General features: G+C 35.7%; 1 long non-coding RNA gene across 1 annotated transcript; it reads left to right on the top strand.

Moving 5' to 3' along the window:
- The first annotated feature begins 53,157 nt into the window (after positions 1 to 53,157).
- Positions 53,158 to 277,293, top strand: LOC309620816. Its single transcript, XR_014239664.1, has 2 exons — positions 53,158 to 55,881; positions 268,139 to 277,293. It is a non-coding gene; the product is annotated as an uncharacterized lncRNA (long non-coding RNA).
- Positions 277,294 to 288,358: the final 11,065 nt, after the last annotated feature.

The raw sequence follows: 288,358 nt of genomic DNA, 5'->3' as shown, positions 1-288,358 counted from the left end.
AATAGAAATAGAAATGAAAATGGAGAAGTAACAACTGACACTGCAGAAACACAAACGATCATGAGAGATTACTACAAGCAACTGTATGCCAAAAAAATGGACAACCAGGAAGAAATGGACAAATTCTTAGAAATGCACAACCTTCCAAGACTAAACTAGGAAGAAATAGAAAATATGAACAGACCAATCACAAGCACTGAAATTGAAACTGTGATTAAAAATCTTCCAACAAACAAAAGCCCAGGACCAGACGGCTTCACAGGCGAATTCTATCAAACATTAAGAGAAGAGCTAACACCTATCCTTCTCAAACTCTCCCGAAATATTGCAGAGGGAGGAACACTCCCCAACTCATTCTACGAGGCCACCATCACCCTGATACCAAAACCAGACAAAGATGTCACAAAGAAAGAAAACTACAGGCCAATATCACTGATGAACATAGATGCAAAAATCCTCAACAAAATACTCGCAAACAGAATCCAACAGCACATTAAAAGGCTCATACACCATGATCAAGTGGGGTTTATTCCAGGAATGCAAGGATTCTTCAATATAGGCAAATCAATCAACGTGATACACCATATTAACAAACTGAGGGAGAAAAACCATATGATCGTCTCAGTAGATGCAGAGAAAACTTTCGACAAAATTCAACACCCATTTATGATAAAAACCCTGCAGAAAGTAGGCATAGAGGGAACTTTCCTCAACATAATAAAAGCTATATATGACAAACCCACAGCCAACATCATCCTCAATGGTGAAAATTGAAAACATTTCCACTAAGATCAGGAACAAGACAAGGTTGCCCACTCTCACCACTATTATTCAACATAGTCTTGGAAGTTTTAGCCACAGCAATCAGAGAAGAAAGAGAAATAAAGGAATCCAAATTGGAAAAGAAGAAGTAAAGCTGTCACTATTTGCAGATGGCATGATGTTACACATAGAGAATCCTAAAGATGGTACCAGAAAACTACTAGAGCTAATCAATGAATTTGGTAAAGTAGCAGGATACAGAATTAATGCACAGAAATCTCTTGCATTCCTATACACTAATGATGAAAAATCTGAAAGAGAAATTAAGGAAACACTCCAATTTACCATTGCATCAAAAAGAAAAAAAATATCTAGGAATAAACCTACCTAAGGAGACAAAAGAACTGTATGCAGAAAATTATAAGACACTGATGAAAGAAATTAAAGATGATACAAATAGATGGAGAGACATACCATGTTCTTGGATTGGAAGAATCGACATTGTGAAAATGACTCTACTACCCAAAGTAATCTACAGATTTAATGCAATCGCTATCAAACTACCACTGGCATTTTTCACAGAAATAGAGCAAGAAATTTCACAATTTGTATGGAAACACAAAAGATCCCGAATAGGCAAAGGAATCTTGAGAACGAAAAATGGAGCAGGAGGAATCAGGCTCCCTGACTTCAGACTATACTACAAAGCTACAGTAATCAAGACAGCATGGTACTGGCACAAAAACAGGAACATAGATCAATGGAACAGGAGAGAAAGCCCAGAGATAAACCCATGCTCATATGGTCACCTTATCTTTGATAAAGGAGGCAAGCATATACAGTGGAGAAAAGACAGCCTCTTCCATAAGTGGTGCTGGGAAAACTGGACAGGTACATGTAAAAGTATGTAATTAGAACACACCCTAACACCATACACAAAAATAAACTCAAAATGGATTAAAGACCTAAATGTAAGGCCAGACACTCTCAAATTCTTAGAGGAAAACATAGGCAGAACATTGTATGACATAAATCACAGCAAGATCCTTTTTGACCCAGCTCCTAGGGAAATGGAAATAAAAACAAAAATAAAAAAATGGGACCTAATGAAACTTAAAAGCTTTTGCACAGCAAAAGAAACCATAAACAAGACCAAAAGACAACCCCCAGAATGGGAGAAAATATTTGCAAATGAAGCAACTGACAAAGGATTAATCTCCAAGATTTACAAGCAGCTCGTGCAGCTCAAAAAAAATAAAACAAACAAACCCAATCCAAAAATGGGCAGTAAACCTAAATAGACATTTCTCCCAAGAAGATATACAGATTGCCAATAAACACATGAAAGAATGCTCAATATCATTAATCATTAGAGAAATGCAAATCAAAACTACAATGAGATATCATCTCACTCCGTTCATAATGGCCATCATCAAAAAATCTAGAAATGATAAATGCTGGAGAGGGTGTGGAGAAAAGGGAACACTCTTGCACTGTTGGTGGGAATGTAAATTGATACAGCTACTATGGAGAACAGTATGGAGGTTCCTTAAAAAAACTAAAAATTGAACTATCATATGACCCAGCAATCCCACTATTGGGCATATACCCTGAGAAAACCATAATTCAAAAAGAGTCATGTACCAAAATGTTCATTGTAGCTCTATGTACAACAGCCAGGACATGGAAGCAACCTAGGTGTCCATCATCGTATGTTTGGATAAAGAAGATATGTCACATAAATACAATGGACTATTACTCAGCCATAAAAAGAAACGAAATTGAGTTATTTGTAGTGAGGTGGATGGAGTTAGAGTCTGTCATACAGAGTGAAGTAAGTCAGGAAGAGAAAAACAAATACAGTATGCTAACACATATATATGAAATCTAAGGGGAAAAACCAAAAAAAAGGGTCATGAAGAACCTAGTGGTAAGACGGGAATAAAGACACAGACCTACTAGAGAATGGACTTGAGGATATGGGGAGGGGGAAGGGTAAGCTGTGACAGAGTGAGAGAGTGGCATGGACATATATACACTACCAAACGTAAAATAGATAGCTAGTGGGAAGCAGCCACATAGCACAGGGAGATCAGCTCTGTGGTTTGTGACCACCTAGAGGGGTGGGATAGGGAGGGTGGGAGGGAGGGAGACGCAAGAAGGAAGAGATATGGGAACATATGTATATGTATAACTGATTCACTTTGTTATAAAGCAGAAACTAACACACCACTGTAAAGCAATTATAGTCCGATAAAGATGTTAAAAAAAAAAAAAAAAAAGCTCCACAATCAACTTGACGTACCCTGCGTCTGTGGAATGCCTGAATAGACAACAACTCATCCCAAAATTCACACGGTGGATTTTTGGAGCAACTGTAGACTGGAGCTTTGCTTTCTGCAAATAATTTATTACTGGTTTTATGTTTACCTTAGTTAAGTATTTAGCATTTATTTTCGTTGGTAGATTTGTTTATTGATTTGGTTGCTCTCCTCCTTTATATATATATATATATATATATATATATATAATTTTCCTTTTTCTTTTTCTGTGAGTATGTATGTGTTTGCTTCTTTGTGTGAGTTTGTCTGTATAGTTTTGCTTTTACCATTTGTCCTAGGGTTCTCTCTGTCCGTATTTTTGTTTTTTTTGTATAGATCTTAGCAAGTGCTATCATTGGTGGATTTGTTTTTTGGTTTGGTTGCTCTCTTCATTTTTTTCTTTTTTTATTACTTATTAATATTTTTTATTTTTAATAATTTTTCTTCATTTTTTATTTTATTAACATTTATTTTATTTTATTTTTCTTTTTTCTTTCTTTTTTCTCCCTTTTCTTCTGAGCTGTGTGGCTGACATGGTTTTGGTGCTCCAGCCAGGTGTCAGGCCTGTGCATCTGAGATGGGAGAGCTAAGTTGGGGACATTGGTGCACCAGAGAACTCCTGGCTCCATGTGATATCAAACGGGGTAAGCTCTCCCAGAGATCTCTATCTCCCAGCTCCACTCAACGAGCAGCAGGCTATAGTGCTAGACAACCTATGCCAAACAACTAGCAAGACAGGAACACAACCTGACCCATTAGAAGAGAGGCTGCCTAAAATCATAATAAGGTCACAGACACCCAAAAACACACCACTGGACGTGGTCCTGCCCACCAGAAAGAAAAGATCCAACCTCATCCACCAGAACACAGGCACCAGTCCCCTCCACCAGGAAGCCTACACAAACCACTGAACCAACCTTAGCTACTGGGGGCAGACACCAAAAACAACAGAAATTACGAACCTGCAGCCTGCAAAAATGAGACCCCAAACACAGTAAGTTAACCAAAAAGAGAAGACAGAGAGAAACAAAGCAGATGAAGGAGCAAAGCAAAAACCCACCAGAACAAACAAATGAACAAGAAATAGGCAGTCTACGTGAAAAAGAATTAAAAGAAATAATAGCAGAGATGATCCAAAATCATGGAAATAGAATGGAGAAAATACAAGAAACATTTAACAAGTACCTACAACTAAAGAACAAACAAACAAGGATGAAAAACACAATAAATGAAATTATATATCCTCTAGAAGGAATCAATAGCAGAATAACTGAGGCAGAAGAATGGATAAATGAGCTGGATGATAAAATAGTGGAAATAACTACTGCAGAGCAGAATAAAGAAAAAAAGAATGGAAAGAACTGAGGACAGTCTCACAGATCTCAGGGACAACATTAAACTAACCAACATTCGAATTATAGGGGTCCCAGAAGAAGAAGAGAAAAATAAAGGGACTAAGAAAATATTTGAAGAGATTATAGCTGAAAATTTCCCCAACATGGGAACGGAAATAGTGAGTCAAGTCCAGGAAGCACAAACAGTCTCATACAGGATAAATCCAAGGAGAAACATGTCAAGACATATTAATCAAACTATAAAAAATTACATACAAAGAAAAAAATATTAAAAAATATTAAAAATATTAAAAGCAGCAAGGGAAATACAACAAATAACATACAAGGGAATGCCCATGAGGATAACGGCTGATCTTTCAGCAAAAACTCTGCAAGCTAGAAGAGAGAGGCAGGACATATTTAAAGTGATGAAAGGGAAGAATCTACAACCAAGATTATTCTACCCAGCAAAGATCTCATTCAGATTCGATGGAGAAATTAAAAACTTTACAGACAAGCAAAAGTTAAGAGAATTCAACACCACCAAACCAGCTTTACAACAAATGCTAAAGGAATTTCTCTATGCAGGAAACACAAGTAAAGGAAAAGACTTACAATAACAAACACAAAACATTTAACAAAATGGTAATAGGAACATATATATTGATAACTACCTTAAATATAAATGGAATAAATGCTCAAACCAAGAGATATACACGGGCTGAATGGATACAAAAACAAGACCAGTATATATGCTGTCTACAAGAGACCCACTTCAGACCTAGGGACACATACAGACTGAGTGAGGGAATGGAAAAAAATATTTCATACAAATGGAAATCAAAAGAAGCTGGAGTAGCAATTCCCATATCAGATAGACTCTTTAAAATAAAGACTATTACAAGAGACAAAGAAGAACACTACATAACGATGAAGGGATGACACCAAGAAGAAGATATAACAATTGTAAATATTTATGCACCCAACTTAGGAGCACCTCAATACATAAGGCAAATGCTAACAGCCATAAAAGGGGAAACCGACAGTAACAAAACCATGGTAGGGGACTTGAACACCCCACTGTAACCAATGGACAGGTCATCCAAAATGAAAACAAATAAGGAAACACAAGCTTTAAATGATACATTAAATGAGATGACTTAATTGATATTTATAGGACATTCCATCCCCAAACAACAGAATACACTTTCTTCTCAAGTGACCATGGAACATTCCCCAGGATAGATCATAGTTTGGGTCACAAATCAAGCCTTGGTATTTTAAGAAAATTGAAATCAAATCAACTATCTTTTCCGACAACAATGCTATGAGACTAGATATCAATTACAGGAAAAATTGTGTGGAAAATACAAACACATGGAGGCTAAACAATACACTACTAAATAACCAAGAGATCACTGAAGAAATCAAAGAGGAAATTAAAAAATACCTAGAAACAAATGACATGAAAACATGATGACCCAACACCTATGGGATGCAGCAAAAGCAGATCTAAGAGGGAAGTTTATAACAATAAAATCCTACCTCAAGTAACAAGAAACATTTCAAATACACAACCTAACTTTACACATAAAGCAATTAGAGAAAGATGAACAAAAAACCCCCAAAATTAGCAGAAGGAAGGAAATCACAAAGATCAGAGCAGAAATAAATGAAAAAGAAATTAAGTAAACAATAGCAAAGATCAATAAAACTAAAAGCTGTTTCTTGGAGAAGATAAACAAAATTGATAAAGCATTAGCCAGACACATCAAGAAAAAAAGGGAGAAGTCTCAAATCAATAGAATTAGAAATGAAAAAGGAGAAATAACAACTAACATTGCAGAAATACAAAGGATCATGAGAGATTGCAACAAGTAACTATATGACAATAAAATGGACGACCTGGAACAAATGGACAAATTCTTAGAAAAGCACAACCTTCCGAAACTGAACCAGGAAGAAATAGAAAATATAAACAGACCAATCACAAGCACTGAAATTGAGACTGTGATTAAAAATCTTCCAACAAACAAAAACCCAGGACCAGATGGCTTCACAGGTGAATTCTATCAAACATTTAGAGAAGAGCTAATACCTATCCTTCTCAAACTCTTCCAATATATACCAGAGGGAGGAACATGCCCAAACTCATTCTACGAGGCCAATATCACCCTGATACCAAAACCAGACAAAGATGTCACAAAGAAAGAAAACTGCAGGCCAATATCACTGATAAATATAGATTCAAAAACCCTTAACAAAATACGAGCAAACAGAATCCAACAGCACATTAAAAGGATCATACACCATGATCAAGTGGGGTTTATCTCAGTAATGCAAGGATTCTTCAATATACGTAAACCAATCAATGTGATACACCATATAAGCAAATTGAAGGATAAAAAACATATGAACATCTCAATAGATGCAGAAAAAGCTTTCAACAAAATTCACCACGCATTTAAGTTAAAAACCCTCCAGAAAGTAGACATAGAAGGAACTTACCTCAACATAATAAAGGCCATATATGACAAACCCACAGCCAACATCATTCTCAATGGTGAAAAATTGAAACCATTTCCCCTAAGATAAAAAAAGGTAAGGTTGCCCACTCTCGCCACTATTATTCAACATAGTTTTAGAAGTTTTAGCCACATCCATTAGAGAAGAAAAAGAAAGAAAATGAATCCAAATCGGAAAACAAGAAGTAAAGTTGTCACTCTTTACAGATGAAATGATACTATACATAGAGAATACTAAAGATGCTACCAGGAAGCTACTGGAGCTAATCAATGAATTTGGTAACATAGCAGGATACAAAATTAATGCACAGAAATCCCTTGCATTCCTATACACTAATGATGAACAATCTGAAAGAGAAATTAAGGAAACACATTTACCTTTGCAACAAAAATAATAATATACCTAGGAATAAACCTACCTAAGGAGACAAAAGACCTGTATGCAACAAACTATAAGACAGTGATGAAAGAAATTAAAGATGATACAAACAGATGGAAAGATATATCATGTCCTTGGATTGGAAGAATCAATATTGTGAAAATGGCTATCCCAACCAAAGCAATCTATATATTCAACGCAATCCCTATCAAACTAGCAATGGCATTTTTCACAAAACTAGAACAAAAAATATCACAATTTGTATGGAAACAAAAAAGGCGCTGAATAGCCAAAGCAATTTTGAGAAAGAAAAACGGAAGTGGAGGCATCAGGCTCCTGGAATTCAGACTATGCTACAAAGCTACAGTAATCAAGACAGTATGGTACTGGCACAAAAACAGAAATATAGATCAATGGAACAGGATAGAAAGCCCAGAGATTTACCCCCACACATATGGTCACCTTATTTTTGATAATGGAGGCCAGAATATACAATGGAGAAAAGACAGCCTCTTCAGTAAGTGCTGCTGGGAAAACTGGACAGCTACATGTAAAAGAATGGAATTAGAGCACTCCCTAACACCATACACAAAAATAAACTCAAAATGGATTAAAGACCTAAATGTAAGGCCAGACACTATCAAACTCTTAGAGGAAAACATAGGCAGAACACTCTATAACATAAATCACTGCAAGGTCCTTTTTGACCTACCTCCTAGAGAAATGTAAATAAAAACAAAAATAAACCAATGGGACCTAATGAAACTTAAAAAGCTTTTGCACAGCAAAGGAAACCATGAACAAGATGAAAAGACAACCCTCAGAATGGGAGAAAATTTTTGCAAATGAAGCAACTGACAAAGGGCTGACCTCCAAAATTTACAAACACCTCATGCAGCTCAATATCAAAAGCAGAAACAACCCAATACACAAATGGCCAGAAGACCTAAATAGACATTTCTGCAAAGAAGATATACAGATTGCCCACAAACACCTGAAAGGATGCTCAACATCACTAATCATTAGAGAAATGCAAATCAAAACTACAATGAGGTATCTCCTCACATGCGTCAGAATGGCCATCATCAAAAAACCTACAAACAATAAATGCTGGAGAGGGTGTGGAGAAAAGGGAACCCTCTTGCACTGTTGGTGGGAATGTAAATTGATACAGCCACTATGGAGACCAGTATGGAGGTTCCTTAAAAAACTAAAAATAGAACTACCATTTGACCTAGCAGTCCCATTACTGGACATATACTCTGAGTAAACCATAATTCAAGGAGTCATGTACCAGAATGTTCATTGCAGCACTATTTCCAATAACCAGGACATGGAAGCAACCTAAGTGTCCATCGACAGATGAATGGATAAGGAAGCTATGGCACATATATACAATGGAATATTACTCAGCCAAAATGGAAATAAAATTGAGTTATTTTTATTGAGGTGGATGGACGTATAGTCTGTCATACAGTGTGAAGTAAGTCAGAAAGAGAAAAACAAATACCATATGCTAACACATATATATGGAATCTAAAAAAAAAAAAAAGGTTCTGATGAACCTAGTGGCAGGACAGGAATAAAGATGCAAACGTAGAGAATGGACTTGGGGACACAGGGAGGGGGAAGTGTCAGCTTGGACGAAGTGAGAAGGTGGCATTGACATATATACACTGCCAAATGTAAAATGATCACTAGGGGGAAGCAGCTGCATAGTACAGGGAGATCAACTCGGTGCTTTTTGACCACCTAGAAGGGTGGAATAGGGAGGGTAGGAGGGAGACGCAAGAGGGAGGGGATATGGCGATATATGTATACATATATCTGATTCACTTTGTTTTACAGAAGAAACTAACACATTGTAAAGCAATTATACTCCAGTAAAGTTGTTAAAAAAAAAAAAAGTGTTCCGCCTATGTTTTCTTTTAAGGGTTTTATAGAATCCACTATTACATTTAGGTCTTTAATCCATTTTGAGTTTCTTTTTGTTTATGGTGTTAGAGAATTTTCTAATTTTGTTGTTTTACATGTAGCTGTCCAGTTGTCCCAGCACCATTTATTGAAGAGACTGTCTTTTCTCCATTGTATATTCTTGCATCCTTTGTCATATATTAGGTGACCATAGGTGCATGGGTTTATCTTTGGACTTTCTATCCTGTTCCATTGATCTATATTTGTTTTTCTGTGCCACTACCATACTATTTTGATGACTGTAGCTTTGTAGTATAGTCTGAAGGTAGGGATCCTGAATCCTCCAGCTCCGTTTTTCTTTGTCAAGATTATTTGGCTATTCAGTGTCTTTTGTGTTTCCTTACAAATTGTAAAATTTTTTGGTCTAATTTTATGAAAAATGCTATTGTTAATTTGATTGGGATTTCATGGAATCTGTAGATTACTTTGGGTAGTATAGTAATTTTGACAATACTGATGCTTCCACTCCAAGAACATGATATATCTCTCCATCTGTTTGTGTCACCTTTCTTTTTTTCATCAGTATCTTATAATTTTGTGAGTACATGTCTTTTGCCTCCATAGGTAGATTTGTTGCTAGGTATTTTATTCTTTTTGATACAGTGGTAATAGTGATTGTTTCCTTAATTTCTCTTTCTGATCTTTCATTGTTAGTGTATAAGAATGCAAGAGATTTCTGTGTATAAATTTTGTATCTTGCAACTTTACCAAATTCATTGGTGAGCTCTAGCAGTTTTCTGGTACCATCTTTAGGGTTTTCTATGTATAGTATCATGTCATGTGCAAGCAGTGATGGCTTAACTTCTTCTTTTCCAATTCGAATACTTTTATTTCTTTTTCTGTGGCTAGAAATTCCAAAACTATGTTGAATAAAAGTGGCAGGAGTGGACATTCTTGTCTTGTTCCTGATCTTATAAGAAATGTTTTCAGTTTTTCACTGTTGAGAATGATGTTTGCTGTGCGGTTGTTGTATATGGCCTGTATTATATTGAGGTAGGTTCCCTCTATGCCCACTTTCTGGAGAGATTTTGTCATAAATGGCTATTGAATTTGGTCAAAAGCTTTTTTTCTGCATCTGTTGAGATGATCATAAAGTTTTTATTCTTCAATTTTTTGATGTCATATATCACACTGATTGCTTTGTTTATATTGAAAAATCCTTGCATCCCTGTGAGAAATGCCACTTGATCATGGTTTATGATCCTTTTAATGTGTTGTTGGATTCAGTTTGCTACTATTTTTTTTTTGAGGATTTTTGTGGCTATGTTCATCAGTGATATTGGCCTGTAACTTTTTTTTGATGGGATATAATGTTTTTATTTTTTAATAGACTTTATTTTTAAAGTACTTTTAGGTTCACCGCACAATTGAGTGGAAGGTACCGAGATTTCCCATATGCCTCCTGTCCCCATATATACACAGCGTATCAGACTGTCAACATCCTGCACCACAGTGGTGCATTTATTACAGTTGATGAATCTACACTGACATTATTATCTTCCAAATTCTATAATTTACATTGAGATTCTCTCTTGGTGTTGTGCAGTCTATAGTTTCAACAAACGTATAGTGACATATACCCACTGATGTTGTGGTAACCAGAGCATGCACTGGATATTGAGAGGGGTCTCCCCTTTGCTCTGTGGTTGTCACGGCCCTGTCAGAGGTGGAGTCTGCTTCCACGTTTTTGGAGTTAAGTTCCCCAGATCTGTTTTGTAGCTGTGTTTCTGATATGCAGTGTGCAGTAGGTGGGATTGGAGCACTCCCACTGAGAGGGAAGCCACTGAGTAATCCTTCTCTGGAGTTGTTCACCTGTGGGTGTGCTCTTTTCTTTCACCCATTTTGTGAGCTCTCAGATTACATTGTTGTTGGCACTGCTCTCAGCCTTACCTTAACTGTGGTTATGCTGGCAATTGGCCCTGATGTCTCTCAGACATTGTTTTCACCAGGCCACCAGCATAGATCCACTGAAGTCAGGTCCCAGGATTGCAGTAATCATGGATCTGGACCCACTGTGGGTACTATGAGGGCAGCTCAGTCTCTGGCCTCGCCCAACCCCCATGTATATGTGCCCACAAAATCTACAGCTGCTAAAGATAGACCCGTCTTGGCTGCAGGAGCACTCGTTGTCTGTTCAGATGTTCTGTAGGTGCTGAGTTTACAAAGCCAGCCACGGTGGTGTCAATTCATGGTTTGTGCAGCTGTGAGGAGAGATTACAACTCTTCTTCCTTAGTTGCATGGCCCCTGGGGTTCAGCTGTGGTTTGAGCCCCACCTCTGCATGAGGGCCACCCACAGGGGTCTGCTCCCAAGGCTGCCCCAGAACACACGAGTCCACCTTGGCAAGGACAGGGCGTGGAGGCGGATTCCACAGCCACCAGGGTTGTGGGATCCCCAGTGTAAATGGGGTGCATGGGGGAGCCGGTGGCCATGGGTGTGAGAGAGCTGGCCATGGTGCAGATTTCCTTCCGTTATTTGAATATATTTATAGTAGTTTCTTTGAAATAGTCATCTGCTAAATCCAACTTCTTGGCCCACTCAGACACAGTTTTTACTGTTTATTTTCCAGAATATGCGTCACACGTTTCTGCCTTTTTGGCATTTCTTGTAATTAAAAAAAAAAAAACTGGACATATAATTTATTATAGCAACTCTGATTTCTTATTTTCTTTGTTTATCTTCTGAGAGTTTTTGTTTTTGTTCGATTGATTTTATTTTTTAAGTAACCTACCTGGAATTAATCTGCAGAATCTATCACCCCTGCATTGTGTGTCTGCTAATGTATCTGATTGGTTTAAAATTTTAATTCTAACTTTTTAGCCTGTCTTTTTAGGGGTCTCCTCTGTATCGATCGATCTGTATCGATCATTGATCAGTTAATAATCGGCCAGAGTTTGTGCTCAAACATCTTTAGTCTTTAAAGCTTCCATTCACTACTGGTAGATCTATGTTTGCTTTGGGTATTTTATTCAAATCAGGCAAGTTTCAAGTATTCTGTGGTTTTTATTTTCCACCAAGTTCTCTCAGATCTCCACGGCAATTGCTGTAAGGGTCTCAGACAACCAGAGATATGGGAATGCTAATAAAGCCACTAGTGAGTATCTAATTTTCAGACTCTGCATATGAAATTTTGGCTAGAATTCAGGTTCCTATTGCTCTAACTGGGATCACAGCCTCAGGCTAGGAGCACGCTGGGTTTTTCCATACACTACTGAACAAGAGTTTCCTGTTCTCTCTTCCAAAGTAGTCAGTTCCTATGGCAGCAAACTGCTGGTTTTCACAGCCACTTTTTCACTTGTAGGTGGGGATGGGGAACTCCCCATGCAAGAATGAACTGACTCCAATTGTTCTTACCTAAAGTTCATCTTTTTCTTTTTTTTTTTAGTTATCTCTTCTCAATTTATTTGCCTTTGTTCAATATTCAGAACCCATAATTGCTTTTGACTATTTTATTCAGTTTTATAGTTGTTTTTATGGAAAGGATATGCCAACCTTTTCATTCTTCCTTAGCTGTATGTCCTACTTCTTCCCATCATTTTCTTTTTATTTATAATATACAAAATAGAAGACATAGCTTTCTATATGCATTATAAGTGAGACAAAGTATTTACAATTTATTTTCTAAATTCTTAATTCATAATGGTTATAGCAACTGAAACCAACAAATCAGTTTTAAAATGACTGATTCATAGATCCAAGTGAACAAAATCTTTATATGAAATCACTGTCCCCTTGGGAATGACAATCCACGGGCTTACCTTTCTTTTAAAATTACTTTTATTTGCTGCCCGATTCAGTGTATCTTATATATCAGATTCATTCTTTATTCCTTTTATACTGTGCTTTTTGGAATCCTGCGACCAACAAGGAATGCCTCAGAGGTGGTCATTGGGCAGTAACTACTCTGCAATGCTAAGCATTTAGATTACTAGTCCTCACTCTTTCAAATCAGAATAACTTCATCTCAGTAGATTTTATATGCTAGGTTTCCACATAAAATTTTGTAGGAAGAAAGAGTACCATGCATTTAAAAACACTGCCTTAAAAAAAAAATAAAAACACTGCCTTAAAGAAATATACTGAAGATTTATTTAGTTGTGAGATGTGAGCATTCAAAATCACTTAAGTGGAATATACATATTACTCTTGTTAATGCTTCTGAGCTTAAATACCTGTTCTTAGTGAATTCGAGCAACATTCTGAAAAGCAAAAGTAAAGGCAGCATAGCCCACCTCACTCATTAAATAAAATTTGGCATACAGATAAACAGGATTTGGGCTTACTAAGTCCTTAAGACAAAACAGGACGCTTTACAGGTTATCCTTTTTAAAATTGACTCCCTATTACTCTAAATGAAATTATAACTACTTCAGAATATTTAACAGCATCCCTTTCTTAATTTAGTTACTATTCCCTTGTGAATTTTTGTAAAAATTACTTAAGCATGTATTAGTAAGTTATATAGCATGGTTTAAACAAGATGAGAGAATGATTATGACAATACCTTTAGTTGAAGAATAGAATGTGGAAAAGTTATCATTTTTACTTCACTAAATAACATTTATGTTAAGAGTAAAACCATAAATAATCTGTTATGGAAATTTATCTAAGGTCTTTAATAAACTGTATATACTAAAGTTATAATTTAGTTATTTTGAAGTCAAATTATTTTTATTTATGCTTTCATCTGGGAGCTGTAAGCTTGCATAGAGAGAAAAAATCGTTACAATTAAACTTGGATTAATTTAAATTATTATTGAATTGAGGGTTCTTAAAGTTAAAACATGGTTTATTGAAGATTATGGGGAAAATAATTTTGTTTTTCCTTTTTCAAATCTTGGACGTGAGAATGCACTTAACATCTTTTGAAGAAAAAATTTTAAAATACCCCAACTTGTGAAGATAGAATCTTTCAAGAATGTGTTTCATCCTAAGAATTACTTTGAATTTTTCAGCACTAGATGTATGTATGTGCTTGTTATTTTTTTTTTTTTTTTTAGTTTCATGGTTATCACAGGAAATGGTGGAGCTTTCTTGGTAAGGAAACTGTTATTTAAGGAAAATAGGGATGACCGAACATGCAATGGCAGCTCACTTCTAGATTAAAGAAGTTATATTCAAACTTAGTAAATTAAAGAAGTATATGGCACACTTGTTCAAAATGCAATTTTCTGGGGTCTTCTGTTACAGTTGTATTTTTGACAGAAACCACAGAAATTTTCATATGCATAGTCTCCTAACTCTCTTTTGAGAATCACTGGTTTAAGGCTTTGAATTTTGAGCTCTAATTTATTAATCTATCTAATTTATTGAAAGGATTCTCAAAAATACTAATAAAAACTTATATTGTCTTTTATTATGTATTAGTGGGAGAAACGATTCATTCCAGGGTGACTGAACACTGACTTGGGTCAATCATTACTTCCTTTATATATACTTATGGAGTGCATGCCATGTGTCAGGCAAAGTTCTAAGACTGAGTATATAGCAATGAATAAAAAAGACAAAAATCCTTACCATTTTAGAATTTCATTTTAGTAGGAGTAGTTAACAAACAATAATAATATAATAAATATTCAGATTTTATAATACCTTAGAAGGTATTAAGGACTCTGAAAATAATAACAAGGAAGAGGGATAGGGAGTGTTGGGGTAGAAGTAAACATGGAAAGAGAATGGTCTCTTACCATTCATTAAGTTCTCCTTAAGAAGGTGAATTTTAAGTATAGACTGGAAAGAGATGAGGGAGTAAGCCTTGTCAATACCTTAAAGAAAATTAATCCAGGCACAGAGACTAGAAAGAGCAATGACTGTAAGTCAACATGTGCCTTGGCGTATTCTAAGAATAGGAAAGACGCTTGTGTGGTTACAGCAGAGTGAACTGGAGGCAGAGGATTGGAGATAAGGTCAGAGAGCTAATGGTTTGAGGAAGATGGAAGGCCATGTGAGGCTTGTAAGTCACTGTGAGGACTTTGGCTTTTACTTGGAGCAAAATGTGACACCACTGAATAATTTTCAGCATGGAACTGATGTGACATGGTTTGTCATATTTTAACAAGTTCCCTCTAGCTGCTGCTTTGAGAATACATTGAAGGCGTGAGTAGAAGCAAGAAGTTAAGTAACACTATGGTAAAGCCTCCTCGTCTTGCAAGACTACAGTGACATTAGTATGAATATCATAAATCCCAATTCATCCTGTAGTTGCAGCTCAAATTAATTGGCTAAAGTGGAAGTTACGGTAAGAAATTTCTGAGACTCAGTATGTCAGATAATATACAATTCTGTCTTTAGTCAGGAGCTTAAAATAACCCCACCGATTACTCTAATTCTAAAGCAGCTAACCACTGGCATACTGCAGTGTTCTGCACAGAAAATACATACTGATAGACAATCTTGAAAAACACCACTGAAAAATACCTTCAGGCTATAGGAATATGATCTCAACCTAAATCTGACAGGCTTAGGCCACACAACACAGGTATTATCATCAAAAGTTTAATAGCATTTTAGTAACATTGTTAGTTCTCAGGATTCTGTGGTTCAGCATCTGGGCCTGCAAAGATGAAGGCAGCCTCAAAATCACTACATCCCAAAAATGACTTCACTGAGTTGCAATGCAGATGGATTAATTCCAGTATTGTAAAGTCAACATAATTGAATATTGGCTACATCACAATATTCATTACTGTGATCTGGATCAAGTTGTGATGAAGTAATTTCCCCTGAGTTTAGTACTTAGATAGCCTATAGGGGGATCTCCTTGGACTTGACTTGAGAGAAGCTTTCCATTCCCTACCACCAAATAAATTGGCTTTTATCAGTTGCACATGGATATCTATGATTTGGAAGAGTTTCAAATGAGATCCATATGGTTTGTGGCACTCTATAGTCAAACAATTGAATGCATGAGATGAGATTCCTTTTTGGGGGAGGCAGGTGATGGAATTAATGATACATTATATAAAAAAAGAAACTCAACATGAAGACCTACATATACAGAGAAGCATTAGGCAACTGTAATTTTAATAATGCTTCTTGCCACTTTGCAGGGAAGCTACACCTTTGCTATATCATTTCTATTACTCAGATTTCAAATTCTCCAAAAAAAGTTGGTATAGGGCCCATGCTTAAAATTACACACCGACCAGTTATAATCATAATTTTGACTTATAGGTGACATATTTTAGGCTCTTAGAAGAGTTGTAATTTTACCATATCAAGCCTAAATTAAAGCATATAAACCTCAGTTGCACAGACTGATTTTTCAAATATATTTATTTAGTAATATACATAAACAGCAACAGTCTCAGGTACCTCCTATAGTATTTTTTATATCAGAGGAAAAATTGAAATGGTCAATAAACAAAGTCAATAAATAAACATTTTGAACGTTTTTCTATTTAAATTTATTATCATATTACCTTAACCATAAAAAGAAAACAATATTCATGTTTTTTACCAACATGGAAAGTTGAGAGAAAAAGGTTTTATGGTGTGATACAAAATAATTAGCCTTGGTGTATTAAAAACCTTGACATTGAACATTAGTTGTAAGAATGCAGGTATTCTCCCAAGTATTCACTCTACATAGCAGTTTTGGAGTGCAAAAGCACAGAATTGTACATAATCTAACTTACTGAATTCTGAAAAATATTTACTTTTTGTTCCTAGTGGAAAAAGTTATAGCATTTTTAGTTTGCTCCTACTAAAATAGGGTGAGTTAGTTACTACTAGTCTTCTCATTCTATAAATGAGAAAACTAAAATTTAGAAGCTACTGAACATGTGCAAGTTTAAATAGCTGGTAAATGGTCAGAATACAAAAGAAGCCTGTTTTACTTAACCACTATGTTAGAGAAATTATTCATACATTTGTGCATTATATACCTTTCCAACATCTTTCATGCAATTATCATCCTGGCAAATCGATTCTTTCATTTTCAATCATAGTAAACCTGTTTGTTTGTTTTTTTAACAATTTTATTGGAGTATAACTGCTTTACAATGGTGTGTTAGTTTCTGCTTTATAAAAAAGTGAACCAGCTATACATATACATATATCCCCATATCTCCTCCCTCTTGCGTCTCCCTCCCACCCTCCCTATCCCACCCGTCTAGGTGGTCACAAAGCACCGAGCTGATCTCCCCGTGCTATGCGGCTGCTTCCAACTAGCTATCTCTTTTACATTTGGTAGTATATATTAGTCCATGCCACTCTCTCACTTCGTCCCAGCTTAACTTTCCCCCTCCCCGTGTCCTCAAGTCCATTCTCTACACCTGCATCTTTTCCCTGTCCTGCCCCTAGGTTCTTCATAACCATTTTTTTTTAGATTCCATATATATGTGTTAGCACACAGTATTTGTTTTTCTCTTTCTCACTTACTTCACTCTGTATGATAGACTCTAGTTCCATCCACCTCATTACAAATAACTCAATTTCGTTTCTTTTCATGCCTGAGTAATATTCCATTGTATATATGTGCCATGTCTTCTTTATCCATTCATCTGTCTATGGACACTTAGGTTGCTTCCATGTCCTGGCTGTTGTAAATAGAGCTGCAATGAACATTGTGGTACATTACTCTTTTTGAATTATGGTTTTCTCAGGGTATATGCCCAGTAGTGGGATTGCTGGGTCGTATGGTAGTTCTATTTTTAGTTATTTAAGGACCGCCATGCTGTTCTCCATAGGGGCTGTCAATTTATTTTCCCACCAACAGTGCAAGAGGGCTCCCTTTTCTCCACACCCTCTCCAGCATTTATTGTTTGTAGATTTTTTGATGATGGCCATTCTGACTGGTGTGAGGTGATACCTCATTGTAGTTTTTGATTTGCATTTCTCTAATGATTAGTGATGTTGAGCATTCTTTCATGTGTTTGTTGGCAATCTGTATATCTTCTTTGGAGAAATGTCTATTTAGGTTTTCTTCCCATTTTTGGTTTGGGTTGTTTGTTTTTTTGATATTGAGCTGCATGTAAATTTTGGAGATTAATCCTTTGTCAGTTGCTCCATTTGCAAATATTATCTCCCATTCTGAGGGTTGCCTTTTCATGTTCTTTATGGTTTCCTTTGCTGTGCAAAAGCTTTTAAGTTTCATTAGGTACCATTTGTTTATTTTTGTTTTTATTTCCAATTCTCTAGGAGGGGGTCAAAAGGATCTTGCTATGATTTATGTCATAGAGTGTTCTGCCTAAGCTTTCCTCTAAGAGTTTGATAGTGTCTGGCCTTACATTAAGTCTTTAATCCATTTTGAGTTTATTTTTGTGTATGGTGTTATGGAGTGTTCTAATTTCATTCTTTTATGTGTAGCTGTCCAGTTTTCCTAGCACCACTTATTGAAGAGTCTGGTCTTTCTCCATTGTATATTCTTGCCTCCTTTATCAAAAATACGGTGACTATATGTGTGTGGGTTTATCTCTGGGGTTTCTAACCTTTTCCATTGATCTATATTTCTGTTTTTGTGCCAGTACCATACTGTCTTGATTACTGTAGCTTTGTAGTATAGTCTGAAGTCAGGGAGCTTGATTCCTCCAGCTCCATTTTTCTTTCTCAAGATGGCTTTGGATATTCGGGGTCTTTTGTGTTTCCATACAAATTGTGGAATTTTTTGTTCTAGTTCTGTGAAAAATGCCAGTGGTAGTTTGATAGGGCTTGCATTGAATCTGTAGATTGCTTTGGGTAGTAGAGTCATTTTCAGAATGTTGATTCTTCCAATCCAAGAACGTGGTATATCTCTCCATCTGTTTGTATCATCTTTAATTTCTTTCATCAGTGTCTTATAGTTTTCTGCATACAGGTCTTTTGTCTCCTTACGTAGGTTTATACCTAGATATTTTATTCTTTTTGTTGCAATGGTAAATTGGAGTGTTTCCTTAATTTCTCTTTCAGATTTTTCATCATTAGTGTATAGGAATGCAAGAGATTTCTGTGCATTAATTTTGTATCCTGCTACTTAACCAAATTTATTGATTAACTCTAGTAATTTTCTGGTAGCAGCTTTAGGATTCTCTATGTATAGTATCACAATCATAGTAAATCTTAACTTATTTTATAGTTGGAAGGAGCACATACAAGAGACTATGATTCATTTGTATAATGTTTTCATTATGCTAAATTTTTTTGCAAATCTCTAAATGTTTGCAGTCAACTAATTTCTATGTGCTATAGTTTGGCTTCTTAATGACAATATTGAGGCTTACTGATTCCAAATTTATGTTGCTAGATGGAACTCAATGCTTTTTTTTTTGACTAGTCTACCAACTCCCCAGATTGATTAATTTTCTGATTGCTTAGAAATTATTTTGACAAACAATAAACATTTAGTAAGTACCTAATATAGGCAATACATTTTCTGGTTATATTGTATAATACAATGAAAAAGATGGAATCACATTCCTGAAGAAACTGAATGTCTGGAGAGATTATATTTCTATAAAAACATTTCTGTGGTAGGAACAAATGTATTAAAAAGTGCTAAAACAGGGGCACAAAATATTGCTTGAGTTCAGAAAATAAAGATTAGATTTAGATGGGATCAAAGAAGAGTTCATGGAAGAAGTGGTATTTGAGCAGAAACTTGAAGTATTCCTAGGATTGAGAGGCAAAGCTAGGGATAATGACAATTCCGTTTAGGTAGAGCAACGTGAACAGAGTTATAAATGCAAAAATAATACAGGCTGTGTAGAAATGGAAGTAATATGATCTAGTTGGAACATATGTGAGAAATCTATGAGAGGAAGGTCAAGGTAGAAATTACATTTGAAAAGTAGTTTGGGGCTTGAATTCCATCCTAGTGTGTTTGGACTTTATCTTTTAATCACTAAAGTATTATTAAAGGACTTTAAGTAGAGAAGTGATATTATTTAAGCTGTGCTTTAGGAATTAGGCATCTCCATGTTTATCACAGTGACTGAAATAGCTGAACCACAAGTGGTTTTTGTTTATTTTTAAGACGAATAATATTTTAATGTAACATTAAAAAACCTTAACCAAGCCAACCCATTCTGCTCACGTAGACACAGCCCTGAGTGGACAGTAGGGAACACAGCCTTCCCTTGGGCTGCCCTGCGTGGAACTTCTCTTTATTTTATTTATTTATTTATTTTTAACATCTTTATTGGAGTACATGAGTGGATGGGATTCACCAATCTGCAACTGAGCCATTGCTTGTTATTAAACTGTAATAACAGAAGCATTCAGATCAATGCAGTAAAACTAGCAGTGGAAGTTTGAAACTTATGTCTTTGAAACACAAAAATTGAAGCACAGCTGGAATCACTTTAGCAATAAAATCTACTTTCACAGTTTCTTTTAACTTGTTTGCCCACTCAGAACTTGCAACCTAGTGTATTTACCTGTGCACTTTTCTCACATAGTAGCCTGTATTAGTATGGTTCTAAACATAAATATGAGAATCCCTTGCATTTAAACCTCACTTTTAACTTTTCTAAGTTGTTTGTATTTAGAGTCAATTTTGATAACCACAATATCCCTAATGAGGTAAGTAGGCAGGTAGAATCAAATAAATGGAGACTAGAAGAGGTTAAGGAGTTTGTCAAAAGTTAGTCAATTTATTACTATCACGTCTGGGGTAAAAGCTGTATCTCTTTGCTTTGAGTCCAATGTTTTTTCTATTGCACAGAAATGCTGCTTCTCCCAGTAGAAAAGCATACAATCTTCAGCATGTTTACAAATATGGAAAGCCCAAATAAAAAAACAATTTCCAAATATCTTATGTAGCACAAACAAAACCAGTTGAATAAAATTTTCCCTCTTAACCTGGATGTTTAGATACTGTGTTGACATAACTGTGTTGACATAGTACTTTCCATAGTTAGTTTCAGAGCATCAATTGAATGTAACTGTCTATTGAAAACACCATAGCAAATTAGCCATGACAGTTTAGGATGAATCAACACCATGCCTAATGATGTGGATATTGAGCAATTTTACAGTTATCTTGGTTGGACTAAATAACTCTTTTCATGCGGTTTATCTAAATTATCTAGATTAGCTGTCTTCATTTATTGGGGATCTCCATAATTTTTAAATCTTCACCTCACTTTGTACTATATAGACAAACTCAAAGTTGTAGTTTATGCTCTGCATGTAGTAAAAAATGTGTCTTGCAATGAGAGAACTAGCAAAACTGTATGGAATTGGCATAAAAAATTAAATAATGGTGGCATTCTTTCTTTTAGAAGGCTGTGTCCATATGTTGATAAGAAAAAATTCATTAACCTCTTTTTCTGGCAGTGGCTTCAAAGCAACTCTTTTGACTATAGAGTGATACTTAGGACCAGCCATCAAAATTGTAAAGGAGTTAAAGTTTATCTTTGGCATTTCTGCCTTCTTTTCTATAACCTCTGCCTGGTTTTTTTGTTTGTTTGTTTGTTTGTTTTTTTCTTTTCAGAGTCTCTTTCTCCCAGAGACCCATGAGTCTCAAGCTATTTCAATCCAAACCAGCCTTAGCAATTATTTTTCTGTCAATTAAGAACTGATGGTTTTTCCTCTCATAAACATGTAGTTTAAGACCAAACCCTAGAATTTCAGGGATCAGTAGAAATTATACTTTTGAGTACGGGGTGGATTATTTTCTGCTACATTTCAGTTATCACAATGCACAGATATTCCACCAATTAATTGGCACAACTGACGTTAAGTGTATAATTGGAACTAATGACTGCAAAATTAAAGTAAAAAATACCCTGGGTATTGCAAGAATTTCTATCACCCTAGTGTAATATGAGTGTGCCTGCGTCTTGGAATCATCTTGCATATATCTGCTTTCTGGTTTCTATGACCTATGGTGAAAGCAACTGGCTCAATAAAAGCCATCAATTCATCAAATAACCCATTAAACAGAATTCACAAGAACCTGGGGTCTTGCCCTTTGCAGTTATACATCACCACCATATCTCATTCCCAGTTCGCCTTCACTCCCTAGACTTATGATTTCTGCTCCTCTTCCTATTTGACACCTATTAATTTGAGGACCCATTACTGATCTGGATGCCCAGTCAAAACGATGTCTACTGAACTATATAAAATCTCACACCCAGTTGTTTTTCTCATTACCCATTTGGCCTATATTCTGATTCTACTTCTGCCAAGATGCGGAACACCTGGAGCAAATCTGTCTGCAGTCACCCCTTTGGTTGAATTCAGGAAGTTGCTCTTGGATCTGAAAAATGTGTAGCATAGAACATAGTAAGAAAATGTGTGTGTGTTTTTTTTAAATTATATTTTGAATGGTGGTGCTAAATCACTGCACTGCTTCAAGGATCCCAATTACTCCTGTGATTTTGATCTATTTAAAAAATAACCTTAGTAAGACAGTAGCTTGGGCCATTCTGTGCCTTGATTTTAGGAAGGTGCAGCCCTTCTTGCAGCTTAACCATGGGTCAAAATCTTTGGTATTCATCCAACTAATAATCCATTTTGACCACATATTGCTCAAGAAACACTTACTCTTCTCTCAGATTTGCCCTACCTGAGCCAGGAAATCTATGAAAGAACTTGGGTAGACAAGGGCAAAAGCTATAGTATTAGAGTATTCACCATGTTTGAGTATCCCATGCTTCAGGCAATGGAGTTATGGGAGTCAAGCTTGCTTCATGGACAGAATGAGATTTATACAGGATTTTGAATAATTTAAGCAAGTCAGTAACATAGTAAAGTGCAAAAGGACAGCATGATTGTAGTATAAAACAGTTCTATGCTTTGTGACCACCTAGAGGGGTGGGATAGGGAGGGTGGGAGGGCGGGAGATGCAAGAGGGAAGAGATATGCGGACATATGTATATGTATAACTGATTCACTTTGTTATAAAGCAGAAGCTGACACACCATTGTAAAGCAATTATACTCTAATAAAGATGTTAAAAAAACAGTTCTATATTAATACAATACATCTTTTGGTTGTGTCAACTCAAATTTTCTGAAATTTTCTTTCCTTAAAAGAAAGCTGACACACAGTCTTTACACTTTTTCTCTTTTGTCCCTTTATCTTTCCTGCTGGCTTGAATGTAGACATGATGGCTTGAGGATGGAGACCATACACAGTGAAGCATTAGGATAAAAAGACCCTGAGTCCTTAAAGACTTCAGGAATCAAAGCTGCCATACCAGCTTTGGACTACCTATAGTCACACTTTCAAATAAGAGAAAAATAAACCTCTAACTTAATTAAGCCATTTCTTAAGTCTCTATTACTCAGTCAACTTAATCCTAATTGAACATAAGAATTCTTGGGCTGTATTTCATATAGGGGTAGAACTATCCAACTGTTTTCACCATAACATTGGGAAGTATACTATTTGATAGTTAAGGTATTGAAGTTAAACCAGCTGCGGTCAAATAGTAGCTGTGGCTTTGCTAGGAAGTTATTTACTTTTTCTGAACCTCAGTTTCCTCATCTATAAAAAGTCATTTGAATAGCCCTTCTGAGCTCATTGTGGGAAATAAATGAGAAAATTAATATATAGGAATTTTACATAGTAAGCATGATAAACACTATGTATCAATTAGTATTATTGGCTTCTACACTGCTGCTTGATCTATACATTTAATACTTCTGGCACTCTCGCCTTCATACAGAAGAATCACTGTAATTGCTTTGCCTGAAAGTTATAGCTAAAATACATTAGAAATATTCTGGTATTTATGCCTCATGACACACACTCATGTGTGTGAACATTTTTTATTAAAGCCTTCATCAAACCATTTAAATTGTCCAAGTGTTTTTCATTTTTCAATTGCTGACGTTTTAATAGACACTGTAGAAATTACCCCAATTCTGAATTTTAATTCAGAGTTGTTCTGATATTATTTTCCTGATCTCATCCTGTTAAATGCCTATTTTGTTATGACACAACTTTTAATGCAATAGAAATAATTTCTTAATTCAATTGCCATTGAGTGTCACTATATATCATTTAGTAGTTGCTGTGCCACCAAACCTCAGCAGGGTGAGATAACAAGTTCCTTTCAGCTATCACTCTGAAATTTTCTTGATGTTAGGGTCAGTACTATTTTAATAGGTTTTTCAGTTTCTACAAAAGAAGTGTTGGATCAGAAATGATGGAAAGATCATGGGGAAAACCAAACATTAGAACAAGAGACTGTTCCCAAATAACTTTATTGAGTTAATTATGTAAAAGTGTGTAATTACTTGTTGCTCACAACTGCTCTATTCATTGTATTTGTGTGTATGTATTTTTTTTCTTCCAGAAACTATTTACATAAGTTTTTGGACCTAGTGCATAAAGGAAAATAGTGTTTTAAGAAAATAAAGTTATTTTACTACTCTTACTATATAGGTGCCAGGCTTGATTATTACCTATGCTATGGAACCTATCTTTATATAGTGGTTTTACATCTCACTAGATAAGAACACAGACTTTGGAATTAGGCATATCTCTTTTCCAATTAGAGATACATCAGTTACTATCTATGTGACATTTATAAGGAGTACCCTAGGGCTCAGTTCTTGGTTCTCTTTTCTTCTGTTTCTGTACTCTCCTTACTTGGTGATCTCATTTTGTCTCATGATTTTAAATATTGTATCTATGCTGATTACTAAAAAATTATATATTCAGCCCAAAACTTTCCCCAAATTACACACATATATATACATATATATATGAATGTCTAATACTCATCTCAAACTTAACACATCTAAAAATAAATATCTGATTTCTCCCTTGCCCCCTAAGTTGCTCTGCAATCTTTTTTGCCCTGGTTGATGGCAATTTCATCCTTCCAGTTGCTCATACCTCAAACCTTACATTCATCCTTGATTCCTCTCTTATATTCATGTCCCACATTAGTTCATCTTCAAACTATATCTAGTCTGACCACTTCTCACTATCTCCTTTGTTCACGTTACCATCATCTCTCACTTGAATTATTGTAGTAGCCTGCTAACTGGTTTCCTTGCCTATGTCATTGCACATCTGAAGTCTCTTCTCCAATCAGCAGCCAGAGTAATCCTTGCACAATAAAAGTAAGGAATATTACTTTATTGTTCAAAACTGTGCAATTGTTCCTCATTTCACCAAAAGTAAAAGCCCATATCTTTATAGTAGCCCATAAGGTTTTACATTGTGGATGTACCACACCTTCGCTGTACCTCTCTGATTTCATCTCCCATTACTTTTCCTCTCATCCATTATTCTCTTGCCACAATGACCTCCTTAATCTTCCTTGAACATATTAGGCCTGCTCCCACCTCAAGTCCTTTGCACTGGTGTGTCTTCTGCTTGGACAAGTCTTTCCCAATATATCTGCATAAATTACTACCTCATCTCCATCAAGTTTATGTTTAAATGTTACCTTTCAAGTTAGGTCTTCCTTGATTATACTATTAAAAATTGCAATTCCTCCTCTACTTTTTATTATTTCTGAAATTTTTCGTTTTTGAGATGTGATGACATATAACATTGTATAAGTTTAACATTTACAGTGTGTTGATTTGTTGTATTTATATATGGCAATGTGATTACCATAACAGCATTAGCTAACATCTCTATAATTGCACATAATTATTACTTCTGATTTGTGGTGAGGACAATTAAGATCTTGTCTCTTAGCAACTTTGAATTTTATAATACAGTATTATTATATATAATCACTATGCTGTGCATTAGATCTCCAGGACTTATTTACCTACTAGCTACAACATCTCCCCAATTATCTCACTGCCAGCTCCACCATTCTCTCTGTTTTATTCCACATATGATTGATATCATACAGTATTTGTCTTTCTCTGTCTGACTTATCTCTCTTATCATACTGCCCTTATCTGGCCTAGTTGTTGCAAAGGGAAGAATTTCCTTCTATTGGTGAATAGTATTCAATTGTATAACTATAGCTATAGCTATAGATAAAGGTATATATATATATATATATATATATATATATATATATATGATCACATCTTCTTTATCCATTCATTTGTTTACAGATATTTGGGTTGTTTCCATATCCTGGCTATTGTGAATAATGCTGCAATAAATATGGGAGTGCAGGTATCTCTTCAATATCCTGCTTTTGTTCCCTTTGGATATATACCCAGTAGTGGAATTTCTAGATTATATGGTAGTTCTATTTTTAATTTTTGTGAACCCTCCATACTGTCTTCTATAGTGGCTGCACCAATTTCCATTCCCTAAGTGTACTAGGTTTCCCTTTTCTCCACATCCTTACCATACTTGTTATCTCTTGTCTTCTTGATGAAAGTCATTTTATCAGGTGTGTGGTTTTGATTTGCATTTCATTGACGATAAGTAATATGAGCATCTTTTCATGTACCTTTTGGCTAGTTGGATGTCTTCTTTGGAAGAATATCTGCTCAGTTTCTCTACCCATTTTTAAATCAGATTGTCTCTTTTTTTGTTATTGAATTATGTGAGTTATTTATATATTTTGAATATAATAACCCCTTATCTGATATATCATTTTCAAATATTTTCTCCAATTATGTAGGTTGCCTTTTTATTGTTTTGAATGTCTCTTTTCTTGTGCAGAAGCTTTTAGTTTGATGTAGTTCCACTTTGATTTTTGCTTTTGTTGCTTATGCTTTTGAAGTCATCTCTAAAAATATCGTTGGAAAGATCAAAGTCAAGAAACATCTTGTGTATATTTTTCTTCTACGAGTTTTATGGTATCAGGTCTTGTGTTTAAGTCTTTAATCCATTTCAAGCTAATTTTTGTGAGTGGTATAATATAGGGACCCAATCTCATTTTTCTGCATGTGATTATCCAGTTTTTTCAGCACAATTTTTTGAAGAGACTATCCTTTCCCAATGAGTGTTGTTTGCTTCCTTGTCAAATGTTTGTTGACTGTATATCTTGGGATTTACTTCTGGACTCTCTATTCTGTTCAATTGGTCTTTGGGTCTACTTTTATGCCAGTACCATACTGTTTTAATTACTATAGCTTTATAACATAGTTTGAAATCAGGACGTGTGATGTGTCCAGTTTTGTTCTTGTCAGGATTGCTTTGGCTATTCATGGTCTTTTGTGGTTCCATAAACATATTATAATTGTTTTTTTCTATTTATGTGAAAAATTCCTTTGGAATTTTGATAGCGATTTCATTGAATTTATATATGGTTTTGGGTAACATGGACATTTTAACAATATTAATTCTTCTGATCCATGACAATGTGATATATTACCATTTATTTTTTCTTTTGCAATTTCATTCAACAAGGTCTTGTAATTTTCATCATACAGATCTTCAACTTCCTTGGATAAATTTATCCCTAAGAACTTTACTGTTTTTGATGTGATTGTTTTTTAAAAAATATATTTATTTATTTATTTAGGCTGCACTGGGTCTTAGTTGAGGCACGTGGACTCTTAGTTGTGGCATGCGGGCTTCTTAGTTACAGCATGCAGACTTCTCAGTTACAGCATGTGGACTCTTAATTGTGGCATGCATGCGGGATTTAGTTCCCTGCCCAGGGATCAAACCTGGACTCCCTACATTGGGAGCATGGATCCTTACCTACTGGACCACCAGGGAAGTCCCTTGATGCCATTGTTAATGGAAGAGTTTTATTTCTTTTTCAAATGTTTCATTATTAGTACATAAAAATGCAACTGATTTCTGCATGTTGAATTTATATCCTGCAATTACACTGAATTTGTTGATTAGTTCCAACAGCTTTTGGCTTAGTCTTTAGGGTTTTCTATGTTTAAGATCATATCATCTGCAAATAATGACAATTTTACTTATTTATTTTTTATTTAGGTACGTTTTATTTCTTAGTCTTACCTGATTGTTCTAGCTAGGACTTCCAGTACTATATTGAGTGTGAGAGTGGGCACACTTGTCTTGTTCCTGATATTAAATGAAAAGCTTTCACACTTTCACCATTGGATATGATGTTAGCTGTGTGTTTTCCATGTATAACCTTTATTATGTTGAGGTATGTTTCGTTTATACCCATTTTGTTGAAAGATTTTTTTCCTCATGAAAGAATGTTGTATTTTGTCAAATGCTTTTTATGCATCTACTGAGAGGATCCTATAATTTTTATCTTTAATTCTATTAATGTGCTATATAATACTTATTGATTTGTGTATGTTTTGAAATATCTTTGTATCCCAGGAATAAATCTCACTTGGTCACGGTGTATAATTATCTTAACATGTCATTAAATTTGGTTTGAGATTATTTCATTAAGAATATTTACATCTATTCATCAGGGATATCGGTCTATAGTTTTTTCTTATAATGTCCTCGTATGGCTTTGGTATTAGGGTAATACTGGCCTCAAAGAATTAGTTTGGAAGTGTTCCTTCCTCTTCTATTTGTTGAAAGTGTTTTAAATGAATTGGAATTAGTTATTTTTAAATGCTGTAGAATTCAGTGAAGATAACTAGTCCTGAGCTTTTCTATGTTGGGGTGTTTTTGATTACTGATTCAACCTCCTTACCCATTATGAGTTTTTCAGATTTTCTATGTCTTTTTGATTCAGTTTTGGTAGGTTCTATGTTTCTAGGAATTTGTCCATTTCTTGCAAGTTATGCAATTTGTCAGCGTATAAATCTTCATAGTAGTCTTTATAATCCTATATATTTCTGTAGTATTAGTTGTAATGTCTACTTTTTCATTTATGATTTTATTTATTGACTCTCCTTTTTCTTAGTCTATCCAAAGTACTTTTTTTCAATTTTGTTCAAAAGCAGTTCTTAGTTTTGTTGATGTTTTCTATTGTTTTACTGTTCCCAAATTCATTTATTTCTGGTTTTATCTGTGTTATTTCCTTTCTTCTGCTAACTTTGGGCTTAGCTTGTTTTTCTGTTTTTATTTCTCTGAGGTGTCAAGTTAGGTTGTTTATTTGAGATTTGTTTAAAAATATAAGCATTTATTACTATAAACTTCCCTTTCAGAACTGTTTTTGTAGCATCTGATGGGTTTTGGTATATTGTGTTTCCATTTTTATTTGTTTCAATTTTTTAAAATTTCCCTTTCGATTCCTTCTTTGACCTATTAGCTGTTCAGCAGTGTGTTGTTCATTTTCCTGTTTATTTTCCATATCCTTGTAAAATTTCCAGATTCCTCTTGTTATTTATTTCTAGTTTCCTACCACTGTAGTCAGAAAAAAAAAATGCTTAGCATGATTTCAATTTCTTCAATTTTCTAAGATTTGTTTTGTGTCCTATCATAAGATCTAACCTGGCGAATGTTTAATGTGCACTTGAGAAGAGTGTGTATTTTACTGCTATTGGATAAAATGTTCTTTAAATGTCTGTTATGTTCATTTAGTCTAATGTATCATTGAAGTCCAATGTTTCACTGTTGATTTTCTGTCTAAATGATCTATCTATTGCTGAAAGTAGGGTATTTAAGTCCCCTACTATTATTGTATTTTTGTCCATCTCTCCCTTCAGATCTGTTAGTATTTACTTGATATATTTAGGTTCTCCTATGTTGTGTGTGTGCATTTTTATGATTGTTATATCTTCTTGATGAATTGATCCATTTATCATTATATAATGATATATTCCTTCCTTATCTCTCATTACCATTTTTGGCTTAAAGTCTGTTTTGTTTGATAGAAGTATAGCTATCCTTGGCGGTCTTTTGGTTTCCACTTGCATAAGTTATTGTTTTCCATTCCTTCATATTCAGTCTATGTGTGTTCTTAAAACTGAAGTGGGTCTCCTGTAGGCAGCATATAGCTGACTTTTTTTTTTAAACCTTCCAGTCACTCCATGCCTTTTCATTGGTGAATTTGATTCATTATATTTAGACTAATTATAGATATATAATATAATGTCATCTTATTAATTGCTTTCTGGGTGTTTTGTATTTCCATTGTTTCTTTTTTCCTATGTCACTGCCTACGTTTTTAAATTGGTGACTTTATGTGGTTGTTTGCTCTGTCTTACCTTTCTTTATCATCTGTGAATCCAATCTAGGTTTTTGTGTTGTGGTTACCATGAGGCTTTTACATAAAATATCTTATAGATAAAACATTCATTTCACCCAGAGAGAAGATGGCGGAAGAGTAAGACGCGGAGATCACCTTCCTTCCCACAGATACAGAAGAAATACATCTACACGTGGAACTGCTCCTACAGAACACCCGCTGAACGCTGGCAGAAAACATCAGACCTCCCAAAAGGCAAGAAAATCCCCACGTACTTGGGTAGGGCAAAAGAAAAAAGAAATAACAGAGACAAAAGAATAGGGACGGGACCTGCACCAGTGGGAGGGAGCTGTGAAGGAGGAAAGGTTTCCACGCACTAGGAAGCCCCTTCACGGGCAGAGACTGCAGGTGGCAGAGGGGGGAAGCTTCGGAGCCACGGAGGAGAGCACAGCCACAGGGGTGTGGAGGGCAAAGCGGAGAGACGCCCGCACAGAGGGTCGGCGCCGAGCAGCACTCACCAGCCTGAGAGGCTTGTCTGCTCCCCTGCTGGGGCGGGCAGGGCTGGGAGCTGAGGCTCGGGTTTCGATCAGACCGAAGGGAGAGGACTGGAGTTGGCGGCATGAACACAGCCTGAAGGGGTTAGTGCACCACAGCTAGCCGGGAGGGAGTCCAGGAGAAAGTCTGCAGCTACCAAAGAGGCAAGAGACTTTTTCTTCCCTCTTTGTTTGCTGGTGCGTGAGGAGAGGGGATTCAGAGTGCTGCCTAAACGAGCTCCACAGTCGGGTGCGAGCCGCAGTTATCAGCGCAGATCCCACAGCAACAGGGGCGCAGAGGAAAAAGCGGAGAGATTCCCGCACAGAGGCTCAGCACCGAGCAGCACTCAGCAGCCCGAGAGGCTTGTCTGCTCACCCGCCGGGGCGGGCGGGGCTGTGAGCTGAGGTTCGGGCTTTGGTCGTATCGCAGGGAGAGGACTGGGGATGGGGGCATGAACACAGCCTGAAGGGGTTAGTGCACCACAGCTGGCTGGGAGGGAGACCGGGAAAAGTCTGCAGCTGCCGAAGAGGCAAGAGACTTTTTCTTGCCTCTTTGTGTCGCGGCGCACAAGGAGAGGGGATTCAGAGCACTGCCTAAAAGAACTCCAGAAACAGGCGCGAGCCGAGGCGATCAGCGCGGGCCCCAGAGATGGGGGTGAGACGCTAAGGCTGCTGCTGCTGCCACCAAAAAGCCTGTGTGCGAGCACAGGTCACTCTCCACACCGCCCCTCCTAGGAGCCGGTGCAGCCCACCACTGCCAGGGTCCCGTGATCTGGGGAAAACTTTCCCGGGAGAACGCACAGCACACCTCAGGGTGGTGCAACGTCACGCAAGCCTCTGCCGCCGCAGGCTCACCCCGGCTCCTCTGTACCCCTCCCTCCCCCTGGTCTGAGTGAGCCAGAGCCCCCGAAGCAGCTGCTCCTTTAACCCCATTCTGTCTGGGTGGGGAGCAGATGCCCTCAGGAGACCTACACGCAGAGGCGGGTCCAAATCCAAAGCTGAACCCCGGGAGTTGTGCGAACAAAGAAGAGAAAGGGAAATCTCTCCCAGCAGCCTCAGAAGCAGCGGATTAAAACTCCACAAAAAACTTGATGTGCCTGCATCTGTTGAATACCTGAATAGACAACGAATGAGCCCAAATTCAGGAGGTGGACTTTGGGAGCAGGATATATTAATTTTTCCCCTTTTCCTTTTTTTGTGAGTGTATATGTATATGCTTCTGGGTGAGATTTTGTCTGTATAGCTTTGCTTTATAACAGCTTTATTTTACTTCACTATATTATATCCTCTTTTTTCTTTCTTTCTATTTTTTCTCCCTTTTACTCTGAGCCGTGTGGATGAAAGGATCTTGGTACTCCAGCCAGGCATCAGGGCTGTGCCTCTGAGGTGGGAGAGCCAACTCCAGGACACTGGTCCACAAGAGACCTCGCAGCTCCATGTAATACCAAACGGCAAAAATCTCTCAGAGATCTCCATCTCAACATCAAGACCCAGCTTCACTCAACGACCAGCAAGCTACAGTGCTGGACACCCTATGCCAAACAACTAGCAAGACAGGAACACAGCCCCATCCATTAGCAGAGAGGCTGCCTAAAATCATAATAAGGCCACAGACACCTCAAAATACACCACCAGACGTGGACGTGACAACCAGAAAGACAAGATCCAGCCTCATCCACCAGAACTCAGGCACTAGTTCCCTCCAACAGGAAGCCTACACAACCCACTGAACCAACCTTACCCACTGGGGACAGATACCAAAAACAACGGGAACTACGAACCTGCAGCCTGTGAAAAGGAGACCCCAAACACAGTAAGATAAGCAAAATGAGAAGACAAAAAACACACAGCAGATGAAGGAGCAGGGTCAAAACACACCAGACCTAACAAATGAAGAGGAAATAAGCAATCTACCTGAAAAAGAATTCAGAATAATGATAGTAAGGATGATCCAAAATCTTGGAAATAGAATAGACAAAATGCAAGAAACATTTAACAAGGACCTAGAAGAACCAAGGAGACACCAAGCAACGATGAAAAACACAATAAATGAAATTAAAAATACTCTAGATGGGATCAATAGCAGAATAACTGAGGCAGAAGAATGGATAAGTGACCTGGAAGATAAAATGGTGGAAATAACTACTGCAGATTAGAATAAAGAAAAAAGAATGAAAAGAACTGAGGACAGTCTCAGAGACTTCTGGGACAATATTAAACGCACCAACATTCGAATTATAGGGGTCCCAGAAGAAGAAGAGAAAAAGAAAGGGACTGAGAAAATATTTGAAGAGATTATAGTTGAAAACTACCCTAATATGGGAAAGGAAATAGTTAATCAAGTCCTGGAAGCACAGAGAGTCCCATACAGGATAAATCCAAGGAGAAACATGCCAAGACACATATTAATCAAACTGTCAAAAATTAAATATAAAGAAAACATATTAAAAGCAGCAAGGGAAAAACAACAAATAACACACAAGGGAATCCCCATAAGGTTAACATCTGATCTTTCAGCAGAAACTCTGCAAGCCAGAAGGGAGTGGCAGGATATACTTAAAGTGATGAAGGAGAAAAACCTACAACCAAGATTACTCTACCCAGCAAGAATCTCATTCAGATTTGATGGAGAAATTAAAAGCTTTACAGACAAGCAAAAGCTGAGAGAGTTCAGCACCACCAAACCAGCTTTACAACAAATGCTAAAGGAACTTCTCTAGGCAAGAAACACAAGAAAAGGAAAACACCTACAATAACAAACCCAAAACATTTAAGAAAATGGGAATAGGAACATACATATCGATAATTACCTTAAATGTAAGTGGATTAAATGCTCCCACCTAAAGACACAGACTGGCTGAATGGATACAAAAACAAGACCCATATATATGCTGTGTACAAGAGACCCACTTCAGACCTAGGGACACATACAGACTGAAGTGAGGGGATGGAAAAAGATATTCCATGCAAATGGAAATCAAAAGAAAGCTGGAGTAGCAATTCTCATATCAGACAAAATAGACTTTAAAATAAAGACTATTACAAGAGACAAAGAAGGACACTATATAATGATCAAGGGATCGATTCAAGAAGAAGATATAACAATTGTAAATATTTATACACCCAACACAGGAGCACCTCAATACATAAGGCAAATACTAACAGCCATAAAAGCAGAAATCAACAGTAACACAATGATAGTAGGGGCCTTTAACACCCCACTTTCACCAATGGACAGATCATCCAAAATGAAAATAAATAAGGAAACACAAGCTTTAAATGATACATTAAACAAGATGAACTTAATTGATATTTATAGGACATTCCACCCAAAAACAACAGAATACAAATTTTTCTCAAGTGCTCATGGAACATTCTCCAGGATAGATCATATCTTGGGTCACAAATCAAGCCTTGGTAAATTTAAGAAAATTGAAATCGTATCAAGTATCTTTTCCGACCACAACGCTATGAGACTAGATATCAATTACAGGAAAAGATCTGTAAAAAATACAAACACATGGAGGCTACACAATACACTACTTAATAACGAAGTTATAACTGAAGAAATCAAAGGGGAAATCAAAAAATACCTAGAAACAAATGACAATGTAGACACGATGACCCAAAACCTATGGGACGCAGCAAAAGCAGTTCTAAGAGGGAAGTTTATAGCAATACAAGCCTACCTCAAGAAACAGGAAACATCTCGAATAAACAACCTAACCTTGCACCTAAAGCAATTAGAGAAAGAAGAACAAAAAAACCCCAAAGCTAGCAGAAGGAAAGAAATCATAAAGATCAGGTCAGAAATAAATGAAAAACAAATGAAGGAAACAATAGCAAAGATCAATAAAACTAAAAGCTGGTTCTTTGAGAAGATAAACAAAATTGATAAACCATTAGCCAGACTCATCAAGAGAAAAAGGGAGAAGACTCAAATCAATAGAATTAGAAATGAAAAAGGAGAAGTAACCCCTGACACTGCAGAAATACAAAAGATCTTGAGAGATTACTACAAGCAACTCTATGCCAATAAAATGGACAACCTGGAAGAAATGGACAGATTCTTTGAAATGCACAACCTGCCGAGACTGAACCAGGAAGAAATAGAAAATATGAACAGACGAATCACAAGCACTGACATTGAAACTGTGATTAAAAACCTTCCAACAAACAAAAGTCCAGGACCAGATGGCTTCACAGGTGAATTCTATCAAACATTTAGAGAAGAGCTAACACCTATCCTTCTCAAACTCTTCCAAAATATTGCAGGGGGAGGAACACTCCCCAACTCATTCTACAAGGCCACCATCACCCTGATACCAAAACCAGACAAAGATGTCACAAAGAAAGAAAACTACAGGCCAATATCACTGATGAACTTAGATGCAAAAATCCTCAACAAAATACTGGCAAACAGAATCCAACAGCACATTAAAAGGATCATACACCATGATCAAGTGGGGTTTATTCCAGGAATGCAAGGATCCTACAATATATGAAAATAAATCAACGTGATACACCATATTAACAAACTGAAGGAGAAAAACCATATGATCATCTCAATAGATGCAGAGAAAGCTTTTGACAAAATTCAACACCCATTTATGATAAAAGCCCTGCAGAAAGTAGGCATAGAGGGAACATTCCTCAACATAATAAAGGCCATATATGACAAACCCACAGCCAACATCATCCTCAATGGTGAAAACCTGAAAGCATTTCCACTAAGATCAGGAACAAGACAAGGTTGCCCACTCTCACCACTATTATTCCACATAGTTTGGGAAGTGTTAGCCACAGCAATCAGAGAAGACAAAGAAATAAAAGGAATCCAAATCAGAAAAGAAGAAGTAAAGCTGTCACTGTTTGCAGATGACATGATACTATACATAGAGAATCCTAAAGATGCTACCAGAAAACTCCTAGAACTAATCAATGAATTTGGGAAAGTAGCAGGATACAAAATTAATGCACAGAAATCTCTTGCATTTCTATACACTAATGACGAAAAATCTGAAACTGAAATTAAGAAAACACTCCCGTTTACCACTGCAACAAAAAGAATAAAATATCTAGGAATAAACCTACCTAAGGAGACAAAAGACCTGTATGCAGAAAATTATAAGACACTGATGAAAGAAATTAAAGATGATACAAATAGATGGAGAGATATACCATGTTCTTGGTTTGGAAGAATCAACATTGTGAAAATGACTCTACTACCCAAAGCAATCTACAGATTCAATGCAATCCCTATCCAACTACCACTGGCATTTTTCACAGAACTAGAACAAAAAATTTCACAATTTGTATGGAAACACAAAAGACCCCGAGTAGCCAAAGCAATCTTAAGAACGAAAAATGGAGCTGGGGGAATCAGGTTCCCTGACTTCAGACTATATTACAAAGCTACAGTAATCAAGACAGTTTGGTACTGGCACAAAAACGGAAATATAGATCAATGGAACAGGATAGAAAGCCCAGACATAAACCCACGCACATATGGTGACGTTATCTTTGATAAAGGAGGCAAGCATATACAGTGGAGAAAAGACAGCTTCTTCAATAAGAGGTGCTGGGAAAATTCGACAGATACATGTAAAAGTATGAAATTAGAACACTCCCTGACACCATACACAAAAATAAACTCAAAATGGATTAAAGACCTAAGTGTAAGGCGAGACACTATCAAGCTCTTAGAGGAAAACATAGGCAGAACACTCTATGACATACATCACAGCAGGATTCTTTTTGACCCAGCTCCTGGAGAAATGGAAATAAGAACACAAATAAACAAATGGGACCTAATGAATCTTAAAAGCTTTTGCACAGCAAAGGAAACCATAAACAAGACCAGAAGACAACCATCAGAATGGGAGAAAATATTTGCAAATGAAGCAACTGACAAAGGACTAATCTCCAAGATTTACAAGCAGCTCATGCAGCTCAATAACAAAAAAACGAACAACTCAATCCAAAAATGGGCAGAAGACCTCAATAGACATTTCTCCAAAGAAGATATACAGATTGCCAACAGACACATGAAAGAATGCTCAACATCATTAATCATTAGAGAAATGCAAATCAAAACTACAATGAGATATCATCTCACACCGGTCAGAATGGCCATCATCAAAAAATCTAGAAACAATAAATGCTGGAGAGGGTGTGGAGGAAAGGGAACACTCTTGCACTGTTGGTGGGAATGTAAATTGATACAGCCACTATGGAGAACAGTATGGAGGTTCCTGAAAAAACTACAAATAGAACTACCATATGACCCAGCAATCCCACTACTGGGCATATACCCTGAGAAAACCATAGTTCAAAAAGAGTCATGTACCAAAATGTTCATTGCAGCTCTATTTACAATAGCCAGGACATGGAAGCAACCTAAGTGTCCATCGACAGATGAATGGATAAAGAAGATGTGGCACATATATACAATGGAATATTACTCAGCCATAAAAAGAAATGAGATGGAGGTATTTGTAATGAGGTGGATGAAGTTAGAGTCTGTCATACAGAGTGAAGTAAGTCAGAAAGAGAAAAACAAATACAGTATGCTAACACATATATATGGAATCTAGGGGGGAAAAAAAAGGCCATGAAGAACCTAGTGGCAAGACGGGAATAAAGACACAGACCTACTAGAGAATGGACTTGAGGATATGGGGAGGGGGAGGGGTGAGATGTGACAGAGTGAGAGAGTGGCATGGACATATATACACTACCAAATGTAAAATAGTTAGCTAGTGGGAAGCAGCCGCATAGCACAGGGAGATCAGCTCGGTGCTTTGTGACCACCTAGAGGGGTGATATGGGGAGGGTGGGAGGGAGGGAGATGCAAGAGGGAAGAGACATGGGAACATATGTATATGTATAACTGATTCACTTTGTTATAAAGCAGAAACTAACACACCATTGTAAAGCAATTATACTTCAATAAAGATATTTTAAAAAACAAAACAAAAAAAACATTCATTTCATGCTGTTAGCAACTTAACTTCAATTGCTTACAAAACTCCACTCTTTTACTCTGCTCCTTTTATATTTCTGAGGTCACTATTTACCTCTTTTACATTATGCATTTATTAACGAATTTTACTAGCTATAGTAATTTTTAAAAAGCTATTCCTTTATCCTTTATACTATAGGTAAGTTGTTAACACACCATCCTATTACACTATTAGAGCTTTCTAAATCTGACTGTATATTTACCTTTATCCATGGGAGGTATACTCTCATATGCATTCATGTTACTTATTATCATCTTTTCATTTCATGTTGAATAACTCATTTCAGCATTTATTGCAAGGCAGGTGTAGTGGTGATGAACTAGGTAGGTGTTTATTTCTACTTCATATCTGAAGAATAGTTTCCATATATATATTGCCAGTATTTTTGTCCAACGATTTTTTTCTTTCAAAACTTTGAATATGTCATTCCACTCTCTCTTGACCTGTAAGGGTTCTGCTCAGAAATCTATGGATACCCTAATGGGAGTTCCATTGTAGGCTACAAATTCTTTTCCTCTGGCCACTTTTAAAATTCCCTCTTTATCTTTGATTTTTGACAGTTTCAGTATGTCTTGGAGAAGGTATTCTTTTGTTGAGATAATAAGGTAACTATTAGCTTTGTGAACTTGGATGTCCATATTTCTCCCTAGGTTTAGGGAGATCTTAGCAATTTTTCTTTAAATAAACTTTCTGGCCCCCTATTTTCCTCTCTTCTACTTTTGGAACCCTGACTACTCTGTTATTTATTATTTTAAGGAATTCTCATTAATTACATAAGCTTTCTTTTTTCTTTTTCATTTATTTTTGGTTGTTTTTGTTCTTCTCTGCTTGGGTCACTTTTAAATCCCTGTCCTCTAGTTTATTTATTCTGTCTTCCATTTATTCTGCTCCATTGCAGATGTTCTCTATTGCATTTTTCATTTGATTCATTGAGTTCTTTCACTCTAGAATTTTTGCTTGGTTCTTTTTTTTATGATTTCTATTCTCTTTGTAAACATCTCTTTTTGAACCTGTATTTTTTTTTTTTCATGATTTAGTTAATTGCCTTTCTGGGTTTTCTTGTAGCTCACTGACTTTCTTCAAAACAGATGTTTTGATTTTTTTATTACCTAGATTATAAAATTCTATGCTTTTGACTCAGTTATTAGAGAATTATTGTTATCTTTTGGAGATAATATTTTTACTTGATTTTCATGTCCCTTGTAGTTTTGTGTTGCTACCTTTACATTTGAAGTAGCAGACACCTCCTTAAATCTTTACTAACTGCCATCAGATGAAGTATCCTGTTCATTGGTGGTATTATATCTGGGATTTTCTCTGCCTTTGTATGGGTCCACTTGGTCCACTTGTCTTGCTTCCTCTTGTGGCAGAATTCTTTAAGGTTTTATGTCTTTAGTTCTTAGCACTCACCAGACTATTTGCTGGAAACCTCTCTTTTGCTTCCCAGAATGTGGCACTATAACTCATTTATGTGGTTTCTCCCTTGCCCACAGGTTCTGCTTTGTTTTTTGGATAGCATTCTGTTTAGTGGACTTGCTCTTGTGTAGCACTCAGGAACATGCACAATGAGCCAGCTGCAGCATGAGGGAAAGTGTGTTTTTAGTATTTGGGGTATTGGTATTACCCACAGGCCCAGTGGTGTGATCCTTAGGTGAGATTCTCGTAGAAGTTTGTGGGTAAACTTCTTGCTGAAATCCTGAGTTTTGTTAGCAAAAAAATATATATTGTTAATGTCTTTTTATAGTCTTATCTGCCTTTTTCCTGATATCCCACCTAACCCCAGTTGTGGAGATCCTGCCTTAGTACTCTGGGTAGTGTTAGAGAGAAACAATTTTCCCCAGCAGTATTTCACACAGCTGGGATAGCTGGGCATTCATTCACTGCTATTCTTTTCCCCCACAGAAGGTCACTGCTAATTAGTTAAGTCCCACACTGTGTTCTCATGGAGCATGGATAGTGTTGTCAAATTTCCTCTTCCCCCTCCACTGTGTCCAAACTGATATTTCTTTTAGCTACAATGTCATGCTGAAATCTCCCCTTGGGAAGGCTGAATTTCTTCAAATTCTCCCTCATCCATGGTTATCTGCCCAGGTCACCCCTGACTGTGGCTGGGAGAGGTTGTAGCAAGTTTGCTGGCTCCACTGGTTTGACATCTCATACTGAGGTCTGTATACCTACCACAAGATGCACAGATGGATAAGACTCTATTCAGGTCCCCTGGTGTATGGTGCTGCATCTTGCAACCTCCACAGAGACACTTTTGTTTGTGTATGGATGTTTAGTTAGTTGTTAAAAGGGGGAACAAAAAGGTGGGATGTCTTATGCCATCATGATGCTGATGTTATTCCCCCCTCCTTATTTCTGATACCCTTTATCTTGTTCTACTTGTCCATATTATTTATCGCCATATACAAGGACCTGGCAAGAGCCTGTCCAGGGACATGGCATGATCCATACCTGTCTGCATCCCTGGTAACAGGCCTGCTACCTGTCAACTTAACTGCAGACCCAGAATTGGTGTTGTAACCAATTCTGGGGCTACAGCCCCACTAGACCACAGTCCAAGAGGCAGTTTCATCTGCCAGGAAACCTGGCAGAAATTATGCCCTTGGTAACACGTCCATCAATCACAGACCAAATTATGGACCCAGCAGCAGAATTGTGACCTGGCTCCAGCCCCAACCAACTGTGATCCTGGAAGTAGTCTCATTACTTTAGGGACCCAGCAGGAGATCTTTACATGTAAAACGCAGTCTTAAAAGACTGAAAGAGGTGTCTGCACCTTCCAATGTATTGACATCAAAGCAAGATTACACAGATCATAAAGAGTCAGACAAACATGACACCATCAAAGATAGTGAATAAAGCTCCAGTAACTGACCTTAAAGAAGTGGAGATCCATGAACTGCTTGACAATGGATTCAAAACAGTTGCCTTAAAGTAGCTCAATGAACTACAACAGGACAGAGATAGATTAAATAAAATCAAGAAGACAATACATGAACAAAATGAGAAATTTAATAAAGAAATAGAAACCATTAAAGAAATTCTATACTGAAAGAATATAACGACTCAACTGAAAAATGAAAGAGAGACCTCAATAGCAGACTCAATCATGCAAAAGTAAGAATCAGCAAACTCAAAGACAGATCATTTCAAATTATCCAGTCAGAGAAGCAAAAATAATTTTTAAAAAGAGAGTGAAAAAAAGGTGAAGAATAAATACAGAATTCATGCAGCATCATCGAGTGTAGTAATATGTGCATAAAGGGAGTCCCAGAAGGAGAAGAAAGAGACAGTGAGGCTGAAAGCTTATTTAGAAAATAATGTCTGAAGACTTCACAATTCTAGGCAGGGAAATGGCCATCTTGATTAATGAAATACAAAAGTCTCTAAATATATTGAACTCAAAGAGGTCTACCCCAAGACACATTATAATTCAATTATCAGAAGTCAAAGACAAAGAAAGAATTTTGAAAACAGCACAAGAAAATTGACTTGTTATATACAAAGGAACCCCCCTCCCATAAGAATATCAGTGGATTTCTCAGCAAAAGCATTGCAGGACAGGAGAGAGTGGGATGTATTCAAAGTACCGAAAGAAAATGACTGCCACCAAGAATACATTACCTGACAAAACTGTCCTTTATGAATAAAAGACAAGTTAAGACTTTCACAGAGAGAAAAAACTAAGGGGGTTTATCACCACTAGACTTGCCTTGCAATAATTGCTCAAGGGAGGTCAACTTGAAACCAAAAAGATGCTAAACAACAACATATGAAAGTATAAATATCACGGATAAAAGTAAACATAAAGACAAATACAGACTATTTTAATGCTCCAATGGTAGCATAATCATTGTTAACACCAGTATTTAATTTAAAAGACAAAAGCAGTAAGAATCATGATAACCAAAGAAATTTGTTAGTAGAAACACAATATGTATAAAAAAGTAAACTCTAATATAAATTACATAAAGTTTGTGAGGGGAAGTAAAGTGTTTCTATATATAATCTAAGTTAGTTATTATTTGCTTAAAACAGACTACTATAACTAAAATATTTGATGTGAAACCCATAGTAAAAAAAATACAGTAGATATGCAAAAGATAGAAAGAAAAGAATAAAAGCACACCAGTACAAATACATCATCAAACCACAAAGAAAGACAACAAGAGAAGAGAGGAACGAGAGAACTACAAAACAGACAAAAAATTAACAAAATAGCAATACAAAGTCTTTACCTATCAATAATTACTTTTTTGTTTTCCTAATATATATTATTTCTTAATTGAAGATAGTTGGTTTACAATGTTGTGTTAGTTTCTGATGTACAGCAAAGTGATTCAGTTTTACATATGCGTGTATATATATATATTCATATTCTTTTGCATTATAGGTTATTACAAGATATTGAATATAGTTCCATGTTCTATACAGTAGTACCTTGTTTTTATCTAGTAATTGCTTTAAATGTGAATGGACTAAACTCCTCAATCAAAAGACAGAGTGGCTGAATGCATTAACTACATGCTATCTACAAAAGACTTACTTTATATTTAAGGAGACAGATACGCTGAAAGTGAAGGGCTAGAGGATGATATTCCATGCAAATGGTAGATAAAAGATAGCAGGGTGGTTATACTTCTATAAGACAAAATAGACTAAGTTAAAAACCATCACAAGAGACATAGAAAGTCATTATACAATGATAAAAGGGTCAAATTAAAAGGAAGACATGGCAATTATAAATATATATGTACCCAATAGGAAACCACCTAAATACATAAAGCAAACACTGATGTATCTGATGGGCTAAATAGACAGAAATACAATAATTGTAGGACACTTTAATACCCTACTCTATAATGGATAGATTATCAAAGCAGATGATTTATCTAGTTTGCATTAAACTAAAAAGCATCTGAGAACAAGGGAAACAATCAACAGAGTGAAAAGGCAATCTTTGGAATGGGAAAAAATATTTGTACACCACATGTCTGACAAGGGGTTAACATCTGAAATACATAAGAAACTCATACAACTCAATACAAAAAAATGATTAAAATTAACAAAGGACTTGAGTAGATATTTCTCAAAAGAAAACATATGAAAGGCTAACAAATATATGAAAAAGTCCTCAACATTACTAATCATCAGTAAAATGCAAATCAAAACCACAATTAATTTTCACTTCACACCTGTTAAGATGGTTATCATCAAAAGAAAAAAAAGGTAATAAGTGGTAGTAAGGATGGGGAGAAAAGGGAACACTTGTCCACTGTTGGTGGGAGTGTATATTGGTACAGTCACTATGGAAAACAGTACAGAGGTTCTTCAAAAATTTAAAAATAGGACTACCAAATGATCCAGAAATCCCACATCTGGCCATATAACCAAAGGAAATGAAATCAGCATTTCAAAAAGATATTTGCATTCTCATTTCATTGCAACATTAATCACCATAGCCAAGATATGAAAACCACCTAAAGTATGTCAACAGATGAATGGATAAATAAAATGTAATATATGATATTTTTACTTTATGTATACACACATTCACACACAATGGAACTATTTTTCAGCCTTAAAATAAAGGCAAATTCTGCCATTTGCCATGATATGGGTGAACCTGGAGGATATTATGCTTAGTAAAATAAGCCAGACACCGAAAGACAAGTATTCCATAATTTCACTTATATGCAGAACCTAAAATAGTTGAACTCAGAAGCACAGAGTAAAATGGTGGTTGCCAGGGTTTGGGGGTTGGGGAAAATGGGGAGATATTTGTCAAATGGCACAAAGTTTCAATTGAGCAAGCTGAATAAGTTCTGGAGATTTAATGTACAGCACAGTGACTATGGTTAACAATGCTGTATTGAATACTTGAAATTTGCTAGGAATATAAATCTTAATTATTTTCACCACAAAAAGGTAATTATGTGAGGTGAAGAATATGTTAATTAGGTTGGTTGTGGTGATTATTTCACAATGTATACATATGTGAAAACATCAAGTTTTCCACCTTAAATATGTACAATTTTTGTCATTTATACCTCAGTAAAGCCAAAAAAACCTCAAAGACAAAGATAAAATCTTGATTTAACAAGAGAATATGATTTATTAAGTGAAAGATATCTTCAATAAGATTTAAAGCTTATTTCTCATCTGGAATCCAGAAGGTCAGAAGACAGTGAGATAACATCCTCAAAGTATTATTTTTCTAATACTTTCAACCAAGAATTCTATAATTAGCAAAACACACCTTTAAAAATGGAGAATTTTACAGTGTTTCAAACTGTACTCTTCCAACATTTACTTCCACCATCAAACTTCAGGTGTTTTTCATGAATTTTTTAAATGTACACAAACATTCCTTAGTTAATAAGTATTGAAAAACATCTACCTGTAAATTCTAATGTAATAAAACTAACAATTCTACTCCTGGGTATATATCTAGAAAAAAATAAAAACACTAATTTGAAAAGATACATGCACCCCAATGTTCCTAGCAGCACTATTTACAATAGTCAAGACATGGTAGCAATGCAAGGGCTCATCAACAGATGACTGGATTAAGAAGATAGATAGATGATAGATAGATAGATAGTATAAATATATAGATATAGATAGATATAGATACAATAGAATATTACTCAGTGATAATAAAAACTGTGAAATACTGCCATTTGCAGTGCTGTGTATGAATCCAGGGAATATTACGCTTAGTAAAATAAGTCAGACAGAGAAAGATAAATACTGTGTGATATCACTTATATTTGGATCTGAAATAAAATACAAATGATTGTATATGCAAAACAGAAACATTCACAGATATAGAAAACAAACTGTGGTTATCAAAGGGGAGAAGAAAGAGAGGAGGGACAAATTAGGAGTATGGGATTAACAGATACAAACTACTATATATAAAATTGATCAGCAACAAGGATATACTGTATAGCACAGGGAATTATACCCATTATCTTGTAATAACCTGTAATGGAGTATAATCTATAAAAATATTAAATCACTATGCTTAAACCTGAAACTAACATAATATTGTAAATCAACTATACTTCAACTAAAAAAATAGTTCATATAATATAATAATTAGTTTAATTTTATTAATTTCCTCAATCAAAAGACATTAAGTAGATGAATGTATAAAACAGAAAGAGAAAAAACAAGAAGGGCAAGATGGCATTGTAGAAAGACCCTGAGCTTACCTCCTCCCATTGGACACATGAAATCTACACCTACATATAGAGCAATTTCTCCTGAAGAAGACTTGAGAACTGATTGAATAGTTACTGTACATAGAAGGACCACATAGTAATGGAAAAGAAGCATGGAGACAATATCCATGAGAACCCCACCCCCAAAGTGGTGACATGCACTAAGAATGAATATAGCTGGGGTACACAAGCACAGATTTGCCCACCATGACACACAACAAAATACAGCAGTGTAAACGGTACCTACACTGTCCAGGAAGAATATCCATTTCCTAACCCTAGACCTTCTGCCAAATGAGCAGGGAATAACTGGAGCCCTCTTCAATCTCTTCAGGATTGAAGAGGGAGCACCATTGTTTGAACCCCCCAGAACTCCCCCCAGCCCATATGTACCTCAGGATTCCTCAGAAACTTCTCCAGCCTCAGCCATAGCACCAAGGCAGCCTTCGTTGCAGTGCTCCCTAGGAACTATCTCTGACCTGGACCACTCCAGCACTAGTCCTCCTCCAAGGATGCCTTGCATGAAGCACTCCCCAGGAACTGCCCTTAGCCCTGCCCAATCTAGCCCCAGCCAGCTTGCCAAAGCTGCCACACACAAGGAGTCTACACAGGAGACTCTCCCACAGAAGGGCACTACTTCAAGACCAGGAGAGGTAGCTGTTTCACCTAATTCATACAAACAAACAAACAAAAAACAAAAGTCAAACAAAATAAGAAAACAAAGGAATATGTTCCAAATGAAAGAACAAAATAAAACTCCAGAAAAATATGCCTAGAGGGGTGGGATAGGGAGGGTGGGAGGGAGGGAGATGCAAGAGGGAAGAGATATGGGAACATATGTATATGTATAACTGATTCACTTTGTTATAAAGTAGAAACTAACACACCATTGTAAAGCAATTATACTCCAATAAAGATGTTAAAAAAATAAATAAATAAATAAAAATAAATAAAATGGAGATAAGTAAATTGCCTGATAAAGAGTTTAAAGAAACAGTCGTAAAGATGTTCACTGAATTCAAGAGAAGAATGAAGGAACCCAGTGAAAACTTCAACAGAGATTTAGAAAGAACCAATATAAGAAAGAACCAATCAAAAATGAAAATTACAATAAGTGAAATAAAAGAAAAACTACACTAGAGGGAATCAGCAGCAGATTAGATGATACAGAAGAATGGATAAGAGATTTGGAGGATAGAATAGTGGATATCACCCAATAGAACAACAAAAAAGAATAAAGATTTTTTTTTTAAATGAGGAGAGTTTAAGGTACTTCTGGAACAACATTACGCATACTAACATTCACATTATGAGGGTCCCAGAAGGAGGGGAGAGAGAGAGAGAAAGAGAGAGAGAGAGAGAGAGAGAGAGAGAGAGAATGTATTTAAAGAAATAATGGCTGAAAACTTCCCTAGTCTGAAGAAGGAAACAGATATCTAGGTCCAGGAAGCACAGAAAATTCCAAACAAAATGAACTCAAAGAGATCCACACCAAAACATTATAATAAAAATGGAAAAAGTTGATAAAGAGAGAATCTTAAAGACAGCAAGGGAAAAAATACTAATCACATATAAGGGAAACTCCATAAGACTATCAGCTGATTTCTAAGCAAAAACTTTACAAGCCAGAAGGGAGTGGCAGGATATATTTAAAGTGCTGAAAGGAAAAAAAAAATTACAACATAGAATACTCTATGCAGCAAAGTTATTAGCCAATATTAAAAGACACATAAAGAGTTTCCCAGCCGAGCAAAAAACAAAGGAGTTCATCACCACTAAACCAGCCTTACAAGAAATATTAAAGAGTCTTCTTTAAGCAGAAAAGAAAAGGGCTGAACAAGAAATAAGAAAATATATGAACAACAACAACAAAAATCTCACTGGTAAGGGCAAATATATAGTAAAGGCAGTGAATAGACCAGTAAAAAAGCTAGTACACCATGTTTGTTTTCTATGTCTGTGTATTTCTTTTTGTAAATAAGTTCATTTGTATCATTCTTTTTTAAGATTTCCCATATTAGTGATATCATATGATATTTGTCTTCGTCTGACTTACTTCACTTAGTATGATAATCTCTAGGTCCATCCATGTTGCTGCAAATGACATTATTTCATTCTTTTTTTATGGCTGAGTAATTATGGTTACCAAAGGGGAAAGGGGGGATGGATAAGTTGAGAATTTGGAATTAACAGATATACACTACTATATATAAAATAGATAAACAACAATGACCTGTATGTGTGTGTAACTGAATCACTTTACTGTACACCTGAAACATTGTAAACTACTATATTTCAATCCAAGAAAAAAGAGGAGAAAATTTTAAATAAAATAGTCAAAAAACAAAACAAACAAAAAAATAATTGTTTGTTGCAATAAGTAGCTGACTCATTGCTTATTTTCCTTTCTACCCACAATAATACAACTTTTTAAATGTCATTTTATGACTAATCATTATATTCTTCAGTGAATAATCTATGGGGAAACAGAAATTTCACAATAATAGCAAGCAGTAGATTCTTAATACACTTTGCAAATATTTTATTCTAAAATAAAAAATAAAAATCCAACAATTAAAAACTAGAGTTTTTCTACACATGCAGAATTAAAATTTGTATGCAATTTCTATAACTAATCACGTAAAGCAAAATAATCTAAAATATTATTGAGAAGATATTTTTTATTATACTGTGAATGTATGAAAGTCCACTAATGGTACTGGTTCATAATTTGGCCATAAATATGTTATTTTTAATATAAAATATAAAAAGTAAGGGACAGTAGAAACTATTTGATCTCATAGTTATTAATCAAAATGTGAGAAGATGGAGATTTTTCAAAACGTGCCTGTCAAGATACTGTCCCCTCACTTCTGATTCACATGATTGAGATAGGGATTGAGTGGATGCATGAGTATTTCTGTTGTATGTCCCTGGTGCACATCCACCAGCAAGTCAGCTTCTTCCATTTACAGTCAGAGGAACTGAGTACTAGAGAGATTAAATATTTTACAAAATTAGAGTATTAATATAAAAAAGTTACAATACAGTGGAGTCATTTGTATTAGAATAGTTTTTAATTACTTTATTGAAAATATGAAATATGTATTAGTGGCTTTATATCCCCAGATCCTATTGAAAATACATAACTATCTTTTTTTTTTTAATTTAACATTGGAAATTTATTTTTTTCTTTTTTATATATATATGTTTTTAACATCTTTATTGGAGTATAATTGCTTTACAATGGTGTGATAGTTTCTGCTCTATAACAAAGTGAATCAGTCATACATATATATATGTTCCCACATCTCCTACCTCCTGCATCTCCCTCCCTCCCACCCTCCCCATCCCACCCCCCCAGGCGGTCACAAAGCACAGAGCTGATCTCCCTGCGCTATGCGGTTGCTTCCCACTAGCTATCTATTTTACGATTGGTAGTGTATATATGTCCATGCCACTCTCTCACTTTGTCACATCTTACCCTTCCCCCTCCCCATATCCTCAAGTCCATTCTCTAGTAGGTCTGTGTCTTTATTCCTGCCCTGCCACTAGGTTCTTCATGACCATTTTTTTTTATCCCTTAGATTCCATATATATGTGTTAGCATACTGTATTTGTTTTTCTCTTTCTGACTTACTTCACTCTGTATGACAGACTCTAACTCCATCCACCTCACTACAAATAACTCCATTTCGTTTCTTTGTGTGGCTGAGTAATATTCCATTGTATATATGTGCCACATCTTCTTTATCCATTCATCCGATGCTGGACATTTAGGTTGTTTCCATGTCCTGGCTATTGTAAATAGAGATGCAATGAACATTTTGGAACATGACTCTTTTTGAATTATGGTTTTCTCAGGGTATATGCCCAGTAGTGGGATTGCTGGGTCGTATGGTAGTTCTATTTTTGGTTTTTTAAGGAACCTCCATACTGTTCTCCATAGTGGCTGTATCAATTTACATTCCCACCAACAGTGCAAGAGTGTTCCCTTTTCTCCACACCCTCTCCAGCATTTATTGTTTGTAGATTTTTTGATGATGTCCATTCTGAGCGGTGTGAGATGATATCTCATTATAGTTTTGATTTGCATTTCTCTAATGATTAATGATGTTGAGCATTCTTTCATGTGTCTGTTGGTAATCTGTATATCTTCTTTGGAGAAATTTCTATTTAGGTCTTCTGCCCATTTTTGGATTGGGTTGTTTGTTTTTTTTCAAATTGAGCTGCAAGAGCTGCTTGTAAATTTTGGAGATTAATCCTTTGTCAGTTGCTTCATTTGCAAATATTTTCTCCCATTCTGAGGGTTGTCTTTTGGTCTTGTTTATGGTTTCCTTTGCTGTGCAAAAGCTTTTAAGTTTCATTAGGTCCCATTTGTTTATTTTTGTTTTTATTTCCATTTCTCTAGGAGGTGGGTCAAAAAGGATCTTGCTGTGATTTATGTCATAGAGTGTTCTGCCTATGGTTTCCTCTAAGAGTTTGATAGTGTTTGGCCTTACATTTAGGTCTTTAATCCATTTTGAGTTTATTTTTGTATATGGTGTCAGGGAGTGTTCTAATTTCATACTTTTACATGTACCTGTCCAGGTTCCCCAGCACCACTTATTGAAGACACTGTCTTTTCTCCACTATATATGCTTGCTTCCTTTATCAAAGATAAGGTGACAATATGTGCGTGGGTTTATCTCTGGGCTTTCTATCCTGTTCCATTGATCTATGTTTCTGTTTTTGTGCCAGTACCATACTGTCTTGATTACTGTAGTTTTGTAGTATAGTCTGAAGTCAGGGAGCTTGATTCCTCAAGCTCCATTTTTCGTTCTCAAGATTGCTTTGGCTATTCAGTGTCTTTTGTGTTTCCATACAAATTGTGAAATGTTTTGTTCTAGTTCCGTGAAAAATGCCAGTGGTATTTTGACAGGGATTGCATTGAATCTGTAGATTGCTTTGGGTAGTAGTCATTTTCACAATGTTGATTCTTCCAATCCAAGAACATGGTATATCTCTCCATCTATTTGTATCATCTTTAATTTCTTTCATCAGTGTCTTATAATTTTCTGCATACAGGCCTTTTGTCTCCTTAGGTAGGTTAATTCCTAGATATTTTATTCTTTTTGTTGCAATGGTAAATGGGAGTGTTTTCTTAATTTCACTTTCAGATATTTCATCATTAGTGTATAGGAATGAAAGAGATTTCAGTGCATTAATTTTGTGTCCTGCTACTTTACCAAATTCATTGATTAACTCTAGTAGTTTTCTGGTAGCATCTTTAGGATTCTCTATGTATAGCATCATGCCATCTGCAAATAGTGACAGCTTTACGTTTTCTTTTCTGATTTGGATTCCTTTTATTTCTTTTTCTTCTCTGATTGCTGTGGCTAAAACTTCCAAAACTATGTTGAATAACAGTGGTTAGAGTGGGCAACCTTGTCTTGTTCCTGATCTTAGTGGAAATGGTTTCAGTTTTTCACCATTGAGGACGATGTTGGCTGTGGGTTTTTCATATATAGCCTTTATTATGTTGAGGAAAGTTCCCTCTATGCCTACTTTCTGCAGGGCTTTTATCATAAATGGGTGTTGAGTTTTCTCAAAAGCTTTCTCTGCATCTATTGAGATGATCATATGGTTTTTCTCCTTCAGTTTGTTAATATGGTGTATCACGTTGATTGATTAGTGTATATTGGAGAATCCTTGCATTCCTGGAATAAACCCCACTTGATCATAGTGTATGATCCTTTTTTCTTTTTCTTTTTTTTTAACTGGCAGCGCATTCCAAATGGCTTTTTTTTTTTAGAAATTCACGTTCTTTTTATTTATTTATTTATTTATTTATTTATTTATTTTTGGCTGTGTTGAGTCTTCGTTTCTGTACGAGGGCTTTCTCTAGTTGCGGCAAGCGGGGACCACTCCTCATCGCGGTGCACGGGCCTCTCACCATCGCGGCCTCTCTTGTTGCAGAGCACAGGCTCCAGATGCGCAGGCTCAGTAATTGTGGCTCACGGGCCCAGTTGCTCCGCGGCATGTGGGATCCTCCCAGACCAGGGCTCGAACCCGTGTCCCCTCCACCGGCAGGCAGACTCTCAACCACTGCGCCACCAGGGAAGCCCGTATGAACCTTTTAATGTGCTGTTGGATTCTGTTTGCCAGTGTTTTGTGGAGGATTTTTGCATCTACGTTCATCAGTGATATTGGCCTGTAGTTTTCTTTCTTTGTGACATCTTTGTCTGGTTTTGGTATCAGGGTGATTGTGGCCTCATCGAATGAGTTGGGGAGTGTTCCTCCCTGTGCAGTATTTTGGAAGAATTTGAGAAGGATAGGTGTTAGCTCTTCTCTAAATGTTTGAAAGAATTCACCTGTGAAGCCCTCTGGTCCTGAGCTTTTGTTTGTTGGAAGATTTTTAATCACAGTTTCAATTTCAGTGCTTGTGGTCGGTCTGTTCATATTTTCTATTTCTTCCTGGTTCAGTCTTGGAAGGTTGTGCATTTCTAAGAATTTGTCCATTTCTTCCGGGTTGTCCATTTTATTGGCATAGAGTTGCTTGTAGTCTCTCATGATCCTTTTTAATTCTGCACTGTCAGTTGCTACTTCTCCTTTTTCATTTCTAATTCTATTGATTTGAGTCTTCTCCCTTTTTTTCTTGATGAGTCTGGCTAATGGTTTATCAATTTTGTTTACCTTCTCAAAGAACCAGCTTTTAGTTTTATTGATCTTTGCTATCGTTTCCTTCATTTCTTTTTCATTTATTTCTGATCTGATCTTTATGATTTCTTTCCTTCTGGTAACTTTGGGTTATTTTTGTTCTTCTTTCTCTAATTGCTTTAGGTGTACAGTTAGGTTGTTTACTTGAGTTGTTTCTTGTTTCTTAAGGTAGGATTTTATTGCTATAAACTTCCCTATTAGAACTGCTTTTGCTGCATCCCATAGGTTTTGGGTCATCATGTCTCCAATGTCTTTTGTTTCTAGGTATTTTTTGATTTCCTATTTGATTTCTTCAGTGATCTCTTGGTTAGGAAGTAGTGTATTGTTTAGCCTCCATGTGTTTGTATTTTTTACAGATCTTTTCCTGTAATTGATATCTAGTCTCATAGCGTTGTGGTCAGAAAAGATACTTCATACGATTTCAATTTTCATAAATTTACCAAGGCTTGATTTGTGACCCAAGATATGATCTATCCTGGAGAATGCTCCATGAGCACTTGAGAAAAATGTGTATTCTGTTGTTTTTGGGTGGAATGTCCTATAAATATCAATTAAGTCCATCTTGTTTAATGTATCATTTAAAGCTTGTGTTTCCTTATTTATTTTCATTTCGGATGATCTGTCCATTGGTGAAAGTGGGGTGTTAAAATCCCCTACTAAGATTGTATTACTGTCGATTTCCCCTTTTATGGCTGTTAGTATTTGCCTTATGTATTGAGGTGCTCCTATGTTGGGTGCATAAATTTTTACTATTTTTATATCTTCTTCTTGGATCGATCTCTTGATCATTATGTAGTGTCCTTCTTTGTCTCTTGTAATAGTCTTTATTTTAAAGTCTGTCTTCTCTGATCTAAGAATTGCTACTGCAACTTTCTTTTGATTTCCATTTGCATGGAATATGTTTTTCCATCCCCTCACTTTCAGTCTGTATGTGTCCCTAGGTCTGAAGTCGGTCTCTTGTAGACAGCATATATACGGGTCTTGTTTTTGTATACATTCAGCCAGTCTGTGTCTTTCGCTGGGAACATTTAATCCATTTACATTTAAGGTAATTATCGATATGTGTGTTCCTATTCCCATTTTCTTAAATGTTTTGGGTTTGTTGTTGTAGGTGTTTTCCTTCTCTTGTGTTTCTACAGAATGTCAGGATGCCCAACTAAATTTGAATTTCAGATAAATGAATAATGTTTTTAATATGTGTGTCCCAAATATTGCATGGGGATATATTTATGCTAAAAAGTAATTTGTTGTTTTCCTGAAATTCAAATTTAACTAGACATTTAAAATTTTTTATATGCTAAATCTGGCAACACTAGGTTAACAGCACAGGTTCTGATGTCAGAATGACTTGATTTGAATAATGGCTCTTACTCTGAGTAGCTGTAGGATTTTAGGCAAAAAATTTCTAAATCTCTTAACTTTAATTTCCTCCCGTCTAAAATGAGGATAATGATATTACTTATCTAATAAGATTGTTGAAATAATTAAGTATTAATTTAGGTTTATTTATTGTTAACTATCAGTGGGTTATCCATTCTGATATAAGCCTACGCAAGTAGAAGTATTTCTTGTTACTCATATTAACAACATTGCTTCTATTAATTAATAGATTGGTCCAGTATTAAACCAGGAGTTAGTTTATTGTTGGTACTAAGTTGGTTATGTTGTTGAGCTTGAAAACTTTCTTAATTGGTGGCTGCTTTTAAGCCAACTATGACATTGTTTGTTCTTATTCTATTGAGAATGTTGTAACCTGTATGTAAAAAGCTGTACCTTTTTAGAGTAACATTTAAAATTAGGTAAATAGTAGGTTTTTTGAAGTAATATTTAAAGTTGAACTAAAATTCTTTCCTGGACAACCAGTTTTCACCAGGCTTGTTAGGCTTGTCACCTCTATTTATAAATCTTCTCACTATTTTGCCACATAGATGAGTTTGTTCTTGTAAACTATTCATAAGTAGCTTGTCTGGTTTTGGGGTATTTAACTTAAGTTCTCTTTGTTAAAGTTTTCTTTGCTAAATCATTATGCAAAAGGCAAAAAGGGTAAGCTTTGCTTTTTAGTACTTTTAATGCTTCCTTTATTATTCCCTTGTGGTATCTCTATAGTCCCAATTTTAAATTTCTATCTCCTATACTTTAGATATTGAGTGAATGTTTTATTCGGTTTACTTATGATAGTTGAATTTGGTGGGAAGTTTGGGCTAGATTTAGTTCAAAGTATTCATGCAGTATGAAATCTCCTGGATGTAAACTATATGCTTTTATTTAAGCTACACTTTCATTTGTCCAAGAACACTTTCCAGTATGCTTACCTTGTTACAACTTATCTCCTGTCATATGTTTGGTACTTGTTAATATTGTAGATTATAAGAAGTTATCCATACAAAGAGGGTGACAGGTCGTGTGTGCGACCTTCATGGCCTAGTTCAATCAAGCACTCCTTAATTTACTACTAAACCCTTCTTTGGTATTTAATTTCATAAAAAAAACTTTTGTTTTCTTTTATGTTCTTGAGATAGAACATGTAGCCCATTTCTTCCCATCCGATAGGTTACACCTTGACCTAACATTTTTATGTCTGATAATTATGTTTACTGTTCCTTTTTAGTGTTTGCTGAAGATGGCAGTATATAGACTGTATTTGCAAGGATTGATGAGGCTTAGGATTTACTGATTGTAGAACAGGTTCCTCTAGAGAGTTATGAAGCACTACAAAGTCCTTTGAGTTTTAGGCTGTTGTTAGTAGTACTCTGGTGAATAATTTTGTTGTTATAATTGTTTGAGTTCAGGGCTAAGCATAGTGGGGTATCCAAGCCCAGGTTGGCTCTTAGCTGTTGTGTAGTCAGAAGTGTTAAAGTCACAGCTTATTTTATTTTAGCTACGGCTTTTCACAGCTTAACTAAGACTTTATTTTTTTTGGATACTCTTTAACATGCTTTATGCTGAAACTCTATTAATTTGGGTTAATCATATGAGCACAATGGCTAGCACGAAATTTACCAACCCTAATTGGTTAATATATAACTTAGCCAAACTTTTGTTTATAGCTTAGTTTTTATCACTGCTGTTTCGCATGGGGGCATAGTTAAGCAAAGCATTGTGAGCTACATTTTAGTGTGCTTTATACCTGCTCCTTTTAATCTTTTATGGTTTATAGGGCATACTTACTGGGGCGCAGATACTTGCATGTGAAATTTTATTAGAAATTAATAGAAAGGCTGGGACAAAATCTATGTGTTTATGGAGTTAATAAACTCATCTATGCATTTTCAGTGACTTGCTCTGATTGTTAAGCTAAATCAACAGGTTGAGTAGAATTTTGTATGGATAAAATTTATGTATTTGAGTGATATATTGTTAGTTAGTGTAATGGTGTGTATGCTAAAATTTAGTATTATTATGTTTGATTTTGTTTTCTTCTGGTGATTACCAAAATTTACTTTAATTTGTAATCTGTTTGAGGTGGGTGGCAAATCTAGTGGGATGTCTATCTATATAAGTGGTATATATCTAAGTAATTCATTAATATGGTTAGGAGGCTTGTAGTCATACTGACATTGGATTGTTAAAAGAGGGATAATGTTTTTTGTTATATGAGTTAGTTAAATCTTGTATATTTATGTGCTTTGCCTTGTTTTGGGGGTTTGACAGGACAGCAATGGCATATGAAGTATAAAGTTTATGGGGGGTAAAGGAGGTTTGATTAAGCAGGCCATTTACCTACTATACATGTACGTGTATGTGTACATGTGCACGTGTATGTATACATGGGTACGTGTATCTGTGTATGTGTAATCATATATGTGTATGTACAGTGTATAATTGCTTTATGTCCTGTGACCACTGACTGAGTAACACCTTATGGTTGATGATGCTGGTAAATAATATTCAATTAAAGCTCAACTACAAGTTGCTGGACTATGTTAAGGCCTCAGACAGCCATAGCTGAGTCACAGCATCCCCCCAAAATTAAAAAATACCAAATGCATGAAACCACAGTTATGTGTGAGCATGGGCTGATTAGTCATTAGTCCATGTCATTAGTCCATCAAGATGTCTTAAGAGGAGGGAGGGTGGGAGGGAGGGAGATGCAAGAGGGAAGAGATATGGGGATATATGTATATGTATAACTGATTCACTTTGTTATAAAGCAGAAACTAACACACCATTGTAAAGCAATTATACTCCAATAAAGATGTTAAAAAAAAGTGCAAATCATAAAAAAGTAAAAGCTGTCTTAAGAGGAAAGCATGGGCAATTTTAGGTGAGATGGTCTTGAAGTAAGAACCAGATGGCAGATATAATTCATTTATAGAAACATCCACGATTCATGGTCCCAGAGCCAGAAGAGGGATGTGTGTTGGGTGAGTCAATGATTTCTCATGCCTTGCTGATTAAGCTCTGGTCATTAGTTATGATAAGCATGTTGACTGGAAATAATTTGACAGTGTGCTATGTACAATTAGTAGATGCATGTCCTATGTAATATTAACCATTCTGGTTACTCCATAAATATCTGTATTGCCTAGGATTTACTGTATTTTGATCATATAATATCTTATGTAATATCAATAAACTAATGTACATGCTTATACTCATGGGGTATATAGTTAATGCACGATTATACATACCATGCATTATGCACGATAAAGCAAACATATGTATTTATATGTGTGGAGGAGTGCCTAATACATGAAATACGTAGTATTATTATTTAGATAATGCCATTTTTAATACTTACATAGTATTCAGGGGTAGTGTAGATGTCCCATAATAAATTATTGAGGGAATAGTGTAAGTAGATTTCAGCTTTGGGTGCTGATGGTGGAGCTGGAGCTTCTTTCTTGAGTCTTAGTGAGATGTGTTGCTCTCTTTTTCTGGTTTACAAGACCAAGGTAATGGAAATACTACAAAGACTCTTCATTTTAGGAGATTGTTTTCAATGATGCTTGTTACTGGTATTAGGAGTAACATTAAGAAAAACAAATAAGATAGATGTTAGTTGTCTGATGATGATAAATGGGTGTTCAAATGGTTGCCCTGTTGTTCATTTTCATGTTAATGTTAACAGATCTGTTACTAGTACTCAGAATAGACATTGGCTGAGAGGTCAGAATGATATACTTTGTTGTTTTGATGTATGAAGTATAGGGCTAATTGCTAGGATTAGGATTGAAAAGATTAAGACTAGTTTGTTGGGAATTGATCATAGAATTGCATATACAAATAAGAAATATCACTCTGGTTTGATATGAGAGAGTATGTTGAGGAAGTTGATTGGAGTGTAGTTGTCTGGGTCTCCTGGAAGATCAGGTAAGAATAGCACTAGTATTAGTAAGATTACAAATAGGAATAAGGCATCCAAGATATCTTTGTGTAGTATTGATGAAAAATAGGATTTTGTCGATATTGGATGAGATTACTGTGAACTTATTAGAACATGTTTTATGGAGGAATAGTAGGTGGATGACTGCTAAGGCTGCAATGATATATGGAAGGATAAAGTGGAAGGCAAAGAATCATGTAAGATTGCCTTATCAACTGAGAAGCCTCCTCAGATTCATTTGACTGGGTTAGTGCCAATGTAAGGAATTGCTGAAAGGAGGTTTGTGATGACTATTGCCCTTCAGAGGGATATTTGGCCTCATGGTAAAATGTAACCTATAAATGCTGTAGCTATTACAGTTAATAATAGAATAACTCCAACGTTTCATGTTTCTAGGAAAGTTTAGGATCCATAATAAAGGTCTTGCCCTACATTAATATATAAGCAAATAAAGAACATGGAAGCTCCGTTTGCCTGTAGGTATCAGATGATTCATCTGTAATTTACATCTCGGCAGATGTGTGTTACGGAAGAGAAGGCAGTTATTGTATATGATGTGTAACTTATTGCTAGAAATAACCCTGTCAAGATTTGTAGAACTAAACAAATACTGAATAAGGAACAAAAGTTTCATCATGATGAAATGTTTGATGGAGCTGGAAGATCAATAATTGTGTTGTTAATAATTCAGATAAAAGTGTGGGATTTTCAAATGTTGGTCATTAGTGTTCTTACAGTTGAAATACAACAATGATTTTTCACATCATTGGACATGTTTAGATTCCAAGTAAGAATAATGATGACTTACATGGTATTTATTTTAAGTACTATTTTTATTGTTAGCTTTGTAGGTTTTTCTTCAAAACATTCAACTATTTATGGTTGGCTTGCGTTAACTGTGAGTGGTGGCATTGGTTGTGGGATTGTAATAAAATTTCGTGGATCATTTTTGGGTTTAATGCATTTTTAAAATTTATTTGGGGAACATATTAGTGGTATTTGGTTATACAACAGCTATGGCTACTGAGTGGTACCCTAAGGTCTGAGTTTCTAATAAGACTGTTGTAAGGATGTTTCTTTCAGGGATGATAATGGAGATTGTAATGGTTCTTTATGTTCTAAAGGATGAAGAAGTAGATATTGTGTTTAAATTTAACAGGATGGGGGGATTGAGTAATTTATGATACTGGGGATTCTGGTGTGGTTTTTTTTGTTTGTTTGTTTGCTTGTTTTAGTGAGGAGGCTTTGGGAATTGCTGTACAGTATAGCTATGGCACTTGGCTTGTTATTGGCTGATCACTGCTTATTGGTGTTATGGTAATTATGTAAGTTACTTGTGGAAACTACAAAGCTACAGTCATCAAGATAGTATGTTACTGGCACAAAAACAGAAGTATAGATCAATGGAACAGGATAGAAAGCCCAGAAATAAACCCACACACCTATGGTCAACTAATCTATGACAAAGGAGGCAAAGATATACAATGGAGAAAAGACAGTCTCTTCAATAAATGGTGCTGGGCAAACTGGACAGTTATATGTAAAACAATGAAATTAGAACACTCCTTAACACCATACACAAACATAAACTCAAAATGGATTAAAGACCTAAATGTAAGACCACATACTATAAAAGTCTTAGAGGAAAAACATAAGAAGAACAGTCTTTGACAAATTCACAACAAGATCTTTTTTGACCCACCTCCTAGAGTAATGAAAATAAAAACAAAAATAAACAAATAGGACTTAATTAAACTTAAAAGGTAGTCCACAGCAAAGGAAACCATAAACAAGATGAAAAGACAACCCTCAGAATGGGAGAAAATATTTGCAAACGAAGCAACTAAGGGATTAATCTCCAAAATATACAAACAGCTCATGCAGCTTAACATCAAAAAAACAAACAACTGAATCAAAAAATGGACAGAAGACCTAAACAGACATTTCTCCAAAGAAGACATACAGATGGCCAAGAGGCATATGAAAAGATGCTCAGCATCACTAATTATTAGAGAAATGCAAATCAAAACTCCAATGAGGTATCACCTCACACCAGTCAGAATGGCCATCATCAAAAAATCTAGGGTTTTCCCTGGTGGCGCAGTGGTTGAGAATCTGCCTGCCAATGCAGGGGACATGGGTTCGAGTCCTGGTCTGGGAAGATCCCATATGCCGCGGAGCAACTAGGCCCGTGAGCCACAACTACTGAGCCTGCGCGTCTGGAACCTGTGCTCCACAACAAGAGAGGCCACGATAGTGAGAGGCCCGCACACCGCGATGAAGAGTGGCCCCCGCTCACTGCAACTGGAGAAAGCCCTCGCACAGAAATGAAGACCCAACACAGCCCTAAATAAATAAATTAATTAATTAATTAAAAAAAAATCTACAAACAATAAATGCCGGAGAGGGTGTGGAGAAAAGGGAACCCTCATGCACTGTTGGTGGGAATGTAAATTGATACAGCCACTATGGAGAACAGTATGGAGGTTCCTTAAAAAACTGAAAATAGAACTACCATATGACCCAGCAATCCCACTACTGGGCATATACCCAGAGTAAACCATAATTCAAAAAGACACATGCACTCCAATGTTCATTGCAGCACTATTTACAATAACTAGGTCATGGAAGCAACTTAAATATCCATTGACAGATGAATGGATAAAGAAGATGTGGTACATAAATAGAATGGAATATTAGTCAGCCATAAGAAAGGAATGAAATTGGGTCATTTGTAGAGACGTGGATGGACCTAGAGACTCTCATACAAAGTGAAGTAAGTCAGAAAGAGAAAAACAAATACAGTATATTAATGCATATATGTGGAATATAGAAAATGGTACAGATGAACCTGTTTGCAAGGCAGAAATAGAGACACAAACCTAGAGAACAAATGTATGGACACCAAGGGGGGAAAAGGGGGTGGGATGAATTGGGAGAATGGGATTGACATATATACAATTAGTTTTATACACTAAAATGTAGAAAATAGATAACTAACGAGAACAAGCTGTATAGCACAGGGAATTCTACTTAGTGATCTGTGGTGACCTAAATGGGAAGGAAATCCAAAAAAGAGGGGCTATATGTATACATATGGCTGATTCACTTTGATGTACATTAGAAACTACCACAACATTGTAAAACAACTATACCCCAGTAAAAATTAAAACAAATAAACAAAAAAAAACCTAGAAATAAATACCAAAGTATTTTGGAAAATTTATGTGTTTGTGGAAATTTTGAAAAACATGTTACTAAATAACCAAGGTGTCAAAGAAGAAATTACAAGTGAAATGAAAAATATTTAAAGATGAATGAAATGAAAGCAATAGAAGAAAAACTTATGGAATGCAATTGCAATAGTACTTAAAGAAAATAGTGCAGCTGTAAACACCTATATTAAATAAGAAGAAAGATCTCAATACAATAACCGAATCTTTCACCTTAAGGAAGTAGATTAAAAGAGCAACTAAGCCTAAAGCAATCAGAAGGAAAAAAAATAAAGTAAATTGGCACGGAATTAATGAACTGTAGAATAGAAATAATAAATGAAATCAATAAAAAGAAAAGTTGACTCTTAGAAAAGATTAATAATTGATCAACATTTAGGTAGAATTATCAAGAAACAAGAAATAAAATCGAAATGATTAAAACCAAGTGAGATAAAGGATATCGCTACTGACTTTAAAGAAATCAACACAATTTCAAGGAAATTCAATGAACAAGTGTATGAAAACAAGTTAGATAACTTGGATGAAATCAGCTACTGAAATAGAAAATTTGAATAGATTTTAAGCAAGTATTAATTGGTATTTTTTTAAAATCCTACAAAGAAAAGCCCATGCTCAGGCAGTTTCACTGATGAATTCTAACAAATATTTAAATATGAATTAAAGAGTGATGGTAGCATAATGGTGACAAAAAACATTCCTTGTTTTTTTGTCCCCCTTTTTAACAACAAAAATTTGGCTTGCATCCATAAACAAAAATACCTCTGTAGGTGTTTTGGGATCCAGCACCATACACCAAGAGATCCTGAAGGAGGTCTCACCCACCTGTGCATTGGGTAAGAGGCAGACAGATTTCAGTTCCACCTATGGAACCTAAAGGAGACTGAACTAGTTCCTGCCCCTCTTAGCTGAGTTCTGGGAGCACCTGGAGAACACTAACAGGGGAGTTACCTATGGAGGAGTAAGCTTTTGTGGAAGTCTAGGTTTCCAAGAGGAGAAGTTACAGCACTCTGTTGGGAAAAAAAGTTTGGATGCATTAGAGTGGGTAAGAGAAACAGTTTGACTTTGCCAGCATCACTTCTTTCCCAAAACAGCACAGCTTAGGGCTAAACAAGATGTCCATTGATTTCTTCCCTGGGGAAAAGGAAGAGAAAATGTGTGAATGCTTGGATTCCCCAGCTGTGCAGGACCCTGCCAAAATGACTCATTTCTTTTTCACAGCATCCAGAGTATGAAACGGGGAGCTTCATGACTGGAGGGATGGAGGAGATGAGGAAAGAGGCAGATAAGAGTCTCAGAAGTCATTAAAAGTACATGGCTCCTGCTGACTGCAATCTGGATTTCAGGAAGTCTGCCTATGAGCTGAGGAGAAAACATCACCCTCAGATATCATCTAACCCAGTGGCACCCCCGGTGCACTGTGTTCCAAACCCAAATATCCCTCACTCTGCATCGAGCTTCCTGTGTGCTCTTGAGGGTCGCAGTGAGAGCAAAAGCTCTCCACAGACAGGAAGCATGCACAGACAGCAGATCAGGCTCTGCAGGAAAGGGAGAAACCACAAACTTGAGCTGTAGTGCCACCTCTGGGAAAAGGAAAGAGAGGCTATCAGCAACCAGCCTGAAGCATTATGGGAGCAAGAGAAGATACACAAGCTTAATAACTCTGCCATAAGAAGGGGCAAGAAGTGTAAAACAGGTGTATTCATACAAGTTCTGAGAAAGCCTCAGAATCTATAGCAAGACTGATATAAAAGTTATTTCTCCCATGAAACCTGTAAAGATTAGAGAAAGTGACTTCTACTTTAAATGTGAAAACAGCAGCACAAAACTCCAAGGAACATGAAAAATCAAGGAAACATTATATCGCCTAAAGATCACAAAAACCTGCCAGTAACCAAACGCAAAGGTATGGAGATCTGATTTACCTGATAGGGAATTCAAAATAGGTGTTTAAAGGAAACTCAATGAGGTGTTTAAAGGAAACTCAATGAAGTACAAGAAATCAATGTAAGACAATTCAACAAAATCATGAAAAACATGACAATAAATATGACAAACTTAACACAGATAGAAATAATAAAAAACCCAGAAATCCTGGGGTTGAATAATTCAGTGACTGAAAATAAGAGGGAAAACTCAAATAAATAAAATCAGAAATGAAAGAGGAGACATTACAACTGATACTACAAAAATACATAGGCTCATAAGAGACTACTATGAACACCAATAAACTGGATAACCTAGAAGAAATGGATACATTCCTAGAAGCATACAACTCATCAATAGTTATCATGGCAAATAGAAAATATAAAAAGATTAATAACGAGTAAGGAGTTTGAATCAATAATCATAAAACCTCTCAATACAAAAGAAAACAACAACAAAGGAAACAAAACAATGACCAGGTGGTTTCACTGGTGATTTCTACACAATATTTAAGAAATAATTAAGGCCAATCCTTCTCAAACTCTTCCAAATACTTGAAGAGGAGGGAACACTACCAAACTCATTATAGGAGGCCAGCATTACCCTGACACCAAAGTCAGTTAAGGACACAACCGGAAAAGAAAAATACAGATCAATATCCCTGATGAACATAGATGCAAAAATTCTGAAAAAAATATTAGCAAATCAAATTCAACAACACATTAAAAGGATCACATGCCACAATTTAGTGAGATCTATCATTGGGATACAAGAATGATTCAAACAAACACAAATCAATAAATGTGATATGCCACATTAATAGGATGAAAGATAAAAATTATATGATCATTTTAATTGATGCAGTAAAAGAATTTGACAATATCAAACATTCTTTCATGATACAAACACTCAATAAATTGGGTATAGAAGGAACATACATCGACACAGTAAAGGTCACATAAGACAAACCCATACCTAACATCATACTCACCAGTGAAAGTTTGAAGGCTTTTCCTTTAAGATGAGGAATAAGACAAAAGTGCTCACTTTCAACACTGTTACTGAACATAGTACTGGAAGTCCTAGCTAGAACATTCAGGCATGATAAACAAATGAAAGTCATTCAATATAGAAAGAAAGTAGTAAAGTCTTTATTAGCAGATGATAAGGTCTTATATATAGAAAATCCTAAAGACTCAATCAAAAAACTGTTACAAACTAAACAACAAATTCAATAAAGTTGTAGAATACAAAATCAACATACAGAAATCAGTTGTTTCTATACATTAAAACAAAAATACCTGAAAATAAATAAACAATTCCATTCACAATAGCATGGAAAACAATAAAATACTTAGGAATAAATGTAAACAATGAGGTGAAAGCTCTGTACACTGAAAACTATAAGGCTCTGATGAAAGAAATTGAAGAAGACACAAACAAATGGAAAGATATCCTTTGTTCTTAGATGGAAAGAACTAGTATTGTTAAAACGTCCATACTGCTCAAAGCCATCTATAGATTTAATGCAATCTCTATTAAAATTCCAGTGGCATTTTCACAGAAATGGAAAAAACATCAATCCCCAAATTTCTATGGAACGACAGAAGACCCAAAATGCAAGAGCAATTCTGAGAAAGAAGAACAAAGTCAGGCATCACACTTCCTGATGCTAAATCATACTACAAACCTATCAAAACAGGAGGGTACTGGCATAAAAATAGACACATAGACCAATGGAAAAGAATCAAGAGCCCAAGAATAAACCCCCACAGATATGGTCACTAATATTTGACAAGGGAGCCAAGAATGCTTCTGGGGAAATGATAGTCTCTTCCACAAATGGTGTTGAGAAAACTGGATAACCACATGCAGAAGAACGAAATTGGACCCTTATTGTACACCACTCACAAAAATTAACTCAAAATGGATTAAAGACTTAAACATAAGATCTATCATGAAACTGCTAGTAGAAAACACATGGGAGGCTCCCTGATATTGGTCTTAGCAATGATTTTTGGATATGACACCAGAAGAACAAACAACACATGTGAAAAATCAATAAGTGAGACTACATAAAATTTTAAAAGTTTCTGCACAGAACAAAAAGCAAAAGGAAACAAAACAAACAAATGAAAAGGCAACTTAATGAAATGAGAAAAATATTTGCAAACCATATAGTTGATAAGGGGTTAATACCCACAATATATAAAGAACTCAGTAAAAAACAAACAAAAACCAATCTGATTAAAAAGTGGGCAGAGAGACAGAACAAACATTTTTCCAAGGAAGATATCCAAATGGCCAACAGGTACATGAAAAGATGCTCAATCATTGCTAATCATCAGGGAAACACAAATAAAAACCACGATGAGATATTACCTCATAACTATTAAAATGACTATCATCAGGAAGACAAGAGATAATAAGTGTTCTTTAGGATATGGAGATAAGGGAACGCTGGTACACTATAAGTGGGAATGCAAATTTGTTTAGCTACTATGGAAACATTATGGAAGTTCAACAAAAATTTAAAAATAGAGATACCATGTGATCCAGCAATTCCACTTCTAGATGTATATCCAAAAGAAATGAAAAGAGGACATCAAAGAGATCTGCACTCCCATGTTTATTGAAACATTATTCACAATTGCCAAGATATGAAAACAACCTAAGCATCCATAAACAGATGAATGGAAAAGAAAAAGTGATAGATATAATATAATATGATATGATATGATATGATATGATATAATATAATATAATATATACATATATATTATTTAGCCATAAAAAATAAGGAAGTCCTGCCATTTGCAACAACATATATGTACCTTGAGGGCATTTTGCTACATGAAGTAAATCAGTCAGGAAAAAACAAATACTGCATGATTTCACTTATATGTGGAATCTAAAAAGTCCAATTCAGAAAAAGAGATTAAATAATGGTTACCAGGGGCTGGAGTATGCGGAAATGAGGAGACGTTGGTCAATGAGTGCATACTTCCAGTTAGAAGGTGAATAATTTCTGAATATCTAATGCACAGCATTGTGGTTATAGTTACCAATACAGTATTATATAGTTGAAAGTTGCTAAGTGAGTAAATCTTAAACGTTCTCACCACAAAAAAGAAATGATAATTATGTGACATAATAGAGGTGTTAACTAACACTACCATGGTAATCATATTGCAATATATAAGTGCATTAGATCATCACAATGTACATCTTAACTTTATACAACGTTATATGTTGATATATATTAATAAAACTGGAAAAATATGAATTAATTCCAATTATCCACAAAATCTTCCAATATATACAAGAGAATGCAGCTTTTCCCAATTCTTTCTATTAGCATTTACTTCCTCTAATACCATAACCAGAAAATGATAACACAAAAGTATACAGACCAATATCCTTCATGAATTCAGACAGAGCAATTATCAATAAAATAACAAACTAAATACAGTAACATGTATAAAAAGATTACACAACATATCCATGGGGGATTTATTCCAGGAATGAAAGGATAGTTTAACATCTAAAAATCCACTAATGTAATACACCAATAGAATGAAGGACAAGATATAAATGATCATCTCAATAGGTTCAGAAGAAGAACTGGACAAAACCTGACACACTTTTTTTTTAACATCTTTATTGGAGTATAGTTGTTTTACATTGTTGTGTTAGTTTCTGCTGTAGAACAAAGTGAATCAGCTATAAGTATACTTATATCCCCATATCCCTTCCCTCTTGCATCTACCTCCCATCCTCCCAAATCTGACACACTTTTAAGTTAAAACTATTGACAATCTTTGAATAGAAGGGAACTTCCTCAACCTGATGAAATGCATTTATGAAAAAAAAAAGCACAATTAAAATCGTACTCTATGGCTATAGACTGAGTGCTTTCCACTAAGTTCAGAATCAAGACATGGATGTCCACTCCCACCCCTTACATTCCATATTTCTTGAGATTATTATTGTCAAAGTAATTAGGTAATGAAAATATATTTTAAAAAACAATTTTGAAGGGAAGTACATGATCTCAATTTGCAGATGTCTCAATCTTGTACACAGAAATATATAAGGAATCCACTAAAAACTACTATGACTAATAAACAAGTTCAGCGAGATTGCAGAATGCAAGATAAAATTTTACAAACATTTTTATTTCTATATACTAGCAATGAACAATCTAAAAATGAAATTAAAAAAAGAATTACAGGGACTTCCTTGATGGCGCAGTGGTTAAGAATCCACCTGCCAATGCAGGGGACATGGGTTCGAGCCCTGGTCTGGGAAGATCCCACATGCCGCGGAGCAACTAAGCCCATGCGCCAAAACTACTGAGCCTGCACTCTAGAGCCTGCGAGCCACAGCTACTGAGCCCACGTGCCACAACTACTGAAGCCCGTGCGCCTAGAGCCCGTGCTCTGCAACAAGAGAAGCCACCACAATGAGAAGCCTGCACACCGCAACGAAGACCCAACACAGACAAATAAATAAATAAATAAATAAATTTATTTAAAAAAAAAAAGAACTATGTTTATGATAGCATCAAAGGAATAAATATTTAGGAATAAATTGAATACAAGAATTACAAGACTTGTACACTGACAACTACAAAATATTGTTGAAAGAAACTAAAGACAACCAAATAAGTATAAAGATTTTTCACATTAATTGATTGAAAAATTTAATATTATTAAGACTGCAATACTCCTCAATTTTGTCTGCAGATTCAATGTACTGTTCATGAGAATCGCAGTTGGCTTCCTTACAGTAACTGACAAGCTGCCCCTGAAATTCATGTGAAAACTCAAGGGACCTAAAATATCCAAAATAATCTGTAAAAAGAAGAATAAGTTTGGAAGACCAACACTTCCTGGTTTCAAAACTTTTTACAAAGTTATGGTAATCAACAAAATGTGGCACTGCCATAAGCATAGGGACAGATAAAGGGAATAGAATTGATGAATAGATAAATGGAATAGAATAGAATTACATTTACGGTAAATTTATTTTTGACAGAGATTCCATAGCAACCCAATGGGGGAAAATAGTATTTTCAACAAATGGTGCTGGAACTATTGGATATCTACATGCAGAAGAATAAAATTGTGCCCCTACACTTCACTATATGCAAAACTTAACTCAAAATATATCATAAATTTAAATGTAATTCCAGAAGTCATAAAACTCTTAAAAGAAAATGTAGGAATCAATCTTTGAAATCTTGAATTTGAAATGGCTTCTTTAGGTGTAACACCAAAAGTACAAGCAATATAAAAATAATCAATGAAATTGGACTTTATCAAAATTAAAAAACTTTTGAGCTTCAAAGAACACCATCAAGAGAGTAAAAAGACAGCCTACACAATGAGAGAGATTATTTTCACATTGTATATCTGATAATAGTCTTGAATACAGTATATGTAAAGAACTGTTACATATTATCATTTAGTAATATAGTACACACTCAACAATAAAAATGCAGATAATCCATTTAAAAAAGGGCGAATGATTTGAATAGACTTCTCTCCAAAGGAGACAGGCAAATGTCCAATAAGGGCATAAAAGGTGCGCAACATTATTAGTCATCAGGGTACTGCAACTCAAAACTACCAGCAGATACAATTTACCACCCACTAAAATGGCTATAGAGCAAAAGATAGTCAATAACAAGTGTTTGTAATGATGTAGGGAAACTGAGCCATAATACAGTGCTGGTAGAAATGTTAAATGGTGAAGACTCTTTGGAAAACAGTTAGGAAGTTCCTCTAAATGTTAAATATAGAGTTACTATATGACTCAGCAATTCCACATCTAGATACACAGAGAAAATAAATGAAAACTCATGCCCACAGAAAAGCTTGTGCAAGAGTATTCATAGTAGCATTGTTCTCAATAGCTAAAAAGTGGAAACACATCCAATGTCCATCAACTGAAAAATGGATAAACAAATTATGGTTTATCCATACATAGGAATAATATTTCACCAAAAAAGGAAGTTATGGTATATACTACAACATGGAGAACCTTGAAAACATTCTAAGTGAAAGAAGTTCATCACAAAAGACCACGTATCCTGTGTTTCTATCTATATGAAATATTCAGAGTATACAAATACAGAGACAGAAAGTAGATTATTGCTTGCCCAGGCCTGGCAGGGGTGTCTAGGTTAATTGGCAGTAACAGCTTATGGGTACAGGCTTTCTTTGTAGGGTGATGAATATGTTCTAAAATTCAGCTGTGTAGATGGTCACATAAATGTATGAATATACAAAAAACATTGAATTGTACACTTTAAATGCGTGCATTTTGTGGTATATAAATTGTTACCTCTACAAATCTGTTTAAAATACCTGCTATGAGGTTTTCTTTTCATTTTAAAAGGATTTATCATTTAGTAATATAGTAATGTTAAGGTTTATCTAGTCTAATAAGAGCTGTCATTAATGTTAAAACAATGAACCAAAAGAATGCTTATATTTCCATTTTAGGTAAATTATTTCTGTCATAGGCTTATTATTAGGGCTTCATGATCTTGACTGTAGCATACATGCCATATGGTGGTAATTTATTCTAATTGAGAATTTATTTTTTAGTTGAATCATTCTTTATGAAGTATTGCTTGATAATGCAATCACAATCCCATAACTAATTGTTAAAAAAAAATAAAACAATCAAAACACAACTTAAAGCTCCAAGGATTCAATATGCTTTCTGGAACAGAAAACAGAATCTTACGGGTGGAAATAAAAAAGTACTTATTAGTTAAAAATAAGTACTTATAAGCACCCTGGTTTATCCCCTTATATTTGCATGATTAAATGTTCATGGACAAGAATATAAAGCAAAGCTATTTATACTCTGAATATTATCTCTGGTCTCCTGAAGAGATTGACTTTAGTCTCTGGGGTGGTTCTGATTCTAAATTGGTAGGAGTAGTGTCTGTATAGTTTTCCATTAGATATAGGCTGCTCCAGTGTATTTTCTGAATCATCAAATAATTCATATAAGATAATTTCCAAAACATTTGGTATATCTCTGTGAAGAAATATTGGGCTGGCCAAAAAGTTCATTTGGGTTTTTTCCATAAGATCTTCAAGTTAGGGTAAATCTAAAGGCCAAGAACATGTAGACTCATCATTCACATGGAAAATATTTGTGATATTAAGCTACTGCTGGAAGGATAAAATATTTTGAATAAATTTATATTTAATTTTTTCACTTGGCCTAAACTAAGCTTTGTTAGCTCATTTTGAAGCTGATTGTCTGATGATTCTGAACATCATTTAACCCTTTCTCTTTTGAAAAACTTGGTCTGACATTTTTCTTTACCTCAAAAAAAAAAAAACACGTTAAAATTTTGTCTATAATTGTAAAAAAAAACATGCTCATTTAAGTATATTTAAAAAATAGAAAAAGTAGAAAGAGAAAAAGTGTACAGATGTAGTATTATCACCCCCAAAGCAATGATTGCTAAGGCTTTGGTTGTGTCTGTAAAACACACACATCACAGTAGATATATTAAATAAATATTAAATAAATGTTAGCCCAGCTTTTGGAGAAGGTTAGGTTTGAAATCTACTTCTGCTTGCCCCCCCAATAGTCAGAATAGAAATATTTATTTTCTTACTGTTTTAAAATATTTGCAATTTTCTTATTTAATTAAATTTTACATTGAGTTATAACTCAAAATTTTAGCCACAAATAGTGAAAAATTCAGTCAATCCATTTTTGTTTGTCTGCTTAGCACTGAACAAATTAAACTAATTTTTAAAATTGTTTCGACATTTTTAAACTGAATTCACTGAATCAATCAAGTACTTTTGCATCCCAGTTAGGTTATTTTATCCAAGGGTTTTAGAAGGTTGAATTATTAGGATCCAATTTCATTCATTCCTTCATAAAGTTATATATAAGAACTCACTGTGTGGGAAGCAATATAATATATGGTTTTTAATCTGTTAGATACTACTATGAGATGATTTATCAGCTGTATGATTTTGTACAAGTTTCTTGACCTCCCTTCACTTTATCTCTCTATCTGTAAAATGTAGTTAGTTACAATCCCCTCTTTCACAGGGTGTTTTTTTGAGAATTAAATTGGATAATGCATATAAAGTATGTAGCACAGTTTCTGACACATAGTAAGTGTTCAATAAAAGTTTTCTATTATGACCTTAGGTCTACCACTGTGGACAATACAGAGATATATGACCTGATCCCTACCCTTGAAAGCTTATTTTTAGTTGAAGAAGTAACACTCATCAAGATGCTAAAAATATTTTGATAATTAATAAATAATACAAGACAGAAATATCAATACATCTCAATACAAGAGATGCCAGAAAGTAGTATGTAAGTGCCAAATTAGTGGATACATTGAGCTTCAGTGGAGGTTCATGAAATAGATGAAATTTGAGATTTATAAATGAAGAGTAACATCTAAGGCAAAGATACCCCCAAAATGTATAAGTGTAGAAATAAGGGTGGTGTCAATGAATTACTCATCCAGACTGGCCTGCCTTTACTTAGGAGTGAATATCTTAGCCAGGCTTGAAAAACATCTTATAAAAGAACAATCCTGAAAATTGTTAACCACTAACTCCTTTATATGGGAAATCAATAAGATCCTATAAAATTTTTCCTTAGGGACTTTGTACTGTTTATATAATGCATTTTATTCTAGATCTCCTGTGTGTTTGTAGTACAGAAATTAGTTAATGTTTTCTAAAATACTCAGCACACAACTGCAAGAATATAGTTCTCTTTTTATTTTCTTATTTGGTCTTGATTAATAACACTTCTTGGTTCCTGTATTATCACTTAATACTATTTATGGTTAAATTTCTGAAAAATTACACTGTGTGCTTAGGAAGTCACCTTACCAAAGGTAACTGGAGATTGTTGTAGAAATTATATTACTGAAAATAACTACCAAACGAAATCACCTGGGTTGTGAATTCTTCTTTTTTTCTTAATAAATTCTGAAATTATGCTGCTTTGTAATATAAGAAAAACTTCAATCTTTAAAAGCTGGCAAAAAAGAACAAAAAATTATTTTATAAAAAGCATTTTTTAAACATCTTTATTGGAGTATAATTGCTTCACAATGGTGTGTTAGTTTCTGCTTTATAACAAGATGAATCACATATATCCCCATATCTCTTCCCTCTTGTGTCTCCCTCTCTCCCACCCTCCCTATCCCACCCCTCTAGGTGGTCACAAAGCACCAAGCTGATCTCCCTGTTCTATGCAGCTGCTTTCCACTAGTTATCTATTTTACATTTGGTAGTGTATATGTGTCCATGCCACTCTCTCACTTTGTCCCAGCTTACCCTTCCCCCTCCCCGTGTCCTCAAGTCCATTCTCTAGTGGATCTGCATCTTTATTCCTGTCCTGCCTCTAAGTTCTTCATGACCATCTTAAAAAATATATTTTAAAGAACTTCTTGTGTAGCTAGTTTAATTTCACTTTCTATGCCTATTTTATAGGGTATTCCTATCATACAACATGAGATGCATGGAAGTCATACAATTTAATATTATCTATCTGTCTATCTATCTATCTATCATCTATCTATCTATCTATGTGTCATCTAGATTCTTACTCTTAAGATAGTGGGGGAAATATTTGTGTATAGAGAGTCCCTTTATCTGTGATCCTCAAACCATCCAACTTATTTGGACAGCTTAAAAAGCCAAAGTTGTATGAACGCATGTGATATACCTTAAACCAATCTTGTCAAACATAGGTCTGCATGATGATTAATAACTAGGATTTTAGTAGGCCTTGATAAAATGAGAAAAAAAGAGGGACATATTAATTTTATATTTCAATGTACGATTTCTAGCTTCCTTTCTTTGGAAGGACTATCATTTATTCTGAGATTATGTCCTTTCTACACCTTTTGGTGTTAAAATTGCCTTTCTAACTTCCAGGTCTGCCAAGATGGGAATCCTATTTCTGCCTAGTGCTTCCTCTTGCAAATAAATTCCCTGGTCGTAACAAAACAGAAAAAAATTATAAGCAGACTGAATGATGGGAAGAAGAGAGCGGACTGGCTAGGGACATGAGATTTTAGTAATGATGTAGTGGATTTCCTTTTGCCTCCCACATATCCTGAATGGGGAAGTGGAGAGGCCCCCAAGTCAAAGTCACCAATGAGCACAGCTGAAGAAAAAACTCTTCCCCTTATCCAAAAGACTGGAAAAATCATAGCCTGACAGACAGAGAAAAAATACATAGTACACGACCTAATTCTGCCAAATACCGATGGAAAATCTAGCATTCTACAACCCCCCACCTCAAATCAAGGCAGGCTGAATGGACACCTTATCTGCCCACCTCCTCCTTCCTGTAGGAACAGGGTCTGGTGCTTTGTTTCCCCTGACTGGTTGTGAGCAAAGCAAGGATCTTATTTTCATGCCCAGCCTGGTGGAAGCAGGTTTCTCTCAGAATCCCCCACCAAATTAATTCTGGCAGGGTTGAGCCAAAAGCTGATCTTCCATCTACCACGTGGTGGCAGCAGGCAGTGCTTCCAACTTCCTTACCATGGTAGTCATGAGGGAATCCAGCAGGGAGCTCGGACGCCACACCAGCCAGCAACAACAAGACTTACGGAGGTGAGGCAGGCTAGTTGGCACTCTGCTTTCTCACTCCCCCCTGTTTCAGCAGGGTACCAAAGGGAGATGAGTCTTCACCTACATTCAGCAACAATGAAAGTGAATAAAGTGGTTTTAAGAGGGACTAGTTGGCACTCCATTCCATGCACCCCACTCTGCCAGCAGAGCCCAGTTGGGAGCTGAACCTTCATTACCATCCAGCATCAACAAGGTGAATCAGGCTGCGACATGTGGGCTAAGTGATATAATTCCTCCACTACTATTATTTCTGGTTTAGGCAGGGGGACAGAGCTTACAACTCACACGTTTTCAATGAGGTGGTGTGAGTCAGCACTACACATTTTTATGGGGTTGTAATAGTGGAGCGCAGCAGGTAACAATTTCTAACCCCTCCCCAGATCTGTGTGCTACACCTAACTAGGATGACTCTCTGCTAAAAAGATTAAACAAAATCCTAAGTCTCAAAACAGAATACCCAAAATGCCTAGGATACAATAGAAATCATTCATTTTATTAAGAACCAGGACAATCACAACTTGAACAAGAAAAGAAAGGCAAGAAATGCCAATACTTACATGACAGATGTTGGAATTATCTGACAAGGATTTTAATTCATCTTTCCAAAACAGTGTTTTCTGTGAGCAATCAGGAACACATTTGAAACAAATGAAAAAAAAAAAAAAAAGGAAATTTCAGCAAAGAAATAGAAGATATAAAAATACCAAAGGTAAATCATAAAAGTAGAAAATAAGGTAACTGAATTTTAAAACATCACCAGGGCTTCCCTGGTGGCGCAGTGGTTGAGAGTCTGCCTGCCAATGCAGGGGACACGGGTTCGAGCCCTGGTCTGGGAGGATCCCACATGCCACGGAGCAACTGGGCCCGTGAGCCACAATTACTGAGCCTGCGCGTCTGGAGCCTGTGCTCCGCAACAAGAGAGGCCGCGATGGTGAGAGGCCTGCGCACCGCGATGAAGAGTGGTCCCCACTTGCCACAGCTGGAGAGAGCCCTCGCACAGAAATGAAGACCCAACACAGTCATAAATAAATAAATAAATAAAACATCACCAGATGGGATTAATGGTAGATTGGAAATGACAGAGCATAAAATCAGTGAATTTAAGGACAGATCAATAGAATTTACCCAATGTTAATAACAGAGAAAAAACAAAGTGGGAATAAAAAGAGTCTAGGGGACCTATGGAAATACAATGAAAGAGGTAACAGTAATATCATCAGCATCAGAGAATGGAATAAAAATATTCAAACAACAAATGGCTGAAAACTTCTTTAATTTAGGAAAAATCATAAACATAGAGACCCAAGAAGCTTAGAAAACCCTAAATAGGATAAACTCAAATAAATATATGCCAAGGCACATCAGAATTAAAATTCTGAAAGCCAAAGATAAGATATATATATATATATATATATATATATAAAGATAAAATATATATATATATATATATATCTTGAAAGCAACCCGAGAGAAATAATGCATTACCTATATGGAAACACAAATTCTATTGACGACAGATTTCTCATGTAAAATCATGAAGGCCAGAAAGAAGTGGCACAATACTTCTCAAGTACTGAAATAAAAGAACTGTCAACTGTAAATTTTATATCTAGCAAAATATCCTTCAGGAATGAAAGGGAATTTAAAAACAAAAACAAAAACAAAATCAAGCAAAGAAAGAAACAAAAAAACCCTAAACCTACAACTACCTTATGATGCAGCAAATGCACTCTTGGGCGTTTATCTCAGATAAATGAAAACGTTACACAAATGTTTATAGCAGCTTCTTCTGTAGTAGCTCCAAACTGAAAACTACCAAAATATATTTCAATAGGTGAATAGTTAAATAAACTGTGGTACATGGGGCATCCATACTCAACAATAGATGGGAACAAACTATTGATACATACAAGAACTTGACTGGATCTTAAAGACATTATGCTGTGTGAAAGATCCCAGTGCCAATAGATTACATACTGTATCATTCAATTTATATAACATTTTCAATGTGCAAAAGTGTAGAGTTTGAGAACAGATTAGTGATTGCTTGCTGTTAGAGATGGGGAGGAGGGGTGGCTGCATTTATAAAAGGACAACAGTACAAAAGATCCTTAAAGTGATAGTACTGTTAATACTGTTAATATGGTGGTAGTTACACAAAGTTACACTTGTGATAAAATTCCATAGAATTATACAAACAGAAATGAGAGCACATAAAACTGATGAGCTCTAAATAAGGTCAGTGGATTGTAACAATATTGGTTTCCTGGTTTTGCTATTGCATTATAGTTTTGCAAGATTTTATCATTGGGGGAATTGGTTAAATGGTATACAGCATCTCTCTGTAATTTTGGGGATTCTTTCTATTAAACTATAATGATTTTAAAATAAAAAGATATTTTAAAATGAGTGCCCACAACAAAAAAGTGCCTTTCCTGTATGAAATCATGGGAATAGTATTTTGTATTTGGTGTTTTAAAACTCTATTTCCTTAGCAAAATAAAAAGTTGTTAAGACTATGTTGGTCTATACAATGTAGTTTTTTAAATGCTGCAAACATTTAAAATCTAAAAGATCTGGAGTAATTGAAGTAAATTATACCAGAGTGTGGCTTTTGGAAGAAAGTATGAATGGAAGAAAAAGGGAAAACAAAGTAGGTAAACAGAAGTTTACAGATTTTTTTCCCTCTATCTCTTTGTTTCACACTATTTTAAGAAAATATTAGTCACAGGATCAAAAGTAATAAGATAAAAAATTAGACCAACTTTCCACTTTGACATATCTTAACTTGTGGCTGTCTATGAAGTATCAAAATCGTGCTACTGTAAGTATGATTTCAAGGGATTCCAATCCAGGGATCACAGTAATACTCTGCTCATAGAGAGAACAAACTTGAATAGAATCAAAGATACATTTTTAGTTCTAAATTTCCAGCAACTGATTTTCAGGGAGTAAAAGAAAATTTGCTGGAAAATGACGTATTTGGATGTTTACCATCTTCATTTCTTCAATTATGTCATATTAAACAAAGATAACTTTGAAAGAACAGAAATAAAGCAAACATAGTGTGGACAAAATGGATAAAGGGAATATGACACATAACGTGGGTGACTTAGAAAGCTCATTTTCTCACAACTCACATATATTGGGTATTGTCATTTCTTAACTGTTTTAAATTTTGTTTTATTTATAAGTGAAACAGCATTTTTTAACAAGTTTATTAGCCATCTTGGTCTTTTGTTCTGTGGATTTCCTCTCTGTTGGTTTGCCAATTTTTCTAATAGGTTTTTTTTTTACATTTCTTATTTATTTAAATTAGCTCTTTGAAAATTAGTATAATAGTAATATTTCCCCCAGCTTGTTTTTTTAAATTTTGTTTATGTTGGGATTTTTTTCCATTGAATTATAAAATTTTTATATTGTCTAATTAATCAATTTAGTCTCTTCTGCTTCTGTATATATCATAATGCTTAGAAAAATCTTCTTGTTTTCTTATAATTTTATGGGCTTTAAACTTTACATTTATAGCTTGAATCCACCAGCATTATTTCTTGGGTTAATTAGAAAAATAAGGGTCCAGATTTTTTTCCTTAGAAATGGTCAACTCAGAAATTCCCAACTGATAATCCTTCAGGTGGTCACAGACATGATCTCATCAACCCTGGGGGTGGCCAGGAATGGTTATGGTCTGTCAGAACTCTTGGATCACTTGCCTTCAACCATGATCAGACTCCTCTATACATTCAAATAAATATAATTTAATGTGACAAATAAATATAATTTAATGTATGTCATTACTTGAAAAATATTGGGAACCCCCAGGCCAGACTATCATCCCAAGACCATTGATTGACTAATTCAAACTTTTCTCACTGACTTTATTTACCATCTTTACCATATACTAAACACGTATTTATACTTGACTACATTTCTGGATTCTACTGTTTTTACATTGATATATTTCCACCATCTATACAGCGCTATTTTAATTATTTGGGAATTAGAGAAAGTTCTCCTTGTGGTGGCTATTCATTAAAAATATGTATTGAACATGTACCATGTGCCAAGCACAGTGCTAGGTACTGGGGTATCAGCAGTTTAAAAAAATTCTCATGGAGCTAACATTTTGATGGACGTTGAGTATTAATAAGTGAAATATTTAGTATGTTAAGTGGTGGTAGTGCTACAGAAAAAAAAAATAAAACAGGGAAATTATATAGTCATTCTTAGAGTAAAGAAGGATTGTAATTAAAATAGAGTAGTCAATGAAGAACTCAAGGAGAAGGTGACATTTGAAGGAGATGAGAAGAGAGGATTGAGGTTATTAGTGAATGAGTTTTCCAGACAGAAGGAATAGCAACTGTAAAGACCTAGAGGTGGGATTATGTCTGACATGGTTTAGGAAAAGCAAGGAGACTAAAGTGAGTGAAGTAGTGTGAGCAACAGGAAGTAGTTGTAGGACTTTAGATCAGAAAACAGTAGACTGGATTATGTAGGCCCTTTTATTGGCATTGACTTTTTGAATGACATGACAAGCTCCTATAGGATTCAAGCAGAACCTAGAGCACTATGTAAAGACTGGTTCCAATGTCCACCACCATAAAGACCTAGAATATTTTCTCTCAACTCCTGCTTATCCATGACTCTTCTGTGTGAAGTCACTCCTCTCTCCCTAGATTAACCAAGCTCTTGTTCCTGCCCCTATTCCCTTAAGGCGATTTCTTAAACAGGTATCCCTCATCCCTTTGTATCCATAGGGCATTGGTCCAAGGACCCTCTGTGAATACCAAATTGCGGGAATGCTCAAGTCCCATAGTCAGCCCTCTGTATCCGAGGTTCTACATCTGCGGATTCAACCAACTGTGCCACGTGTAGTCTTGTAGTATTATTGAAAAAATCTGCATAAAAGTTGGACCCACACAGTTCAAACCCGTGTTGTTCAAGGGTCAACTGTACTCTGGTGTTGATAGTAGTTTATCTCACTAAAGAAGAGAGAGAACACACAAATATATAATCTCTGACCTCTGGCCATATGTACTTAAAAAAGGGCACTCTGTGCGTGTGTGTGTGTATATGTGTGTGTGTGTGTGTGTATTTCTTTAGGGCCTATCTAAATGTGTAGGGCTAATATGACTTATTGAATAGCCCTATATTGCTTTATAATTAGTCATTCTTTTTCCAGTTTCTTCTTCCCTGCCAGTTTCACTTCTGGCAGCTTGTCTTCTTTGTTTTTAAATTGCTACCTGATATGATTTAGTTTGTACAAAATTTTATCACTGAAAATTAGACCAGTAAGATTGTTACATCACTTTATTCTTGAACAAATCTAAGTTAACATCCTCCTACTTGAATGTTATTTTAAATTTTCTTTGAACTTGAAATAAAATTCAAGAGTTTTCTTTCTTTCTCGTCTTAAAGACCATTTAAATATGTTTTCAGGTTTTGCTCCTATGGTATTGTAGTTTAGGTAGTTTGATAAAGAAGTGGAGTAGGTAAAAGCATAGGATAAAATATTTTATATTATGTTTATATTACAGGATCAACACAATCATCATTATCTATTTTAGAAGTATGACTGCAAAATCTTGCTATATACACAAGGAAGCCTGCATGCAAAACGATTTTTAATTTTCCAACTATGCCTATTGCTTTCACAGTCTTGTCTGTTTCCCTGCAAGCACCAGTGAGGCGACATACTTTGATTTATATTTCAGTGCTTCTTTTAACTTGGCTTATTTTGCTTGAATTTACACTTGCCTCAACAATCCCACAGAGTATATAAAAAAAAAAGTATCTGCTGTCCTCACACATCCGTTAAATTGCCCAATTTCTTTAGTGATGTTATTAAGATATGTATATAATTTAAAATATATAACATCCATACTTTTCTTTTGAGCCGAGGACTTTTTACATATAGCCTTCCCTGAATGGTTGGCATTGAGGTGAACAGTGAGTGAAAATATAGGCTGCACATTCTTGCTGCTCCTGGCAGTATATGACCTTTAATTTAAATTAAATTAGTCAATATATATGATAGCACTCGATGAATCATAAAACATTCCAAAAATGCTACCTAGATATTTAATTAAAATTTTTGACATCTGGTATCAGATTTCAGATGGAAATGAAACATAGGATGATTTTAGGAAGCTCTATCTTAGGTAATTTGCAAAAAAGTGCCAGAATTCAACCTGATTAAATGTTTGACCAGTTTTCAGCAATTTAATTAACTATTTTAGTTATTGTTTTCAGTAACTATTTCTTTAGAGAATAACTCTAACACTCTTCCACTTGTAAATATATTTGACATTTAGAAAAATTTGAACTTGCTGAAAATGTAACAGGAAGTTTACTGTGCTTATATATAATTATAAATATGAAAATAAATGATAAATTTCTAACTTAAATGTGTTATAAATAATTATAAATATTCAATGCATAACAATTTTACAACTAAATCTAAGTTGATAGTATTATGACCTTGAAACTAATTATTTGGTGGAGAAATAGTGGAGATTATCATGCTGTTTGCTTCTTCCTTAGCAATGTATGGAGATATGTAGAGGTTACTTTAACAACGGAGGATAAAAACAAGTGCCATGTCTGTGGCTTGTCACACGATGGTTCTCTCTCTCTCTCTTTTTTTTTCTTTTTTTTGCATCTCACTCCCTTTATTTATTTTTTAACATCTTTATTGGAGTAAAGTTGTTTTACAATGGTGTGTTAGTTTCTGCTGTAAAACAAAGTGAATCAGCTATATGTATACATATATTACCATATATCCTCCCTCTTGTGCCTCCCTCCCACCTCCATATCCCACCACTCTAGGTGGTCAGAAAGCACCGAGCTGACCTCCCAGTGCATTGCGGCTGCTTCTCACTAGCTATCTATTTTACATTTGGTAGTGTATATATGTCCATGCCACTCTCTCACTTCATCCCAGCTTACCCTTCCCCATCCCCGTGTCCTCAAGTCCATTCTCTACATCTGCCTCTTTATTTCTGTCCTGCTCATACATTCATTAGAAACATTTTTTTTTTTAGATTCCAAATAAATGTGTTAGCATATGGTATTTGTTTTTCTCTTTCTCACTTACTGCACTTTGTATGACAAACTCTAGGTCCATCCACCTCACTACAAATAATTCAGTTTCATTTCATTTTATGGCTGAGTAATATTACTTTGTATATATGTGCCACATATTTTTTATCCATTCATCTGTCGATGGACACTTAGGTTGCTTCCATGTCCAGGCTATTGTAAATAGAGTTGAAATGAACATTGTGGCACATAACTCTTCATGAATTACGGTTTTCTCAGGGTATATGCCCAGTAGTGGGATTGCTAGATCGTATGGTAGTTCTATTTTTAGTTTTTTAAGGAACCTCCATACTGGTCTCCATAGTAGCTGTATCAATTTACATTCCCACCAACAGTGCAAGAGGGTTCCCTTTTCTCCACACCCTCTCCAGCATTTATTGTTTGTAGGTTTTTTGATGATGGCCATTCTGACGTGTGTGAGGTGATAACTCATTCTAGTTTTGATTTGCATTTCTCTAATGATTAGTGATGTTGATCATCCTTTCATGTGTTTGTTGGCAATCTGTGTATCTTCTTTGGAGAAATGTCTATTTAGGTCTTCTGCCCATTTTTGGATTGGGTTTTTTTGTTTTTTGATATTGAGCTGCTTGTAAACTTTGGAGATTAATCGTATGTCAGTTGCTACATTAGCAAATATTTTCTCCCATTCTGAGGGTTGTCTTTTCTTCTTGTTTATGGTTTCCTTTGCTGTGAAAAAGATTTAAGTTTCATTAGGTCCCATTTGTTTATTTTTGTTTTTATTTCCATTTCTCTAGAAGGTGGGTCAATAAGCATCCTTCAGTGATTTATGTCATAGAATGTTCTGCCTATGTTTTCCTCTAAGAGTTTTAGAGTGTCTGGTCTTATATTTTGGTCTTTAGCTTTATTGGAGTATAATTGCTTTACAATGGTGTGTTAGTTTCTGCTTTTTAACAAAGTGAATCAGCTATACATATACATATGTTCCCATATCTCTTCCCTCTTGCATCCCATTCCCTCCCACCCTCCCTATCCAACCCCTCTAGGTGGTCACAAAGCACAGAGCTGATCTCCCTGTGCTATATGGTTGCTTCCTACTAGCTACCTATTTTAAGTTTGGTAGTGTATATATGTCCATGCCACTTAGGGAGTGTTCTAATTTCATTCTTTAATATGTAGCTGTCCAGTTTTCCCAGCACCACTTATTGAAGAGGCTGTCTTTTCTCCATTGTATATTCTTGCCTCCTTTATCAAACATAAGGTGACCATATGTGCGTGGGTTTATCTCTGGGCTTTCTATCCTGTTCTATTGATCTATATTTCGGTTTTTGTGCCAGTACCATACTGTCTTGATTACTGTAGCTTTGTAGCATAGTCTGAAGTCCAGGAGCCTGATTCCTCCAGCTCTGTTTTTCATTCATAAGATTGCTTTGGCTATTCGGGGTCTTTTGTGTCTCCATACAAATTGTGAAATTTTTTGTTCTAGTTCTGTGAAAAATGCCAGTGGTATTTTGACAGGGATTGCACTGAATCTGTAGATCGCTTTGTCTAGTAGAGTCATTTTCACAATGTTGATTCTTCCAATCCAAGAACATGGTATATCTCTCCTTCTGTTGTATATCTCATCATTAATTACTTTCATCAGCATCTTATAGATTTGTGCATACAGGTCTTTTGTTTCCTTAGGTAACTTTATTCCTAGATATGTTATTCTTTTTGTGGTAATGGTAAATGGGAGTGTTTCCTTATTTATCTTTTAGATTTTTCATCATTAGTGTAAAGGAATGCAAGACATTTCTGTGCATTAATTTCATATCTTTCTACTTTACCAAATTCATTGATTAGCTCTAGTAGTTTTCTGGTAGCATCTTTAGGATTCTCTATGTATAGTATCATGTCATCTGCAAACAGTGACAGCTTTACTTCTTCTTTTCTGATTTAGATTCCTTTTTATTTCTTTTTCTTCTCTGACTGCTGTGGCTAAAACTTACAAAACTATGTTAAATAATAGTGGTGAGAGTTGGCAACCTTGTCTTTTTCCTGATCTTAGTGGAAATGGTTTCAGTTTTCCACCCCTGAAAACAATGTTGGCTTTGGGTTTGTCATATATGGCCATTATTATGTTGAGGTAAGTTCCCTCTATGCTTAATTTCTGGAGGGTTTTTATCATAAATGGGTGTTGAATTTTCTAGAAAGCTTTTTCTGCATCTATTGAGACGGTCATATGTTTTTTCTCCTTCAGTTTGTTAATATGGTCTATAACACTGACTGAGTTGCATATATTGAAGAATCCTTGCATTCCTGGGATAAACCCCACTTGATCATGGTGTATGATGCTTTTAATGTGCCATTGGATTCTGTTTACTAGTATTTTATTGAGGATTTTTGCATCTATGTTCATCAGTGTTATTGGCCTGTAGTTTCCTTTTTTTGTGTGGCAACTCTATCTGGTTTTGGTATCAGAGGGGTGGTGGCCTCGTAGAATGTGTTTGGGAGTTTTCTGCCCTCTGCTATATTTTGGAAGAGTTTGAGAAGGGTAGGTAAAAGAATGCTCAACATCATTAATCAAATAGATACAAATAGATGAGAAAGAAAAATGGAAAAAATTTCTGTGCATTAATTCTCTTCTGTAAATGTTTGATAGAATTCACCTGTGAAGCCATCTGGTCCTGGGCTTTTGTTTCTTGGAAGATTTTTAATCACAGTTTCAGTTTCAGTGCTTGTGATTACTCTGTTTATATTTCCTATTTTTTCCTGGTACACTCTCGGAACATTGTGCTTTTCTAAGAATTTGTCCATTTCTTTCAGGTTGTCCATTTTATTGGCATATAGTTGCTTGTAGTAATCTCTCATGATGCTTTGTATTTCTGCAGTGTCAGTGCTTACTTCTCCTTTCTCATTTCTAACTGTATTCATTTGAGTCTTCTCCCTTTTCTTCTGGATGAGTCTGGCTAATGGTTTATCTATTTTGTTTATCTTCTCAAAGAAACAGCTTTTAGTTTTATTGATCTTTGCTATTGTTTCCTTCATTTTTTTTTCATTTATTTCTGATTGGATCTTTATGATGTTTTTCCTTCTGCTAATTTGGGTTTCTTGTTTTGTTTTGTTCTACTTTCTCTAATTGCTTTAGGAAGAAGGTTAGGTTGTTTATCTGAGATGTTTTTGTTTCTTGAGGTAGGAGTGCATTGTTATATACTTCCCTTTTACAACTGCTTTTGCTCCATCCCATAGGTTTTGGGTCGTCAGGTTTTCATTGTCATTTGTTTCTAGGTATTTTTTAACATCTTTATTAGAATATAATTGCTTTACAATGGTGTGTTAGTTTCTGCTTTATAACAAAGTGAATCAGTTTTACATACTCATGTGTCCCCATATCTCTTCCCTCTTGCATCTCCCTCCCTCCCACCCTCCTTATCCCACCCTTTTAGGTGGTCACAAAGCACTGAGCTCAGCTTCCTGTGCTATGCGGCTGCTTCCCACTAGCTATCTATTTTACGTTTGGTAGTGTATATATGTCCATGCCACTCTCTCACTTTGTCCCAGCTTACCCTTCCCCTCCCCGCATCCTCGAGTCCATTCTCTAGTAGGTCTAGTAGGAGCTGCTTGTAAACTTTGGAGATTAATCATATGTCAGTTGCTACATTAGCAAATATTTTCTCCCATTCTGAGGGTTGTCTTTTTGTCTTGTTTATGGTTTCCTTTGCTGTGAAAAAGATTTAAGTTTAATTAGGTCCCATTTGTTTATTTTTGGTTTTATTTCCATTTCTCTAGGAGGTGGGTCAAAAAGGATCTTGCTGTGATTTATGGCATAGAGTGTTCTGCCTAGGTTTTCCTCTAAGAGTTTGATGGTGTCTGGCCTTATATTTAGGTCTTTAATCCATTTAGAGTTTATTTTTGTCTAAAGTGTCAGGGAGTGTTCTATTTTCGTTCTTTTACATGAAAGTAAAAGAGTTTTCCAGTTTTCCCAGCACCACTTATTGAAGAGGCTGTCTTATCTCCACTGTATATTCTTGCCTCCTTTATCAAAGATAAGGTTACCATATGTGCATAGGTTTATCTCTGGGCTTTCTATCCTGTTACATAGATCTATATTTCTGTTTCTGTGCCAGTACCATACTGTCTTGATTACTGTAGCTATGTAGTATAGTCCAAAGTCAGGGAGCCTGATTCCTCCAGCTCTGTTTTTCTTTCTCAAGATTGCTTTGGCTATTCGGGGTCTTTCTTGTTTCCATATAAATTGTAAAACTTTTTCTTTTAATTCTGTGAAAAATGCCACTGTAGTTTGATAGGGATTGCCTTGAATCTGTAGATTGCTTTGGGTAGTAGAGTCATTTTCACTATGTTGATTCTTCCAATGCAAGAACATGGTATATCTCTCCATCTATTTGTATCATCTTTAATTTCTTTCATCAGTGTCATAATTTTCTGCATACAGGTCTTCTGTCTCCTTAGGTAGGTTTATTCCTAGGTATTTTATTCTTTTTGTTGCAAGAGTAAATGGGCATGTTTTCTTAATTTCACTTTCAAATTTTTCATCATTAGTGTATAGGAATGCAAGAGATTTCTGTGGATTAATTTTGTACCCTGCTACCTTACCAAATTCATTGATTAGCTCTAGTAGTTTTCTGGTATCATCTTTAGGATTCTCTACATATAGTATCATGTCATCTCCAAATAGTGACAGCTTTACTTCTTCTTTTCCAATTTGGATTCCTTTTATTTCTTTTTCTTCTCTGATTGCTGTGGCTAAAACTTCCAAAACTATGTTGAATAATAGTGGTGAGAGTGGGCAACCTTGTCTTGTTCCTGATCTTAGTGGAAAAGGTTTCAGTTTTTCTCCATTGAGGATGATGTTGGCTGTGGGTTTGTCATATATGGCCTTTATTATGTTGAGGAAAGTTCCCTCTCCGCCTACTTTCTGCAGGGTTTTTATCATAAATGGGTGTTGAATTTTGTCGAAAGCTTTCTCTGCATCTATTGAGACGATCGTATGGTTTTTCTCCCTCAATCTGTTAATATGGTGTATCACGTTGATTGATTTGTGTATATTGAAGAATCCTTGCATTCCTGGGATAAACCCCACTTGATCATAGTGTATAATCCTTTTAATGTGCTGTTGGATTCTGTTTACTAGTATTTTGTTGAGGATTTTTGCATCTATGTTCATTAGCAATATTGGCCTGTAGTTTTCTTTCTTTGTGACATCTTTGTCTGGTTTTGGCATCAGAGTGATGGTGGCCTCGTAGAATGTGTTTGGGAGTGTTCCTCCCTCTGCTATATTTTGGAAGAGTTTGAGAAGGATAGGTGTTAGCTCTTCTCTAAATGTTTGATAGAATTTGCTTGTGAAGCCATCTGGTCCTGGGTTCTTGTTTGTTTGAAGATTTTTAATCACAGTGTCAATTTCACTGCTTGTGATTGGTCTGTTCATATTTTCTATTTTTTCCTGGTTCAGTATCAAAGGTTGTGCATTTCTACGAATTTGTCCATTTCTTCCAGGTTGTCCATTTTATTGGCATATATTTCCTTGCTGTAATCTCTCATGATCCTTTATTTTGTGCAGTGTAGGTGGTTACTTCTCCTTTTTCATTTCTAATTCTATTGATTTGAGTCTTCTCCCTTTTTTTCTTGATGAGTCTGGCTAATGGTTTATCAATTTTGTTTATCTTCACAAAAAACCAGGTTTTAGTTTTATTTCTCTTTGCTATCATTTCCTTCATTTCTTTTCCATTTATTTCTGAACTGATCTTTATGATTTCTTTCCTTCTGCTAACTTTGGGTTTTTTTTTTTTTTTTGATCTTCTTTCTCTAATTGCTTTAGGTGTAAAGTTAGGTTTTTTATTTGCGATGTTTCTTGTTTTTTAAGGTAGGCTTGTATAGCTCTAAACTTCCCTCTTAGAACTGCTTTTGCTGCATCCCATACATTTTGGGTCGTCGTGTTTTCATTGTCATTTGTTTCCAGGTATTTTTTTATTTCATCTTTGATATCTTCTGTGATCTCTTGGTTAGTAAGTAGTGTGTTGTTTAGCCTCCATGTGTTTGTATTTCTTAGAGATTTTTTCCTGTAATTGATATCTAGTCTCATAGCGCTGTGGTCGGAAAAGATACTTGATACAATTTCAGTTTTCTTATATTTACCAAGGTTTGATTTGTGGCCCAAGATATGATCTATACTGGAGAATGTTCCATGAGCACTTGAGAAGAATGTGTATTCTGTTGTTTTTGGATGGAATGTCCTATAAATATCAACTAAGTCTATCTTGTTTAATGTATCATTTATTTAAAGCTTGTGTTTCCATATTTATTTTCATTTTCGATGAAATGTCCATTGGTGAATGTGGGGTGTTAAAGTCCCCTACTATGACTCTGTTATTGTCAATTTTCCCTTTTATGGCTGTTAGTGTTTGTCTTATGTGTTGAGGTGCTCCTATGTTGGGTGCATAAATATTTACCATTGTTATATCTTCTTCTTGGATTGATCCCTTGATCATTACATAGTGTCCTTCTTTGTCTCTTGTAATAGTCTTTGTTTTAAAGTCTATTTTGTCTGATGTGAGAATTTCTACTCCAGCTTTCTTTTGATTTCCATTTGCATGGAATATCTTTTTCCATCCCTCACTTTCAGTCTGTATGTGTCCCTAGGTCTGAAGTGGGTCTCTTGTAGACAGCATATATATGGGTCTTATTTTTGTATCCATTCAGCCAGTCTATGTATTTTTGGGGGGGGCATTTAATCCATTTACATTTAAGGTAGTTATTGATATGTATGTTCCTATTACAATTTTCTTAATTGTTTTGGGTTTGTTATTTTAGGTCTTTCCCTTCTCTTGTGTTTCCTGCCTAGAGAAGTTCCTTTAGCCTTTGTTGTAAAGCTGGTTTGGTGGTATTAAATTCTCTTAGCTTTTGCTTGTCTGTAAAGGTTTTAATTTTACTGTCAAAACTGAATGAGATCCTTGCTGGGTAGAGTAATCTTGGTTGTAGCTTTTTCCGTTTCATCACTTTAAATATATCCTGCCACTCCCTTGTGGCTTGCAGAGTTTCTGCTGAAAGATCAGTTTTTACCTTATGGGGATTCCCTTGTACGTTATTTGTTGTTTTTCCACTGCTGCTTTTAATATTTTTCTTTGTATTTAATTTTTGATAGTTACATTTGTATATATCTTGGCATGTTTCTCCTTGGATTTATCATGTATGGGACTCTCTGTGCTTCCTGGACTTGATTGACTATTTCCTTTCCTATATTAGGGAAGTTTTCAACTATAATCTCTTCAAATATTTTCTCAGTCCCTTTCATTTTCTCTTTTTCTTCTGGGACCCCCGTAATTCAAATGTTGGTGCATTTCATGTTGTCCCTGAGGTCTCTGAGCCTGTCCTCAATTCTTTGTGTTCTTTTTTCTTTATTCTGCTCTGTGGTAGTTATTTCCACTATTTTACCTTCCAGGTTACTTATCCATTCTTCTGCCTCAGTAATTCTGCTGTTGATTCCTTCTAGAGAATTTTTAATTTCAGTTATTGTGTTGTTCATCAATGTTTGTTTGCTCTTTAGTTTTTCTAGTTCCTTGTTAAACGTTTGTTGTATTTTCTCCACTCTATTTTCAAGATTTTGGATCATCTTTACTGTCATTACTCTGAATTCTTTTCAGGTAGACTGCCTATTTCCTCTTCATTTGTTTGGTCTGGTGGGTTTTTGCCTTGCTCCTTCATCTGCTGTGTGTTTTTCTGTATTCTCAGTTTGTTTTACTTACTGTGTTTGGGGTCTCCTTTTTGAAGGCTGCATGTTCATCATTCGCATTTTTTTTTGTCTTTCCCCAGTTGCTACGTTTGGTTCAGTGTGTTGTGTAGGCTTCCTGGTGGAGGGGACTGGTGACTGTGTTCTGGTGGATGAGGCTGGATCTTGTCTTTCTGGTGGGCAGGACCGCATCTGGTGGTGTGTTTTGGGGTGTCTGTGACATTATCATGATTTTAGGCAGCCTCTCTGCTAATGTGTGGGGTTGTTTTCCTGTCTTGCTAGTTGTTTGGCATAGGGTGTCCAGCACTGTAGCTTGCTGGTCATTGAGTGGAGCTGGGTTTTAGCATTGAGATTGAGATCTCTGGAGATCTCTTGCCAGTTGATATTACATGGAGCTGGGAGGTCTCTGGTGGACCAATGTCCTGAACTCAGCTCTCCCACCTCAGAGGCACAGGCATGATACCTGATTGGAGCACCAAGACACTGTCAGCCACATGGCTCAGAAGAAAAGGGAGAAAAACTGAAAGAAAGGAGGATTAACCAAGATGGCAGAGTAGGAGGACTTGCTCTCACTCCCTCTTGCGAGAGCACCAGAATCACAACTGGCTGCTGGACAATCATTGACAGCAAGACACTGGACTTCACCAAGGAGGATACCCCATGTCCAAGGACAGAGGAGAAGCCACAGTGAGACGGGAGGAGGGGCGCAATCAGAGTAAAATCAAATCCCATAACTGCTGGGTGGGTGACTCACAGACTTACGAACACTTATACCACAGAAGTCCACCCACTGGAGTGAAGGTTCTGAGCCCCACGTCAGGCTTCCCAACCTGGGGGTCCGGCAACAGGAGGAGGAATTCCTAGAGAATCAGACTTTGAAGCCTAGTGGGAATTGATTGCAGGACTTTGACAGGACTGGGGGAAACAGAGACCCCACTCTTGGAGGGCACACACAAAGTAATGTGTGCATCAGGACTCAGGGAGCAGTGACCCTGGGGGAGACTGAACCAGACCTACCTGCTGGTGTTGGGGGGTCTCCTGGAGAGGCGGGGGGTGGCTCTGTTTCACCGTGGGGATAAGGACACTGGCAGCGAAGGTTCTGGGAAGTGCTCCTTGGCATGAGCCCTCCCAGAGTCTGCCATTAACCCCACCAAAGAGCACGGGTCGGCTCCAGTGTTGGGTTGCCTCAGGCAAAACAACCAACAGGGAGGGAACCCAGCCCCACCTATCAACAGTCAAGTGGATTAAGGTTTTACTGAGCTCTGACCGCCACAGCAACAGTCAGCTCTACCCACCACCAGAGCCTCCCATCAAGCCTCTTAGATAGCCTCAACCACCAGAGGGCAGACAGCAGAAGCAAGAAAAACTACAATCCTGCAGCCTGTGGACGAAAAACCACAGTTACAGAAAGATAGAGAAGATGAAAAGGCAGAGGGCTATGTACCAGATGAAGGAACAAGAAAAAACCCCAGAAAAACAACTAAATGAAGTGGAGATAGGCAACCTTCCAGAAAAAGAATTCAGAATAATGATAGTGAAGATGATCCAGAACCTCAGAATAAGAATGGAGGCAAAGAGTGAGAAGATGCAAGAAATGATTAACAAAGAACTAGAAGAATTAAAGAACAAACAAACAGAGATGACCAATACAATAACTGACATGAAAATTACACTAGAAGGAATCAATAGCAGAATAACTGAGGCAGAAGAACGGATAAGTGACCTGGAAGACAGAATGGTGGAATTCACTGCTGCGTAACAGACTAAAGAAAAAAGAATGAAAAGAAATGAAGACAGCCTAAGAGACCTCTGGGACAACATTAAACGCAACAACATTCGCATTATAGGGGTCCCAGAAAGAGAAGAGAGAGAGAAAGGACCAGAGAAAATATTTGAAGAGATTATAGTCGAAAACTTCCCTAACATGGGAAAGGAAATACCCACCCAAGTCCAGGAAGCGCAGAGAGTCCCATACAGAATAAACCCAAGGAGAAACACGCCTAGACACAGAGTAATCAAAGTGGCAAAAAATAAAGACAAAAAAAAATTATTGAAAGCAGCAAGGGAAAAACGACAAATAACATACAAGGGAACTCCCATAAGGTTAACAGCTGATTTCTCAGCAGAAACTCTGCAAGCCAGAAGGGAGTGGCATGATATACTTAAAGTGATGAAAGGGAAGAACCTACAACCAAGATTACTCTACCCAGCAAGGATCTCATTTAGATTTGATGGAGAAATCAAAAGCTTTACAGACAAGCAAAAGCTAAGAGAATTCAGCACCACCAAATCAGCTCTACAACAAATGCTAAAGGAACTTCTCTAAGTGGGAAACACAAGAGAAGAAAAGGACCTACAAAAACAAACCCAAAACAATTAAGAAAATGGTCATAGGAACATACATATCGATAATTACCTTAAACGTGAATGGATTAAATGCCCCAACCAAAAGACATAGACTGGCTGAATGGATACAAAAACAAGACCCATATATATGCTGTCTACAGGAGACCCACTTTAGACCTAGGGACACATACAGACTGAAAGTGAGGGGATGGAAAAAGATATTCCATGCAAATGGAAATCAAAAGAAAGCTGGAGTAGCTATACTCATATCAGATAAAATAGACTTTAAAATAAAGAATGTTACAAGAGACAAGGAAGGACACTACATAATGATCCAGGGATCAATCCAAGAAGAAGATATAACAATTATAAATATATATGCACCCAACATAGGAGCACCTCATTACATAAGGCAACTGCTAACAGCTATAAAAGAGGAAATCGACAGTAACACAATAATAGTGGGGGACTTTAACACCTCACTTACACCAATGGACAGATCATCCAAAATGAAAATAAATAAGGAAACAGAAGCTTTAAATGACACAACAGACCAGATAGATTTAATTGATATATATAGGACATTCCATCCAAAAACAGCAGATTACACGTTCTTCTCAAGTGCGCACGGAACATTCCCCAGGATAGATCACATCTTTGGTCACAAATCAAGCCTCAGTAAATTTAAGAAAATTGAAATCATATCAAGCATCTTTTCTGACCACAACGCTATGAGATTAGAAATGAATTACAGGGAAAAGAACGTAAAAAAGAAAAAACACATGGAGGCTAAACAATACGTTACTAAATAACCAAGAGATCACTGAAGAAATCAAAGAGGAAATAAAAAAATACCTAGAGACAAATGACAATGAAAACACGACAACCGAAACCTATGGGATGCAGCAAAAGCAGTTCTAAGGGGGAAGTTTATAGCTATACAAGCCTACCTAAAGAAACAAGAAAAATCTCAAGTAAACAATCTAACCTTACACCTAAAGAAACTAGAGAAAGAAGAATAAACAAAACCCAAAGTTAGCAGAAGGAAAGAAATCATAAAGATCAGAGCAGAAATAAATGAAATAGAAACAAAGAAAACAATAGCAAAGATCAATAAAACTAAAAGTTGGTTCTTTGAGAAGAAAAACAAAATTGATAAGCCATTAGCCAGACTCATCAAGAAAAAGAGGGAGAGGACTCAAATCAATAAAATCAGAAATGAAAAAGGAGAAGTTACAACAGACACCGCAGAAATACAAAGCATCCTAAGAGACTACTACAAGCAACTTTATGCCAATAAAATGGACAACCTGGAAGAAATGGACAAATTCTTAGAAAGGTATAACCTTCCAAGACTGAACCAGGAAGAAACAGAAAATATGAACAGACCAATCACAAGCAATGAAATTGAAACTGTGATTGAAAATCTTCCAACAAACAAAAGTCCAGGACCAGATGGCTTCACAGGTGAATTCTATCAAACATTTAGAGAAGAGCTAACACCCATCCTTCTCAAACTCTTCCAAAAAATTGCAGAGGAAGGAACACTCCCAAACTCATTCTATGAGGCCACCATCACCCTGATACCAAAACCAGACAAAGATACTACAAAGAAAGAAAATTACAGACCAATATCACTGATGAATATAGATGCAAAAATCCTCAACAAAATACTAGCAAACAGAATCCAACAACACATTAAAAGGATCATACACCACGATCAAGTGGGATTTATCCCAGGGATGCAAGGATTCTTCAATATACGCAAATCAATCAATGTGATACACCATATTAACAAATTGAAGAATAAAAACCATATGATCATCTCAATAGATGCAGAAAAAGCTTTTGACAAAATTCAACACTCATTTCTGATAAAAACTCTCCAGAAAGTGGGCATAGATGGAACCTACCTCAACATAATAAAGGCCATATATGACAAACCCACAGCAAACATCATTCTCAATGGTGAAAAACTGAAAGCATTTCCTCTAAGATCAGGAATGAGACAAGGATGTCCACTCTCACCACTATTATTCAACATAGTTCTGGAAGTCCTAGCCACGGCAATCAGAGAAGAAAAAGAAATAAAAGGAATACAAATTGGAAAAGAAGAAGTAAAACTGTCACTGTTTGCGGATGACATGATACTATACATAGAGAATCCTAAAACTGCCACCATAAAACTGCTAGAGCTAATCAATGAATATGGTAAAGTTGCAGGATACAAAATGAATGCCCTGAAATCTCTTGCATTCCTATACACTAATGATGAAAAATCTGAAAGAGAAATTAAGGAAACACTCCCATTTACCATTGCAACAAAAAGAATAAAATACCTAGGAATAAACCTACCTAGGGAGACAAAAGACCTGTATGCAGAAAACTATAAGACACTGATGAAAGAAATTAAAGATGATACCAACAGATGGAGAGACATACCATGTTCTTGGATTGGAAGAATCAACATTGTGAAAATGACTCTACTACCCAAAGCAATCTACAGATTCAATGCAATCCCTATCAAATTACCAATGGCATTTTTTACGGAGCTAGAACAAATCATCTTAAAATTTGTATGGAGACACCAAAGACCCCGAATAGCCAAAGCAGTCTTGAGGGAAAAAAATGGAGCTGGAGGAATCAGACTCCCTGAATTCAGACTATACTACAAAGCTACAGTAATCAAGACAATATGGTACTGGCACAAAAACAGAAACATAGATCAATGGAACAAGATAGAAAGCCCAGAGATTAACCCAAGCACCTATGGTCAACTAATCTATGACAAAGGAGGCAAAGATATACAATGGAGAAAAGACAGTCTCTTCAATAAGTGGTGCTGGGAAAACTGGACAGCTACATGTAAAAGAATGAAATTAGAATACTCCCTAACACCATACACAAAAATAAACTCAAAATGGATTAGAGACCTAAATATAAGACTGGACACTATAAAACTCTTAGAGGAAAACATAGGAAGAACACTCTCTGACATAAATCACAGCAAGATCTTTTTTGATCCACCTCCTAGAGTAATGGAAATAAAAACAAAAATAAACAAGTGGGACCTAATGAAACTTCAAAGCTTTTGCATAGCAAAGGAAACCATAAGCAAGATGAAAAGACAACCCTCAGAATGGGAGAAAATATTTGCAAATGAATCAATGGACAAAGGATTAATCTCCAAAATATATAAACAGCTCATTCAGCTCAATATTAAAGAAACAAACACCCCAATCAAAAAATTGGCAGAAGACCTAAATAGACATTTCTCCAAAGAAGACATACAGACGGCCACAAAGCACATGAAAAGATGCTCAACATCACTAATTATTAGAGAAATGCAAATCAAAACTAAAATGAGGTGTCACCTCACTCCTGTTAGAATGGGCATCATCAGAAAATCTACAAACAACAAATGCTGGAGAGGGTGTGGAGAAAAGGGAACCTTCTTGCACTGTTGGTGGGAATGTAAATTGATAGAACCACTATGGAGAACAATATGGAGGTTCCTTAAAAAACTAAAAATAGAATTACCATATGACCCAGCAATCCCACTACTGGGCATATACCCAGAGAAAACCGTAATTCAAAAAGACACATGCACCCGAATGTTCATTGAAGCACTATTTACAATAGCCAGGTCATGGAAGTAACCTAAATGCCCATCAACAGACGAATGGATAAAGAAGTTGTGGTACATATATACAATGGAATATTACTCAGCCATAAAAAGGAACGAAATTGAGTCATTTGTTGAGACGTGGATGGATCTAGAGACTGTCATACAGAGTGAAGTAAGTCAGAAAGAGAAAAACAAATATCGTATATTAATGCATGTATGTGGAACCTAGAAAAAATGGTACAGATGAGCCAGTTTGCAGGGCAGAAGTTGAGACACAGATGTAGAGAATGGACATATGGACACCAAGGGGGGAAAACTGCGGTGGGGTGGGTATGGTGGTGTGCTGAATTGGGCGATTGGGATTGACATGTATACACTGATGTTTATAAAATTGATGCCTAATAAGAACCTGCAGTATAAAAAAACAAACAAAACAACTAATACTAAACTTTCATTGGGTTATTTGTATGGAAATATGTTAATATAAATGTTTCAGACATTACATGAAATTTCTAAAAATCTTATATTTGTATGTGTATGGAAATATGTATTTAAATATGTTAATATAAATGTTTCAGACATTACATGAAATTTCTAAAAATCTTATATGTTCTGGTATAATGTTATATGTAATAATCCTAGTTATCACTTTAAAATGTATATCTCAGAAATAACTAATTTTCTTGTCAACTGCATTATTATGAACTTTCATCAAATCTTTAACCGTGGTCATTTTTAAGTCTTTTGTCATTTACAGACAGTTCTGGGTGTACTCTGATGATTTTGCAAATATGTTCCTATAAAAGGGTTTCATCTTCAAGAAATTCATGGAAAAGACTCTGACAAGTACAGGTTTCTGGTAACTGACTGTACTGCTGAACTGAATGAATAAGCATTTTCAGAACTCTAATGAAAAACTGATGAACTCATAAAAGTGCTAACAAAAGATCAAGATGAAAAAAAAAATTAATTACATGGGACTGAGTGAACTGATGAGGATGAGTATAATTTTTGTGACTTTCTGTCTGAATTAAAAAAAAAAAATCCCACAAGGACTCAGAGGCAAAGAATATAGAAATCAATTTTCACTGCAAAGTAAAGGAGCTGTTACAGTGGAGGATTACTGGACTGAATGTCAATATTATGACATAGTATGAGTGTGTTTCATGTTTGGTAATTGCAATCATTGTTGCTTTTGTTGTGGTCATCCATGTACAATGCTTGGTGTCAGTGTATTTATCTCTTGTAAAAATAAAATACAGTGTGTGTGTGTGTGTGTGAAAAAAAAATGTAAATAGCTATTTCATGTATTCTAAATTCCACTTCTTAGAGAAAATCTTTGCTAATATTTTTTCTGTATAATGTTATGAATTTTTTTGATATAAAAATCATATTTGTTTTGTAAAAGAAAATCATTCCATTTATAGTCTTTTGTAATTAGCTATCATTAATTCAATATTTACCTGGCCGATGTCAATATCAGTTTATTCCTTTTAATAGTGGCATAAAATTCCTTTTTAAAAATAAAAAAAAAACTGAAAGAAAGAAAGAATAAAATAAACTAAAGTTATTAAAATAAAAAAATAAGAAATTATTAAAGATAAATTTTTTAAAAAATTAAAAATAATAAAAAAGAGAAAGAAAGAAAGAAGAGAGCAATCAGTGCAAAAAACAAATCCACCAATGATAACAAATACTAAAAACTATACTAAAAACAAATAAACAAACCAAAAAAACAGACTGACAGAGCCCTAGGACAAATGGCAGAAGCAAAGCTACACAGACAATATCACACAAAAAAGCATACACATACACAGTCACAAAAAAGAGAAAAAGGAAAAAAAAATATATATCTAAATATAAAAAAAAGGAAGAGAGCAACCAAATCAATAAACAAATCTACCAATGATAATAAAGCCTAAATACTAAACTAATATAAACATAAAACCAGAAACTAATTAGGTGCAGATAGCAAACCCCAAGGCTACAGTTGCTCCCAAAGTCCACCACCTCAATTTTGGGTTGATTCTTTGTCTATTCAGGTATTCCACAAATGCAGGGTACATCAAGTTGATTGTGGAGATATACTCCACTGTTCCTGAGGCTGCTGGGAGAAATTTCCCTTTCTGTAATTTGTTTGCCTAGCTCCTTGTTTTCAGCTTTGTATTTGGCCCCGCCTCTGTGTGTAGCTCGCCTGAGGGCGTCTGTTCCCTGCCTAGACAGGACAGGGTTAAAGGAGCAGCTGATTAGGGGGCTCTGTCACTCAAGCCAGGGGGAGGGAGGGGTATGGTTGTGGGGCAAGCCTGTGGCAGCAGAGGCCGGCATGACGTTCCAACAGCCTGAGGCATGCTGTGTGTTCTCCCAGGGAAGTTGTCCCTGGATCACGGGACCCTGGCAGTGGCGGTCTGCACAGGCTGCCAGGAGGGGAGGTGTGGATAGTTACCTGTGCTTGAACACAGGCTTCTTGGTGGCAGCAGCAGCAGCCTTAACATTTCATGCCTGTCTCTGGTGTTCGTGCTGACAGCTTGGCTCACGCCCGTCTCTGGTGCTCGTTTAGGCAGTGCTTTGAATCCCCTCTCCTCGTGCACCCCAAAGCAATGGTCTCTTGCCTCTTAGGCAGGTCCAGACTTTTTCCCGGACTTCCTCCCAGCTAGCTGTGGCACACTAGCCCCCTTCAGGCTGTGTTTATGCAGCCGACACCAGTCCTCTCCCTGGGGTCTGACCTCCAAAGCCAGAGCCTCAGCTCCCAGCCCCTGCCCACCCTGGCGGGTGAGCAGACAAGCCTCTCAGGCTGGTGACTGCTGTTTGGCACCAATCCTCTGTGCAGGAATCTCTCCGCTTTGCCCTCTGCACCCCTATTGCTGTGCTCTCCTCTGTGGTTCTGAAGCTCTCCCCACCACCCACCCTCCATCTCCTCCAGTGAAGGGGCTTCCTAGTGTGTGGAAACTTTTCCTCCTTCACAGCTCCCTCCCAGAGATGCAGGTCCTGCCCCTATTCTTTTGTCTCTGTTTATTTTTCTTTTTTCTTTTGCCTTACTGAGTTACGTCAGGAGTTTCTTGCCTTTTGGGAAGTCTGAGGTCTTCTGCCAGTGTTCAGTAGGTGTTCTGTAGTGGTTGTTCCATATGTAGATGTATTTCTGATGTATTTGTGGGGAGGAAGGTGATCTCCACGTCTTACTCCTCTACCATCTTGAAGGTCTCTCTTTGAGCTGACATCGAGCACACCCTGGACTCTCAGCCGGGGTCGCTCTTCACCCCTTAATGCAGCATCTCGTCAAGTCTCAGAGAGCTCCACAGGGGTGTGGGGAGGTAAGAGCTCCCTGTAACAGGCATCTTGGCCTCTCCTCCCCGCTGCTGCCCTGGATAGTTCTGTTTGTCTTTTGGTATGATTATTTTACTTTTTGGTCTTCTCTCACCCCCTTCCGTTTCCTTCTTCATCACTGACACGCATTTTTCCTGTACCCCATTTCTGAAAGACCTTCTTCTCTGTAACCAGGGTCTCTGGAGGTTATAAACCCTTCAAGACAAAACAGAATGAGTTTTCTCTTGATAAATGTTGAAACAACACATTGTAGGAAATGTGGAGGATATTTTTAGAAATGGAGTCTGGCCAGTACCTCTCTATTTGTCTTCTATCTCTCTATATATGTTAACTCTACTTGTGAACACAGATAATTATTACCACATGAAATATTTTCCTCAAACAGAAAAGTACCAACATTTTTTCTAAACACACAGGTAGTGTCTACAAGTACATATTTATATACTTATTGATGTATTTAACAAATTTTGTGAGCATCTACTTTGTGCCCAACACCATTCTATGTACAGTGGATAAATCTCTGAATAAGTCAAAGTTTCTGGGCTTTTGAAGCTTACATTCTAGAAAGGAGGGGGATGAAAATACATGCATACATACACACATATGTACATAACTATAATATTTTGTATTATAACTGTGAGAAATGATAGGAAAAAATCAAGTGAAGGGTCCTTTGACAGTGTATAAGAGAGGCACCTAATCAAGACTGAGACATTAGAAAAGGCATCTCTGTAAAAATGAAATTTATACTGAGATCTGAATAATAAGTAGAAATTGATGGTCAGAAAGCTTGGAGAAAATCATTTCAGGAAGAGCAAATATCATGTCTAGAGACCCTGAGTTGATAAGGCACTTGCTTGAGCAACAAAGAGAAGGTTTGAGTGTCTAGAATATATAGAAAAAGTGGAGGAAAACAGGAGGAACAATATAAAGTTCTGGATGAGATCACAGACTGGAGTCAAACTCCATGGGTCATATTCCAGTTCTGCCAAACTTACTATCTGTGGGGCCTTTCTCAAGTTACATAACCTGTCTCTAATTTAGTTTCCTCATCTGAAAAATGGGGATGATTGGAATAATAGTGATCTCTTAGAGTTTTATGACTATTAATTGAGATATTTTAACTAAAGCACTTAGGAAAATGCCTGGCACATAGTAAGCATTAGCTATTATTATTACAAGTATTCTGAATACCCCTCCCAGAAAAATAATTTGCATCTATGTGTCATCTTTCTGATAGGCATTAATACATACAATTTGACTCATGAAAGATTAATGTATGAAAAAACTGCTTTTAGTTTAGCCTCCTCATTTTGTGAGAAGATAGGAGCCTCAGGCTCAAACAACTAGTTGGTAATAAAGTTTAGTTCACAAGTCTATAGATTGTCATATCAGTGTTCTTCCCAAATCTTCAGTTGTGTTCAAGTTAGTATCGAATTCCATTGTACTTTGGACTTAGAAGTTATAGGTTCTCCTGGATGTGGAATGGAGTAACCTTCAAGTCTTGTATCAGACATAAGCTTTGCTGATCCCAAATCTACTTCACCCAGACTTTTACAGGCTTGATAAAAGACAGAGCCAATGCTTAGTTGCTGGAGTCACATAATTACTCTGGCTTCATACTTGGGCTCATCCCATTAGCAGAATAACAGCCTGAATACTTCTTGGAAATTCCATAGGAACAAAAGAATTATTCCTTACTTGACTTAAACTATACTGGGACACCATTTACTTCCCCACCCTACACCCAAATCTCAGAAATACATGCATTTTCAGCTTAGATTACTCTGTTTTGTACTTATTTAGAATAAAGTATCATAATTCATTTGGTGCAGAGATGATAAACTCATTGGAGATATTAGGGGCTATCTTTATGCATTTCAATAAACTCTAGGCATTTAATAAGTTCAAGGAATTTGGTTAGGTCCGTGTAGAATATAAAGATGAAGAAGGCATATCTGTAGACCTTGAGAATCTTACCATCTAAAAAGGAAGTTAAAGCAAGGGCAGAAATAAGTATCTCTTCATAATATGAAAAGAGCCAAGGGAAGGTACAAAATAATATGATGAATGTTCAACTGAGGAAACTAAATACAAACTGTGTGTGTGAGGATGGGAATAAAATCATAGATGAGGTACAATTTGATGTGTGCTTTTAAAAGTTAAATAGAATATTAATTGGCAGAAATGACAAGGAAAGGAATTGCAGATAGAGGGAACAGTATTGAACAAAGGCATGGAGACGGAAAAAATAAAGGCTGTACTTAGGGAGTTGGGAGTAGTTTCTTTAAGTTGGAACATAGAACTTGTGTATGAAAGCTAAGAAATAATTATAGAAAGGAACACTGAGGCCAGATTATTGAATGCCCTAATTGTTAAGCTGAGTAGTTTGGACTTAATTATAGCAGTAGTGGGAATGTTTATGAACATCATACTTATACCTGTACATTAAGAAGATATCCCTTTTAGTGTTATTGGTATATAGCATAGTTTCGTTGGGGAGATAATTGGACACTAAGAGAAGCAGCAATATTCTGGGGGTGATAAGCGATTAAGACTTGAACTAGTATGGTAGCAGAGATAATGGATTTAGTCATTGCAGAGATAAAATTTGTGGATCTTGGCAAGTGATTCCATGTAAGGAGTGAGTAAGAGGGAGGTGTGAAATGACTCTATTGTTTTGTGCTAAGGAGAGTGGGGGAATGGTAGTGCCAGTATTAAAAATAAAAATAGGAAGGACCTGTTTTCTTTGTATGGTGCTTATCATATCATCATGCTTAATTGGCTTCTTAATAAATAGAGAAACCACATAGGATAGTGGTTAGGAGCCTAGATGCTGAAGTCAGATTATCTGGGTTCAAATCCTGGTTCCATTGCTTCTAGTTTTGTGATCATGGGAAAGTTGTGTGAACTCTCCAAGCTCAAGTTTCTTCAGTCTGAAGAATGAGAGAGTTGATAATCGTAGTACCTACCTCAAAATGTTGCTGTAAGGATTAAGTTATAACCCATAAAATTGCTCATGATATTATTAATATTTAAATAATTATTTAAAGAAAATGACATATTTTAGTAAGAAGTATATTTATAAGATGCATTTGAACCAATAACGTGGATATGTGTTCATATAGTAAGATACTTTAGAGACACTAAGAATCAGCTCTCGCCCACATAAGGGGGACTAACAAGCACAGTATACAAATTAAAATTCATTCTGATGAAAAAATACAAAAAAGAAAATAAGGAGCAATAGACAAGATTTTAACAATGAGCCATTAATGTTATCCTTGAAACTCTCCTAAAGCTCAAACTCTTTCCCCTGTACAGAATGTTATAAGCACTTACTGACCATTTTGCATATTAAAACCTCACCAACAAATTGTTTCCACCCTACCACTGAACTTCAAAAAATCTGAAGTGCAAGGGTTAACGAACTTAAACATTTAAAGAATCATGAAATGGACTGTTTCCGCTTTCCATCTGGCTTTTATCAATTGTAAGTCAGTTTCAGAAGGACTGCTACACAATCAAAACACACAATCTCCCTAGTCAGATAATTCAATTTTATAAATGAATTACTTATGTGCCTATAAGTAAATACATTCCTATGCATGAAGATATCGACTGCTGTCAATGAGATAATCAAATCCAGGGGAAAAGGCTATCTTTGTAAACACTTTAAACTCAAAAAGGCCCCATATTTCTGGACGATGATAAATTCAATAAAAATAATTTCACTCTTACAGAAAGGGCAAGTTAGAGAAAAGATTTTTAGCACAGAGACAAAAGGTCAACAGAACAGACATCAAAAAAGAGCCATTTATTTTGTTAGAGAAAGTGAGTTACAAAAACAAATGCTATTCTGTACCACTTCAATGTCTGGAAAACACACAAGCATGCAAAAAGAAGGTGAATATTTCCCTAGCAGGTGACTAGGATCTCTGAAAGAGAGCACAGAGTAAAGAAAGAACTTTGGAGTCTGAAAAACCTGAATGTGAATCCTGACTCTGCTACCTACCAGCTGTGTGACCTTGAGCAATTTACTTAACCTCCCTGGTCTTTGATTTATATATATTAAAAACTTCACAGGGTTAGACCACATAGAAGGTAGAAGGCACCCGAAGAATAATAGCTCTTAAAATCTGTCATTTGCTATAGAATTTAGCACAAATAATAGAACTTCTTGGCTTTTGTCTGCTTTCTGTGAAGTGAAAAAGTAGCAAGCTATGGTGTAGGGCAAATGTTGATATATGTATACAGGTGTATATGAAAAGAATATTAATTTATGTATGCTAACACACAAAAATCATACCTTAGATTTATAAGTTAATTTTCATTTTGCAGACATTAAATTGTGTAATACATACAACAAACCTGTGATGTTGACAATGCAGGTATTTTTATCCCTATTTGACAGAAGAAAAAAAATCTTGGAGTGATTACTTCCTGTTTACCCAAATTCACACAACTAAGACAATAATTCAGATCGTCCACTGCTCTGCTGTAACAAAGTGACACATCTTAAATGCCTGATGCTTTTTCTAAAACTCCACACAGTCTCTACTTATGGCATTGCATGAAATTATTCCTTTTATTCTTGAAAGTCAGAAAAGTACATTGAGATCACCAGATAAAAGATTTTAAACAAATACAAACTATATTTGTGTTTAAAAATCTTGTGAAAACCCTCTTTTTATTCATTATAAAGGCAATCCACGCTCATTGTATAAGTCAAATGGTACAGAGATATATTTAAAATTTGCTATAACACTCCTGTAAACACATATGTTACTAATTAATGATGCAAATATTCTAGCCATGTCTCTATACCTGTTATCTTTCTATGCTTGAGTAGATTCTTATCTATTTCCTGGTAATCAATGATAAATTTGAAATGTAATTATTCAAAGCTATGAGTGATAAATATGTTAATAGGAATGTGTTTCCTTACCCAATATAAACATTTATAGTGCTTTGAGAGAGTTCAATTTTAACTTTCTAGAAGCAAGATTTTATGAATATGACTATTTTAAATTAGCCTAGACTGAGAATCTGAGGAGGTCTAGGTTCTTAGCTTTGTGTTGCCTCTAATTATTTGCCTATTTGTGAATAAATAACTTCTCTTAGACCCTTATTTCCTTATTGGTGAAATGAGGGAGGTCGCTTTTAACCCCCAAATTAAATGAGTATGTAAGACACTAGTCAGATGTTATTTAGTAAAATGTATCTATTAAGCCAATATTTTCCACATTAGCCAAAGTTTCATAAGTGTTTTAAATCCCAATTCATAAAAATTATATGAAATTTTAAGGAATGATATGTGAATTTCTGGATAATTTAGTTATGGGGTAACAGGGCTATCTAAAAACTTGCATTGTAATTATTTTTGTGAAAAATTATCATTCTATACATATCTGAGCTGATCTTTCTTTAATTCCAGGTATAAATTGGTGACCTTAGTTGTAAATAGCTATTAAAGGAAGCATCTTATAACAGGCATATTCTAAATTATAAAGACTATCATTGGGCCCTTCTTACAAAGAAGACACAAAGCAGATAATAGGCATTGTTTTATATTTAAGAAGTCCTAATAAGCGGGGTGACTGGTATGCTCTGGAGTACTAGTAAATAGGATCAAGCAATTAAATACCCTTGCTGGTTGGTTTCTAGGACCTCATATACAAGAGAAAGTACTATTGTGTGAAAGGAAGAAAAATACAAGAAAAGTGGTCTCTTTATCATTCATTCATCTAACTTCTTTGACTCTTCATACTTCATACATTTAGAATGATAATAAAAGTGGAAATAGGAGTCAAGTGAGAGAGAACAGGTGAAAACTTGTTCATTTAAAGGAATGATCTGAGGATGACTAAAGGGAAGATATATTAAATGGAATTGGACTTGAATAAATTAACTTTAGAGTTGGCTCTAGAATCAGAATGATCTGGATTTGAATTCTGGCTCAGCCATTTACTGTCTGTGAAACCTTATGCAGATTGTCACTCTCAAACCCGGTTCTCTCATCCGTATAATGGTTATATTTTATAGTACAGGACTACAGTAAGAATTAAATGAAGCAATGACACAATGTGCTTAGCACAGTGCCTGGTACATGCTAAGAATTCAATAAATGATAGCTATCATGGCAGAGACATTTACTGCTCACCAGACATCCTTGTACTTCACATTTCCCAGTCTCTCTGTAGTTGGATGAGGCTGTGTTGTATTACAAGTTTTGTCCCATAGGCAGTAGGTGAAACTAATGTGTGTCACTTCTGGATCAAAACCTAGAAAGGTGGATGTAAATTATTCATATTCTTCTGCTTCTCTGCCCTGTTGACCAAGTAGGCCATATATTCCAGGTAGTATAAGTTACAAGATGGTAGATCCTCTGCTGGTCTGGTCACTGAATTAACTAAATAAGAAGCAGAACCTCCCTGCTGATCCATGTTAGAAATGTAGCATGAGTGAGAAATAAACTTGTATTGTTTTAAACCACTGAAATTTGTTGTTGGGCAGCATAGAATAGCCTATCCTGACTGATTTAGTTATATCATCAGCAGCAGCAGCACTATCAATGGTCAAGGCTGGGTAATGATACAGTGAAAAGTACAAAAGGATGTAAATGAACAGATGTGGGTTTCAGACTTGTTTCTCTCATTAACTATGTGACTGGAGAAAAGTAATTAAACTGCTTTATGCTTTAATTCATAATCTGTCAAATGGAGATATTATTAGTCTTCCTCACAAGATTGATTGTTGTTAGGATAGCATATAGGTAATACATGAAACCATGTGGAAAAACAATGGACTGTTAATTGCTGTATAGCTTGAGGGTAGCAGTTGTTTATGAGAGCCTTTAGAGGGAGCTAAAGGGAAATAGCTCCAGAGTATTAAAATATATATTGAATTTTATTCTATCCCAGATCAAGGTGAGTACTCTGTTCATGGACAGGGGAAGCACTACTTTCTTACAGTACAAATGAATTATTTAAATGATAAAGAAAGGACCATGGCAAGAGTTGACCTGTCAAATAGTACTAGTAAGAGAAATATAATCTTGTATAAGACTTAATTCACCTAGTTATTTTTTAGTATCATAGCATACTAGAAATGGAAATGGCTTTATATATTATCTAATCTAGCACAACAACCTGAATTTTATAGCTGACTGAACTTTGGCCAAATGGCAAATGGTAGTTTTTTTAATAACTGCTAGATAATACTGCTTCTGTCCCAATGTCATTATCACTTAATTGCATCAATCTTTTTAAATTTGTGATTTATTTTCACATTACCTGTCTTTTATTTCAAATAAGTTGTCTATTCTTTCAAGAGGCTGCAACATAGAAGTCATATTTATGAGAATTAATTCATTGATGAAAACCATTGAGTGTTTATAAAAAGACAAACCAGATGATGAGAAATCTTTATTGATATGTTGTGAGTAACAATTAACTTTTATTTTAAATTAGCAAATAGCCTCAAGTTCAACTAGAATAAATGCCTTTAAAATGTCTATGTAATGCATTTGGTAGAGTACTGGTAAAATATTCTCCTAAAATGTGTAAAATGTGTGAAATGTTGTATAAGTAGTGGCCAGTTTTGAAGAAATTCAAATAGGATGGAGTCTAATTGAGAGTTTGAACAGATAGCATGTCTTTAAAACTAGATAGATGGATGGATAGATAGATAGATAGACAGATAGATAGACAGAGAGAGAGAGAGAGAGAGAGAGAGAGATCCTGAAAATTAATGGGACCACTCTCTTTCCTGGATAACTTCCATCCAATGAAAGTGATAAGCTAATGAAAATAAACTGATCAGTATGACAAAAATATACTTATAGCATAGTATCACCACTGTCCCAAATAGTCACCATAGTCTCTAAAAAATGTTTTTCACCAGCTTCTTTTAATACTAGGTTGCTTATGCACAAAGCCATGACAAAGAGGCAGAAACAACCCCAGGGTTGTCCCTGCCTTGAAAAACAAATGTTGTTGACATGTACTTTAACACAATGGGCATCCAAGGTCACCTTTTAAAACAGACTCAAGAGAATGAGTTGTAACTAAACACAGTTTAATTATTTGTCATTTCAATTTGCCAAAGGCTATGTTCATACTGATATTTACCATCTTATCCACAAGGCAATAGAGCTCAGATGTCCTATTCCAGTTCTCCATAGTCATTCAGAATGGCAATATTCCATGATATCTGATTCCATTATACCTATGTAGACTTGGCTTAATATAGTGTGTGACTATTGGGTATCATCTTTCATCCCACTGCATGATATACTTTGGATTGGCATATCAAGAAGGAAGAGGTAAAGGGAATAGTGAATTTTTTTCTTCTTTGGGCTTATTTTTGTCATTTCCAAATGTCTGCGTCAAGAGGAGTCAGTCTCATGTAGCTCAAAGAACACTGAGCCCAGATATCTCCTCTCTTTAGCTACCCCCAGTAGCAACTGTGTAATTTGAGTAACACCAATATCTCTGGGCTTTGTTCTCTGCATCCATCTCTATGCTCTTTTTCTGTTCTATAAGTCAATGACTTTTAGAATAAATGTAAACTTAACTAAGCAGATAAATGTGATCCACCCTACTTCTGTTGACATTTGAATTTGGCCCAAGTTTTTCTGTGATAGTGCAAACCTGACTGTAGATTGCTATTTGAAAATTGTGGCAAAGAAGAGAGAAATCTCTCATGCTTGGTGGGTCCATGAGGGATTTGGCTGAAAAGAAAATGAAGGAAACCATGTGATAGGCAGAATGTAGACTTGCTATTATTCCCCTTCACCAGCCAGACTTTTCATGACTTAGATTTAAAAAAAAAAAATGTTAGCTTCTTTAAGTACAGATAATTGCCCAAAATCTTTAGACTGACATATGGTCTTCCACAATCTGCTCTCAACCTCTCTTTTTGGTCATGTTGCCCATGACTTTCCCATTTAGGCTCTTCTGCAACCAACTTGGGTCTTTAATGCACATTCTCTACTCATTACCTTCGCTCTTGCTATTCCCAAATCTAGGGTGCCTTCCCATCCAAATATTTTTTCCCTACTCTTAGGGCTAAGGAACATTTAGGAGAAATCAATTTCTATTCAACTCTGCTTGAAGTTAGCCTTCTTTCCTGAATTGTTGTTTTCTACATATACTCTCACTACATTAAAATGAGAAGATAGGAGGTTGTCTACTTTTCTGATATCCTCTTTGACTTAAGCTGTTTTCTCTGTAAATACAGAAGATATGAATCAGCTGTTTTTTGACTAAGTTAACATTATGGCATATCATATGAGTAGTGGAAACAATGTCACATAATAGCTGGCCATATGAAATATAATAAAATGATAGCTTGGCAGGCCAGGATGACATTGAAACATATTGACTACAAAATATGTAATGTAGTGTCCATATTAAGAGACAAGTATTCAGTTTTAAGCCATATTTTAAAAGAGGCATTGAGAAATAAGTCTCTCTTAGGGGATGATTATGATCATAAATAGTCTAGAATTAAAGTCATATAAGGAAGGTTTAAAGGAACATGGGATATATAAACTGGAGAAGAATGGATTTTTAAGAGAAAGTATTTGTCTCCAAACATTTAAAGAACTGTGATGTAGAAGAGGGAAGAGGGTTGTTCTAGGTCTAAACATTAGAATCAATTGGGTGGAAGTTACCAGGAAACAAATTTAGTTCAATTCAAGAGGAAGTTCTGAATAAAGATGCCATCCAATTAAATGGATTGTTTTAGGGAATGAACTACTCACTGGGATAATGTTCAAATAGAGTTATGATCATCTGTTAGAGATGCCATTTGTAAAAATAGGAAGGTAGATTCTACTTCTAGTTTCCCTTTCAAATTTAAGTTTCTATGAACCTAAGCCTTTTTTGTTGTTGTCCTGGAGAGGCACAGACTTTCTGATATCATGTGGTAGGGGAAAAGCACTCCTTGAATCACCTTAAATTCTCTTTTTCCAATAGGATCATGCTTGGTTGCTCGGTTAGCTCTAGTAGCATTGTGTATACTGTTAGTTACATGTTCCAATGTGAAATAACACCAGGGGTTGTACTGCCATTCATGCACCTGCATTGTCTGCCAAAAATGGATTTACAGAAGAATACTTTCAGCTTATTAAAAATCTGAAGTCAATAACAACTGTAATATATTCAAACAGTATTATAGTGTCCATACACTATATATCTAATGTTTACAATGTAAGAAGTTAATATTTATATTTATTAATTAAACTCGATGAGGGTAGTGTAGAGCCTCCAATTTTCTGTAAAGAACATGGTGGAAAATGATATAATTGGTATTGCAATAGAAAATTTTCCTGTCACTCATGCCAGATACTGAAATTAAAGAACGTAATGCAAATACAGGTTTGAACCATGGCAGAATCATTTAAAATAACTCCAGACGTTACAAATGTTTATTTCCTGTATTTTCATTGCCCCATAAAGCAAATAGGAGACATTTACAATCAAATACAATTAATTCAGGTCATTTCAGAATTGAGGACTGCAATAGATTAACATTTTTTGTGTCACATGGAGAGCAATAAGCTTATAATACTTGGTTAACATGGTAAGACATTTGAAGCTACATTTACTGATTTATGTAGTAAAGATGATTAGTCATGAAAAAAACAGAAATTCCAAGTAATGTAATCTTTGCAAATTCTTCCTAATTCTTATGTTTGAAATTATTAAGTAGAGCAAATAAACCCACCAGATTCCTAATGATGAATATACGGTTTGCCTTTTTAAAAGTGAACAATAAGTCTCCTGTGATCCTCCAGGTTCATTTTTTTTCACATGGAAAGCCTTATTGGTGATGACAGCTGACAGGCATTCCTTACAGACATCATGGTTTTGGAAAGTAGTTTGCATATTTTGGCACTTTATTTTAGAGAGGAACTGAAGTAAGTTGCTGCCAACATTCCACTAAATTTCACCTTTAAAGGTCTTTTATGATGTCTCCACTATTTCAGTTCAGTACTCCTGAAAATCCTAGAATAAGTACAGTTATGCATTCCCCAAAGAATAGCCTTCTGTAATCAGCCCTTGCAAAGTTCAGAAGGTCTTATTTTCATGGGGGAAGTACTTTAATCAAGATTAATTTTTTCCAGTTTTCAGTAATCGGAGCTCTTCCTGAGTTTTCTTCAACCCTACTTTAGGATGAAATTATCAAATTTCCATGGCAATTAAATGAAAAGTTTTGAGTGTAGGGATCATTCTGTACAACAGTCACCAAAGTACAAGTGAAATTAAGTAAAGGAAAAAAGTGCAGGATTTAGCTGAAGGCCATAGGCTCACAAAATGCGGGTCTGTGGCTGAGCTCTTCTGTTGTGAAAGAGTTTTTCTTTCTTGCCAGATGCATTTCTCTGGACCTGTTTTATCTGTAGCTCCAACAAGACAAAGTTGACTCTGATCAAAAGTTCTATAATTAAGAAAACAAATAGCAGCATAAAATTAATTTTTCTATTATACAGAAAACAAATTTAGACCATACACAAACAGTTGCTAACTGGAGGTTTTTTTTTTTTTTCTAAGTTGCATCCCCTACATGTTGTTTTTCAACTATTGTTTGAACAAATATGAAGCGAGTTTATATAATAAGATAATTATATAACTACCTGTATGCCTCTTCCAGGATGTTTCTTGAGACTGGAAAAGAACCTAAAACACTTATGTAACATTTAACGGCATTCAATTTTCTCTTCTTGAACGACTGAGTACTCCGAAGGCAAATGAATGCCTCAGTCATTCAGCAGATTGTATTCTCCCACAGCTTTTTTTTTTTATCTTTTTTTTTTTAACATCTTTATTGAAGTATAATTGCCTTACAATGGTGTGTTAGCTTCTGCTTTATAACAAAGTGAATCAGTTATACATATACAGCATGTTCCCATTTCTCTTCCCTCTTGCATCTCCCTCCCTCCCACCCACCCTATCCCACCCCTCTAGGTGGTCACAAAGCACCGAGCTGATCTCCCTGTGCTATGCGGCTGCTTCCCACTAGCTATCTATTTTACATTTGGTAGTGTATATATGTCCATGACACTCTCTCACTTTGTCACAGCTTACCCTACCCACTCCCCATATCCTCAAGTCCATTCTCTAGTAGGTCTGTGTCTTTATTCCCGTCTTGCCACTAGGTTCTTCACGGCCTTTTTATTTATTTTTTTTCCCTTAGATTCCGTATATATGTGTTAGCATACTGCATTTGTTTTTCTCTTTCTGACTTACTTCACTCTGTATGACAGACTCTAACTCCATCCACCTCATTACAAATACCTCCCCCAGCTTTGTTAGTATCTGGTAAACACTTTAAGAATGCATGGGAATACTCATGAGAGGAAGAAATGAAAGTTGGGGAAGACACTGAATCAGTGGATCTGTGTTATGCATATATCAGAATCACCTTACAAAATATGCAGCTTACAGAAATATTCCAGACCTTACCTCCATTTCAAATCTATTATTGTATAGGGTGTATCTGAGTCAGCTTGTCTGTAGACTAAATGGCCCAAATAATGTTTACTTCTCTTCTATTTTCACTGATCTATGTTTCCTTTTATTCCACATAGCTCCAAGTATCAATACATGCAGGCATATAGCAACATGTAGTCTCTAGAGTCTTTAACATGCAAACAAACTCAGATGATACAAACCCTCTTGATTTGGCCCCTGCCTACTCTAGTTTAATCTCTGACCACTTTCCTCCTCAATTACAATGTTCTGGCAACACTGGGTTTCTTTAATTTCCTCAGTCGTGCTGAGGTCCTTCCTGCCTTAGGGGTCTCACACAGTTCTTACCTCACATCATTAAAAAATTACCAATGGAGTTAATTTTTTAATTGAAGTATAGTTAATTAATAATATTGTGTTAGTTTCAGATGCAGCACGATTTGCAATAGCCAAAACATAGAAGCAACCTGAGTTAATTTTTTTTTAATTAATTTTTATTTATTTATTTATTTATTTTTTTTGCCTGTGTTGGGTCTTCGTTTCTGTGCGAGGGCTTTCTCCAGTTGCAGCGAACGGGGGCCACTCTTCATTGCGGTGCGCGGGCCTCTCACTGTCGCAGCCTCTCCCGTTGCGGAGCACAGGCTCCAGATGCACAGGCTCAGTAGTTGTGGCTCACGGGCTTAGTTGCTTGGCGGCATGTGGGATCTTCCCAGACCAGGGCTCGAACCCATGTCCCCTGCATTGGCAGGCAGATTCTTAACCACTGCGCCACCAGGGAAGCCCAAATTTTTTTAACTCAATAAATATAGTGATGAAAACACTGCAATGAAATATAGGGGGATATATTTATAACCTCATAATAGGGAAGGTATTTAAACATATTAAAACACCAAACTTATTAAGCAAAAGCTTGATGAATTTGAATATATTAAAATAAAAATACATACATAACAAAATAAACCATTAAATTAAAATTCAGAGACAGATCAGAAGAAATTTTGTAGAAAGTATGGGACAAGATCCTCTTTTCTGGAATCTAAAACAATAAATATAACAATCAGCAACTCTTTCCCCATTGATATGGAGAAACAATTCACAGAGAAGGAAATAATAGTGGCCACTGAAAATGTAAGGATCATAATCTCTAGTAATTAATAACAACATAAAAGTTAGATACAGTTTTCACCTTTCATTATCAGATGGTCAAAAATATACAATGTTAATGTTCTCAAGTGTTGGCTTTTCTGAAGGGAATTCAGGGACCTACGTTTGATCTTGCAATTCTGCTATCCTCTAGAGGGTTATATTTTCTGAATGTTGAAGACAGGTCACTACCATATCCATGCACTAGCCTGTAGAAGAAAGAAAACACTAGAGTAAGCAACTCTATTTTTTATATTTAATAAACATTTTATTTAAGAATAGTTTAAGATTTGCAAAATTTTCACTAAGATAGTACAGAATGTTTCCATACATCCCACAGTTTCCCTTAATATTGATATCTTACATTATCACATTTGTTATAACTAGGGAACCAATACTGATATCATTAACTGAAGTCAATAATTTATTTACATTTCTTTAGTTTTATTTAATGCTCTTACTCTCTCCCAGGATCCCATCTTGGATACAATACCACATTATGTTTAGTCATCATGTCTCCTTAAACTCTACTTGGCTATGACAATTTCTCAGACTTTCCTTGTTTTTCATGATCTTGACAGTTTTGAGAACTGGTTAGATATTTTGTAGAATGTTCTTCAACTGAGATTTGTCTGAACTTTTTTCTCATGATAAAATCAGGTTATAAGTTTTTTGGAGGAAGACCACAGAGGTGAAAACCCATTCTCATTATATCATTTCAAAGGTTCATGCTATCAACATGACTTATCACTGATGATGTTAACCTTGACATCTGGCTAAGTTTTTCTACTATGAATTGATTTCACTCCCTACCACTCTTCCTTCCTTCCTTCCTTCCCCCCTCCATTTCTTCCTTCTTTTCTTCCTTTTTCCTTCCTCCCCTCCCTCTTTTTTTATATCCTATTCTTTGTCAACAAGTCAATAAGTGTAACCCATACTTAAGTGGTTCAGAGTTATGCTCCACATCCTTGAGGGGAGTATATACATAAACTACTGGGATTCTGCATTATTACATTTTTTATTTTGTTGCTCAACTTTTTCCAGCTTTGATTTGCATTTCTCTAATAATTAGCAATCTTAAACACCTTTTCATGTGCCTCTTGGCCATCTGTATATTTTCTTTGGAGAAATGTCTATTGAGGTTTTTTGCCCATTTTTTGATTGGGTTGTTTGTTTTGATGATATTAAGCTGCATGAGCTGTTTGTAAATTTTGGAGACTAATCCCTTGTCGGTCACATAATTTGCAAATATTTTCTCCCATTCTGTGGGTTGTCTTTTAGTTTTGTTTATGGTTTCCTTTGCTGTGCAAAAGCTTTTGATTTTAATTAGGTCCCATTTGTTTTGTTTTGTTTTGTTTTCCATTACTCTGGGAGACAGATTGAAAAAGATATTGCTGCAATTTATGTCAGAGAGTGTTCTTCCTATGTTTTCCTCTAAAAGTTTCATAGTGTCTGGTTTCACATTTAGGTCTTTAATCCATTTTGAGTTTATTTTTGTGTATGGTGTTAGGGAGTGTTCTAATTTCATTTTTTTACATGTAGCTGTCCAGTTTTCCTAGCACCACTTATTGAAGAGACTGCCTTTCCTCCACTGTATAGTCTTGCCTCCTTTGTCATAGATTAATGGACCATAGGTGCGTGGGTTTATTTCTGGTCTTTCTATCCTGTTCCATTGGTCTATATTTCTGTTTTTCTGCCAATACCTTACCGTCTTGATTACTGTAGCTTTGTAGTATAGTCTGAAGTCAGGGAACCTGGTTCCTCTAGCTCAGTTTTTCTTTCTTAAGATTGCTTTAGCTATTCAGGGTCTTTTGTGTTTTCGTACAAATTGTATATTTTTTTGTTCTAATTCTGTGAAAAATGCCCTTTGTAATTTGATAGGGATTGCATGGAATCTGTAGATTGCTTTGGGTAGTATAGTCATTTTCACAATATTGATTCTTCCAGTCCAAGAACATGGTATATCTCTCCATCTGTTTGTGTCATCTTTGATTTCTTTCATCAGTATCAATGTGTATATATGTCAATGTGTATATAGTATCAATAGTGTATATATGTCAATCCCAATCTCCCAATTCATCCCACACCCCCCTTCCCCCTTGGTATCCATAGGTTTCTTCTCTACTCCTGTATCTCTATTTCTGCTTTGTAAATAAGGTCGTCTATACCAATTTTTGCAGATTCCACAAATATGTGTTAATATACGATATTTGCTTTTCTCTTTCTGACTTACTTCACTCTGTATGACAGTCTCTAAGTCTCTCCATGTCTCTACAATGACCCAATTTTATTCCTTTTTTATGGCTGAGTATTATTCCATTTATATATGTGCCACATCTTCTTTATCCATTCCTCTGTTGATGGACATTCAGGTTGCTTCCATGTCCTGAGATCGTATGGTTTATATTCTTCAATTTGCTGATGTGGGGCCTCACATTGATTGATTTGTGCATACTGAAAAAGCCTTGCATCCCTGGGATAAATCCCATTTGATCATGGTGTATGATCCTTTTAATGTATTGGTGGATCTCTAATTATTAGAGAAATGCAAATCAAAAGTACAATGAGATATCACCTCACATCAGTCAGAATGGCTATCATCAAAAAAATCCACAAACAGTAAAGGCTGGAGAGGGTGTGGAGAAAAGGGAACCTTCCTACACTGTTGGTGGAAATGTAAATTGGTGAAGCCACTATGGAGAACAGTATGGAGGTTCCTTAAGAAACTAAAAATAGAACTACTGTATGATCCTGCAATCCCACTCCTGGGCATATACCCAGGGAAAAACATGGTTTGAAAGGATACATGCACTCCAGTGTTCATTGTAGCACTCTTTACAATGGTTAAGACATGGAAGCAACCTAGATGTCCATCGACAGAAGAATGGATAAAGAAGATGTGGTACATATATACAATGGAATATTACTCAGCCATTAAAAAGAATGAAATAACACCATTTGCGGCAACATTGATGGACCTATTGATTGTCATACTGAGTGAAGTAAGTCAGTGAAGGAGAAATATCATATGATATTGCTTATATGCAGAATCTAAAAAAAATGATACAAGTGAACTTATTTACAAAACAGAAACAGGCTCACAGACTTAGAGAATAAACTTGTGGTTACCAGGGGTGAAGTGTTAGGGGGAGGGATAGGTAGGGGGTTTGGGATTGACACAAACACACCACTATGTTTAAATGGATAACCAATAAGGACCTACTGTATAGAACAGGGAACTCTGCTCAATATTCTGTAATAACCTAACTGGGAAAAGAATTTGAAAAAGAATAGATACATGAATATGTACAACTGAATCACTTTGTTGTACACCTGGAACTAACACAACATTGTAGATCAACTATACTACAATAAAGTTAAAATATTAAAAAAAGAGACATCTGCACTGCTATGTTAATTGAAGCACTGTTACAGTAGCCACACACATACACACACACAAACACACACACACACAAACAATGGAATATTATTCAGCCATAAAAAAGAATGGAATATTGCCATTTGCAGGAACATGGATGGACCTAGAGAATATCATATTAAGTGCAGTAAGTCAGAAGGAGAAAGACAAATATTATATGATATCATTTATATGTGGAATCTAAAATATAATACAAATGAATCTATATACAAAACAGAAACAGATTCACAGACATAGAAAACAAAATTATGGTTACCAAAAGGAAAAGGAGGGGGAAGAGATAAATTTGGAGTATGGGATTAACAGATACAAACTAATATACATAAAATAAATAAGCAACAATTATTTACTGTATATCACAGGGAACAATATTCAATACCTTTTAACAGCCTGTAATTGAAAATAATCTGAAATATATATACTTATATGTATGTATGTATGTATATATATATATATATATATATATAACTGAACCACTTTGCTGTACACCTGGAACTAACACAATACTGTAAATCAACTATACTGCAATAAAAATAAATTTAAAATAAAGTCTACTACTTTGTCTGATATGAGTATTGATAACCCAGCTTTTTTTTGTTTCCATTTGTATGGAATATCTTTTCCCATTCCCTCACTTTCAGTGTGTGTATCTTTAGCTTTGAAATGAGTCTCTTGTAAGCAGCATATAGATGGGTCTTATTATTTTACCCAATCAAAATGCTCTTGATTAGAGCATTTTGTACACTGACATAAAAAGTGATGTGGTAGTGTCAATCAAAATATCAGAAATGGAGACCTCAATAGAATAAAAGGGTGTTTATTTGGGGGTTTGTTAGAACTGCAGCCTGGGAAACACAGATTCAAGAAGCACTTGAAATGTGCTCCTCCCCATTACAAAATGGGAGAAAACTTATAAAGGCAAAAAACACAAGGTTACAGTTAGTTACATGAGTTGTGTATCAAAAATTATAATTGGAGCTGGCAAGAGATAAGGGTGCTTGTTATGTTAGAATTGGTTCAGGGACAAAATGGTTGCACAGTTATAAAGTGAGACCTTGAGACCATAAGGTTGCAGCTGGTAGGTGTTGTCCTGAATATGGCTAGTGGTGTCCTTGTGTCTGGTGCAGTTCAGAGAAAGATTAAGTTCTCAGTGGTGCAGAGACATGACTAATGGCCTCCCAACTCCATTTTTATATGCCTAAACTGTGATAACTCCATTGTAATTTCAATTTGTCATCAATATATATGTAATTATTGTCATTTATTACTTGTGTTCTCATTGTTTTTGCAGTTGTTCTTTTTCTCTTCCCTCATGGGTTGATGATTTTCTTTATCTTTACGTTTCTGTAAATTTCTCTCTAATGTTTGTGTATCTATTGGAGGTTTTTTATTTGTGTTTACCATGGAGTTCATATAAATTGACCACTAACTATATCTACTTGGTTTAAATTGATAGTTATTTAAATAAACACATTCTAAAAGATGTATATTTTTCATTCACCCCCTATATTTTGTGTTTTTAATGTCATATTTTACATCTTCATGTCTATTCCTTAACTGTTTATAATAGTTTTAGTTGATTTTACAATTTTTTTTCTTTGAATCTTTGTACTAGCTTGAGTGGTTGATTGACAACCTTTACTATATATTTGCCTTTACCAGTGTAGTTTTTACCTTACTATATAATTTTATTTCTTGTTGTAGTCTCTTATTTTTCACTTAAAGGAGGCCCTTTAACACTTTTTTAGTGTTAGTTTTGTATTTTTTAAAAATAAATTTATTTATTTTTTTTTATTTTTGGCTGTGTTGGATCTTTGTTGCTGCACACAGGCTTTCTTTTTTTTTTTTTTTTAAAGGGATAAGTACATTTTTTATTTATTTATTTATTATTCATTTTTGGCTGTGTTGGGTCTTCGTTTCTGTGCGAGGGCTCTCTCTAGCCGCGGCAAGCGGGGGCCACTCTTCATCGCGGTGTGCGGGCCTCTCACTATCGCGGCCTCTCCCGTTCTGGAGCACAGGCTCCAGACGCGCAGGCTCAGCAATTGTGGCTCACGGGCCCAGTTGCTCCGCGGCACGCGGGATCCTCCCAGACCAGGGCTCGAACCCGTGTCCCCCGCATTGGCAGGCAGACTCCCAACCACTGCGCCACCAGGGAAGCCCTGGCTTTCTTTTTATTTGCAGCAATTGGGAGCTACTTTTCATTGGGGTTCACAGGCCTCTCATTAAGGTGGCTTCTCTTGTTGTGGAGCATGGGCTCTAGGTGTGTGGGCTTCAGTAGTTGTGGCATATGGGCTCAGTAGTTGTGGCACACAGGCTTATTTGCTCTGTGGCATGTGGGATCTTCCCAGACCAGGGCTTGAACACATGTCCCCTGCAGTGGCAGGTAGATTCATAACCACTGCACCACCAGGGAAGCCTATTAGTTTAGTATTGATTAACTCTTTTGATTTTTGCTTGTCTGCAAAGTTTTCTATCTCTCCTTCAATTCTGAATGATAACATTGTGGGTAGAGTATCCTAGGTTGTAGGTTTTTCCCTTTCAGCACTTTAAATATATCATGCCACTCCCTTCCAGCCTTCAGAGTTTCTTATGAGAAATCAGCTGATGGCCTTATGGGAGTTCCCTTGTATGTGACTTTGTTTTTCTCTTGCTGCCTTTAAAATTCTCTTTAACTTTTGCCATTTTAATTATATGTGTTGGTGTGGGTCTGTTTGGGTTCACTTTGTTTGGGACTCTCTGTGCTTCCTGTACCTGGATATCTGTTTCCATCTTCAGGTTCAGGAAGTTTTCAGCCATAATTTCATCAAATATGTCTTTTACCCCTTTCTCTCTTCTTGTGAGACCCCTTTTATGCAATGTTAGTACACTTGATGTTGTCCCCGAGGTCCCTTAAACTATCCTCATTTTTAAAGATTTTTTTTTCTTTTTTCTGTTCTGATTGCATGGTTTTCATTATTCTATCTTCCAGATTGTTTATGCTTTCTTCTCTGTCACTTAATCTGCTGGTAATTCCTTCTAGTGTATTTTTCATTGCAATTATTTTATTCAGCTCTGACAGTTTCTCTTTTATATTTTCCAGGTCTTTGTTAAAATTCTCACTGTGTTCAGCTATTCGTTACCTAAGTCCAGTTAGCATTCTTATTACTATTGCTTTGAATTCTTCATCAGTTAAGTTTTTGTCTCTGCTTCATTAGGGTTTTTCAGGGTTTTTTTCTTGTTCTTTTGTTTGAAGCATATTCCTCTGTCTTCTCATTTTGATTAACTTTCTCTGTCTCTATGAAATTAGATAAAACAGTTACCTATCTTTGTTGTGACATTGTGTCTTTGTGTAAGAGCATCCCTATGCACTCTGTGTGTGCTCAGTAGATTTGGTGAGAGAGCTGGCTTTGAACTGAGCATGGGCCATGTCTTCCCCAAGATGTGCTGGCAGCCAGTGCCTTCATGGGATGTAGGACTGGGGTTGGAGCTTGGCTAGGGCTAAAGCCAAGTGCAAGCTGGGACTTCTCCCATTCTCAATGGCATTTACTGCCCTATTTGGGGCAGGGTCATGTGCCAAGGGTCTGGAGTAGAAGCTCTGAGGGAATTGGGTTTCTCTTGGGTGTGACGGCAGTCTCTGCCTTGGCTGAGGGTGTGGCTGGGTTCTGAGGGCTTGGGGCTGCACTACTGTGTTGGTTTCACTTTTTCTCTGGTGTGCACACATTGGATAAAGGCTAGGTCAGGACCAGAGGGATGGAGCCACACTACTGAGCTGGTTTTGCACCCTCCCAAATGTGTGCAGGTACATGCATTCCAGAAATAGCTGTCTCCACCCAAGAGCTGGTTCTGTTGCCTCCCAAGCCTGTGCATGGATGCACACACTGGTAAAGGTTGCTTCCACCCTGTTCAGAGGCAGGACCAGGGCCCAAGCCAGCTCCATTCCCTCCAAGTGTGTGAACTCTTGCTGGCAAAGTCAACCTTCACCTTAGTGGAGAGCAAGAGGGATTGGAGCAGAAGCCCAATGCAGGCTGGACAGGGGGTGGGGGGAGTGTGTGTGCTGGTGTGGTCCTGGCAAGCTGGCTTGAACCCTAGGCAGTATCAATCTGCTTCTTCTGCCCTGTGACTGGGAGTAAGCAAGTCTGTGCACTTGCTCTTCAAAAGTGAAGTATTGGTTTCTTATTGCCCTCCTGTAACCACCATTCGATTTCAAACCAACTAAGGGGGCTTGTATTCCTAGTGCTGAACCCCAGGCCAGGGGTGCCTAATATATGGCTCGAATCCCTTGCTCCCCTGGGAGGATCCCCAAGCCTGTGATATACCACTTCTCTTCTGGGTCCCAAACTAAGCCTGCAAGTCCTGACTAGATGGCTTCTCTTACTTTCCTACCAGACTCTGTGTGGATCTTTCTCTACAGCCTTGGTGGTAAAAGAGCCATACTGCTAGTCTTCAGGTCAATTTCAGCAAGAGTTGTTCTATATGTATTGTAATTATAGTTTGGATGTGTTCATGAGGGGAGGTGATCTCAGCATCTTCTTGCTCCACCATCTTGATCCCGCCTCTCAGTATTGGCAATTGTAAAAATTTCATCCATTTGAATAAGTGTATAGTATTATCTCCATAAAAAAATTCTGAAAGTGTGTAGTAACATCTACTATTTTTTGATTTGCATTTCCATAATGATATATAATGGTAAGCATCTCTTATTTGCCAACTGTATATCTTTTTCGATGAAGTATCTGTTCAGATCTGTTGCCATTGTTTAATTGGCTTGTTTGTTTCCTTATTGCTAAATTTTAAGGTTTTTAAAATACATTCTTGAAGAGTCATTTATGAGATATTAGATTTTCATATATTTTCTTCCAGTCTGTGCCTTGTCTTTCCATTTTCTTAATTGTTTCAGTTTCTCTTGGACAACTCAAAATTTTAATAAAGTCCAAACAAATAATTTATTTTCTCTCATGGATTAAGTTTTTAGTGTTTTATCTGAAAACTCATCACCAAAACCAGAATCACGTAGTTTTTTCCTGTGTTATTTTCTAGAAGTTTTGTAGTTATAATTTTGTGTTTTACACTCAGGTTTATGACTAAGTTTTAATTAAGTTTTGTGTAAGATGTGAGGTTTATGTCAATTCATTTTTCCTCTTGCCTATGAGTGTTCAATTTTTCCAAACCATTTTCTGAAAATATGTCCATTTCCACTTTTGAAATATCTTGACTCATTTGTAAAAAATCGCCACTGTATATGTGAGGAACTATTAATGGACTATCTATTTGATTCCGTATATCTTTTTGTCTATTTCTGTGTCTGTACCTATTGTAGTTTTAAAGTAAATATGGAAATCAGCTAGTTTAAGGTCATGGTCCAATATTGTTCTTCCTTTTCAACATTTTTTGCTATCTATGTTCTTTACATATCTATATAAAATGTAATATCAGATCATCAATTTCTACAAAAACAAGTCTGCTAGGATTCTGACTGGAATTATGTTAAATTTATAGATCATTTTGTGGAGAATGAGCATCTTAATAGTTATCAATCATCCAGTCCATGGTCATAATGTATCTCTCCATTTATTAACATGTTATTTAATTTCTCCCAGCAATGTCTGGTTGATTTCTGTGTTTCTCATATTTAAAACATTTATTTGATACTACTGTACTGGTAACTTCATTTAAATGAGCACTTAGAGGCTGAACTAAATATTAAATTTCCCTATTGAGGATATACTCTTCTGTTCTGCAACTAAGGTGATAAGCTAATCACATTTATTTAATCAGTAATTGAACTGGATCAAGTCTGGATTTCAGCAGAACTTTCTCTCCAGTACAACTTTGTAATATAAGCACCATAAGATTTTGAGATCAGTCTCTTTTTTAGCTGAGATCCCAGCCTCCAGTCCCTATGCTATCTGCCACTACTATTACTGTGGCTCTGTACTCATTAAAATGCTGTATGGAAAATCAGTGGGCGAGTGAGGAGAATTACTTAGCATTTGGTCCTGCTACCAATTCCAATCTATCACAAAAGCTTACACAATGACTAAAAGCTTTTCAAGTTTCCCTACCATAGAAGAATCCTTCTATTTATGATAGTCTTGATTTTGCAACCTCCATGCAAGAATTAAGCAAATGTCCCCAGTCATCACAAATCTGCTCACCTGTGAAGGATTATTTCATTTATGCAATTTAGATTTGTAGACATTTGTGTATGCACAGACTTTTAAAGTGTTAAAATTTACTTTTTTTCAGTTATCTGTTTACTTTCTTGTTTGTTATGGCAGAAATGATGGTCTTTTGTGACTTAACTAAGAGACATGTATACTTTTCTCGTACTTTAAAAAAATCTGTATAAAATATCTTTATTTGTTCATTGACTAATTTTCTTCCTGAATTATATATGTATGTGATATATTTTGTTATATATATATTTTTTCTGTTACCATTTGCCTGAGAGATCTAAGTTTATACTTTTATTTTTACTTATTCATGTCTTTGGTTTAGGGGTGTCTCTTATAGGAAGTTTAAAATAGATTATTTTTCCCTAGTGATTCTGCAAATTTATGTCACATGAACAAATAATTTAACCAACTAACATTTATTGTGATTATGCTTGCCATTTCATTTTCTTTTTCTACCTACAATAAATAATCTCTGTTTGTATCCTGGCTTTTGTTATACTGATAATTTTTTTCTTGTTCTCATTGCTTTAGTATAGCAGTTTGGAAGTTATATGCCTAATTTATATCCTCTTGTGGATAATAAAGTGTTTCACCTTTTATATTCATGCTACTACATTTTAACATTTATTACTTTTTGCTTTCTTTTCATATTTGAGGGTGAAGGTTGTTATCCAACTATATTGGTAATTGGATCATAGGTCTTCATTTCAAATGAGAATTTTTGTTCACTCTCCAGTAGCATTCTCCTGACTATGACTTAGGCTATGCTTTGTCTGCTCTGATTTTCCCATAAATCCAATGATTACTTTTTTCTATCTTCCAGAAATGTCTCAAAATCTCTGGTAAGAGATATCTCTATCTATTAAACATTGTTGCCAAATCTTATTAAGCCTTAGATCTAACTATAAATTCATAGTTAATAAAGAAGACAGATGCAATGATTAACTTTATATGTCAACTTGATTGGGCCACAGGGTGCCCAGATAATAGCTAAAGATTATTTTTGGGTGTGTCTGTGAGGAAATTTCCAGATAAGATTTGCATTTGAACTGGTAGATGGAGTAAAGCAGATTGTCCTCTACAATGTGAAAGGGCATCATCCAATCTGTTCAGGGCCTGGAGAGAAAAAAAAGGTGGAGAAAGGAAGACTTCACTATCTACTTTATAACTTGTACTGGAACATCAGTCTTCTCTTACACTTGGCTGGGAAATACACCATCAACTCCCCTGGTTCTCAAGCCTTTGGGCACAGACTGAAACTACACCAGCTTTCTGGGCCTCCAGCTTACTGATGACAGATTGTGGGACTTCTCAGTTTCCATTATTACATGAACCAATTTCTTATAATTCTCACTTTTTTTGGTATTGCTTCTCTGAATCTTTAGAACCCTAACTAATATAAATTTTGGTATGCAGAGTGGTTTTAGGGAAACACAACTTTAAGAATGAGTTTTCTAAATTGGTTCTGGGGTTTTTGGAATTGGCTCTCTAATATGATTAGATTGAATGATGCTAATAAGTTTATTTCCAGTAGTAAAAACACCACTGATAGTTCATTATATGAACTGGTAATAGAGATATGCAAAATATCTGCACTGTGTATTCCCAATCAACCACTTATTAGAAGCAAGGATCTGGGTGATTGTGTATATATGATATTTAAAATATTTTTTGAAAATCAATGAATATAAATGAAGTTGGCTTATTGCACTTATTGCTATTGGGCAAAGTGATGAAAAAATGAACTCAGAAGTTTGAATTCCCAGCTCAAATAATGTATAAATGACCTGAAGGCTTCTATGTGTGCCCTGTTTCTTGTAGCTGCAGGGCTGAGATTGATGAAAATCAAATACAGAATTTTATCCTGTGACTAGCTAAATTACAATGCAAGTTGAACTCTCAGCCTCACAGAGCATCTACTCTTAAAGTAAGAATATTGATTGGGAGAGAATGGGATCTTATAAGTTGGGATGGGGATATATAGGAAATTCTTGATGAAGCTGGGGACACTGAACTCCCAAATTATAATGAGACTTATTTGCTAGTGGAAATGGTCTCCCTGCCCCAGCAAATGTGGCTTTCCAACCCCATGCAGAAGTATCCTCTTCATCCTCCGTTTGTCCTTCTTTGAGGTAGTTGTCATGCAAAATAACGCTAATGCTTTTCAGAACCCATTCCCACCATCCCTCTTTTCTTCTAGACCTATAACTAGACTCCAGTCACAGCTGGGTCCGAAAGATGGGTCTCCTCATGACCCATGTGGAGATGCACTACATTCCAAAAGAGCTACTTGAGTTTTCTAATTTATACAGACAAAAATCCAGGGAACATGTATGGGAATGGATGCTAAGGATGTGGGATAATGGTGGAAAGAACATAAAGTTGCATTAGGCTGACTTGATATGAGCTCACAAGAAGAGATTGTACATTTAATGTTGCTGCTTGGGGAGTTAGAATGGGCCCTACCAGTTAGGTTGGTTGTCTGAAACATGCAGCAAAAGGTGTTCCATAGTGAGTGAATTAGAAATGGCAGACCTGTCTTAATTTAATGTAGAGAAAGGGATTCAAAGGCTTAGGAAGAATGGAATGTTAAAGTGAATTTGTCATTTAAGACCTATTCACCCTCTCTGCAAGAGTCCAGAATACATACTTTTCACCAATAATGTGAGAAATAAATTTGTGAGAGGAACCCTGGCATCCTTGAAGAGCTCTGTGATCACTCTTCTATGTAGAACAGATCTTACAGTGGGAACTGCCACTACTGAGTTTGGAAAACTAAATGCAATGGGAGTAATTAGATTTGGGGGGACAGGGGCCAAGTGGTACCATTCAATCCCACCTTAGGCAAAGTGGGCATGGTTAGCATAATGAACAGCAGAGTCAAAGCAGTAATAAGAATAGTCTGACTCACGCAGGCATAAGGTGTTGGTTAGTTGATCATGGTGCTCCTAGAAGTGAAATAGATAATAAGTCTACTAAATTCTTACCTTATCTGAATAAGCAGAAAAGTTAAAGGTCAAATGAGAAAAATATGATTTATAAAAACAGAGAGTCATTGTCTCTCAGTCAATTCCCAGACTTGAAATAACTTACAGACCCCGAACCCATTGAAGTAATGGGAGGCTGGGTCCCCTTGAGGAAGGACTCCAGTACACTCTCAGAAATTAATACTGCTAATATTTCTCCCAGCCTTCATCAAATGAACCTATGGCCCTTTACCAGAGTAACTGTGCATTGGAGAAAAGGAAATAATCAGAACTTTTGAGGACTACTGAACAGTGGCATTGAATTGATACTAATTCCAGGAGACTCAAAATGTCATTGGGGTTCACCAAACAAACTAAGGGCTTATGGAAATAATTGGTGGAGTTTTAGCTTAGTACATCTCACAGTGGGCACAGTGTTTCCAAAAAACATCCCTATGGTTATTTCCCCATTTCCAAATGTCTAGTTAGAATAGATATACTGAAGAAGCTCACAGAATCTCCCACATTGGCTTCCTGACCTGTGGGGTGAGGACCATTATGGTGGAAAGGCCAAGTGGAAGTCACTAAAACTACTTCTACCTAGGAAAATAATAAACAAAAAGCAATATTGCTTTCCTGAAGGGATTGCAGAGATTAGTACCACCATCAAGATATTGAAGGATGCAGGAAAATATAGCATTGCTTCTGATAAAGAAACTCATTTCAAAAGAAAGAAAGAAAGAAAAGAAAGAAAGAAAGAAAGAGAGAGAGAAAGAGAGAAAGAAAAAGATGAAAGAAAGAAAGAGAGAGAGAGAGAAAGAAAGAAAGAGAGAAAGATGAAAGAAAGAAAGAGAGAGGGAGAGAAAGAGAGAAAGAAAGAAAGAGAGAAAGATGAAAGAAAGAAAGAAAGAGAGAGGGAGAGAAAGAGAGAAAGAAAGAAAGAGAGAAAGATGAAAGAAAGAAAGAAAGAAAGAAAGAAAAAGAAAGAAAGAAACTCACTTCACAGCAAAATAAATAAATAAATAAAGTATGGCAATGGACCCATGCTCATTGAATTCACTGATCTTAACCATGTTTCCTTCCATTCTGAAGCATCTGGCTTAAAAGAACAGTGGACTGACTTTTTAAGATTCAGTTACACAACCAGTTAGGCGGCAATACCTTGCAGGGCTGGGATGGAGTTCTCCAGAAGGCTGCACATGCCCTGAATCAGTGTCCAATATATGGTGCTGTTTCTCCCGTAGCCAGAATTCATGGCTCCAAAAATCAAGGAGTGGAAATGACATCACTTATTATTCTCTCTAGGAACCCATTAGCAAAATTTTTTGTTCCTGCAACTTTATGCTCTGTGGGCCTCTGTTCCAGAGGGAGGAAATCTTCTACCAGGATACACAACCACGATTCCATTGAACTGGAAAGCTAGCACCTGGTCATTTTGGGCTTCTCATGTCTCTGAGTCAACATGCAAAAAATGGGAGTTACTGTTCTGGCTTGGGTTATTGACCCTGACTACCAAGGGGAAATTAGACTACTATACCACAGTGGAGGTAAGGAAGACTATGTCTGGAATATAGAAGATTCCTTAGGGCTTCTCTTAGTGTTACCATTTCTTTGTGATTAAAATCAATAGAAAAAATATAACAACTCAATCTAGGCAGGACTACTAATGGCCCAGATCCTTGAGGAATAAAAGTTTGGGTCACCCCACTAAAGAACCATTACCAGCTGAAGTGTCTGCTGAAGGCAAAAGGAATACAGAGTGAGCAGTGGAAAAAGAAAATTATAAGTACCAACTATGACCACATGATCAATTACAAAAATTGAGGCTGTTATTGTCATGCTTATTTTCTCCATATTTTGTTATATATATATGTGTGATGTCCATGGTGGGATGTCCCCGTTTCCATAATCACAGAAGCCAATCCCTTATACTTATTTTAGGTAGTTTTGTTATCTTATTTTTGTGGTAACTTTACAACATTTTAAAGTTATATATTCTATGTTTATATATATATATATTCTGTTTATATATGTTCTATTTCTCTGAAGAGCCCTAAAACATAGAAACATTTTAGACTTCATGGGGATTAAAAAATTAAAATCCAGATTAGAAAAACATCTACACTTCAAATGACCTGATTTCATCATTACATAAATTGCAAGGAAAAAATTGGAGGCAGAATATATAGATTCAGAGACATTTAAGATCAACCAATTTAAGTCTATGAGCTTCATTAGGCTCTTGATTTGTATAAATAAACCACCCAAATTATAAAGCAATCAAATAAATTTGAACACTGATTTTGATGATAAGGAAATATTGTTAATTTTTAGTAGTGATCATGGTCTTGTACTTATATTTTATTTAATTAATTCTTTTCAGAGACAAAGCCGGTTTATTATTTGCAACAAAAGAGGCAATCAGAGTGACATTATAGAAGCCGTTCCCTGAGACATCAATCCCTCAGGGCGACTCAGTGAGGGTCAGATGGTACCTGTACATGCATTGGGGTACATTACAAGAGGAGAGACTCTGATCTAATTTAGGAGACTCTAATCTTATGTAAGGATTGCCTGCAAATCTGCCCATTCTCTCTCCAAATAGAGATATAATTTTTATTATCATGGAATGTATCTTCAAGGAGAGATTTTATTTTTTTACCTTTAAGATATTCACACTGAACTATTTATAGGTTAGATATCTTGAAGATTTGCTTTAATTGTTTTATAGATGTAATAATCTACAGACTAACAACTGAGATATAGATAATCTAAGATTGGCCATTAATTGATTAGCATTTATGCTAGGTAATCAGTCCATAGTAGTCATTATACTATACTCTCTACCATTTTGTTTTAATATATATGATTTATGCTGTATGCTTAACACACAAACATATAAACTTGAATTGGGTATCATTTTACAAGATTACATTTATCTAAAATATATTTTATTACTAAAGGAATGCATTTTTATTTTAAAAATACAGAAAATTTATTTCACTACATAGAAATAAGCACTCATAAGGCTTTGGTTATGGTTTTCTAATTATCTTATATGAAAATTAGAATATGTTAAAATATTTTTGTCCTGTACATTCAAATATATAATTGTCTTTTCACATATGCATAGTCTTGACTTGTTCTTTTCCCAGCTTTTTCAGGTTTTTCATCATTAATTTTTTACCCTTTCTACTTTCGTAGTCTATGCATTTAAGAAATGCTAGCTGTACATGGTTTATTATGACACATTTTAATCTTTTGTTTCAAAATATTTTCTGATTTTTGCTTATATTCTTTGATGAATTAATCATTCTGAGGCACATCATCTAATTTTCAGGCATCTGTGTTTTTTTTCTAGCTATCTTTTTGTCATGCATTTGTAGTTTAACTGCATTGTAGTAATAATATATTCTACAAATTATTCCATTCAATGACAAAAAAAATCTTAGTTTTCTTGTCAAAATTGACAAGCTGGTTCAAATTTTAAATAGAATTGAAAAAGGAAAGAATAGTCAAGACTTGCCTAAAAAACACCACACTTGGAAATTTTATGCTACCAGATATCAAGGCCTATTATAAACCTTTAATAATAAAAATTGTGTAATATTGACATAAGAATAGAATAATCTGGCAATGGAATGAAACGGATTCCAGTGAAATACGCACACATAATTGGGCATTTGATTTATGATGAGGAGGTGCAGCAAAGCAGTGAAAAAGACAGTTATATACACCATTAATATGCACAAATATACACATAACTTTTTGTTTCTTTTTTTAATAAAAGGTGGACAATAGTATAATACAGTTTCACAACTTCCATTTTTTAATAAAAATAACATATGGAAACTTGGTGCACAGTATTCCATTTTATCTAGAGTAAATTATTTAACCAATACTCTATAGGTAGATATTTATGTATGTTTTAAGACTATCGAAACATTTTGATAACTGTCTCACAGGTGTACTAGCTTATGGTCTCATATGAAGAGTATCCATTTCCCTATCCCTGAGTCAATGCAACATAAATGTTATCTTCTTTCATAATTGCCAGTTTCTAAGAGGAAATCGTTATCTTGCTCTTTTAAGTTGGATTTAATGTAATATTATTTTGTTCAAATATTTCCACATATTTATTGTTTATTTTCTCTTTATTTCCTGTAACTTCTCTTTACAATTTAACAGTTAGTATTTTTCTGACTTGTTTGTAAGAAGTCTATATATTAAGGATATCAACCATTTTCCTGTGCTTTATGGTAAAAACAGTTTCCCAGTTTATACCTTAATTTGATTTAATGCATGTATGTTTTGAAAACATTGATATATTTTCACAATATTGATTTTTTTATACTTTTATGAGTGTTTTTTAATTGAAGTATAGTTGATTTACATTACTATATTAGTTTCAGGTGTAAAAAATAGTGATTCAATACTTTTATTGATTATACTTCATTTGAACCTATTACAAAATAATGGCTATATTTCCCTGTGCTGTACAATATATCCTTGTTGCTTACCTATTTTATACATAGTAGTTTGTACCTCTTAATCCCATACCCCTGTCTTGCCCATCCCCAATTCCCTCTCCCCACTGAAAACCAAGTTTGTTTTCTGTATTTGTGAGTCTGTTGTTCTTTTGTTATATACATTCATTTGCTTTATTTTTTTGGATTCCACATGTAAGTGATAACATACAGTATTTGTCTTTTTCTGTCTGACTTATTTCACTGAGCATAATACTCTCTAGAAACATCTACATTGTCGTAGGTGGCAGAATTTCATTATTTTTATGGCTGAGTATTATTCAATTGTATATATGTACCTCATCTTCTTTACCCATTGTTAATGAACACTTAGATTACTTCCTTACCTTGGCTGTTGTAAATAATGCTGCTATGAACATTGGGGTGCATGTATCTTTTCAAATTAGTGTTTTCGTTTTCTTCATATATATACCCAGAAGTGGAATTGCCAGATATATTGTAGATCATTTTTTTGGAGGGGGGGATGTAAGATGTGGATTTATTTAGAGAGATACGCATTCCGTAGACAGAATGCAGTCTGGCTCAAAAGGCGAGAGCGGCCCCAGGGCATGGGGTCATCTCGGAAAGTGAGAGTGGCCATGGAAGAAACACACTCCACAGACAGTGTGGGCCATCTCAGAAGGCAAGAGTCCCTGAAATATGGGGTAGTTTTTATGGGCTGAGTCATTTCATAAGCTAATGAGTGGGATGATTATTCCAACTATTTTGGGAAGGGGAGGGGATTTGTTTTTTGAGGAGGCTTCATACTGTTTTCCATAGTGACTGCAACAATTCACTTTCCAACCAAATGTATACAAGGATTCCCTTTTATCCACAGCCTCACCAACATTTGTTATTTGTGGTCTTTTTGATGATAGGTATTCTGACAGTTGTGAGGTGATATCTCCTTGTGGTTTTGATTTGCATTTCTCTGATGGTTAATGAAATTGAGCATCTTTTCATGTGCCTGTTGGTCATCTGCACTCCTTTTTTAGAAAAATGTCTTCTAAACACATGGGCTTTCTGCCCATTTTTTATAGGTTGTTTGTCTGTTTTTTTGCTTGATATGGAGTTGTATGAGGTGTTTATATAATTTGGATATTAACCCATTACTGGTCATATCATTTTCAAATATTTCCCCCCATTTAGCAGGTTGTCTTTTCATTTTGTCAATGATTTCCTTTGCCGTGAAAAACATTTTAAGTTTAATTATGTCCCAATTTTTTTTTTATTTTTGCTTTTATTTCTTTTGCATTAGGATACATATCCAAAAAAGTATTGCTACGATTTATGTCAAAGAGTGTTTTGCCTAAGTTCACTTCAGGAGTTTTATGGTTTCATATCTTACATTTAGGCTTTTATTCCATTTTGAGTTTATTTTTGTATATGGTGCAAATAAATGTTCTAATTTTATTCTTTTACATGTAACTGTCCAGTTTTTCCAGCACCACTTATTGAAGAGACTGTCTTTTGTCCATTGTATATTTTTACCTCCTTTGTTACAGATTGATTGACCATAAGTGTGTGGGATTATTTCTGGACTCTCTGTTTTTTTCCATTGATCTATGTGTCTGTCTTTGTGCCAGCCTCATGCTGTTTTGATTACTGTAGCTTTGTATTATAGTCTGAAATCAGGAAGCATGATACCTCCAGCTTCGTTCTTTTTTCTCAAGATTGCTTTGGCGATTCAGGATATTTGTGATTCCATATAAACTTTAGGATTCTTTGTTTTAGTTCTGTTAAAAATACCATGGCTATTTTGATAAGGATTGCATTAAATATGTGGATTGCTTTGGGCAGTATAGACATTTAAACAATATTAATTCTCCCAATCCAAGAATATGGGAGAACTTTTCATTTATTTGTATCATTTTCAAATTCCTTCATGAATGTTTTATAGTTTTCAGACTATATGTCTTTCATATCCTTGGTTTTGTTTATTTCTAGGTATTTTATTCTTTGTGATGTGACTTTAAACAGGATTGTTTTCTTGCTTTTTCTTTCTGATAGTTCATTATTTGTGTGTAGAAAAGCAACTAATTTCTGTATATTAATCTTGTATCCTGCAACTTCATTGAATTCATTTATTAGTTCTATTAGCTTTTCAGTGGAGACTTTAGGGTTTTCTATATATAGTCTCACGTCATCTGTAAATATTGGCAGTTTTAATTCTTCCTTTCCAATTTGGTTGCTTTTTATTTATTATTCTTCTCTGATTACTGTCGCTAAGACTTCCAATTCTACGTTAAATAGGAGTGGCGAGAGTGGGCACCTTTGTCTTGTTTCTGATTTTAAAATAAAGGCATTCAGGTTTCCATTTGTGGGTATGTTGGCTGTAGGTTTGTCATAAATTGTCTTTCTTTTGTTGAGATATATTCCCTCTATACCAAATTTGATGAGAGTTTTGGATGTTGAATTGTGTTAAATGCTTTTTCTGTGTCTATTGAAATGATCATGTGATTTTTATCTTTCCTTTTGTTAATGTGATGTATCACATGAATTGATTCGTGTATATTAAACCATTCTTGCATCCCTGGAATAAATCCCAGTTGATTATGTTGTGTGATCCTTTTTATGTATTGTTGGATTCTGTTTGCTAATATTTTGTTGAGGATTTTGTGTCTATAATCATCAGATTTACTGGCCTATAATTTTCTTTTTTTGTAGTGTCTTTGTCTGGTTTTGGAATCAGTGTAATGGTGGTCTTTTAGAATGAATTCGGGATTGTTCTATCCTCTTCAATTTTTTGGAATAGTTTGAAAAGGATAGGTATTAACTCTTCTTTATATGTTTGGTAGAATTCCTCATTGAAACCATCTCCTTTTGGACTTTTGCTTGCTGGGAATTTTTTATTAAAATTTCATTTCACTACTAGTGGTCAGTCTATTCAGATTGTCTATTTCTTTCTGATCGGTCATGGAAGATTGTATGTTTCTAGAAATGCACCCATTTCTTCCAGGTTTTCCAATTTGTTGGTATAAAACTGTTCACAGTATCCTCTTATGATTTTTTTTTATATCTCTGTGGTATCAGTTGTTATTTCTCCTATTTTATTACTTATTTTGTTAATTTGGGTTCTCTCTCTTTTCTTCATGATGAGCCTGGCTAAAGGCTTACCAATTTTGTTTATCTTTTTAAAATATTCTTAGGTTTATTGGTCTTTTCTATTGTTAATTTTTTGCTCTGTAATTTATTTATTTCCTCTTTGATTGTTTTTATTCCCTTTCTTCTGCAGACTTTGGGCTTTATTTTTCTTTTTCTAATTTCTTTTGATGGTAGATTCAGTTGTTTATTAGATATTTTTTCTTGTTTCTTGAGGTAGGTGTGTATTTCTATAAACTTCCCTCTTAGAACTGCTTTTATTGCATCTTGCAGATTTTGGAAAGTTGTGTTTCCATTTTCATTTGTCTCAAGGTATTTTCCGATTTTTACTTTGATTTTTTTCATTGACCAATTGGTTTTATAGTAGCATGATTTTTAGTCTCCACGTGTTTGTGTTTTTCCCATTTTTCTTCCTGTAACTGATTTCTAGCTTCATACTATTGTGTTCAGAAAATAATGCTTGATATAATATCTATCCTCTTAAATTTGTTGAGACTTGTTTTGTGGCGTAGCATGTGATCTGTCCTAGAAAACATTCCATGTGCACTTCAAGATAATGTGTATTCTATTGCTTTTGTATATAATGTCCTGTCAATATCTATTAAATCCAACTGATCTATTGTATCATTTAAGACCACACTTGCCTTATTGATTTTTTGTCTGTATCATCGGTCCATTGATGTAAATGGGGTGTTTAAACCCCCTACTATTACTGTATTCTTGTCAATCTTTCCCTTTATGTATGTTAATATTTGCTTTATATATTTAGGTGTTCCTGTATTGTGTGTATATATGTTAAAGAGTTTAATATCCTCTTCTTGTACTGATTCCTTTATCATTATATAACACCCTTCTTTGTCTTTCATTACTAACTTTGTTTCAAAGTCTATTTTGTCTGATATGAGTATTGCTACCCCTGCTGTCTTGTCATTTCTATTTGCATAAAATATCTTTTTCCATTTACTCATTTTCACTGTGTGTTCTCAACATCAGTAATCATCAGGGAAATGCAAATCAAAACTGTAATAAGATATTACTTCACACATGTTAGAAGGACTTATCAAAAAGACAAGAAATATCAAGTGTTGGTGAGGGTGTGGAGATAAAGACCCCTTTTGCACTGTTGGTGGGAATATAAATTGTTGCACCCACTATGGAAAACAGTATGACATTTCTACCAAAAAATAGTTCTACCACATGATCTAGCAATTCTATGTCTGGGTATTTATCTGAAGAAAACAAACAACAAACAAAAAAACTAATGAAAAGGTATATGCATCTCCACGTTTATTGCAACATTATTTACCATAGCCAAGACTAGGAAGCAGACTAAGTGTCCATAAATTGATTAATGGATAAAGAAGCATAAACTTTATATATATATATATATATATATATATATATATATATATATATATAATATTAATATATGAATATTATTTAGCCATATAAAAAATCAAATCTTGCCATTTGCAACAACATGGATGGATCTTGAGGGCATTATGCTAGGTGAAGTAAATCAGACAGTTAAAAACAAATGTCTTATGATCTTATTTATATGTGAAATATAAATTTAAAAAATAAATAAATAAAAACACACTTTACTCATAGATACAGAGAACATATGGTGGTTGCCAGAGGCAGGGTTGGGAGGTGAGCAAAATTAGTGAAGTGAGTCAAAAGGTACAAACTTCCAGATAAAAAATAAATGAGTCATGGGGATGTAGAGTACAACATGAGACAGAGCTATTAATAATCTAGTCCATATTTTTAAATTTCTAAAAGTATAGATCTTAAAATTCTTATCATGAGAAGAAAATTTGTAACCATATATGTTGCAAGACTTTAACTAGACTTGTTTTGGTGTTCAGTTTGCAATTTATACAAATATTGAATGATTATGTTGTATACCTGAAACTAACATAATATTATATGTCAATTACATCTCAATAAAAAGAAAATTTTTTTGATTTACAAACAATATATAATTTTTAAAATTCACCCAATAAGTAAAAAGATAATGAAAAATTCTCACAATCTTATAATAAATTGAGAATTAATTAAAGATCTAGTATTTAAAAAGGCATATAATATTTTCAAAAGTAAAATAGGCAAAGGACCCGAAAAGACATTTTCCCGAAGAAGACATACAAATGAGCAATAGGCATATAAAAATGTGTTCAACATTAGTAATCATCAGGGAAACACAAGTCAAAACCATAATAAGGTGTCATCTCACACTTGTTAGAATAGCTATCATCAAAAAGGCAGGAGATAAGTTTTGGCAAAGATGTGGAGGAAAGGTCCTTTGTACACTATTGATGGGAATGTAAATTGGTAGGGCTATTATGGAAAACAATGTGGAGGTTCCTCAAAAAATTAAAACCAGTACTACTATATGATTCAGAAATCCTACTTCTGGATTTTTATCCAAAGGATTGGAAACAGGGATCAGGAAATGATATCTATTCTCCCATGTTTATTGTAGTTTTATTCACATTAACCAAGATATGGAAACAACCTGAGTGTCCATCAACAGATGACTGGATAAAGAAAATCTGGTATATGTCTACAATGAGATATTATTCAATCTTAAATTAGAAGAAAATTCTGCCTTTTGTTACAATATGGGTAGACCTAGAGGACATTATTTTAAATGAAATGAACAAGACACAGAAAGTCAAATATCATATGATCTCACTTATATGTGGAATCTAAAATAATCAGTCTCATAAAAGTAGAGTGTGCAACAGTATTTATCAGTGACTAGAGGGAAAGATAAATAAGAAGTTGATAGTCAAAAAGGCACAAAGTTTCAGTTGTGCAAGGTAAATGAGTTCAAGAGATCTACTATACATCTTAGCCTATAGCCATCAATATTGCATTATATTCTAAAATTTGCTAAAAAGATAAATCTTAAGTTTTCTTAACACACACACACACACACACACACACACACACACACACACACACACACACACAAATAGTAATAATCATGAAAGAGATGGGAGAAAAACTTTGGGAGGTGATGGATAGGTTTTTGACCTTAATGGTAGTGGTTGTTTAATGTTGTATCCTTATCTACAACCTCACAATGTTGTATATGTTAAATATGTACAGCTTTTTACTTGTCAATCACACCTCAATAAAGTGATGTTAAAAATAAATTTTACAATGAGGAGGGCAGAGAATAATATGGGTAAAATGGTAGACTGCTGGTTGGTACAATCTCTTCAGAAAACAATTTGTCCTTATCACTTAAAGATGAATATATGAAGATACTTTATGGTTCGGAAGTCTCAGTCTAATATAACAATAGGTATTATATCCTGGAATAGTGGTTTGCAAACCTCAGCGTGCATCAGTATTGCTTAGAGAGCTGGTTAAACATAGATGGCTGAAACTCATACCCAGAGTATCTGATTCAGTAGGTGAGTAGTGGACCCTAATAATTTGCAATTATAACATGTTCCTAGGTGATAATGATGCTGTTCGTCCAGGGACCATACTCTGAGAATCACTGCACTAAAGAAAAGAGAAAAAAAGGTTGCACTTTTTCACCAGAAGAAATAAATATCTAAATATCTTCTAGAAACATTGTTCATAAAAGAAAACATTTGGAAATAAGACCATTATCCATTAACAAGAGAATGAATAAATATTTGATACTATATTCACAAGCTATAATATCAACCAGCAATGAAAATGAATAGGTCACAATAAGGAACAACTTGGATGATTATTCATAACAAAGTAACGTATGCAAAAAAGTTGTAGAAAGAGCAGTATGATGTTATTTTTCAAATGTTTGAAATCAAATCTAAAACACTTAATCAATGCATGGTTAAGGAACACATACATGTATGCTAAATGATAAACAAAAGTTAGGGAAATAATAAATGCAAGATTGAGGATAGTGATTACCATCTGGCAGAAAATGGAGCAGATAGAGGCGAGGTGATAGAATAGGGAAGGAGCACCAGACAGACACAACAATATTGGTACGTTCTAGTTTATTGATTCTTTGGTAGACTGGCAGGTATTTGTTTACTATACTTTAAAGTTTATATATCTTATATTCAAATCATTGATAAAATATTTTAGAGGTATTAGTCACAGCTTAATATAGCTGGAAATAATTATTTTTTTAATTAAATGTCTGAAGAGTTAAAAGAGAAAAAAATTCTTAGAGGTTACAGACAAGTATTTACTGTGGGCCACCAAAGGCAAATAAATTAATTGCTTTACCAAATAAGGTTTAATGGTAAATTCTTTTACATACAACAATGCAGAATTTCCAAAATTCAGAAATTCTGCTTCAGTTTTTCCCAGATGTTGACTCATATTGTGTGTACTTTCCCCCTGAACCTACAGAAATGACCTGGTTTTATTTAATGTTTAGTTTCTTCTAAAATGACTATTTGATCATTCAGTACATGTATGTTTACTATGTTACTCTGAAATAGAAGAGCATTAATCAACACTAGTTCTCTTAACTTGAAAGTTCTAATTTGAGCAAATGGAGAACCATATCTGGATTCCAAGTGCTTTACCTCCTTTTAATATCTGCATTAATTCCAGCAGACTGTCATTTCATGGTTATCATAACTTGGAGCCAGGAGAGGGCAGTAAATAACAGCCCAGGTGGGGCCAATGTACGAATTCGCTGGTACAGAGGATATGGTATTGGCTGAAACCAGCTCAGGAAAATGCAGTCAGGCTACTCATGAATTAGATGACTACATTTTGTTATTCCTCACAGATCCTAGGGTACTAATAACATGTTGTACCAGCTTTGAACACTTGAAAATCAAAATTATGAGGAAAACAGTAAAGAATAACAATTTTAAAGACAATCTAACTTATTCATTTATGTATGTTTTTAAAGGCATAACAATTTATTAGTTAAAAAATAATAATATTTGAAAAAGTAACCTAAAAGCCAAATCCTGGAGATTTAGAATATTCCAAATACTTTCTGTTCAAAAATAGTTGAAAGAAATCTTTTGAAATATTGAATTAAAAATATTGAATTAGTAAAAACATTTAGTAGATGTTATAAAAAACTTTGAAACTACTTTTCCATGAGAACTATGTTTAAAGCAAAGTTAAAAGAAAGAAGAAAAAAATAGATGAGGTTTAAAAGCATAATAACTCTATATTCCAAAGACCTTACATTAAGTAAATATTTGCATAATAATTTAGAATTTTATAAGATATTTAAAAATCTTCAAAAATCTAACTTCAGTAGGGAAAGTAAGACTGTTGATTTAAACAGTTTGGCTAAGGAAGTAAGGTAAAAGAGATTCAGCATTGTTTGTATCCAATATAGTATAAAAAATATAAAAGATAGTACAGAGAAATATCTTCCTCTAAATTGAGAAGGAAGAAAGAAACTGGATTAAGATTTTTTTATTAGAAAAGTAATATAGGATACAAAGTAGTATGCAGGTTGACAGATGAATGGATACAAATGATATGGTACATATATACAAGGAATATTACTCAGCCATTAAAAAGAATGAAATAATGCCATTTGCAGCCAAATGGATGAACCTAGAGATTATCATACTAAGTGAAGTCAGACATAGACAAATATATGATATCACTTATAAGTGGAATCTAAAAACCGATACAAATGAACTTATTTACAAAACAGAAACAGACTCACACACTTAGAAAACAAACTTATGGTTATCAAAGGGGAAAGGGAAGGGAAGGGATAAATTAGGAGTTTGGGATTAACATATACATACTACCACATATAAAATAGACAGTCAACAAGGACCTACTGTATAGCACAGGGAACTCTACTCAATATTCTGTAATAACCTAGATGGGAAAAGAATCTGAAAAAGAATATATATATATATATATATATATATATATATAAATGAATCACTTTGCTGTACACCTGAAACTAACACAACATTGTAAATCAACTATACTCAAATATAAAACAAATTTTTTTAAAAAAGTAAAAACCCAAAGTAGTATGTATATTTGTTAATATGCTAAGAAGATGCTATATAGATATACAGATAGCCCAAAAAGATCTGGCTTCAGAACTCAAAGCAGACTGTAGAAAAAAAAAAATGGACCAAAGCAGAAACTGAGGAAAGGAATAAAAGACAAAGTGAATACTGGAAGTATCGAATGTAAAGGTTAAAAAAACACAAGTCAGCAAGTTTAGGGAATGTTGTACCTGATGTTGCAATGACATTTTGAGGCGTTTGTCTAGGTCTCAACAACCACAGTCCTGTTCTCAAATCTCAGCCACACTGACAAATACTGTGAGCCCTGATTGATTCAGGAGTCTTCAAAGTCTTTTGATTTTGCCAAATGGCCAAAAATTGTATCTTTTTCTAAGACCCACCCTCAACCCCATCCAGGGAAACCTTTTTGGAAATCCATGACATAAGAGAAGGAAGTAGGCTTCCTTATTCAGACATGGCTAAGTTGCTCTAGTACCTATGAACCTGCCTTGATACTCAGACTGCAGGAGAGAAGGTCCTAGATACCTCCTCCAGCCCTGCTATCTAAAAGGAGATTACAGATCTTTAAACAGAGATCTCTCAGCCACCAGAGGACACCTGTTGGATGCTTAATAATGAATGATGTGGCATGAATGGATTTGTTTCACTCTCAAAGATTTTATTCCAGATTATATATATACATATATATATATATATAATATACCATTTGTTCTTTAAACAGAAGCCAGAGCATCTCTCCAGCAGGGATTCCTCATTTGATTTTCACCACCGCTGCAACTTTCTGTGCCACCCACCAAGAATATCAGTGATTTTTATTTCCAAAGATTATTCCTCTGGGTTCACAGACATTCCCGCCTATGACATCTGCTATTACCCTCACAATCACCGTTTCTTCTCTAGAAGTTTACTCAAATCAACAATTAAAACATACAAGTTGTTTTTTAGTCTGAGATTTTAATAACAAGTCTTTTTCATCTTTATGATGTAACAAAGGCTCCACATAAAAGAAATGTCACAATTTCAACATCTCCAGAACCACAGGGCTTCTTACTAGACGTCTGGTGGGATGGCATCATGTTTCTCCGGCTTAATTCAACTTGCTTGTGCTCAGAGTTCATTATTCTGAAATAATCCTGATTGAAACCAAATTCCAAAAATTATACTCACTCTATTCCTGTGGCTTCACTGAATTTTGACCACAGGATTAAACTCTTTTTGAGTTTTCTTTCTCTAAAACTTATCTTTTCCTGAAAAGTCACAGGAGAAATTGCCTTTGTCCACACTCTCACGCTATTTCTCTTTCATACGTCATAAGTGACAAAATATCTTCACATATTTCTATTCCTTTCAATGGCTACCAGTAAAACATAATTTTGTAAGGTGAGGTATAGTTTAATAAAGATTGTGGGTGCTAGAGCCAGACTTCCTGAGTTCAAAGTTTGTCTCTAGAAAACTGAGTAAGCTATTTAATTTTTTAAATCATAAATTTCCTTACTTTAGCATGAGAATATAATAGTGCTTATATAGTAGGACTGCTGTGACACTAAAATAATTTAGGTCCTATATCATGGTTGGCACAATGTTTAGCATATATTAGCTCTCCAATTTTAAGTGCAGTTATTATTAACATCTATAGCATTATCTTCATTATAATCACTATTAAGCCTGTCTGAAGATTCTGATATTATATTGTACCTTTCTTTATCTGACTCATTGGGTGGGGTTCATCTTCTGGATCTTATTTATTATGATGGTTAAAATTTTACTTATAATGATGGATGGATGTATAGATATAGATGATAGATAGATAGATAGATAGATAGATAGATAGATAGATAGATAGATCAATGATAGATAGAAGACATTTTCCCCAGGTTATTATTTTCCTGTTTTTTCAGTTTTATTGAGATAAAATTGACATACAGCACTGTATAAGTTTAAGGTGTAGCACATAATGATTTGACCTGTGTATATTGTAAAATAATCACCATAAGTTTAGCTAAGATCCATCATCTCATATAGAAACCAAAAAAATGTTTTAAAAACATGTATTTTCTTTATAATGAAAACTCTCAGATTCCACCATCTTAACAATCTGTACACACACCATTCAGAAGTGTTAACTATAGTCATCGTGCTGCACATTACACCCCTAATATATAGTTATCTTATAACTAGAAGTGTGCACCCTTTCAATGCTTTTATCCAATTTGCCCTCCCCAAACCACCACGTCCAGCAGCCACAAATCTGGTTTTCTTGTCTATGTTCTTTTTAAATCCATATACAAGTGAGATCATACAGTATTTGTCATTCTCTGTCTGACTTATTTCACTTAGCATACTTCCCACAAGCTCCATCCATGTGGTCAAAAATGGCAGGGTTTCCTTGTTGGTTTTTTTTTTTTTTAGTGGCTGAGTAGTGTTCCATTGTGTATATATACACCACATTTTCTTTAACCATTTGTCTGTAAATGGACACTTTGTTTCCATGTCTTGGCTATTGTAAATAATGGTGCCATGAACATGTGGGTGGAGATATCTCCTTGACATAGTATTTTTGTTTCCTTCAGATATATTCTCAGTGTGGGAATGCTGGATAATATGATAGTTTTTTTTTTTTTTATTTTGTGAGGAACCTCATACTATGTAACAGTTCACAATCACACCATCACTGCACAAGGGTTTCCTTTTCTCCACATTCTCACCAGTGTTTGTTACTTCTTGTCTTTTTGATAATAGCCATTCTAACAGGTGTGAGGCAGTATCTCATTCTGGTTTTGAAACGCAGTTCCCTAATGATTAGTGATGTTGAGCACATTTTCCTGTACTTGCTGGCTATTTGTATATATTCTTTGAAAAAATGTCTATTTAGGTAATTTTCTCATTGTGTAATTGGATTTCTTTTTCTTTTTCTTTTTTTTTTTTGCTATTGAGTTGTATGCGTTCTTCATATATTTTGGACATTAACCCTTTATCAGATATAAGGTTTGCAATTTTTTCCCACTATGTAGGTTTTCTTTTCATTTTGTTGATCATTACTTTTGCTGTGCAGAAACTTTTTAGTCTAATGTAGTCTTACTTGTTATTTTTTTATATCGTTGCTTACACTTTAGGTGTTATATCCTAAAAAATCATGTAAAGACCCATGTCAAGAAGCATTTTTACTATGTTTTCTTATAGGAGTTTTATGATTTTATGATTATGGTTTACATTTAAGTCTTTAATCCATTGCAAGTTAATATTCGTGAGTGGTGTAATATGGGGGTCCAGTTTTATTCCTTTACATGTAAAAATTCAATTTGTTGAGCACAATTTATTGAAGAGACTATCTTTTCTCCATTGAGTATTTTTGGCTCCCTTGTCACATATTATTTAACAATATCTATAGGTGTTGACATATATGCATGGGTTTCTTTCTTGGCACTCTATTCTGTTCCATTGGTCTATATATTTGTTTTTATGCCAGTACCATATTGTTTTTATTAGTATAGCTATATAATATAGCTTGAAACCAGAGTGTGTGATACCTCCCACATTATTCTTTCTCAGGAATGCTTTTGCTATCCAGGGAGTTTGTAGTTCCATATAAATTTTAGGATCATTTTTTTCTTTTCAGTAGAAACTGGAATCTTGATAGAGATTGCATTAAATCTATAGATGGCTTTGGATAGTATTGATATTTTAACAGTATTAATTCTTCTAATCCATAAACACCGGATACCAGTCCATTTATTTGTGCTTTCTTCAATTTCTTTTTTCAATGATTTGTAGTTTTCAGAGTAGAGACTTTTCACTTCCTTGGTTAATATTATTTCTAAGTATTTTATTGTTGCTGAATGTATTGTAAATGTGATCTCTTTATTTCTTTTTCAGATAATCTGTTGTTAGAGTACAAAAACACTACTGATTTTTGAATGTTAATTTTGTTTCCTGCAACTTTACTGAATTCTTCGATTAGATCTCACAGTTTGTTGGTGGAGGATTTTCTGTATATATAAATATGTCATCTGCAAGGAGACAAGTTTATATCGTTCCTTCAAATTCTGATGCATTTTATTTCTTTTTCTTCCCTGATTGCTCTGGCTAGGACTTCCAGTATCATATTGCATAGGAGTAGTGAGGGTGGGCACTCTTATCTTGGTCCTGGTCTTAGAGGAGAAGCTTTAAATCTCTTGCCATTAAGCATGTTAGCTGTGGATTTGGAATAAATGACTTTTATTATGTTAAGGAGTGTTTTTTCTATACATAATTTGTTAAGACATTTTATCATGAACAAACCTTAAATTTTGTCAAATGCTTTTTCTGTGTCCATTGTGATGATCATACAATTTATTTCTTTCATTCAATCAATGTGATGTAACACATTGATTGATTTGCATATTTTAACCATCCCTGCATTCCAGGCATAGATCTCACTGGATCAGTTGTAAGATCTTTTTAATATAATGCTGAATGTACTTTGCAAGTATTTTATTGGGAAATTTTGCATCTATATTCACCAGAGATATTGGACTATAGTTTTCTTTTCTGATAGTAAGATTTTCTAGCTTTGGTATTAGGGTACTTCTGGACTTTTATAATGAGTTTGGGAGTGTTGCCACCACTCTGAGATTTTTGGAAGAGTTTGAAAAAGATTGACATTAGTTCTTTTATAAATGTTTGGTAAAATTTGCCAGTGAATCTGTTCCTGGAATTTTTTGGTTGGGGGATTTTTGATTATTGATTCAATCTTCTTATTAGTAATTGTTTTGTTTAGATTTTCTATTTCATTCTGAATAAATTTTGTAGATTTTGTGTTTCTAAGTATTTTTCCATTTCTTCTAGGTTGTTCAGTATGTTGGTGTATTGTTCATAGTAGCATTTTATAACCCTTGTTTTTTGGTTGTATCAGTTGTATGTTTCCTTTCATTTATAATTTTGTTAATTTGAGTCTTCTCTCTTTTTTCCTTGGTAAATCTAGCCAAGCTTTTGTAAATTTTGCTTATCTTTTTAAAGAACCAACTCTTCATTTTGTTAATTTTTATATTCTTTTCATGTTCTCTATTTTATTTTTTCTTGCTCTAATCTTTATTACTTCCTTCCTTCTGACAAATTTGGATTCAGTTTTTTCTTCTTTTTCTAGTTTCTTAAGGCATAGAGTTAGGTTTTTTTTTTTAAGGTATCTTTTTTTTAATTTAAATATGTGCAGTTTATTATATGTCTCTTATGCCATAATCTTTTTTTCTTTTTTTTAAGGCTTAGGGAAGTACAAAATTTTAAATAATAAATACAGATTACACATTGTGGTTTTTGGTTACAAATTGTCGAGATTGATATTCATTTGCCTACATGATATCTCCAGCTGGATATATTTTCTTAAGTTCTTAATTTCATTTTATTTATTTTTTATACAGCAGGTTCTTATTAGTCATCAGTTTTATACACATCAGTGTATACATGTCAATCTCAATTGCCCAATTCATCACACCACCACCACCAGTGCCCCACGGCTTTCCTCTTTGGTGTCCATACGTTTGTTCTCTACATCTGTGTCTCAGTTTCTGCCCTTCAAACCGGTTCATCTGTACCATTTTTCTAGGTTCCACATAGATGTGTTAATATACGATATTTGTTTTTCTCTTTCTGACTTACTTCACTCTGTATGACAGTCTCTAGATCCATCCACGTCTCAACAAATGACCCAATTTTGTTCCTTTTTAAGGCTGACTAATATTCCATTGTGCGTATGTACCACATCTTGTTTATCCATTTGTCTGTCAATGGGCATTAAGGTTGCTTCTGTGACCTGGCTATTGTAAATAGTTCGGCAATGAAAATTGGGGTGCATGTGTCTTTTTGAATTATGGTTTTCTCAGGGTATATGCCCAGTAGTGGGATTGCTGGATCATATGGTAATTCTATTTTTAGTTTTTAAAGGAACCTCCAGACTGTTCTCCATAGTGGCTGTATCAATTTACATTCCCACCAACATTGCAAGTGGGTTCCCTTTCCTCCACACCCTATCCAGCATTTGTTGTTTGTAGATTTTCTGATGATGCCCATTCTAACTGGTGTGAGGTGATACTTCATTGCAGTTTTGATTTGCATTTCTCTAATAATTAGTGATGTTGAGCAAATATTCATGTGCTTCTTGGCCATCTGTATGTCTTCGGAAAAATGTCTATTTAGGTGTTCTGCCCATTTTTTGACTGGGTTGTTTGGTTTCTTAATATTGAGCTGCATGAGCTGTTTATATATTTTGGAGATTAATCCTTTGTCCATTGATTCATATGCAAATATTTTCTCCCATTCTGAGGGTGGGCTTTTTGTCTTGTTTATGGTTTCCTTTGCTGTGCGAAAGCTTTGAAGTTTCATTAGGTCGCATTTTTTTTTTTATTTTTGTTTTTATTTCCATTACTCTAGGAGGTGGATCAAAAAAGATCTTGCTGTGATTTATGCCAAAGAGTGTTCTTCCTATGTTTTCCTCTAAGAGTTTTATAACGTCCAGTCTCACATTTAGGTCTCGAATCCATTTTGAGTTTATTTTTGTGTATGGTGTTAGGGAGTGTTCTAATTTCATTCTTTTACATGTAGCTGTCCAGTTTTCCCAGCACCACTTATTGAAGAGACTGTCTTTTCTCCATTGTATCTCCTTGCCTCTTTTGTCATAGATTACTTGACCATAGGTGCGTGGGTTTATCTCTGGGCTTTCTATGGTGTTCCACTGATCTCTGTTTCTGTTTTTGTGCCAGTACCATATTGTCTTGATTACTGTAGCTTTGTAGTATAGTCTGGAGTCAGGATGTCTGATTCCTCCAGCTCCGTTTTTTTCCCTCAAGACTGCTTTGGCTATTTGGGGGTCTTTTTTGTCTCCATACAAATTTTAAGATGTTTGGTCTAGTTTTGTAAAAAGTGCCATTGGTAATTTGATAGGGATTGCATTGAATCTGTAGATTGCTTTGGGTAGTATACTCATTTTCACAATATAGATTCTGCCAATCTAAGAGCATGGTATATCTCTCTATCTGTTGGTATCATCTTTAATTTCTTTCATCAGTGTCTTATAGTTTTCTGCATACAGGTCTTTTGTCTCCCTAGGTAGGTTTATTCCTAGGTATTTTATTCTTTTTTTTTTTTGCAATGGTAAATGGGAGTGTTTCCTTAATTCCTCTTTCAGATTTGTCATCATTAGTGTATAGGAATGCAAGAGATTTCTGTGCATTAATTTTGTATCCTGCAATTTTACCATATTCATTAATTAGCTCTAGCAGTTTTCTGGTGGCAGTTTTAGGATTCTCTATGTATAGTATCATGCCATCTGCAAACAGTGACAGTTTTACTTCTTCTTTTCCAATTTGTATTCCTTTTATTTCTTTTTCTTCTCTGATTGTCGTTGCTAGAACTTCCAGAACTATGTTGAATAATAGTGGTGAGAGTGGACATCCTTGTCTTGTTCCTGATCTTTGAGGAAATGCTTTCAGTTTTTCACCATTGAGAATGATGTTTGCTGTGGGTTTGTCATATATGGCCTTTATTATGTTGAGGTAGGTTCCCCTATGTCCACCTTCTGGAGAGTTTTTATCATAAATGGGTGTTGAATTTGTCAAAAGCTTTTTCTGCATCTATTGAGATGATCATATGGTTTTTATTCTTCAATTTGTTAATATCGTGTATCACATTGATTGATTTGTGTATATTGAAGAATCCGTGCATCCCTAGGATAAATCCCACTTGATCATGGTGTATGATCCTTTTAATGTGCTGTTGGATTCTGTTTGCTAGTATTTTGTTGAGGATTTTTGCATCTATATTCATCAGTGATATTGGTCTGTAATTTTCTTTTTTTGTAGTATCTTTGTTTGGTTTTGGTATAAGGGTGATGGTGACCTCATAGAATGAGTTTGGAAGTGTTCCTTCCTCAGCAATTTTTTGGAAGAGTTTGAGAAGGCTGGGTGTTAGCTCTTCTCTAAATGTTTGATAGAATTCACCTGTGAAGCCATCTGGTCTTGGACCTTTGTTTGTTGGAAGATTTTTAATCACAGTTTCAATTTCATTGCTTGTGGTTTGTCTGTTCATATTTTCTATTTCTTCCTGGTTCAGTCTTGGAAGGTTATACCTTTCTAGGTATTTGTCAGTTTCTTCCAGGTTGTCCATTTTATATGCATAGTGTTGCTTGTATTACTCTCTTATGATGCTTTGTGTTTCTATGGCGTCTGTTGTAACTTCTTTTTCACTTCTAATTTTATTTATTTGAGTCCTCTCCTTCTTTTTGTTGATGAGTCTGGCCAAAGGTTTATCAATTTTGTTTATCTTCTCAAAGAACCAGGCTTTAGTTTAATTGATCTTTGCTATTGTTTTCTTTGTTTCTGTTTCATTTATTTCTGCTCTGATCTTTATTATTTCTTTCCTTCTACTAACATTGGGTTTTGTTTGTTTTTTTAGGTCTAATTCCTTTAGGTGTAAGGTTAGATTGTTTATTTGAGACTTTTGTTGTTTCTTGAGGTAGGATTGTATTGCGATAAACTTCCCTCTTAGAACTGCTTTTGCTGCATCCCATAGGTTTTGCATCATTGTGTTTTCATTGTAATTTCTCTCTAGGTATTTTTTGATTTCCTCTTTGATTTCTTCAGTGATGTCTTGGTTATTTAGTAACGTGTTGTTTAGCCTCCATGTGTTTGTGTTTTTTATGTATTTTTCCCTGTAATTTATTTCTAATCTCATAGTATTGTAGTCGGCAAAGATGTTTGATATGATTTCAATTTTCTTAAATTTACTGAGGCTTGATTTGTGACCCAAGATGTGATCCATCCTGGAGAATGTTCCGTGCGCACTTGAGAAGAAAGTGTAATCTGCTGTTCTTGGATGGAATGTGCTATAAATATCAATTAAATCTGTCTGGTCTATTGTGTCATTTAAAGCTTCTGTTTCCTTATTTATTTTCATTTTGGATGATCTGTCCATTGGTGTAAGTGAGGTGTTAAAGTCCCCCACTATTATTGTGTTGCTGTCAATTTCCTCTTTTATAGCTGTTAGCAGTCGCCTTATGTATTGAGGTGCTCCTATGTTGGGTCCACATATATTTATAATTGTTATATCTTCTTCTTGGATTGATCCCTTGATTATTATGTAGTGTCCTTCCTTGTCTCTTGTAACATTCTCTATTTTAAAGTCTATTTTATCTGATATGAGTATTGCTACTCCAGCTTTCTTTTGATTTCCATTTTCATGGAATATCTTTTTCCATCCCCTCACTTTCAGTCTGTATGTGTCCCTAGGTCTAAAGTGGGTCTCTTGTAGACAGCATATATATGGGTCTTGTTTTTGTATCCATTCAGCAAGCCTGTGTCTTTTGGTTGGAGCATTTAATCCATTCACGTTTAAGGTAATTATTGATATATATGTTCCTATGATCATTTTCTTAACTGTTTTGGGTTTGTTTCTGTGGGTCCTTTACTTCTCTATTGTTTCCCACTTAGAGAATTTCCTTTAGTATTTGTTGTAGATCTGGTTTGGTGGTACTGAATTCTCTTAGCTTTTGCTTCTCTGTAAAGCTTTTGATTTATCCATCGAATCTGAATGAGATCCTTGCCATGTAGAGTAATCATGGTTGTAGGTTCTTCCCTTTCGTCACTTTAAGTATATCATGCCACTCCCTTCTGGCTTGTAGGGTTTCTGTTGAGAAATCAGCTGTTAACCTTATGGGAGTTCCCTTGTATATTATTTGTCATTTTTCCTTTGCTGCTTTCAATAATTTTCCTTGTCTTTAATTTTTGCCAACTTGGTTACTAAGTGTCTCGGCACGTTTCTCCTTGGGTTTATCCTGTATGGAACTCTCTGTGCTTCCTGGACTTGGGTGGCTATTTCCTTTCCCATGTTAGGGAAGTCTTTGACTATAATCTCTTCAAATATTTTCTTTGGTCCTTTCTCTCTCTCTTCTCCTTCTGGAACCCCTATAATGTGAATGTTGTTGAGTTTAATATTGTCCCAGAGGTCTATTCGGCTGTCTTCTTTTCTTTTCATTCTTTTTTCTTTATTCTGTTCCACAGCAGTAAATTCCACCATTCTGTCTTCCAGGTCACTTACCCGTTTTTCTGCCTCAGTTATTCTGCTATTGATTCCATCTAGTGTAGTTTTCATTTCAGTTATTGTATTGTTCATCTCTGTTTGTTTGTTCTTTAATTCTTCTAGGTCTTTGTTAAACATTTTTTTGCATCTTCTCGATCTTTTTCTGAGGTCCTGGATCATCTTCACTATCATTATTCTTTTTTTTTTTTTTTCTGACTCCACTATCATTATTCTGAATTCTTCTTCTGGAAGGTTGCCTATCTCCACTCCATTTAGTTGTTTTTCTGGGGTTTTATCTTGTTCCTTCATCTGGTACATAGCCCTCTACCTTTTCATTTGTTTATCTTTCTGTGAATGTGGTTTTTGTTCCACAGGCTGCAGGCTTGTAGTTCTTCTTGCTTCTGCTCTCTGCCCTCTGGTGGATGAGGATATCTAAGAAGCTTGTCTCTTTGTTTCTTATTGTAGGCATTTATGGCTCTGAACTTCCACCTTAGTACTCCTTTTGCTATATCCCATAAGTTTTGGTATGTTGTGTTTTCATTTTCCTTTATCTCATGATACTTAACTTCCCCTTTAATTTCTTCTTTGCTCCATTGGTTGTTCAGAAGGGTCTTATTTGATTTCCATGTATTCTTGAATTTTCGAGTTTTCCTCTTGTTGATTTCTAGTAACATGCCATTATGGTCAGAAAAGATACTTGGTATGATTTTAATCTTCTTGAATTTTCTAAGATGTGTTTTGTGGCCTATGATGTGGTTTCTCCTAGAAAATGTTCCAAGCACGCTTTGGAAGAATGTGTATTTTACTGTTGTAAAGGAAAATGTTCTGTATATGTCTGTTATGTGTATTTGGTCTATAATGTTTTCCAAATCCTCTATTTTCTCATTGATTTTTTGTCTGGATGATCTAATCATTGTTGACTGTAGGTACTAAAGTCCCTAAATATTATGGTTTAGCTGTTTATTTCTCCTTTTAGCTCTGTTATTTTTTTTCACACACACACTGTATTTTATTTTTACAAGAGATAAATACACTGACACCAAGCATTGTACATGGATGACCACAACAAAAGCAACAATGATTGCAATTACCAAACATGAAACACACTCATACTATGTCATAATATTGACATTCAGTCCAGTAATCCTCCACTGTAATAGCTCCTTTACTTTGCAGTGAAAATTGATTTGTATATTCTTTGCCTCTGAGTCCTTGTGGGATTTTTTTTTTTTGATTCAGACAGAAACTCACAAAAATTATACTCATCCTTATCAGTTCACTCAGTCCCATGTAATTAATTTTTTTTTCATCTTAATCTTTTGTTAACACTTTCATGAGTTCATCAGTTTTTCATTAGAGTTCTGAAAATTCTTATTCATTCAGTTCAGCAGTACAGTCAGTTACCAGAAACCTATACTTGTCAGAGTCTTTTCCATGAATTTCTTGAAGATGAAACCCTTTTATAGGAACATATTTGCAAAATCATCAGAGTACACCCAGAACTGTCTGTAAATGACAAAAGACTTAAAATTGACCACAGTTAAAGATTTGATGAAAGTTCATAATAATGCATTTGACAAGAAAATTAGTTATTTCTGAGATATACATTTTAAAGTAATAACTAGGATTATGAATTATAACATTATACCAGAACATATAAGATTTTTAGAAATTTCATGTAATGTCTGAAACATTTATATTAACATATTTCCATACAAATAACCCAATGAAAGTTTAGTATTACTTGTTTTGTTTGTTTGTTTTTTTACACTGCAGGTTCTTATTAGGCATCAATTTTATACACATCAGTGTATACATGTCAATCCCAATCGCCCAATTCAGCACACCACCATCCCCACCCCACCGCAGTTTTCCCACCTTGGTGTCCATATGTCCATTCTCTACATCTGTGTCTCAACTTCTGCCCTGCAAACCGGCTCATCTGTACCATTTTTCTAGGTTCCACATACATGCGTTAATATACGATATTTGTTTTTCTCTTTCTGACTTATTTCACTCTGTATGACAGTCTCTAGATCCATCCACGTCTCAACAAATGACTCAATGTCGTTCCTTTTTATGGCTGAGTAATATTCCATGGTATACATGTACCACAACTTCTTTATCCATTCGTCTGTTGATGGGCATTTAGGTTGCTTCCATGACCTGGCTATTGTAAATAGTGCTGCAATGAACATTCGGGTGCATGTGTCTTTTTGAATTACGGTTTTCTCTGGGTAAATGCCCAGTAGTGGGATTGCAGGGTCATATGGTAATTTTATTTTTAGTGTTTTAGGGAACCTCCATATTGTTCTCCATAGCGGCTGTATCAATTTACATTCCCACCAACAGTGCAAGAGGGTTCCCTTTTCTCCACACCCTCTCCAGCATTTGTTGTTTGTAGATTTTCTGATCATGCCCATTCTAACTGGTGTGAGGTGATGCCTCATTGTAATTTTGATTGGCATTTCTCTAATAATTAGTGATGTTGAGCATCTTTTTATGTGCTTCGTGGCCATCTGTATGTCTTCTTTGGAGAAATGTCTATTTAGGTCTTCTGCCCATTTTTGGATTGGGGTGTTTGTTTCTTTAATATTGAGCTGAATGAGCTCTTTATATATTTTGCAGATTAATCCTTTGTCCGTTGATTCGTTTGCAAATATTTTCTCCCATTCTGAGGGTTGTCTTTTCGTCTTGTTTATGGTTTCCTTTGCTGTGCAAAAGCTTTGAAGATTCATTAGGTCCCATTTGTTTATTTTTGTTTTTATTTCCATTACTCTAGGAGGTGGATCCAAAAAGTTCTTGCTGTGATTTATGTCAAAGAGTGTTCTTCCTATGTTTTTCTCTAAGAGTTTTATAGTGTCCAGTCTTACATTTAGGTCTCTAATCCATTTTGAGTTTATTTTTGTGTATGGTGTTAAGGAGTATTCTAATTTCATTCTTTTACATGTAGCTGTCCAGTTTTCCCAGCACCACTTATTGAAGAGACTGTCTTTTCTCCATTGTATATCTTTGCCTCCTTTGTCATAGATTAGTTAACCATAGGTGCATGGGTTTATCTCTGGGCTTTCTATCTTGTTCCATTGATCTATGTTTCTGTTTTTGTGCCAGTACCATATTGTCTTTAATACTGTAGCTTTGTAGTATAGTCTGAAGTCAGGGAGTCTGATTCCTCCAGCTTCGTTTTTTCCCCTCAAGACTGCTTTGGCTATTCGGGGTCTTTGGTGTCTCCATACAAATTTTAAGATGATTTGTTCTAGCTCCGTAAAAAATGCCACTGGTAATTTGATAGGGATTGCATTGAATCTGTAGATTGCTTTGGGTAGTATACTCATTTTCACAATGTTGATTCTTCCAATCCAAGAACATGGTATATCTCTCCATCTGTTGGTATCATCTTTAATTTCTTTCATCAGTGTCTTATACTTTTCTGCATACAGGTCTTTTGTCCCCCTAGGTAGGTTTATTCCTAGGTATTTTTTTCTTTTTTCTTTGCAATGGTAAATGGGAGTGTTTCTTTAATTTCTCTTTCAGATTTTTCATCATTAGTGTATAGGAATGCAAGAGATTTCTGTGCATTAATTTTGTATCCTGCAATTTTACCATATTCATTAATTAGCTCTAGCAGTTTTCTCGTGGCAGTTTTAGGATTCTCTATGTATAGTATCATGTCATCTGCAAACAGTGACCGTTTTACTTCTTCTTTTCCAATTTGCATTCCTTTTATTTCTTTTTACTCTCTGATTGTCGTGGCTAGGACTTCCAGAACTATGTTAAATAATAGTGGTGAGAGTGGACATCCTTGTCTCGTTCCTGATCTTAGAGGAAATGCTTTCAGTTTTTCACCATTGAGAGTGATGTTTGCTGTGGGTTTGTCACATATGGCCTTTATTATGTTGAGGTAGGTTCCCTCTATGACCACTTTCTGGGGAGTTTTAAGCATAAATGGTTGTTGAATTTTGTCAAAAGCTTTTTCTGCATCTATTGAGATGATCACATGGTTTTTATACTTCAATTTGTTAATATGGTGTATCACATTGATTACTTTGCGTATATTAAAGAATCCTTGCATCCCTGGGATAAGTCCCACTTGATCATGGTGTATGATCCTTTTAATGTGTTGTTGGATTCTGTTTGCTAGTATTTTGTTGAGGATTTTTTCATCTATATTCTTCAGTGATATTGGTCTGTAATTTTCTTTTTTTGTAGTGTCTTTGTCTGGTTTTGGTATCAGGGTGATGGTGGCCTCATAGAATGAGTTTGGGAGTGTTCCTTCCTCTGCAATTTTTTGGAAGAGTTTGAGAAGGCTGGGTGTTAGCTCTTATCTAAATGTTTAATAGAATTCGCCTGTGAAGACATCTGGTCCTGGACTTTTCTTTGTTGGAAGATTTTTAATCACAGTTTCATTTTCATTACTTGTGATTGGTCTGTTCATATTTTCTGTTTCTTCCTGTTTCAGCCTTGGAATGTTATACCTTTCTCAGAATTTGTCCATTTCTTCCAGGTTGTCCATTTTATTGGCATAAAGTTGCTTGTAGTAGTCGCTTAGGTTACCTTGTATTTCTGCGGTGTCTGTTGTAACTTCTCCTTTTTCATTTCTGATTTTATTGATTTGAGTCCTCTCCCTCTTTTTCTTGATGAGTCTGGCTAATGGCTTATCAGTTTTGTTTATCTTCTCAAAGAACCAGCTTTTAGTTTTATTGATCTTTGCTATTGTTTTCTTTGTTTCTATTTCATTTATTTCTGCTCTGATCTTTATGATTTCTTTCCTTCTGCTAACTTTGGGTTTTGTTTGTTCTTCTTTCTCTAGTTTCTTTAGGTGTAAGGTTAGATTGTTTACTTGAGATTTTTCTTGTTTCTTTAGGTAGGCTTGTATAGCTATAAACTTCCCTCTTAGAACCGCTTTTGCTGCATCCCATAGGTTTTGGGTCGTCGTGTTTTCATTGTCATTTGTCTCTAGGTATTTTTTTATTTCCTCTTTGATTTCTTCAGTGATCTCTTGGTTATTTAGTAACGTATTGTTTAGCCTCCATGTGTTTGTCTTTTTTACGTTTTTTTCCCTGTAATTCATTTCTAATCTCATAGCATTGTGGTCAGAAAAGATGCTTGATATGATTTCAATTTTCTTAAATTTACTGAGGCTTGATTTGTGACCCAAGATATTATCTATCCTGGAGAATGTTCCATGCGCACTTGACAAGAACGTGTAATCTGCTGTTCTTGGATGGAATGTGCTATAAATATCAATTAAATCTATCTGGTGTATTGTGTCATTTAAAGCTTCTGTTTCCTTATTTATTTTCATTTTGGATGATCTGTCCATTGGTGTAAGTGAGGTGTTAAAGTCCCCCACTATTATTGTGTTACTGTCGATTTCCTCTTTTATAGCTGTTAGCAGTTGCCTTTGTATTGAGGTGCTCCTATGTTGGGTGCGTATATATTTATAATTGTTATATCTTCTTCTTGGATTGATCCCTTGATCATTATGTAGTGTCCTTTCTTGTCTCTTGTAACATTCTTTATTTTAAAGTCCATTTTATCTGATATGAGTATAGCTACTCCAGCTTTCTTTTGATTTCCATTTGCATGGAATATCTTTTTCCATCCCCTCACTTTCAGTCTGTATGTGTCCCTAGGTCTAAAGTGGGTCTCTTGTAGACAGCATATATATGGGTCTTGTTTTTGTATCCATTCAGCAAGCCTGTGTCTTTTGATTGGAGCATTTAATCCATTCACGTTTAAGGTAATTATCAACATGTATGTTCCTATAACCATTTTCTTAATTGTTTTGGGTTTGTTATTGTAGGTCCTTTTCTTCTCTTATGTTTCTCACTCAGAGAAGTTCCTTTAGCATTTGTTGTAGAGCTGGTTTGGTGGTGCTGAATTCTGTTAGCTTTTGCTTTTTCCATCAAATCTAAATGAGATCCTTGCTGGGTAGAGTAATCTTGGTTGTAGGTTCCTCCCTTTCATCACTTTAAGTATATCATGCCCCTCCCTTCTGGCTTGTAGAGTTTCTGCTGAGAAATCAGCTGTTAACCTTATGGGAGTTCCCTTGTATGTTATTTGTCATTTTTCCTTTGCTGCTTTCAATAATTTTTCTTTGTCTTTAATTTTTGCCACTTTGATTTCTATCTGTCTTTGTGTGTTTCTCCTTGGGTTTATCCTGTATGGGATTCTCTTCACTTCCTGGACTTGGGTGGCTATTTCCTTTCCCGTGTTAGGGAAGTTTTCGGCTATAATCTCTTCAAATATTTTCTCTGGTCCTTTCTCTCTCTCTTCTCTTTCTGGGACCCCTATAATGTGAATGTTGTTGCGTTTAATGTTGTCCCAGAGGTCTCTTAGGCTGTCTTCATTTCTTTTCATTCTTTTTTCTTTAGTCTGTTCCACAGTAGTGAATTCTACCATTCTGTCTTCCAGGTCACTTATCCGTTCTTCTGCCTCAGTTATTCTGCTATTGATTCCTTCTAGTGTAGTTTTCATTTCAGTTATTGTATTGGTCATCTCTGTTTGTTTGTTCTTTAATTCTTCTAGGTCTTTGTTAATCATTTCTTGCATCTTCTCAATCTTTGCCTCCATTCTTATTCTGAGGTCCTGGATCATCTTCACTATCATTATTCTGAATTCTTTTTCTGGAAGGTTCCCTGTCTCCTCTTTATTTAGTTTTTTTGGGGGGGTTTTTTTCTTGTTCCTTCATCTGGTATATAGCCCTCTGCCTTTTCATCTTGTCTATCTTTCTGTGAATGTGGTTTTTGTTCCACAGGCTGCAGGATTGTAGTTTTTCTTGCTTCTCTTGTCTGCCCTCTGGTGGTTGAGGCTATCTAAGTGGCTTGATGGGAGGTTTTGGTGGTGGGTAGAGCTGACTGTTGCTCTGGGGGTCAGAGCTCCATAAAACTTTAATCCACTTGACTGCTGATGTGTGAGGCTGGGTTCCCTCCCTGTTGGTTGTTTTGCCTGAGGCAATCCAACACTGGAGCCTACCTGGGCTCTTTGGTGGGGCTAATGATAGACTCTTGGAGGGCTCACGCCAAGGAGTACTTCCCAGAACCTCCACTGCCAGTGTCCTTGTCCCCATGGTGAAACAGAGCCAGCCCCCGCCTCTGCAGGAGACCCTCCAACACTAGCAGGTAGGTCTGGTTCAGTCTCCCCCAGGGTCACTGCTCCTTCCTCCGGGTCCCGATACACACACTATTCCCTGTGTGCCCTCCAGGAGTGGAGTCTCTGTTTCCCCCAGTCCTGTTGAAGTCCTGCAATCAATTCCCACTAGGCTTCAAAGTCTGATTCTCTATGAATTCCTCCTCCCATTGCCGGACCCCCAAGTTGGGAAGCCTGATGTTGGGCTCAGAACCTTCACTCCAGTGTGTGGACTTCTGTGGTATAAATGTTCGCCAGTCTGTGAGTCACCCACCCAGCAGTTATGGGATTTGATTTTACTCTGATTGCACCCTTCCTACCATCTCACTCTGGCTTCTCCTCTGTCCTTGGACATGGGGTATCCTCCTTGGTGAAGTCCATTGTCTTCCTGTCGATGATTGTCCAGCAGCCAGTTGTTATTCTGGTGCTCTCGCAAGAGGGAGTGAGAGCACGTCCTTCTACTCCGCCATCTTGGTTAATCCCCTGTTATTTTTTTTTTTTTTGCCTTATATATTTAGGTGCTTTGGTGTTGGGTGCATATATATTTAAAATTAATGTGTCTTCTTGATGGATTGACTTCTTTTTCATTATATAATTATCTTTTTTGTCTCTTTTTAATATTTTTAATTTAAAGTCTATTTTTTTAATATAAATATAGCCAGCCCAGTTTCTTTTCTTTTTTTCTTTTTTTTTTTTTTTCTGGTTACCATTTTCTTGAAATATTTTTTTTCATCCCTTCACTCTCCATCTATCTGTGTCTTTAAGGCTAAAGTGAATCTCTTGAAGGCAGCATATTGTTCATATTGTTAGATCTTCTTTTTTTAATCCATTTAGCCATTGTTTGTATTTTGATTGAAGAATTAATTCCATTTAGCTTTAAAATATTATTGATATGTAAGGACTTACTACTGCCATTTTGTTAATTGTTTTCTTGCTGCTTTGTAGAATTATTTTTCCCATTTCTTTTCCTGCTGTCTTTTTTTGGTGTGTTTTGATGTCTTTTGGTAACAGTATCTTTGACTTCTTTATCATGCTTATTTGTGTAATTACTACAGGTTTTTTCCTTGCAGTTACCTTGAGACTTAACAGAAAATATATTAAAATTTTAACACCCTATTTTTTAATTGAATTATTGTTGATTTACAATTTTGTGTTAGTTTTAGGTGTACAGCAAAGTGTTTCAGTTATATATATATATATATATATATATATATATATATATATATATATATGTATATATATATTTCAGATTCTATTCCACTATAGGTTATTACAAGATATTGAATACAGTTCCCTGTGCTATACAGTAAATCCTTGTTTTATATATATATATTGGCAACCATAAGTTTGTTTTCTATGTCTGTGAGTCTGTTTCTGATTTGTAAATAAATTCATTTGTATTATTTTTTAGATTCCACATATAAGTGATATCACATATTTTTTTGTTTCTGTCTGACTTACTTCACTCAATATGATAATCTGTAGGTCCATCCATGTTGCTGTAAATGGCAATATTTCATTCTTTTTTATGGCAGAATAATAGTCCTTTGTACATATACACCACGTCTTATTTATCCATTCATCTCTTGATGGACACTGTTGATTTTAACACCCTGTTTTAAACCAACACCTTAACTTCAATAGAATTCCTAAACTTTACAATTTTACTTCTCTTCCGCTTAACTTTTAGGTTATTGATGTTAAAGTTTATATAATTTTATATTGTGTAACTAATAACACATTATTATAGTTATGCATATTTTCATTACATTTGCTTTTTACCTTAAACCAGAGTTTTAAGTGAATTAGGCACCCCACTGTTGTATAACAGAATCTAACTTTGACTAGCTATGTACCATTACCAGTGAATTTTAAGCTACTTTCTTATGTTTTTATGATTTTAATTAATATCCTTTTACTTCCACTCAAAAACCCCCTTTAGAATTTATTTTCAAAGTCTGGTGGTGATGAACTCTGTTAGCATTTTTTTGTTTGTTCAGGAAAGTCTTTATCTCTCCTTCATATCTGAAGGCCAGTTTGCTGGTTATAGAATTCTTGGTTGATAGATTTTTTGCTTTCAGTATTTGAATATATCATTTCATTGTCTCTTAGCCTAAAATATTTTTGTTGAGAAATCTGTTGATAGCATAATGGGAGCTCCCTTTAAGATAATTTCTCTCTTTTCCCTTGCTGCTTTCAAAATTCTTTTGTCTTTGACTTTTGACAGTTTAATTATAATATGTCTCATGGTAGCCTTATTTGGTTTCAACCTATTTGGGATCCTTTCTACTTCAATCTAGAAGTCCATTTCTCTCCCCAGTTTTGGAAAGTTTTCAGCCATTATTAGCTTGACTATAGTTTCCTATCCTTTCTCTTTCTGAAATTCCCATAATGTGAATATTGTTTCTTTTCACTGTGTTCCACAATTCTTATAGCTTTTCTTTATGCTTTTTAATTTTTTGTTTGTTTGTTTCTCTAACTGGATAATTTCAAATATTCTGTCTTCTATATCATGAGTCTTTTCTGTGTTTGGTCAAGTGTGCCTTTAATGCTCTCTATTGAATTCTTCAGTGCATTTTATTTTTTTTTTTTGGCTCTAGGATTTCTGTTTAGTTTTTTAATGTTTTGTATTTCTTTGTTGAACTTCTCCATTCATTCCTGTCTTGTTTTCTTAATTTTGTTTTGTTGTCTGTCTGTGTGTTCTTGTGGGTTACTAAACTTCTTTAAGAGGATTATTCTGAATTTTTTTGTCTGACAGTTCATACATATCCATTTCTTTAGGGTGAGTTATTAAAACATTATTAGAGTACTTTGGTGGTATCATGTTTACCAGAATTTTTTTATGATTCTTGATTCTTTACATTGGTATCTGCCCATTTGAGTGAGCAGTCTCCTATTCCAGACTTTATAAGTTTGCTTTGGCAGAGACAGTTCTTCATCAGTCAACTCAGTTTGGGTTACTGGATATATCTCTTGTTAACATCCTTGGGTAGGTGAGGCTTGCTATCAATGTCTATTTTTCAGTGAGGCCACTATGAGAGCTTTTATGTTGGGGTTGGTGCCACTTACTGAGAAGAGTTGTATAAGACCGCTAATCTGGTTCCCTGATTAAATGAGACTGTACAAGGAGCTCCATGGTCGCCTAGGTTCTCTGGTCAGACTTGCCAATTGGTTGAGACTGAGTACTCTACACGGTAGCAGATGGGGCTCTGAATTAGCTTCTTTGCCATGGCAGGGCAGCAGGACAAGCCACAGGGTCTGTGTGGCTCATTGTTTAGGGACTTAAATCAGGCAAGATTGTGCACTGAATTCCCTGGTGAGATGGCGCCATTGATTTTGCTCCACATATGGGGAAAGCCATGGACTGTGCTTTCTTTTCAAGTGTCACTGTAAGCAGGATTTTTGGATGGGGTATGCAGCTTCCTATGTGCTCTGGTTTGGTTGCCTGCTCTGGAGGGCTGAAGACTGGATTCAGCAATGAGTGGGCTATGAATTATTGTCCCTGCCCAGGGAAGAACAAGCTCCAGCTCTGGAAAGGCATTTTGTTTATGGTCTTGACTGAAGCTGACCTGTGCCTTCAAGTTCCCTGGCCAAACAGCGTCATTTGCTTTGCTCTGCAGACTATTATCTCTGCCTACTGTACTCTCTGCTGGGCTGTTCAGATTTTGATGTATTCTGGCCAGCCTTTCTGGTCAAGCAGGGCTGGGATCTTTACTCAACAGTGGGTGGGGCTATGATTCAGCTCCTCTGCCTATGGGGATGAGAGGTGCAGCTATAAGCCACTTCTCAGGTTTTTCCAATCAGGCAAAGCACAACTTTTAAAACAACAAACTTATAGGAAATGTTGTGATGTTTGGAATCAGACAGAATTAATATTGATATTGAAGTGTAGGTATATTATTCTTAATAGGTGTGTGAACATGGGTACTTTTTAAAAACTTATTTCTATTTTAGTTTTCTGTAAATTAAGGCTTCACAAAGTTGGGTCAAGGATGAAGACAGCACATGGCATCTTGCATAAGAGTAAACAATAAATTTTAGTTCCTTTTTTCCTATTTTGAGGATGCACCATGCTTTAAATGTTTTAACAATATCTTACATAGGCCAAGTAATGGAGATTTTTACAGCATTTTGTAAATATTGACTGATTATTGATTGAACAATAACTGATTGATTAATTAATGATTGAATTTTTCATGTGAATAACCACAGTCTATATAAATCTGGCTCTTTTCCCAGAGTCCATTCTACTTTATGCTCTCTTCAGTTTTATATCCACATTTGTCTTGGCTTACATTAAAATCAAACCTGACTAGTGACAATAGTATCAAAAATAAGATGGATAACACTATTCACCTGTTAGCATTCAGTTCCATTTTCAGACTTTATGTTCTATGCATCACAAGGGTCTGGAAGCCTGAAATTTCCAAACCTATAATCCCTTGACAGGTGGTTTCTAGTTACAGTCTGCCAATGGGCAACACTAACAGGGAATTTGAAGGCAAGAGAAAAAAATATCTACTTTTTTTTCTTCTTCTGGCAGTGTATCCAGCAACAGCAGCATTAAAAGCTGTTGACTGAGGGCTCTGGAAATGAGTTTCTAGAGTAGCTGTGGTAGTTTCTATATGTAGCAACATCTGCAGGAGTGTAATCTTACCAGCAGTGCAATTCCAATAGAAGCAATGGGCATCTGAAGAACCTTCAGCATATCAGCAGAAAGTGTGGGCTCATGGGCTTAACCCCACAGGTTTAGCAATTAATTTTCACTCTTTTGGAATCATTTTTCTCTTTAACACACACATTCTGTCAGTCATTCTCACCAGGATGTGTGCTGGTGATGGGGAGTGGGTGATGTTAAATCTCTTGTAGTGAATAGTTTGCACAATTTGAAAATACCTCCTAGTGAATTATATCTTTTCTCTATTTCACATTTCCCTACCACCATTTAAGAGTGAATGAATTCAATCTCTAAAGTTCATTCCAGTCAGGAAATTCTACAACTATATGAAAAAAATAGCAATAATAAAGAAAATGTATGATATACATTCCTTTGGCTCAGGATTTTTCTGTGACACAGATATGAAGATTATTCTTATGAAAAACACTGACAGACAATGAAAACAAGTAGACAGATAAAATTAAAAATAATACCATATTCTGGCTCTCAAAATGTGTTGAGAGGTATAATATTTGCTAAGCATCCCTAAGCTACTTAAAGCTATCTCTATAGTACATTTATATTAAATATAATTTTTACAGATAGAAGGAAAACAATGCCTAAATTCTACCTAGGTATTACTGTGTGTGGCTAATTTCATTCAGTTATGGTTACTGGGACTGCAGTTCACAGCATGTCCATGCTTATTCTCATATGTGTTAATCTTGTATTTCAAATTAGAGTGTAAAATCTTTGATGACAGGGACAATGACTAACACTTCTTTTTAACTTCCATGTGCTAGTACAATGTGTCAAGTATAGTAGATACTAAAAAAATATTTACATACAGATGTGGGGACATTTCGTTTAAGGATTTATAGAAAGTCAGGCTCTATTAAAGTTGAAGGATTCTGACGTTGCAAAATAAGTTAAAAATACCAAAAAACCAAAAAGCAAAATCTAGTCAACATCTGAGACAAGCACTTTACTTTATTACTTCCTTTACTTCTCATGATAGCCCTGTAGAGTATGGATTATGATCCCCATTTTACAAATAAGGAAACAATGATTCAGAGAACTGATTTTCTTTGGTCACCCAGGCAATAAGTATGATTACTAAGATCCTCAGATAATGTGGTCATTCATAACAAAAACTACAGTGTTTAGGAATTAGGTTACATATTCACAGTTTTGGTTTGCTCTCTCAATTTTGCTTAAGCATATCCTCTAGTAGACTTATAAGAAATTAATATTTTAAATATTTAAATAGCCAGTAATAGCTTCAATGTATTCAAAGAGGTTTGATAAATTTGATGGGTATAAAACTCTGGAATTAAAAAGCTTCCTCAGCGATTTTAACGCAGTGCTCCACTGTCTTCTAAATTTTAGAGTTTCTATCGAGAAGTCTTAAACTGTCATGTGTACTTTGATTTCAGAGCACTCCCCAATAGCTTTTAGAATATTTTTTTTATCTTCAGTGTTTACAATGATTTTTTAAATTATGTTTGTTTGCTTTTATATCTACTGTGCTGAGCATGTTTTTGACCCATTCAATCTTAATACTCATGTACTTTATTAAATATCTTTTCTTATTCCTTTGATAATTTTATCCTTGTTGATTTTTCTCTTGTATATTTCTGGAACTCCTATATTAATCTTCTGTTGGACCTCCAGAAATGATCCTCTATTAACCCTATCCTTTCTTCAACTACTTTTCTTCTCCTTGTATTTTAGTTCTACTTCCTGAAAATTTTCCCTGTCTTAATATTTCAGCACAGCTATTGTATACTTTTAAATTATCAACACATTATTAATATTTTTTAAATTTCAAGAGTCATTTCTTGTTCTTTGAGTATGTTTATAGCATTCTATTCTTATTTTCGGGATGCTGAATTTTCTCTTTTTTTTTTTTTTAACATCTTTATTGAAGTATAATTGCTTTACAATGGTGTGTTAGTTTCTGCTTTATAACAAAGTGAATCAGCTATACATATAAATATGTTCCCATATCTCTTCCCTCTTGCATCTCCCTCCCTCCCACCCTTCTAGGTGGTCACAAAGCACCGAGCTGATCTCCCTGTGCTATGCGGCTGCTTCCCACTAGCTATCTATTTTACATTTGGTAGTGTATATATGTCCATGACACTCTCTCACCCTGTCATATCTCACCCCTTCCCCTCCCCATAACCTCAAGTCCATTCTCTAGTAGGTCTGTATCTTTATTCCCGTCTTGCCACTAGGTTCTTCATGACCGTTATTTTTTTCCCTTAGATTCCATATATATGTGTTAGCATACTGTATTTGTTTTTCTCTTTCTGACTTACTTCACTCTGTATGACAGACTCTAACTGCATCCACCTCATTACAAATACCTCCATTTCATTTCTTTTTATGGCTGAGTAATATTCCATTGTATATATGTGCCACATCTTCTTTATCCATTCATATGATGATGGACACCTAGGTTGCTTCCATGCCCTGGCTATTGTAAACAGAGCTGCAATGAACATTTTGGTACATGACTCTTTCTGAATTATGGTTTTCTCAGGGTATATGCCCAGTATTGGGATTGCTGGGTCGTATGGTAGTTCTATTTTTAGTTTTTTAAGGAACCTCCATACTGTTCTCCATACTGGCTGTATCAATTTACATTCCCACCAACAGTGCAAGAGTGTTCCCTTTTCTCCACACCCTCTCCAGCATTTATTGTTTCTAGATTTTTTGATGATGGCCATTCTGAGCGGTGTGAGATGATACCTCATTGTAGTTTTGACTTGCATTTCTCTAATGATTAATGATGTTGAGCATTCTTTCATGTGTCTGTTGGCAATCTGTATATCTTCTTAGGAGAAATTTCTATTTAGGTCTTCTGCCCACTTTGGATTGGGTTGTTTCTTTTTTTGTTATTGAGCTGCATGAGCTGCTTGTAAATCATGGAGATGAATCCTTTGTCAGTTGCTTCATTTGAAAATATTTTCTCCCATTCTGAGGGTTGTCTTTTGGTCTTGTTTATGGTTTCCTTTGCTGTGCAAAAGCTTTTAAATTTCATTAGGTCCCATTTGTTTATTTTTGTTTTTATTTCCATTTCTCTAGGAGGTGGATCAAAAAGGATGTTTCTGTGATTTATGTCATAGAGTGTTCTGCCTATGTTTTCCTCTAAGAGTTTGATAGTGTCTGGCCTTACACTTAGGTCTTTAATCCATTTTGAGTTTATTTTTGTGTATGGTGTCAGGGAGTGTTCTAATTTCATACTTTTACATGTACCTGTCCAGTTTTCCCAGCACCACTTATTGAAGAGGATGTCTTTTCTCCACTGTATATGCTTGCCTCCTTTATCAAAGATAAGGTGACAATATGTGCATGGGTTTATCTCTGGGCTTTCTATCCTGTTCCATTGATCTATATTTCTGTTTTTGTGCCAGTACCAAACTGTCTTGATTACCGTAGCTTTGTAATATAGTCTGAAGTCAGGGAGCCTGATTCCTCCAGCTCCATTTTTCGTTCTCAAGATTGCTTTGGCTATTCGGGGTCTTTGTGTTTCCATACAAACTGTGAAATTTTTGTTCTACTTCTGTGAAAAATGCCACTGGTAGTTTGAAAGGAATTGCATTGAATCTGTAGATTGCTTTCGGTAGTAGAGTCATTTTCACACTGTTGATTCTTCCAACCCAAGAACATGGTATATCTCTCCATCTATTTGTATCATCTTTAATTTCTTTCATCTGTGTCCTATAATTTTCTGCATACCGTTCTCTTGTCTCCTTAGGTAGGTTTATTCCTAGATATTTTATTCTTTTTGTTGCAATGGTAAATGGGAGTGTTTTATTAATTTCACTTTCAGATTTTTCATCATTAGTATATAGGAATGCAGGAGATTTCTGTGCATTAATTTTGTATCCTGCTACTTCACCAAATTCATTGATTAGATCTAGTAGTTTTCTGGTATCATCTTTAGGATTCTCTATGTATAATATCATGTCATCTGCAAACAGTGACAGCTTTACTTCTTCTTTTCCAATTTGGATTCCTCTTATTTCTTTTTCTTCTCTGATTGCTGTGGCTAAAACTTCCAAAACTATGTTGAATAATAGTGGTGAGAGTGGGAAACCTTGTCTTGTTCTTGACCTTAGTGGGAATGGTTTCAGTTTTTCACCATTGAGGACGATGTTGGCTGTGGGTTTTTCATATATAGCCTTTATTATGTTGAGGAAAGATCCCTCTATGCCTACTTTCTGCAGGGCTTTTATCATAAATGGATGTTGAATTTTGTCAAAAGCTTTCCCTGCATCTATTGAGATGATCATATGGTTTTTCTCCTTCAATTTGTTAATATGGTGTATCACGTTGATTGATTTGCTTATATTGAAGAATCCTTGCATTCCTGGAATAAACCCCACTTGATCATGGTGTATAATCCTTTTAATGTGCTGTTGGATTCGGTTTGCCAGTATTTTGCTGAGGATTTTTGCATCTATGTTCATCAGTGATATTGGCCTGTAGTTTTCTTTCTTTGTGATATCTTTGTCTGGTTTTGGTATCAGGGTGATGGTGGCCTCGTAGAATGAGTTGGGGAGTGTTCCTCCCTCTGCAATATTTTGGAAGAGTTTGAGAAGGATAGGTGTTAGCTCTTCTCTAAATGTTTGACAGAATTCCCCTGTGAATCCATCTGGTCCTGGGCTTTTGTTTGTTGGAAGATTTTTAATCACAGTTTCAATTTCAGTGTTTGTGATTGGTCTGTTCATATTTTCTATTTCTTCCTGGTTCCGTCTCAGCAGGTTGTGCATTTCTAAGAATCTGTCCAGTTCTTCCAGTTTGTCCATTTTATTGGCATATAGTTGCTTGTAGTAATCTCTCATGATCCTTTGTATTTTGCAGTGTCAGTGGTTACTTCTCCTTTTTCATTTATAATTCTATGGATTTGAGTCTTCTCCCTTTTTCTCTTGATGAGTCTGGCTAATGGTTTATCAATTTTGTTTATCTTCTCAAAGAACCAGCTTTTAGTTTCATTGATTTTTGCTATTGTTTCCTTCATTTCTTTTTCATTTATTTCTGATCTGATCTTTATGATTTCTTTCCTTCTGTTAGCTTTGGGGTTTTTTTGTTCTTCTTTCTCTAATTGCTTTAAGTGCAAGGTTAGGTTGTTTATTCGAGATGTTTCCTGTTTCTTGAGGTAGGCTTGTATTGGTATAAACTTCCCCCTTAGAACTGCTTTTGCTGCATCCCATAGGTTTTGGGTCGACGTGTCTCCGTTTTCATTTTTTTCTAGGTATTTTTTGATTTCCCCTTTGATTTCTTCAGTGATCACTTCGTTATTAAGTAGTGTATTGTGTAGCCTCCATGTGTTTGTATTTTTTACAGATCTTTTCCTGTAATTGATATCTAGTCTCATAGTGTTGTGGTTGGAAAAGATACTTGATACGATTTCAATTTTTTAAAATTTACCAAGGCTTGATTTGTGACCCAAGATATGATCTATCCTGGAGAATATTCCATGAGCACTTGAGAAAAATGTGGATTCTGTTGTTTTTGGGTGGAATGTCCTATAAATATCAATTAAGTCCATCTTGTTTAATGTATCTTTTAAAGCTTGTGTTTCCTTCTTTATTTTCATTTTGGATGATCTGTCCATTGGTGAAAGTGGGGTGTTAAAGTCCCCTACTATGACTGTGTTACTGTTGATTTCCCCTTTTATGGCTGTTAGTATTTGCCTTATGTATTGAGGTGCTTCTAGGTTGGGTGCATAAATATTTACAATTGTTATACCTTCCTCTTGGATCGATCCCTTGATCATTATATAGTGTCCTTCTTTGTCTCTTGTAATAGTCTTTATTTTAAAGTCTATTTTGTCTGATATGAGAATTGCTACTCCAGCCTTCTTTTGATTTCCATTTGCATGGAATATCTTTTTCCATTCCCTCACTTTCAGTCTGTATGTGTCTCTAGGTCTGAAGTGGGTCTCTTGTAGACAGCATATATATGGGTCTTGTTTTTGTATCCATTCAGCCAGTCTGTTTCTTCTGGTGGGAGCATTTAATCCATTTACATTCAAGGTAATTATCGATATGTATGTTCCTGTTCCCATTTTCTTAAATATTTTGGGTTTGTTATTGTAGGTGTTTTCCTTCTTTTGTATTTCTTGCCTAGAGAAGTTCCTTTCGCATTTGTTGTAAAGCTGGATTGGTGGTGCTGAACTCTCTCAGCTTTTGCTTGTCTGTAAAGCTTTTAATTTCTCCATCAAATCTGAATGAGATCCTTGCTGGGTAGAGTAACCTTGGTTGTAGATTTTTCTCCTTCATCACTTTAAGTATATCCTGCCACTCCCTTCTGGCTTGCAGAGTTTCTGCTGAAAGATCAGATGTTAACCTTATGGGGATTCCCTTGTGTGTTATTTGTTGTTTTTCCCTTGCTGCTTTTAATATGTTTTCTTTATATTTAATTTTTGACAGTTTGATTAATATGTGTCTTGGCATGTTTCTCCTTGGATTTATCCTGTATGGGACTCTGTGCTTCCAGGACTTGATTAACTATTTCCTTTCCCATATTAGGGAAGTTTTCAACTATAATCTTTTCAAATATTTTCTCAGTCCCTTTCTTTTTCTCTTCTTCTTCTGGGACCCCTATAATTCGAATGTTGGTGCGTTTAATGTTGTCCCAGAGGTCTCTGAGACTGTCCTCAGTTCTTTTCATTCTTTTTTCTTTATTCTGCCCTGCAGTAATTATTTCCACTATTTTATCTTCCAGGTCACTTATCCGTTCTTCTGCCTCAGTTATTCTGCTATTGATCCCGTCTAGAGTATTTTCAATTTCAAGTATTGTGTTTTTCATCGTTGCTTGGTGTCTCCTTGGTTCTTCTAGGTCCTTGTTAAATGTTTCTTGCATTTTGTCTATTCTATTTCCAAGATTTTGGATCATCTTTACTATCATTATTCTGAATTCTTTTTCAGGTAGACTGCCTATTTCCTCTTCATTTGTTAGGTCTTTTGTGTTTTTACCTTGTTCCTTCATCTGCTGTGTGGTTTTGTGTTTTCTCATTTTGCTTATCTTACTGTGTTTGTGGGTGTCCTTTTTGCAGGCTGCAGGTTCATAATTCCTGTTGTTTTTGGTATCTGTCCCCAGTGGTTAAGGTTGGTTGAGTGGGTTGTGTAGGCTTCCTGGTTGAGGGGACTAGTGCCTGTGTTCTGGTGGATGAGGCTGGATGTTTTCTTTCTGGTGGGCACGTTCACGTCTGGTGGTGTGTTTTGGGGTGTCTGTGCCCTTATTATGATTTTAGGCAGCCTCTCTGCTAATGGATGGGGCTGTGTTCCTGTCTTGTTACTTGTTTGGCATAGGGTGTCCAGCACTATAGCTTGCTGGTCGTTGAGTGAAGCTGGGTCTTGATGTTGAGATGGAGATCTCTGAGAGATTTTCACCGTTTGGTATTACATGGAGCTGGGAGGTCTCTTGTGGACCAGTGTCCTGAAGTTGGCTCTCCCACCTCAGAGGCACAGCGCTGATGCCTGGCTGGAGCACCAAGAGCCTTTCATCCACATGGCTCAGAATAAAAGGGAGAAAAAATAGAAAGAAAGAAAGAAAGAGGATAAAATAAAATAGAATTAAGCTATTATAATAAAAAATAAGAAAAAAATTATTAAGAATAAATTTATTAAGAAATTTTTTTTAATTTTTAAAAATAGATTTATTAATTTTTATAAGTAAAAATAAGTAAAAAAATATTAAGAAAAACATTTATTAAGAAAAATTTTTTTTAATTTTTTACAATAAAAAAATATGAAAAAACTTATTAATTTTTTTTTAATTTTTATAAATGGAAATTAAGGAAAAAATTATTAAGAAAACATTTATTAGGAAAAGAAATTTTTTAAGTAAAAAAAAAACAAAAAACGGATGGACCTAACCCTAGGACTAATGGTGAAAGCAAAGCTATACAGACAAAATCTCACCCAGAAGCATACACATATACACTCACAAAAACAAGGAAAAGGGAAAAAATTAATATATCCTGCTCCCAAAGCCCATCTCCTGAATTTGGGATGATTTGTTGTCTATTCATGTATTCAACAGATGCAGGCACATCAAGTTGTTTGTGGAGCTTTAATCTGCTGCTTCTGAGGCTGCTGGGAGAGATTTCCCTTTCTCTTCTATGTTCATACTGCTCCCGGGGTTCAGCTTTAGATTTGGACCCGCCTCTGCATGTAGGTCGCCTGAGGGTGTCTGTTCCCCGCCCAGACAGAATGGGGTTAAAGGAGAAGCTGACTAGGGGGCTCCGGCTCACTCAGGCCGGGGGGAGGGAGGGGTCCGGATGTGCGGCAAGCCTGCGGCGGCAGAGGCCATCGTGACATTGCAGCAGCCTGAGGCGTGCCGTGCGTTCTCCCGGGGAAGTTGTCCCTGGATCACGGGACCCTGGTCATGGCGGGCTGCACAGGCTCCTGGGAGGGGCGGTGTGGAGAGTGACCTGTGCTCGCACACAGGCTTCTTGGTGGCAGCAGCAGCAGCCTTAGCGTCTCATGCCCGTCTCTGGGGTCCGCGCTGATAGCTGCGGCTTGTGCCCGTCTCTGGAGTTCGTTTATGCGGCGCTCTGAATCCCCTCTCCTTGCACGCCGTGAAACAAAGAGGCAAGAAAAAGTCTCTTGCCTCTTTGGCAGCTGCAGACGTTTTCCCGGGCTCCCTCCCGGCTAGCTGTGGTGCACTAACCCCATCAGGCTGTGTTCACGCCCCCAACCCCAGTCCTCTCCCTGCGATCCGACCGAAGCCCGAGCCTCAGCTCCCAGCCCCCACCCGCCCCGGCGGGTGAGCAGACAAGCCTCTCGGGTTGGTGAGTGCTACTCGGCACTGATCCTCCGTGTGGGAATCTCTCCGCTTTGCCCTCCACACCCCTGTGGTTGGGCTCTCCTCCATGGCTCCGAAGCTTCCCCCCTCTGCCACCCGCAGTCTCCGCCCGTGAAGGGGCTTCCTAGTGTGTGGAAACCTTTCCTCCTTCACAGCTCCCTCCCACTGGTGCAGGTCCCATCCCTATTCTTTTGTCTCTGTTATTTCTTTTTTCTTTTCCCCTACCCAAGTACGTGGGGATTTTCTTGCCTTTTGGGAGGTCTGTCGTCTTCTGCCAGCGTTCAGTGGGTGTTCTGTAGGAGCAGTTCCACGTGTAGATGTATTTCTACTGTATCTGTGGGAAGGAAGGTGATCTCCGTGTCTTACTCTTCTGCCATCATGCTGCCACTCCCCTTGAATTTTCTCTTATCTCTCTGAAGGAAGTAATAATGGATTTTTTGTGAAGTCATCTTCTGTTTTTGTTCCATTTTGTTTTGAATTCTATGAGGATTTTCCACAAAACCTGTTAATCCTTGATTGAAAACTAAGAGAGCCACTAAAAGGTGGAGACTGAGAGCTGGTCAAGTCTACTTTCTAGCTTGTGAAGGCAGACATATGGCCATTTTGTTTGGCAGCCCCCGTTTGTCAGTATATTTACATCTTTCTTATAGGCTGGCCTGTGTCCACCAAGAAGAATTTTCCAATTTTGCCTATGGGTATAAGCAGGGGCTTCCAGTGATCTAGGAGCCCAGAAAATAAAAAGCTTTTAAGCTCTTCCTGTTCAGGCAAAAGATTTTTACTCAATCTCCATTTTGAATTTTCATCTTCTTCTACAGACTTCTGATGAGCATTTTTGTTTTCAAATGCACTCTCATTCAGATTTGTAGAAGTACAGTTGCTTTCAGTTAATGAGACTTTCAGGGATTCTATCACATGTAATTACATTTTTTGTTGTTTCTCTCATCCCTGGCAGTTAGTCTTCAGCTTTTTTTGCATCTGGCAAGATAGTTACCACTTGTTTTAACTTTAAAAATTTTTGACCATTTTTGATAATCTGTCTTTTCTCAATATTCTTTGACCTAGTGTATTTATGACATAAAATGTTCCTTAACAAGCATTTAATAAAATGTCAGGATGTACCAGAAAAACAGTCTGTGTACATAGTCTACTACATTTAACCAGAAGTCTAAAGAATACATTTCTAGTCATCATCCAAAAGACTGTTGATCTTTTACTTTTTCATCTTTAATCTATTTTCATAATTTCTATTTTAGTAGGAGGACATCCATTTATTCTAAAATTCGAATTAGTTGCTTAGTGTTGCTCATAATTGTCTTTTGTTTCTTTTAAATCTCCTTTCCATTTCTAATATCTTACAGCTATTTTTGTTAGTTTGTTTCTTTTTTAAATCAGGTTTTTGAGAGATTTATTATATTGCTCATTTAAAAATATTAGCTTTCATTTTCAAGTATTTTTAACTGTTTCACTTTTTTATTATAAGTCCCTCTTCCTACTTTCTTTTTATTTCTTTTGTTTTTGCTTTATTTTTTTTTAAAGATAAATACTGAGTTTATTTACTTTTAGTACTTTTTAAAATAATGAACATATTTAAGGCTATAAATGTTCTTTGGAATAGTTGTTTCTCAGAGGTTTTTAATCAATGTTATTTTTTCTATTACTTTCTAAAAAGCACCCAATTCTTTGATAGAGAAAATTTCATGAATTTTTAAAATTTAAGTATAGTTGATTCACAATATTGTGTTAGCTTCCATTGTACAACATAATGACCTTTTTTTTGTAGATTATATTCCATTATAGGTTATTACAAGATATTGGGTATAATTCCTTGTGTTATACAGTAAATCATTGTTGCTTATCTATTTTATGTATAGTAGTTTGTATCAGTTAGTCCCATACTCCTAATTTGTCTCCCCTTCCTCCCTCCCTCTCACTTTTGGTAACCATAAGTTTGTTTTCTATTACTGTGAGTCTGTTTCTGTTTTGTATATAGATTCATTTGTATTATTTTTGGATTCCACATGTAAGTAATATCTTATAGTATTTGTCTTTCTCTGTCTGACTTATATCACTAAGCATGATATTCATTAGGTCTATCCACATTGGTGCTAATGGCATTATTTCTTTATGGCTGAGTAATATATATATATATATATATATATATATATATATATATATATATATTCCATTTTCTTAGGTCAATTGTCTGTTGATGGTCAATTGGGTTGCTACCATGTCTTGGCTATTTTAAATAGATATGAACATTAGGGTGCATGTATCTTTTCAAATTAGGGCTGTTTTTCCAGATATATACCCAGTGTCAAATTGCTGGATCATATGATAGCTCTATTTTTAGTTTTTTAAGGAACCTCCAAACTGTTTTGTATAGTGGCCACACCAATTTACATTCCCACCAAAGATTGCATTTTCTCCACATCCTCTACAGCACTTATAATTTGTAGATTTTTTGATGATAGCCATTCTGACCAGTATGAAGTGATACTTCACTGTGCTTTTTATTTTTATTTCTCTAATAATTAATAATGTTGACCATCTTTCATGGACCAATAAATAAGAAATAATGAGAAATAATTATAAAGTTATAGAAAACATTATTTATATACAATATGATTTTCTAACTTTCTAGGTAGGGAAGCCAAGAGAAAAAAAATGTATTTATAACTAATATGAGATTTCAATTTAGGAGCAGCACAAATAAATCAATAGAATGATTGATTACTGTAAGCAGAAACTGATTAGAAAATACAATAAACAATTTTTTCACATTAGCATCACAAATTATAAACTATGCAAGAGTTAAACAGTAATGTAGTAAGAACCTTTGAGAAAAAACAAAAAAAAAACTTTACCAGGACATAACAAAAGACTTGACTAATTTCAGTAATTGGGGAGAGAGATGTTCATGGATGTAAAGATTCATAGATCAAAAATCTGACAAAATTCCATTCAAAAATTGTTTCTTTTTGAGGTATCATTGACATATATTAGTTTCAAGTGTACAACATAATGACTCAAAATTTGTATATATTGTGAAGTGATCACGACAATAAGCCTAGTTAACATGCATCATCATACATAGTTACAATATTTTCCTTCGGATGAGAACTTTTAAGATCTATTTCTTAGCAACTTCCAAATATGCAATACAATATTATTAACTATAGTCACAATGCTATACCTTAAATCTATATGACATTTACCTTTATAACTAGAAGTTTGCCCTGATTTATTTCACTTAGAATAATGCCTCTAGGTCCATCCACATCACAAATGGCAATATTTTATTCTTTTTATTAAGGTTGAATAACTTATATATATATATATATATATATATATATATATATATATATTTATCCATTCTTCTATCAATGGACACTTAGGTTGTTTCTATATCTTGGCCACTGTAAATAATGCTGCAATAAACATGGGGGGGTTATATATATCGTTTTGAATTAGTGCTTTTGTTTTCTTGAGATGAATACCCAGAAGTGGAATTGCTGGATCATATGATAGTTCTGTTTTTAAGTTTTTGAGAAACCTCCATACTGTTTTTCATAGTGGCTGCACCAATTTATGTTCCCACAAATAATGCACAAGTGTTCCCTTTTCTCCACACCCTTGTCAACACATGTTATTTCTTGTCTGTTGATGATACCCATTCTAATTGATGTGAGGTGATAATTCATTGAGGTTTTGATTTGCATATTCAAATTCTTAAAATTTTCATGGAACTTAACATGCTGATTCTAAAATTCATATGGAAGTGTAAATTGCAACAATATCTAATACAATTTAGAAAGAAAATTGAGGTGAGAGTGACTTATCCTACCAGGTTTAAAACATATTATACAACCTATACTAAAGCAGTGGGCTACTGGTGGAAGAATGAATATAGACTTACTTTACATAACCATTATTTACTTAATTAAGTTTTACCACAGTCTTGAATAGTTATACTACTTTTTGATGACTGTTGTTATTTTTTCAAGATAATGGATTATTGACCCCAAACAAATTAAATATGTATAAGAAGTGATGGTTGTACATAAAAACACGTTCAACAATTTACTGAACACAGTAGTTTCTAGTTGCACAATACTATATGGAACAACGAATGTGTGCTGTTTCAATGTATTGCATGTATGTGCCCTTTTCAGTTGTTTTGAAGTGTTCTCATGTATAGCCTTTACTTTTCCCTAAAGGTATTCTTCTGTGAAAGAAGTTTATAATTAAGAGCATTTAAATAAAAGATAACCAAAATAATCTCCTGGGTCTCTGCGCCATTCCAAAGAATGACTCCCTTGCACCTCTCTTCCAACAAGTATCATTTGTTATTAAGTCCTCAATTTTCTTTTGTGAAGGTTACAATAAACTTTCACTACATTTCAACTTTTTTTGTAAAAACTATTTTTTTTACTTCCAAATTGCTGTTTATTATTTATATAAACTAGTGTTCTTTGCTCAATTAATACACCTTTTTTTTCAAACTGTAAAATGTGTTTTCTTATCTTGATTGAGATAGAATGCTTCAAAATTGTTCAATTAAAGTTAATGAAACTTACTCTTTATTTAATGGCTTTTCACTTACTATAAAAATTTTCAAGAATAAATTAAACCCTTAAGTCACCAATAGGAATGTACAGCAATAGAACAAAATACAGCACTGAGAGAGATCTAAGTATCTATGGGAATTTACTATATAATAATGGTTATATTTCAAACAAATGGGAAAGAATTGCTTATTTAACAAAAGATGTTAGTACAATTGGTTATCTAATGGGAAAAAATAATTTATTACCCTTACTTTGTTAACAAAAATAAATTCCATTTGTATTAATTACCTAAGTGTTAAAAAATTCAGTATGTAAAATTATTTTTAAAAATATATAGGAGATTTTGTTTATGACATTGTGTCAATGACAGCATCTTTCAATGAGGCATAAAAATCAAAATAATTAATAAACTACATCCATATTTAATCCCATTATATAACATAAAACACAAAAAGTAATACTAAATTTCAAGCTACAAGTCTACTCACAGAGAGCATGTGGTCTCATTTGTAATTTAGGACAAAGATAGTGGTCATCAACCTTACTTGTACATTTAATACCCTGAGGAGATTTTTAAAATAAGGATGTCCAGGCCCCACTAGATTGTAATGTTCAGCTGTAATTGAGAAACACTGCAATAGAGGCTTTGCAGCAGTTGTGGGATGGGAAGTCACTGTAGATTTGAAAGATCAATTCAGGGGAGTGTTATAATTTAGTATGTTGGGCTACTGGGAACACTGAGAGAAATTTGTAGTGGAATGTTGGGGAACAAAACACATGTTATTTTATTGAGGGTTTTGACGTAGCTGGTTTTAAAGTTTGTAAATATAGTCAATGAAAAGGTTTGTTCTTTGCTCTGAAAGTATGAATGCTTTAATTTTATTTATTTTAGTGTTAAAATATCCTCTACTTGTGAGGTAGGGAAATATTACGTGCTGATTGTTGGTGTTAATGTTCTTACTTCAGAAAATAAGACAGTGGCAACCTGAGATGTTTGTTTATCTGTCATCTGCAAGCAAGCAGCTGTCTTTATATAAACATAAATCATGCAGGCTTCAGCAAAGGTGTGGATCTTTGTGAGCTTCAGCAAATTTTCAGGTCACGGTGTGTGGGGAGGAGTGCTCAGTCACATACTGGATGTGTAGGTCCTTGCAGGCAAGATCGGGCCATTCTGACCTCAAGAGAAGCATAACTCCAAAAACAGCTTTAGACAAATTGTGTGTGGCCCTGGGGTTCAGGCTTCTCACATTTTCTTTTGAACTAACAACTTTTATCTTAGCCTTGTACTGAAGACAGTTGGGTAGTGAGCATACAAGATTAGCCAGAATCCTAAAATGCAATGTCCTAAAAAAATATGGACTCAGGACTATAAAGAGAGCCACAACAAAAGTTAATTATTTTAAATAAAAGCAAGGCACAATAAAAAATCAAATCCACATCTCAGATGGATGTTGGTCTGTTTTGGAGAACAGCTTTTGGCTCGGATTATACAATTCAGGAAAGTGAAGAAGGAGACTTGTTTTAACAGAAATACTTTTGGAAGACTCAGGACTCATTAATTCAGGAATATTTTAAGAAAACTAAATCTAGATAAAAAACTAAAGGTAAAGGAGAAAAGATAGATCCAAAAAATAATACTAACTTTATATGTGTGGGAAAAAAAGAGGCCTATTTTAAAAGTTAGTATAATTGTTAGTAATTCAGCTGAATAGTTCTTAAAGAGGAACAATAGAAGAAAAATTCTAGAAATATATAACACTATTGGCGAGATAGGTGCCACAGAAATATATTGTACTTAGATACTAGAGCATTCAAAAATAGAGAAATGATAGTGACTTGAAAAATGAATATTGGTATTGGTCTTCAATAGGGTCCCAGGGTTACAGGGTTTAAAAGTATCAACAGAAGCTTCACTTCAGGAGTAAGCCAAGAACAATTTTTCAGGTGATACAATTGTAGAAATAATATCTGATTATAAGTCTTTGTGAAGGTTATATTACTAAACAGAGCCCACTCTGGACAGGATGCAGCCCATCTGTGCAAAAATAATAATAGTAATAATAATAATAATAAAGCTCAAGGAAAAAATGAAGAGTAGGCTTTATGTGGAAAAAAAATTACTTTGACTAAGACTTAGTGGGGCTGCTACAACTGAACACTTCTAAGGAGGCTGGACCATCTCCCGTGCCACTTTCTGAGATAAAACTGTATTCACTAGTAGGTTTTTCCCAACTATAATAAACTTACATCATAACTAACCATAATTATCTTCTATCTCCCAATGGATTATAAGTTCGAAGACCATAGATTCCAGACAACTGGCATTTAAGGACTAGCATCCTGTTGAAATTAAAGACAAGATAGCTTTATCTATCTTTATTGACACAATTCCCATTGAATCTTTGATATAGCTTGTGGTAAAATTACTTTCTAGGTTATAATTTTGCGTGGGTAAATGTTCTAGATGCTGGAGATTGATGTGTTTTATAAATTTAGTGGGAATGGGTACAGGGCTTTTAATTAAAAAGGGCTAGAGATTTCAATTTATAGCTTTAATTCTTTGGATTTTGCTCCTTGAATGTTAACTCGAAAGAATATTTAAATTTTGGGCTAGTTTTTATTGGAAACTTGATAGATGGTCGTTATTTTTTTAATTTTATTATTTTTATTAAGGTATAATTGACATATAACAGTTTCAAGTGTACAGTACAATTTACAATGTGTATATATTGTGAAATGATCACCACAATAAGTTGAGTTAACATGTGTCGCTATACATAGTCACAATTTTTTTTCTTGTGATGAGAACCTTTAAGATCTATTCTCTTTGCAACTCTGAAATATGCAATACAGTACTATTAAGTATAGTCACCATGCTGTACCTTAAATACACATAACATTTATTTAATAACTGGAAGTTTGTACCTTTTTACCTCCCTCACCCATTTTGCCCACTCCCACACCTGGCAGCCACCAATCTATTCTCTGTGTCTATTAACTCATTTCTGATTCTTTGTTTTTAGATTCCACATATATGGTATTTGTCTTTCTTTGATTTATTTTACTAAGCATAATGTTCTCAAGGTTCATCCGTGTTTTTGTAAATAGTAAAATATCCTTCATTTTTATGGTAAAATAATGTCCCACTATTTCTTTATTCATTCACCCATCAGTGGACACTTAGGTTGTTTCCATGTCTTCTTGGCTATTGTAAATAAAGCTGCCATGAATATGGGGGGAAAGATATCTCCTCAACATATTGTTTTTGCTTTATTCAGATAAATACCCAGAAGTGGAAATGCTTTATATAGTTGGTAGTTTTATTTTAATTTTTAAGAAATACAAAAAATCATCACCAAGACCATTGTCAGGGAGCTTACCACCTATGTTTTCTTCTAGTTTTATGGTTTCAGGTCTTACATTCAAAATTTTGATCCATTTTGAGTTAATTTTTGTGTATGGTGTAAGATAGTAGTCCAGTTTCATTATTTTGCATGTGGCTATCCATTTCTCCCAACACCATTTATTAAAGAGACTGTCCTTCCCTCATTGTACATTCTTAGTTGCTTTGTCATAAATTAGTTGACCATATAAGTGTGAGTTATTTCTTGGCTTTCTATTCTGTTCCACTGATTTATGTGTCTGTTTTTATGCCAATACCATACAGTTTTGATTAGTATAACTTTTAGTACAGTTTAGAATCAGGGAGTGTGATGCCTCCAGCTTTGCTCTTCTTTCTCACATTTGCTTTGACTATTTTGGGTCCTTTGTGGTCCCATAGACATTTTAGGATGGTTTATTTCTGTGAAAACTGCCATTGGAATTTTGATAGGGATTGCATTAAACTTGTAGATTGCTTTGGTAGATGGATAGACTTATACTAAAATCTGGGTTATCTTTGTGTTGGCATTTCATTATTGGAGTATCTTAGTCTTGTCATTTTACCTTTTTAGAATATCTAATAACCTTTGTTGGTCAACATGGATAGACGTTATTTGGAATGGGAAGCAAAAGAGAAAGTGAACTTTTGGCCTTGGGTACAGATTGGACTTAGAATTAGAATGAATTTAACTGAAGTACTCTACTGACTACTTCAAATCCCTCTGGGAGCATTACCCATCAGTGGTTCCAGAAGGATCAGTGGTCAGTGTTAGAGCAGCAGTTCTACCAAGAGGGGAGCAGGCCTGTCCCTGTAGACTGCTGATTTCCTCTCCCAAGTAAGGTTAGCCACACCTCTAGTGGAATATAGGCTTAATCGTTAACCTCAATGGGTTAAAGGGAAAAAAATATGAAATTTTGAAGTAGAGGAAATGCTTTTGCAAGCCTGATTGTAACACTTCTGTCCTTCTTGCTTTCTGACTCCTCACCAGAAGAAAAGAAATGATTTAATCTGATTGGCAAATTTGGAAGGAGGAACTTGACATGCATAACTAAACCACTTATCTCCCTTTATTTATGGCAGATAGCTGCCAGCAGAAATCATCTTTTCTACTCTGCAACACTATGCCCTAAGTTTTTAAAAAAATGATTTTATTCAAGTATAGTTGATTTACAATGTCGTGTTAATTTCTGCCATATAGAAATGGATTCAGGAGGAGAGGAGAAGATGGTGGAAGACTAAGACGTGGAGATCACCTTCCTCCCCACAGATACATCACAAATACATCTACACGTGTAACTGCTCCTATAGAACACCCACTGAACGCTGGTAGAAGATGTCAGACCTTCCAAAAGGGAAGAAACTCCCCATGTACCTGGGTAGGGCAAAAGAAAAAAGAAAAAACAGAGACAAAAGAATAGGGAAGGGACCTGCACCAGTGGGAGGGAGCGGTGAAGGAGGAAAGGTTTCCAAACACTAGGAAGCCCCTTCGTGGGCGGAGACTGCGGGTGGCAGAGGGGGGAAGCTTAGGAGCCACGGAGGAGAGCGCAGCCACAGGGGTACGGAGGGCAAAGCGGAGAGATTCCCGCACGGAGGATCGGTGCTGACCAGCACTCACCAGTCCGACAGGCTTGTCTGCTCACCCACCGGGGAGGGCAGGGGCTGGGAGCTGAGGCTCGGGCTTCGGTCGGATCACAGGGAGAGGACTGGGGTTGGCAGTGTGAACACAGCCTGAAGGGGTTAGCGCACTAGAGCTAGCCGGGAGGGAGTCCGGGAAAACGTCTGGAGCTGCCGAACAGGCAAGAGACTTTTTCTTGCCTCTTTGTTTCCTGGTGCGCAAGGAGAGGGGATTCAGAGCTCTGCCTAAACGAGCTCCAGAGACGGGCGCAAGCCGCAGCTATCAGCACGGACCCCAGAGATGGGCATGAAACGCTAAGGCTGCTGCTGCAGCCACCAAAAAGCCTGTGTGCAAGCACAGGTCACAATCCACACCGCCCCTCCCGGGAGCCTGTGCAGCCCGCCACTGCCAGGGTCCCGTGATCCAAGGACAACTTCCCCGGGAGAATGCAGCGCTCCTAAGGCTGCTGCAACGTCACGCTGGCCTCTGCCGCTGCAGGCTCACCCCACATCCATAACCTTCCCTCCCCCCGGCCTGAGTGAGCCAGAGCCCCCGAAGCAGCTGCTCCTATAACCCTGTCCTGTGTGAGCGAAGAACAGACGCCATCAGGCAACCTACATGCAGAGGCGGGTCCAAATCCAAAGCTGAACCTCGGGAGCTGCGCGAAAAAAGAAGAGAAAGGGAAATTTCTCCCAGCAGCCTCAGAAGCAACAGATTAAAGCTCCACTAACACCTTGATGTACCTGCATCTGTGGAATACCTGAATAGACAATGAATCATCCCAAATTGAGGAGGTGGACTTTGGGAGCAAGATATATTATTTTTTCCCCTTTTCCACTTTTTGTGATTGTGTATGTGTATGCTTCTGTGTCAGATTTTGTCTGTATAGCTTTGCTTTCACCATTTGTCCTAGGGTTCTGTCCGTCCATTTTTTTGTTTTGTTTTGTTTTGTTACTTTAAAAATTATTTTTCTTTTTTTCTTAATAATGATTTTTAATTTTTTATTTTAATAAATTTATTTTATTTTATCTTCCTTTAATTTATTTTACCCTCTTTCTTTATTTCTATTTTTTTCCCCTTTTATTCTGAGCCATGTGGATGAAAGGCTCTTGGTGCTCCAGCCAGGCATCAGGGCTGTGCCTCTGAGGTGGGAGAGCCAACTTGAGGACACTGGTCCAAAAGAGACCTCTCAGCTCCATGTAATACCAAACAGCAAAAATCTCCCAGAGATCGTCATCTCAACACAAAGACCCAGATTCTCTCAACGACCAGCAAGCTACAGTGCTGGACACCCTATGCCAAACAAGTAACAAGACAGGAACCAGCCCCATCCATTAGCAGAGGGGCTACCTAAAATCATAATAAGGCCACAGACACCCCAAAACACACCACCAGACGTGGACATGCCCATCAGAAAGAGAAGATCCAGCCTCATCCAACAGAACACAGGCACTAGTCCCCTCCACCAGGAAGCCTACACAACCCACTGAACCAACCTTAGCCACTGGGGACAGATATCAAAAACAACAGGAACTAAGAACCTGCAGGCTGTGAATAGGAGACCCCAAACACAGCAAGATAAGAAAAATGAGAAGACATAAAAACGCACAGCAGATGAAGGAGCAAGGTAAAAACACACCAGACCTAAGAAATGAAGAGGAAATAGGCAGTCTACCTGAAAAAGAATTCAGAATAATGAGAGTAAAGATGATCCAAAATCCTGGAAATAGAATAGACAAAATGCAAAAAAACTTTTAACAAGGACCTAGAACAACTAAAGAGAAATCAAGCAATGATGAACAACACAATAAATGAAATTAAAAATTCTTTAGAAGGGATCAAGAGCAGAATAACTGAGGTAGAAGAACGGATAAGGGACCTGGAAGATAAAATAGTGGAAATAACTACTTCAGAGCAGAATAAAGAAAAAAGAAAGAAAAGATCTAAGGACAGTCGCAGAGACCTCTGGGACAACATTAAACGCACCAACATTCGAATTATAGGGGTCCCAGAAGAAGAAGAGAAAAAGAAAGGGACTGAGAAAATATTTGAAGAGAGTAGAGTTGAAAACTTCCCTAATATGGGAAAGGAAATAGTTAATCAAGTCCTGGAAGCACAGAGAGTCCCATACAGGATAAATCCAAGGAGAAATACGCCAAGACACATATTAATCAAACTACGAAAAATTAAATATAAAGAAAACATATTAAAAGCAGCAAAGGAAAAACAACAAATAACACACAAAGGAATCCCCATAAGGTTAACAGCTGATCTTTCAGCAGAAACTCTGCAAGCCAGAAGGGAGTGGCAGGACATATTTAAAGTGACGGAGGAGAAAAACCTACAGCCAAGATTACTCTACCCAGCAAGGATCTCATTCAGATTTAATGGAGAAATTAAAACCTTTACAGACAAGCAAAAGCTGAGAGAGTTCAGCACCACCTAACCAGCATTACAACAAATGCTAAAGGAACTTCTCTAGGTAAGAAACACAAGAGAAGGAAAACACCTACAATAACAAACCCAAAACATTTAACAAAATGGGAATAGGAACATACATATCGATAATTACCTTAAATGTAAATGGATTAAATGCTCCCAACAAAAGACACAGACTGCATGAATGGATACAAAAACAAGACCCGTATATATGCTGTCTAAAAGAGACCCACTTCAGACCTAGGGACACATACAGACTGAAAGTGAGGGGATGGAAAAAGATATTCCATGCAAATGGACATCAAAAGAAGGCTGGAGTAGCAATTCTCATATCAGACAAAATAGACTTTAAAATAAAGACTATTACAAGAGACAAAGAAGGACACTATATAATGATCAAGGGATCGATCCAAGAGGAAGGTATAACAATTGTAAATATTTATGCACCCAACCTAGAAGCACCTCAATACATAAGGCAAATACTAACAGCCATAAAAGGGGAAATCAACAGTAACACAGTCATAGTAGGGGACTTTAACACCCCACTTTCACCAATGGACAGATCATTCAAAATGAAAATAAAGAAGGAAACACAAGCTTTAAATGATACATTAAACAAGATGGACTTAATTGATATTTATAGGACATTCCACCCAAAAACAACAGAATCCACATTTTTCTCAAGTGCTCATGGAACATTCTCCAGGATAGATCATATCTTGGGTCACAAATCAAGCCTTGGTAAATTTTAAAAAATTGAAATCGTATCAAGTATCTTTTCCAACCACAACACTATGAGACTACATATCAATTACAGGAAAAGATCTGTAAAAAATACAAACACATGGAGGCTACACAATACATTACTTAATAACAAAGTGATCACTGAAGAAATCAAAGGGGAAATCAAAAAATACCTAGAAAAAAATGATAATGGAGCCACGACGACCCAAAACCTATGGAATTCGGCAAAAACAGTTCTAAGAGGGAAGTTTATAGCAATAAAAGCCTACCTCAAGAAACAGGAAACATCTCGAATAAACAACCTAACCTTGCACCTAAAGCAATTAGAGAAAGAAGAACAAAAACCCCAAAGTTAGCAGAAGGAAAGAAATCATAAAGATCAAATCAGAAATAAATGAAAAAGAAATGAAGGAAACAATAGCAAAGATCAATAAAACAAAAAGCTGGTTCTTTGAGAAGATAAACAAAATTGATAAACCATTAGCCAGACTCATCAAGAAAAAAAGGGAGAAGACTCAAATCAATAGAATTAGAAATGAAAAAGGAGAAGTAACAACTGACACTGCAGAAATAAAAACAATCATGAGAGATTACTACAAGCAACACTATACCAATAAAATGGACATCCTGGAAGAAATGGACAAATTCTTAGAAATGCACAACCTGCCGAGACGGAACCAGGAAGAAATAGAAAATATGAACAGACCAATCACAAGCACTGAAATTGTAACTGTGATTAAAAATCTTCCAACAAACAAAAGTCCAAGACCAGATGGCTTCACAGTCGAATTCTATCAAACATTTAGAGAAGAGCTAACACCTATCCTTCTCGAACTCTTCCAAAGTATTACAGAGGGAGGAACACTTCCCAACTCATTCTACAAGGCCACCATTACCGTGATACCAAAACCAAACAAAGATGTCAAAAAGAAAGGAAACTACAGGCCAATATCACTGATGAACATAGATGCAAAAATCCTTCAACAAAACACTAGCAAACAGAATCCAACAGCACATTATAAGGATCATACACCATGATCAAGTGGGGTTTATTCCAGGAATGCAAGGATTCTTCAATATAAGCACATCAATCAATGTGATACACCATATTAACAAATTGAAGGAGAAAAACCATATGATCATCTCAATAGATGCAGGGAAAGCTTTTGACAAAATTCAACACCCATTTATGATAAAAGCCCTGCAGAAAGTAGGCACAGAGGGAACTTTCCTCAACATAATAAAGGCCATATATGACAAACCTACAGCCAAAATCGTCCTCAATGGTGAAAAACTAAAACCCTTTCCGCTAAGATCAGTAACAAGACAAGGTTGCCCACTCTCACCACTATTATTCAACATAGTTTTAGGAAGTTTTGGCCACAGCAATCAGAGAAGAAAAATAAATAAAAGTAATCCAAATCTGAAAAGCAAAAATAAAGCTGTCACTGTTTGCAGGTGACATGATACTATGCATAGAAAGTCCTAAAGATGCTACCAGAAAAATACTAGAGCTAATCAATGAATTTGGTAAAGTAGCAAGATACAAAATTAATGCACAGAAATCTCTTGCATTCCTATACGCTATTGATGAAAAATCTGAAAGTGAAATTAAGAAAACACTCCCATTTACCATTGCAACCAAAAGAATAAAATATCTAGGAATAAACCTACCTAAGGAGACAAGAGACCTGTATGCAGAAAATTATAGGACACTGATGAAAGAAATTAAAGATGATACAAATAGATGGAGAGATATACCATGTTCTTGGATTGGAAGAATCAACATTGTGAAAATGAGTATACTACCCAAAGCAATCTACAGATTCAATGCAATCCCTATCAAACTACGACTGGCATTTTTCACAGAAGTAGAACAAAAAATTTCACAATTTGTATGGAAACACAAAAGACCCTGAATAGCCAAAGCAATTTTGAGAATGAAAAATGGAGCTGGAGGAATCAGGCTCCCTGACTTCAGACTATACTACAAAGCTACAGTAATCAAGACAGTATGGTACTGGCACAGTAACAGAAATATAGATCAATGGAACAGGAGAGAAAGCCCAGAGATAAACCCATGCACATATGGTCACCTTATCTTTGATAAAGCAGGCAAGCATATACAGTGGAGAAAAGAAAGCCTCTTCAATAAGTGGTGCTGGGAAAACTGGACAGCTACATGTAAAAGTATGAAATTAGAACATTCCCTAACACCATATACAAAAATAAACTCAAAATGGATTAAAGACCTAAGTGTAAGGCCAGACACTATCAAACTCTTAGAGGAAAACATAGGCAGAACACTCTATGACATAAATCACAGCAAGATCCTTTTTGACCCACCTCCTAGAGAAATGGAAATAAAAACAAACATAAAAAAATGGGACCTAATGAAACTTTAAAGCTTTTGCACAGCAAAGGAAACCATAAACAAGATGAAAAGACAACCCTCAGAATGGGAGAAAATATTTGCAAATGAAGCAACTGACAAAGGATTAATCTCCACAATTTACAAGCAGCTCATGCAGCTCAATAACAAAAAAACAAACAACCCAATCCAAAAATGGGCAGAAGACCTATACACACATTTCTCCAAAGATGATATACAGATCACCAACAAACACATGAAAGAATGCTCAACATCATTAATCATTAGAGAAATGAAAATCAAAACTACAATGAGATGTCATCTCACACCAGTCATAATGACCATCATCAAAAAATCTAGAAACAATAAATGCTGGAGAGGGTGTGGAGAAAAGGGAACACTCTTGCACTGTTGGTGGGAATGTAAATTGATAGAGCCACTATGGAGAACAGTATGGAGGTTCATTCAATAACTAAAAATAGAACTACTATACGACCCAGCAATCCCACTACTGGGCATATACCCTGAGAAAACCATAATTCAAAAAGAGTCATGTAGCAAAATGTTCATTGCAGCTCTATTTATAGTAGCCAGGACATGGAAGCAACCTAAGTGTCCATCAACAGATGAATGGATAAAGAAGATGTGGCACATATATACAATGGAATATTACTCAGCCATAAAAAGAAAAGAAATGGTGTTAATTGTAGTGAGGTGGATGGAGTTAGAATCTGTCATACAGAGTGAAGTAAGTCAGAAAGAGAAAAACAAATACAGTATGATAACACATATATATGGAATCTAAGGGGAAAAAAAATGTCATGAAGAACCTAGTGGCAAGATGGGAATAAAGACACAGACCTACTAGACAATGGACTTGAGGATATGGGGAGGGGGAAGGGTAAGCTGTGACAAAGTGAGAGAGTGGCATGGACATATATACACTACCAAACGTAAAATAGATAGCTAGTGGGAAGCAACCACATAGCACAGGGAGATCAGCTCTGTGCTTTGTGACCACCTAGCGGGGTGGGATAGGGAGGGTGGGAGGGAGGGAGATTCAAGAGGGAAGAGATATGGGAACATGTGTATATGTATAACTGATTCACTTTGTTATAAAGCAGAAACTAACACACCATTGTAAAGCAATTATACTCCAATAAAGATGTTAAAAAAAAAGAAATTGATTCAGTTATACATATACATATATATATAACATATATATATACATTCTTTTTCATATTCTTTTTCATTATGGTTTATCACAGGCAATTGAATATAGTTCCCTGTGTTTTCTGGTAGAACCTTGTTTATATACATTGTATATATAATATTTTGCATCTGCTAATCCCAAACTCCCATTCCTTCCCTCCTCCACCCCTGCTCTCCCTTGGCAACCACAGTCTGTTCTCTAAATCTGTGAGTCTGTTTCTATTTCGTATATATGTTCATTTGTGTTGTATTTTAGATCCCACATATAAGTGGTATCATATGGTATTTATCTTCTCTTTCTCACTTACTCACTTAGTATGATAATCTCTACGTCCATCCATGTGGCTGCAAATGGTATATTTCGTTCTTTTATATGGCTGAGTAGTATTCCATTGCATATATGTACCACATGTTCTTTATCCATTCATCTGTCCATGGACATTTATGTTGTTTCCATGTCTTAGCTACTGTAAATAGTGCTGCTATAAACATTGGGGTGCATATATCTTTTCAAATTATAATTTTCTCTGTATGTATGCCCAGGAATGGGGTCACGGGATCATATGGCAACTCTATTTTCAGTTTTTAGAGGAACCTCTATACTGTTTTCCATAGTGGCTGTACCAGTTTACATACCTACGAGCAGTTTAGGAGGGTTCCTTTTATTCCACACCTTCTCCATCATTTGTTATTTGTAATCTTTTTAATGATTGCCATTGTGACTGGTGTGAGGTGGTACCTCATTGTAGTTTTAATTTGCATTTCTCTACTAAGTAGAGATGTTGAGCATCTTTTCATGTGCCTGTTGGCCATCTGTATGTCTCCTTTGGAGAAATGTCTACTTAGCTCTTCTACCCATTTTTCAATTGGGTTGTTTGTTTTTTGTTGTTGTTGTTGTTATTGAGTTGTATGAGCTACTTATATATTTTGGAAATTGAGCTCTTGTTGGTCGTATCATTTGCAAATATTTTCTCCCAGTCCATAAGTTGTCTTTTTGCTTTGTTTATGGTTTCCTTTGCTATATAAAAGCTTGTAAGTTTGATTAGGTTCTATTTGCTTCCATGCCCTAAGTTTTAACAGACTGCCCCCATAGAGGAGGACTATGGGTGGTTGACAGTAATATCTGTCCCTAAATTGGTAAGTCAATCTAAATTGTGGTTAATTATTAAGAAAACAATGTTTTCTATGTCAGCTCTATTAGTAAAAAGGTGGTATTTTAGTTCATGTAACTTCTCCCCCATGAAGTATTTTCTTCCAATAACCTTTTCCTCCTCTGAACTCCTACAGGATTTATTTCTTTTCATACTTGCTTTGGTACATAATTATATGCTATCTAGTATCACTCATTCAGTTATTAAATATGAATTGAGCAACTGCCATAGAAGATACAGGATAGTGATACATAAGAGACAAATCCAGCCCTGAAAGGACAGTGAATCTAATGAGGAAATGTGCCATAGAGCAGAATCAAACCAATGGCATAAGAGGCATTAAAAGCCTTAGAAGAATTCAAGAAAGAGATGGTCCAGTTGGTGAGAGTATTTACATGGGTGATGAAGGCAGAGGAATTTGACCATGAAGTCATTTGGGGAGATATGAAAATTCCAGCTAAAAATGGGAGGTGGCAATCATGAGGCCTGAGGAAAGAATAGCAAGAAAACTAGAATCTAGACTGTTGCACTGGGTGTATAAAATTAAATGAGTGTGATGGACATAAAAAGGTAAGTTGTAAACAGTTAACAGATGACCATAAATTTCAAAATATACTGTTTTTACTTTTCCCAGCTTTATTGACATATAATTGACATATAACATCGTGCAAGTTTGTGTACAACATGACTTGATACACATATATGTTGCTAAATGATTACCACATCAGGGTTCATTAACACTTCTATCACTTCACTCAGTTACCATGTCTTTTTTTGTGTGTGTGTGTATCATAAGAACATTTAAGATTTACTCTCTTATCAATTTTCAAGTGTAAAATATAGTATTGTTAACTAGAATGAATCACCATGCTATATATTAGATTCCCAGAATGTATTAATCTTATAATTGGAAATTTTTACCCTTTGACCAACATCTCCCCATTTCCCCTACTGTCCAGCCCCTGGCAACCATCATTCTACTCTGTTTCTATGAGTTTGGCTTTTTTAGATTCTACATATAAATGATATCACGCAGTATTTGTCTTTCTCTGACTTATTTCACTTAGCATAATGCCCTCAACTTTCATCCATGTTGTTGAAAATGGCAAGATTTCCTTTTTACTCATGGCTGAATAGTATTTCATCATATATAACACATCATCTTTATTCATGTATAGTTGGATGCTTAGGTTGTTTACATATCTTGGCTATTGTGAATAATGCTGCAATGAACATGGGAGTGCAGATACTCTTCTAAATCCTGATTTTATTTCCTTTCGATATATATCCAGACGTGGGATTGCTGAATCACATGGTAGTTTTATTTTTAACCGTTTGAAGAGTCTCCAGACTGTTTTCCATAGTAACTGAAGCAATTTGCTTTCACACCAATAGTGCGCGAGTGTTCCCTTTTCTCCATATCCTCACCTATGTTTTTACCTCTTGTCTTTTTGATAATCACCATTCTAACAGGTATGAGGTGATATCTCAATGTGGATTTTATTTGCATTTCCTTGATGGTTAGTGATGTTGAACATATTTTCATATACCCGTTGGCCATTTGGATGTCTTCTTTGAAAAAATGTTTATTCAGTTTTTCTGCCCATTTTAAATCAGATTGTTTGCCGTTTGCTTTGAGTTGTATGTTCCTTATATATTTTGGATATTAACCCCTTATCAGATATATGTTCTGCAAATATTTTCTCCCATTATGTAGGTTGCCATTTCATTTGTTGATTGTTTCTTTTGCTGTGCAGAAGCTTTTAAGTTTTGATGTACTCCCACTTATTTATATTTTGTTTTTGTTGCTTACCCTTTTGATGTCATATCCAAAAAATCCTTGCCAAGATCACTGTCAAAGACCTTTTTCCCATATGTTTTCATCTAGTAGTTTTATGGTTATTTCTGTTCTTACATTTACTCAACACAATAGCTATGTAATGAAAACAAAGTGATTGTTTTTATCTCAGAATAGTTTACTTGTATCGATGCAACCTAAGCATTAGACTAGGAATAGAGTCACTAACTGATCTTTAACACTTCGCTGCATGCTTTAGGCACACCTGAAGGCTGAAGTATGGGTAACATTATCTCAGAAGAATGCATTTTACTTTGCAGTTCTATAGCATGTTGTGATTTTTAAAAGTAACTTTTTTATTGTCTAGCAAAGTCTCAGATGCTGAGTGAATATTTATGTTTAAAATAAGGTGAAATACTAGTCAATGATGATTGAAAGACATCAGAAAACATAAATGGTAATATCGAAGTCTTAGCTCATATAAAGCTTTGAAGAGATCCCCTGGGGATTGTTTAAAGAGAAAATACTGCTTTTGCCTTTTGACTCTGTTTGTTTGATTGAACTCAAGAATTATGCCCAAGCAGAGACTTATGAGTATTGTTTGATGAGGAAACGTTGACCCAAACAGTGTTTTACATCCAAACATAGGAAGAGAGAAAATGACCTTCAAACATTGCACCTAGTCTTGTATATCTATGAAACACTGACAAAATTGAATAGGAAATAGTCATATGAAACCATAGGGAATTATCCCATTCAGCATGGTAGTTAACTTTTTATATATTCTAACTTCAAGGTTCTAAATTGGATAAAGATTTGATAGTTAACTGGAATCTCAGAGAAAGGAATCAAGGTAGAAATGCAATGAGGAGAGCCACACAGTGTCATAGATCATCTCTTAAAGACAGGTATCAATGCTGAGATTCCATAACAACATTAAATGCTGTATTTTTTCCTGAATTAATGATCCTGGTTATTTTTAAATATTAAATTCTTAGCAATAAGCTCCTAATAATATTATACAATTATTTTCTATTTTACTAAGATTTTTCACATTCATTATCTTGTTAAATGCTGACAGCCACCCAATGAAGTAGACAGAGCTATTAACACCATCTTATATATGAAGAATTTTAAGATTGAAACTATTTACTTATCTATTGTTACATAATTTTTAAGAAGTACCAGAACTCTAAACAAAGTTTTACAAATCCAAACTTAGTAGTCTTCTGCTTCCTATACTATTCTCAGATCTATAATAAATATTATTTCCAAATCTAAAATACTACAGTATACAATGGAAAGTACTTAATGTTAAAATAATATTGAGTATAATTTTCTCTTTCTATGAAGATTCAAAGGAAGTTCAGGATTTCTCAATATCCTATCTTTTTACCAGGTTCTCTCACTTCAACTCCTTAAATATCTTTTGAAGTAATCTCATGTTCATCCACTCTGCTTCCTACTGCTCAAATTAAGGCCCTAGACTATTAGAATTACCTCCTGACTAATACGCAGTTCTCCAGTATCACATTCTGATATATTCTCTACACTGCTGTAGAATGTACTTGTATGATCATGTTACTTTCCTGTTTATGATGTCCCATCATATATAGAATATAAAGTACACTTCTTGGTAAAACATGGAAGACTCTTCAACATCTTGCCTTTGACTACATTATTATCTGCATCTTCCAACATTCCCATTATGTATCCTGAAACCTACACATATTCAATTACTTGGGGATACCCTGAATATGTGATGTTGTATAAAACTCTATGTCCTTGCATAAGAGACCATTCTCATTACCTATCTTGCTAATTCATAAGTCCTACTTCCTTTGAATAATGCATCCTTCTGAAACCATCAGAAGAGAAAGTTTCTCTGAGGTCTCATAAGTTCTTCCATATATCTTTATTATATTATATTTGACTGTATTATAATTTATTTTGTATATAAGTCTGTTACCACCACTGGACTTTGGGTTTTTGAAGACAGAGTCCTGATATATTTGTCGTTGTATCTCCAGAACCCATCATAGTGTCTGGCATATAGAAGACTCTAAGCCAGAATTAGAACAGACTCTACTGAGTAAGACCTAGTATTTCCTGTTTATAAAATATTCCTAGGTTTTTGATGAAACTAATCTATAGACTTTAATTTAGGAAACACTAAAATATAGGGCATTGCTAAAAGTTTTGGAGGCACAATATTTTTGTGGAAAAAGTACTAGGCTGGTATTTGGAGATGTAGCTTTATGGATACCACTTAAATTTCTCTCAAGGTCCAGTGTCAACTTTTCTAAAACCAAGTTTGTAAATATTTGCTTATATGAACAGCAGAGATTTGCCAAACACTGCAATGCTCAATTTGTTTTTCTAAGTGATGTGGAGCCAGGTTCTAAAAGAAATGTGGTAAAAAACATAATCCTTAGCTATTAGAAACTTGTAATCAAAGCGAGAAGTAAAGACATACACCAGTTATCTGACAATATAAGGCAGTATATGCTAAAGACCTAAATGAATAGTACAAACTAAAATCACTATAAGAACTTAGAAGAGGGAGGGGCCACTGAAGAGTAGTAAGATCAGAAAAGGCTTCACAAAGAAAGCTGGCCTTTCAAAAACAATCAGAGGAGAGGAGAAAGGAGGACATTGTAGGAAGGAGGAATGTTTTGCATTAATACAACAATTTAAAAAAATTAAGCACACCAAATTCAAATTGTTAAATTATCTCTCAACTGACAAGAAAAAAATTTACTGCATTTCAACTGCTGTAAGAGATATCAGAAATTGTCTGAATCTGTTCATTAGAAAGTTTGAAAGAAATGGACTTTTAAAAGAGATTTGTTTTCTGACAAAGAAATGAAAAGATATATCACCTTTTCTCTACTTTCCATTTTATCTACTTTACTGTAAGGATATAGCCTATGTAACAATGAACTAAAAAAGCCACAAATTGAACTGTTTTCTCTATTTTAAAATCAGGTCAGATTTTTTTTTTATTTATTAGCAATTCTTTTATTGATGGCGTTTTTGTAAAAATATTATAATGGAATGGGAGGGGTTATTATAACAGGGTTGGGTGTAAGAAAGGAATGTTTTTCAAAATATAAAATTATGTGTATTTTAAAAGATGTGGGTTTTTTTCCTGAGGTTTGGTCCTCTAAATTGGAGTCATTAATTTGTCAGTTTATGCTTGGACTACTGTGTAATATTAGGAAGAAAAAAGGAGGAGGAGATGGTGGTGAGAGTGAGTTTGGCAGAAAAATAAAAGCAGATGAGTTGGGAAGGCATAAAGGAAGATTAAATGAATTAATTTAAAAAGAAAGTAGTTGTAAGAAAAACGAAGGTAACATTAGATTTAAAAAGATAGGGTCTTTGACAAAAGAAAATCAAGAATTAGTAGCCCTTTATCATTTGTGTTTAGGGATTTTATTCATAGTGCCTTGGGAAATAGAACCACAAGATTTCTCTTGCCAGATTCTTAGTAGAACCATAATATAAATGGATTTCAAAAACATGAAATATATCACATGCCTCATTAAATATTTTTTGCTTGGTGATAACAAGTGACTAATTCATATCACCTGTCAACTGGATAAACTGTAAGAGGTACTGCTTTCTAACACCGACCTAGGTAATAGTAGTAGTGTTAGCAACTTTCTCTGTCTATAACCTATGTCGAATATTGGGCACTTTTGGGCTAAGTCTTCCATGCAAGCATTTGAGCAACACTTGTTTTGTTTTAAATTTTATTGAAGTATAGTTGATTTACAACGTTGTATTAATTTCTTCTGTACAGCAAAGTGACTCAGTTATATATATGTAACTTTTTCATGTTCTTTTCCATTATGGTTGGTCACAGGATATTAAATATTGTTCCCTGTGCTATACAGTAGTACCTTGTTGTTTATCCATCCTATATATAATAGTTTGCAGCTAATAATCCCAAACTCCCATCCCTTCCTCCCCTACCCCTGCTCCCCCTTGGCAACCACAAATCTGTTCTTTATATCTGTGAGTCTCTTTTTGTTTTGTAGATATGTTGATTTGTATCATATTTTCGATTCCACATATAATTGATATCATATGGTATTTGTCTTTCTCTTTCTGACTTACTTTGCTTAGTATGATAATCTCTAGGTCCATCCATGTTGCTGCAAATGGCATTATTTCATTCTTTTTGATGGCTAAGTAATATTTGATTGTATATATAGGCCACATCTTTTTATCCATTCATCTGTCAATGGGCATTTATGTTGTTTCCATGTCTTGGCTATTGTAAATAGTGCAAGCAATCTTTGTTTTAATTCCACTGCTATGCTTACCATTGGGGAATGCTGGTACTATTTTTAAGTAATTTTTTATAGAATTTTTGTATCATATATAATAAAAGAAAAATTTTCTTCTAGAAAGAAAATCACTTTTGATCAACCACATGTGTTTCTCCTTCTGATAGGTAAAAACTGTAATCAGTTTCATGCATAGTATTTTGTGATGGTTAATTTTATGTGTCAATTTGGCTAGTCTATGGTGCCCAGTTGTTTGTTCAAATACCAGTCTAGATATTGCTGTGAACATATTTTGTAGGTCTGATTAACATTTATAATCAGTTGATTTTAAATAAAGGAGATCAACTTCAATAATGTGGGTGGGCTTTATCTGATCAGTTGAAGGCCTTAAGAGCAAAAATTAAAGCTTCCCAGAGAAGAAGGAATTCTGCCTCAATACTGTAAAATAGAAATCCTGCCTGAGTTTCCAGATTGTCTGCCTACCCTACAAATTTGAACTTGCTAGCCTTATCCACAATTGTGTGAACCAATTCCTAAAAATCACTCTCCCTTTCTCTCTCTTTCTCTCTCTTTCTCTCTCTCTCTCTCTCTCCCCCTATCTATCTATCTATCTATCATCTATCTATCTATCTATCTATTGTTTCTATTTCTCTGGAGAACCCTGACCAATACATCCTTCAAATAATTTTATGCATTTCAAAATATATACACAAACATTCTTTTTTTTTTAATGATCTTTACTGGAGTATAATTGCTTCATAATACTGTGTTAGTTTCTGTTGTACAACAAAGTAAATCAGCTATATGCATACGTATATCCCCATATCCCCTCCCTCTTGAGCCTCCCTCCCACCCTCCAAAGCCTACCTCTCTAGGTCATCTCAAAGCACCAAGCTGATCTCCCTGTGCTATGCTGCTGCTTCCCACTAGCTACCTACTTTACATTCAGTAGTGTATATATGTCAGTGCTACTCTCACTTTGCCCCAGCTTCTCCGTCCCCATCCCCGTGTCCTCAATTCCATTCTCTATGTCTATGTCTTTCTTCCTGCCCTGGCACTAAGTTCATTAGTACCATTTTTTTTTTTTTAGGTTCCATAAATATGTGTTAGCCTATGATATTTGTTTTTCTCTTTCTGAATTACTTCACTCTGTTTGACAGACTCTAGGTCTATCCACCTCACTGAAAATAACTCAATTTCATTTATTTTTATGGCTGAGTAATATTCCATTGTATATATGTGCCACATCTTCTTTATCCATTCATCTGTTGATGAACATTTAGGTTGCTTCCATGACCTGGCTATTGTAAATAGTGCTGCAATGAACATTGCAGTGCATGTCCCTTTTTGAATTATGGTTTTCTCAGGGTATATGCCCAATGGTGGGATCGGTGGGTCATATGGTAGTTCTATTTTTAGTTTTGAAGGAACTTCTATACTGTTCTCCATAGTGTTTGTATCAGTTTACATTCCCACCAACCATGCAGGAGGGTTCCTTTTTCACCGCACCCTTTCCAGAATTTATTTTTTGTAGATTTTTTGATGATGGCCATTCTGACCAGTGTGAGGTGATACTTCATTTTAGTTTTGATTTGCATTTCTCTAATAATTCGTGATGTTGAGCATCTTTCCATGTGCCTCTTGGCCATCTGTATGTCTTCTTTGGTGAAATGTCTATTTAGGTCTTCCAGCCATTTTTTAATTGAATTGTTTGGTTTTTTGTTATTGAGCTCCATGGGCTGTTTTGTATATTTTGGAGATTAATCCTTTGTCCGTTGTTTCATTTGCAACTATTTTCTCCCATTCTGAGGGTTGTCTTTTTGTCTTGTTTATGGTTTCCTTTGCTGTGCAAAAGCTTTTAAGTTTAATTAGGTCCCATTTGTTTATTTTTGTTTTTATTTCCATTACTCTAGGAGGTGAGTCATAAAAGATCTTGCTGTGGTTCACAAATATTCTTAAAAAGAGAAGTAAAATCTGTAAATGCAAATGATAGGGGTACTAATAATTCCTTATTCTGGGGGCAAATAACATGTATATATATTTGTTTACATAAAAATATGACATCATATGTATCGTTCTGGAGCTTGCTTTTATCATCTAAAAATATTATATGCAGTTATATCCATGCAAGTAAGTATAGATCACCATCATTATTTTAAATGGTGCACAGATTACATATTATGTGTAACATAGTTTAGCCATGCTCCACTATGGACATTTAACTTGTTCTCGGAATTTCATCATTACAAACATAACTATATAAATGCCTCCTTATAGGTTTCTCTAGGGTAAATATTGAAACATAGAAAGAGAATGTTTTTGGCATCCACAATTTTTATTTTTAATAAACAATGCCTAATTGCCCTCCCAAGTGGTTTTACCAATTTTTTCACTGGCATCAAGCAGTGTATGGAGTTCTTATAAACCTACACGCTCACCAATATTAGCACTTCAACAATTACCAATCATATGGGTGAAAATTACATAATTTAAGTATGTATTTTTCTAATAACTAGTGAGTTTGAACATCTCTTTTGTTTATTTAATGCTATTCATATTTTCTATCCTTTAAAAGACCTTTTCATTACCTTTGCTAATTTAGCTGAGGGAGATTTAATTGTTTTTGCTGCTGTTCTGTAGATATTCTTTGCACATTCTGTATAATAACCTGTATCAATCTGTTTTTCATTTCAAACATGAGAATTAAGCTAAAATATAATTAAGCAAAATGGTTACTTACTGGAAGGATATCATAGACGATAATCTACTGGAAGAGCAGACCTTGAAAGTAGACCAAAACCAGAGGAGCACTAGAGGGCCTGCCAGCAGTAACCAGAGCAAAATTCCAGGAGTAGGACAGACTGTTCCTTAGCTTCTATTATTGCTGCTGCAACAATTATGAACTCCAGATATCTCCATACCCTTGCATCACTCACAACAGATTCAAATTCCTTAGAAAGTATGTACAAATGGCTAAACAAATGTAACATGCCCACTTTACTTTGTGCTGTGCTGGGTCACAAAGAGGGAGACTCTTGCCTTTCAGCTTCTACAGTTTCAGTCAGAACTACTGTAGTGTCAGGCAGCTCATAAAGACTATACATATTATTGAATGTCTCCAACTAGAAATGAGAATCTTATCAAGAAGGTAAGGTTGGGAGGAGATGTTGGAGAAATTAAAAAAATCCTACCAACAAAAATAACCTCCTGTACCAATATGGGGGGGGGGGAGATGGAATTTATTATTGAATAAGCAATAACAGATTTACATGAATGGAAGGGAGTATGAAAGTGACTGCAAAATATAGATAACATTTAACACAAATTTATACAATAAAGTGCAAGGAAGAATAACTAAAACCTCTCTTACTTTCTTGAAAAGAAATAGATGCATCTTGTGACTTGTTTCCCTTGTACCTTGTAAGAAGATTTTGCCTTAATTTCAGAAGTATATGTTTACAGTTCCAAAGGTTAGAAAGCCTGTGAACATGCATTTCAAAATCAAAAGTTTGAAACTCACATAGGGCTTATCATGTTTTCAGTGAGATTCCCTAAGAAAAGTGGAAAGGGGAAAATGGTAACTTTACCCTTTATAAATAAAGGAAATCATTTAAATTTACTCTTAAAGATGACAGCCAAAAATGTAATAAATATTCACTATATACCCCTTTGTTCTTTTCCCTCCCAGCCTTCTATTATGGATGGATTTTTTTTAATCACATATATGGCTTTAATGTTGAAATTCTCAAATTTATCGATCTTTTAATTTTTGTCTTTTTCTTTTATTTGTTTTCTTTTTGTATCTAGTTTATGTGGCCTTCCCTATTTCAAAGCCAAAAACATATTTCTGATATTTAAAAAAATACTTTTTTTGTTTAATTAATTAATTAATTAATTTATGACTGTGTTTGGGTCTTCGTTTCTGTGCACGGGCTTTCTCTAGTTGAGGCAAGCGGAGGCCACTCTTCATCGCGGTGCGCGGGTCTCTCACTATCGCAGCCTCTCTTGTTGCAGAGCACAGGCTCCAGACGCACAGGCTCAGTAATTGTGGCTCACGGGCCCAGTTGCTCCGTGGCATGTGGGATCTTCCCAGACCAGGGCTCGAACCTGTGTCCCCTGCATTGGCAGGCAGACTCTCAACCACTGCGCCACCAGGGAAGCCCAAAAAATACTTTTAAAATTTTATAATTTATATTACATTGTTATATACTATATTCTTAATATTTATTAATGATGATTTAAATTATTTCGTGGATAGTGTTATGCAGAAGTTATATTAAAAATATTTAACAATTTCTTCTTCATCTCCCTCTTCTCTTTCCTTTCTCTTTCTGAACTATTTAATCCTAAAGGTTTTAGGTGGACCATAGAGAAGCAAAGAGAAAGCACTGACAGCAAAGGCAGATTGGTTATATACAAAGAGACTGATCAAATTAATAAATGTTTTAAGCATAATGAAAATAGGTTTCTTGCTGTTAGAGAAAGGAGTTACAAATGTGGAAAGAGATAAAACTACAATAACTCTGTGTTGTTGGATTGGATTTGGAGGTATCGATGTAAGCTCATATTTTTCAAGATGAATGATGATAGATGATAGATAGATAGATAGATAGATAGATAGATAGATAGATAGATAGATGATAGATAGACAGACAAATGTTAGATGTGAATGTGTAGACATATACTTACATATATTACCTAGATCTGTCCCCTGAGAGGGCCTAAATGTTGTGATCTCCAATAGCAATAAGCACACGTCATGCTCAAATTTCAGTTTCTAAATAGCATTCTCCAATAAAAGGTACCTAAGTTCCTTGGAGAAGTGGTTGATTCCAAGGTTGGGGCAGGGAAATACAAGATCAGCCTAGCCTGGAGCATCTTGTAGTGCTAAAAAGCAGGAAAGTGCTCAAAGAAGGATGGGGACTTAACAAATGAACAATGAAACCAACCTTAAGCACCCACTAGCCATATCTGAAATAATTTAAGCATAAAATGAATATTAGTAGTAATGGATTATAATGTATCAAATAAAATACGAAGCATGTATACATACTGATATAAATAAATGAATGAATAAATTGAAGTTTTGATGAGGAATAAGGTATTTGCTTAGTCTAAAAATATTTCCCAGCAAAATAACTGTGGTTGAGAAGCCTGGCACACACCACCTTAAGTGATCAAGTGAACATTATCAGTCGTGGGACAAACTGAAATCATGTACTCCCAATAGGATGAGATGAGATGAATGCAACATGCTTTTTGTGATAGTCCTACCAAAGATGCATAAACAGAATCTAATCATGTTTACATGTCAGACGTAGTCAAATTGAGGAACATTCTACAAAATAACTGGCCTTTACTCTTTAAAAACATCAAGATCATAAAAGTCAAGGAAACACTGAGCAATTCTTCCAGTTTGAAAGAATCTAAAGAAACAAACTGAAAACAACACATGGGCAAACTTGAATGGTGTCTGATTTTTTATTTAAATTTTTGTTTTAAAATTGTGATAATTAATAATATTGAACTATTATTATGGCATAGGTATCATCGACTTAAAAATTGCACAATATGAGAGTTGTGAGTCAAGTTTTATTTGAGGCAAAATGAGGACTATAGCCCGGGAGACAGTATTTCAGATAGCTCTGAGAAACTGCTCCAAAGAGGCAGGGGGGAAGGTCAGTATATATGTGATTTTGGTGAAGGGGGAGTACATACAATCAAGCACATATTTTTTTTTTTTTTTACAGAAGGTTTCTGCTAGTCATGAGGCGCAGTCGTCACCATGAAGGATTTTAGTGCTTTTCTAGATATGAGGAGATACAAGAATTGGGCTCATAAGATAGGCTCCTGAAAATAACTATCTGAAGACCTTTTCTGCCAGTTTTTCCCAGAGCACAGAGTACCTCATTTATGCTCTCCATCTTGGACTACTTTCAGGGGGTGTTGAAAATCAGCACCTGCAGCAGCACATGATTTAATCCTTTTAGAGGTAGTTGGTAAGTGCCAATTTGTAGTTGACAGTATGGACCCATCAGAATGGACACTGAATGTTAACAACCAGTTCAGGCCAAAAATATATTAGTTCTGGTGTGAGATAGTAATCCATTTTACTGTTCTCTGAATGCACACCCAATTATCCTAATTTCATTAAATAAATAGTCCATTCTTTTCCCAATTATGTGAAATGTCATCTTTAGCAGATACTAAATATTCATATACACGTTTATTTCTGGATTATCTGTTCTGTTCCATTAATGTACTTGTTCATTTGTACAACAAGCTGTGTAATCTAGTACCCTGCTTTACTTACTTTATGTTCGCATATCTTCACACAATATATTGCTGTCTGGTTGGGCAAGTCTTCCCTCTATTCCTGCTTGCCAAAATTATCTAGACTATCTTTGAATAATGACTCTTTCTTATAAATTTTAGAATCAGTGTTCAAGGTACATGAAAAATCCTGCAAGTATTTTAATTAGGATTACATTGAAAGTCATATATGTTGCATCCAAATTAAAATATTATTTTCTTCCTTGGTGCAGGCATTGCAGGGTGAATCACCTTCTCTTCAATTTCAAGGGGCTGTTTCCACAGGCCTCTTCAATGAGTTTCGAGGTTATGAAATTTGTAATGTTTTTCTTCCAACCTCTGTTATGCAAGTGTCACAATAATAGATGGATAGAATAACCCATTCTGTGAAGTTTTGCCAATTTTCTCTCAAGTCATCTCAGTCCTTGCTTAGTAGCATGAATGGACATGGCAGCAGTTATGAGGGGTTATGTATAGGCTCACTCAACAGCTTTTCCCTTCTTATTCCTTTTGGGGAGGCTTACTGTCACTAATCTCCAGACACACTGACTTTTACTTGAATATGCCAAAATTATTTCCAACTCTGGGTCTTTGCACTAGCACTCCCTTTGACTGAAATGTTATTTTCTGTTATTTTTATGGTTAACTACTTTTTGTCATTCTGATCTTAGCTAAAATGTCACTTCCTCAGCGAATCTTTCCCTGAGCACCCCATTTGAAATAGCCACACAGTTACTCCTTATCACATCATCTAATTTATTTGCATAGATTTATCCATTTAATTTTCTATCTTTTCTCAGCTGTAATGCAAGGTCCATGAGATCGGTCTGCTATATTAATTATTTTATGCTCAGCACCAAAAAGCAAAAAACACATGGTAGGCACTCAGTTATTATTTTTGAAATAAGTGGAGGCAGATACACCTATATAATTTCTTTAGAAAAAGGGAAAGGTGAGGTGTGTGCTTTCACTGGCAGTGGCTAATCAAAGCTTATCAACTGTCCATGAACATTTTCTTGGTCTGGAATCTTTTCTTGATCTAACTTTTTGTCTTAAAATCAAAGATAAGTGTTCTCCATAAGGACCTAAAAGGAAAATGAGAAATTTCAGCACCACTCTGTTTTCCCCTAGTTTCCACAGTGGCTCAGATGCTGTGCTTACCTTCCATACCTATAGACTTTGATCTCATCTACTGTATTAGAAAAATAATATAACATAATTTCAAATAAAATGTTAATAATTGTTAATGACTTTGAGTGTTAACACTACCAGGGGTACTTAAATTTTAATGAGGTCCTCTTGAAGAACATATAGGCATTAAGATTTATTGTAATGGATCACAACCCATTTATTTTCTGGTTGGGAATGTGCTACCAATTTGTATTCTCAATCAAATTATAGTGAAGGCCTTCTGAAAAATCCAAACTTTTTTGAAAATTATTTTTCATGAAAAAGAACTACTTAGAGGCTAATATAGGTTAAATAACCTCCCCTAAATTGTTATCATGTTTGCCCCCAAAGCTTTTATAATAAACTAATATTAACCTATAATATTTATATAAAGCACTAACTGAAGAGCATGTGTGCAGAATCAAATATTAAATTCACATGTCTGTGGTAAAATATCTCTGCTTCTTACTCTATTGCTTCAGATTTGACATCTGGAAAATTAACATGGAGTTAAGACACTGGGTTTCATTCTCAATTCTATCACTATTATTTTAACCATGAAAAAAGCACTTTACCTCTCTAAATATCATAGACTATGTGGCTTAAACAACAAACATTTATTTGTCACAGTTCTGGACATTGGGAAGACTAAGATCAAGGCACAGGCAGATTCAGTGTCTGGTGAGAGTCAGCTTCATGGCTCATAACTGTCTTATCTTGTGTCCTCGCATAGTGGAAGGAATGAAGGAGTTTAACAGGGTCTCTTTTATAAGGGCACTAATTCCATTCATGAGAGCTCTGCCCTCATGACCTCATCATCTCCTACAGGTCCCATCTCCAAATAACATAACTTTAGGGATGGCATTTCAAAATATGAATTTTGGAGGGAGGACCCAAATATTCAGTCTATGGTATTTGATCCCAGGTGTCCCAAAACTGATGTTCTTTTTTCATGCAAAATTAATTAATTCCATTCCAACAGCTGCAAAAGTCTGAACTTGTTCTAGCATCAACTCAAAAGTCTAAAGTCCAAAGTTGCATTTAAATATCATCTAAATCAGATATGGGTAAGACTCAAGGTACAATTCATCTGAGCAAAATTTCTCTCCAGCTGTGAACCTGTGAAACTATGTAAGTATGTGCTTTCAAAATACAATAGTGGGGCAAGCATAAGAAAGACATTACCATTCCAAAGGGATAAATAAAAAACACTAAGGAGTGACAGATCCCAGGCAAGTCCAAACCCAATGGGACAAACATTAGATCTTAAATAATAATCCTCTTTGGCTCAATGCTCTACCTTCCAGGACTATTGGGCTGGCAACATCACCCCCAAGGCTCAGAGGAAAGTTCCTGCAGAGACTTTCTTCTTGCACCCCACCTCTGCAGGGGTTCTCTCCCTGGATCCTATGTCTCTCCCAGGTTGGGGTCCTGAGCCCATGGGCTCTGCTTTGTAGTCTGATCCTTTGAAATCTAGGTGAAGGCAGCCATGTCCCAAGGCCTATGCACTCTGGGTACACTTTGTTGACTGCACCCTCCAGAACAGTGGCCACAAAGGCCTACACTGCACCAGGGTTCACACGAGCTGCATCTGGGGTAGATGAGGAATGCGATGCTAGAGTATGGAGAGAGGAGCCTGCAATATGAGATAGCACTAGGCAGTGTGTGCCTAAGTCTCACATGTGCCAGTGGCCTCTCCTTTGAAGCCACTCTGCCCATCCAGGCCCTTGTACTCTGGGTCTGTGATGGGCTGGCAGCCCTGATGATCTCTGAACCAACTTCAGGGTCATTCTTCCATTGTCTTAAACAATGAGAAATTTGATCCATACTAATCTACTTATCAAACAGTTGTTTGGCCACACACTTTGTGTTCACTACTGAACAGGCTTTCTCATTTTTTGCAATATGGATAGCCTTAGAAATTACCACATCTTTGAGTTCTGCTTCCTTTTTGCTTAGCAATTCCATCTTGAAGTCATTTCTCTCTCCTTGCTTTCAAACAGTCAGGAACAGCCAAGCTATATCTTCAGCACTTTACTTAGAAATAGATTCAGCTAAATATCCAATTTCATCACTCAAAAGTTCTACCTTCCACAAAACACTATAACATGAACACAGTTTAACCACGTTCTTGGCCACTTTATGACAGGATTGTCATTCCTCTAGTGTCCAATAACATATTCTTCATTTCTGTCTGAGACCACATTAGAATGGCCATTACCATTCATATTTCTGCCAACATTCTCTTCAGGATTACTTAGGTATTCTCTAAGAAGACTGAGCCACTTTCTACAGTTCTCCTCTTTACTTTCTGAGCTCTCACCAGAATTGCCCAGTTCCAAAGTTACTTCCATATTTTTAGATATTTGTTAAAGCAGCAGCCTCCTTCTCAGCACCAATTTCTGTCTTAGTCAGCTTGGGCAGTTGTAACAAAAACGCCGTAGAATATGTGGTATTTAAAAAACAAACATTTATTTCTCACAATTCTAGAAGCTGAGAAGTTCAAGACCAAGGTGCCAGCATATCCTATGTCTGGTGAGAGCCCACTTACTGGTTAATAGACAGTTGTCTTTTCACTGTGTCCTCACGTGATGGAAGGGGCAAGGGAGCACAGTGGTGTTTTTTTATAAAGGCTCTTAGCTCATTCATGAGAGCTCCATCCTCATGAACTAATTCCATCCCAAAGGCTCCATATCCAAATACCATCACATTAGGAATGAGGTTTCAACATATGAATTGTAGGGGAGACACAAATATTCAGACTATGGCAGCTTCTGTTTCTTCTTTTGTATTGGGTTGGACAAAAAGTTCCTTCAGTTTTTTTTGTTTTTTTGTTTTTAAACATCTTTATTGGAGTATACTTGCTTTACAATGGTGTGTTAGTTTCTGCTTTATAACAAAGTGAATCAGCTATACAAATACATATACCCCCATATCTCTTCTCTCTTGCGTCTCCCTCCCTCCCAACCTCCCTATCCAACCACTCTAGGTGGTCACAAAGCACCGAGCTGATCTCTCTGTGCTATGCGGCTGCTTCCCACTAGCTATCTATTTTACACTTGGTAGTGTATATATGTCCATGCCACTCTCTCACTTTGTCTCAGCTTACCCTTCCCCCTCGCTGTATCTTCAAGTCCATTCTCTAGTAGGTCTGTGTCTTTATTCCCGTCTTGCCCATATGTTCTTCATGACCATTTTTTTTCTTTCTTTTTTTTTAGATTCCATATATATGTGTTAGCATACAGTATTTGTTTTTCTCTTTCTGACTTACTTCACTCTGTATGACAGACTCTAACTCCATCCACCTCACTACAAATAACTCAATTTCGTTTCATTTTATGGCTGAGTAATATTCTATTGTATATATGTGCCACATCTTCTTTATCCATTCATCCAATTATGGACACTTAGGTTGCTTCCATGTCCTGGCTATCGAAAATAGAGCTGCAATGAACATTTTGGTACATGAATTTTTTGAATTATGGTTTTCTCAGGGTATATGCCCAGTAGTGGGATTGCTGTGTCGTATGGTAGTTCTATTTTTAGTTTCGTAAGGAACCTCCATACTGTTCTCCATAGTGGCTATATCAATTTACATTCCCACAAACAGTGCAAGAGTGTTCCCTTTTCTCCACACCCTCTCCAGCATTTATTGTTTGTAGATTTTTTGATGATGGACTAGATGGCTTCACAGGACAATTCTATCAAACATTTAGAGAAGAGCTAACACCTATCCTTCCCAAACTCTTCCAAAATATAGCAGAGGGAGGAACACTCCCATACTCATTCTATGAGGCAACCATCACTCTTGATACCAAAACCAGACAAAGATGTCACAAAGAAAGAAAACTACAGGTCAATATCACTGACGAACATAGATGCAAAAATCCTCAACAAAATACTAGCAAACAGAATCCAACAGCACATTAAAGGGATCATACACCATGATCAAATGGGGTTTATTCCAGGAATGCAAGGATTCTTCAATATAAGCAACTCAATCAATGTGATACACCATATTAACAAATTGAAGGAGAAAAGTCATATGATAAGATCAATAGATGCAGAGAAAGCTTTTGACGAAATTCAACACCCATTTATGATAAAAACCCTCCAGAAATGGGCATAGAGGGAACTTTCCTCAACATAATAAAGGCCATATATGACAAACCCACAGCCAACATCGTCCTCAATGGTGAAAAACTGAAACCATTTCTTCTAACATTAGGAACAAGACAGGGTTGTCCACTCTCACTAATATTATTCAACATAGTTTGGGAAGTTATAGCCACAGCAATCGGAGAAGAAAAAGAAATAAAAGGAATTCAAATCGGAAAAGATTTGTCCTGTTTGCAGGTGACATGATACTATGCATAGAGAATCCTAAAGATGCTACCAGAAAACTACTAGAGCTAATCAATGAATTTGGTAAAGTAGCAGGATACAAAATTAATGCACAGAAATCTCTTGCATTCCTATACACTAATGATGAAAAATCTGAAAGTGAAATTAAGAAAACACTCTCATTTACCATTGCCACAAAAAGAATAAAATATCTAGGAATAAACCTACCTAAGGAGACAAAAGACCTGTATGCAGAAAATTATAAGACACTGATGAAAGAAATTAAAGATGATACAAATAGATGGATAGATATACCATGTTCTTGGATTGGAAGAATCAACATTGTGAAAATGACTCTACTACTCAAAGCAGTCTACAGATTCAATGCAATCCCTATCAAACTACCCCTGGCATTTTTCACAGAACTAGAGCAAGGAATTTCACAATTTCTATGGAAACACAAAAGACCCCGAATAGCCAAAGCAATCTTGAGAAAGAAAAATGGAGCTGGAGGAATCAGGCTCCCTGACTTCAGACTATACTACAAAGCTACAGCAATCAAGATAGTATGGTACTGGCACAGAAACAGAAATATAGATCAATGGAACAGGATAGAAAGCCCAGAGATAAACCCAAGCACATATGGTCTCCTTATCTTTGATAAAAGAGGCAAGAATATACAGTAGAGAAAAGACAGCCTCTTCAATACGTGGTGCTGAGAAAATTGGACAGCTACATGTAAAAGAATGAAATTAGAACAGTCCCTAACACCATACACAAAAATAAACTCAAAATGGATTAAAGACCTAAATGTAAGGCCAGACACTATCAAACTCTTAGAGGAAAACATAGGCAGAACACTCTATGACATAAATCACAGCAAGATCCTTTTTGACCCACCTCCTAGAGAAATGGAAATAAAACCAGAAATAAAAAAATGGGACCTAATGAAACTTAAAAGCTTTTGCACAGCAGAGGAAACCATAAACAAGACGAAGAGACAACCCTCAGAATGGGAGAAAATATTTGCCAGTGAAGCAGCTGGCAAAGGATTAACATTCAAAATTTACAAGCAGCTCATACAGCTCAATATCAAAAATACTAACAACCCAATCCAAAAATGGGCAGAAGACCTATATAGACATTTCTCCATAGAAGATATACAGATTACCAACAAACACATGAAAGAATGCTCAACATCATTAATCATTAGAGAAATGCAAATCAAAACTACAATGAGATATCATCTCACACCGGTCAGAATGGCCTTCAGTTTTTATGTAACAATAAAAGACACATTTTTCATTTTCACCAAGAAGTTTATTGAACAACATATTTGCAATTTTTTCCCACTACCTTCTGCTGTTTTTCAGGCAACTTCATAATTCCATCTTCCCAAAACTTTTTATCTTTTTGAGCAAAGAACTATTCCAGGTTCCTTTTACAGTCTTCCAGGGAACTGAATTTTTTTCAATTAAGAGAATTTTGTAAAGACAGAAATAAATGGAAATCTGAAGGTGCAATATCTGGTGAATACAGTGGATGAATCAGAACTTCAGCCAAGCTGTAACAGTTTTTGCCTGGTCATCAAAGAAATATGTGGTCTTTCGTTATCCTGATGGAAGATTATGCATTTTCCATTGACTAATTCCAGCAACTTTTCATCGAGTGCTGCTTTCAGTTGGTCTACTTGGGAGCAATACTTGTTGGAATTAATCCTTTGGTTTTCTGAAAGGAACTCATAATAGAGGTCTCCCTTCCAATCCCACCCTATACACAACATCACCTTCTTTGGATGAAGATGGCCTTTGGTGTGGTTGGTGGTGGTTCATTTTGCTTGCCGCACAATCTCTTCTGTTCCACATTATTGTACAGTATCCAGTTTTCATCACCCATCACAATTTGTTTTAGAAACAGAACGTTTTCATTACATTTCAAGTAGAGAATCACATGCAGAAATACAGTCAAGAAGGTTTTTTTCACTTAACTTATGTGGAACCAAACATCAAAGCGATTAACATAACCAAGCTGGTGCAAATGATTTTCAGTGCTTGATTTGGATATTTTGAGTATGTCGGCTATCTCCCGCATGGTATAACATTGATTGATCTCAGTTAATGTCTCGATTTCCGTGGAGCATCGTCCAGCTAGAAATCTCCAGCATGAAACTTCTCAAACCACTTTTCATATGTTCGATCAGTCACAGCACCTTCTCCATACACTGCACAAATCTTTTCTTGCATTTCAGTTGCATTTTTACTTTTCTTTAAATAATAAAGCATAATATGCCGAAAATGCTGTTTTTTTCTTCCATCTTCAATATTAAAATGGCTACACAAAAATTTACCAATTTTGATAAGTTTTTTTTTTTTTTAGCGCATGCTGATATGACAGCTGTCACAATACAATCTAACAATTGTTTTGAATGAAGTTAAAGACAACTAAGCGCTACTAGAGCCATCTTATGGAAAAACTCGAACGAACATTTTGGCCAACCCAATAAAATAAGAAAGTTAGGAAAAATAATGTCCAGCATCCCTTCCAGATAGAAAATTTATGTTTCTTTGACTCTGCACTCATTTCTTAGGTTTGGAAGAACATAGGCCTCATTGGAGAGACAAATTTTTCATCTCAACAGATGTGAAGAAGCTAATTACTTGATCTGATTTTAATCCAAATTTGTCTACCTTATATTTGAAGTTTTGACTCTTCCATTTAAAATCTCTTATTTGTATCCAGAGCTAGGAGCAGCATTCTGGGTAATTTGTTCTTTGACCAGTTTCCATCAACTTGATTCTAATTACCCTATTTGAATTTTCCCCAACATTTGTGTTCTCTTAAAAAGACAGAAATTCTATTTTATGGGACCAGTAACAGAGGGACTAAGGGACTAACCCAGAGGGGAATTATTTTTCTTTCTACTAATTGAATATCATAATCACAAAATTTAGACCATGATATGGTCATCTAAGTCACATTCTTTGTTTTGATTTCCAATCAAGGTTTCATTATCCTATCCTAATGCAGTTACAGATAGAAAATATTAAATTTTAAACATTTGGTGGAAATATCTGGTAATAAAAGGTAGTTGAGTATATTAAAACCAAATGTCTTTACTTCTAATACTGCAGTTACAGTAGAAAAAAAATAGTAAAACGTAAATTCTGACTTAGTAAAATATCAGAAAACCTTTCTCCATATCTGCAAATGAAAACTTTCAGATTTATTTGTTTGTTTGCTTCAATGGGATTCAAATGAATTTCACAAGGTTTTGTTTTGTTCCTGTTTGATGAAGAAAAATTGATATTATAAAGATTCAATGCTATTTCTTTCTTCTTCATCACTGGGAAACAATTTTTATCACTATTATGTAGCTATTCTACAAGCAGCTTTGATTATTTTCATGACCATGTCACCACTGAATCCTTGGCTGAATGAATATGTTAATATTCTGGGGTGACCCAATATTGAAAAAAGCAATAGAAATTTGAAATCATTAGAAATTCTATCACTATTTTTTTAAATTGATGATCTAGATATGGTACAGACATAGAAGGAAGAAAGAAAGTATAAGATATCAAACTTTAGCTTGACAATTTTGTCCCAGAGAATGCCTTATAAAGCTCAAGTCTAAATCACATCACCATTAAACTTGTGGTATGAGGCACAAGATTGCTCAAATAGATATGGTAGTATGCTGTTTTCGAAGGCACACTGGATTAGGAGTCAGGAAACCTAGGTTCTATTCTTAGTTCCTTCACTAGGATGAATTTATTAATACCTCATAATCTGAGCCTCAACTTCTTCTATCTAATGGGTGTAATAATGTCTTTCCTTCACAATCCATAAGTTTAAGAAGACTGAATGAGATAATGCATGTAATAAAAATTTCTTTAAGTTTATGCAAGTTGGAGGTCATTGAGATTCTTATATATGTAGATTAATGTGCTTCATCAAATTTTGGAAGGTTTTGGCCACTATTTCTTCATTTTTTTTAAACCATTTTCTATTTTCTTCTTTTGGGACTTTCACTGTGTATGGTGATACTCTTGATGTTATCCTGCAGATCTCTGCTACTCTGTCATTTTTCTTCTTCTTTTTTCCTTTTTATTCCTCAGACTGGATAATCTCAATTGGCCAGTTATCAAGTTGATGACTCTTCTACCTGCTCAAATCTGTTGAACTTCCTCATGATTTTTTTCATTTCAGTTATTGTATCTTGAACGTCAGAAATTATGTTTGGTTTCTTTATTAATTTATATTCCTCTATTGGTATTCTCTATTTCGTGGGACATTGTTCTTATACTTTCCTGCAGTTCTTCAGACATAGTTTCTTTTACCCCTTTGAAAATACTTAACATAATTGATTTAACGTCTTTTTTCTAGTACATCCAATGTCTGGGCTTTCTCAGGGATATGTTTTAGTGATTACTTTTCCCTATATGTGGTTCATGCTATCTTATTTCTTTGTATATCTCATATTATTTTAAACTATATGTGTCAGTTAATATATGTAGTAACTGAAAATCAGATTCTCCTCTCCCTCCAGGTTTGTTATTGTTGCTCTTTTGTTGTAATTTTTTGTTTGTTTAGTGATTTTTCTGAACTAATCATGTAAGATATGTGTTCTCTGTCATGTCTGGCAACGAAGTCTCTATTCTCTTAGCTTAGTGGTCAACTAATGATTGGTAAGATATTTCTCTAAATGTGTGGAGCCAGTAAGTCCTCCAGTCTTTGTTAATGGGCTCTGTGTGCTTGTTAGGACGTGCATTCAACATTCTGCTGGATGGTTCCCAATTCTGCCTTAACCTTTACTTCCTGCTTGCATAGATCTTCAAGGTCAGCCAGAATTGAGAGCTTAGGGCCTTCTCAGATTTTTCTGGAGCATGCACACAGCCCTACACATTCATGTAAACTTTACATTCATGTAAACCCTCAAGACTATTTTGGCATTTTTCAAACTCTCACAGACATCTCATCCTGAGCTTTTCCTATTAACTTTTTGATGTGTCTATTGCTTGCCTTTTTCCAACACTTCAGGCAGCTGTGATGTTAAAATGTTCAGTAAATGCCCCTACAGAAAGGCTTTTAGTACTGGATCACTGGAAGAATTAGAGCGAGCTCAAATATAAAAAAGCCTCTTGAGAGGGTCTTCCAGGGAACCACCAGATAGGTCAAATAATAACTATTCTTTGAGAATTATGCTTTAGAAAAGTTCCAGCTCCATTTTGTTCTCTTCAATACTTGGAATGTGAGCTGATTTTTTTTCAAGGCTACCACTGAGCTGGTAACTGTAGGATGGGGCTAGAATAAATTTGAATACCACAAAACTCACTGTTCTTATTGAGATTCACACACATTTTTTCTTTTACTAAATGTTCCCCAGGTTGCTGCAAGTCTTTGGTTAATTCCAGAGTTCTGAAAATGTTGATTCTGACAATTTACTCCTTATTATTGCTTTTGAGGAGTGGTGAATTTTTGGAATTCACCTTACACCTCCATTTTTGCTGATGTCACTCCTACTTTTTATTCCTTCTTGTGTCATATTTTATTTTTGACTAAATTACTCTTTAGTTAACTACTATTTAAGCTATTCATTGAGTTTTTTTTGCTTAATATAATTTTCAGTTCTATAATTTCCAGATTTTTTTTTTCCAAATCTGCAAGGTCATTTTAATACTTTCTAGTTCCTTACTAAAGTTTTAAATTTTATCTCCATGAATATGGAAATTGTCTGGTAATTCTACTATCTGGTGTACCTGTGGGTCTGTTCCTATTGCCTGGTGTCTGTGTTGATGCTCATCTTTAGGGTAGACATATATGCTTTCCTCTAGTAACTCAGAACTAACAATCTAGGATCAACTTCAGATTTCAGAACTTGAGATTTTCTGGGCCATCAAAATAATATTAAGCTAGGCAACAGTCCACGTGAGTTCTGGATTACTTCAGGTTTGTCCTTGCTTCTTGGGTGCCGTTCTTCAGGCTCCCAATACTAATTGAAGGGTGATTTACTAGTGGCCCCAGCCCTGGCAAAACCTGGGTTCTAAGTTTTGTCTCACTGGTCCTGTGAGGTTGTCTAAAGCTCTACTCAGCCTTTAAGATGCCTCACCAGGATCAGCAGGAGCATCAAGTGCCAGACTGATTTCTCTGGACTCTCTTTTCATATATCTTGGCCCAGTAGTTTTGATCCTGTGTGTTGATCCATTTAGGAATATGATGTTTTAAATGAAGACACTCCTCTCTTTGTGTGTTTCTTATATTTAAGAGTTTCAATTACCAAAGTTTAGTTAAACAGTACCAGTCCTACAACAACATTGTTTATATTTCAGTTACCACAGTTTATTAAATGTGAGTACTTGCTTAAAGTAGAAATTTTACTGCTATTGCTTCAGTCCACAAATCATTACATAAAAAACAGATTCATGTCATGATCAATGACCAATCATATGGTTTTTAAAAGTCCATCAGCAACTGGTCACTGTTCATGTGTTATTCAGTTTATGCACAGACAGAAAAGCATGAAGTTATGCTGCCTTCCTTGTCTCTCAGAGATAACTCATATGGTGGTTTACAACAATGGACAATTTAAAGGGAGAACTGGCCAACAAAGATCAAAGTGCAGCAAAGGAACAAAAAGTGATACCACTGCAAGTAAAATTTAAATCAAATGTAAATAGAGTTATAGAAGAAATAGCTGACTGTGGGAATGTTGACATTGTCAGCATTGAGAAAGTCTATATCCAGAGAAACTTAGCAAAGGCAAACTTATATACATAAATGAGGAAAGTCATTGTGATAAAAAGGATGAAGATATCCCAGAGAAAGTAATGGTGGCAAATATTTCATATTAAATAAACTCTGGGAGATATTTCTCAACACTGAATGTACAAAACATAAAATGTTGGAAGCTGATTCACACTTAGAAATGAGTGTGAGAATTCTCCAAGACAAAAATTATTTATCTAGAAGAAGGTGAACACTCTTCAGACCACTCTAAATACATTTTTAAAAAGAAATAAAACACTTTAATTTTACACTATTTAAAACACAGTGCACTACATAAATATTAGCTTTAGTATTTTTTTGTTTTCCTATTTATTTGTAACCAAAAGTAAGAAAGTTTTTAATGCTTTGACAAAAAATGTTTAAATTTGCAGAAGAATCATATTTTTCCTATTGATTATTAAGATTGTTTTGCATGGTTTCAGCTTGCATGGCCACTTTTATGGTCACCGTGCAATGTAAAGACTGCCTGTATTTTTTTTAGCTTTTTCAGCTGTTTTCAGCAGATGGTTTGGTGTAAATTAAATAGTCTGCATTACTGTGTATAATTTTCAAATGATTTTTTCATATAGAATCATATTTAATTCCCACAATGATTTTGTGAGATACAGTGGTTAAATTTTATTATGCTCTATATTTTATAAATGAAGAAACAGATACCTAAAGATGATTGATGGTCCTGAGATAAACAGCTACTTAGGTGTGAAACAGGGATTCAAACTCAGGTTTATTTGACTCCAAATTCCTTGTTTGTCATCGCTCTACTATAATGATAATTATGGGAGTAGACTCTATCCTTCTAATTTGAGACATTTTTTGTACCATATAAGACATCCTCTAACATCATTAAAACTTACCCACTCAAAACCAATTCACTTTTCTTTTTTTATTTATTTATTTTTTTTTGGCTGCACCATTTGGCTTCTAGGATCTTAGTTGTTCCCCAACCAGAGATTGAACATGGTCCCTCCACAGTGAGAACACACGGAGTCTTAACTACTGGCACCAGGGAATTCTCCACTTTTCAAAATAGATAAAGATGTCTTTCTGGCTAGAATAACTATTTTTGAAATGGTGAAGATAAATCATTCAGTAAATATATATTTATTAAACTCCTAATAGACATGTTGGAGACACTCTAAGAAACACAAAAGAGGAATGGGGTGTTTCTTGCTTTCAGAAGGTCTATGATTTTTTAGAAGACAATACAAGACATATATTGAAAAGCAAGATTATGTGGTTAAAAATATATAAGATTTCACGACAGAAATATCAAAAGGAAAATGATGCATAAAAATGAGACTATGATGAATTTTGAAGAATGATTCATAACATGATTATAAAAGAGGAAGATCATAGTGACTACACAAAAAAGGGTGAAGACCAAGAAATAAGCAGAGATGTAGCACTGATCACCTTTTACACAAGGAGACCTCCAGAGCTCTTGTTGTTTCTTGCTTTGTTAAAGTTTGTTGTTAGCTCTTGGGAGGTGGCTGGGAGGAAGGAATGTCAGCAATCCTATCTCCAAGACTAGTTGTTTACATTCAACTAATCAGAAGGAGACTCACCTCTGGAGACTATAATTTGTTTAGGAAGCTTCAGGAAACAGTCTTTGAAATGGGATTTCCGTCACTTTGGCTTTACAATCACATTGGAAAATTCTCAAGAACTGCCTTTCTTCTGGGTCCTGTCAAAACATTCATAACAGAAAAGCAAACAGTCCTGTAAAGCCATTCATCAGAACATCTTAAAAGCTCTGAGATAACTGAGAAGTTTGACCATTAAAATAGCTTCCAAACAAAATTTTATATACAATATTTTATACAACTGCTAATAATATTCCTTATGTCCTAATGTAATCATTTTATAGCTACAGACTAAAAGCATCCAATCAGAAAACTATAGAAAGAATTCTGAAGTATCCAAATATCTGTACAAACTTGCTAATGTCACTGTAATTACATTTCTAGAATCAAACATGTAACTACAAACATCAACAACCTAATGAAACACGAAGTCCTAAATAATGAATTTAGAAAACAGTTTGGCAACTCTTCAAAATGTTAAACATAGAGTTATCATATGACCTAGTAATTCCATTCTTAAGCACATATTCAAAAGAATTGAAAACATGTTTTTAAATGATTGTTAAAGCGGCATTATTCATCATAGCTAAAAAGTAGGAACAATCCAAATGTCCATTGACTGAAGAATGAATACATAAAGTGTGGTATATTCCTACAACATAATATTATTTGGCAATAAAAAGAAATGAAGTATTGATACATGCGACAACATGAATGAACCTTGAAAACATTATGCTAAGTAAAAGGAGTCAATTGTGAAAGACTACATATTATATTAAACGATTTACATAAAATGGTCAAAATAGGCAAATCCATAGAAACAGAAAGTAGATTAGTGGTTGCCTAGAGCTGAGGTGTTGTAGGGGAAGGGAGTAACACTAATGGGTATTGAATTTCTTTTCAGGGTGATGAAAATGTTTAAAACTAGATAGTGGTGGTAGTTGCACAACTCTGTAAATATACTAAAAACATTAAATAGTACACTTTAAATGGTGAAATTTATGGTTTGAAAATTGTACCTTGATGGAGCTGTTTTTAAAAATATATGTAGGATATAGGACAATGAAGGTAAGAGGTCCCTTCTCTTTTTTCTTTTTAACATCTTTATTGGAGTATAATTGCTTTACAATGGTGTGTTAGTTTCTGCTTTATAACCAAGTGAATCAGCGATATATATACATATATCCCCATATCGCCTCCCTCTTGCGTTTCCCTCCCACCCTCCCTATCCCACCCCCCTAGGTGGTCACAAAGCACCGAGCTGATCTCCCTGTGCTATGTGGCTGCTTCCCACTAGCTATCTATTTTACATTTCGTAGTGTATATATGTCCATGCCACTCTCTCACTTTGTCCCAGCTTACCCTTCCTCCTCCCTGTGTCCTCAAGTCCATTCTCTACATCTGCGTCTTTATTCCTGTCCTGCCCCTAGGTTCTTCAGAGCAATTTTTTTTTTTAGATTCCATATATATGTGTTAGCATACAGTATTTGTTTTTCTCTTTCTGACTTACTTCACTCTGTATGACAGACTCTAAGTGCATCCACCTCACTACAAAAAACTCAATTTCATTTCTTTTCATGGCTGAGTAATATTCCATTGTATATATGTGCCACATTTTCTTTATCCATTCATCTGTCGATGGACACTTAGGTTGCTTCCATGTCCTGGCTATTGTAAATAGAAAAAACTAAAAATAGATTACCATATGACCCAGCAATCCCACTACTGGGCATATACCCTGAGAAAACCATAATTCAAAAAAAGTCATGTACCACAATGTTCATTGCATCTCTATTTACAATAGTCTCCTCTCTTTTGTACTGATCAGACCACCCTTGGAAAAATGTACTCGTATCTGAGCAGGATACTTTGAAATGAAATTGATGAAGAGGACTAAAGACATTCTGAGGAGAGTGGCAAAGACGATGAAGGCACCCAAAAATACAGTATACTAATACCTGATCCTGGACTTAAGGAAAAAATATCTCTATAAAGAAAATTATTTGGTCAAATGAAAAAATTGGAATAAGGGTGACAGATTAGATAAAGGTTTGTCATCAATGTTAACTTTCTTAAAGTTAATAACTGTCCTGTGGTAACATAAGACAATGTACTACCTGTCCACAAATGTACACTGAAGTAAGTAGTGGCTAAAAGGCATGACATATGCAATTCTCCCTCAAAGGGCTCAGAAAAATATATTGTGTGCATATGTGTATGTGTGTAAATGTATGTAGTGTGAGATAAAATAAATAAAAACCAAATAAAAATTAGTTATTAGTTAAAAATTAGTGAATTTTGGTAAAGGATATATGGGTGTTTTGTGCACTATTCTTGCAAATGAAGTCTGAGATGAGCATCTTTGGACAGAATCAAGGAGTCAGCCAGGCCATATTACACTGGAAGCTCTAGAGAAGAAACCATTTATTTCCTTTTTCAGCTTCTCTTAGCTCCCAGCTTTCATTTTAAGGTCATGTTTTAACACAAATGCTATCTTACACAGCAAATCAAGCATACACCAAAAGAACTGCTTTTCTAATTACATCCCTTTCAACTGATGTCCTGTCATATCTTGTATACTCAAGAAATGAGGAAGTGGGCAGCAGTAGATGTTACTAAGAGTACTGAAGGAAATTCTCTTCTTGTAGTATTTGGCTAAAAATAACTAGGACTATTATGTGAGTTATCTTTCTCATTTGGCAGCCTGTTGTCAGACTCAGGGACAACCTTCTCATTACAGTTTTTTAGGAGATAGAAACTTTTTTCACAGCATTCATAAACCGTCACAGCCATGCACTACATGTTTTTGAAGAAGCAACTGAGACAACTAGGAGAACCAATTGCAGAACAGGTTAGTATTCATGGTACTCAGAAGAAAGTATAACAGTTGACTTGGTTACTTCTAATTGCCTTCAGTCATAAGTTCAGATGACTTTTATTTTGTATATTCCATGATTTGAGTCACCATAAGAAAACTTGCCTTTCATTTTAAGAGTAAATAAGGTGGTGGAAGTAATATGCTGAATTGTATGCATTTCTTGGCATGTAACTGGTATAACAGAGCTTAGACTATCTTAGACAAAAGCATTGTATATAAAAATTATATTGAGCAAAGGTTTTATTAGTGTAGTGGTGTAAACAGTTACTAGGAGTCAGAAAATCTGAGTTCTAATAACAATTTTGCCAGTTACTACTATTATGATCTTGAGCAAGTCATTTCTCTCTCTAAACTTCAGTTTCCTCCTCTGTAATACAAGAGGCACCTTTTAACTCCTAAGTCATCAGGTCCTAATATTCTAAGATAATAATGATAAACCTGTTTTTTTGGTGTGTAAAATGTCTACCAGGATTTCCTTACTTTGATTTGTATCAGTACACTGTACCAATAAACTGTGGTTAAAACAACACATTTTGAAGTCAAGGAGACTTGTGTTCTAGTCCCTGATCTGCCATTTTCTAGCTGCATGACCTTGGGCCAGTTAATTATCCATGCTTCAGTTGCCTCATCTTTAAAATGAGATTAATAATAATACTGACCTCATAAGGTTTTAGTGAGGGTTAAATGTGATAATGCATATATGAGCTTTGCACAGTGCCTATGACATAGTAGACACTCAATAAACTTAGCTTTACAAAAGGAAGAAGAACCTTCCTTAACTTGAGTTTACTCTGATCATACCTTTGTTCTGGGACCTGTTGGTACATGGGGATTCCAATTGTATATTTTCTTAACACTTATTTACATGCTACTTGGTAACTGCTACTAAGTCACTTTCATATTTTATGTGATTTTAAGCTATTAAAAATCGAGAATTAAATTTGTTTCCTTGATCTTTCTGCACAACAACTAACATAGACTTTGCATGCAAAATTTACTTGGATATTTGGTCTTAACTGGCTAAGCAAGTCAAACTAAAATCAGAATTCTTGCTGCTCAATTTACAGTAATCTTTTCATAGAAGAAAGCCTGTGGCATATCTCTGAAGGTTGCAATTAGAACTGTTTCTTATCAGAATTCAAAACTGGTCACAACTTCATCTAGAGTAAAGCTCAAAAATGGCTCTTTGGGGAGCAGTGAACAATTTCAACAGGAGAAATTGAGCTCACATTTAATTGGGAAATATATTTTATTTTGTCAATAAAATGTTGATTAACTTAATGGAGAAAGTTTATGGATTTAAGGAAATGGCAATCTTAGTTTACTTCGGAGATTTTATTTTAAGTAGCTTTATTTATACTCTTTGAGGCTGAGGGGTGTGTGTGTGTGTGTGTGTTGGAGGAGTTGTGTTTAACAGAGTCAAGCATTGTTTAGTAGTGACAGATGATCTTATGAACATTTTACCCAGAGGAAAAAGCAGGCCACTGCCAATGTTGGTAGGATATTCTCCTTTACAAGAAAGCCACATAGTCAGACTTTTAGTCACCTTTTTATATAAACTCTATAAAATACCGACAGCCACTCCATCTCAGATACATTGCTACTTTGGCCCCTTAAACTAGTAACAGCCTTTATAGAACAGAGAGTCCAACTCTCTTATTTTATAGATGGAGATACTGAAGCTTAGCAGAGATAAGGGGCTTGTCTGAGAAGTAGTAAGTAGTAGAGTTATGTCACATAGATCTATCTGTCTCCCCATTTAACTGGCATTCACATATCACTGACTGTGTTCCCATACTGAGGCCTGAGTTTCTTTTGAAGCAGAATAACCAGTTGTGAAAATATTCCATTGCATTAGGATATATAGCCATTTCATCAACTGGCTATGACCCCCAAGATCTCGTTTTATACAAGAAAACCAAGTATGAGTAGGCTTCACTTCTAGATTTATGTGACAGCTCATGGGAAGAAGATTCAGATGGGAAAAATAAAGATAAATGTTTCCATTCCTCCTGCATAAGGGAAAATCCCTGCTTTAATTTCAGCCTCTGCCACTTTAAATGACTCACCTCAGGGACTATAGGAATAAAGGACAAATTATAATGTGACTAATATTACTATGTCAACACTGAAGAAGTCTGTGATTAATGATTTACTCTAGCATCTTACTACTCAAAGTATTATCTAAGGAGCAGCAGTGTTGGCATCACCTAGGAATTTGTTAGAAATGCAGAATTTCAGGCCCAACCCCAGACCCACTAAATCAGAATTTGCAGTTCAACAAGACTTTCCTCTAGAGTATTTAAAAGAATGCTGAGTTTAAGTGACCTAATCAGTTTGCTCTAGATAAAATTCAGGTGGCAAATCAAATGACAAAATCTTTAGAACAGAGATCAAATAGATAGGTATTCCCCAAATCTGTATTTATTTCCCATTTCTGCTGTAATATATTGCCACAAAATAAGTGCCTTTAAGAACCACAAATTTATTTTTTTTATTTAAAAAAAAATATTTATTTTTTCTGGATATCAGAAATATAAACTGTATCCTCAGGGAATTATTCCTTCTAGGGGAGGATTGCTCTCCATTACTTTTCCTGATGTAGAGGCCACTTACTTTACATGGCTTGTGGTCCCTTCTTCTGTCTTTAAAAGCCACCAGTGTAGCAATTTATCTACCCTGCTCTTCACACTTCCTTCTGAGAACTTAGCAGCATCATCTTTAATGTTCATATTTCTACCAATTTTATGTTTATGACTGCATATGTGTTTCTAAGATGATATAGATCTCTTTCTATCATGTTCTTCCTTTTCTTCTTTTTCCAATTTTTTATTTTTTTATATAATTTTAAAGGTTACGCTCCATTTACAGTTATTACAGAATATTGGCTATATTCCCTCTGTTGTACAATGCATCCTTGTAGCCTATCTTATACTCAATAGTTTGTACCCCTCACTCTCCCACACCTATACTGCTCCTTCCCTCACTCTCCCCACTGGTAACCAATAGTTTGTTCTCTATATCTGTGAGTCTGTTGCCGTTTTGTTATATATATTCATTTGTTTTATTTTTTAGATTCCACATATGAGTGATAACATACAGTGATAACATACAGTATTTGTCTTTCGCTGTCTGACTTATTTCACTTAGCATAATGCCCTCCAAGTCCATCCATGTTGCTGCAAATGGCAAAATGTTTTTCTTTTTTATGGCTGAGTAGTATTCTATTGTTTGTGTGTATATATATATATAACATTTATGTATACATATATATTATGTATATATATATAATATTTATTGTATGTTATATATATATATATATATATATAATTTATATAACATTTTCTTTATCCATTCATCTGTTGATGGACACTTAGTTTGCGTCCAAGTCTTGGCAAGTATAAATAATGCTGCTATGAACATTGGGCTGCATGTATCTTTTCGAATTAGTGTTTTTGGTTTTTCTGGATATATACCCAGGGCTAGAATCATCCAATCTTTTCATGTACCTGTCAGCCATCTGCATTTCCTCTTTGGAAAAATGTCTATTCAGTTCTTCTGTCCCTTTTTTAATTGGGTGTATATGAGCTGTTTATATATGTTGTCTTATCAGTCATATCATTTGCAAATATTTTCTCCCATTCAGTAGGTTGTCTTTTTATCTTGTCAATGGTTTCCTTTGCTGTGCAAAAGTTTTTAAGTTTAATTAGGCCTTTTTTTTTAATTTTTGCTTTTATTTTCTTTACTTTAGGCTATGGATTCAAAAAAATATTGCTGCCATTTATGTCAAAGTGTGTTCTGCCTATGTTTTCCTCTAGGAGTTTCATAGTAGCTGGACTTACAATTAGTTCTTTAATCCATTTTGAGTTTATTTTTGTATATAGTGCTAGAAAATGTTCTATTTTTATTCTTTTACATGTAGCTCTCCAGTATTCCCAGCACCACTTATTAAAGAGACTGTCTTTTCTCCATTGTGTATTCTTGCCTCCTTTGTAGTAGATCAATTTACCATAAGTGTGTGGGCTTATTTCTGGGCTCTCTATCCTGTTTCATTGATCTATGTGTCTGTTTTTGTGCCAGTACATACTGTTTTGATTACTGTAGCTTTGTAGTGTATTCTGAAGTCAGGGAGCTCTGTTCTTCTTTCTCAAGGTTGTTTTGGCTATTTGAGGTCTTTTGTGTTTCCATACAGATTTTTAAATTATTTGTTCTTGGTATATATAGACAATGGAATATTAGCCATAAAAAGAATGATATAATGCCATTTGCAGCAACATGAATGGACCTAGAGATGATCATACTAGTGAAGTAAGCCAGACAGAGAAAGACAAATATTGTATGATACCGCTTATATGTGGAATCTACAATAAATGATACAAATAAACTTATTTACAAAACAGAAATAGACTCACACACATAGAAAACAAAGTGATGTTTACCAAAGGGAAAAGAGGGGGAAGGATAAATTAGGAGTTTGGGATTAAAATATACACACTACTCTACATAAAATACAAAACCAACAAGGAACTACTGTATACTCAATATCTTGTAATAATCTAAAATTGAAGAGAATGTAAAAAAGAATATACCTATATATGTAATATATATGTACATATTATTTACATATACCTGAATCACTTGGCTATACACCTGAATCTAACACAACATTGCAAATCAACTAAATTTCAGTAAATTTTTTTTTAATTTTTTAAAAAATTTAAAAAAATCTCCACACACACAAAATTATTTGTTCTACTTTTGTGAAAAATGCCATTGGTACTTTGATAAGGATTGCATTGAATCTGTAGATTGCCTTGTGTAGTATGGTCAATTTAACAATAATCATTCTTCCAATTCAAGAACATGGTATATCTCTCCATTTGTTTGTATCATCTTCGACTTGTCTCATCAGTGTCTTACAGTTTTCCAAGTACAGGTCTTCCTTCCCACTAGTATCTTTAACATCTATTTATACTAACAGTATATTCAAAGAAATCTAAGCTTTTTCTAACTTATTCCTCAAATTTTTTTCAGCTTCTATTTATTACTCAATTCCAAAGCCACTTTCACATTTTTAAGTATTTTTTTACAGCAGATAAAAATGACCCCTACCATTCACAATTAATTTTCATGCAGATATCATGAACTTCCAAATGCCTAAATTTTATTATAGCATGTAATTTTTGATGAAATGTAATAAAGTGTAACTAGAAAGCATGTTATATAAACAAGAATTATTTTAATCACTTTGTAATACAGTGAAAAATACTTAATAGACACTTAGTGAAGTTTTTTAATTTAAATGCAACAGAAATAGCACTGGTTTCAACAAACAGGAAGTCTCTAATTTATTTCTGTCCCTAGATAAATAAGTAATATTATAAAAATCTTAATTTTCCATTTTTGAAATTCAATATTTTCCTGACTTTTCAGGATTGTTGTAATGATTCAGTGGTATAATCAACATTATGAAAAACAGTGTAATTAGAAGGTAGCTCTAATTAGATGACATAGTAACAGAGGAGCTATACCAATAGACTAAATATAACATGCTATTTTGTACTAAAAGTGTAGCCAAAGCATTAGAATGGGAAATTTAAAAATTGATCATGTCAATTTCAACTTGTTTTGCTTAGTTTCCTTAGCTATTTGGTGTCTTAGCCCTTCTTGTTGGCATAAATAAAGTAGTCGTTCCTACTGAATGTCTGGATTTAAAATGCATCTCAATAGTCACCAAGTGTGTGATAATGTATAGGAATAGAAACGACACTGGATTAAGAATAAGGCGACCTAGATTTTAGCTATACCTCTCTTGCTAATTTGGATAGAGGGTGTGTGTGTGTGTGTGTGTGTGTGTGTGTGTGTGTGTGTGTGTGTGTGTGTGTGTGTATTCTCCAGGGGCCTGATTTACAGGTAGGAAACAGTAATCTCAATGAAGCCAACTGATCTGAGGACACCTAAAGCAGAAACAAAATAGAAACACGGGGTTAGTCAAGAATCAAGTCTCAACAAAACCAGGATATCTTATTTCCATTTAAGAATTTGTTATTCTGCTGTTTCAGCAGGTAGAAAATCCAAAATCAGAAAGAAACTTGGAAATACATTCATTTATTTAATAACAATTTTTGACTGCTTACTATGTTCTAAGAAGCACTTAAAAGAGAGACCATAGACCAAATTCTTCTCATAGCTTCAGCTGAATTTGATTTATATTTTCCTCTCAAGCAGTGTTTTCCTGTTCCCAGAATTGTTGCAAAGGTTTTGGGAAGTCTCTGATACCTAATTATCTGGGTAGACCTTGGGTACATCATTTTACCTCCCCAGTCTTCAATTTGCTTATTGATAAAATAAGGATATTGAAATAAATAATCTCCAAGGTCCCTTCTAGCTCTAATATTTTGTGATTCTATGTTTGTAAATTCACAATCTATAGGCTACTTTGAACTGCTAGGAAAGATATATGGATAAGCCATCAAAATCAGAAGGGTGGGCCTTATGAAAGGGAAATGAGGCAAGGAAAATTAGCTTTCTCCTTTTTGTACAGCAAGAAGTGATATTCAATATTTGAAATTTTTATTTCTTTTCATGTTATGAAATATTAAAATGTGTCATAAAAACACTGGATGAGAAATAGCAAATAAAATGTTGTAATGAATTGGAGGTGAGTCTATTCTTATAAACAATTCTGGTCTTGTTATTAGGCTGTTTTATTGAGGTAGAATGATAACCACAATTTCTTGGAACATTTTGCTGTCCACATCAATATGTGAATATCTATGTTCAAGAAAACAGAGTATAAATTGTTGTACATATGAGTAAACATCTAATAATATGTTGGCAATTGGATAACTCCATTCATGCATATGCTTGTTTATGCAACAAGGAATGTTTTACCTACTGATTTTTCCCCAAGCCTATACCTTGTTTTAATATAAAGTTATTGCATAAGTGCTTTATTCTTACCTGATCCTTCTATTTCTAGGTCTTTGCTGTTCTTGCTAGAACATACATGAAAATTTTGTTTGCTAATATTCATTCTAATTGAGGAGTGTATCAGTAGCAAGGTTAGTCTTAGGTTTAAACAATTCCAAAAATTTTTAGAGTTTCATATTCCTCCCTCTCGCTAACCCCATCTTCAACTTTTTTCTTTGCTTTGCCATGACCTCCACTTCCTTGGTTGATTTGCTGATGTCACTTTGTTTTAGTAACATTGGAAATGTTGTAGAAAGGTCAACATAGCTTATTTCTATGCCATTGGACTGCCTTTATTCCATTATTTATGCTGTACTGTATCTTGAAGTTTTTGATCAGTATCTCCCTTTTGAATTGAAAAAAACATGAGAGGAGTCCACCCAATAGTTATTGCCCCACAAAATGACTTTCCTTGAAAGTCTACTTGTCCTCTACTTCTTTATTGCCATCAAATAGAAAAAAAGAATCTGACAAAAACACTGAGACCCATTTCAAAGGAAAGCTGGAAAATGACTGGAACTTGAACAGACTTTGCACATAAAAATTGTTTTCCTAATATTTCATCCTTCGCTCATTAGTTAATTTGTTAGCTGCCAAGAGATTAAAATATGATAGATCCCATTCCCATCTCCAGGGATGGATTCAATCAGCATAAAGATAAGGACTTCCATAGTTTGGGCAAGGAATTCTCTCTCTCTACCCCACTCCCCTTATTGGATCTGAATGACAAATTATGTAGCCCTGGACCAGTACTGAGCTACAGAACATGAAGAGGGACATAAAATAACAGACTGGGTCCTTGAAGATATCATTGACCCTCAATATGTCTACCCTATTACTAGACTCTCCAAACATGTGAGCCAATAAATTCTTATATTTTAAAGCATGTTTTAGTTGAGTAGTTTGCAACTTAAAGCTTCCTAACTTCTACATCTTGCCTTTTAAAAGTCTATTCCTAAGCATTTTACATAGTTTTATGTCAGTTAGCCTGCTTCTTACAAATTAGATGTTGAAAATGAGTCTATCTTAGATGCAAGAAAATAGAGAATTCTTAACTGAGGTGAGATGTGCTTCTAATTTTCCTGGAAATGTGAAAAAACTTACTGACACTAGAATATTTTTAAAAATTGTACTATTGAGAGTACAACAAAGAACGAAGTTTCAAATTTCTCAGAAAAAAAAACTTAACGAGGGATTTGCCATTGGTATTTCACAGCACATTTATCTGTCATAATATTGCAGTTGGGATGATATCTTAGATGATATGTGTTAGAATTGCTTTATGTGCAAAGGTCAACAAGAAGCTCTCCCATAGCACCTCTTGACATTAAAAAAAAAAGTTACAGGTATAATGGCTCAATGAAAGATCCTAGAGGTCTTTTATTGTACATTCAAATATCATTTCTATCATCCAAGAGATTTTTGGTAACAGGGAGAGTAGAAAACAGGAAAGGCATGATTCAGAAATATGCATTTCTTAGAAATATTAGCAGTATATATACCATAGAAAGTTACACCACATGTTTCCGTGATTTGGAGGGTACATTATTCTTAGGGAAGTGTCCCTTTGAGAGATCACACTCCTCAAAATCCATCCAAATATACCTCGAGAATTGTTGTTAGAATTCATATCATCTAATCAACAAGTAATCTTAATTAACCCCACGACATTAACGGCCAGCAGTTTTAGCTTACTCAGAGATTCCAGGACAAGCTCCCTGTAGAAAACATTGTATTTGAAAAATAACTTATAAATGATTTAAAGCAAAAGATGAAAAATAAAACTGCGAAGTCTCCAGTACATTGTGAATGAAGGAAATAAGAAGCAACCATTGTCCAATTTCCACACCCAATGGGCTGGAATAGTGACTCCCTTCTCTGTGTTCCCATAGCACGTTGTTTATTTCCTGAATAATATCATGTTATTTATTACTGTGTTTTACTGTCAGACACAATAGGAAATAGTTTTCTAACTAGAAAAGCAATATTATTTTTGGGGCTGTCTCAAGTGGTGTATATAATGGGCTAAGCAAGTATAATTTTAATTCTGATGAAACATTTCCCATTTTCTGCATAAATTCCTGGTGTATTGAAATGATGTAGTGATTTATAAAGTATTTGGCCTTAGTTCTAACCATAACCAAGATGTCAGTTTTCTCAGTTAACACCATGATTTGGCATAAAAGATGTTTATGATGAGAATTCATAAGTAGCTCCATGGGAATCAGAAAACAAAAGTCCTGGAGTGAAGCTGAGTTGAGAACTTAAGAGGACACACATATATTGAACACAGTATCTCTAACAAAGTGACATAGATCTATTTTATACAATAATGTCACTGCCATTCCAAATTATTTTTGTTGAGCTGTCCACGTGGGTAGTAGCTCTTCCCCTGAGAGAGTATTCAACTTGTCACTTGCTTTTTTACAGAACTTATAGACAAAATTCATATGTAATTCAATTCAACCAACAATTATTGAGGATTAATTTGTGCCTATGTGCCAGAAACTTTAATAGTTATAGTAGATTAATAAAATGTAAGCCTTTAAAATGTTCATATCTTCCACAAATTAATAAAAACTTTCTTGATTGTGAGCTAGACTTGATATCAAATTATTTGTACATATCTGATACAGATCTCAAATTCTATCTCTGCCCAGACCTTTTGCAGTATGTGTGACAATGCTATTTGCCTACAATCTTTTTCCTTTGCTCCCCAGACTAGAAAATTACTATTCCTTTGAGAATATTACTTTCTCTGTTAAGTTTTCCCCAGATGTGCTAGTCATTATTTGTAGGTGATTCTACTACAGAGATCCAGAAAATATCATTAATTATGGAGCATTCTGAGTTTGTTTAGTACTTTCCATTTAAAATTTTAGGGATCTCAAAAATTTCCACTGAGAATATGCTTCCTAATAATTTAGATAGGATATTATATGCTGACATCTTGATTATGAGATTAACAGAGAAAGAATGCCAAGGCAGAGTTCATAAATCATGACATTATTTCAATACATCAAGAATCTAATCGAAAAATGGGAAATACGACATCAGAATTTCTGTAATGCCTGGCTTATCTCACCATATCAATATACGGTTATTACACAATTGAGACAACTTCAAAATTGTATGTTCCTTTAGATTAGAAAACTGTTAGATATTTCTGATATGTTTATAAAACAGACTTCCTTTTTGAGACTGTCTTAATTGTGTGATAACAGTAGCATAGGTATGATGGGCCAAACAGGGCATGATTAGTAGCCTGAAGTCAAGTTTTCCTTTTTTAATTCGATACCTTATGCATTGAAATGATATTGTGATTTATAAACGTCTCAGCAATAGATTTAGACCATAATCAGAAAATAATGAAAAAGAATAAACTAATGACACAGGCAACAATATAAATTAATTTCATAGACATAATTATGAATAAAAGAAGTCAGACACAAAGACTATATACTCTATGACTTCATACATATTAAATTAATTTTGAGAAAATTTAATCTATCTTTATTGATGTCAGAATAATGGTTATCTGGGGATACCGATTAGGAGAAGGCACAAGGGAGTCTTTGGGTGCTTGAAATATTTTCTGTCTTATCTGGGTGACTACACACTGGCACACACATGTAAACTTTCATTGAGTTGTAAAAAAGATCTGTCTACTTTTCTGCCTGAAAGCTATACCTCAAAAAATTGTTTTAAAAGGAAGAAAACTCTTGCCCAGGAGTAAAGTAATAAAGGAGGTGGTATGTTTGCCAAAGAGTGGTATTATACAGTGAAAAGTATATTGATTCTTTTGGGGGGGGGGGGTCATCTTAGTAACATACTGCAGTGTGTTGGGTTAGGATCAGCTCCACAGTTCCTATAAAGAGCTATTCATCCATGTTTGTTTACTGCTATACCAACACAATGGTTCCAAAATTTTTGTGAGAATAAACTTAGTACCATCCACACATTACTGCAGTTTAACTCAAATGGAATTTTGGAGCACAGGGAGACATTTTGAGATACTGAACAAACCACTGAGGCAGCCATTATCTTTTACTTTGAAATTCTTTAAGAACTTATTTTATATCAATCTTTGTATTAAGCAATATATGCCATGGAGAGGGAATGAGAAGTCAAATTTCTTAGAAATTTCTTCTAGTCATGATTTTCTTGATCAACCATGCTGTGTCTTGAGGTATATGAAGTATAGAGGTCTGAGGAAATGGGATCTGTATGTTCTTACCTTTCTCAGAAAAAAGAATTTGGGAAGGAACAGAAAAATTTAAAACTTTGGATGGATCAGATTAACTAAGGCAAAAAGTTTAATAGTTGAATAAATAATAGTAAAGGGAAATTACCCTCTTTTTTATTGTGGTTCGTTGAAGAGTTGTTAAACCCTGGACACTGTAAAGGGCTAGACCAAGAGGGGCCAGAAAGAAAAGAGTGATTGTGCCTATGTGTGTATAAGCCATAGTTTGAAATAATTCTTTTTTAGACTGTGTTATTCAAACCTCATTTTTCAATTTGGTGTGATGTTGAGAGATGTCTATATTTTCCTGGTGTATATCGCACCTTATTCTATTGATGAAGTAGCCTGCCCTTTTATATGGACTTCTTATGCAGCTTTACCCTCTTGCATATTTCTATGTATATCAAGCTCTCTTTGAAGTCAAGGGAGAGCATTCAGGGAACAAGATGAAAATCTGCTAGTTTGTTCATGTATATAAACAAACATCTTCTGTTTTATTGTTTCCCTGTGAACTCTTGCACAGAATTTAAAGATCCAAAGAAAAGCAAATAAGTAACATGATTCTAACTTGACCTTGAATTGTAATACGTATCAACAACTCCAGAGGTGGGATTAGGGAGTCTCTTCTGGTGTTGGAAAAACTGAAACCTAAAAGAACAAGTGTCAAAGAGAGTGTCACAATTCATTTACTCACTGCATATTCTGAACAAATATCCATGAATTAATTTTTCTTATATATTCTTCATAAAGAAGAGTTTACTGGCACTTGGTGACAAATTCAAAGAAGTCATCATTATATTCAGTCTTGCTAAAGCAAAGGAGACCCATCTTGAAACAGGGGATGCTTAAAATTTCATTTTATAACAAAACAAGTGGACACACTCAGATAGAATATGAGATGGCTTAGTTGTTTCCAGAGAACAATTTGTTCATTAGAAAACTGACTTTCTAAAAATTATTATAATAGCCCATAAATTTCTGTACAGCATTATTACTATAGTGTTGTCGATATTATTAAATATGTCATTATATTATTGCTGTCAGTCTTTCTGCACAGGAGATAAACAGCAAGCAGTTGTCAGTCTCAGCAATAAACTATAGTGGCAGTAAACTTAATCTGGTGTTAATTATGCCTGCGGAAAACTAAATCAAGCATCAAAAACCACAGATTATTTTAGGCTTCCTTTAGCATAAACACAAAGCCTTGAGGGTCCATAACATGTTACTTTTGTTGACAGTCTTCCATTTTTTGACCAATTGACTTCATGTTTCTGATATACTCTGTCTTGATTGCACTTAGCTCTATCTTCTCTTGGCCTCCAAGCAGCAGTTCGTTAATCCTTCCTACTTTTGTGTATTTAAGCAAGATTACAAACTTCAAATACCTTGTAAAATGAACCTTTATACAACCTTTCAAAACCACTTAAGTGATCCAGTGATGGAAGTGCCAGCCTTGTAAGTAAATACAGAACATTTTGGAAATCATGCCAAGTGTTTATTTATGAGCCATTTGTAATTACTAAGCAAGAATGAATGAAAGCCCTGGAAAATGTAAAACGGCAGAGCATACTGCATTAAATTACTATTTACCCACAATGAGGAAAGGATAACACTGTTTTCTTAAAGCCTGTTCTAACTGAGGAGTGTGATTATGTTCTATAAGACCATTCATAAGTAAATGAAGATTTTTAAACTGCAGAAACTTTGGTACACTTGTAAAAGAATGTCACTACAAAGAGCAAGCAAACAGATATGAACAATGGCCATACTTCTTTATAAGAGTTTCTTAAAGTTTTATACACCTAAATGATGACTGATCAAGTAATAAAATTTTTATTTTGTCTCTTTAAGGTTTTTTTTTTTTTAAGGATTCTATAATATACTCCTTGAACTCTCCTCTTTCATTTCTCAAGCAGGGCAGAAACCCTCTATGCTTCTGTGCTTTCTCAGGAGTTACTTTCTATCTCCTCCCTCCTTACCTCCCTTCCCTCCTTCCCTCCCTTCCTTCCTTCCTTCCTTCTTTCCTTCCTTCTTTCCTTCCTTCCCTCTTTCCTCCCTTCCTTCCTTCCTTCCCTCTTTCCTCTTGCCTGCTTTCCTGTCTACCTTCCTGCCTTCTTCATCTCCATTCTTCCTACCTTTCAGCTCTCTCTCCCTCCCTCTCTCAACTTTATTTCTCTCTCTCCATCTCCATCTCTCTGCATTCCTATGAACATTTCTTAAGCACCTACTCTGTATGAGGTCTTGAAGTCACAACATGAAGTAAGGTAAAGTCCTTGCGCTCAAGGAGATCATAACTTAGAGAGAGAAATGGACATGAACATCAAAAAATACAATGTAGAATTCTATAATTAAAAAAAAAACATAGAGTAAGTACTCTAATAGAAATATTTACTGGTGCTATAAGAAAACAGAGAATGGGCATATAGATCACACTGACTGGAGGAAGTGATCAAGAAGGATTCTTGGAGATTGTAATGCTTATGATGGACTTTAAAGGACAGATAAGCGTTCATTGCAGCAATATTCACAATAGCCAAGATATATTTATACACACAAACAGTGAAATATTATTCACCCTTAAAAAAGAAAGAAATTATGCAATTTGTGACAACATAAATGCAGCTAGAAGACATTATGTTAAGCAGAATAAGCAGGACACAGAAAGGAAAATACTATCACACCACTAATATGTGAAATCTAAAATAGTCAAACTCATAGAAACAGAAAGTAGGGTGGTGTTTGCCAGGGGCTGAGGGAAAAGGGAAATTAGATGATTTTGGTCAAAGACTACAAAGCTTAAGTTATGCAAGATGTATAAGTTCTGAAGTTCTAGTGTACAGCATGGTGACATAGGCTAAAAGGATAGATCTTAAATCAAGTCTTCTCACCACACACACACACACACACACACACACACACACACACAATGGTAACTATGTAGAGATGATAGATACGGTAATTAACTGGAATGTAGTGATCATTTCAAAATCTATATGTATATCAAAACATCTCGTTGTACACTTTAAATGTATACAATTTTATATGTTAATATCTCAATAAAGCAGAACAGATAGGAGTTACATATAATGGATGGATGAAGGGCACCATAAGCAGTAAAATGAACATATACAACAGCATGATGTTATCAGGCATTCAAAATGCTTTCTGGAACCTATATACAGTATAATGAGAGGAGAGATTGCATGTGGAGTATGGTAGGGGACAAGACCACAGAAACAGACATTAGTCAGAATATGAAGTGCCTTATGTGCTAAATTTAGGAAACTGACTTCAGCCTGGAAGATCTGGGCAGCCTTTGAAAGATTTTCAGCATGCAAATGGCAGAATCATGTTATGGATGTGTAAAAGATCACTTTAGAATTAGTGTGAAGGAATGGAGGATGAGATAACTTAAGGCAGGAAACCAGGTTAGGGACTGACGCAACAAGTAGGCAAGCATGGATGAGACTTGTATAAAGAAATGGCTTTGGAAGAACAAAGGAAGGAATAGATTTGTGAGTTATTGAGTATGTGTTCTCTCAGGACTCAGTTATATCCTGTAACTGTCCTGATTTAGTTATATCCCGTACTTGTTTCAAAGCATTTATGACATATGGAGTTGGTGGTATAGTGGTGAGCATAGCTGCCTTTCAAAGCATTTATGACAGTTGTAGCTATTATTCAGTCACACCATATACAGTGTCTTGCACAAACCTTTTACATAGAAAGTGCTCAATAAATGTTTTTGAATAAAATAAAGTGACCTAGAATGTCAAAAAATTGTGGTTCAGAAAATGAGGTGCTGAAGTTTGCTTTTCAGAGATGGAGCAGTTCTAAATTATTGCAAATTCCAGAGTGTATTTATGGAAGTGAGTAGATGAAGTGAAAGGTGACTGAAAAACAAGTGATCATGAGACAAAGGTGCTAAATGGGTTATCTAGGTGGATATTGACTTGAGCATGTATTAAGGAATCTGTGCTCATGATGGTTTCTGAGGAGGCATGATCGTGATGAAACTTGGTCTGTTTCTGGCCTCTACAAAATTGGTTTCTAGTAAAGTGTTCATGCATAAGCAATTGTGAATAGCAAATATATGCATACATGAATGCTAATATTATTAAAAATAAATCAGACTGTGAGATGTGAAGGGTCACTGAGATAATTGTTTAAAATTAAAACAATAATAATAAAGCAAACAACAATATAATGATATTGGCCAGTTGCAGCCCTTGGTTTATGAGACTTATCTAAACATATACGTGTAAGGAAAATTGTCTTGCCACAGATAAACAATAATTTTAGTAGACAGAATGTGCCTTTTAAAATAGAGGATTATTACATCCCATATTTACATGTTTTGGAGTCAAACCTTAGTGTTTCAAACAACAGGAAAAATATTAATTAATGTCAAATTTTAAAATATTTTCTAGTATATTTAGAAAGACAAATTAACCATGTTTTGTCCTTCAGAGCAGCATTCCCAAACTTTATGTTTGTGGCACATGTACAAAATGATGATATTTGAGCATCATATTGGAGGAAAATAGACCAGACTGTTCATGGTCACAGGGCCTGGTACTAGGCAGCCTGGCTGTGTAGTGCCATCCTGAAGGCTGAGAGGATCAATGTCTTGGTACTCCTGTAACCCATTTTTCGCTCATAATAGGGAAACTCTGTCTTAAAATTTCTGGCTTTTAGAATGAACAAAACTATTTGTGATTAAAACATCAATTTAAGAACTATTAAAAGTTCAGTTCAATAATGAAGAATATATGGTTCCTGCACTAAAAGGATCAGTGTGAAGAGTGTTGGCCTCTGCTCATGTGATTATATCTGTTCTAAGAAAAAGAGAGATCTCTAAAAAGTATTGAAACAATTTAGGTAAAACTTCCCTTGTTTATAGTCTCATTCTTCTTAGAAGGTACGTTTTCTCATGAATAAAACAGCTCCAGTCAAGTTTTCCCAAATGTCACATAAATTTGTTCTGAAGTAACAAAAGCAATCAAAAAGAATGACAGTATTCCTTTTAAGAGGTACTGATAGAGTGTTAACATCCTATGTTATATAATTGCTTCTAATCACTATTGATTACTAGTTTCCTTTATCCTTAAATAAGTGCTCTACCAATAAGATTCCATTTCCTTATTTTTGTTTTGGTTTACTTTGTATAAGGGGACAGACCCCCAAAAATATATTACTATAATTTTGTGTCAAGAGCATTCCACCTATGTTTTCTTCTAGAAATTTTATGGTTTTCAGTGTTACATTTTGGTGTTTACTCCATTTTGAGTTTATTTTTGTATATGGTATGAGAACATGTTCTAATTTCATTCTTTTACATGTAGCTGCCCAGTTTTCCCAGCATCACTTATTGAAGAGACTGTCTTCTCTACGTTGTATATTCTGACCTCCTTGTAGTAGATTAACTGATCATAAGTGCATGGGTTTATTTCTGGGCTCTATATTCTGCATCATTGATCTACGTGTCTGTTTTTGTGTCAGTGCCATACCATTTTCATTACTCTAGCTTTGTAATATATTCTGAAGTCCGAGAGAATGATACCTTCAGCTTTGTTCTTTTTTCTCAAGATTGCTTTGGTTATTCAGGGTTCTGTGGTTTCCTGTGAACTATAGGATAATTTCTTCCAGTTCTGTGAAAAATGTCATGGATATTTTGATAGGGATTGCATTAAACCTGTAGATTGCTTTGAATAGTATTGAAATTCTAAAAATATTATTTTTTCAAATTCATGAACATGGATATCTTTTCATTTCTTTGTATCATCTTCGATTTCCTTCATCAATGTCTTATAGTTTTCAGAGCATAGCACTTTCACTACCTTGGTTAAGTTTATTCCTAGATATTTTATTCTTTTTGATGCAATTGTAAATGGGATTGTTTTCTTGCCTTTTCTTCCTGATAGTTGATAGAAAAGCAACAGTTTTCTGTATATTCTTCTTGTATCCTGAAATATAACTTACTGAATTCACTTATTAGTTCTAATAGTTTTTGATGGAGAATTTTATCTATATATAGTATCATGCCACCTGCAAATAGTGATAATTTTATTTCTTCCCTTTCAATTTGGATGCACTTATTTATTTTTCTTGTCTGATTGCTGTGGCTAGAATTTACAATACTATGTTAAATAAAAGTGGTGAGAGTGGTTTTCCTTGTCTTGTTTCTGATTTTACATGAAAAACTCTCAGCTTTTCATTATTCAGTATGATGTTAGCTGTGGGTTTGTCATAATGTCTTTATTATGTTGAGATATGTTCTCTCAATACCGACCTTGATGACAGTTTTTTTTTTAATAATGAGCGGATGTTGAATTTTGTCAAATCTATTTTCTGCATCTATTGAGATCATCACATGATTTTTATTCTCTGATTTGTTTATGTGGTGTATCACATTGATTGATTTACCGATATTGAGACATTCTTACATCCCTGGAATAAACCACACTTGGTCTTGGTATATAATCCTTTTTATATATTGTTAAATTCAGTTTTCAAGTATTTTGTTAAGAATTTTTACATCTATATACATCAGAGTTACTAGCCTGTAATTTTTTTTTTCTTTTTACTGTCTTTGTCTGGTTTTGGTATTAAAGTAATTGTGATTTCGTAGAATAAATTTGGGAATATACCATTTTCTTCAAATTTTTTGAATATTTTGAGAAGGATAGGTATTATCTCTTCTTTATAAGTTTGGTAGCATTCCTCTGTGAAGCCATCCAGTCCTGGACTTTTGCTTGCTGGAAATTTTATTTTTTATCACAAATGTAATTTCACTACTAGTGATTGGTTTGTTAAGATTGTATCTTTCTTCCTGATTCAGTTTGGAAAATTGTATGCTTCTAGAAATTTTTACATTTATTCCAGGGTGTCTAATTTGTTGGCATATAATTGTTCATAATACTTTCTTATAGTTTTTTGTATCGCTGCAATAGTACTTGTAATTTCTCTTCATCCACTTCTTATTCTGTAAATTTGGGTCTTCCCATTTTTTTTCCCTAATGAATCTGGCTAAAGACTAATCAATTTTGTTTACCTTTGCAAAAAAACCCTCGGTTTTATTGATCTTTACTATTTTTTGTCTCTAATTTATTCTCTCACTCATCTTTATTATTTCTTTCCTTCTTCTGATTTTGGGCTTTGTTCATCGTTTTCTAATTTCTTTAGATAGTAAGTTAGGTTGTTTATTTGAGGTTTTTTTGTTTGTTTCATGAGGTAGGTCTGTATCACTATAAATTTCACTCTTAGAAGTACTTTTGCTGTGTCCCATAGATTTTGGAAAGTTGTGTTTTTATCTTCATTTGTCTCAAGGTATTTTCCGGTTTCCTCTTTCATTTCTTCATTGAATCATTGGTTTTTTAGTAGCGTATCATTTATTCTCCATGTGTTTTTGTTTTTCACATTTTTCTTATTTTAATTGATCTCTAGTTTCGTACCACTGTAATCAGAAAAAAAAAAAAATGCTTGTTATAATTTCTACACTCTTAAATTTGTTGAGACTTATTTAGTGGCCTACCATGTGATCTATCCTGGAGAACGTTCCATGTGCACATGAAAAGAAGGTGTATTATTCTCTTCTTACATGGAATGTCCTGTAGATGTCTTTCAAGAACAACTGCTCTATTGCCTTGTATAAGACCAGTGTTTCCTTATTGATTTTCTGTCTGGATGATCTGTTCATTGATGTAAACAGGGTATTAAAATCCCCTAATATTATATTATTATCAATTTCTCCCTTTATGTCTGTTAATATTTGCTTTTATATTTAGGTGATCTCATAATAGATGCATATTGGTGGGGACAAGATGGCAGAGGAGTAAGACGTGGAGATCACCTTCCTCCCCACAAATACATCAAAAATACATCTACATGTGGAACAACTCCTACAGAACACCTACTGAATGCTGGCAGAAGAATTAAGACTTCCCAAAAGGCAAGAAAATCCTCACGTACCTGGGTAGGGCAAAAGAAAAAGAAAAAAACAGAGACAAAAGAATAGGGATGGAACCTGCACCTCTGGGAGGGAGATGTGAGGGAGGAAAAGTTTCAACACACTGGGAAGCCCCTTCATTGGCAGAGACGGGGTGGGGTGTGACAGCTTCGGAGCCAAAGAGGAGAGCACAGCAACAGGGGTGCAGAGGGCAAAGCAGAGAGACTCCTGCACAGAGGATAGGTGCCAACCAGCACTCACCAGCCTGAGAGGTTTGTCTGCACACCCACCAGGGCAGGTGGGGACTGGGAGCTGAGGCTTGGGCTTCAGAGGTCACAGCCCAGGGAGAGGACTGGGGTTGGCAGTGTGAAGACAGCCTGAAGGGGGCTAGTGGGCCACAGTTAACCAGGAGGGAGTCCAGGAAATAGTCTGGACTTGCCTAAAAAGCAAGAGACAATTGTTTCGGGGTGTGAGAGGAGAGGGGATTCAGAGCACTGCCTAAACGAGCTCCAGAGACAGGTGTGAGCCACAGCTATCAGCGTGGACACAAGAGACGGGCATGAAATGCTAAGGCTGCTGCCACTGCACCAAGAAACCTGTGTGCAAGCACAGGTCACCACACAGAGTCCACCCACCCCCTCCGGGACACTTTGTAGCACAACACTGCCAGGGTCCCAAGATCCAGGGACAACATCGCTGGGAGAACACATGGTGCACCTCAGGCTGTTGCAATGACACGCCAGCCTCTGTGGCTGAAGGCTCAGTCCACATTCCAATTACGACTACCGTACTCCCCACCTCCCTGGCCTGAGAGACCAAGAGAACCCTAATCAGCTGCTGCTTTAACCCCCTCCTGTCTGGGTAGGGAGCAGATGCCTGAGGGTACATGCAGAGGCAGGGCCAAAACCAAAGCTGAACCCCAGGAACTGTGTGAACAAAGAAGAGAAAGGGAAATTGCTCCAGGCAACTTCAGGAGTAGCAGATTAAATCCCCACAATCAATGTGATGAACCCTGAATCTGTAGAATACCCGAATAGACAATGAATATTCCCAAAATTGAGTGGGTGGAATTTGGGAGCAAACGTAGACTTGGGGTATGCTGTCTGTAACTGATTTGTTTCTGATTTTATGGTTATCTTAGTTTAGATTTTAGAGCTTGTTATCATTGGTAGATTTGTTTATTGGTTTGGTTGCTCTACTCTTTTACTTTATTTTTTATTTTTCTTATTTTTTATTTTCTTATTTTTTATTTTATTAATTTAATATCATTTTATTATAATTGTTTTCTTCCTTTTCTTCTGAGCCGTGTGGCTGACAGGGTTTTTGTGCTCCAGCAGGGTGTCAGGCCTGAGCCTCTGAGGTGGGAGAGCCGAGTACAGGGCATTGGACCACAGGAGACCTCCCAGCTCCATGTGATATCAATCAGGGAGAGCTCTCCCAGAGATCTCTGTCTCGACTTTAAGACCCAGCTCCACCAAACTGCCAGCAAGCTCCAGTGCAGGATGCCCCATGCCAAACAATTAGCAAGACAAGAACACAATCCCACCCATTAGCAGACAGGCTACCTAAAACCAAGTAAGTTTAGAGACACCCCAAAACATACCACTGGACACGGCCCTGCCCACCAGAAAGACAAGATACAGTCCCACCCACCAGAACACAGGCACCAGTCCCCTGAACCAGGAAGCCTACACAAGCCACTGAACCAACCTAACCCAGTGGGGGCAGACACAAAAACAACAGGAACTAAAAACCTGCAGCCTGCAAAGAGGAGACCCCAAACACAGTATGTTAAACAAAATTAAAAGACAGAGAAACACACAGCAGATGAAGGAGCAAGCTAAAAACCCACCAGACCAAAAAATGCAAAAGAAATAGGCAGTCTACCTGAAAAAAAAATCAGAGTAATGATACTAAAAATGATCCAAAATCTCGGAAACACAATGGGAAAATACAAGAAACACTTAATAAGGACCTAGAAAAATTAAAGAGCAAACACATAATGATGAACAACACAATAAATGAAAGTAAAAATTCTCCAGAAGGAATCAATAGCAAAATAACTGAGGGAGAAGAAAGGATAAGTGAGCTGGAAGATAAAATAGTGGAAATAACTACTCCAGAGCAGAATAAAGAAAAAAATGAGGACAGTCTCAGAGACTTCTGGACAACATTAAATGCACCAACATTCAAATTATAGGGGTCCCAGAAGAAGAAGAGAAAAGCAAAGGGTCTGAGAAAATATTTCAAGAGATTATAGTTGTAAACTTCCTTAACATGGGAAAGGAAATAGTCAATCAAGTCCAGGAAGCAAAGAGATTCTTATACAGGATAACTCCAAGGAGGACCATGCCAAGACATATTAATCAAAGTATCAAAAATTAAATACAAAGAAAAAATATTAAAAGGAGCAGGGGAAAGCAACAAATAACATACAAGGGAATCACCAAAGTTTAACAGCTGATCTTTCAGCAGAAACTCTGCAAGCCAAAAGGGAATGGCAGGACATATTTAAAGTGATGAAAGGGGAAAACCTACAACAAAGATTACTCAACCAAGCGAGGATCTTATTCAGATTCAAAGGAAAAATTAAAACCTTTACAGATAAGCAAAAGTTAAGAGAATTCAGCACCATCAAACCAGCTTTACAACAAATGCTAGAAGAACTTCTCTAGGCAGTAAACACAAGGGAAGGAAAAGACCTACAATAACAAACCCAAAACAATTAAGAAAATGGTAATAGGAACATACATATCAATAATTACCTTAAATGTAAAAGGATTAAAAGCTCCAACCAAAAGATATAGACTGGCTGAATGGATACAAAAACAAGACCCGTATATATGCTGTCTACAAGAGACCCACTTTAGACCTAGAGACACATACAGACTGAAAGTGAAGGGATGGAAAAAGATATTCCATGCAAATGGAAATCAAAAGAAAGCTGGAGTAGTAGCAATTCGCATATCAGACAAAGTAGACTTTAAAATAAGACTATTAAAAGAGACAAACAAGGGCACTACATAATGATCAAGGGATCAATCCAAGAAGAACATATAACAATGTAAATATTTATGAATCCAACATAGGAGCACCACAGTACATAAGGCAAATGCTAACAGCCATAACAGAAGAAATCAGCAGTAACACAATATTAGTAGGGGACTGTAACACCCCAGTTTCACCAATGGACAGATCAACCAAAATGAAAATAAATAAGGAAACACAAGCTTTAAATGACACATTAGAGAAGATGGATTTAACTGATATTTATAGGACATTCCATCAAAAATCAACACAATACACTTTCTTTTCAAGTGCTCATGGAACACTCTCCAAAATAGATCATATCTTGAGTCACAAATCAAGTCTTGGTAAATTTAGGAAAATTGAAATCAAATCAAGTATCTTTTCCAAACACAACGTGATGAGACTAGATATCAATTACACGTTAAAAAAACTGTAAAAAAATTCAAACACATAGATTCTAAACAAAATGCTACTAAATAACCAAGAACTCACTGAAGAAATCAAAGAGGAAATCAAAAAATACCTAGAAACAAATGACAATGAAAGCACAATGACCCAAAACCTATGGGATGCAGCAAAAACAGTTCTAACAGGGAAGTTTATAGCAATACACTCCTACATCAAGAAACAAAAAACATCTCAAATAAACAACCTAACCTCACACCTAAAACAATTAGAGAAAGAAGAACAACAACAAAAAAAAAACAAAGTTAGCAGAAGGAAAGACATCATAAAGATCAGATCAGAAATAAAGAAAAAAGAAATGAAGGAGACAATAGCAAAGATCAATAAAACTAAAAGCTGGTTCTTTGAGAAGATAAACAACACTGATAAACCAGTAGCCAAACTCATCAAGAAAAAAAGGGAGAAGACTCAAATCAACACAATTTGAAATGAAAAAGGTGAAGCAACAACTGACACTGCAGAAATACAAAGGCTCATGAGAGATTACTACAAGCAACTATATGCCAATAAAATGGACAACCTGGAAGAAATGGACAAATTCTTAGAAAAGCACAACCTTCCAAGACAGAACCAGGAAGAAATAGAAAATATGAAAAGACCAATCAGAAGCACTGAAATGGAAACGGTGATTAAAAATCTTCCAACGAACAAAAGCCCAGGAGCAGATGGCTTTACAGGTAAATTCTATCAAACATTTACAGAAGAGCTAACACCTATCCTTCTCAAAATTCCTAAACTCTTTCCACGAGGCCACCATCACCCTGATACCAAAACCAGGCAAAGATGTCACAGAAAAGGAAAACTACAGGTCTAAATCACTGATGAACATCGATGCAAAAATCCTCAACAAAATAGTAGCAAACAGAATCCAACAGCACATTAAAAGGATCATACACCATGATCAACTGGGGTTTATCCCAAGAATGCAAGGATTCTTCAATATACGCAAATCAATTAATGTGATACACCATAGTAACAAACTGAAGGATAAAATCCATATGATCATCTCAATAGATGCAGAAAAAGCTTTTGAAAAAATTCATCACCAATTTGTGATAAAACTCTCCAGAAAGTACACATAGAGGGAACCTACCTCAACATAATAAAGGCCAAGTATGACAAACCCAGAGTCAACATCGTTCTCAATATTGAAAAATTGAAACCATTTTCTCTAAGATCAGGAACAAGACAAGTTTGCCCACTATTTTTTTTTAACATCTTTATTGGAGTATAATTGCTTTACAATGGTGTGTTAGTTTCTGCTTTATAACAAAGTGAATCAGTTATACATACACATATGTTCCCATATCTCTTCCCTCTTGCATCTCCCTTCCTCCCTCCCACCATCCCCATCCCACCCCTCTAGGTGGTCACAAAGCACAGAGCTGATCTCCCTGTGCTATGTGGTTGCTTCCCACTAGCTATCTATTTTACATTTGGTAGTGTATATTAGTTGTTCTCTTTGGTTTTTTTTTTTTATGCTGCAGGTTCTTATTAGTCATTAATTTTATACACATCAGTGTATACATGTCAATCCCAATCGCCCAATTCAGCACACCACCATCCCCACCCCACCGCAGTTTTCCCCCCTTGGTGTCCATATGTCTGTTCTCTACATCTGTGTCTCAACTTCGGCCCTGCAAACTGGATCATCTGTACGAATTTTCTAGGTTCCACATACATGCGTTAATATACGATATTTGTTTTTCTCTTTCTGACTTACTTCATTTTGTATGACAGTCTCTAGATCCATCCACATCTCAAAAAATGACTCAATTTCGTTCCTTTTTATGGCTGAGTAATATTCCATTGTGTATATGTACCACAACTTCTTTATCCATTCATCTGTCGATAGGCATTTGGGTTGCTTCCATGACCTGGCTATTGTAAATAGTGCTGCAATGAACATTGGGGTGAATGTGTCTTTTTGAATTATCGTTTTCTCTGGGTATATGCCCAGTTTAGTAGGATTGCTGGATCATATGGTAAATCTATTTTTAGTTTTTTAAGGAACCTCCATACTGTTCTCCATAGTGGCTGTATCAATTTACATTCCCACCAACAGTGCAAGAGGGTTCCCTTTCTCCACACCCTCTCCAGCATTTGTTGTTTGTAGATTTTCTGATGATGCCCATTCTAACTGGTGTGAGGTGATACCTCATTGTAGTTTTGATTTGCATTTCTCTAACAATTAGTGATGTTGAGCAGCTTTTCAAGTGCTTCTTGGCCATCTGTATGTCTTCTTTGGAGAAATGTCTATTTAGGTCATCTGCCCATTTTTGGATTGGGTTGTTAGTTTCTTTAATATTGAGCTGAATGAGCTATTAATATATTTTGGAGATTAACCCTTTGTCCATTGATAAATTTGCAAATATTTTCTCCCATTCTGAGGGTTGTCTTTTGGTCTTGTTTATGGTTTCCTTTGCTGTGCAAAAGCTTTTAAGTTTCATTAGGTCCCATTTGTTTATTTTTGTTTTTATTTCCATTACTCTAGGAGGTGGATCAAAAAAGATCTTGCTGTGACTTATGTCAAAGAGTGTTCTTCCTATGTTTTCCTCTGAGAGTTTTATAGTGTCTGGTCTTACATTTGGGTCACGAATCCATTTTGAGTTTATTTTTGTGTATGGTGTTAGGGAGTGTTCTAATTTCATTCTTTTACATGGAGCTGTCCAGGTTTCCCAGCACCATTTATTGAAGAGACTGTCTTTTCTCCATTGTATATCTTTGCCTCCTTTGTCATAGATTAGTTGACCATAGGTGTGTGGGTTAATCTCTGGACTTTCTATCTTTTTCGGTTGATCTCTGTTTCTGTTTTTGTGCCAGTACCATATTGTCTTGATTACTGTAGCTTTGTAGTATAGTCTGAAGTCAGGGAGTCTGATTCCTCCAGCTCCGTTTTTTTCCCTCAAGACTGCTTTGGCTATTCAGGGTCTTTTGTGTCTCCATACAAATTTTAAGATGATTTGTTCTAGTTCTGTAAAAAATGCCACTGGTAATTTGATAGGGATTGCATTGAATATGTAGATTGCTTTGGGTAGTAGAGTCATTTTCACAATATTGATTCTTCCAATCCAAGAACATGGTATATCTCTCCATCTGTTGGTATCATCTTTAATTTCTTTCATCAGTCTCTTATAGTTTTCTGCATACAGGTCTTTTGTTTCCCTAGGTAGGTTTATTCCTAAGTATTTTATTCTTTTTGTTGCAATGGTAAATGGGAGTGTTTCCATTATTTCTCTTTCAGATTTTTCATCATTAGTGTATAGGAATGCAAGAGATTTCTGTGCATTAATTTTGTATCCTGCAACTTTATCAAATTCATTGATTAGCTCTCGTAGTTTTCTGGTGGCATTTTTAGGATTCTCTATGTATAGTATCATGTCATCCGCAAGCAGTGACACTTTTACTTCTTCTTTTCCAATTTGTATTCCTTTTATTTCTTTTTCTTCTCTGATTGCCGTGGCTAGGACTTCCAGAACTATGTTGAATAATAGTGGTGAGAGTGGACATCCTTTTCTCGTTCCTGATCTTAGAGGAAATGCTTCCAGTTTTTCACCGTTGAGAATGATGTTTGCTGTGGGTTTGTCATATATGGCCTTTATTATGTTGAGGTAGGTTCCCTCTATGCCCACTTTCTGGAGAGTTTTTATCATAAATGGGTGTTGAATTTTGTCAAAGGTTTTTTCTGCATCTTTCGAGATGATCATATGGTTTTTATTCTTCAATTTGTTAATATGGTGCGTCACATTGATTGATTTGCGTATATTGAAGAATCCGTGCATCCCTAGGATAAATCCCACTTGATCGTGGTGTATGATACGTTTAATGTGTTGTTGGATTCTGTTTGCTAGTATTTTGTTGAGGATTTTTGCATCTATGTTCATCAGGGATTTTGGTCTGTAATTTTCTTTTTTTGTAGTATCTTTGTCTGGTTTTGGTATCACGGTGATGGTGGCCTCATAGAATGAGTTTGGAAGTCTTCCTTCCTCAGCCATTTTTTGGAAGAGTTTGAGAAGGATGGGTGTTAGCTCTTCTCTAAATGTATGATAGAATTCACTTGTGAAGCCATCTGGTCCTGGACTTTTGTTTGTGGGAAGATTTTTAATCACAGTTTCAATTTCATTACTTGTGATTGGTCTGTTCATATTTTCTGTTTCTTCCTGGTTCAGTCTTGGAAGGTTATACCTTTCTAAGAATTTGTCCATTTCTTCCAGGTTGTCCATTTTATTGGCATAGAGTTGCTTGTAGTAGTCTCTTAGGAGGCTTTGTATTTCTGCGGTGTCTGTTGTAACTTCTCCTTTTTCATTTCTAATTTTATTGATTTGAGTCCTCTCCCTCTTTTTCTTGATGAGTCTTGCTAATGGCTTATCAATTTTGTTTATCTTCTCAAAGAACCAGCTTTTAGTTTTATTGATCTTTACTATTGTTTTCTTTGTTTCTATTTCATTTATTTCCACTCTGATCGTTATGATTTCTTTCCTTCTGCTAACTTTGGGTTTTGTTTGTTCTTCTTTCTCTAGTTCCTTTAGGTGTAAGGTTAGATTGTTTACTTGAGATTTTTCTTGTTTCTTTAGGGAGGCTTGTATAGCTATAAACTTCCCTCTTAGAACTGCTTTTGCTGCATCCCATAGGTTTAGGATCGTCGTGTTTTCATTGTCATTTGTCTATAGGTTTTTTTGATTTCCTCTTTGATTTCTTCAGTGATCTCTTGGTTATTTAGTTACATATTGTTTAGCCTCCATTTGTTTGTGTTGTTTACATTTCTTTCCCTGTAATTCATTTCTAATCTCATAGAGTTGTGGTCAGAAAAGATGCCTGATATGATTTCAATTTTCTTAAATTTACTGAGGCTTGATTTGTGACCCAAGATGTGATCTATCCTGGAGAATGTTCCATGCACACTTGAGAAAAAAGTGTAGTATGCTGTTTTTGGATGGAATGTGCTATAAATATCAATTAAATCTATCTGGTCTATTGTGTCATATAAAGCTTCTGTTTCCTTATTTATTTCCTTTTGGATGATCTGTGCATTGGTGTAAGTGAGGTGTAAAAGTCTCCCACTATTATTGTGTTACTGTCGATTTCCTTTTTCAGAGCTGTTAGCAGTTGCCCTATGTATTGAGGTGCTCCTATGTTCGGTGCATATATATTTATAATTGTTATATCTTCTTCTTGGATTGATCCCTTGATCATTATGTAGTGTCCTTCCTTGTCTCTTGTAACATTCTTTATTTTAAAGTCTATTTTATCTGATATGAGTTTAGCTACTAGAGCTTTCTTTTGATTTCCATTTGCATGGAATATCTTTTTCCTTCCCCTCACTTTCAGTCTGTTTGTGTCCCTAGGTCTGAAGCTGGTCTCTTGTAGACAACATATATATGGGTCTTGTTTTTGTATCCATTCAGCAAGCCTGTGTCTTTTGGTTGCAGCACTTAATCCATTCACGTTTAAGGTAATTATCGATATGTATTTTCCTATGACCATTTTCTTAATTGTTTTGGGTTTGTTTTTGTAGGTCCTTTTCTTCTCTTGTGTTTCCCACTTAGAGAAGTTCCTTTAGCATTTGTTGTAGAGCTGGTTTGGTGGTGCTGAATTCTCTTAGCTTTTGCTTGTCTGTAAAGCTTTTGATTTCTCCATCAAATCTAAATGAGATCCTTGCCGGCTAGAGTAATCTTGGTTGTAGGTTCTTCCCTTTCATCACTTTAAGTATATTATGCCACTCCCTTCTGGCTTGTAGAGGTTCTGCTGAGAAATCAGCTGTTAACCTTATGGGAGTTCCCTTGTATGTTATTTGTCGTTTTTCCTGTGCTGCTTTCAGTAATTTTTCTTTGTCTTTAATTTTTGCCACTTTGATTACTATGTGTCTTGGAGTGTTTCTCCTTGGGTTTATCCTGTATGGGGCTCTCTGTGCTTACTGGACTTAGGTGGCTATTTCCTTTCCCATGTTAGGGAAGTTTTCGACTATGATCTCTTCAAATATTTTCTCTGGTCCTTTCTCTCACTTTTCTCCTTCTGGGACCCCTATAATGCGAATGTTGTTGTGTTTAATGTTGTCCCAGAGGTCTCTTAGGCTGTCTTCATTTCTTTTCATTCTTTTTTCTTTAGTCTGTTCCACAGCAGTAAATTCCAGCATTCTGTCATCCAGGTCACTTATCCGTTCTTCTGCCTCAGTTATTCTGCTATTGATTCCTTCTAGTGTAGTTTTCATTTCAGTTATTGTATTGTTAATCTCTGTTTGTTTGTTCTTTAATCCTTCTAGGTCTTTGTTAAACATTTCTTGCATCTTCTCCATCTTTGACTCCATTCTTATTCCGAGGTCCTGGATCATCTTCACTATCATTATTCTGAATTCTTTTTCTGGAAGGTTGCCTATCTCCACTTCATTTAGTTGTTTTTCTGGGGTTTTATCTTGTTCCTTCATCTGGTGTATAGCCCTCTGCCTTTACAACTTGTCTATCTTTCTGTGAATGTGGTTTTTTGGTAGTGTATATATGTCTATGTCACTCTCTCACTTTGTCACATCTTACCCTTCCCCCTCCCCATAACCTCAAGTCCTCCCTCTAGTAGGTCTGTGTCTTTTTTCCCCTCTTGCCACTAGGTTCTTCATGACCCTTTTTTTTCTTAGATTCCATATATATGTGTTAGCATACTGTATTTGTTTTTCTCTTTCTGACTTACTTCACTCTGTATGACAGACTCTAACTCCATCCCCCTCACTACAAATAACTCAATTTTGTTTAATTTTATGGCTGAGTAATATTCTATTGTATATATGTGCCACATCTTCTTTATCCATTCTTCCAATTATGGACACTTAGGTTGCTTCCATGTGCTGGCAATTGTAAATAGAGTTGCAATGAATATTTTGGTACATGACTCTTTTTGAATTATGGGTTTCTCAGGGTATATGCCCAGTAGTGGGAGTGCTGGGACGTATGGAAGTTCTATTTTTAGTTTTTTAAGGAACCTCCACACTGTTCTCTATAGTGGCTGTATCAATTTACATTCCCACCAACAGTGCAAGAGTGTTCCCTTTTCTCCACACCCTTTCCAGCATATTGTTTCTAGATTTTTTGATGATGGCCATTCTGACCAGTGTGAGATGATATCTCATTGTAGTTTTGATTTGCATTTCTCTAATGATTAATGATGTTGAGCATTCTTTCATGTGTTTGTTGGCAATCTATATATCTTCTTTGGAGAAATGTCTATTTAGATCTTGGGCCCATTTTTGGATTAGTTTGTTTTTTTCATATTGAGCTGCATGAGCTGCTGGTAATTTTTGGAGATTAATCCTTTGTCAGTTGCTTCATTTGCAAATAGTTTCTCCCATTCTGAGGGTTGTATTTTGGTCTTGTTTATGGTTTCCTTTGCTGTGCAAAAGCTTTTAAGTTTCATTAGGTCCCATTTGTATATTTTTATTTTTATTTCCATTTCTCTAGGAGGTGGGTCAAAAAGGATCTTGCTGTGATTTATGTCATAGAGTGTTCTGCCTATATATTCCTCTAAGAGTTTGATAGTGTCTGGATTTACATTGAGGTCTTTAATCCATTTTAAGTTTATTTTTGTGTATGGTGTTTGGGAGTGTTCTAATTACATACTTTTACATGTAGCTGTCCAGTTTTCCCAGCACCACTTACTGAAGAGGCTGTCCTTTATCCACTGTGTATTCTTGCATCCGTTATCAAAGATAATCTGACCATATGTGTGTGGGTTTATCTCTGGACTTGCTATCCTGTTCCATTGATATATGTTTCTGTTTTTGTGCCAGTACCATACTGTCTTGATTACAGTAGCTTTGTAGTATAGTCTAAAGTCAGGGAGCCTGATTCCTCCAGCTCCATTTTTCCTTCTCAAGATTGCTTTGGCTATTCGGGGTCTTTTGTGTTTCCATGCAAATTGTGAAATTCCTTGCTCTAGTTCTGTGAAAAATGCCAGTGGTAGTTTGATAGGGATTGCATTAAATCTGTAGATTGCTTTGGGTAGTATAGTCATTTTCACAATGTTGATTCCTCCAATCCAAGAACATGGTATATCTCTCCATCTATTTGTATCAACTTTAGTTTCTTTCATCAGTGTCTTATAATTATCTGCATACAGGTCTTTTGTCTCCTTAGGTAGGTTTATTCCTATATATTTAATTTTTTTTTGTGGCAATGGTAAATGGGAGTGTTTTCTTAATTTCAGTTTCAGATTTTTCATCATTAGTGTATAGGAATGCAAGAGATTTCTGAGCATTAATTTTGTATCCTGCTACTTTACCAAATTCATTGATGAGCTCTATTAGTTTTCTGGTAGCATCTCTAGGATTCTCTATGTATAATATCATGTCATCTGCAAACAGTGACAGCTTTATTTCTTCTTTTCCGATTTGGATTCCTTTTATTTCTTTTTCTTCTCTGATTGCTGTGACTAAAACTTCCAAAACTTTGTTGAATAATTGTGGTGAGAGTGGGCAACCTTGTCTTCTTCCTGGTCTTAGTGGAAATGGTTTCAGTTGTTCACCATTGAGGATAATGTTGGCTGTGGGTTTGTCATATATGACCTTTATTATGTTGAGGAAAGTTCCCTCTATGCCTACTTTCTGCAGGGTTTTTATCATAAATTGGTGTTGAATTTTGTCGAAAGCTTTCTCTGCATCCATTGAGATGATCATATGGTTTTTCTCCTTCAGTTTGTTAATATGGTGTATCACGTTGGCTTATTTGCGTATATTTGAAAAATCCTTGCATTCCTGGAATAAACCCCACTTGATCATGGTGTATGATCCTTTTAATGTGCTGTTAGATTCTTTTTGCTAGTATTTTGTGGAGGATTTTTGCATCTATGTTCATCAGTAATATTCTCCTGTAGATTTCTTTCTTTGTGACATCTTTTTCTGATTTTGGTATCAGGGTGATTGTGGCCTCATAGAATGAGTTGAGGAGTGTTCCTCGCTCTGCAATATTTTGGAAGAGTTTGAGAAGGATAGGTGTTAGCTCTTCTCTAAATGTTTGATAGATTTCGCCTCTGAAGCCATCTGGTCATGGGCTTTTGTTTGTTGGAAGATTTTTAATCACAGTTTCAATTTCTATGCTTCTGATTGGTCTGTTCATATTTTCTATTTCTTCCTGGTTCCGTCTCGGCAGGTTGTGTATTTCTAAGAATTTGTCCATTTCTTCCAGGTTGTCCATTTTATTGGCATAGTGTTGCTTGTAGTAATCTCTCATGATCATATGTATTTCTGCAGTGTCAGTGGTTACTTCTCCTTTTTCATTTTTAATTCTATTGATTTGGGTCTTCTCCCTTTTTTTCTTGATGAGTCTGGCTAATGGTTTTTCAATTTTGTTTATCTTCTCAAAGAACCAGCTTTTAGTTTTATTGATCTTTGCTATCGTTTCCTTCATTTCTTTTCCATTTATTTCTGATTTGATCTTTATGATTTCTTTCTTTCTGCTAATTCTTGGGATTTTTGTTCTTCTTTCTCTAATTGCTTTAGGTGCAAGGTTAGGTTGTTTATTTGAGATGTTTCCTGTGTCTTGAGGTAGGCTTGTATTGGTATAAACTTTCCACTTGGAACTGCTTTTGTTGCATCCTATAAGTTTTTGGTCGTCGTGTCTCCTTTGTCATTTGTTTCTAGGTATCTTTTGATTTCCTGTTTGATTTCTTCAGTGATCACTTCGTTATTAAGTAGTGTATTGTGTAGCCTCCATGTGTTTTTACTTTTTACAGATCTTTTCCTGTAATTGATATCTAGTCTCATAGCGTTGTGGTCGGAAAAGATACTAGATATGATTTCAATGTTCTTAAATTTACCAAGGCTTGATTTGTGACCCAAGATATGATCTATCCTGGAGAATGTTCCATGAGCACTTGAGAAAAATGTGTATTCTGTTGTTTCTGGGGGAATGTCCTATAAATATCAATTAAGTCCATCTTGTTTAATGTATCATTTAAAGCTTGTGTTTCCTTATTTATTTTCATTTTGGATGATCTGTCCGTTGGTGAAAGTGGGGTGTTAAAGGTCCCTACTATGTTTGTGTTACTGTCGATTTCCCCTTTTATGGCTGTTGGTATTTGCCTTATGTATTGAGGTGCTCCTGTGTTGGATGCATAAATATTTACAATTGTTTTATCTTCTTCTTGAATTAATCCCTTGATCATTATATAGTGTCCTTCTTTGTCCCTTGTAATAGTCTTTATTTTATAGTCTATTTTGTCTGATACAAGAAATGCTACTCCAGCTTTCTTTTGATTTCCATTTGCATGGAATACCTTTTTCCATCCCCTCACTTTCAGTCTGTATGTGTCCCTAGGTCTGAAGTGGGTCTCTTGTAGACAGCATATATACGGGTCTTGTTTTTGTATCCATTCAGCCAGTCTATGCCTTTTGGTAGGAGCATTTAACCTTTTTACATTTAAGATAATTATCGATATGTATGTTCCTATTCCCATTTTGTTAAATATTTTGGGTTTGTTATTGTAGGTGTTTTCCTTCTCTTGTGTTTCTTGCCTAGAGAAGTTCCTTTAGCATTTGTTGTAAAGCTGGTTTGGTGGTGCTGAACTCTCTCAGCTTTTGCTTGTCTGTAAGGGTTTTAATTTCTCCAGCAAACCTGAATGAGATCCTTGCTCTGGAGAGTAATCTTGGTTGTAGGTTTTTATCCTTCTTCACTTTAAATATGTCCTGCTACTCCCTTCTGGCTTGCAGAGCATCTGTTGAAAGATCAGCTGTTAACCTTATGAGGATTCCCTTGTGTGTTATTTGTTGTTTTTCCCTTGCTGCTTTTAATATGTTTTCTTTCTATTTAATTTTTGATAGTTTGATTAATATGTGTCTTGGCGTGTTTCTCCTTGGATTAATCCTGTATGGGACTCTCTGTGCTTCCAGGACTTGATTAACTATTTCCTTTCCCATATTAGGGAAGTTTTCAACAATAATCTTTTCAAATGTTTTCTCAGACCCTTTCTTTTTCTCTTCTTTTTCTGGGACCCCAATAATTCGAATGTTTGTGTGTTTAATGTTGTCCCAGAGGTCTCTGAGACTGTCCTCAGTTCTTTCCTTTTTTTTTTTTTCTTTATTCTGCTCTGCAGTAGTTATTTCCACTATTTTATCTTCCAGGTCACTTATCCGTTCTTCTGCCTCTGATCACTTCTAGGGTATTTTCAATTTCATTTATTGTGTTTTTCATCTTTTCTTGGTGTCTCTTTAGTTCTTCTAGGTCCTTGTTAAATGTTTCTTGCATTTTGTCTTTCCTATTTCCAAGATTTTTGGATCATCTTTACTATCATTATTCTGAATTCTTTTTCAGGTAGACTGCCTATTTCCTCTTCATTTGTTAGGTCTGGTGTGTTTTTACCTTGCTCCTTCATCTGCTGTGTGTTTTTCTGTCTCCTCATTTTGCTTATCTTACTGTGTTTGGGGTCTCCTTTTCGCAGGCTGCAAGTTCGTAGTTCCTGTTGTTTTTGGTATCTGTCCCCAGTGACTAAGGTTGGTTCAGTGGGTTGTGTAGGCTTCCGGGTGGAGGGGACTAGTGCCTGTGTTCTGTTGGATGAGGCTGGATCTTGTCTTCCTGGTGGGCACGTCCACGTCTGGTGGTGTGTTTTGGGGTGTCTGTGGCCTTATGATTTTAGGCAGCCTCTCTGATAATGGATGGGGCTCTGTTCCTGTCTTGCTACTTGTTTGGCGTAGGGTGTCCAGCACTGTAGTGTGCTGGTCATTGAGTGAAGCTGGGTCTTTGTGTTAAGATGGAGATCTCTGGGAGATTTTTGCTGTTTGGTATTACGTGGAGCTGGGAAGTCTCTTTTGGACCAGTGTCCTGAAGTTGGCTTTCCCACCTCAGAGGCACAGCTCTGATGCCTGGCTGGAGCACCAAGAGCCTTTCATCCACATGGCTCAGAATAAAAGGGAGAAAAAAATAGAAAGAAAGAAAGAGGATAAAATAAAATAAAGTTATTAAAATTAAAAATAAAAAATAATTATTAAGAAAAAAGAATTTTTTTTTCGATTTTTAGAAATTTCATGTAATGACTGAAACATTTATATTAACATATTTCCATACATATTTCCATACAAATACAAATATAAGATTTTTAGAAATTTCATGTAATGTCTGAAACATTTATATTAACATATTCCCATACGAATAACCCAATGAAAGTTTAGTATTAGTTGTGTTTGTTTTTTTATACTGCAGGTTCTTATTAGGCATCAGTTTTATACACATCAGTGTATACATGTCAGTCCCAATCGCCCAATTCAGCACACCACCATCCCCACCTCACCACAGTTTTCCCCCCTTGGTGTCCACATGTCCATTCTCTACATCTGTGTCTCAACTTCTGCCCTGCAAACTGGCTCATCTGTACCATTTTTCTAGGTTCCGCATACATGCATTAATATACGATATTTGTTTTTCTCTTTCTGACTTACTTCACTCTGTATGACAGTCTCTAGATCCATCCATGTCTCAACAAATGACTCAATTTCGTTCCTTTTTATGGCTGAGTAATATTCCATTGTATATATGTACCACAACTTCTTTATCCATTCGTCTGTTGATGTGCATTTAGGTTGCTTCCATGACCTGGATATTGTAAATAGTGCTGCAATGAACATTCGGGTGCATGTGTCTTTTTGAATTACGGTTTTCTCTGGGTATATGCCCAGTAGTGGGATTGCTGGGTCATATGGTAATTCTATTTTTAGTTTTTTAAGGAACCTCCATATTGTTCTCCATAGTGGCTGTATCAATTTACATTCCCACCAACAGTGCAAGAGGGTTCCCTTTTCTCCACACCCTCTCCAGCATTTGTTGTTTGTAGATTTTCTGATGATGCCCATTCTAACAGGAGTGAGGTGATACCTCATTGTAGTTTTGATTTGCATTTCTCTAATAATTAGTGATGTTGAGCATCTTTTCATGTGCTTCGTGGCCGTCTGTATGTCTTCTTTGGAGAAATGTCTATTTAGGTCTTCTGCCCATTTTTGGATTGGGGTATTTGTTTCTTTGATATTGAGCTGAATGAGCTGTTTATATATTTTGGAGATTAATCCTTTGTCCGTTGATTCATTTGCAAATATTTTCTCCCATTCTGAGGGTTGTCTTTTCGTCTTGTTTATGGTTTCCTTTGCTGTGCAAAAGCTTTGAAGTTTCATTAGGTCCCACTTGTTTATTTTTGTTTTTATTTCCATTACTCTAGGAGGTGGATCAAAAAAGATCTTGCTGTGATTTATGTGAAAGAGTGTTCTTCCTATGTTTTCCTCTAAGAGTTTTATAGTGTCCAGTCTTATATTTAGGTCTCTAATCCATTTTGAGTTTATTTTTGTGTATGGAGTTAGGGAGTATTCTAATTTCATTCTTTTACATGTAGCTGTCCAGTTTTCCCAGCACCACTTATTGAAGAGACTGTCTTTTCTCCATTGTATATCTTTGCCTCCTTTGTCATAGATTAGTTGACCATAGGTGCGTGGGTTAATCTCTGGGCTTTCTATCTTGTTCCATTGATCTATGTTTCTGTTTTTGTGCCAGTACCATATTGTCTTGATTACTGTAGCTTTGTAGTAGAGTCTGAAGTCAGGGAGTCTGATTCCTCCAGCTCCATTTTTTTGCCTCAAGACTGCTTTGGCTATTCAGGGTCTTTTGTGTCTCCATACAAATTTTAAGATGATTTGTTCTAGCTCCGTAAAAAATGCCATTGGTAATTTGATAGGGATTGCATTGAATCTGTAGATTGCTTTGGGTAGTATACTCATTTTCACAATGTTGATTCTTCCAATCCAAGAACATGGTATATCTCTCCATCTGTTGGTATCATCTTTAATTTCTTTCATCAGTGTCTTATAGTTTTCTGCATACAGGTCTTTTGTCTCCCTAGGTATGTTTATTCCTAGGTATTTTATTCTTTTTGTTGCAATGGTAAATGGGAGTGTTTCCATAATTTCTCTTTCAGATTTTTCATCATTAGTGTATAAGAATGCAAGAGATTTCTGTGCATTATTTTTGTATCCTGCAACTTTACCATATTCATTAATTAGCTCTAGCAGTTTTATGGTGGCATTTTTACGATTCTCTATGTATAGTATCATGTCATCCGCAAACAGTGACACTTTTACTTCTTCTTTTCCAATTTGTATTCCTTTTATTTCTTTTTCTTCTCTGATTGCCATGGCTAGGACTTCCAGAACTATGTTGAATAATAGTGGTGAGAGTGGACATCCTTGTCTCGTTCCTGATCTTAGAGGAAATGCTTTCAGTTTTTCACCATTGAGAATGATGTTTGCTGTGGGTTTGTCATATATGGCCTTTATTATGTTGAGGTAGGTTCCCTCTATGCCCAATTTCTGGAGAGTTTTTATCAGAAATGGGTGTTGAATTTTGTCAAAAGCTTTTGCTGCATCTATTGAGATGATCATATGGTTTTTATTCTTCAATTTGTTAATATGGTGTATCACATTGATTGATTTGCGTATATTGAAGAATCCTTGCATCCCTGGGATAAATCCCACTTGATCGTGGTGTATGATCCTTTTAATGTGTTGTTGGATTCTGTTTGCTAGTATTTTGTTGAGGATTTTTGCATCTATATTCATCAGTGATATTGGTCTGTAATTTTCTTTTTTTGTAGTGTCTTTGTCTGGTTTTGGTATCAGGGTGATGGTGGCCTCATAGAATGAGTTTGGGAGTGTTCCTTCCTCTGCAATTTTTTGGAAGAGTTTGAGAAGGATGGGTGTTAGCTCTTCTCTAAATGTTTGATAGATAGAATTCACCTGTGAAGCCATCTTGTCCTAGACTTCTGTTTGTTGGAATATTTTTAATCACAGTTTCAATTTCATTACTTGTGATTGGTTTGTTCATATTTTCTGTTTCTTCCTGATTCAGTCTTGGAAGGTTATACCTTTCTAAGAATTTGTCCATTTCTTCCAGGTTGTCCATTTTATTGGCATAAAGTTGCTTGTAGTAGTCTCTTAGGATGCTTTGTATTTCTGTGGTGTCTGTTGTAACTTCTCCTTTTTCATTTCTGATTTTATTGATTTGAGTCCTCTCCCTCTTTTTCTTGATGAGTCTGGCTAATGGCTTATCAATTTTGTTTATCTTCTCAAAGAACCAACTTTTAGTTTTATTGATCTTTGCTATTGTTTTCTTTGTTTCTATTTCATTTATTTCTGCTCTGATCTTTATGATTTCTTTCCTTCTGCTAACTTTGGGTTTTGTTTGTTCTTCTTTCTCTAGTTTCTTTAGGTGTAAGGTAGGATTGTTTACTTGAGATTTTTCTTGTTTCTTTAGGGAGGCTTTTATAGCTATAAACTTCCCTCTTAGAACTGCTTTTGCTGCATCCCATAGGTTTTGGGTCGTCGTGTTTTCATTGTCATTTGTCTCTAGGTATTTTTTGATTTCCTCTTTGATTTCTTCAGTGATCTCTTGGTTATTTAGTAACGTATTGTTTAGCCTCCATGTGTTTGTCCTTTTTACGTTTTTTTCCCTGTAATTCATTTCTAATCTCATAGCGTTGTGGTCAGAAAAGATGCTTGATATGATTTCAATTTTCTTAAATTTACTGAGGCTTGATTTGTGACCCAAGATGTGATCTATCCTGGAGAATGTTCCGTGCGCACTTGAGAAGAATGTGTAATCTGCTGTTTTTGGATGGAATGTCCTATATATATCATTTAAATCTATCTGGTCTATTGTGTCATTTAAAGCTTCTGTTTCCTTATTTATTTTCATTTTGGATGATCTGTCCATTGGTGTAAGTGAGGTGTTAAAGTCCCCCACTATTATTGTGTTACTGTCGATTTCCTCTTTTATAGCTGTTAGCTGTTGCCTTATGTATTGAGGTGCTCCTATGTTGGGTGCATATATATTTATAATAGTTATATCTTCTTCCTGGATTGATCCCTGTATCATTATGTAGTGTCCTTCCTTGTCTCCTGTAACATTCTTTATTTTAAAGTCTATTTTATCTGATATGAGTATAGCTACTCCAGCTTTCTTTTGATTTCCATTTGCATGGAAAATCTTTTTCCATCCCCTCACTTTCAGTCTGTATGTGTCCCTAGGTCTAAAGTGGGTCTCTTGTAGACAGCATATATATGGGTCTTGTTTTTGTATCCATTCAGCCAGTCTATGTCTTTTGGTTGGGGCATTTAATCCATTCACGTTTAAGGTAATTATCGATATGTATGTTCCTATGACCATTTTCTTAATTGTTTTGGGTTTGTTTTTGTAGGTCCTTTTCTTCTCTTGTGTTTCCCACTTAGAGAAGTTCCTTTAGCATTTGTTGTAGAGCTGGTTTGGTGGTGCTGAATTCTCTTAGCTTTTGCTTGTCTGTAAAGCTTTTGATTTCTCCATCAAATCTAAATGAGATCCTTGCCGGCTAGAGTAATCTTGGTTGTAGGTTCTTCCCTTTCATCACTTTAAGTATATTATGCCACTCCCTTCTGGCTTGCAGAGTTTCTGCTGAGAAATCAGCTGTTAACCTTATGGGAGTTCCCTTGTATGTTATTTGTCGTTTTTCCCTTGCTGCTTTCAATAATTTTTCTTTGTCTTTAATTTTTGCCACTTTGATTACTATGTGTCTAGGCGTGTTTCTCCTTGGGTTTATTCTGTATGGGACTCTCTGCGCTTCCTGGACTTGGGTGGCTCTTTCCTTTCCCATGTTAGGGAAGTTTTCGACTATAATCTCTTCAAATATTTTCTCTGGTCCTTTCTCTCTCTCTTCTCCTTCTGGGACCCCTATAATGCGAATGTTGTTGCGTTTAATGTTGTCCCAGAGGTCTCTTAGGCTGTCTTCATTTCTTTTCATTCTTTTTTCTTTAGTCTGTTACGCAGCAGTGAATTCCACCATTCTGTCTTCCAGGTCACTTATCCGTTCTTCTGCCTCAGTTATTCTGCTATTGATTCCTTCTAGTGTAGTTTTCATTTCAGTTATTGTATTGGTCATCTCTGTTTGTTTGTTCTTTAATTCTTCTAGGTCTTTGTTAATCATTTCTTGCATCTTCTCCATCTTTGCCTCCATTCTTATTCCGAGGTCCTGGATCATCTTCACTCTCATTATTCTGAATTCTTTTTCTGGAAGGTTGCCTATCTCCACTTCATTTAGTTGTTTTTCTGGGTTTTTTTCTTTTTCCTTCATCTGGTACATAGCTCTCTGCCTTTTCATCTTCTCTATCTTTCTGTAACTGTGGTTTTTGGTCCACAGGCTGCAGGATTATAGTTTTTCTTGCTTCTGTTGTCTGGTGGTTGAGGCTGTCTAAGAGGCTTGATGGGAGGCTCTGGTGGTGGGTAGAGCTGACTGTTGCTGTGGCGGTCAGAGCTCAGTAAAACCTTAATCCACTTGACTGTTGATGGGTGGGGCTGGGTTCCCTCCCTGTTGGTTGTTTTGCCTGAGGCAACCCAACACTGGAGCCGACCCGTGCTCTTTGGTGGGGTTAATGGCAGACTCTGGGAGGGCTCACGCCAAGGAGCACTTCCCAGAACCTCTGCTGCGAGTGTCCTTATCCCCACGGTGGAACAGAGCCACCACTCGCCTCTGCAGGAGACCCCCCAACACCAGCAGGTAGGTCTGGTTCAGTCTCCCCCAGGGTCACTGCTCCTTCACCTGGGTCCCGATGCACATATTACTTTGTGTTTGCCCTCCAAGAGTGGGGTCTCTGTTTCCCCCAGTCCTGTCAAAGTCCTGCAATCAATTCCCACTAGGCTTCAAAGTCTGATTCTCTAGGAATTCCTCCTCCCGTTGCCGGACCTCCAGGTTGGGAAGCCTGACATGGGGCTCACAACCTTCACTCCAGTGGGTGGACTTCTGTGGTATAAGTGTTCGCCAGTCTGTGAGTCACCCACCCAGCAGTTATGGCATTTGATTTTACTCTGATTGCGCCCCTCCTACCGTCTCACTGTGGCTTCTCCTCTGTCCTTGGACGTGGGGTATCCTCCTTGGTGAAGTCCAGGGTCTTCCTGTCAATGATTGTCCAGGAGCCAGTTGTGATTCTGGTGCTCTTGCAAGAGGGAGTGAGAGCACGTCCTTCTACTCCGCCATCTTGGTTAATCTCCCAAGAATTTTTTTAAGTAAAAAATAAAATGGATGGACAGAACCCTAGGACAAATGGTGAAAGCAAAGTTATACAGACAAAATCTGACATAGAAGCATACCCATATACACTCACAAAAAGAGGAAAAGGGGAAAAAATAATATATCTTGCTCCCAAAGTCGACCTCCTCAATTTGGGATGATCTGTTTTCTATTCAGGTATTCCACAGATGCAGGTACATCAAGTTGTTTGTGGAGCTTTAATCCGCTGCTCCTGAGGCTGCTTGGAGAGATTTCCCATTCTCTTCTTTGTTTGGACAGCTCCTGGCGTTCAGCTTTGGATTTGGACATGCCTCTGCATGTAGGTCACCTGAGGGCGTCTGTTCTTCACTCACAAAGGAGCAGCTGCTTCAGGGGCTCTGGCTCACTCTGGCCCGGGGAGGTGGGGGTACAGATGCGGGGCGAGCCTGCAGTGGCAGAGGCCGGCATGATGTTGTGGCAGCCTGAGGTGTGCCGTGCATTCTCCCAGGGAAGTTGTCCCTGGGTCAGCCTATTATATTTTTTATGGCAGCTCAAGATGCTGTAAATCTCATGAGGCCAATCTCAGATGACATTTCCCATTCCAGTTGAGGTGGGACTGCTAAGTTTTCACTGCTAACTTTATGCTGTCATAGTTCCTATCCCAGCTCCCCAGCCATACACGCACAGAGGAACCATCCTGCTCTCTACAGCTCGGCTACTCACACTGTCTTGCTCACTATTATTCAACATAGTTTTGGAAGTTTTAGTCACAGAAGTCAGAGAAGAAAAAGAAATAAAATGAATCTAAATCGGAAAAGAAGTAAAACTGTCACTGTTTGCAGATGACATGATAGTATACATAGAGATTCCTAAAGATGCTACCAAAAAATACTAGACCTAATCAATGAATGGTAAAGTAGCAGGATACAAATTTAATGCACTGAAGTCTCTTGCATTCCTATGCACTAACGACGAAAAATCTGAAAGAGAAATTAAGGAAACACTCCCAACTACTTTTTCAACAAAAAGTATAAAAAACCTAGGAATAAACCTACCTAAGGAGACAAAAGAGCTTTATGCAGAAAACTATAAGAGACTGATGAAGGGAATCAAAGATGATAACAACCAATGGAGACATATATCATGTTCTTGGATTGGAAGAATCAACATTATGAAAATGATTATACTACCCAAAGCAATCCACAGGTTCAATGCAATCCCTATCATGCTATCAATTGTATTTTTCACAGAACTAGAACAAAAAATTTTACAGTGTGTATGGAAACAAAAAAGAAACCCAGTAGCTAAAGCAATCTTGGGAATGAAAAACAGAACTGGTGGAATCAGGCTCCCTGACTTCAGACTACATGACAAAGCTACATTAATCAAGATAGTATGATACTAGCACCAAAACAGAAATATATATCAATAGAACAGGATAGAAAATGCAGAGACAAATCCACGCACATATGGTCACCTTGTCTTTAATAAAGGAGGCAACAATATACAATGGAGAAAGAGAGCCTCTTCAATAAGTGGTGCTGGGAAAACTGGACAGCTACATGTAAAAGAATGAAATTAGAACACTCCCTAACACCATACACAAAAATAAACTCAAAATGGATTAAAGACCTAAATGTAAGGCCAGACACCATCAAACTCTTAGAGGAAAACATAGGCAGAACACTCTATGACATACATCACAGGAAGATCCTTTTTGACGCCCCTCCTAGAGAAATGGAAATAAAAACAAAAATTTAAAAATGGGACTTAATGAAACTTAAAAGCTTTTGCATAGCAAAGGAAACCATAAACAAGATGAAACAACAGCCCTCAGAGTGGGAGAAGCTATTTGCAAATGAAGCAACTGACAATGGATTAATCTCCAAAATATACAAGCAGCTCATGCAGCTCAATAACAAAAAAACAAACAACCCAATCCAAAAATGCGCAGAAGACCTAAATAGACATTTCTCCAAAGAAGATATACAGATTGCCAACAAACACATGAAAGGATGCTCAACATCACTAGTCATTAGAGAATTGCAAATCAAAACCACACTGTGGTATCATCTCACACCAGTCAGAATGGCCAACATCAAAAAAATCTACAAACAATAAATGCTGGAGAGGGTGTGGAGAAAAGGGAACCCTCTTGCACTGTTGGTGCGAATTTAAATTAATACAGCCACTATGGAGAACAGTGTGGAGTTTCCTTTAAAAAGTAAAAATAAAACTACCCACCAATACCACTACTGGGCATATACCCTGAGAAAACAGTAGTTCAAAAAGAGACATGTACAACAATATTCATTGCAGCACTATTTACAATAGCCAGGACATGGAAGCAACCTAAGTGTCCATCAACAAATGAGTGAATAAGAAGACGTGGCACATATATACAATGGAATATTACTCAGCCATAAAAAGAAATGAAACTGAGTAATTTGTAATGAGGTGGATGGACATAGGGTCTGTCATACAGAGTGAGGTATGTCAGAAAGAGAAAAAGAAATACTGTATGCTAACACATATGTATGGAATCTTAAAAAAAAAAAAAAGGTTCTAATGACCTTAGGGACAGGACAGGAATAAAGACGCTGGTGTAGTGAATGTACTTGAGGACACAGGGAGGGGGATTGTAAGCTGGGACAAAGTGAGAGAAAAGCATTGACATATATACACTACCAAATGTCAAATAGACAGCTAGTGGGAAGCAGCTGCATCGCACAGGGAGATCAGCTCGGTGCTTTTTTAACACCTAGAGTGATGGGATAGGGAGGGTGGGAGGGAGGCACAAGAGGGAGTGTATATGGGAATATTTGTATACATATAGCTGATTCACTTTGCTATACAGCAGAAACTAACACAACATTGTAAAGCAATTATACTCCAATAAAGATGTTAAAAAGTTGCATATTTATATATATTAATGAATATTATATCCTCTTATTGTATTAATCCCTTCATCATTATATAATGCCTTTTTTCAAATTTTGTTAGATTGTTTTATAGTGTACTTTGCCTGATATGAGTATTGCTACCCCAGCTTTCTTTTCATTCCCCTTAGCATGAAATATCTTTTTACATCCCCTCACTTTCAGTTTGTGAGTTTCTTTAGATCTGATGTGATTTTCTTGTAAGCAACACATATACAGGTGCTGTTTTTGTATAGTTTCAGGCTCTTTATGTCTTTTGGTTGGAGCATTTAGCCCACTTACAGTTAACATAATTATCAATATTTATTTTCTTATTGCCATTTTGTTAATAGTTTTGGGTTTATTCATGCAGGGTTTTTTTTCTTTATCTATTGTAAGCAGCATATAGAGTAGTCTTCTTTTATTCATTGAGCCACCCTATGTCTTTTGATTGGAGTATTATATAAATTGAATTTAAAGTTATTACTGATATGTATGTACTTACTGTTATTTTTAAACTTGTTTTCTGGTTGTTTTTGTAGTTATTCTCTTTTCTTTTTCTTTTAGTTTCTTCCCTTGTGAATTCATGATTTTCTTTCATGGTGTGCTTGTGTGCCTTTCTCCCTGGTTGTGTATCTATTGAATGTTTTTGTTTTGTGATTACCATGGGGCTCATATATGTTCTCCTATGACTATATCTACTTCTTTTAGGTTAGAGTCATTTAAGTTCAAACACATTCTTAATAATCTACATTTTTAAACTCCACTCCCCCACTTTTTATCTTTTTTATATCATATTTTTCTTCTTCATTTTTATTTCAGTTTATTGCAGTTATAGTTTATCTTATAATTTTTGTCTTTAATAGTTGTTCTAGCTTATTTAAGTGGTTGACCTACAGCCTTTTCTATATGTATTTCTTTACTAGTGGGATCTTTTTCTTTCCTATAAATTCTTACTCTTTGTCATAACTTTTTCTTATCCACTTAGAAAAGACCCCTTTAATGCCTTATGTTAGGGTCAGTGTATTGATTAGTTCTTTTAGTTTTTGTTTGTCTGAAAAAATATTTATATCTCCTTTGATTCTGAATGATAACATTGCTGGGTAGATTATCCTAGGTTGTAGGTTGTTCCCTTTCAGTGTTTTAAATATATTATGCCACTCCCTCTGACCTGCAATGTTTCTGCAGAAAATTTAGCTGATACCTTTTGGGCATTCCCCTGTATGTGACTTTTCTTTTTTCTTTTGTTGTAATTAGAATTCTCTCTTTGTCTTTAACTTTTGCCATATCAGTTATGATATAAGTGGTGTGGGTCTCTTTGGGTTTCTCTTATTTGGGACTCTCTGTGATTCCTGCACCTGGATATCTGTTTTCTGATTTATATTGGAAAATTTTTCAGCCATGATTTCATCAAATATATTTTTGACCCCTTTCTCTCTCTCTTCTCCTTCTGGGACCTTTATAATGCAAATGTTAGTACTCTTGATGTTGTCTCAGAGGTCCTTTAAACTGTCCTCGTTTTTTAAACTTTTCTTTTTATTTTTGCTGTTCTGATTGTGTGATTTCCATTTTTCTGTCTTCCAGATCACTTATTAATTCTTCTCTACCACCTAGGCTGTTGTTAAGTACTTCTGGTTTGTTTTTCATTTCAGTTATTGTATTGTTCAGCTCTGATTGTTTCTTTTTAATATTTTCTAGTTTCTTGTTAAAATTCTATGTTCCTATTATTCACAAGTTCAGTTATATTCTTATTAGTAATGCTTTGGACTCTTTATCTAGTAAATTATTTATCTCTGTTTCATTATTTGTTTGGGTTTTTTTAAGTTTTTTGGTGTTCTTTCATTTAAAACAAATTCCTCTGTCTTCCCATTTTGTTTAATTTTCTGTGCCTTTGTGAAATTGGGTGAAACAGTTACTTATCCCAGTCTTAAAGGGATATCCTTGTGTGGGAACCTCCCTATGCAGTCTGCATGTGGCAAGTGGCTTTAGTGGAAGAACTGGATCTGAAGTTAGTTAGCATAAGTCACATCTTCCCCCAGGGTGTGCTGTCACCTATCACTTTATTGTGTGCTGGGGCTGGAGGTGGATGGGCTAGAGCCATAGCCACATGTGAACCAGGGCTTCTCCTATACTCAGTGCCTATTGCTGCTCTATCAGGAGCAACGATTGGTACCAAAAGGCTGGAGCAAAACCCCTAAGGTTCGAGTCCTAGCTGGCTCCATTCTCACTAAATGTGCATACTTCCCCATCCCGACAACACCTTTGCCCCTGAGGGGAACAGCATTGAAGCAAGAGGGACAAGAGTGAGTGCCTGGTGTGGGCTGGGACATGCACTGGAATGGTTCTGGCATGAGAGTCAGAGCTCCAGACATCTTCCAATCCACCATCTCTGCAAATACCAGTAATGGATGCCCACACCCCATTCAGGTGCAGTGCCAGATCTGAGCTGGCTCTGACCCCCCCACAAGTGTACACTCCTCAACAATGACATCCTTTGCCCTAGTAGGGAGCTGTACCAGAGCTAGAGGGGCTGAGATGAGTGTATACTGAGGGTGAGTACATGTTGGTACAGTCATAGGAAATCTGCCAGAGCCCCATTCAGTTTCAATCTGCCTCCTCTGTCTTGTTCCCAGGAGTAAAAAAGCATGTGTATGCCCTTTGAGAGCACAGTCTCAGTTTCTTATATCTCTCTTGCAAGTCCCACTGGTTTTCAAGCCAGCAAAGTGTACTCGTCTTCCTGGCATTGAACCCCAAGTCTGAAGTGTCCAATATGTTGTTCAAACCCCTTACTTCCCAGGGAGGATTTCTGAGCACATAATATCCCCCTTTATTTCTGTGTCCCCTCCTAGAGTCATGGGTCCTGACATGATCACTTCTCCTCCCATTCTACCTGGCTCCATGTGGATCTTTCATTACTGCCTTGGTTGTAGAAGAGTCTTTCTGCCAGTCACCAGTTTTTTAGTGAGAATTGCTCCACATGTAGATGTATTTTTGATGTTTTCTGTGAGGAGGTAAGCTTAGCTTCCTCCTACTCTGCCACTTTGATCTCCTCTCCTCCGTTTTGTCTAGTTCATATATACTGCTATCTGTTCTCTTATTGTGACTATGAAAGTAGGCTACTAAAATACAACACGATTAAATCTATGTTAACAATTTTTTCTTTGTTCTTATAAATAAGCCAAAAGGAAATAGATCCCCATCAGCAGAACTGATGGTTTTGTTTCACTAAAAATTGAAAACAATAATATTTATTCTAATTGCCAATTAATTTTTAAAAAGTGTATCAGGACCTCCCTGGCCATCCAGTGGTTAAGACTCCACGCTTCCACTGCAGGGGGCACAGGTTTGATCCCTGGTGGGGGAACTAAGGTCCTGCATGTCCCTTGGTGTGAACAAAATAAATAAATAAATAAATAACAAAACCAAAAATCTATCACAAAAAAGTATCTATGTTGATGAGTGTTCTAGGGTTTTTGCCTTTCTTTCCTTGGATACAATGTAGGACATAGATGATAGAAGATTAGATAGATTGGTAGATAAGATAATAGAAGACAACTGCTTATTTATCTCAAGTGAGGCTAAGTAAACATTGGCCACTAGAGGGCAGTAGAAGATCAGAATGGGCAGAAACGTGCTGGCTACAGATAGGATCAGTAATTTGACTGTGAGAGCAACTGAAAGAAACTTCCTGACACATCACTTTGGCCCTGAGGAAGAGCCCTGGACTGACCTGAAGCGCAGTACAGGGTGGAGTCACAACTCAGAGACATAATAATATCGCTATACCTCAAAAGTTCTGAAATAGATAAGGAATTGAGCAATGTATTTAATGGTCTTAAGAAACAAACAGGAACAAGATTTAGGAATCCAAATCTCAGATTAAATTAGTTTTTTTAATCAGGTTATCAATGATAAAATCAAAGTTGTACTGAAATCCAAGCACAGATGAGGAAAGAATGAAATCAAGGTGAGGAAATAAATAGATTACTGGGCCATGCAGTGTTTTTCCAACACATTGTGAAAAGATGCCACCTCTTTTTGAAGCATTACCATGTCTAAATAACATCTAGGTAGATAAAGTTTAAAGAATGCAGCTCCTAGACATTTTTAGGCAACTTGATACTCTTATGCCCTCAGGTTCATGTCTAAGGAATAGTGAAATCTTTAAAGGGGTATCTTTTGTGAAAAGCTATAAAGAAGATGGACAGAACTCCATTGATGTGGGTTGCTAACCCAATGTTTCCACATAAATGTACCTAATGTTTAAAGCTATCCCCATCCCAATAATCAAACTATTGTGTTCAACTCCAAAAGTAGCAGGAACACAAAACTACAATATTAGTTTATATCAGAAAAGTTTATGTGCATTATCAGGAGTAAGCAGCAGGTAATGTGAGTGGAACCCATTATTGGCACCGGAAGACAGTTTATAGTAGACATTGGACAGACTGAGGTATTTTTTAGCTGCCAGAATCCACATCCATCCTAATAATATCCTCGTTTCCTTCTAGAGATTTACCTCTTCTCCATTATATTTAGTTTTTGCATGACAATGCTAAATGCACCCATCTCCCACTGTCCAAATCCATATCTCTGACTATGAGTGCTGAGAGGATCAAAAGGTTGGGCACATTACTTAATCTCTGTCAATCAAAACTCTTTTCCTGGACTTTAAATTTTGAAGAAAATAATAAATTCAGAATTCATATTTAGACATAATATTTTTTATAGAGCTGCAGCCACAGTGGTGGCAGTAATAGAACTGGCAAACTGGCAATAACTTTTGAATACGTGGATCCTTCTTAAAAGACAGGTGCTATAATTTTTATTTCCTGTTTCTCCCTTTTTCAGATCTTCCTAATCTATTAGCTTCTCATTAATACGTTGATCCTTCTGTATCATTTTGCTAAATTTCTTTTTGCTTAAGTTTGCCAAATTTTCTATCTGTTGTTTTTCATAAAGGACCTTAATAGAAGAATATTCTGAATGGAAGTGTCTAACACATTACTATAAACAAATTCACTTGTGGAAAGAGAAAGCATTTTATTATCTTGATCACATAAATTATAATAAGCACAGTCTTTATTATAAGCTGTTGTAATCAGTGTGCAGAATTTGTTCACTAATCTTTGATCAATGGAAAAGAGAGAGAAGATGACCCTTCACAATGTATGGCTTAATAGGCTGTGAACAATGAAACTCCTAGGGAATAATTCACATAGACTAAAATGTAAATGTCACCACATATAAATGCACAATATGGTAGCAATAATAGAAACGTCAACATGTAGTTGCAAAAATGCAATCAAATTATACTCCTAATATCACCTGATTTGTGCATCTATAAAAGTCAGATAATGTCTTGAATGAGTGAATTCCAATGGGGAATGAGGAGGTCTGTTATCATTAATATGTTGAACCAACCTTAAGATAATACTGTAGTATGGAATTCAGGCTATTCTGTAGGTAAGCTTAGGAATACAAGTGTCTAGTAATATTGGGAGAAGGTGGAAATGGTCAAAAAGTTCCAAAAAAATCATTGTTTCCCTGGGTATGAGGTAAGTTAAGTCACTGTACAATGTTACTTGGTCTCAGACCTGGACCCATTAAATGCCATAGAACAGTGTATTAAAGGAGTTTATATCATGGTCGGGAGTGTTATACATCATAAAATTAATATCCCCTGCACAAAAATAACTTATATGATGACTATATATACCACATGTGAAAGACAATCACTGACGGGAAAACAAAGGTTGCTTAACATACATGACATTTATATGTAGAAGTTTATTCCTGCATGAGTGAACCACATATAAACAAACTTAAAATTTCAAAACAAAACTAGAAAAAAAAATCTAAAATTCCTAAAAATTTTACCATTAGAAATACAAACTTGGGAGCCTAACAGAAACAGATTAAGAGTAATTTTAGGAAATCAGTAAGATGGCAGAACATGAGTTTTAGCACTCATCGACCTATAGAAACACTGATTTTGAAACCACCCATGAATATGAATACTTTTGTGGGGACCTGGGAGTCGAGTAGAGAAGTTCCAGCATGCAAATGAAGCAAAAAGTCTGAAAACAGACATATTGAAGAGGGTAAGAAAAACAGTTTCACTTTACCTGTGTCACCTTCTCCCCCAGGAAAGCACAGTGCATTGCCAAGAGATACTTACTTGGCCTGTGACAGCTCCCACAGGATAGATGAAAGTGAGAACACAGTGGGTTCCTGGCTTTCCATGCTATGCAGGACACTGCCAAGTGACACAGTTCTTTCTCCCTCAAATAAGAATACTGAGAGGATTGGCAAGACTGGATAGCTTAAGGGAAGCTAGGAGAAGAAAAAAGTGTCGGGGTTCACAGTAACTGGGCACAAGACTCAACAAAGGAGAATGGATTCTATTAACATCTTTGCAGACTCCATCCAAGAGACCGTCTCATAAACCTCATAAAATGTATCACTAGCAGATCCACCTCCAACAAGGCTATGTGCATCTCAAGTACTTCCCTTCCATAAGCAGTGCTCCACATATGTCAGCATCTGCAGATCGTGCATGTGCATTTGCAGACATTGTCTAGGAAAAATAAACAGAAGGTTCTCATCGTCTGGCCTGGATTTGGAACATCAAGAGAAAGTGTAAAATTTTAAGATTTAACCCTCAAAAGGCAATGTGAGGAAGAGAGGACGTATCCATAGAAACAGTCTGAGAGAATTCCAAAATACCTAGGTGACTGGTGAAGGTCTTTTGTCCCTGAAACCAGTTGGTAAATTTTGGAACAAGTAACTACATCTTCAAATGTAAACATAGCACCTCAGGATTTAAAGAAACAGGAAAAAGAAAAAGAAAAAAAAAGGAAACATGACAACACCAAAGGAACACAATTATTTTCCAGTAACCAAATTCAAAGAAATGGAGATCTATGAATTACCTGACACACAATTCAAAGAGTTGTTTCAAGGAAGCTCAGCAAGCAACAAGGAAGCAAAGATAAACAACTCAAATAAATAAGAAAAAAAATACATGAAGAAAATTATAAGTTCAACAAAGAGATGGAAATTATAAAAAAGAACCAACAAATTTCTGGATCTGAGGAATAAATGATCAAACTAAAAAATGGAGCAAAGAGCTTCAAAAGTAGACTCAATCAAACATAAGAGAGAATCTATAAACTCAACAAGAGGTCATTTGAGGAGGTTGGAGAAAAGATGGCAGAGTAGAAGGACTTGAGCTCACCTTTTCTCACAAAACACCAAAGTCACAACTAACTGCCAAACAACCATCAACAAAAAGAATGGGACCTAACAAAAAAGATATTCTACTTCCAAAAACAAAGATGAAACCACAACAAGATGGTAGGTGGGGTGCATTCACGATACAATCAAATCCCATACCCGCCAGGTGGGTGGCGCAAAAACTGGAAAATAATTATATCGCAGAGGTTCTCCCACAGAAGTGAGAGTTCTGAGCTGCACGTCAGACTCCCAAGCCTGGGAGTCTGGAATCAGGAAGAGGAGTCTCCAGATCATTTGGCTTTGAAGGCCAGCAAGGCTTGATTTCAGGACTTCCACAGGTCTGGAATAAACAGAAACTCCACTCTTGGAGGGTGCACACAAGTTCTCATGTGCACCAGGAACCAGGGAAAAGGCAGTGATTTCAAAGCGGCCAGGGTCAGACATACCTGCTGGTCTTGGAGGGTCTCCTGGGAAAGTAAGGGGTGGCTGTGGCTTACTAGGAACAAGGACACTGGTGGCAGAGGTACTGGGAAGTACTCATTGGCATGAGCTCTCCTGGAGGCCACCATTTTGACACCAAGACCTGGCCCCACCCAACAGCCTGCAGGCTCCAGTGCTGGTACGTCTCAGGCCAAACAATCAATAGGGTTGGAACACAGCACAATGCATCAGCAGACAGGGTGCCTAAAATCATCCTGAGTCCACAGACACATCTAAACACACCTCATGACACAGCCCTGCTCACCAGAAGAACAAGACCCAGCTCCACCCAAGTGGGTAGGCACGAGTCTCTCACACCAGGAAGCCTGCACAAGCCTCTTAAACCAACTTCACCCACCAGGGGGCAGAAACCAGAAGCAAGAGGAACTACAACCCTGTAGCCTGTGGAACAGAAACGGAAATCACAGAAAGTTAGACAAAATGATATGGCAGAGGAATATGTTTCAGACCAAGAAACAAGATAAAACACAGAACAACAAAGTGAAGAGGAGATATGCAAACTACCTGAAAAAGAATTCAAAGTAATGATACTAAAGATGACAAAAGATCTCGGGAAAAGAATGGAGACACAGACCAAGAAGATACAAGAAATATTTAACAAAGAGCTAGAAGATATAAAGAACAAACAAAGATGAATAATACAATAACTGAAGTGAAAAATACACTAGAAGGAATCAATCAATAGGAGAATAAATGAGGCAGAAGAATGGGTAAGTGAGCAGGAAGACACAGTGGTGGAAATCACTGTCATGGAACAGAATAAAGAAAAAAAGAATGAAAAGAATGAGGACATTTTAAGAGACCTCTGGGACAATGTTAAATGCACCAACATTCACATTATATGGGTCTCAGAAAGAAAACAGAGAGAGAAAGTGTCTGAGAAAATATCTGAAGACATAATAGATGAAAACTTCCCTCACATGGGAAAGGAAACAGTCACCCAAGTCCAGAAAGCTTAGAGAGTGCCATAAAGGATAAATCCAAGGAGGAACATGCCAAGACAAATATTAATCAAACTGACAAAAATTAAAGACAGAGAAAATATTAAAAAGCAACAAGGGAAAAGCAACAAATAACATACAAGGGAGTCCCCATAAGGTTATAAACTGAGTTTTCAGCAGAAACTCTCCAGGCAAGAAGGGAGTGGCACAATATATATGAAGTAATGAAAGGGAAAAACCTACAAACAAGAATACTTTAACCATCAAGGCTCTCATTCAGATTTGATGGAAAAATCAAAAGCATTACAGACAAGCAAAAGCTAAGACAATTCAGCACCACCAAACCAGCTATACAACAAATGCTAAAGGAACTTCTCTAGGTAGAAAAGAGAAGGACACAACTATAAAAAAGATAATTACAAATGGGAAAGCTCACCCATAAAGGAAAATATACAGTAAAGTTAGGAAGTCGAACACACACAAATACGATATCAAAACCAGCAATTGTGAGAGAGAAGGGCACAAATGCAGGATATTGTAAATGAATTTGAAACTAAAAAACAGCAACTTAAAAGAATCTTGTGTATATAACATGCCATAACAAAACGTTCTGCTAACCACAAACCAAAAATCTACAATAGTTACACACACACAAAAGAAAAAGGAATCCAAACACAAAACTAAATTTAGTCATCAAATCACAAAAGAAGAGAACAAACGAGGAAAGGAAGAAAAAAGACGTAAGAACAAATCCAAAAAATTTACAAAATGGCAGTAAGAACACACATATTGATAATTATCTTGAATGTAAATGGATTAAATGTTCCAACAAAAAGACATAGACTGGCTGAATGAATTCAAAAAAAGAAAAAAAAAGACATATATATGCTATCTTCAAAGGACCCACTTCTGATTTAGGTACACATACAGACTCAAACTGAGGGGATGGAAAAAGGTATTCCATACAAATGGAAGCCAAAAGAAAGCTGGAATAGCAATAATCATATCAGACAAAATTGGCTTAAAAATAAAGACGGTTACAAGAGACAAAGAAGGACATTGCATATGATAAAAAGGATCGATCCAAGAAGGAGATATAACAATTATAAATATATATGCCCCCAAAAAAGGAGCACCTCAATATATAAGGCAAATGCTAACAGTCATAAAAGGAGAAATTGACAGCAAGACAATAATAGTGGGGGATTTTTAACACCCTACTTTCATCAATGGACAAATCATCCAGACAGAAAATCAATAAGGAAACACAGTCCTTAAATGAAATATTAGACCAGATGAACTTAAGTGATATTCATAAAGCATTCCATCCAAAAGCAGCAGAATACAGCCATAAAAAGAAACGAAACTGAGTTATTTGTAGTGAGGTGGATGGACGTAGAGTCTGTCATACAGAGTGAAGTAAGTCAGAAAAAATAAAAACAAATACCATATGCTAACACATATATATGGAATCTAAAATTAAAAAAAAAATGTTATGAAGAACCTAGGGGCAGGATAGGAATGAAGACCCAGGCATAGAGAATGGACTTGAGGATATGGGGAGGGGGAAGGGTAAGCTGAGACGAAGTGAGAGAGTGGCATGGACTTATATATGCTACCAAATGTAAAATAGATAGCTAGTGAGAAGCAGCCACATAGAACAGGGAGATCAGCTCGGTGCTCTGTGACCACCTAGAGGGGTGGGATAGGGAGGGTGGGAGGGAGACACAAGAGGGAGGAGACATGGGGATATATGTATATGTATAGCTGATTCACTTTGTTATAAAGCAGAAACTAACACACCATTGTAAAGCAATTATACTCCAGTAAAAATGTTAAAAAAAAGGAGCAGAATACACATTCTTCTCAAGTGCACATGGAACATTCTCTAGGATTGATCACATACTGTGCCACAAAGTGAGCCTTGGTAAATTTAAGAAAATTGAAATCATAACAAGCAATTTTTCCAAACACAATGCTATGAGATTAGAAATAAACTTCAAGAAAAAATGTAAAAAACACAAGCACGTGGAGACTAAATGCAACTAAACAACCTATGGATCACTGAAGAAATCAAAGGAGAAATCAAAAAATACCTAGAGACAAATGAAAATGAAAACATGACAATTCAAAACCCATGGGATACAGCAAAAGCAGTTCTAAGAGGGAAGTTTCTAGCAATAAATTCTTACCTCATGAAACAAGAAAAATCTCAAATAAACAACCTAACTTTACATCTAAAGCAACTAGAGAAAAAAACAAAACCCAAAGTTAGTAGAAGAAAAAAAAATCATAAAGATCAGAGCAGAAATACATGAAATAGAAATGTGGAAAACAACAGAAAAGATTAATAAAACTAAAAACTCATTGTTTGAAAAGAGGAAAAAAACTGATAAACCTTTAGACAGACTTATCCAGAAAAAAAGGGAGAGGGCTCAAAGTAAAAAAAAAAAAAAAAAAATACAAATGAAAAACGAGAATTTACAGCTGACATCAAAAATAAAATAAAAAAAAATTACAAAGGATCATAAGAGAATACTACAAGCAACTATATGCCAATAAATAGGACAACCTAGAAGAAATGGGCAAATTCTTAGAAAGGTACAGTCTCCCAAGACTGTACCGGAAGAAATAGAAAATATGAACAAATCAATCACAAGTACTAAAATTGAAACTGTGATGTAAAAACTCCCAACAAACAAAAGTCCAGGACCAGATGGCTTTGCGGGCAAATTCTATCCAACTTTTAGAGAAGAGTTAACACCTATCCTTCTGAAACTATTCCAAAAAATTGTAGAGCAAGGCACACTTCTGACCTCATTCTATGAGGCCACCATCACCCTGATACCAAAACCAGACACATACACTAAATCCCCTACATATGAACGAGTTCCATTCCGAGAGCACGTTCTTAGGTCCAATTTGTTCATAAGTCCAGCAAAGTTAACCTAGGTACCAAAGTAACAATATCTGCTATATAGTACTGTACTGTAATAGGTTTATAATACTTTTTACACAAATAATACATACAAAAACACAAAAATAAAGAAAACATTTTTAATCTTACAGTACAGTACCTTGAAAAGTGCAGTGGTACAGTACAACAGCTGGCCTACAGGGGCTGGCATCGAGTGAACAGTCAGGAAGAGTTACTGACTGGAGGAAGGAGATGAGGTGGGAGATGGTAGAGCTGAAGGATCATCAGCAATAGGAGATGGAGGGCAAGCTGCAATTGCACTCACACCTGACGTTGATGGCACAGGTTCTGGTTCCTTATTGCATTCAATTCTATCTACCCTCTTGAAAAAACAATCCAATGATGTCTGGGTAGTTGCTCTTTTTTTCTTCTCATAAATGACATGGTAGCAATGGATTGCATTCTGAACGGCTGCTGCAACCTTCGTGTACTGTTCTATATACGGGTCTTGTGCCTCAAAAACTAACAGTGTCTCCTCAAATAAAGAAAATCCCCTTGCCACTTCCTGCATCATGAATCTCTTCAGTTCTTCAGTTACTCCTTCTTCCTATTGTCTCTCTTCATCCTTTTTCGGGACCTCCAATTCCATCAGGTCTTCATTAGTAAGCTCCTCGTGTTGCACAGCAAGGAGTTCAACATAGCCATCCTCTTGCAGATCTAGCTCCGGCTTCTCACTGAGGGTCACTAAGTTGCTGAAGACCTCTTTGGACTCCTCATCCACCTTCTCAAATCCACGAAAATCATGAACAAACTGCAGGCAAAATTTCTTCCAAACCCCATACATGGTGATGGCAATAACCACAAGTCAAGCCAAGTTAATGATTTTTTATGGCCTTGTAGATGTTATAGTCTTTCCAAAAGTGTCGCAAGGTTGTTCCTGATTTGTCACTCACTTTTACTGCCTGACAAAAAAGTGTGATGTAAATAATATTTCTTGAAAATCGCTATAACTCCCTTGTCCATAAGTTGGATGAGCGACGTAATATTTGGTGGCAGATATACTACTTTGATGTTGGGATAAAAGTCATCCATGAATGAGGGTTGGCCTGGAGCATTGTTGAGAAGCAAAAGAATGTTAATGGGACGTCCTTCTCCAAGAAGTATTTCTCTACCTCCAGGAAAAAGTGGTGGAAAAGCCAGTCCTGGAAAATGGACTGTGTAACACAGGCTTTGGGGTTACACTTACACACAACAGGAAGAGAACAATTGCCTATGTTTTTAAGGGCTCTTGGGTTCTCTGAATGATAAACTAAGAGAGGCTTCAGCTTCATATCACTGGAATCATTGTCACCAAACGAAAGAGTTAGCCTATCCTTTACTGCTTTATAGCCTGGCATCAACATTTCCTCCTTACTGATGTTTTTCCTGAAGTGCTTCAGCAAATTCCTGGGCATCTATGATATCTGCACTCACCGCCTCACCACTTACTTTCATGTTGTGATGGTTGGCCCTAGCCTTGAACCAATGAAACCAGCCATGGCTGGCATTAAAAAATGTGCCTTCTGATTCTTCACCTTGTTTCTTCTTCAAGTCTTCATAAAGGTTTCTAGCTTTCTCTTGAATCATCATTAAGTGGAGTGGGACTCGACAATGATGCTGATTCTGCATCCACACACTGAGAAGTTTCTCCATCTCCTCCATCATTTTTCCACGCTTCTTTGATATTACTGTTGATGTCATCAGCATAGCAGGCATCACATATTCAATGATCTTCTCCTTGTTCTTTAGAATCATGCTGATGGTTGAGCAATTCATGTTATAAGAACAAGTGATGGGAGGACCTTCAAGATGATGGAGGAGTAAGATGTGGAGATCACCTTCCTCCCCATAAATACATCAAAAATACATCTACATGTGGAACAACTCCTCCAGAACACCTACTGAACGCTGGCAAAAGACCTCAGACTTCCCAAAAGGCAAGAAATTGCCCACGTACCTCCTAGGGAAAAAGAAGAAACAGGGACAAAAGAATAGGGACAGGACCTGCATCACTGGGAGGGAGCTGTGAAGGAGGAAACGTTTCCACACAGTAGGAAGCCCCTTCACTGGTGGAGACGGGGGGTGCGCGGAGTGGGGGGCGAATCTTTGGAACCATGGAGGAGAGCACAGCAACAGGGGTACAGAAGGCAAAGTGCAGAGATTCCCACACAGAGGATCAGTGCCGACCAGCACTCACGAGCCTGAGAGCCTTGTCTGCTCACCCGCTGGGGTGGGTGGGGGCTGGTAGCTGAGGCTTGGGTTTCAGAAGTCAGATCCCAGGGAGAGGAATGGGGTTGGCTGTGTGAACACAGCCTAAAGGGGGCTAGTGCACCACAGCTAGCTGGGAGGGAGTCCGGGTAAAAGTCTGGACCTGCCTAAAGGAAAGAAACCCTTGTTTTGGGGTGCATGAGGAGAGGGAATTACTTCCCTGTCTGCCCACAGAAGGCAGAGCACTGCTTAAATGAGATCCAGTGATGGACGCAAGCCACAGCTATCAGTGTGCACCACAGAGATGGGCATGAAACGCTAACGATGCTGCTGAAGCCAACAAGAATCCTATGTGCAAGCACAGGTCACTATCCACAACTCCCCTCCTGGGAGCCTGTGCAGTCTGCCACTGCCAGGGTCCCATGATCCAGGGAAAAATTCCCCTGGATAATACATGGCACACCTCAGGCTGTTGCGATGTCACACTGGCCTCTGCTGCCATAGGCTCGCCCCACATTCCATACCCTCCCTCTCCCCAGCCTGAGTGAGCCAGACCCCCTAATCAGCCGCTGCTTTAACCTTCTCTTGTCTGGGGGAAGAACAGACGCCAGAGAGCAGCCTACACGTAGAGGGGGGGCCAAATCCAAAGCTGAACCCCAGGAGCTGTGCAAACAAAGAAGAGAAAGGGAAATTTCTCCAAGCAGCCTCAGGAGCAGCAGATTAAATCTCCACAATCATTTTGATGTACCCCACATCTGTGTAATACCTGAATAGACAATGAATCATCCCCAAATTGAGGCAGTGGACTTTAGAAGCAACTGTAGACTTGGAGTTTGCTGTATGCGACTGACTAGTTTTGGATTTATATGTTTATCTTAGTTTAGTTTTTATAGCTTGTTATCATTGGTGGATTTGTTTATTGGTTTGGTTGCTCTCTTCTTTTTTTTAAATTACTTTCTTTTATTTTTTATTTTAATAATATTTAAAAATTTTTCCTTTTAATTACTTTATTTTTCACTTTCTTTCTTTCCTTCTTTCTTTCCTTCTTTCTTTCTTTCTTCCTTCCTTCCTTCCTTCCTTCCTTCCTTTCTTTCTTTCTTTTTTGCTCCCTTTTCTTCTGAGGCATCTGGCTGACAGGGTATCTGTGCTCTGGGCAGCTGTCAGGCCTGAGCCTCACAGGTGGAAGAGCCGAGTTCAGGACATTTGATGACCAGAGACCTCCTGGCCCCACATAATATCAATTAGCAAGAACTCTCGCAGAGATATCTGTCTAAACACTAAGACCCAGCTCCACTCAACGACCAGCAAGCTACAGTGCTTGACACCCCATGCCAAATAACTAGCAAGAAAGGAACAGAACCCCACCCATTAGCAGAGAAGCTGCCTAAAATCAAAATAAGTTCACTGACATGCCAAAACACACCACCAGACTCGGTCCTGCCCACCAGAAAGACAAGATTCAGACTCATTCACCAGAACACAGGCACCAGTCCCCTCCACCAGGAAGCCTACACAACCCACTGAACCAACCTTACTCACTGGGGGCAGAAAACAAAAACAATGCTAACTACAAACCTGCAAGTTGCATAAAGGGGACCCCAAACACAGTAAGGTAAGCAAAATGAGAAGACAGAGAAATACACAGCAGATGAAGGAGCAAGGTAAAAAGCCAACAGACCAAACAAATGAAGAGGAAATAGGCAGTCTACCTGAAAAAGAATTCAGAGTAATGATAGTAAAGATATCCAAATCTTGGAAATAGAATGAAGAAAACACAAGAAAGGTTTAAAAAGGACCTAGAAGAACTAAAGAGCAAACAAACAATGATGAGCAACACAATAAATGAAATTAAAAATTATCTAGAAGGAATTAATAGCAGAATAACTGAAGCAGAAGAATAGATAAGTGACCTGGAAGATAAAATAGTGGAAATAACTACCGCAGAGCAGAATAAAGAATAATGAAAAGAATTCAGGACACTCTCCACGGTCTCTGGGACAACATCCAATGCACCAATATTCGAATTATAGGGGTGCCAGAAGAAGAAGAGAAAAAGAAAGGGACTGAGAAAATATTTGAAGAGATTATAGTTGAAAACTTCCCTAATATAGGAAATGAAATCAAGTCCAGGAAGCACAAAGAGTCCAATAGAAGGATAAATCAAAGGAAAAACACGCCAAGACACATATTAATCAAACCATCAAAAATTAAATACAAAGAAAACACTATAAATAGCCCCAAGGGAAAAGCAAAAAATAGCATACAAGGGATCACCATAAGGTTAACAGCTGATCATTCAGCAGAAACTCTGAAAACCAGAAGGGAGTAGCAGGGCATATTTAAAGTAATGAAAGGCAAAAGCCTACAACCAATATTCTACCTATCAAGGATCTCATTCAGATTTGATGGAGAAATTTAAATCTTACAGACAAGCAGAAGCTAAGAGAATTCAGCACCACCAAACCAGCTCTACAACAAATGCTAAAGGAACTTCTCTAGGCAGGAAACACAAGAGAAGGAAAAGAACTACAAAAACAAACCCCAAACAACTAAGAAAATGGTAATAGAAACATACATATCGATAATTACCTTAAATGTAAATGGATTAAATGCTCAAAGGAAAAGACACAGACTTGCTGAATGGATACAAAAACAAGAACCATATATATGCTGTCTACAAGAGACCCACTTCAAACCTAGGAACACATACAGACTGAAAGTGAGGGGATGGGAGAAGATATTCCCTGCAAATGGAAATCCAAAGAAAGTTGGAGTAGCAATTCTTATATTAGACTTTAAAATAAAGACTATTACAAGAGGCAAAGAAGGACACTGCAAAATGATCAAGGGATCAATCCAAGAAGAAGATATAACAATTGTAAATATTTATGGACCCAAAAGAGGAGCACCCCAATACATAAGGCAAATGGTAACAGCCATAACAGGAGAAATCGACAGTAGCACAATAATAGTAGGGGACTTGAAAATCCCACTTTCACCAATGGACAGATCATCCAAAATGACCATAAATAAGGAAACACAAGCTTTAAATGATGCATTAAACAAGATGTACTTGATTGATATATATAGGGCATTCCCCCCAAAGACAGCAGAATACACTTTCTTCTCAAGTGCTCATGGAATATTCTCCAGGATAGATCATATCCTGGGTCACAAATCACGCCTTGTCAAACTTAAGAAAATTGAAATCGTATCAAGTACTTTCCCAACCACAACGCTATGAGACTAGATAACAAAAACAGAAAAAAGCTGTAAAAAATACAAACACGTGAAGGCTGCAATATGCTGATAAATAACCAAGAGATCACTGAAGAAATCGAATAGGAAATCAAAAAATTCCTAGAAACAAATGGTAATGAAAACACAACAGCCCAAAACCTATGGGAGGCAGCCAAAGTAATTCTAAAAAGGAAGTTTATAGCAATACAATCCTACCTAAAGAAACAAGAAAAATCTCTAATAAAAAACATAACCTTACACCCAAAGCAATTAGAGAAAGAAGAAGAAGAAGAACAAAAAACCAAAGTTAGCAGAAGGAAAGAAATCATAAAGATCAGATCAGAAATAAATGTAAAAGCAATGAAGGAAACAATAGGAAATATCAAAAAAAGTAAAAGCTGGTTCTTTGAGAAGATATACAAAATTGACAAACCATTAGCCAGACTCAATAAGAATAAAAGGGAGAAGACACAAATCAACAGAGTTAGAAATGAAAAAGGAGAAGTAACAACTGGCAATGCAGAAACACAAAGGACCATGAAAGATGATGATCTCTCATGACTGGCACCTATATGCCAATAAAATGGACAAATTGGAAAAATAGACAAATTCTTAAAAAAGCACAACCTTCTGAGACTGAACCAGGAAGAAATAGAAAATATAAACAGAACAATAACAAGCACTGAAACAGAAACCATGATTAACACTCTTCTAACAAACAAAACCCCAGGACCAGATGACTCCTCAGGCGAATTCTATCAAACATTTAGAGAAGAGCTAAAACCTATCCTTCTCAAAGTCTTTCAAAATATAGCAGAGGGAGGAACACTCCCAAACTCATTCTACGAGGCCATCATCACCATGATACCAAAACCAGACAAAGAAGTCACATAAAAGAAAACTACAGGCCAATATCAATGATGAACACAGATGCGAAAATCCTCAACATAATACTAGGAAACAGAATCCAGCAGCACATTAAAAGGATCATACACCATGATCAAGTGGGGTTTATTCCAATAATGCAAGGATTCTTCAATATATGCAAATTAATCAATGTGATACACCATATTAACAAATTGAAGGAGAACAACCATACGATAATCTCAATAGACGCAGAAAAAGCTTTTGACAAAATTCAACACCCATTAATGATAAAAACCCTCCAGAAAGTAGGCATAGAGGGAAATTACCTCAACATAATCAAGGCCATAAATGACAAACTCACAGGCAACTTTGTGCTCAATGGTGAAAATCTGAAACCATATCCACTAAGATCAAGAACAAGACAAGGTCACCACATTACTCAACATAGTTTTGAAAGTTTTATTCACAACAATCAGATAAGAGAAAGAAATAAAAAGAATCCAAATTGGAAAAGAAGAAGTAAAACTCACTGTTTGCAAATGACATGATACTATACATACAGAATCCTAAACATGCTACCAGAAAACTACTAGAGCTAAATCAATCAATTTGGTAAATTAGCAGGATAAAAATTAATGCACAGAAATCTCTTGCACTCCTATACACTAACAAAATTTCTGAAAAAGAAATTAAGGAAACACTCCCATTTACCATTGCAACAAAAAGAATAAAATACCTAGGAATAAACCTACCTAAGGAGAAAACAGACCTGTGTGCAGAAAACTATAAGACACTGATGAAAGTAATCAAAGATGATACAAACAGATGGAGAGATACACCATGTTCTTGGATTGGAAGAATCAACATTGTGAAAATGACTATACTACCCAAAGCAATCTGCAGATTCAATGCAATCCCTATCAAACTATCAATGGCACTTTTCACAGAACTAGAACAGAAATTTCACAATTTGTATGGAAATAAAAAAGACCCTTAATAGCCAATGCAATCCTGAGAAAGAAAATGGAGCTGGAGGAATCAGGCTCCTGGTCTTCAGAATATACTACAAAGCTACAGTCATCAAGACAGTATGGTACTGGCACAAAAACAGAAATATAGATCAATAGGACTGGATACAAAGCTGAGAGCTAAATCCACACACATATGGTCACCTTATCTTTGCTAAAGGAGGCAAGAATATACAATGGAGAAAAGACAGCCTCTTCAATAAATGGTGCTGGGAAAACTGGACAGCTACATGTAAAAGAATGAAATTAGAACACTATCTAACCCTATACACAAAAATAAACTCAAAATGGAATAAAGACCTAAATATAAGGCCACACACTATAAAACACTTAGAGGAAAACATAGGAAGAACACTCTTTGACATAATTTACAGCAAGATCCTTTTTGACCCATGTCCTAGAGAAATGGAAATAAAAACAAAAATAAACCAATGGGGCCTAAAGAAACTTAAAATCTTTTGCACAGCAAAGGAAACAATAAAAAAGATGAAAAGACAACCCTCAGAATGGGAGAAAATATTTGCAAACGAAGCAACTGACAAAGGTTTAATATCCAAAATATACAAGCTGCTCATGTAGCTCAACATCAAAAAAAAAAAAAAAAAATCAACCCAATCCAACAATTGGCAGAAGACCTAAATAGACATTTCTCCAAAGAAGATATACAGATTGCTAACAAACACATGAAAGGATGCTCAACATCACTAATTATTAGAGAATTGCAAATCAAAACTACAATGAGATATCACCTCACGCCGGTCAGAATGGCCATCATCAATAAATCTACAAACAATAAATGCTGGAGAGGGTGTGGAGAAAAGGGAACCCTCTTGCACTGTTGGTGGGAATGTAAGTTGATATAGCCATTATGGAGAACATTATGGAGGTTCCTTAAAAAACTAAAAATAGAACTACCATATGATCCAGCAATCCCACTACTGGGCATATACACTGAGAAAACCATAATTGAAAAAGAGTCATGTACCACAGTGTTCATTGCAGCACTATTTACAATCGCCAGGATGTGGAAGCAACCTTAGTGTCCATCAACAGATGAATGGATAAAGAAGATGTGGTCCATATATATATAATGGAATATTACTCAGCAATAAAAAGAAACAAAATTGAATTATTTGTAGTGGGGTGGGTGGACCTCGAGTGTGTCATACAGAGTGAAGCAAATCAGAAAGAGAAAAACAAATACTGTATGCTAACACATATATATGGAATCTATAAAAAAAATGGCTCTGAAGAACTTAGGCACAGGACAGGAATAAAGACAGAGACGTAGAGAATGGATGTGAGGACATGGGGAGGGAGAATGGTAAGCTGGGAAGAAGTGAGAGAGTGGCATTGACATATATACACTACCAAATGTAAAATAGATAGCTAATAGGAAGCAGCCGCATAGCACAGGGAGATCAACTCAGTGCTCTGTGACCACCTAGAGGGGTGGGATAGGGAGGGTGGGAGGGAGGGACACACAAGAGGGAAGAGATATGGGGATATATGTATACGTATATAGCTGATTCTCTTTGTTATACCACAGAAACTAACACAACAATGTAAAGCAATTATACTCCAATAAAGATGTTAAAAAAAAGAGTGATGTGTAACATCATTTCCCCTTGCTCCACTCTCTCAATTATTTTCACTTTTGTTTCCATACACTAACAACAAAAATAAGAAAGAAAAATTAAGGAAATAATCCCCTTTGCCATCTCATCAAGAAGAATAAAATACCTAGGAATAAAAGTACCTAATGTAGCAAAAGACCTGTACTCCAAAAACTATAAGACACTGTTGAAAGAAATGAAAGATGATGCAAACATATGGAAAGACATACTGTGTTCTGACGTTGGAAGAGTCAATATTGTTAAAATGACTATACTAACCAAAGCAATTTACAGATGCAATGCATTCCCCATGCAATTACCAAGGGCATTTTTCCCAGAAATAGAACTGAAATCATAAAATTTGTATGGAGACACAAAAGACCGCAAATAGAAAGCAATCTTGAGAAGGAAAAGTGGAGCTGGAGGAATCAGGGTCCCTGAGTTAAGAGTATACTACAAAGCAATAATAATTAAAACAGTATGGTACTGGCACAGAAACATGTATACATGAATGGATCAGGATAGAAAGCCCAAAAGTAAACCCACACACCTATGGACAATTAATCTATGACAAAGGAAGCAAGAATATACAATGGAGAAAAGACAGTCTCTTCAGTAAGTGGTAATAGGAGAACTGGACAGCTACATGTAAAAGAATGAAATTAGAACACTATCTAACCCCATACACAAAAATAAACTCAAAATGGATTAAAGACCTAAATGTAAGACCAGATAATATGAAAGTCTTAGAGGAAAACATAGGAAGAACACTCTTTTACATAAATCACAGCAAGATCTTTTTCAATCCGTCTCTTAGAGTAATGGAAATACAAAGAAAAAGAAACAAACAGAACCTAATTTTATTTAAAAGCTTTTGCACAGCAAAGGATACCATAAACAAAACAAAAAGACTAGCCACAGAATGGGAGAAAATATTTGCAAAAGATGTGACCCACAAAGGATTAAGCCCCCAAATATACAAAGAGCTCATACAGCTCAATATCAAAAAAAAAAACACCTCAATCAATAAATGGGCAGAAGACCTAAATAGACATTTCTCCAAAGTAGACATACAGATGGCCAAAAAGTACATGAAAAGATGCTCAACCTCACTAATTATTAGAAAATGCAAATCAAAACTAAAATGGGGTATCACGTCACACCAGTCAGAATAGCCATTATCGAGCAAAAAAATCTACAAAAATTAAATGCTGGACAGGATGTGAAGCAAAGGAAACACTTCTACACTGTTGGTGGGAATGTAAATTGGTAGAGCCACTATGGAGAACAGTATGGAGGTTTCTTAAAAAACTAAATATAGAGCTACCATATGATCCAGCAATCCCATTCCTGGGCATATATTCAGAAGAAAACATAATACAAAAAGATACATGCATGACAATATTCATTGCAGAACAATTTACAATAGCCAAAACATGGAAGCAACCAAAATGTCCATTGACAGATGAATGGATAAAGAAGATGTGTTACATATATACAATGGAATGTTACTCAGCCATAAAAAATAATTAAATAAGGCCATTTGCAGCAACATGCATAGATCTAGAGATTATCATTCTATGTGAAGTTAGTCAGACAAAGACAAATATCATATCATATCACTTATGTGTGGAACCACAAAAAGTGATACAAAGGACACTAAGAAACCCCATGAAAACAAGAAATTATGAAACTCACTGGTAAAGCTAAATATATAATGAAATTCAGGAAGTGTTTTCTGGTGTTTTGTAAAGTACTTTTAACTAGCATAAAAGTTAAAAGACAATAATATTTAAAATATTGCAATAATTTGTTAATGAATGCACAATATAAAAAGATATGAATTGAGACATCAATTATATAAAATTTTGAGAGGGAATAACATATAGTTTTTGTAGACAACTAACGTTAAATTGTTATCAGCTTTACATAGGCTCTTATAACTACAGATGTTTTATGTAAGCCTCATGGCAATCACATAGCAAAAACCTACAGTAGGTAATAAAAATATATTTAGAAAGAAAACAAAGTATTACAATATGGAAAATCATCAATCGCAAAGAAAGGCAGTTACAGAGGAAGAAAGGAGCAAGGACACTACAAAATAGGCAGAAAATCATAAGGTGGCAATAGTAAGGCTTGATTTATCAATAGTTACTTTAAATGTAGATGGAATAAGTTATCTAATCAAAAGGTATAATGTAACTAAATGGATAATAAAAGACACAACTATATGTTGCCTACAAGAGACTCACTTCAGGTTTAAGGACGCACACAGTCTTAAACAAAAGAGATGAAAAAAAAATATTTCATACAAATGGAAACCAAAAGAGAACAGATGTATTTATATCGACAAAATAAACTTTAACTTAAAGCTGTAACAAGAAACAAAGATGGTCATTATATAATGAAAAATAGACGAATTAATCAAGAGGACATAAACTTTGTAAATATATATTCACCCAATACAGGAGCATTTAAATATATAAGGCAAATATTAACAAACCTGAAGGGAGCAGAAATAGACAGCAATACAAAAAAGTAAGGGACTTCAATACCCCACTTTCAATAATGGATAGACCACTAGGCAGAAATTCAATATGAAAACAGAGATTTGATTAACTCCATAGGCCATATGGACCTAAAAAACAGCAAAATACATATATATAGGTCAATAACATATGGGACATTCTCCAAACTATTCTCCATATGTTGCTAGGCCATAAAAAGAAGTGTTAACAAATTTAAGGAGATTGATATCATATCAAGTGTCTTTTCAATCACAATGATACATAACTAGAAATCAGTAGAAAAAGGAAAATTGGAAAATTCACAACTATGTGGATATTAAACAAAACATTCCTGAACAACAAATAGGCCACTGAAGAAATCAAAAGGTAAATAAAAAATATCATGAGGAAAATGAAAATGGAAACACAGCATGGCAAAAGATATGGGATGCAGTAAAAGCAGTTCTAAGAAGGAAGATTTTTTTTCTGGGTTTTTTTGTTTTTTTTTTTTTTTAAGATTTTTTTTTTTTTTGATGCAGACCATTTTTAAAGTCTTTATTGAATTTGTTACAATATTACTTTTTTTTTAAGTTTTGGGTTTTTGGCAGTGAGGAATGTGGGATCTTAGCTCCACAACCAGGGCTCAAATCAGCACCCCTTGCACTGGAAGGCAAAGTCTTAACCACTGGACTGACAGGGAAGTCCCTATCTATTTTATTTTATTTTATTTTTTAATTTATTGTTTGTTGTTGATTTTTAAGTCTTTACTGGAGTATAATTGCTTTACAATGGTGTGTTAGTTTCTGCTTTATAACAAAGTGAATCAGCTATACATATACATATATAATCATATCTCCTCCTTCTTGTGTTTCCCTCCCACCCTCCATATTCCACCCCTCTAGGTGGTCACAAAGCACTGAGCTGATCTCTCTGTGCTATGTGGCTGCTTCCCTCTAGCTATCTATTTTACATTTGGTGCTGTATATATGTCCATGCCACTCTCTCACTTCTTCCCAACTTACCCTTCCTCCACCCTGTGTCCTCAAGTCCATTCTCCATGTCTGGGTCTTTATTCCTGTCCTGCCCCTAGGTTCATCAGAGACTTTTTTTTTTTTTTTAGATTCCATATATATGTGTTAGCATACAGTATTTGTTTCTCTTTCTGACTTACTTCACTCTGTATGACAGACTCTAGGTCCATCCACCTCACTACAAATAACTCAATTTCGTTTCTTTTTATGGCAGAGTAGTATTCCATTGTACATATGTGCCACATCTTCTTTATCCATTCATCTGTCAATGGACACCTAGGTTGCTTCCATGTCCTGGCTCTTGTAAATAGAGCTGCAATGAACATTGTGGTGCATGACCCTTTTTGAATTATGGTTTTCTCAGGGTATATGCTGAGTAGTGGGATTGCTGGGTTGTATGATAGTTCTAATTTTAGTTTTTTAAGGAACCTCCATACTGTTCTCCATAGTGGCTGCATCAATATACATTCCCACCGACAGTGCAAGAGGGTTCCTTTTTCCCCACACCCTCTCCACCATTTATTGCTTGTAGATTTTTTGATGACGGCCATTCTGACCGGTGTGAGTTGATACCTCATTAGAGTTTAGATATGTTTTCCTCTAATGATTTGTGATGTTGAGCATTGTTTCATATGTTTATTGGCAATCTGTATATCTTCTTTGGAGAAATGTCTATTTAGGTCTTCTGCCCATTTTTTGATTGGGTTGTGTGTGTTTATGATATTGAGCTGCATTAGCCACTTGTAAATTTTGGAGATTAATCCTTTGTCAGTTGCTTCATTTCCAAATATTTTCTCCCATTCTGAGGATTGTCCTTTTGTCTTGTTTATGTTTTCCTTTGCCGTGCCAAAGATTTTAAGTTTCTTTAGGTCCCATTTGTTCATTTTGGTTTTTATTTCCATTTCTCCAGGACATGTGTCAAAAAGGATCTTGCTGTGATTTACATCATTGAGAATTCTGCCTATGATTTCCTCTAAGAGTTTTATAGTGTCCGGCCTTACTTTTAGGTCCTTAATCTATTTTGAGTTTAATTTTGTGTATGGTAGTAGGGAGTGTTCTAATTATATTCTTTTACACATAGCTGTCCAGTTTTCCCAGCACCACTTATTGAAGAAGCTGTCTTTTCTCCATTGTATATTCTTGCCTCCTTTATCAAAGATAAGGTGACCATATGTACGTGGGTTTACCTCTGGGCTTTCTACCCTGTCCCACTGATCTGTATTTCTGTTTTTCTGCCAGTACCATGCTGTCTTGATTACTGTAGCTTTGTAGGATAGTCTGAAGTCCAGGAGCCTGATTCCACCAGATCCATTCTTCTTTGTCAAGATTGCTTTGCATATTCGGAGTCTTTTGTGTTTCCCTACAAATTGTGAATTTTTTTGTTCTAGTTCTTTGAAAAATGCCATTGGTAATTTGATAGGGGATCATCGTGATTCATTGCCATTTGTTTCTAGGTATTTTTTGATTTCCTCTTTGATTTCTTCAGTGATCTCTTGGTTATTTAGTAGTGTATTGTTTAACCTCCATGTGTTTGTATTTTTACAGATTTTTTTTCCAGTAATTGATATCTAGTCTCATAGCATTGTGATCAGCAAAAATACTTGATACAATTTCAATTTTCTTAAATTTACTAAGGCTTGATTTGTGACCCAAAATATGATCTATCCTGGAGAATGTTCCATGTGCACTTGAGAAGAAAGTGTATTCTGTTGTTTTTGGATGGAAAGTCCTATAAATATCAATTAAGTCCATCTTGTTTAATGTATCATTTAAAGCTTGTGTTTCCTTATTTATTTTCATTTTGGGTGATCTGTCCATTGGTGAAAGTGGGGTGTTAAAGACCCTACTATGATTGTCTTACTGTCAATTTCCCCTTTTATGGCTGTTAGCATTTGCCTTATGTGTTCAGGTTCTCCTATGTTGGGTGCATAAATATTTACAATTGTTATATCTTCTTGTAGGAGTGATCCCTTGATCATTATGTAGTGTCCTTCTTTGTCTGTTGTAATAGTCTTTATTTTAAAGTCTATTTTGTGTGATATGAGAATTGCTGCTCCAGCTTTCCTTGGATTTCCATTTGCATGGAATATCTTTTTCCACTCCCTCATTTTCAGTCTGTATATATCCCTAGGTCTGAAGTGGGTCTCTTGTAGCCAGCATATATATGGGTCTTGCTTTTGTATCCATTCAGCTGGTCTATGTCTTTTGGTTGGAACACTTAATCCATTTACATTTAAGGTAATTATTGATATGTATGTTCCTATTCCCATTTTCTTAAATGTTTTGGGTTTGTTATTGTAGGTGTTTTCCTTCTCTTGTGTTTCTTGCCTAGAGAAGTTCCTTTAGCATTTGTTGTAAAGCTGGTTTGGTGGTGCTGAACTCTCTCAGCTTTTGCTTGTCTGTAAAGGTTTTAATTTCTCCATCAAATCTGAATGAGATCCTTGCTGGGTGGAGTAATCTTGGTTGTAGGTTTTTCTCCTTCATCACTTTAAATATGTCCTGCCACTCCCTTCTGGCTTGCAGAGTTTCTACTGAAAGATCAGCTGTTAACATTTTGGGGATTCCCTTATATGTTATTTGTTGTTTTTCCCTTGTTGCTTTTAATATTTTTTCTTTGTATTTAATTTTTGGTAGTTTGCTTAATATGTGTCTTGACATGTTTCTCCTTAGATTTATCCTCCTATGGGACTCTCTGTACTTTCTGGACTTAATTGACTTTTTCCTTTCCCATATTAGGGAAGTTTTCAACTATAATCTCTTCAAATATTTTCTCAATCCCTTTCTTTTTCTCTTCTTCTTCTGGAACCCCTATAATTTGAATGTTGGTGCATTGGATGTTGTCCCAGAGGTCTCTGAGACTGTCCTCAATTATTTTCATTCTTTTTGTTTTATTCTGCTCTGTGGTAGTTATTTCCACTATTTTTTCTTTCAGGTCACTTATCCATTCTTATGTCTCAGTTATTCTGCTATTGATTCCTTCTAGAGAATTTTTATTTTCATCTATTCTGTTGTTCATCATTGTTTGTTTGATCTTTAGTTCTTCTAGGTCCTTGTTAAACTTTTCTAGTGTTTTCTCCATTCTATTTCCAAGATTTTGGATCATCTTTACTATCATTACTCTGAATTCTTTTTCAGGTAGACTGTCTATTTCCTCTTCATTTGTTTGGTCTGGTGGGTTTTTACCTTGCTCCTTCATCTGCTGTGTGTTTTGTCTTCTCATTTTGCTTAACTTACTGTGTTTGGGGTCTCCTTTTTGCAGGCTGCCAGTTCACAGTTCCCATTGTTTTTGTTTTCTGCCCCCAGTGAGTAAGGTTGGTTCAGTGGGTTGTGTAGGCTTCCTGGTGGAGGGGACTGGTGACTGTGTTTTGGTGGATGAGGTTGGATCTTGTCTTTCTGGTGGGCAGGACTGCGTCTGGTGGTTTGTTTTGGGGTGTCTGTAACCTTATTATGATTTTAGGCATCCTCTCTGCTAATGGGTGACATTTTGTTCTTGTCTTGCTGGTTGTTTGGCATAGGGTGTCCAGCCCTGGAGCTTGCTGGTCTTTGAGTGGAGCTGGGTCTTAATGTTGAGATGGAGATCCCTGGGATTGCTTTTGCCATTTGATTTTATGCAGGACCAGGTGGTCTCTGGTGGACCAATGTCCTTAACTTGGCTCTCCCACCATAGAGGCACAGGCCTGACACCCGGCTGGATTACCATGACCCTGTCAGTCACATGGCTCAGTAGAAACAGGACAAAGAAAGAAAGAAAGAAAGAAAGAAAGAAAGAAAGAAATAAAAAATATATAAAATAAAAGAAAGTTATTAAAAATGATTAAAAATTTAAAAAATTAAAAAGTAATAAGAAAAAGAAAAAGAAGGAAAGAAAGAAAGAAAAGAGCAACCCAACCCAACCCAAAAACAAATCCACCAGGGATAACAAGTGCCACAAACTATACAAAAATAAATAAATAAAGACAGACAGAACCCTAGGACAAATGGTAAAAGCAAAGCTACACCAACAAAATCACACAAAGAAGCATACACATACACACTCACAAAAAGTGAAAAAGGAGAAAATATATATATTTCTATATATTAAACGAAAAAGGAAGAGAGCAACCAAATCAATAAACAAATCTACAAATGATAATAAACTCTAAATACTAAACTAAGATAAACATAAAACTGGAAAAAAATTAGATGCAGAACGCAAACCCCATGTCTACAGTTGCTCCCAAAGTCTACCATCTCAATTTTGGGATGATTCATTGTCTATTCAGGTATTCCACAGATGCAAGGTACATCAAGTTGATTGTGGAGCTTCAATCCACTGCTCCTGTGGCCGCTGGGAGAATTTTCCCTTTCTCTTCTTTGTTCGCACAGCTTCTGATGTTCAGCTTTGGATTTGGCCCTGGCTCTGCATGTAGGTCGCCTGAGGGCATATATTGCCACCCAGACAGGACGGGTTAAATAGCAGCTGATTAGGGGGCTCTGGCTCACTGAGGCCAGGGGGAGGGAGGGGTATAGAATGAGGGGCGAGCCTGCTGCAGCAGAGGCCCGTGTGACATTTCAACTGCCTGAGGCATGCCATGCTTTCTCCCAGGGAAGTTGTCACTGGATCACGGGAATCTGGCCATGGTGGGTGCACAGTTTCCCTGGAGGGGAGGTGTGGATAGTGACCTGTGCTTACACACAGGTCTCTTGGTGCTTGCAGCAGCAGCCTTAGTGTTTCATGCCTGTCTCTGGGATCCATGCTGATAGCCGCAGCTTGCGCCCAGCTTTGGAGCTTATTTAGGCGGTGCTCTGAATCCCCTCTCCTCATGCACCCCGAAACAGTGGTCTCCCTAAGAAGGAAGTTTATAGTGATGAAACCCTATGTAATAATGAAGGCAGATTTCATATTAAGAAAACCTAACATAACACTGTAAAGAACTAGAAAATAAATAATAAATTAAACCTACATTCAGCATAAGGAAGGAATTAATAAAGATTAGATCAGAAATATACAAAACAGAAACTAGGAAAATAATTTAAAAGTTAAAACTAAAAGTTGATATTTTGAAAATATTTTTAAAAATTGAAAAACCTTCAGCTTGACCAACTGTCCAAAGAATAATGGAGGGAAAATAATCCCATTTACAACAGCATCAAGAAGAATAAAATACTTAGGAACAAGTTTAACCAAGGAAGGGAAATATCTATGTACTGAAAACTATAAAATATGGATGCAAGAAATTAAGTAAGACACAACTAATTGGAAAGATATCAAAAATGCCTGGATTGTAAGACTTAGTATTTTTAAAAATCCATACTAATGCGATCTACAGGTTCAACACAATCGTTATCAAAATTGTTGTGACTGTTTTTTTACAGACAATACTTTAAAATCCTAAAGTTTATATAGAACCAGAAAAATACCATATTGCCAAAGCAATCTTGTACAAGGAAAGAAGAGGCGGAGGCATCACATTTCCTAATTTCAAAATACACTACAAACCTACAGAAATCAAAACAGTAAGGTACTCCCGTTTAAAAAAAAAAAAAAGACATATAGATAAATTAACAGGATATACATCCCAGAAATGAATCTGCAAATCTACAGTCAAATTACGTTTGAAGAAAAGTATCAAGAACAAACAATGGGGAAATTATAGTCTTTTCAATAAATTGTATTTGGAAAACTGGATATCCACATACAGAAGAAAGAAATTGGACCCTTATTTCACACTACATACAAAAATCAACTCAAAAGGAAAAAAAATGTAAACATATGTCCTGAAACTGTGAAACCACTTGAAGAAAATGTACAGAGGAAAGTTTCTTATCATTGTGGATATCACCCCAAAAACAAAAGCAACAAAACCTAAGATAGATAAGGGGTTTTCAATTCAACTAAAAAGCTTATGCAGAGTAAAGGAAACAACCTAAAACATAAAAAGACAACTGACTGAATCAGAGAAAATATTTGCATACCATACATCTGATGATAAATTAACATCCAAAAAATATAAGTAATACCTAAAACTCAATAACACAAAAACAAATAACCTCATTTAAAAATGGGCAATGAACCTGAATAGACATTTCTCCAAGAAGACCTACAAATGGCCAACAGAGAGATGAAAACGTTCTCAACATCACTAGTCATCAGGAAAATGCAAAGCAAAACCGCAATGAGATATCACCTCACACTTGTTAGAATGGATATCAACAAGATAAGAGATAAGTGTTGGAGAAGATGTGGAGAAAAGGAAACACTGGTGCACTGTTGGTGGGAATGTAAAGTGGTACAGTCATAATGGAAAAGAGTATGGAGTTTCCTCAAAAAATTAAACATAATACTTCCACATGATCCAGCAAACCCAAGTCTGGATATATTGAAAGGGAATAAAATCACTATCTGAAAAATATATCTGCACTCTCAGGTTCACTGCAGCATTATTCACAGTAGCCAAGATATGAAAATGATCTTAAGTGTCAGTCAACGTATGAATGGACAAAAAAATTGCTATACATATATTGTTATGTATTAAAATACATATAAGACAATTTTATATAACACTGATCTAAAAAATAAGCAATTCCTGCCATTTGCAACAACATGGATGAATATGGAAGACATTTTGGT

Source organism: Balaenoptera borealis, assembly GCF_965194805.1.
Source record: "Balaenoptera borealis genome assembly, chromosome: X".
Classification (NCBI taxonomy): domain Eukaryota; kingdom Metazoa; phylum Chordata; class Mammalia; order Artiodactyla; family Balaenopteridae; genus Balaenoptera; species Balaenoptera borealis.
This window is presented reverse-complemented; position numbering and strand designations above follow the sequence as displayed.